Here is a 288358-nt window from a genome sequence, read left to right as displayed (position 1 = left end):
AGTCTCTTAGAGTATTTTGAATTAAGTTTGCAATGGATAAATTTGTTACCAAAAAGGCGCACTTGGAAGTTGATGATACTGCAAGTCAGCCTCCAACTATTATTGTCTTGTCAATTGCTTTGTCGTCATCAGACAAGAACAGTTCACAGCTGAAACATAGACAATCTGGTAAGGGAAGATCATTTCAGAAGTCTTGGTTGATCAAATATACATGGCTAGAATATCAAGCATCTACCAAAAAAGTTTTTTGCAGAACCTGCAAAGAGGCACGTGCTAAAAATATATTACAATTTTCCTCAAATAAAGAAGATGCATTTAGTTCCATAGGGTTTTCTAATTGGAAAAAGGCTTTGGAAAAATTCTGTCTAAATGAAAATACATTAACACATAGGGAAGGTGTTCAGAAACTACATTCTATCACTAACCAAAGTGTGGCCTCCCAATTGAATTAACAGTTAGATAGTGATATGAAGAAAGGCCGTTTACCTCTTGAGACAATTTTTACTACCGTGCAATTTCTATGCCAACAAGGACTCACAATTAGAGGGCATGAAGATGTAAACTCAAACTTTTTCAGTTGTTGGAACTCCAAAAGAATGACATACCTGAGTTTTAAGATTGGTTAGGTCATTGGGGGTATAAGTGAACCTCCCACAATACTCAAAATGAGGTCATTGATCTACTAAAAAAGTCTGTGTTGAGAAAGGAATTGGCTTAAATCAAGGAGACTGAACATTTTTCTGTTATGGTTGATGAAACAAGTGATTCTTCAATTCACGAACAAGTATCATTTTGCATTCGTGCTGTCGATGATTCCTTGAAGACTTTATTGGCTTATATGAGACGTCCAACACTGAATCACAAACTCTGTTTAGTATTTTAAAAGATGTTTTTGCTTGTCTTGATTTCTCAATGGATAACTTAAGAGGACAGTGCTATGGTGGTGCCTCGAATGAGAGAGGTAAGTTCAAAGGACTAAAAAAGTTACTTTTGGATATACAACCAAAAGCACATTATGTGCACTGCACTGCTCACAGTTTAGACTTGGCAGTTGTAGACAGTCTCTGCCATCTTACGTCTATGAGGGATATTGTGGCTTTAGCCAAGGACTTAATAAACACCGTAAGGAAATCCAATAAAAGGATAGGACTTTTCAGAAGCATATGCTCTGAGAGCACCAACGACCAAGCTGGTATACGACCCCTTTGTCCAACTCGAAGGATATTGCAATCTTCTATTATCTTGAGAATATTGAAAAGCTGTGAAGAACATGTAGAGTTTTTTGAACATTTTCTGTAGAGGACGAAACAGTGGCGGGTTACAAATATGCAGGCTACCTAGTGTCAATGTTACAGTTCAAGACTTATTTCTTTTTATGTCTTTATTGCCATGCAATGAACCCAGTAGCGGATGTCAATGAAAAAATTAGATGCCCTCATCTAAGTGTTGCTGATCTGGAAAAAATAAATGAGGGCTTGATTTGTGTATTGAATGGAAGGCATGATTGTTTTGAACACTTTTGGGAATTGTGTTTAAAATGAAAACCTTCACAACTTGATGATCCTTCGTTTCTTTGAAATCGAAGTGTACCAAAGAAGTATGAAACAATGAAGCCAGCTCACCACACACTTTCAAAACCCGAAAGGAATACTACAAAGCTATTTATGTTGAAGTTTGTGAAATGGTGCAATCTTGCATTGCTGACCAGTTTGCTTCAACTGGACCCACACAGGTCATTGCAGTTGAACAAGAGGGCTTGTTTTTAGTAAACAGAGGTAAAACAAATTTGGAAAAATTAACTGAGTAGTTCAAAAATGACCTATACATTGAGAGACTGCACTTACACTTGAACATGTTAGCCGATATCACTAATAAAAAACAGCTGGTCATAAAGAACATGTGTGATGTAAGAAAATACATTACACAAGAGCCTGCAGTTGGAGAAATGTTATGTGAAGTAGTGAAGTGCATTAAGCTTCTCCTAGTAGTTCCAATCACAACAGCAACAGCAGAACGGTCATTTAGCACCCTTAGAAGTCCACCGATCAACAATGGGACAGAAGCGATTGAACAAATTGGCTCTTCTTCATGCCCACTGAGATGTTTTGGATGAATCTGATATGTGACAAGTCATCAACGACTTCATATTCAGTAATCCTGTCAGAAGGTCAACATCTGCATCTTTCTAAAGACACTCTAGCCCTAATAATAGCATTTAGAGCAATATTAAAAATCTTTATAAAATAGAGAATTAAATACAAACATAATGTTAAATTTTCAGTTTCAAAAAATTTGTACAGGGTTAGTACTGTATTAATATATTACTATAGTCCTGTATTAGTTATTTTCAAATACTTAAATATTTTTAGGGTGTAAAACCCAATAAACCCTGTTATGTACATACTTTTTGACTGAAAGTATTAAGCATACTGTATTCACTTTATTGTCTGTATTAAAGCATTACCTTTGAGATATTGTTTTATTTAATGAACCCTGAGCCTTATTCAAAGTAAGTTTAATTTGGCTATTTCACTTATTAATCAAAGTGCTATTATTGTGCAACAGCTATATTCTATGTTTTATTCTTTTAATGATAGTTTAGGATTTATTTAAATATAATTTCAGTCTTTTCAGAGCTATATATTCACTGCTCTGTAGTAGTCTATAAGCACGATTATTACTGTAAATTAAGTTAGGTTTTTATGAAAATACTGTGTGTGTTTATGTTTTGTTTCTCTCTTCAAAGCCAAGAAATGTGTTCAGCTTGTTCAATTTCTCGAAGTGTCCAGTATCAAGAGTCCAGTTTTCAGGGTTCTAATGTTGATCTTATGACTCTAAAATGCTTAAAAAAACTTTTAAAAAATTCACTATTTTTCATCTAAAATGTAGTAAATTTCCCAGAGCAAGACCCCTAGTTTGCCCCCCCCCCCCCCCCCTGCAATATTTTTTTATAAGTCGACGTCCCTGGCAATGTATATCTTCCTCCAGATGGTGCAATATCCCTGACTGTATTAACTGCACTCATTGGCCAACTCCCTAAAACTTTCCTAGTTTTAGCAGATTTTAATGCCCATAACCCCTTGTGGGGTGGCACTGTGGTTACTGGCCGAGGTGGAGATGTCGAAACTTTACTGTCTCAGTTCGACCTCTACCTCTTAAATACTTTGGTTGCCACACATTTCAGTGTGGCTCATGGTAGTTACTCAGCCATAGATTTATCAATTTGCAGCCCAGTACTTCTCCCATCTATCCACTGGAGAGCTCATGACGACCTGTGTGGTAGTGACCATTGCGCCGTCATCAGGATGAGGGATGCCTGCCCAGATGGGCTTTAAACAAGACGGACTGGGAAACTTTCACCTCTGCTATCAGCACTGAATCTCCCCCACATGGTAATATCGATGTGATGGTTCAGCAGTGGACTACAATTGTTTCTGCAACAGAAAACGCAATCCCTCGCTCTTTAGGGTGCCCCTGGCGAAAGGCAGTCCCTTGGTGGTCACCAGAACTCAGTGAAGCAATTAAGAAGCATTGGCAAGCTCTACAGCAGCATAAACGGCACCCTTCCCTGGAGCACCTCAAAGCCTTTAAGTGGCTCCATGCCCGCATTCGCCAACTTGTCAAACGACAGAAGCAGGAGTGTTGGGAGGGATATGTTTTGGCCATTGGGTGCCATACGTCACCTTTCTAAGTCTGGACAAAGAGCAAACGTGTTTTCGGGTACCAGACCCCAATACGTGTTCCCGGTGTTAACATAAATTGCATGTTATCTACTGACGCAAATGTGATTGCCAAGCACTTTGCTGAGCACTATGCTCAAGCCTCTGTGTTGGAGAATTCCCCCCCCCCCCCCCCCCCCCCCCCCCCCCCAGCCTTTCGCACTCTCAGACGGCGGCTGGGAGGGAAAGTCCTCTCGTTCACTACTACATGGCACAGTGAATCCTATAACGCCCCATTTACAGAGTGGGAGGTTCTCAGTGCCCTGACACAGTTCCTGGGCCAGATCAGATTCATAGTCAGTTGATTAAACATCTCTCTACAAGTGACTCCTCCTCATCATCTTCAACTGGATGTGGTGCGATGGCATCTTTCCATTGCAATGCTGGGAGAGCACCACCATTCCGGTGCTCCAACGTGGTAAAAACTCGCTTGATGTGTATAGCTATCAGCCCATCAGGCTCACCAACATTCTTTGTAAGCTGCTGGAATGTATGGTGTGTTGGCAGTTGGATTGGGTCGGGTCCTGCAGTTACGTGACCTACTGGCTTCATGTCAGGGCATCTTCTGCCAGGGTTGCTCTACCACTGGTAATCTTGTGTCCTTCGTGTCTGCCATCTGAACAGCCTTTTCCAGGTGCCAACACCTGGTTGCCATCTTTTTTGATTTACGAAAAGCATATGACACAACCTGGCGACATCATGTACTTGCCACATTATGCAAGTTGGGTCTCCGAGGCCCACTCCTGATTTTTATCCAAAATTTCCTGTCGCTTCATACTTTCTGTGTCCAAGTTGGTGTCTCCATAGTTCACCCCATATCCAGGAGAATGGGGTCCTGCAGGGCTCTGTATTGAGTGTCTCTCTATTTTTAATTTCCATGAATGGTCTAGCAGCAGCTGTAGAGCTGTCCGTCTCACCTTCTCTGTATTCAGACGACTTCTGCATTTCGTACTGCTCCATGAGTACTGGTGTTGCTGAGTGGTGACTACAGGGAGCTATCTGATCCAGTGCACCACTTTGGTGCTCACCTAGTGACAGGAGCTTTTAGGACGAGTCTGGTGACCAGCGTCCTTGTGGAGGCTGGAGTCCCTCCATTGCAAGTTAGGCGTGCACAACTGCTGGTTAGTTACATTGCACTCATTCGTAGTTCTCCTGTGCATCCGAATCACCGTCTCCTTTTCCCACCCATGGGGGTTCACCTCCCATATTGGCAGTCCAGGTCAGGGCTTTCAATTGCACTTCATGTCCGATCCCTTCTCTCCGAACCGTAGTCCTCGCCTTTACCACCTATACTTGAGGGCCATTCATGTACTCCTCCATAGTGTACACCTGGTCTGTGGCTTTGCCTGGACCTTTCACATGGCCCTAAGGAATCAGTTAACCCTACAGCTCTCTGCTGCCACTTCCTCTTGATTCTTGACATGTATCAAGACCATGAAGTGGTTTACATCGATGGCTCGATGGCTGATGGTCACGTTGGCTTCACGTATGTCCATGGAGGACATATTGAACAGCGTTCCTTGCCCAATGGCTGCAGTGTATTCACTGCCGAGCTGGCAGCTGTATCTCGTGATCTTGAGCACATCCGTTCATGGCATGGGGAGTCGTTTCTTCTGTGTACTGACTCCTTGAACATCCTACAAGCTATCAACCGGTGCTACCCACGTCATCCTTTGGTAGCGACCATCCAGACGTCCATCTATGCCCTCGAATGGTCCAGTCATTCAGTGGTGTTTGTCTGGACCCTAGGTCAAGTCGGAATCCCAGCAACAAAATTGCCAACAGGCTGGCCAAACAGGCTACGTGGAAACTGCTTATGAAGATCGGCTTCTCTGGAACTAACCTGCATCCAGTACTACACCTCAAGGTTTTGTGGCTTTGGGAGTCAAAATGGTATAACCTCAGCACACACAATGAACTGTGTGCCATTAAGGAGACTAGCAATGTGTGGCAGTCATCCATGTGGGCCTCTTGCAGGGACTCCGTGATTCTCTGCAGGCTCCGCATTGGCCAGGCTTGGGTGACACACGGCTACCTCCTGTGCTGTGATGACCCACCTCAGTGTTGGTGCGGTGCCTGGCTGACAGTGGCCCATATCTTGGTGAGCTGTCCTACTTTGGCTGCCCTTCGATGGAACTGACAACGCCTCATTGGCTATTTGAGTTTTATGTTTTATACGTGACAGTGTGTTTTATTGTTTGGTCTAAGTTTTAGCATGTGTCATTTGTCCCTCTGTGTTCTCCACTCTAATGCTTTTAGGGTGGATGTTTTAAGGTGTTGCAGAGTGGCTGGCTTTTCCTTTTTATTTTCATGGTCGGCCAGCCACGGTCAGGGGGCAGGGGGTGGCGTGGGGGTGGGGGGGGGGGCAATTGTGTTGAATCATATTGTTTTTTTGTTCTTTTCTTATATGTAAGCTATATGTAAACTGAATGGGTTGCAGACAACGACAAAGATAAATTAATGATTTGTTGATGGCAAGAATAATGTTTTGATACATCTGTATGAAACAAAATAAGAAATATCCTCTTCAGTTTCTTAATTCCAGTATCTTCACCCTTTTATTTTGAGAAGTGATAGCATACAGACATGTGCTTGGAGCCATTGTACAAGCATTGTTAAAAATGTGTATTTCAACCTTTCATTAAAAGTATTATAAAAAGTTATTGGAAAAGCAATATTTATTTGTATGGTTAAGAGATCAGCTCCTGTCTTTTTCTTATTTCATTCACTGCCCAGGTCCTGCATTTAGAGGTTCGGTGCAGACAAGAAGAATTTACACAGTGTCTGGAGGAGCATTCCTGAATTGAGATTGTCACAATCAAGACTAAACACAATGGAATTAATGTGAAGCAGCACATAATACATATTATGTTTATTGGCCTTGAATGTATTGATATTAAAGGTCTGTTGATATTGGTATCAGTCAAAGTTCACCCAGGATTGTGCAGCAGTTTCATGAATTACATTAAAATTTCTTTCAACTATTCTTTCCAATCAATTTTTCCAATTATTATTAATCAATTTCCATCACCCCACATATACCTATTCAATGTAAACCATCTTGATGGTGTGACAACATTACGTAAAATGATGAGATTCTCTAAATTGAACTGGAAGCAACCCACAAACCTTGTATGGGTGAGTTAATGATATGAGAATACATTTAGTTAGTGATTATAATGCCTACAGGGGAACTGTGCAGATCATTGGCTAAACAATGGGAAACATAAAATTGCACACATGTTAAGATTGTGACTATTTAATAAGAAACATAGACAATTAGCATAGTGAAATAATATGCAGATAAAAGGACATAAAGTAAAGTAGGAGGTAATATGAAGGTAGTTAGTTAGTTACATGTTCCCCTGTTCCATGGATCATTTTGCATGATAGATCGTAATCATGTGGAATGAATCATTTTACTTTCACATTGCAAATTAATTTGTTCACCCGATTACATTGTGAACATTTCTTTTTTTCTTTTCTTTTTACAAAAAGAAAAAAAAACGATTTACAGATGTGAGCTAGTAATTCCTGCTCACCACCCTTTACACATTACAATAATAAAATTTTTTCTACAGAACGGGAGGAGTTGTCAAGGCGAAACTTTACTACTTTCTCAGTTTGTTATCAAATTTTACATTGCTGTCTGCCAGACATTTTATATCACTGGGCAAGTGATCAAAAATTTTTGGTGCAACATTGTGCACTCCTTTTGTGCTATGGACAATCTTAATGTGGAGCAACAGATATTACTTTTCCTTCTGATATTGAAATTATGTGTATCATTGTTCCTTTCCAACTGTAGTGGATTATTAACAATGGACTTCATGAGAGAATAAATATACTGTGTAGTAGTACTCAGAATGCCCAATTCTCAAACAGATATCTACAAGATGATCATGGATGAGCATCTCATATTATTCTTACAGCATTTTTCTGCACAATTAAGACTTTCTTTCTTAAAGATGTGTTACTCCAGAACATTATTCCATATGACATTATTGAACAAAAATATGCAAAATATATCAACTTACCTGATTTGCCTCTCCTGAGATTTTCAGTGATTGTAAGTGCCATTGTGGCTGAACTAAGTTGTTTTGGGAGTTCCCCAATTTAAATTCCCATCAATATGGACCACTAAGACTTTCGAAGTTTCCACCCTATTAATCATTTCTTCACCATGTGTTACTCTTATCATTGGTGTAGTACCTATGGATGTGCAGAACTGAATATGTTGAGTCTTTTTAAAATTGAGAGTGGGACCATCTACAGAAAAGAAGTCAATGATACTTTTAAGAACTTTGTTTACCATTTCTTCTGTTTCTGTATGTATGCTTGGATTGATTACAGTACTAGTATCATCTGCAGAAAGAACTGATTCTGCTTGTTGTATATTAGATGGAAGATAGTTTTCATATAGGAGGAACAGTAGTGGACCTAAGATTGAACCTTGGGGAACTCCATACATGAGGCAAATGGTCTTCTCTTTCACCATCTTGAAGATCCTCTTCAATGGAGTTGTCACGTGATACATTAGCCCAGCTGACCTCTGTATCACTGGTGCACACAACCAACCATTTTGCTGCACTGGACTGTGCAGGCCAACAGCAGAAGAATGCCAATGCTCCTGTAGACCTCATGAAATAGGATTCTCCTGCCTCTGTGTCCTGTAGCAGCGGGTCTTTGAAGGCTGGCACTTGGCAGCTGCTGTGATGACACCCCTTCATTTTTTCCTCATCATGACTCATCTCCAATGGAACATTCATTGCCTTTGCTTGAACAAAGAGGATTTACAGCTGCTCTTAGAATCACAGTGTCCACTTGTTCCTGCCTTCAGGAAACGAAATTATATTCTCACAGCTGCCTTGAGCTCTCATATTTCTTCCAAGTCCATTTTGACCTTCCCCCAAGGTTGGCATTCCATCTCATGGCGCAGTTGTGCTGCTCACCAAGGTTGGCATTCCATCTCATGGCGCAGTTGTGCTGCTCATTTGGGAATGACATTCATTGTCAGCCCATCTTCCTGACTACCCGCCTTCAAGCTGTTGCAGTTTGCCCTTTCCTTCCTCACTTGACCTTTTCCCTTTGTACCATTTACATCCCTCTGTTATTTAGTGTCAGCAGGGCAGACTTTCTCCAGCTTATTGGGCAGCTACCTCACCCCTTTCTGCTGCTCAGTGACTTTAATGTGCACCATCCCATTTGGGGTTTCCCCAGAACCTGTCTGAGAGGTGCCCTCATGGCTGACTTTCTTAATTGACTTACCACTTCTGCCTTAACACAGGAACACCACATTCCTTTTGGACTCCATGCACACCTATTCCCATTTGGATCTCTCCTTCTGCACTGCAGAGCTTGCCCATCACCTTGAGTGGTCCATTCTCTCTAACAAATACTCGAGTAGCCATTTCCTGTGTGCTACCCATTTGCTGACTCCCAACCAACCATTGTGCACATCCAAATGACAGCTTACTCAGGCTGACTGGAGGCTTTACTCCTGGTGACCTTCGACGAACAACATTTCCACAGTTGAGGTGACCAGGTGGAATATCTTACAAATGTTATCCTTACTGCTGAGAATGTTCCATTCCTCACACTTCCTCTTTACCATGCTGTGTCCCAGACATTTGTGGACTGAGGCATGCTGCAATGTAATTCACATGCAGAGACGTGCTCTCCACATTTTTAACCATCATCCTACGATAGCAAACTACATTCATTATAAACAGATATGTGCACAGTGTCATCATGTTATTTGGGATAGCAAGAAAGCTACCTGGATTTCATTCACTAGTTCTTTTAACAGTTCCACTCCATCATGTGGGCCAACCTCTGACAGCTCTCTGGGACCAAGATCCATTTCCCGATTTCCGGCCTGACAATAGCATACAATGTCATTGTGCACCCTGTTGCTATTTCCAACACCTTGGGCCACCATTTTGAGGAGATTTCGAGCTCCTCCAACTATCACCCTGCCTTCCACCATCAGAAAGGAGTGGAGGAGGCTTGGGCGATACTCTTCTTTTCTCAGAATCGTGAGTGCTACAATCCTGCCCTTACTATGAGGGAGCTAGATCATGCTCTCACTTCATCCTGATTCTTCGCCCCCGGGCCAGCCGCTGTTCACATTCAGATTTTGCAGGATCTTCCCCTAGTGGGAAAGCACTTTCTGTTGATACATTCTACCACATTTTGGCTTAGGACAAATCTCCCAGATGCTGGTGTGAAACCACTGTCATACCCATACCTAAGCCCAGTAAGGACAAATACCTTCCATCTAGCTGCTGCCCCATTTCTCTCACCAGCTGTGTTTGCAAGGTGATGGAATGTAAATGGTGTGTCTCAGGACTCTGTCCTGAGTGTCATCCTCTTTGCTATTGCTATTAACCCTATAATGACCTGTCTCCCACCAGGCATCTCCAGCTCCCTTTTCATTGACAATTTTGCATCTATTGCAATTCTCCATGGACTTGTATCATTGAGTGGCATCTTCAGCCATGTTTCAATTGTCTTTACTCATGGAGAATCGACAATGGCTTTCATTTTTCCATTGACAAAACCATTTGTATGAATTTGTGCCAGTGCTATTGGTTTCTTCCACCATCTTTACATCTTGGGCCTGTTGCTCTTCCATTCATTCAAATTACAAAATTCCTGGGGCTCATTCTTGATGGGAAACTTTCTTGGTCCTCCCGTGTGTCTTATCTGGCAGCCCACTGTATGAGGTGCCTCAATGTCTTCTGTGTCCTCAATGGTGCTTCCTGGGGAGCATATCAAATGATCATCCTCCATTTGAACCAGTCCCTTGTCCGTTCAAATGTTTCATTTAAGCATCTGCACATTAGATCCTCTTAAGCCATCTCAATACTATCCACCATCATGGCATCCGTTTGGCCACTGGCACCTTTTACACTAGCCTGGCTGAGAGTCTTTATACTGAAGCTGCCGAACTACCGCTGTCCTACTGCGTGACCTTCTCTTCAGCAGATATGCATGCCATTTGTCTGCCGTGTGTGGCTACCCATCCTGTGCCTTCTTCTTTGATGACTCCTTTGATCGCCATCTTCTCTGTTGCCTCCTGGGGTTTGATTTTGGATCTTGCTCTGGCAGCTTAACTTCACACTACCTGCAACTTTCCCGGTGGGTGTAAACCCTTCACAATCTTGGCTTCATGTGGTGGCCCACGTTCACCTAGGCCTTCATTCACTTTATAAGGACACTACTCCAACCTCACTTTATTGCCTTCAGTTTCACGACCTTTGCATGGAACTTTGTGATAGTACCTTTGTGTACACTGATGGCTCTCAGTCTGACCATGGTGTTGGGTGTACCTTCTTCATTGGCATCGACGGTTTTTGGTATCGGCTTCTGGAACACTGCTCAGTATTTACAGCAGAGCTCCTCACCCTTTATTAGGCCACGCAGTACATCCGGCAACACAGACTTTTCAATTACATCATCTGTTCAGACTCTCTCAGTGCCCTATGTTCTGTACACTGTCCATCCCTTAGTGCAAGCTATTACTTGCTCTCTTTTGATGGAGACAATGTGATGTTTATGTGGATTCCTGGTCATGACGATCTGACAGGAAACGAGGTCACTTTTGCTGCTGCCAAGGCTGCAGTCCTCATACCTCAGCCTGCTAGTTCTTACATTCCCCTTGATGATCTCTGTGTTGCTGTCTGTCTGTCAGCAGGTGGTTTCAATTTGGCTTCGCCAGTAGCCCTTACTTCATGGGAACAAGCTCTGGGTTATTAAGCCTCTCCCAGCAGCCTGGACTACCTCCTCTCAGCCCTCTCACCATGAAGAGATCATTTTAAGTAGGTTGTGTATGGTCTTTTTAGCCATTGTCATTTGTTGAGTGGTGTTGCCCCACCACTTTGTGAATATTGTGCTCAACTTTTGACTGTCCACCATTTCCTAACGGAATGCCCTTGCATTAATTGCTTACATTCCAGTTTTTGTTTGCTGTCTGAGTTATCTGCTGTTTTAGCGAACAACACAAGGGCTATTGACAGCATTTTACTTTTTATTTGTCAATGCAATATGGTGGAAGCTATTTAATTTTTAGCTCTGGAAGCTTGAACAGATAGAGATTTGTGTGGAGCCATAAGAGAGATGGAAGTCAGTATCTAGGAAAGTGGCTCACTGTGCAGAAGAGGACCAAATGAAGCAAATGGGACACAAAGTGTTGACTTCATGAGGTAATGGCGATAATGTGTCATGGATCTGTGTCCAGATCATGAAGATATCATCTATGAGCCTGAACTAGGTAAGGGGTTTGGAATTTTTGGTGGCTAGGATGGTTTACTATAGAGTTTAGATGGCCCATAAATAGGTGGGCATAGGAGAGTGCCATGTGGATGCCCAAGGCCATCCAACAGATTTATTTGCATATCTTCCAGTCAAAGGAGAAGTAGTTGTCTAAAAGGATGTGGTTTCATCACGTGTATAAGAAAGGAGTTGTTGATTTTGGAGTTAGGATGTTGAGAGAGGTAGTGTGTGACAAGGGCAAGGCAATGGGAGTGGAGGACATTGATTATAGGGAGGTGACATAAGCAGTGATGAATAGGGATCCAGTTGGTAATGGAATGGGTACAATTGATAGACAGTGAAGGAAATAGTTTGTGGCTTTGATATGTAAAGCTATGCTGCATTCGTTAGGTTGGTTGGTGGTACTGGTCAACAAAGGGTGAGATTCTTTCTTTGGGAATGTAGCATCCAGCAACAATGAGGCATTCATTGTCTGAAAGTAAGGCTTATGGATAGCACTGAAACTTCTGTAAGATTGAGGTTTTTGGTAGATAGGCTCACAACAATGTTTTGTGTTTGTTTGAGATCTAGAATTTGAGGGGTGCTAGGAAGAAGTTTTGGGGGGATGTGTCAGATGGTAGCAGACAGCAAAGCAGAGTTTGATTGGTATGAGAGGTTGACGAGGATGTGCACTGGATTGGATAAGAGTTGATGGGCAGTGAACTCCTAGGTAAGAGCTCGATGTCAGTACATCGAAGAATTTTTTGAGGTGGTTTGTGGAGCACTCTTCCAACTTGGTCCCTGTCAAGTCCACTAATCATCACTAGTAGTTGGATTTTGATAGCCTCCATTCCATCTACAGCTAAAAGTCTTATATAGACTGGCCACCTACACATCTGCAGTGACAGTACACCTGCAGTGATGAGCAATCCCATGACCAGTATGAAAACAAGGAACATATTACCCGCAATCCTTCCCATCTCTCCTAAAGTAGTATTCTACTGTCAACATGCTGTACACGAAAGGTAACAGAAGTGATATACAATACTGACATCCAGTTTTGTTGCCATCCATCTGTTGTAGAATCCTAGTACATATTCTGAACTCAGATATAAGGAGACGTCTTAAACAAAATGACCTCATCCACGCCAGCCAGCACGGATCCTGAAAACATCGATCATCCAAAATATAAGTTGTTCTTTTCTCACATGGCAGGCAGAAAGCCATGGACCAAGGTAACTTTTCACTTGAAAAAAGTTCTTGATCAATATCACACAAACTTTTATTAAAAAAAGCATGATTAAATGGTATTTTTGCTGTGGTCTTCAGTCCAAAGATTGGTCTATTCATCTCTGCATAACTCCTGCACCCTACATCTATTTGAAACCACTTACTATTGTAGGAATTTGGGTGCAGGAAGCTTGCAGAATGAAGTTGGATAATTGTGTGTGAGCTTAACACAAATTTATTGCTAGAAACTGAACAGATATTTCAATCTCATGCATACAGTACAATTACTCACAGTGAACTGAGGAATGCTTGAATCACAAAGAGAGCTAACTAATACTGCAGTCAAAGAGTTTTATTTGTATGATATTTTGTGTCATCTATGGTGAGGTCCTCACAGACACCTCTCCACCTCCCACCCCCACACCGCAGCCCATCCTGCAGTGTGCTGGCGGGAGGAGGCCAATGAATGTACTTGTGTGTTGTGCGCATAGTTGTGCATGACGAATGCTGCCATGGCTGGCTGCAAGGCAGGCCGCAACTGGATTGTGTGTCAGTGAAGAATTGAAGTCATCAGTGATGCTGTTCACTCCCTCCCCCCCCCCCCTCCCTCCCCCTTCCTCACTAGTTCAGGCGAACTCGCTAAGTGCTAGTAACTCTGTAGTGGCTGGTGGATGTACTGGAGGGATGAAATCTGCCGATAGGTTGAGTGTCACATCATCATCCTTCTCTTCTTGTGTATTGTCTTCAGTCCAAGTGGTGCGTGCATTGTCTGTGCCTGGATGTACCTTGCAAACTACAGGGGGGTTTGAAGCAATGCACAGAGATTATGGCCGACTTCCCATGTAGTAGTATGTTAGATGTATCGTCTCACCATTTCAGTGCCCAGAACAGTCCAGAATACAGCTGCTGCAGTGTTGATCTGATTTTACCTCCTCTTAACATAATGTACTCACAATCTGCTAGAGCCTTGTGCCTAAAAATTTTTGGTGAGTCGTGGGGATTGGATGGTATGCAATATGTTGTTTCACCCTCTGAACTAATGCTAGTAACTCTGTAGTGGCCGAAGGATGTATTGGAGAGATGAAATCTGCTGCCAGGTTGAGTGGCTTGCTGTACAAAGCCTGTTCACTGGCCCCCATGGCACATAAGTGCTTCCTTGAGTATCTGATGCCAGTATTCCATGAGTTTGTCTCTCTGCAGGTGGTAGGCTGAGGTACAGTAGCCCTGGATGAAGCTCAGCAAACAATATGAACTTGAACTGGTGGCCCTGATTGGTAGTGGACACTGTGCAGCCAAAACATGAGACTCTCAATGGTAGAAATACCTTCACCATCATTTCTGCCACTGTGTGTGGCAAGGATGTTTCCTTGAAGCAACAAGTGACACAGTCAATTGTCCAAAGAATATAGGTAACCTCCTGACACCAGTAGCGGGCCAACCAGATCAAGACTGACAGGTTGTAACCGGCCCTTCAGTATTTCGTATTGCCTGTGCCTTGGATGTGTGTGTCAACTGACCATGTAGTGCAGGCAAGCCATGCTGGTTTGAGTCCACCATTTACACTCCTGCTTCACATCAGGCTAGAAAAATTGGTCCACTACAAGCTTAGTGGTAGAGTGCGACAATAAGTGTAAGCTATTGAAGACAGGCTTCCTCAAACTTAACAGAATTGGTTGGTGGACCCAGTGTTGTAATATGTCACACCAGACGTGTGTGGAGGAACTGGGAATGGTTTGCTACTCCTGTTTCATTACAGTTATAGTATAATGTAGAAGTTTGTACATTTGTGGATCCTGTTATTGAGCTGTAGTGACATATTCGTACTTGATGTTAACTGACAGTGCACTAATCTGAGATAGATAATCCCCTAAGACATTATCTGCACTTTTGAGGTGCTGAATGTCAGTGGTAAATGTACCATTATAATTGAGGAGGCAGGACCAATTGTGGAGAAGTTAGCGGTCAGTGGTCAGTGTCACTTGTTAGCAACCTACTCTTGACATCTTCGTTCAAGTGCTGCACAGCCTCATACACAGCTAGCAGCTCCTGATCATAAGTTAATCACTTATACTGAGACCTGGTTAGCTTCTGTGAAAAGAAATGTAATGGTTGTTGTTTGCCCACAATTGTTCGCTGAAGTGTTGCAACTGCAGTTCCACTTGCATCTGAGTTAATCAACAAGAGAGCTGCTGTTACAGGATGGGTTAACATTGTGGCTTGAAGCAAGCTGGGCATAATTTTATCAAAGGCCTGCTGCATTATGGGAGCCCAGGTTTCAGCCTGTTTGTGGCACATGTTTTTCCCATCCAATTTGTCCATCAATGATGCCTACATGGCTGCCACCTGTGGCATGTGTGTTTGTAGAATTTGATCATACTGACAAAGCACCATAACTTTTGATAGTTCATTGGCCATGGGAGTTGACAGATAAACTAAGTACAGTAGCTAGTGGGTGAAACCAATCTTGATAGATGTAGTGTCCTAGAAAATTACTTCTGTTTGTTGAAGCTGGCATTTGTCTTTATTCATCACCACTCTGAAATGTTCAAGGGTTGCCAAAATAACTGAAAGATGTTCTTCATGATCTTGCAGAACACCAAAAATACTAGAATATCATCCAAATGTGAGAAACAGAGCAGAAATGTGAGTAAAATTTTCTCGATAAAGTATTGCCATGTTTGGGCCACAGTTTTTAAACTGTAAGACATGATAGATATCCTTTTTTTACAGTCTAGGGTGCTGAACACAGAAGCACCTGCAAAAGTGTGAATAGTCTTGGATATTCAGTATCGGGTAATGATCAGGTACTGTTCGGGCATCCAGGGTTTCATAACCACCATGCAGTCTGTATGTTCCATTTTTCCTAGGAACTAAATGTATGAGTGAAACCCACAGAGTGTTGAGTGTCCTGATAATGCCTGCCTGTAGAAATTTGATAGTGGTTTTAGCAACTCATAGTCTGTCTGGTTCAGCCTGCATGCTTTATGGTATACTGGGTGGCCTGGCATTGTGTTAACTTTATGCACTGAGTCATGTCTGATGCCTCTCTGTTTATACATCACACACACTGCATGAGGGACACAGCGGGCACACTCAGTGGGAGCATGCACACTGTTAGAAAAGTTCATTGTACAGACCTGTATTTTTATTGAGTCATGCAGTACACATGCACCAACTGTCCATAAGTGCAGTCCATCACTATCTTGGTGAGTACTGTGTTGTTCACACCAGGAATTTGCAGATAGTGGTGCTGTTCCTGCTTTAACTGTCCTAGATAATGTGTGTAGCATCCAGTTCCCTACCTAATGACGTGCCAGAGCTTCCAACTTGAAATTCTCATGTAGTCTGAGTCTCTTATTTTTCTTCTGTATAACTCTGCATCACCACTTGTAGTTCAGACTCCAAAGCACAACAGTCATCAAGTATTAGTAGTCAGATGTGGTATGGAAGGTTTTTAGGAGGTTGTATTGGAATAGTCCCCTCTGAAAATGCATGTGGATGTGCTGGCAGACTGGCAGTGATACCAGGTACTGACTCTTCACTGCTGAGGATCCCTAGTATTAGGTCAGGGGAGAGGTGAAATTGATGGAGAAAGACTCTGCCCAAGATCGGTTTGAAAATGTCTGCAACGAAAAAGTGCTATGCAAATTTCTTGTGCAAGCCAAGGTCAACAGTGCATGTGACAGTTAAAAAGAACATGATTTGAAGCGTGCGCACGAATAACGCTGTATGGCACATTTTACAGTTGTTGGGAAATTGACAAAAACTGTTAGTTCCAGAGAATTAATACAATATAACAATGTAATAGCAGATATGTATTGTTTGTGCATACAGACTGTGGAAAATACTAATTTCTGGTTTTTAAAATTGCGCTAAGCACAGATTTTTTTGAAAATAAGTAAGTTTTAAAATGGAATAATGCTGTATGGCAATGGATATACAGCGTTATTCCAGATCAGCCAGTGCTCTGCTGTAATTATAAGGTGTCTAAAATCCAAAAATAGTAAGTAAGAGATTTAAAACAAGATACTAAATTATATTTATTGTAAACTGAATTGTTTGATATTAAAAAAACAATATAACATTAGTTTATCAAGTTTAGGCTCAAATCTAGTACATTATAGTCAGTTGTCACACTGCAGGTTTTCATAAAACTGCCTGTATTTTGGTTCTATATATTTCGTCATGTCGAGTAGATCCCTTTTCTTCTCCTTATGAGCTTTCAGTGTCCCGTTATAGAGCAACCGGAATTCAGAAGACAATGGACAATTTTTTACTTGATGTTCACAACCATGCTTTACAATACAGTGTCTTTCCCATGGACGAAGCACCTCAAGGATCGTCACTACACAGCTTCAACCAAAGTACATAGGTAATTTTCAAAGCAGGCGGCTTCTTCAAAAGCAACTCGATGGATCCTATGTCCTTGAAGTCTTCCATCATCATCTCGTGAATGATCAGTTTTGAAGGATCGATAAAGGCCTCAGCAATGATGTGCTTCCATTCTGAAGGAACCATAACTTTTGACACTTTCTTTCTTTTCTCGATGACTGCAAAATCCCTGTCACAAGTTAGGAAACTGTGACCCGAACATGAAAACTTCTGATGTATTTCTGTAAAGTACTTGCAGCTGATGAGATAGAAATAAAGCGCTAAAACTCTCCAGTTGTTGTTCTGCCCGTCACAGCGGTCAGACCAAACAATAAGTTTTCGTTCCATACCTTCTTTAAGCATATCATAATTGTGCGTTACAAATTTAAGCAGACAGGAAACTATTTCTGCTGAACCTCTCCTTGCGGTGGATTCATCTCACAAATTTACGGTGATGTTTCCAGTACCAACGTCATGAATAGTGAAATTATATGACGACAGCTGTCTCTGGTAGAATACCGTGGAATGAGTCAATGTAGGACAAGGTAAAACCTGTTGTAGGTCAACACATATAACATGTATATTGTTATTCCGCTTAGCCATTTCCGTATCGTTTTTTAGGGCTTTGTATGCTTGGTCTGCCCTTGAATGATGAAACTGACTCTCAGTGTTGATTTTTTATTTATTTATTTATTGTTCCGTGGGACCACATTTAGGAGAAGTCTCCATGGTCATGGAACGAGTCAATACATGAAATTATAACACGATTGTAGAAACAGATAAAATGAAATATAAGAAACATATTCAGGCGACAAGTCGTTAGTTTAAATAAAGAAAATCAAGAATGTAACACTGGAATTTGCTTAATTTTTTAGCTCTTCCAGGAGCTCCTCGACAGAATAGAAGGAGTGAGCCATGAGGAAACTCTTCAGTTTAGACTTAAAAGTGTTTGGGCTACTGCTAAGATTTTTGAGTTCTTGTGGTAGCTTATTGAAAATGGATGCAGCAGAATACTGCACTCCTTTCTGCACAAGAGTCAAGGAAGTGCATTCCACATGCAGATTTGATTTCTGCCTAGTATTAACTGAGTGAAAGCTGCTAACTCTTGGGAATAAGCTAGTATTGCTAACAACAAACGACATTAAAGAATATACATACTGTGAGGGCAATGTCAAAATTCCCAGACTATTGAATAGGGGTCGACAAGAGGTTTTCGAACTTACACCATACATAGCTCGAACAGCCCGTTTTCGAGCCAAAAATACCCTTTTTGAATCAGAAGAATTACCCCAAAAAATAATACCATATGACATAAGAGTATGAAAATATGCGAAGTATACTACTTTTCGTGTTGAAATGTCACTTATTTCAGATACTGTTCTAATGGTAAATAAAGCGGCATTTAGTTTCTGAACAAGATCCTGAACATGGGCTTTCCACAACAGCTTACTATCTATCCGTACGCCTAGGAACTTGAACTGTTCCATCTCGCTTATAACATGCCCATTCTGTCTGATTAAAATGTCAGTTCTTGTTGAATTGTGAGTTAGAAACTGTAAAAACTGAGTCTTACTGTGATTTAGCATCAAATTATTTTCCACAAGCCACGAACTTATATCATGAACTACATTATTTGATAATGTTTCAATATTACACACAAGATCCTTCACTACCAAGGTGGTGTCATCAGCAAACAGAAATATTTTTGAATCACCTGTAATACTAGAAGGCATATCATTTATATAAATAAGAAACAGCAGTGGCCCCAGCACCGACCCTTGCGGAACGCCCCATTTAACAGTGCCCCATTGGGACTGAACATCATTACCACTCTCAATATTGCGGAGGATTACCTTCTGCTTTCTGTTCTTAAAGTAGGAGGCGAGCCAATTGTAAGCTACTCCCCTTACTCCATAATGTTCCAACTTCTGCAGTAATATTTTGTGGTCAACACAGTCAAAAGCCTTCGTTAAATCAAAGAAAACACCTAATGTTCGCAACCTTTTATTTAATCCGTCCAAAACCTCACAGAGAAAAGAGACTATAGCATTTTCAGTTGTTAAGCCATTTCTAAAACCAAACTGTACATTTGACAGCAAATTATGTGAATTTAAATGCTGCAGTAACCTTGTATATACAACCCTCTCGATAACTTTAGCAAACACCGATGGCATAGAAATAGGTCTATAATTGTCAACATTATCCCTGTCTCCCTTCTTATAAAGTGGCTTCACTACCGAGTACTTTAATCGGTCAGGAAACCGACCACTCCTAAAGGAAAAGATCTTGTGCAGTTCTATTTCATCTGAAGCTGCAATCATTTTGTTAAACAACAAATCACACAGTCTGCAAGTATCTGATCTAGGTGTTGCGAAACGCAGATTAAAATCTGTTTGATACACACTTTGATAGTATGACCTGCTTATTGACTTATCAGGAAACTTTTCGGTAAGCAACCGATACATTCTACAGAGGTTGAGATCGGGGTGCAGACATTCTTTTGAGGATTTATTCCTGCTGTAATGGCTCATCTGCTTTGGGAAACTCGATATGTGTTGCTGAATAAGAGCCCTGTCATCATTTGATATGGCATGTGGCCTATTGCAATGTTTTCCTCTACCATCTTTAGGAGTGGTTATTCCACCTTTTACTTTACGTTGCAGAGTCTGCATTCGTCGCTGGGTGATGGAGAATATGTCAAGCAATGTTTTTTGACACACTTCTTTTGAGTAAACTTTGTATTTGAAAGTAGCTTGTTTCCGTGAAGTATCGTCTGTCTTACCTCTCTTGTGCCTGGCTGGCACGCCTATTTCCATGGATTTTATTAAGTATATGGACTGCTCATCATATGTTAAGGCATGATATTCTTCGTACAGCTTTAACTTCATTTCCAGGTTTATGTCCTTGCAACCTTCTTTTGAGCACACTTCTGCATTGCATACACGATCCTCAATCACGAAAACAATCACTATTACTACCTAATATTCAACTAGATTATCAAATTTCACATTCTCTTTTAATAATATAGCATTACTCAGACTGAGTATTCTATTTTTTCGCCAATGATAACTACAGAACTGTGGTTAATTTCATTCACATTACATACTTTTACTGTATGTTTTCAGAAGATACACATAACATATCATTAGAGCCATATACTCTACAGGGCACGTCAACGCTTTACAGGACACATATGCTTCTCTAAAGACATACACCTTTTTACAAAACCCATACAGCATTATTCCACTCACCTGTGTTGGAGGCTGTTTCGCAGGAACTACCTTTCCTTTTCGTGATTTATGTTCCAGTCCAGCTACACGAAGCATTTTCCTCTTAATATCCTGCCAACTACCAATTTTAGTTTTCCTTTTCTGTGCATTATTTGCACGTTTGAAATCACTTGCAGTAAGTGTCACCTTGCTGCACTCCAACATTCTTGTAACATACAGCATTGTTCACGCAGAGGCGCGAAAACTGTGTGCGTCTCGTCGAACGGTGAACATGTCAATTATAACAGCAGGTGATGCAGACTGCCATATACAGCATTATTCCACATGATTCTACGAAATGTCAAAATGTGCCATACAGCGTTATTCGTGCGCACGCTTCATTTGAGTGTTGTTTCTGGCATGCAGTTATATGACAGGTGTCATATGTTCTGTTTGTGGTGGTTCCAGGCAATGGTGCTCAGAATCAGTGTCTATAGGAAATTATTGATTTCTTACATTGTCTAACGCACACAGTCTATCACTGTCATTTGCAGTTAGGGTGAAACTAATTTGGCCCACTTGCTTGAACTATAGGAAGCTTTGTTGTGCATTACGATCTGGTGTGCCCCTTGCAGACTGTGTCCTGCGTCTGTGTAACTGCATGGCATAGAGAAGTTGAGTGCCTGGTTACTGAAACATGAGTGAAACCAACACACTCATGGCAGTACTCTCCCTCACTGCTGTGAGGTATGTTATTATCAGTCAAGGGTGTGACAGTCACAGCTGACCAAAAGCCATCACTCCCCAGATGGACGCTAGTGACGTCATTCATGTGAATGTACATAATCGCTTAGGTCTCGGTGTTTCCCCGTGGCTGCCAGAAATTTGTTGGCAATGTTCATTGTTGTTTGTCATATCCAAGTATTGTCATTGCTGTGGGATTGTGAAATTCTGGCAGCCAGAAATAATTTGTTTTCCGTTGTATTGTATTCATGTGAAATTATGGCCTCTGGCAAGACAGTTGCACTGATCAATGCCCTGAGGTGTCTCCATAGAGATAGCGTCTTGTTGCCCAATCTTTCCTCATAAATTACTTGTAGCTGTTGCACTGGTGTTTTGGCAAGTTGGGGCAGCAACACTGCCTTTGCAGTGTCAATTTTTCCTTCAGCTGGAGGTGCTTGTATTACATCACTAATAAGGTGGGCATAATTACCTATGTTGCTTAGCATGTCCACAAATTTGGCAGTATCAGTGATAATTCCATGGCTGTATAGTACGCATGTGATGACCATGAACCAAGTTGCCAGATGTTCCATTCAGAAAATGGGTATTTTAGGTTGAGATTCCAATCATACATGTTCTCCACAAAAGTCCTGTTGGGGACATGTTTGAATGTTTGGTTTTATGTCAACAACAGACGAGATTCCATAGATTGCTTATGGTGTGGATAGAAAACTGAGAGTCTTCTTGCATCGCCCAGCCTATTTGGTCTCGCATTATATTAAAAACAGATTCATCTGGATCATCCCCGACTTTGATACACCAGTCATATCAAGTGAGCTGTTGTCAGGCAGACATGAATTAGTTGCCAAAATATTGTATTATTGAGGCAATATAATATCTACCTCATCACCAAAATCAACTAGAAGGTCAAAATGCATTGAACATAGTTTGTGCACATGTTCACCATTGTTGCTATCAATGGTAAGACACAGTAATAATAATAATAATAATAATAATAATAATAATAATAATTTTATTGTCTTTAAGCCATTACAGCAATAGACAAAGTCATACATATAATACAATACAGTACAGTACATGCTATAAAAGGACAGAATTGTTAAGAACTTTACAGTTTAATATCACAGGTCATGAAATCCTTTACATTGTAGAATGGGTTTACAACTAACCAGTCATAAAGTGTTTGTTTGTATTGTTGCTCTGGTAAATTTTGTATACCTTGTGGAAGTTTGTTAAATAATTTGTGGCCCATAAGTTCATAACTGTTAACTGATTTTGACAGTCTGTGGTAGGGCGTATAGATAGAGCTGTTTGTCCTAGTGCTGTAACAATGTATATTTGCCCTGCGTTTTACTTTAGGTAAGTTCTTTTTTGTGTAGATTAAAACATAATAAATATATAGGTTTATTACTGTCATGATTTTTTGTTGAGTAAACAAAGGTTTACAATGAGCCTTGTATGGGGAGCCTGTAATTATCCTAATAGCTTTCTTTTGCAGCAATAGTATATCATGCACACAAGTGGAGTTTCCCCATAAAATAATGCCATAGGATATGATGCTTTGGAAAAATGAGTAGTAAGATACTATAACATAATTTTTAGGTACACAGTGCATTAATCGCCTTAACAAATAGATTACCCTAGACAATTTACCGCTAATATACTTAATATGTGGATTCCAAGAAAGTTTATCATCCAAATATACCCCCAAAAATTTAACACAACTAGGATCATCTGATGGAAACTTGTCTTTTAAACTAAATACCATCTGCTGGGTTTTGCTTTCATTAAGCAAGAACCCATTTGCTTTAAACCAGAGTGAAGCTTGCTCAATTGTCTCTGTAACACATGTTTTAAGGCTATTAAGATCATTACTGCTGTTCAGAAATGTTGTATCATCAGCATAGAGTACTGTTCTGGATTTGATAAATGATGGCAGGTCATTTATCATTATTAGGAAAAGGAAAGGGCCCAGCACGGATCCCTGCGGAACACCTACCTCAACTTGTTCTATACTGGACATTTCTTTCCCAACACAGACGGCTTGCTTACGGTTTTGTAAATATGATCTTAATAGCTTAAGGCTGTTACCTTTAACACCGTAAAAGTCCATTTTTTCGAGTAGTAGTGTATGTTCTACACAGTCAAAGGCTTTGCTTAGGTCACAAAAAGTCACTTGGGCAAAGCATTTATCTTCAAATACTTGATGGATGTATTTAACAACATTGTCTATGGCATCAATGGTTGACAGGTTTTTCCTAAAGCCATACTGTGATCCACTTATTAATCCTATGTTATCAAAGTAAACAGATAATTGTTGGTAAATTATGCATTCTAGAACTTTTGAGAAAACTGGGACTATGGATATTGGCCTGTAACTTGAGACAGAACTTTTATCTCCTTTTTTATGTACTGGAACTACCCTAGACAGTTTAAGCTCATCAGGGAAAAAACCCTCCAGTATACACTTGTTTATACAATATGTTAGCGGGTACACTATACAGTCTATTACTTTCTTAAGCATGTTACAAGACAGGTCATATATGTCTACACTGTCTGATGATTTTAACTGCTTCACTATTCTTAACACAAAACGAGGTGAGACCTCAAAAAAATTGAAGGTACTTGTGTTTGTTGATGACCTAGCAATATTTTTTGACAGTAACTGTGATGAGCTGATTTCAGGTTTAATTATAGCACTTCCTACTTCCTCAACTGATTTAATAAAAAAGTCATTAAATTCCTGAGGAGAGATACTAATTTTGTCACTTCTTTTATCTTTGGCGACACTATTTATTAGAGTCCATGCTGCTTTGCACTTATTGGTGGATTTCTCAATACTTCTGAGATTGTGTGCTTGTTTGGCTTCCACAATTGCTTTTTTTGTACTCATTCCTAGATCTAACATAGGCTAGTTTAGCATGGTTGGTTTTCAGATTTTTATAAATATTGTACAACAACATAACTTGATTTTTCATAGTAGACAGCTGTTTTGTGTACCATGTATTTTGTCTATTTGGAACTTTTGCTTTTAGGACTCTGTCAGTTACTTTGCATTTCTTTATTGGTATGCAGTCATTAAACTGTCCCAGAAATGCTTTGAGAAACCTATCAAATAGTACCTTTGCTGGCAGATAATTGCTTAGAGTATAATGTGTCTCATCATAACACAGGCCAAACCAATCTCTGTTAGAAAGGGACGTACGAAACCTGTCAATTTTCTCATCTGTGACTGGTCTAGTGACCACAACTTCTGGGACAAACTTATTTACATAACTCTTATCAAGAGGGAACCTACTTGTATAATTTAAAGATACTGAATCATGATCAGAATATGGAAATACTGTCACAAAACATGATTCTTCTGTTGTTTTAAAATTTACAAATATATTGTCAAGACATGCATGTTCTCTTGTAGGTTTGTTATTGACTGAATGTAAGTTGCACTGTCTTAGTAGGTTTTGGAGTTCAGTGACAGTACGTTTTTGTGTTGTTACATCGAATTCAGCATTCACATCTCCACCTATCACAATATCATAATGTATCCATCTAGTATCTGTAAGTACATGTAACAGCAGGTCCAGTTTTTCTAAAAATACATTGGTTATACCCTTAGGTGACCTGTACAGGGAAATTACAACTAACTTAAAACTGTCTATTACTATACCAGCAGCTTCAAAGTTCTGTTCATCACACAGAAAATCTAGATCTAATCTATTGAATGTACCGCTAAATGACTTGTTAACATATATTGCCACACCACCTATTAAATGCAATTTTCTGCAGTAGCTACTGGCAAGAATATAATCATCAAATTTAATAAATGTAAGTTCACTCTCACTAGCCCAGTGTTCACTTAAACAAAAGATATCAAACTTATTTTCTAATCCAAAGTCATTGACAATAAATTCTTTATCCCTTACTCCTTCAGTGTTAAGATAACATATTATAAAATCAAACCTGTCTTTCTTTACAGATGCACTATTTTGCTGAGAGGCTATTAAATCTCTGGCACTATTTATCTTATGGGCTTCTTCCCCTTGCTGCCTTCTACTAAAAAATCATTTAGACGTAATGGAGGTACAGTTTTCCGTTTGCCCACTACACTTGATACTGCTTCTACTCTTGGAGGTCTCTTCGCGTCTTCTTGTTCATGGCATGATCTAAGTGGCTGGGTTCCCACTGTAGGTAGTTCAAATGTTGCTGCAGAATGGACAGCTGGATCACCTGTTGGTACACTTGTTGCTGAATATGCTGCCACTTTTGCTGTTTCTGTTATCTTAGTTCCTGAATGAGGTGTTCTACCTGTTGTAACTGTAGTTACAGCTTCCTCTCTCCCAGCACATTCTTTTGTAATCAGTGATACCTGATGTTGTGTTACTGCTGCAACTGGAGTACATGGTAGGGAAGATACTTTGCAGGCGTCCTTTACCAGTGGTAGTGGAATAGGATCACTTTTCTTACATCTAGGAGAAACAATATCCACTACCATTTTGATCTTTTGACTGAGCAGCGATTTGCCCCATTTATTTAAATGCATACCATGTGTTGTGAAGTGCTGTCTTTCAAGATCGTCAATACTGAGGAAAAAAGCGTTTGAAGTGGTCTTGCAGATCTTTTCATACATCCTGTTTGCTTTTTGGATTTCTCTGTTCACACAAGAAGATTCAGTAAGGTCATGTCTGTGTGGAATGCCTACAACAATAACTTTTTGATCCTCTGTTGTACGTAGCACATCTCTTAGCACTCTGTTTGCTACTGTTAGTTCATTCTTATATACATCGTTTGCACCGCCCAATATTACAATGCATTCACTTTGTGTCACGTGATTATTGTTTTTATAGTTTTTCAAGACTTCTTTTAGGCCTGCTCCAGGTTTCACAACACTTGTCACATTGAGATCCTGCTGGAAACGAAGAATTCCTGCAATTCCTCTTCCGTGGCTGTCAGCAAGCAAAACTGTAGGCCTACTAAAGTTTTTAGGAGGCACTTTGTTTGCAACATCGAGACAGTTACGTTTTACTGACTTATTGCGCTTTATAAATTTCCTGTCCGCCGATTCCGATTCGTAGTCTTGGTGTGAGTTGCTTGTTTCAACATTTTTACGTTCACAATCTGTAATAAGATGTTGAAATCGATTTCTTAACGGAACTTTTAACGCACTGGAAACAAATTTAGGTTTTGCACATTTCTTTGGTACACTGTACTCTTGAAGTTGACCGAGTTCTTTATGTGATGGGTCAGATAGACTTTTAATAATATTTTCCAACAACAGAGCATGTTCTCTTGTGGCTTTCAGTTCTTTCTGCAGTGATTCGAGTACTATGATTGCACGATTTGCGCGGCACATTTCACTCGCTGCCAGACGTCCGTTACACTTTGTTCCACACGTACACGAGATGTTTTCATGATTTATTTTCGCGAAGCACTGCGAATGATACCAAATATGCAACACTGAACAAATTCTAATGCCACTTGATACGATTTTGTCGCATAACTTGCACCTTATTGACACTAAATACTCGCAATTTATGGACCGATTTACTACCACATTTATGTGCGTCGCCATCTTTCACTGTCAGTTTCAAGTTTCACACTAATTGTAGTCTGATCAGGGTGAAAGAGAACATTATGTGGTAACTCTTAAAGCCATTTCTGTACAAGTTATCTGAAAAGATGATGATCATGGAATAACTCCATTGCTGAAACTAACATTATGTCACAAAGTACACTTGTGTTGAAATAGGTGCTGTTACTCATTGTAGGGTCACCACTGTAGGAGTTCCAGAGCAGGAAGGTAGTGGAATGAAGGAGGATACTAGTGAGATAGGTTAACATGAACTTGTTATTAACAGAGGAATGTACAGAAAGACTTACAATACAATCATTCACAATGAACTGTGGAGGGGTCGAGTCACAAATATATTCCTCCATGTAGAAGGGCTATTCTACTATTCTATATCACTGTCAGAGTTTCATTTGTGAATACAGTGCCCAGTGCCGACACTGTATTCTACCCTTCACACTCCCCCCCCCCCCCCCCCCCTCCCCGCCCATTATAAAATTTATTACTTGATGCTTCAGGATACATGCTATCAACTGACCCCTACATTTGGTAAATTTGTGCCATAAATTTCTCTTTCGTCCCAATCCCAATCAGTACCTCTCAGTTAGGTGAGTGTTCTCCAGACAAGTACCTTCAGAAAAGACTTCACCATATTTTGATGTTGAGAAATCTCTCTTTTTCAGAAATGCTTTTCTTGCTATTGTCAGTCTGTGTTTTATATCCTCTCTACTTCTCCCATCATGAGTTATTTTGCTTGTATTTCATTGCCCAGCATTTTTGATATCTTCAATGTGAAGACACAGGACATCCACAACTGTAGAAAGTGATTTTAATAGAATTTCCACATCAGGTGCACTTTTATTTTATAAACTAAAATAAAGTGCATCTGGTGCTGAAATTTCATTGCCATAGTAGCAAAACTCATCTACTTAACTAATTTTAGGGTCAGATTTTCTCATATAATTCCATCAGCATCACCTGATTTAATTTGATTATATTCCATTATCCTTGTATTACTTTTGTTGATGTTCATCTTATAACCTGTTTTCATGATACTATTCATTCCATTCAAATAATGTTCCAAGTCCTGTGCTGTCTCTATTACAGAGTTGGCAAACTTCAGATTTTTGTTTCTTTTTCCTTTTCAGATTTGTTGTTGGTTTCCTTTACTGCTTGCTGTACAGATTCAATAACATCAAGAATAGGCAACAATACTGTCTCATGCCTTCCTCAATTACTACTTTCCTTTCATGTCCTTCAGTTCTTATAACTAAAGTGTAAATTCTGTATGAGTTCTAGATAAACTTTTGTTCCCTGAATTTTATTGCTGCTACCTTCAGAATTTCAAAGAATGTGTTCCAGTCAACATTGTCAAAAGCTTTCTCTAAATATACAAATATTATAATCATAGATTTGACTTTCTTCAACCCATATTGTAAGATATGTCTTAGGGTCGGTACTGTCTCCCCTATTCTTATATTTCTGTGGAGCTCAAATAGATCTTCCCTGAGTGTAGCTTATAGCAGTTTCTGTATTCTTCTGTAAATAATTTGTGTCAGTATTTTGCAACAATAATGTATGAAACTGATAGGTCAGTGATATTTACATGTACCTGCTTTGTAATTCAGGTTATTACATTCTTCTTGAAGTATGTTTTGCTAGTGTCTCATATGTTGCATAGAAAGTGGAATAGTTTTGTTGTGGCTGGCTCTCTCAAGGATCTTGGTAATTCTGAGGGAATTTGTCTACTCCAGGGACCTTGTTTTCACTTAGGTCTTTCTGTATATGTCAGGTTCTTTTCATAATATCATATCTCTCATCTCATGCCATCTACTTCTGCTTCACTATCTATAATTATTGATTTTCTCAAGTTCATTTCCCTTGCATACATATTCCTTCCAATTTCTCCTTCTTTGCTTACTTCTGGATTACCATATGAGCTCTTAATATCCACAAAGCTGTTTCTCTTTTCTCCAACATTCTCTTTAGTTTTCCTATGAGTGCATCTATTCCTGTAGTCATCTGTGCTTCCATATCCTTGCATTTGTTTCCTAACCGTTTCTCCTTAGACATCTTGCACATTCTGAAAATTTCCTTTTTTAAACATCTGTATTACATTCTACCTACATCATTTTCTGCATTTTTATATTTCCTTGACTTGTCAATTAAATTAATTATCTCCTGTGACATCCAAGTATTTCTACTAGTTCTTGTCCTTACTATTTTGTCTCTCAGAGTTGCACATTGATCTTCTATTATTTTCCTTTCCGTTTTGGTCAATGTTGCATAATGTTTCAGTCTGAAGTTCATAACCAATAAATTATAGTCAGAGTCCGCATCATCCCCTGGAAATGTTATACAGCTTTAAAATCTGTCTTATTGTTATTCAGCCTATCTTAAGCTTCCTGGTGTCTCCATTTATCATCCACATACATGGCTACAAAACAAAATTTGTGACTGGATTGGGGTTTATTGGTAGGGATGATGCACCAAGTTATTTTTGATGAGACTCATCAATAGAAGTAGAACTAACTTAAGAAGTGGCAGTCAGTATTAACAGCAACATCAGGCTTTTCACAGGTGATGTGTTTATCTATAATGAAGTACTACCTGAAAAATCTGCACAGATACTCAATCAGATCTTGATAAGAAGTCAAAGTGTTGCAAAGATTGACAACTTATTTTAAATAGAAATGTAAAATTCAACAACAGAAACTCCAGCAGAAACTTATTGTTGAAATGTAAAATCATGTGATTCACAAAACAAAATAACATAGTGTCAAATGAATACAATACCGACAGTTCACAATCATTAGAATCAGTCAACTCATACCTGAGTGAAACAAAATGTTTTTTTAAAGATAAAAGTGTAAGGAATTAAATTGTAGCATTACATGTAGGTTTACTTTTTATTTTACTGGAAAAAATTAATCACAGAAATAACTTATTTCTCGTGTGTTCAAAAAGGACTACCCCCTTAAGACCCATGATGTACCTGTTTCACAGAGAGATGTTATAAATAGAGAACTGTGAAAGATGGAGAGCTGGGGAAACATTGAGATCGGTAATCAAAATGTCCACGGGTGTTCTGCCGGTCTATAGTGACCAACGGGCACAATATTTCGGCGATCATACATGTCGCCATCATCAGGTGAACTGACGGACTGAGCTCCTGTGAACGTGCCGGCACAGAGATCTGTAAGCTATGGCTGCTCAGAGGGAACTGGGTTCGGTCACGGCGGCGGCCGATTTAAATACCCTCCGCCCGCGGCGCGCTCCCTCTGCCGTACGCGCCCCGCGCCACGGTCGCGCGGTGGAACAGATTGCGACGACGTCTGAGATGACGTCGGTGTGATGGCTCTGTCCGCCGTGGTCGTCACAACTATACGTTTGCTCGATTTACTCTTGATTAACTCAATCGCTGGTTCCCAAGCCTTGCTAAGATTATAGCCACAGTCACGGTTTATGAGGTCGTCATTGATGCGAATTTCGATGGCCTCTCTAACAACGCTGTCCCAGTATCTCGACGTCTGGACCAGAATCCTCGTGTGGTCATACTCCATAGCGTGATTTTCTGACAAACAATGTTCAGCGACTGCCGGCTTGCTCGGATACATCAGTCAAGTGTGCCTCTGGTGTTCATGGCATCAATCCTCAACAGTACGCATGGAGAACTTCGAGGAGGAAGCCCTGTCATCATCCGTATGGAAACCTACTAGCTTTTTCCGTTACGTGGATGACATGTTCGTCATCTGGCCACATGGTTTGGATAAACTCCTTGACTTCCTTACACATCTAAACTCCATACACCCCAACATCAGATTCACTATGGAGACTGACACGGAGGGTAAATTACCTTCCCTTGACGTCTTGGTCAAGAGAAGGGCTGACGGCAACCTAGGTCATGGGGTGTATCGGAAGACAACACACACTGATCTGTATTTGCATAGAGATAGCTGCCACCACCCTTCACAGAGGAATGGGGTACTTAAAACTCTAGTACATAGGGCGCGCACTATCTCTGATGCAGAGAGTCTACCCCAGGAATTGGAACATCTGAGAACTGTATTTCGAAAAAATGGGTACTCAGAGTGGCAGACTCAACGTGCTCTCCGCCCAACCACTGCAGCACAACCTGTTGAGATGGATGAAGTCACGAGGGAGGAGGTAGGCACTGACTGTGGCTATAATCTTAGCAAGGCTTGGAAACCAGCGATTGGGTTAATCATCTACATCTACATCCATACTCCGCAAGCCACCTGACGGTGTGTGGTGGAGGGTACCCTGAGTACCTCTATCGGTTCTCCCTTCTATTGCAGTCTCGTATTGTTCGTGGAAAGAAGGATTGTCGGTATGCATCTGTGTGGGCTCTAATCTCTCTGATTTTATCCTCATGGTCTCTTGGCGAGATATACGTAGGAGGAAGCAATATACTGCTTGACTCCTCGGTGAAGGTATGTTCTCGAAACTTTAACAAAAGCCCGTACCGAGCTACTGAGCGTCTCTCCTGCAGAGTCTTCCACTGGAGTTTATCTATCATCTCTGTAGCGCTTTTGCGATTACTGAATGATCCTGTAACAAAGTGCGCTGCTCTCCGTTGGATCTTCTCTATCTCTTCTATCAATCATATCTGGTATGGATCCCACACTGCTGAGCAGTATTCAAGCAGTGGGCGAACAAGCGTACTGTAACCTACTTCCTTTGTTTTCGGAATGCATTTCCTTAGGATTCTTCCAATGAATCTCAGTCTGGCATCTGCTTTACTGACCATCAACTTTATATGGTCATTCCATTTTAAATCACTCCTAATGCGTACTCCCAGATAATTTATGGAATTAACTGCTTCCAGTAGCTGACCTGCTATTTTGTAGCTAAATGATAAGGGATCTATCTTTCTATGTATTCGCAGCACATTACACTTGTCTACATTGAGATTCAATTCCCATTCCCTGCACCATGCGTCAATTCGCTGCAGATCCTCCTGCATTTCAGTACAATTTTCCATTGTTACAAACTCTCGATACACCACAGGATCATCTGCAAAAAGCCTCAGTGAACTTCCGATGTCATCCACCAAGTCATTTATGTATATTGTGAATAGCAACGGTCCTATGACACTCCCCTGCGGCACACCTGAAATCACTCTTACTTCGGAAGACTTCTCTCCATTGAGAATGACATGCTCCGTACTGTTATCTAGGAACTCCTCAATCCAATCATGCAATTGGTCTGATAGTCCATATGCTCTTACTTTGTTCATTAAACGACTGTGGGGAACTGTATCAAACGCCTTGCGGAAGTCAAGAAACATGGCATCTACCTGTGAACCGGTGTCTATGGCCGTCTGAGTCTCGTGGACGAATAGTGCGAGCTGGGTTTCACACGACCGTCTTTTTCGAGACCCATGCTGATTCCTACAGAGTAGATTTCTAGTCTCCAGAAAAGTCATTATACTCGAACATAATACGTGTTCCAAAATTCTACAACTGATCGACGTTACAGATATAGGTCTATAGTTCTGCACATCTGTTCAACGTCCCTTCTTGAAAACGGGGATGACCTGTGCCCTTTTCCAATCCTCTGGAATGCTACGCTCTTCTAGAGACCTACGGTACACCGCTGCAAGAAGGGGGGCAGGTTCCTTCACGTACTATGTGTAAAATCGAACTGGTATCCCATCAGGTCCAGTGGCCTTTCCTCTTTTGAGCGATTTTAATTGTTTCTCTATCCATCTGTTGTCCATTTCGATATCTACCATTTTGTCATCTGTGCGACAATCTAGAGAAGGAACTACAGTGCAGTCTTCCTCTGTGAAACAGTTTTGGAAAAAGACATTTAGTATTTCGGCCTTTAGTCCGTCATCCTCTGTTTCAGTACCATTTTGGTCACAGAGTGTCTGGACATTTTGTTTTGATCCACCTACCGCTTTGACATAAGACCAAAATTTCTTAGGATTTTCTGCCAAGTCAGTACATAGAACTTTACTTTCGAATTCATTGAATGCCTCTCGCATAGCCCTCCTCACACTACATTTCGCTTCGCGTAATTTTTGTTTGTCTGCAAGGCTTTGGCTATGTTTATGTTTGCTGTGAAGTTCCCTTTGCTTCCGCAGCAGTTTTCTAACTCGGTTGTTGTACCACAGTGGCTCTTTTCCATCTCTTACAATCTTGCTTGGCACATACTCATCTAACACATATTGTACATTGGTTTTGAACTTTGTCCACTGATACTCAACACTATCTATACTTGAGACAAAACTTTTGTGTTGAGCCATCAGGTACTCTGTAATCTGCCTTTTGTCACTTTTGCTAAACAGAAAAATCTTCCTACCTTTTTTAATATTTCTATTTACGGCTGAAGTCATCGATGCCGTAACCGCTTTATGATCGCTGATTCCCTGTTCTGCGTTAACTGTTTCAAATAGTTCGGGACTGTTTGTCACCAGAAGGTCTACTATGTTATCGCCACGAGTCGGTTCTCTGTTTAACTGCTCAAGGTAGTTTTCAGATAAAGCACTTAAAAAAATTTCACTGGATTCTTTGTCCCTGACACCCATTATGAACGTTTGAGTCTCCCAGTCTATATCCGGCAAATTAAAATCTCCACCCAGAACTATAACATGGTGGGGAAATCTACTCGAAATATTTTCCAAATTATCCTTCAGGTGCTCAGCCACAACAGCTGCTGAGCCAGGGGGCCTATAGAGACATCCAATTGCCATGTCTGACCCTGCTTTAACCGTGACCTTCACCCAAATCATTTCACATTTTGGATCTCCGTCAATTTCCTTCGATACTATTGCACTTCTTATCGCTATAAACACACCTCCCCCTTCACTGTCCAGCCTCTCTCTGCGGTATACATTCCAATCTGAGTTAAGGATTTCATTACTGTTTACGTCTGGTTTCAGCCAACTTTCTGTCCCTAGTACAATATGGGTGTTGTGACCGTTTATTAATGAGAGCAGTTCTGGGACCTTTCTATAGACGCTCCTGCAGTTTATTATTAGCACATTAATATTGTTATTCCCTGTTGCATTTTGCCTACTCCTACCTTGCCGTGTCTCAGGAGGCGTCTTGTCGGGCCTAAGGAGGGAATTATCTAACCTAAACAAAGCCCATGTGCACTCCACATGTACTCCGCTACCCTTGTAGCCGCTTCCGGCATGTAGTGCACGCCTGACCTATTTAGGGGGACCCTACATTTCTCCACCCGATAGCAGAGGTCGAGAAATTTGCACCCCAGATCTCCGCAGAATCATCTGAGTCTCTGGTTTAAGCCTTCCACTCGGCTCCAAACCAGAGGACCGCGATCGGTTCTGGGAACGATACTACAAATAGTTAGCTCTGATTCCACCCCACGAGCGAGGCTTTCCGCCTTCACCAATTCCGCCAACCGCCTGTAAAAACTGAGGATGACCTCTGAACCCAGACGGCAGGAGTCATTGGTGCCGACATGAGCAACAATTTGCAGTCGGGTGCACCCAGTGCTCTCTATCGCCGCCGGTAGGGCCTCCTCCACATCTCGGATGAGACCCCCTGGCAAGCAGACAGAGTGAACACTGGCCTTCTTCCCCGACCTTTAAGCTATTTCCCTATGGGGCTCCATCACCCGCCTAACGTTGGAGCTCCAAATAACTAATAAACCCCTCCCCCCGTGTACCTGCTCGGACCTTGCTGAAGGAGCAGCCACATGTCTACTCACAGGCAGAGCGGGCGATGCCACACGGCCAGCCTCCACATTTACACTCCGCCTCGTGCGCCGCGAACGCTGCTGAACCCACCACTCCCCTTGGGGAGAGGGTGGCCCAACCGCGCCTGGTACCCGTGAAGATGTCTCGACAGCAGGGACAGTGGGTGAAGCATGTAACACCTGAGGTGTACCTTGCGACACACCAGACTCCCCACTGCCGCTACACTCCGAGGCAGCAGCCTGAAGACAGCTGACCGTGGCCATCAACACGTTGAGCTGTTCACGAAGAGTGGCCAGCTCCTCCTGTGTCTGTGCACAGCAGTCACACATCCTTATGTTATGCGTGCATCAAAGATATCTAGGACAGCTTTGCATGCTATATGTAACTGGTTAAAGCAGATGTGGCAGTTTTCACTCTTCTCATTTTCTGCTGCAGTGCAGCATGAGGTATCTAGTATTTTTATTATAACTCTTGTGGTTCGTTTTAAATCTCTTAATGTGGTTACTAATAATAATAACGAGCGTATGGCATTGGTGGCCGGGAGACCCCTCGCGGGGCGGTTCGGCCACCGCTCCACCTTTCACGCCACTACGGTGACTTGCGAGTAAATGAGGATGAAATGATGATGAGAGACACACAACACCCAGTCATCTCGAGGCAGAGAAAATCCCTGACCCCGCCAGGAATCGAACCCGGGACCCCGTGCGTGGGAAGTGAGAACGCTACTGCAAGACCACCAGCCGCGGACAAATCAAGCAAACGTAGAGTAAATTGAGCAAACGTATAGTTGTGATGACCACGGCAGACAGAGCCATCACACCGACGTCATCTCAGATGCCGTCGCAATCTGTTCCACCATGTGACCGTGGCGCGGGGCGCGGACGGCGGAGGGAGCGCGTCGCGGGCGGAGGGTATTTAAATCGGCCACCGTCGCGACCAAACCCAGTTCCCTCTGAGCAGCCATAGCGTACGGATCTCCGTGCCGGCACGTTCACAGGAGCTCAGTCCGTCAGTTCACCTGATGATGGCGACATGTATGATCGCCGAAATATTGTGCCCGTTGGACACTATAGACCGGCAGCACACCCGTGGATATTTTGATTATCAAATACGCCGGGAGAAACTCAAGAATCACATTGAGAGCGGTAGTGAGTACAGTATTCCACTTGCTGCAGTGTCCAAAACAGTTAGAGGCGTAAGAATTGTGCTAGATTTGAAACATTTGAATAAATTTATTGAAACAGACCATCCTGAAAATACAGATGAATTACTACACAAATTTGAATATATTACCATCATGTCCAGTCTCGATCTTATTCCAGGTTTCATCAGATACCACTTGAACCTGAATCCAGAACATACATTGCTTTCCTGTATGGTGGCAGGTATTATCAATACTGTGGTGTACATTTCGATTCTAATGTGTCTGTTGCAGAATTTATACATGCCTTAGATTTTGTGCTGTCGAAGCAATTGTTAGCAAAGCTGACCATTTATGTTGATGATATTCTGACGACATGGAAAAGTTGGTAAGACTGTTTGGAGTTTTTACAGGAAGTAGGTAATAAATTAAGGAGGGGGTATGTCATTAAAATTGGAAAAATGCAAGTTTGCTGTGTGAGAATTAAAATTTCTTGGACACAGTATTACTGAAGAGGGAATTTTGTCTGACAGAGACATATCTTAGGTGTTGCATAGTTCCTTGTCAACTTTTCTTCACATTTTTGCAGCTTAAAACTATGTCCAAGAAGATGTGCGACCAAATTGCAAACTTCCATACCAAAAATCTTCAGTATGTTTGCTGCATCTGCACTGACTGATGCTAATCATTCCTTGTTTTCTGTTTTGTTTTATTGTCATGCCAAGACACCAACTGAGTTCGCCAATATCTATCATCTCAAATTGATTCATTAGTTCTTCTTCCCACCTAGTACTTCTATTTGAGGAGATGATCACGTTGTCTACACATATGGCCAGAAGGAGTATATTTTGCTTCTCAATTTAGCAGTAAGGGCAAGGACCAATTCTAACTTTTTTATAGCAAACACATGATATCTGTTTTAGACCATAAATTGTCTCCTTTAGCTTGCAAATCTTCTCCTCCTCCTCCTCCATATGGTCTTCAGGTTGACAAATGTACGTGTATCCATTGAGATCACTATACACGAACGTGCTTCAGACATCCATGTTTTCAATGTCAAGATAAAATTGAGCTGTTAAAGCTAACATGGTATGAACTAAAGAATAATGAACAACAAATGAGAACATTTCATCACAGTCCACTCCTGAAATCATGATTTTGCAACAAAATGAGTCTTACAAAATTCAATTTCACTATCTGACATTTCTTTGACTTTGAACACCCATTTTGCATTGACTGCCTTTCTGCCTGGTGGTAAATTGGTCAAAGTCCAAGTCTCATTTTCAAGTAATCATTCTAGGCTTCTTTCCAGTTTTCACAATCATTATGACTCATTGCATCTTTATATGAATTTGGTTCAGAAATACTAGTAAAACAAGCAAAATCACTATTAAAATATTTGAGAATCAGCTTTCTTTCACATGACGAGTTTCTAATTGCTCATCATCTGAATCTGATAAATCAGTGTCCCTGTGTACATGGCCATTCACTGTCTGCTCAGTGTCACTTTGTGTCAATTCAAGATAAACTGCCTTTCTATGAACATCAGCAGATAGAGTAGAATCCATTGCTTCTCCAATGATGTTATGTGCTGCCACTGGCCGAGTGTTGTCTGTGCCATTATCATTAATCAGATTCCTGTTTGTGGTATTATTTCCACAGCTGAACTTTGAATTTTCAATGGACTGAGCATCACAAGCCTTCTCAGTTGTTTTTGGTGAATTTGGACCAATGAGATAGTACACTTTAGAATTTTCACAATATCCAAAAAGACAAGTTCTTTCGATTTTTCTTCTAACTTTGTCCATTTTTCTTGTGGTACGCGTACAAATGCTTGACACCCAAAGATTCATAAGTGACTCAGATTTATTTGAAGACCACCCCATAATTCTTCATAAGTACACTTTGAACAGAGACCAATTCTTCAGGTAAATTGCTGTATTAAAAGCTTCAGCTTTTTCAATGATCATCCGATTCCGGCATTCCACAACTCCATTTTGTTTTGGTATGCAAGGAATTGTTGTTTCATCTTCAGTTCTCTTCCCCTGTAAGACTGACTTTATACACTGACTGACAAAGTCTTTTTTCATTATCTGCTCAAAGTATTTCAGCTGTTTAACAGTTACATTTTCTACTCATGCTTTGAACTTAATGAAATTATCACAAATTTCTTTTGTTGATTTTAGTAAATGACCGCATTATTTTCTCAACATATTGTCCCTAAAAGTGAGAAAATAACATGCTCTTCACCACGAAGACCTTCTATTGGCCCCCAAACAATGTCAAGTAGATCTTTAGCTCTTATTCTCGATGTTTTAGGTAAAGGTTAAAATTGTAAATTTTGCCATGCTTCTAAAGCAGTTATTGCTACACAAAGTTTTGGATGTACAAGTGAATTTACAGTATTTTGGACATTGGTAATGCTTTCTGTATGTTCTTCAGACCTTTGTCAGTGCCAGCAATTGTTTACCATAATCACTCACATTTTAGATATGTTTCCATCATAAATTTCCAGTCATAGCTAACCATGCAAGTGTATTTCTTAAAATCAAACAGTGACTGTCCACTCAGAGCCACTTTAAACATGTTCAGCTAGTTCAACAAATAAATCTTGAAAATTTGTTAAGAAAAATGTGATAGCACAATGGTGAATACACATGCAATACAGTAACTACATGAGTAAATATAACAACAGTCCTACTGACTGATGCCATGCTTGGGATCTTGATTTATCAGATTTGACTTTGATTAATGCAATTCATGTATATCATACCATCACAAATAGAGAATATCAGACACTGTCTATTCAATGATAAGTTTACAAAACCTTGGAAAGAAAATTTCAGTGTTGTGGAAAATTGCTCAGAAGCAACTATTAACCAAAAAAGTGCCAGACAATACCCATTACTGCCATGTACCATTAAATATAAAAATTGTGTTAGTGCAACATGTGAAAATATTGAACAGAAGACAGAAAAGCAGCAAACAGCGAAGAAAAAAGAAAAAATATACATATTATCAACAAGTTATGGTAGGGGACTAGCTATACTCATGTCTGATGTCCAGTCAGAATATGAAGTCACTGGAATTTTGAAGCCTGGCGCTCCTTTATGAGAAGTGTTAAAGAAATGTGAAACCACAGTAAAATTGATGTGAACTGTGTCATAATTGGAGGAGGAAATGATGTGTACAAAAACCAGAGTAGCCATGCAGTAAAAGCACTGAAATAAACACTAGGAAAAATTTCACATGCCAAGGTATTTGTCATAAACATTCCACACAGACATGACTTAACTGAAAACTCTTGTGTAAATAAAGAAATTGTCACAACAAACAGAAAATTCAGGAAGATTTGTAGCAGTTTTGTGCACACAACTTTCACTGCAGCAACCAGTTGTGTCAGAGAGTGTTTTACCAGGCATGGACTGCACAGAAATCAGTGAAACCACAGTAAAATTGATGTGAACTGTGTCATAATTGGAGGAGGAAACGATGTGTACAAAAACCAGACTAGCCTTTCAGTAAAAGCACTGAAAGAAATGCTAGGAAAAAGTTCACAAGCCAAGGTATCTGTCATAAAGCATTCCACACAGACATGACCTAACTGAAAACTCCTGTGTAAATAAAGAAACCACCACAACAAACTGAAAATTCAGGAATATTTATAGCAGTTTTGTGCACACAACTTTCATAGCAGCAACCAGTTGTGTCAGAGAGTGTTTTACCAGACATGGACTGCACAGAAATCAGCTAGGCAAGAAAGTGCTGGCCAAAGAAATTCTCCAGATCATAGAAACTGTAGGAGTGGACACCAATGAAAAAATTGCACTACTTGCAATAGGTTCAGTGCCAATGGCAAATGAAAAGAAGAATGGACTAACACCAGCATGTGAAGCATTACTGTCACCAATGGCATTACCAGTAGCAGTATTAGAAAATAAAGAAGCTGTAGCAGAACCATCAAAAGCCATAAAAAGTTTTTCACCAGCAATAGTAACTGCAGTACCATCAGGAGGAGGGAAGAGAGCTGCAGTTGAAGAAGCAGTGTAAAGTGTTACGGGTAAGCAGAAAACAGTGCCTCCTCTCCATCTATAGTGGAATGCAGCAAAATAAAGAAGGCCATAAGATAAGTAGTGTAAAAGATACTATAGCTTCTCACCAAGAGGTTCAGTCTGATGGGAATAACAATTTTGAGATTAGAATTTTGTACCAGAACATTCAAGGAATAAAAGCTAAAGAATTTTTTGTGAATGCTTTTGGCCTAGATAATAAATTTGAATTTTTCTGTTTGAGTGAACATTGGGCTACTGAGGGTGAAACTTGATAACTATAAAACTTGATAACTATAATATAGCAAATAGTAGTGTGTCTACTGCTGACAACGGCCTTAATGGCCGAAAGCTATGATTGTGTGAATCTTTTTATTGTGCCTATCGCATCTCCGCTATATGGTGAGTAGCAACTTTTCTTCTCTCGTATTGTTACAAACCAAGTAATGCTGTTGCACAATGTATATAAAAGTCTGAAGACTGGCCATGCCACATCAGTCTATCTTAAATATACGAATGAGTATCAAAAAGCCATTGTGGAAGTCAAAAAAGCATACAATTTCAGCAGTACTGAGAACTCCATCAAGTACAAAGCTGCATGAAAACTAATAAATAGTATTGCTAAAAATGAAAGAAACAAGAAAATTAATATATGTCCCAAAAACTTCAATGACTATTCTATTACATTAGTTGAGGAAGTAGGAAATTCTGTTATCAAACCTTATATTAGTTCATAAGAGATTCTTGCAAAAACTGTTTTTAAACCACTGACTAATACACATGTCTGCCTTCTCTGAGGTCTTTCCTAGTCTCATCCTAAGAATAGTAAAACAGCTAAAACAATCTGACAGTGTAGATGTATATGGCATATATTGTAATGTACTAAAGAAAGTAATAAATTGTATTAGGTATCCCTTAACATATTGTATAAACAAATGCATAGCTGAGGGATATTTTCCTGATGAGCTAAAAGTGTCTAGGTAGTTCCAATACATAAAAAAGAAGATACTGGCACAACCTTCAAGTTAAAGGCTAATTTCTGTAGTCCCAGCTTTTTTAAAGTATTGGAATGTGTAACTTATGAACAATTAAATGTTTACTTTGAAAATCTAGGAATAATTATTGAATCACAGTATGGTTTTAGGAAAAATTTGTCAACTGTTGATGCTATAGACTCTGTAGTCAAATACATACTTCAAGTGCTTGAGGATAAAGGCTTTTCTCAAGCCACTTTTTGTGATCTGAGTAAAGCTTTTGACTGTGTGGAGCACACGCCACTTCTGAAAAAAAATTGAATGTATTGTATTGAAGGTAACAGCCTTAAACTATTAAAATCGTATCTACAGAACCATAGGCTACTTGTTTGTGTTGGCAAGGAAATGTCAAGAATAGGACAGTTAAGGATACAGGGTACTTTACCAGCTCAATATTATGTAAATTTTAAAACACCTATTTCTTTCAGGCATTGTTTATAATGTATATGTTTTACAGATATTTTGTTGATATCAGGTAATGCAGCACACTCTCTAAACAAATTAGAAGTATTTTGAATATTTTTGAACCTGCTTAGGGTTATTAAAAATTACAAAGAAATTGATGCAATTTTTTGCCAAAATGCTTCCTCAAATTGAGGTACCATTTAATCCAATGTTATACATTTGAAAGAGACTAAATTTTTACCAGATAAACATGACATGATGGCGGAGGTACTAGACCTATTTAATTCCACCTATTATGTATATTACAAGGATAAAAAATATAAAATCTTACATTTTAATTTTTATAATTTTATTCCTAATAAAAATGTTAATTTCTATAATTTAGTTGATTCTGCAATAAAGCTTAGGTCTACTACATAAGTATGGACTATTTCAAGTTACAGAAAAAAATTAGAACAATGCTTTATAAACTTAGGAAATATTTGTACCTGAATTCTGAAAAATACAACTTGTGGGAAATTGTGAATGAGTCCAATTAAACTGTGCCTCAGAACATTCCTGGGTAATTTCCAAGAATGATTGCCTATCATAGTTGCAGGGTCCAAATGATACATATTGAACTTGCAATTGTAAATCAATCATGCGACTGGTGGTGGGCATTACGATCAATTATTTGTGATGGTCATTTTTATCTGTTTTCCATCATTCCCTTAGTTGCTCTAAGTTACATCCCTCCATGAATTATTTGTGAGTCGCTAGGGGAACCCAGACGATTTATGTTGGTAGTGAGTGGGATGTCTGGTGTTCTTGACATTTCTTCAGTGGATTCTCTCACATGGAAAAATCTAATTCCACGCTTATCCAGCATAGAAATTTGTTTCACATTTTGTCGCAAATATGGAGTACTACCAAAAGAGGAAAGGAGGGACCACGTAGACTGTGGTGGTGGGAAATGTGTAAAACTTTGTAAGAAGAGTTTTGATGCTCAAATACCGTTACAATTTCATTGAGAACAGTGTGGAAAACAAATGAGTATCAGGAAGTATACATGGTTTGACTCTTCCAAATTATCCATCCAGACCAGCGTAATTCTTCTATCTTGCTGGATTCAAGACTGCACCTTGCAAGTAACAGCATCAGAAACTGACTTATCTGCTACTACCGTGTGTGACTATTTCGGGTTTTGCAGAGAAGTGTGTTATGTGGTAGTGACGAATGACAGTGTACCTATTGGTGGACTGAGTAAAGTTGTTGAAGTGGATGAATCTCACATAGCAAGAAGGAAGAAGCAGAGAGGATGACCTTCAGAGAGTGAAACTGATCATATTTGGGTATTCGGTGGAATAGAACAAGAGTCCTGATAGTATTTTGTTGTCACAGTGTTGTCCACAGACAAGGTCACTTTAGTGCATCTGATAAAGCACTTCATACTGTCTGGTAGTAAAGTCATTACAGTCCTGCAAGACACTCAAAGCAGAAGGATTTGACCATGAGTTTGTCAACCACTCTATAGAGTTCGTGTCTTCAGATAATCCCAGTGTGCACATGCAGAACATCAAGCGGCTATGGAAATCTGTGGTCTTCCATTAAAAGAGAAGGGTGTCCATGACAAAGAGACAAACTGTACTTGTTTCAGTACCTCTATTTCCATAAGTTACATTTGCAGGGAAAAGTTAATGCAAGTGACACTCTACCCATAATTTTGAGTGATAAGGGCAGAGTTTACCCAGGCTATGGCAAAAAGGGAATTGTTCCTGTAGTTACACATTACATGAACTTTCACATGACGACAACACCAATGATGAGTAAGGTAAGTTGTCTCCTTTGTAATTACAAGTATTTCTGTAACGCTCTTCTTTTGTCGTTGATGCAGTGACCACTGTAAACATACTGATAACGCCCGCCACCAGAGTCGCATGATCGATTTACAATTGCACGTTCGATATGTATTGTTTGCACCCCGCAACTTCAATAGGCAATCATTCTTGGAAGTTACTCATTCCTGAAGCATAGTCTTCATCCTGCAGCATTTCTTCATCTTCAAGCTTCCTCTTGGCATTCCTTTTAGCACTTCTTGCTTCTTTGGTAACTTGAAGAGTGAATCTTTCAGCTTCAAGCACCCACTGTCTGTCACACACAAGCAGTTAATTTTCCATATTAGAGACACATTTTATGCCTAAATTTCTCAGGACTTCCAACCTTCCTATCATTCCATCATTGAAACATATCACTGCATCTAGTACACCAACTTTTAATGTATTTAGTCCTACAAAAACATTATTGGGTAACCATTCCCATATGCTACGGTTGTATCTTTTATTTGAACTCTGAGTGCCCCTATGAGACATTTACTAAGCAAAACAGGGTCACTCAGGTCCCTAAAAATTGGTTTTATTTCATTCATAACAGAATCTGCTCCTTTAGGGCAAAGTCCGTGAACAGGGTGGTCATCTGTGGACAACTTATCAAATTAGGTGGCCCATACAGCTTTTATCATTGCTGTAATATCATTCAGAGGTGCAGCTCATCTAATGCTCAGTCCATAATAACTCTGATGAAGATCTATTTCAGTTTCTGTCAATCTGCCTCAGCCAGACAAAGATTTTCCATCAGATAGCAACTTTCCTTTCATTTCTCTTCGTAGCTTCCTCAATCTAGCACCCACCCTCTTTTGCACATGTCCACAACACTCCAGTTTTGTTACCAAGGTATCACCATAAACATTGAACTCATTAATTTTATTGAAAGCTTTAGAATCCCCAACACCTACGTACTTCCTATATCTAATGTTATAAATGGGTACCGACATCTGAAATATTTTTAGAGCTCCATCACACTCCATACCTACACTGAAACCATCATAATTCTTAGAACACTGATGTTTAATATGTCCTTCAGTGTTACCATGGGAGGTGTGGCAGTACTTACATAAGCACTCAACATCAACAACTTTTCCATTCTCCAGAAAAGTAGCACTTACAACACCATTCAAGAAATGATGTCCTTGGCATTGCCATGTACCATCAAGTGCAACAAAAATGTCCATGGTTCCACTCATATTTACAGTTTCTTCTACTGCATATTTCATAGATGCTTTAGACACAGCCGTCAAGGCACCTACTGGGAGGAGGAGGATGGTCCATCAAACCACAAAATGTTTGAGCAGCCTTTTTTTCTTTTCCTACTGCATGTATTGCATACACTAACTTCAAATTCACATCATATGAATTATGCACAATGTTCAAAGTCGATTTTTGAGGTAGATTTAATGCAGGATCTACACAGAACAAGTAATTTTGATGTTAAACCCTTCCTGCTAATTTGTTGCTCTGTTATTTCCAGACATCCTACACAATCACATTGGTTACGTTTTGCCACTTCCTTTATCAAAGAAGATAAGATGCCTACATCAATAACAACAAATCCACTACAAACAGTGTCATTGTTAACACAAAAATTTGAATCACCAGGAGGTGTGCCATGTGGGAGTTTCTTCCCTGAAGAACTGATGCATAGGTTACTTTCAACAGTGTGGCTTGCTTTGTTTGTGAACTGGTTACCACAGAATTCCCTTTTATTGAATTTCTTGATGCATGGCAGAGTTTGCATTTATTGCACAGTAAAGGACAGGTATGTCCACAAATGTATGTAGCACTTGGGTGAAAAAAATTCAGTAACATGTGAACAAACTGCTTCAGCGAAGCAAAAGTAAATACTAGCAAAGATAATCATTTACAGACACTAGAAACCTGCACTGTTACCAACATATACATTGTATCATATGTATAATTGCTGGAAACAGAAAGTTCACAGTTCTTTTCGAAATAATACTGGCTTCTGTTACAGAAATAAAGGGTGTGTGGTGGCATACATTACCATTACTTTAAAATTTGGTATATATAGGTCATTTTTCATTTGAAACCCTATAATGTATACATCAATGTAACCAGGAAAGACTATAGAATTAAATAAAGTCATAAATTTTTTTTATTTTTACACCATTTATAAGTGCCCTGTATCGTTAAGGTAGGTGTTACGCAAGGATCCTTATTGGGTCCTTTTTTTTTCCCTAATAGTGATCAATGATCTGCCATCATTTATAAAGTCTAGTACAGTTCTATAAGCAGAAGTGTTATAATGATCTCAGCAGCCTTTAAAGTTGTGTTGCAAAGACAATGGACCAAACTTTCAACTGGTTTAAAACAAATGGCTTCTTATTGAATGACAACAAAATGCAGCACATTGTTTTTAGTCTGAAAGTCAAACTTCTGTCACATGATCGTGTTAAGTTCTTGGGGGTATAGTTACATTATTTTGGGATCAACATGTACAATACATTAGTGGTAAGCTGTCAAGAGTACTTTATCTGTTAAAGTGACATATGGATTGTGTACCCAAAAAGTATGTTATAGCATCCTATTTTTCTTTCTTCCAAAGCGTACTAACATATGATATTATTTAAGTGGGAAACTCTATTTGTGTGCATGACCTCTTTAACACTGCAGAAAAAAGCTATTAGGGTAATTACTGGTTCCTCTTACAAGGCACACTGTAAACCATTGTTCTGTGAATAAAAGAAAATGACTGTAATAAAATTGCACATAAACTATGTTTTAATTTACACAAAAAAGAAGTTACCAGAACAATTTGCATAAAAAATGTACATTGTTACAGTACAAGAGGAAAAAGATGCATTTATACCCCACACCACAGACTGTCAAAATCGCTGAACAGTTATGAACTCATGGGGCACAAATTATTTAATAAGATTCCGCAATCTGTAAAAGAATTACCTGTACAAGCATTCAAACAAATACTGTATGACTGGCTAGTTACCCACCCATTCTATGACATAAATAAATATTTCCACTGTAATATAATATTGTAACACTAATAACAATACTGTTGTTTCTTTTAAATTATCAATTGTATTGTTGTTGTTGTTGTGGTCTTCAGTCCTGAGACTGGTTTGATGCAGCTCTCCATGCTACTCTATCCTGTGCAAGCTTCTTCATCTCCCAGTACCTACTGCAACCTACATCCTTCTGAATCTGCTTAGTGTATTCATCTCTTGGTCTCCCCCTACGATTTTTTCCCTCCACGATGCCCTCCAATACTAAATTGGTGATCCCTTGATGCCTCAGAACATGTCCTACCAACCGATCCCTTCTTCTGGTCAAGTTGTGCCACAAACTTCTCTTCTCCCCAATCCTATTCAATACTTCCTCATTAGTTATGTGATCTACCCATCTAATCTTCAGCATTCTTCTGTAGCACCACATTTCGAAAGCTTCTATTCTCTTCTTGTCCAAACTATTTACCGTCCATGTTTCACTTCCATACATGGCTACACTCCATACAAATACTTTCAGAAATGACTTCCTGACACTTAAATCTATACTCGATGTTAACAAATTTCTCTTCTTCAGAAACGCTTTCCTTGCCATTACCAGTCTACATTTTATATCCTCTCTACTTCGACCATCATAAGTTATTTTGCTCCCCAAATAGCAAAACTCCTTTACTACTTTAAGTGTCTCATTTCCTAATCTAATTCCCTCAGCATAACCTGATTTAATTTGACTACATTCCATTATCCTCGTTTTGCTTTTGTTGATGTTCATCTTATATCCTCCCTTTAAGACACCATCCATTCCGTTCAACTGCTCTTCCAAGTCCTTTGCTGTCTCTGACAGAATTACAATGTCATCGGCGAACCTCAAAGTTTTTATTTCTTCTCCATGGATTTTAATACCTACTCCGAATTTTTCTTTTGTTTTCTTTACTGCTTGCTCAATATACAGATTGAATAACATCGGGGAGAGGCTACAACCCTGTCTTACTCCCTTCCCAACCGCTGCTTCCCTTTCATGTCCCTCGACTCTTATAACTGCCATCTGGTTTCTGTACAAATTGTAAATAGCCTTTCGCTCCCTGTATTTTACCCCTGCCACCTTTAGAATTTGAAAGAGAGTATTCCAGTCAACATTGTCAAAAGCTTTCTCTAAGTCTACAAATGCTAGAAACGTAGGTTTGCCTTTCCTTAATCTTTCTTCTAAGATAAGTCGTAAGGTCAGTATTGCCTCACGTGTTCCAGTATTTCTATGGAATCCAAACTGATCTTCCCCGAGGCCGGCTTCTACTAGTTTTTCCATTCATCTGTAAAGAATTCGTGTTAGTATTTTGCAGCTGTGGCTTATTAAACTGATTGTCCGGTAATTTTCACATCTGTCAACACCTGCTTTCTTTGGGATTGGAATTATTATATTCTTCTTGAAGTCTGAGGGTATTTCACCTGTTTCATACATCTTGCTCACCAGATGGTACAGTTTTGTCAGGACTGGCTCTCCCAAGGCCGTCAGTAGTTCCGATGGAATGTTGTCTACTCCGGGGGCCTTGTTTCGACTCAGGTCTTTCAGTGCTCTGTCAAACTCTTCATGCAGTATCTTATCTCCCATTTCATCTTCATCTACATCCTCTTCCATTTCCATAATATTGCCCTCAAGTACATCGCCCTTGTATAGACCCTCTATATACTCCTTCCACCTTTCTGCTTTCCTTTCTTTGCTTAGAACTGGGTTTCCATCTGAGCTCTTGATGTTCATACAAGTGGTTCTCTTATCTCCAAAGGTCTCTTTAATTTTCCTGTAGGCAGTATCTATCTTACCCCTAGTGAGAAAAGCCTCTACATCCTTACATTTATCCTCTAGCCATCCCTGCTTAGCCATTTTGCACTTTCTGTCGATCTCATTTTTGAGACGTTTGTATTCCTTTTTGCCTGCTTCATTTACTGCATTTTTATATTTTCTCCTTTCATCAATTAAATTCAATATTTCTTCTGTTACCCAAGGATTTCTACTAGCCCTCGTCTTTTTACCTATTTGATCCTCTGCTGCCTTCACTACTTCATCCCTCAAAGCTACCCATTCATCTTCTACTGTATTTCTTTCCCCCATTCCTGTCAATTGTTCCCTTATGCTCTACCTGAAACTCTGTACAACCTCTGGTTCTTTCAGTTTATCCAGGTCCCATCTCCGTAAATTCCCACCTTTTTGCAGTTTCTTCAGTTTTAATCTACAGGTCATAACCAATAGATTGTGGTCAGAGTCCACATCTGCCCCTGGAAATGTCTTACAATTTAAAACCTGTTTCCTAAATCTCTGTCTTACCATTATATAATCTATCTGATACCTTTTAGTATCTCCAGGGTTCTTCCATGTATACAACCTTCTATCATGATTCTTAAACCAAGTGTTAGCTATGATTAAGTTGTGCTCTGTGCAAAATTCTACCAGGCGGCTTCCTCTTTCATTTCTTAGTCCCAATCCATATTCACCTACTACGTTTCCTTCTCTCCCTTTTCCTACACTCGAATTCCAGTCACCCATGACTATTAAATTTTCATCTCCCTTCACTATCTGTATAATTTCTTTTATTTCATCATACATTTCTTCAATTTCTTCGTCATCTGCAGAGCTAGTTGGCATATAAACTTGTACTACTGTAGTAGGTGTGGGCTTCGTATCTATCTTGGCCACAATAATGCGTTCACTATGCTGTTTGTAGTAGCTTACCCGCATTCCTATTTTCCTATTCATTATTAAGCCTATTCCTGCATTACCCCTATTTGACTTTGTGTTGATAACCATGTAGTCACCTGACCAGAAGTCTTGTTCCTCCTGCCACCGAACTTCACTAATTCCCACTATATCTAACTTAAACCTATCCATTTCCGTTTTTAAATTTTCTAACCTACCTGCCCGATTAAGGGATCTGACATTCCACGCTCCGATCCGTAGAACGCCAGTTTTCTTTCTCCTGATAACGACATCCTCTTGAGTAGTCCCCGCCCGGCGATCCGAATGGGGGACTATTTTACCTCCGGAATATTTTACCCAAGAGGACGCCATCATCATTTAATCATACAGTAAAGCTGCATGCCCTCGGGAAAAATTACGGCCGTAGTTTCCCCTTGCTTTCAGCCGTTCGCAGTACCAGCACAGCAAGGCCGTTTTGGTATTGTATAATATGTGAAATGTTGTGAATTGATGTAATGGCTGAATGACAATAAGATTATTATTATTAAAGATGAAAAAAACTAGAAGCTACTATAAAAGGCACCATAAAAGGAGGAAAAAATAATCGTTCCCAACACTTGGCTATTCACTGAGTTTTTACTAAATTAAAAAATTAATTACTGGCTTCCAAAATTATTATAATTATGATATAAAGCTTTATTTAAGTTACCAACAGGAATGTAAACTGCATCATAGCAGAATCACAAGATGGGCACTGTTGTTACAGAAGTTTGACTATACAGTTAAATACATCAAAGGGAACGAAAACTTCATTTCAGATGCTTTATCTAGACTAAAAGTGGGGGGTGAATATGAAGATGGAAGTGGATATTGTGAAAGTGATTTAAAAACTATGTATATGAAGAGAATTAGGAATGAAAAAGAAATCAGGAATACATCTAATGAAATACTGAGGAATCAAAGTCATGATCAAAATTAGAGACTTGTAAAAAGTTATTTGGGTAAGAAAGGAAAGGAAAAAATTGAGCAATTTTACAAAGTTTACAAAGGAACATTATTTAGGAGAAACAGTCCAGACAGTGACAATTCCAAATTATGTTGCCCAGAACAGTTCATTGACATTTCCATAAGGTACCTGGTGTACATGAAAGTTTTGGACATTGTGGAGTCCTAAAGTGTATTAAAAAATCAGGAGCATATATTTTTTACAGCCTTACCAGGAGAGTCAGGAAGAACAAGACACACAGGGAATATATGCAAAACATAATTCTGGAAAAAAAGGGCGTAAAAAGGAGAGAGATATAAAATTATATCCATTAAACAAGGCTACCAGTAACAACACAATATTGAAAATCAAAAGAGACTATTTTCAGAATGTTGGTATCCCAAAGACTGTTCTTTCTGAGAATGAAGTTCAGTTCATTTCCCAAACTTGGAAAAATTTCAGAGAGGAAGAAAATATAAATCCAGTATAACACCTTTCTGGCAACTCATCAAAGATATATTATGGAGATAGGGAGACTCTGTAGGAGTTATTGCAATAGAGCTCACTCTAATTACATTGAATGTGGGAGTTACTTTGAGGGCATTTTTAACAGTTTGCAGCATCCATCAACTGGTTTTCCATCTTATGAAATCTTGTATGATAAGATATTTGCCAGTATTATTAACAATTTAATAGAACATCCAGCATGCAAGAGTCTTATTGCTAAGGAAAGGGAAGAAATAGTCAGGAAAACTAAGGAATAGCCAGCAATATAACACCAGAAAACAGAGACATAATAAGAGGTTGAAAGTAACAATGTAAAGTAGATGATCTTGTTCTTGTAAAAACTAAAGAAAAATGTAGGGCTATGTATGGTGAAATTAAGAAATTCTTTGAAATTTGCAAGGGACCATTTGAAATATTAGAAACTCTTGATTCAAATGCTTACAGACTAATGTATCAAAACTCAAGGAAGTTGTTTGAAGTTAGACATGCAATGCAATTAAAACCATATAAGCAAGCAGCAAATGTAGTCAATTAAGCTCAACTATGTAAAGTGTAATAATGATAAATTAACAAAATGTATCTAATTTTTCTATTCCATTTTACCAAAATTTGCTACCTTCATGTGGACAATAATTCTTTGTATGTTATGTGTGGGGCAAACACATGTTACCTAGCTATGTAGCATTTTATTTCCAGTTCTGTCTTCAAATGCTTTACACACACACACACACACACACACACAAGCAAGCACAACTCCCACACACACAACTGCCAACTCCAGCATCTCGGACCGGAATGCTGGAGTTAGCAGTCATGTGTGGGTGGTGTGCTTGATATTGTGTGTGTGTTTTACTGATGAACGCTGTGGCCAAAAGCTATATGTGAGTGTCTTTTAATTGTGCCTGTCTGCAACTTGACGTGTCTTCTTTATGGTAAGTAGCAATCTGTCTTTTCCTACACTGTTAATATTCTTACCAGGAGTTTCCATTGTTTTAAATCTCAAGTAAAGTTATTACCAGTCAAAAAGTTAAACATTGCTATGTATGATGAAGTAAGCTTACAAAACACTGATCTACCTACCTCACTGTGTCTATTGTGATGTCATTTCTGTTGTCTTATAGGAGACATGAATTCATTTGCTGCTTGAGTAGACAAATTATTCTTGATTTATGACTATTCTGCAGTTTACACACTCTGTTGCTGTTTGGTTAGACAAACAGGGACTGAGGATAAATATGGAAACACTGTGGGAAATGCATGCATGAACATAAGTACAGATGTCAGCTAAGCCTGCAGTTTGTACTGTTGTATTTGACCATGACTGGCAATGCCCAAAATATGTAGCATGTGTCAGCCATGATCAGAATAGTGTTCTGTGTAGTTGTGAGTGCATTATGTCAGAGCTAAGTGAAGCTAAATGTGGGCAAATTGTTGGTGCTCTTATGGTGGCTAGCTGAAGTGTTTGGTGTTTCAAGAGGCACAATACTGAAAGTCTATATCACATACAGGGAAAGAGGACCTGTGAAGTCACAACACCAACAAAAATGTGTGTTGAGTGACTGTGACAGAGAGTTGTTGAAGAGGACTGTAGAAAATAATGATAGTACAAAATCTGCAAAAGGCACTGCAGAACTGGGCACTGTCAGCACCAAATCAACACGAAGAGAGCTCCATAAGCAGAGAATTGCAGGATGAGCTGCTGGACTTTTAGCAATGGAAGAATGTCATTTGGTCAGGTCACTCTTGTTTCACACTGTTTCCAGTTATGGCTGAGTATACATCTCAAGAGTTAAACATGGCAGGGGTTTTGTGATGATTTGAGCAGCCACATCTTGGTATTTCGTGGGGTCCACGGTTATTCTGCAAGGTCGCGTTACTGCCGAGGGTTATGTGACCATTTTGACTGATCAGGTCCATCTCATGATACAATGTATGTTCCCCAATGTGCTCCAAAATATCAGTGCCCTTGTTCACATAACTTGCATCGTCCAGGACTGGTTTTGTGGGCATTGAGGATTAATTGTTGCACCTCTCCTGTTTGCCACAGTCACCAGATCTCAATATTAGTGAGCACTGATGGTCTATTGTGGAGAGAAGGGCGCATGATCATTATCTACCTCAATCATTGTTACCTAAACTTGCCAATATTTTGCAGAAAGAATGTGTAAGATTGCCTTAAGATCCATACAGGACCAGTATGTATGCATTTCGAGATGACTGGAAGCTGTTTTTTACACCAATGGGTTTCCTACACTGTATTAGGCATGGTAACGTTTGTGGTGTTTCCATATTTTTGTTCACCCCTGTAGAATATCCTAACGAGAGAATCCTTGTCATACAACATGGCATATTCTACTGAACTGGTTATTACAACTTTGTAATTTGATTGCTGTTGAGGGAGGCACAATGAATACTTTATTCTCATGATTCATTTGTGACTTATGCTGGGAAACAAGTGGAATCTTATACTAAAAACTATTTTGCATTGTGTAGTTGAATATATGGTGTTATGAATGTGCTAGATAAAAGGTAGTTTTATGATGATTCACAATGAAGATTGATTTGTTGCAAATGCTATGGAGTAGTTTACAAAATGATTATAATATCTAGGTACAGTGAGTAAATTATTTTGGATCGCAATGCACAATCGAGATGCTGATGAGTAGTCAGTGTAACACTGAACTGACATTCCATCCGGTCCTGGTGACTTATTTGTTTTCATCTCTTTCAATTGCTTTTCACTGCCAGGAATGCTTACTTCTATGTCCTTCATGTGAGGATTTGTGTGGCAGTTGAATGATGGTATGTCTTTACAGTCCTCCTGTGTGAATGACTTTTTAAACTGAAAACATTTCCTTTGCTGTCTTCTATTGCCACACAACTCTGGTTGATGAGTAACTGAATAGAAACTTTTGACCTACTTAGCGACTTTATGTGGGAGCACAATTTTCTAGGTTTCTCCATCATCTTTTACTAATGAATAATTGTGGAATTTGTTGTAGGCTATGGTTCTTGCTTCAGTGGTTTTTATAGATGTATGAATTTATACTAGTTTTTGCCTGTCAACATTTATGTTTATTTATTATCTAGTGTGAAACAAGTCTGTTTTCTCTGACTTTTACCAAATTTTGTTATTAAGCCAAGGTTGGTCTTATTCATCCTTAATTCACTTAGTTGGTACAAACTTCTCCAGAGTGCAATTTACAATCAGTTTGAACTTTCCTCATAATTCTTCTATGTCCAACATATTGGATCTAAATGATGACCATTCACTGTGTAGGGAGGATGCTAGCAACTATTTATGTGCTTTTTCCAGGATAAAAACTGAAGTCATTCATTCACACATTGTGTTACATAAATTCAATCATGAAACAGAATCTTCATGGCTGTGGAATGAGTTATACATTAACAGCCAGAAGCAGACACTGCAAGTTACTTCTGTAAAGCACACTAACAACAAATTATAAGTAGTGCTGATGTACTAAATTTGTGTGAAGTTAATATTGAAACTGGAGTGGCCTCCAGTCTCTTTTGATATGAAGTAATGAAACTGCTTTCAAAATAATAGATGTCATAAGGGTCTAATAAATGAAAAAGTCTATGAGCACCAATGAACAGTAACATGAAAGTATTTTTTATTTATATCCTGTGTACATGTTATAAATATGTAATGTATAGATAACAAAAACTTAACAACGATTTTGTGTTCCCAATAACTGGCAGTATTTGTTACACAAATTAAATTACATTAATTAAGTCTATATCACAACATTGCATAGCTTTGGCAGTGTTTGAATCAACAGTAGAAAGACAATGAATTATACAGTTAAGTAAATTTTCTTGTCCATTGTTGTAAATCATATTAAGAATTGTTTGGACAATCAGATGATAGGAAAATGAATTCAGTAAATTGTCTCTTTGTATGAAAATCTTAGCACAACCAGAATACATAAGCAGAAAAAACTAGCCAAATGTTTATATTTGTTACAACAGAAAGTCTTGCAAACACTCTACAACTAATATAATTTTAGATCTGTAATTTATAATAATAAGAATGATGTCAATGTGTGCATAACATGACGTTAGTAATTCTTCAACAGCAAATGAGAGTTTAGTTATCTGTGGGACATGGATATATCACACACCAAAAAAACACATTTAGGGTACTAATACACTAGGATACTGAAACATATTCAGAAACTTGTAACGCCCATGAATGATAAGATTCTGCATTAGAGTCCCAGTCAAAACATTTTTTTAACCTGCTAAGAAGTTTCATAACAGCATCCATTCCATTGCAGAATGAAATATTCATTCTGGAACCAATATTATTGTTTTATTATTAGTTTAGGCATGTTTTTATACAACATAACTCTATTTGTCTGGCCATTTTACTTCTTTGTTGGCATTTTTTCTCCAGTCTGCATTTCTTTCTCTGATTCTCACAATGCTGTACTTTGTGACTGAAAGTTTTCATTTCTAGTACCTAAATAAATTTAGGCAAAATATGTACATCATTCTAGCAAATGCTTCTATATTATTGAAGATCACATATTTTATGGGAATAAGAAATGTTAGAAATGGAATTTTGATGAGGAAATTCACCCAATGGACTCTTGTTTAACTAGATGTGAAGCTTGATATCATGAAATTAAAAGTACTGGCCAGCAATCTTGGCCCATGTTTTTTGGTTTTCTTGAGAGAAAATTTTCTTTTTGATGTAATTAATGTTGATATTACCACACCAGTAAAGCATTTGGTACATTACCATTTCTCTAAGATAAATGTGTTTTGTGTTGTTATTAATGACTCATGGCATGAGATTCAAATGAGTGAAACTGCAGTTTCTTTACAACAGTAAAAAATTAAAATCAAATGAACTATTTATTTTTTATCAATAATGACCATTAGATATCTTGTTTGATGACAATTAAACATTACTGTAATCTTTATTTCGAGCCCAAAAATGTTGCATTCTTTCCCTGGCAGCCTGTCTTCTTTCCTCTAATCATACCCCTTTAAAGATATTGGTCAATGACCTATAATTTGTGGTCTGAAATGTTTACTCAATTTAATCCAGGCCATTCAAGATCAATTCTGACCTCCATGAAGAATAGTTTGTTTGAAGCTTTAGGTCTGCTGTCAAGAATGTCAAAAATCTATTTTGTCAGTCTTTTCTTATCTATCCTACATTGATGTCTGTACAATTTTAGTCTGTTTGACTTGATTAATCTCTCAATTTATTGCTACATTTGTTTCCTAGTTGTAATCTATATTGTCCATCCACAATCTTTGTACTCATTCTCTTGGGGAGGATCTTTCTCTTAAATTTCTTGGCTACTCTTAGTACTGACTTCCAGTCATTTGAAGGCATTCATTAGTGTACAGACACACTGTTTTCATTATAGTGTTCTAGTGCCTTAGTTTAGCTTGCCTTGAGATGGCTATGTGTCCTGTGAAAAACACCGGCTATCTTTTCTCTTTTATCTACTCATTTTGTCATGTGTGACAGCCTCAGACTGATACTCAGAAATTTTGTTAACACACATGGACAGTTATACTTCGACTCATCCCTCTCCTCCCTACATTGCCATGTTCATTCTTGATACACCTAAAAGGATAAAGACGCTACAGTTTAATGCTGTGAAAAGTAAACTGGCTATGAATGAATCAGTGACTTGGGTTAGCTATAGCCCATGAGAGCCATACTGTAGAAGAAATAAGCTAAATATTTTCCTTTGGATATATTAACAAATATTGGCAATGAAGTGATGTATGCTAGTGTCATTACACACAGGAAGTTCACTGAGACTAAGTTGGCACGAAATCTGACTTACAGGAAAGACCATATGCATTATTGATGGAGGAGATTAAGGGGAAAACTGGAAAGGTATCAGGTCTGAACAGTGTCTACCCTGATGTGCAGATTATAGGTCCACTTATAATGTCTTATTTGACAGTGTTACTGAACAAGTTCCTTCAGATTGGTGGGATCCTGGTGGTTTGGAAAACAGCTTGGGCAGTAGTGATTAAAAATAGGAAAGGATGAACACTCTACAGCACTGAAAAGTTACAGACCCATTTGCTCATTAGACATCTCGGCTAAGATACAAGAGTGCCTGCTTTGTGACTGGTTGCAAAAACACATAGAGATCTTGAGGTTGAACCAGTCCCAATACAGATTCAGGAAAGATGATTTAGTCATTAGAGTTCTTCGGATTGTAGAAAGTTTGACTCTGAACTATTCAACTGCACTCACGATTGACAGTGCAGATGCATTTGACAATCTTTGGTGGCCTGTGATGCCTACATACCTCTGAGATCTCTGGGTCCCCCAATGTCGGTACAAAAATTTTATCTGTTATTTTAGTTTACATACCATCCAATGGCTTGGGGGACAAGCAAGATAATCACAAAGGATTTGACTATACAACATTACAGGAGCTCATGTTAAATAACTAGCAGTCTTTTTATAAGACATCACATTTGCCACTGACTGTAGAAAATATTTATTTCCATAATTACAATTTCAGCCTTAAGGTCTATGCACTAACTGCCTCAGTTCATGTGTAAACATTGTATAAGATCAGTAATTTAGTGGGATTTGTGTTAAATATGTTAACACTGTTAAAAGGCTTAGACACAGTGGTGACATGTGCACATGTTCAAGAATTTTTAAAGTTTGACAAGTGCTGAAGCAGTAATTTGTAGTGTATCACTTGACAATGCCTTAAGGGCAAAACTGCAGTTGTGGAAACAAATATTTTCTACAGTCAACAGTACAAATTATTTCTTTTGAAAAGTTCTACATGATTGTGAAGCCCAACCATGAAAAATTAATCCGAGTTACAGTGTGGCTGAGACACTAGAAACAGTGCAAATCAAGTATAGAGCATATTTCCAAGCATTAAAAACAGGCTCAGTATACTTGAAATAGACACTACTTGAGGTGAGGTGCATCTGTTAACAGGTCACAGCCAATATTCCATATGTACACATCAAGTGGAGTGTAGTAAAACACTAAACAGTGAATGTGAAGGTTCCACTGATCACGTTGCTTTCCAGTTGTTCCCAGTTTCAGAGGGAATGCAGATAATTAGATTGTGATTTGCAAACAATTGTAAAAGATACAAATTTATGGTCTACAGTTAATTTAGTTGTGAGAAATCAATTTCTTGACTATCAGCCTTTAAGATCGTATAACAATGAAAATAATCCCATCTGGTAAGTCTCCCCTGACCTGGTGTTTTGGGTGACTTTTACAAACTGTACCCCTTTTCTTAAACCGCTCCATTCCTTTTACTTTGCTCCTCTTCCTTCCCCTTCAATTCTTCTGCCAAAAGAAGGAGCCATTGGCTCCAAAAGCTTGTGTAAGTTAAACCTTTGTGTGTGTGTGTGTGGGTGTGTGTGTTCTCCTGCCACTGCTAGGTGACCAGGTCTTTTTATCCATCCAATCACATTATATAATCTTTAAGATCAGGAGGACACTCTGAATATCAAATTAATTCTATAGATCCAAAGAGCAAAGTAGAAGAATAATCATACGAAGAGCAAAGTATTAGAATAATAAGAAGTGTTACCTCCACAGTGAAGAATGGACATGACTAAAAGGTAATTAAGATAAACTATATACATAAATGCAACAGCCACCCACATGGGTATGCAAAAACTTAAGTATTGCCGAGGCATGCACATATCATTGGGGGCAAGGTAGAATAGTATAGTAAAAATAGGAGTAATTGTAGTTAGCAAATTTCAAGCTCATCCAAGGCAGCCAGTAACAACTGTAGTAATTTAAACTGAAAATTCATCACTCAGGACTTCAGTTATATTCCTTTCATTTTATGTTAAATAAATTTTCAACATTTTGTTTTGTATCTTCTGTCTGTATGAACAATAGCTACTATTAACATACCTTATTACTATATATAAAATATAAAGCACTGTATATTACCATGATTATTGAATACATATGACCTGTTTAGAGTTTTCAGAGAACAGGCCCAAAACTTATGGTAATAAGTTAAGCTGACTTGCAAATTGTCAAGTGCTACCTCAATAGCTGAGCTGGTAAGAGCATAGATTGTGAAAGTGTGTTATGAAAAAAAATGATGTTGTTGGTACTGTACTGTTCTTAATCTATTTGAATTAGCAAACTTATATAACAGGTGGCTTTTATGTAAAATTAGCAAACTTATATAATAGGTGGATTTTATGTATGTTTTTATTATTTTTATTTTGTAGCTACACAAAATTAGATGGTTGGTGTTTTGCTTCATGCTTGTATTAAGATTAAACTACTTCTGTTTGTCAAAGGACACTATAAGAATACTTTTATAAGAAGGGTTAATAGGCTGACATAAAAATAAAATTTTCTGCACCAGTTGAACAAACTAAGATCTTTGCTTTGGTCTCTCTCTTCTCACCTTCTCACTCCCTGTCTTGTCTGTGTGTTTTGGTTTTTATTTTTATAATACATCATACATCCATCATTCCTTCTCCGTAAAGTTGAGCCTTGTGCTCCCACACACACACACACACACACACACACACACACACAAAATAAAAAAAAAACTGTATTCAAAAACATAAGATCAAATCAAATATTGTGGGGAAAGGTGTATGAAAATATACAAGCTTAAGTTTTTAGAATACCATTGAATGAGAAACTGAGAACCAGTGAGTAGAATTCAATTGGTAGTGAAATATGTGTAAAAGTAATGGACAAATGCTGAGGCTTACACTGGATAAAAATCTGTGTGACAGATGGTAATGACATATTGTCCTCATTATTCATACAACATGTGAAAATTATAGCAGCTGATGTAAGAAAATAAATAGCATGAGCAGCTGTGTGTAAAAAGAGCCACAGTGCTTTTTCTTGTTTTGGACACCAAAAAAACACCCATTCATTTCTGTAAATGTAATATGTGAATAATAATAGGTCTACAGGCAGTAATATAACACATTAACTAAAAGTAACTTAAATTTGGTGGTACAAATGTATACATTTTTTACGGATTTTATGTTTTCTGTGTAACTATCAATTATACAGAATATGAATGCATGCACTGATATGAAATGCACTCACAAGAAAGTTGGAAAGACATATGATTAAGAGAACAATGATAAGCAGTACTACAAAGTGCAGATTGATGAAATATGCAGAGCATTGGTCAGCAAGCAGAGGCCCATACTCCTTCCCCTTGTGGCCAATGACTCTTTTGTACATAAAGTTATTATCATTTGGAATTGTTTAGATTTTGTGCCAAAATTGGAATCCGAGTGACAATCATGAACAAACGAAACACTGCCATGACAATAATCGCCACACATTGCAACACTAGTGCCAGCCAATCAAACGAAACAACTTATTGTGCACTCATGGTGTTGATGAAACTGACAACTATTTTGATTTGAATTTTGGCAAGTATGAGAAATGTTTTATTTGACATGGCTGATTTCACAAAGATAAATAGCATGTATGCAATACAATAATTCTTCTGTTGTTGCAACATTTACTCCCTGTAGTCGGATTAATAACTTTCACTGATGACTTTTTTTATTATTTTTAAAGGAAATTACTAGAAGAAAATAGTGTGGTTTATAATGTGTGGACAGATTTATAATTTTTTTATTGACTGTAAAGCAAAGCCCCTATGCTTAATATTTTCACACATTACTGCTGTTCAAAAAGAATATACTCTCAAATGCCATTTTGATAGCAAGCATAGACCAAAATATGAATGTACTTATGAGTGATTTACAGAAAAATAAAATTAACACATTCCATCTGTCAGTAAAGAACAAATAGTATGCTTTTAATGTTCAAGTTCAAAATAATGAGTCAGGTGTATGTCTGAGATTAAGGATAGCCAAAATATTTGTAATTTGTAAAGCCTGGCTGTGTACTGATAAGGGACTAGTAAAACAGTGTGCTTTGGTTATGGGTGAGGAGGCGTCGAAAAAGAGAGAGAGAGGGAGGGCGGGTGGTTGGGGGAGGGGGGGGGGGAGAAAGATACTTGTCTATTGGCCAGAATGTGCTCTTAGGATACTGAATATTTTGTCAGAATTTTGCGGGTGACCATTTGAATGGTTCTCCTTAGCTATCAATGAAAGCGATGATGTTACTGCATGGATACTAATATTTGTTCATGGAATTGATCTTTTGTGAAGCCTTTATAATTATGCGGGCAAGATTTATTTCAACAACTGCTACCCGGGTTAGTATCAATACAATTACCATGGCTAAAATTGGTGAGCATTACAACTGCTGGAGGCAGAAACATGAGTGGGCAAAACAAGAGCCTGATGGGTAGAATTAAAACTAAGCTGACACAGACAAATGTATTTCAATACAGCTACAAAATCTGTTCAATGAGAGATTTTGTGATTTCAAGGAAGTTTCTGGTAAACTGAAGACTTTTGCTGACCCTTTGATGAGGAATTACCAAGTAATTTACAAATGAGTCTTATTGAAGTTTAGTCTAATGGTGCTCTAAAAAGCTCTTTGTATGAAATCAATGATCTCGTAAAATTTTATGAAAGTCTGCCATCTAATTTTGAAGAATTCAAAAGGTTTGCTGAGCAATTAATTACAATTTTTTTGCATCACTTACTTATATGAGGAAAACTTTTTTCTCAATTATGGAAGAAATAAAAAGTGTTATTGCCTCACAAATAAACATTAGAGTGCCATTCTGTGACTTTCTATGATAGAAATGAAAGGATACATTCCACAAATAGCCAGTCAAATACAGCTTAAAAATTACATTAAATTTTGGTTTGACTTGCATGAATAAACCACTAATATAGAGGAATTAAAACCTGTGACAATCCTTTACTAAACTCTGCATAATTGTAAAGACACTTTGTCTGTTGGGGGCCTCTTACTGTGTGTGTGTGTGTGTGTGTGTGTGTGTGTGTGTGTGTGTGTGCGCGGGAGGGGGGGGGGGGAGGGGGGGAAAAAAAAAAGGAAGAAGAAAAAAACCAGTAATCTATCTGAAAAATGGAGGAATGACAGAAGCAAACAATAAGAGAAGAAAGAGCTGAAAGGAGCAATTAAAGTGAAAAGATGGGGAGACTAAGTAAACAATCTGTGCATAAACGAAAAGAAAAAGACTTCGTGGGGAAAACAAAGGATGGCAATGTGAGATATCACAAGTGACATGGTAAGGAAACATTACATGAGGAACGAGTTCTGTGTTACATGAAGATGAGGGTGCTAATTTATCTGTGTAACAAAGATGTAGCCATACTGACAGTTATTAAGGTAATAATTTTTGATGTCATACTGGAACATCAGTGAATTTGTTAAACTGTATAACAAAAACAGTCAGACTAGATTTAAATTAATATTTATTGATTTTGATAACCTATTTCAGTCAAACATGACTATCTCCAGATCACTAACTCCTTGGTGGTGTGCGGATCTGCTACACAGAGCTGCTGTACATATCAGAAGGTACCAGGCAATAAGTGCTCAACAAAATAAATAAATATTAGTTGTGGTAGTAATAAGAATCTCTGGTGCAGAGAAACAATTGAGAGTTGAAAGCAAATAAGTTGGCAGGTCCAAATGGAATCCCAATTTGGTTTCACAAAGAGTACTCTATGACATTGGCTCCATACTTAGCTGACATTTTTCACAAACCTCTTGCCTATCACAAGTCCCAAGTGTCTAGAAAAAATTTCATGGGACTATTGTGTATAAGAAAATTTCTGCAGAATTCTTGAACATATTCTCAGTTTGAATATTATAAATTCCTCCAAAGCAGAAAAGCTTCTGTCCACAAATCTGCACCGTTTTAGAAAGTGTCACTTGTGCGAATCTCAGCTTGCCCTTTTCTCTTACCAATATCCTGCAATCTATGGATGAAGGGCAACAGGCAGATTCAATATTCCCAGGTTTCCAAAAGGCATTTCACATGATGCCCCAATACTGAATGTCAACAAAGGTACGAGCATATGGAATATGTCACAGATATGTGTGTGACTCGAAGATTTGTTAACTAATAGAACACAGTAAGTTACTCTCGATGGTCAGTGTTCATCACGCACAAGGGTATCATCAGTGGGGCCCCAGGGAAGTGTAATAGGACTGCTGTTATTTTATATATACATAAATGATCTGGAAGGCAGGTTGAGAAGCAATTTGTGACTGTTTGCTGATGATGCTGTGGTGTATGGTTAGGTGTCATCGTTGAGTAACAGTTGGAGGATATGAAATGACGTTGACAAAATTTCTAGTTGGTGTGATGAATGGCAGCTATCTCTAAATATAGAAATATGTAAGTTAATGCAAATGAGTAGGAAAAATAATCCTGAAATGTTTACATAAAGCATTAGTAGTGTAGTACTTGATGCAGTCACACCGATTAAATATCTAGATGTAATGTTGCAAAATGATACAAAATGGAATGAGCATGTAAGGATTGTAGTAGGCAAGGTGAATAGTCAACTTCAGTCTGTTTGGAGAATTTTAGGAAAGTGTGATTCATCTGTAAAGAAGACCACATATAAGACACTAATTTGACCTGTTCTTGAGTAATCCTTGAGTGTTTGGATCCACACCAGGTCAGATTAAAGGAAGACACTGAAGGGATTCAGAGGCAGGCTGCTAGATTTATTAGCAGCAGGTTCAAACAACATGCTTTGTGAACTCAAGTGGGAATCCCTGGAGGACAAGCAACTTTTTTTTCAAGGAACACTAATGAGAAAATTTACAGAACCAGCACATGAAGCTGAGTGGAGAACGATTCTACTGCTGCCAATGTACATTTCCCATAAGGACTACAAAACGAGATAACAGAAATTAGGGCTAGTACAGAGGTGTATAGACACATGATTCTCCCTCATTCTATTTGCAACTGGAACAGGAAAGGAAATGGTTAGTGGTGGTACAGGGTACCCTCCATCACACACTGTAGAGCAGCTTGTAGAGTATGTATGTAAATGTAAATGTAGCTCTTGAGTAACTAATTTTGTTATAATTATTAAGGTTGTTTTAATAGTGATCAAGTTCTTCATACCAAAAGAAAAATTCACTTGGGAAAACTGTAAAATTATAAGGAGACAGAACGACTGACACAGCAGACTGTCTTTGTCTAATTTTTCAGTTTTGATTTAATTCTTCCCTCAATTACAGGGATTCACAACTCTCACTTGTGAATAACTTCCTCTTATCATTTTCCTCTTATTATTTTATATAGCTTTTTTAATTGTGGCAAAATTAATCTGTCTTTAAGGGTATCTGCAGTATTTATAATAAGAGAAAGCAAAATATTTGAAAACATTCATCTGATATTTGTTATCATATTAAAAGGAGAGGAACAGGCTCAGGGTGAGAAAATCAAACTTTCTTCTATGAAATAGTAATTGCGTCTCAAGAATAAAAATACATGTTATCCATTGCATAAATAGCAACAACAGTGGGAACAATTCACAACAACCTGAAACATGAGATAGTATATATATTTGACCTTATTACACAAAACCAGCAGACAAGCAAGGAAAATCAATTACTTTTCAACAGTTCCTGATGAAGAAAGATGTGCTGAATTATTTCTGGTGAAGATGAGGGACTCACAAATAAAGAGTTGGAAGATTCTTATGCATGCACAAATATGGGTTTGTTTCATAAATTATGTTGCACTGAGGGAGAAAGTAATAAAATGGAGACTCAAATACAAGATCATAATGTGTAAACAAAGATTCTGTGCAAACTATTTGCTTGACCTGTTATGCAACAATGTCCAACGCAGCAATTGAATATATTACTAGTCTACCTTTTAATTCATGTTTACCACCCACAGATAAACAAAAATGACTTGCAGAAGAATGATTGGTGCCACAAAGGCAAGTTTAAAGTTACAAAAAACTAAGAAGAAATTAAGTTCTTCATACAGCTTTAGCACTGGCATCCCCACAGTCACAGCCTCCCCCAGGGTGTGAATGCTACAACTAGAGGGAGAAAAATGCTGTAATAGGCTAGTGAGAGTGTCTTAGCTTTGAATGTGCTTATGTGCCATCTGTCACTCATCTGACAGTGAGTAGTTGCCTGTTCTCATTTCTTGCGTGTTGTTTCCATCTTAGAATTTCCATTATTGTAATAAAAATAAACCATAATGTACATATTTTACCATCTTTCAAAACTAAGAAAGTGGGGCGTGGCTGACAGACATACAAACTGAAAGATAAAGATGAATTTTACATACTGAAAGTTTGACCATTAATTCTAACTGGTAGCTTGGTAATAGTAATACTAATATAAGCTGTAGGAATAAATTACGGGTCAGTTGACAGATAACATGCGTGCTTTCACATGTTGCCTTTCCCATGATCATGCAAGTTTTGAATAATGTGGAACTTCAGTAAGTAGTATTCGAAAGGCAAATGAAGTAGTATTTACAACAGATCACATGTACGTAAGTTCCACCTTCCCTCTTGTGTGTTTAGGAGAGAGTTGTTTTTCTTCCCTTCAGGATCTGTGCATCTTGACCTTCCTTTTCAATATGATACTGGAAAGTCCTGGGTGGAATACAAATAACAGAGGGAGTATAGGAGCTTTTCACCATATAGGTATTAAGGCACTGAGTGGTAAGCAGGGACACACACACACACACACACACACACACACACACACACACATGTAGCTACACTGTCGAAGTGAGTAGCTTTGTATAGTGAGTGGTTGAGTGGTTACTGTTGCTTCTTCCATTATTTGTATTGTACCCTTTCTTTCCCTTAATTTATATTTCCTCCACTAAAGAACTTTAAAAATTCTGTAAGTTAAAGATTCAACTGCGGTCTTAAATTTTTATGTCTGTCAACTTTGCTCCAGATGTTTTGCATTTCAGTGGGTGGAAGTAGATGTTCCTCCTAAATCACAGATATTATTAGTATTCATATTTCATGTTCATTTTTGAAAGGAAAAGAATTTTATGTTATAATGCTTTTCTTAGCTAATAAGCATTCAGCATTGATTTGATATGAGTTTCTCTCAATGAAAGTGCTAGTAGTCTCAAGAGCCCCTTATGACGTAAGTTATTCAAAAGTACAAATTGCCTGAATGAGACTATTTTGATTACCAACAAATGACTCAAGAATGAAATAAATTCATAAATTTAGCACCGGCATAAAAAGAAGCCTTCCACACAGTATAAATTACTCTCAGAATTAATAAGTTGAGGAAAATGCCAAGTACTCTGTTTAATAATCAATTTAGTCAACTTATCCACTGCAGTTAAACAATTCCCCCTCCCCCCTCTCCCCCTATACGAATTCTCTAGTCTAGTTAAAGATTATTATTGAAGAGCTGGCTGCAAGTAGAACATATTTTTGATATACAGGCAATGGTTTGTGAGACTTCCATTTTATAAAGATTAGATTATTTTAACAAACACGATAAATCATTATTGTGACAAATATCCTGCATCCCTTTCCTTCTCTGCCTCCCCCTTTTTCCTTAATCCAGAGCAACACATTTTTTGATCACAATTCCAACTTGTTAATCTGATTAAGAACTTTTGAAATTGTAGCATTAGAAATTATTATGTTTTGTCAGACTGGTGTGGAGAATGAAAACATGTTTGACCAAAGTAATTTTTTATGAAAGACATTGCTCCTGGAGAATCAAATAAAAAAATAACAGAAAGGTGTCATAATAGTACTCAGCGGATCTCTGTTATATCACTGATCTTTTATGAAGAGCAGGAATATCTATATGAAATGTTCCTGTTGCAGTATTTTTTTGAATTCTAGAGGCCAACTGTTTTGTCATAATGTGCTCTATCTTAATGCCCTGAGTCACCTTGACAAAATGGAAAAACATTAGGCTTCAATGCCTGAAGTCACTATAGATGGATCACAGATTCAGATTCTCCTTATGAAACAAATCATCCCTAATTTCACCTCAATCAATTCATAAGAATAACAAATAATCTATATTTGGTTGGGCAGATTTGAATTGGAACCCAAATCTCCAGTGCCTTGACCACTGCACCAACATATTGCAAAAATTGTGAATAAAAAGTACAGAGATTATTGCAGTGGATCATGTCCAAGACAAGGTGATTAACATTCACAGCAAATAGCTCACATGGGGAGAGCACTGTCATATAATTTGTTGACCGTGAATTAAATAATTGACCAAAGAAGCAGACTTAAGTGTTCTTGAAACATAAACCTGACATGAAAACAAACTAATAATTTGTCTCACAAGGAGACCAAACTCACAACTCGAATTTTGTAATTTTTTTATATTTACAGTACGTGATGTTCAGAACTTAAATATGACTCTTCCTAAACAGTTCAATTTAACTCTCAAAAATTCTCAAGAAAGTTGACATTGAAGTTTTCTGAGCATCTTTAATTTGCTAAACCTAGGCAATTTTTTTGGTGGGCCACATGGCCCTGTGGTACAATGTTCGCCTCCCACCTGCACTGTCTAATTTTGATTCCTGGCAGATAGAAATTTTTAAACAAATGTGCATGTTCACTGAGGATATCTATAAAGACACACAAAGATGGAAAAATAGCGAATTGGTAATGACATTTTAATTTAAACACTCTTTATTAACAATCTTTTATATAAAATGAGTAAGTATGAATTTATGCTTGCAATGAAAACTGGAATTTTGTGTGGAATGTGAAGTTAGAAATAATATGTGCATTTTTTAAATAAAAAATGACAGTTAGATATGTGATAGTTAGCATGTATTTGATGAATTTTATATTTAAAAGATGTAAGTATTCAAACTGGATAGGAAAAAAATAGTGCTCAAAACAAGCTCAAACCAGCTACTGACTTTTTTCTCTTTCAGGTTTCTGTCTTTTACACTTATTTTATGCTTAACATGTAATTTTGTTTCAAAATTTTACTTTGGCCAAAAATAAAACAGGGCCACCCATGTGTCAGGTGAACACTGTACTATAGAGCACATGGTCCACTGAAAACGTTGCTTTGTTTAACGAATTAAAGATGCTGGGAAAACTTCAAAGCTGATTTTATTGCAAATTTTTGAGAGTTGCAGCATCTACTTTGGTAGGTTGATATTTGAATCCTGAATGTCACATACCATGAATATAAAAAAATGACAACAATCCAATTGCCATGTAGTCTCCTTGTCAGAAATAAATTTAAAGATAGAGAGTATAGAGACAATTGCTGTACTACAGAATGTGTAATGGTTTTTGGGGTGAAAATTGCATATATTTGCATATACTGATATTGTCCATAACTAATATTTGACATAATGGGCAGAGAGAATGAATTAAAATTTTAGAGTACTTTGAAGGGCAGATGATGCTGATGATCACAAGAACATATTTAATTCAATTCCATCTACAGGGTTTAAAAATATAACAGACTCCTTTTGAAATTGAATCAAAATGGTTATGAAATGCTCAATTAAACAAAGTTCCCCTAAGTATTAGAACATCTGAGAATTCATTTTTCTGTCATTTTTAGCATATATGAACTCCACTAAATTTTATGTCCATTCAGTCTCATTATATCATTTTCTATGAACTTTATTCTGATAGTTGAACATAGCAGCATGAGAGGGATCCACTCTTTTGAAACAATAATGGATCATTCCTATGGGACATTTTTCACTTTGCATTTTATGATTCAGCAACACACTGAAACAGGTCCTGTAAATTGTGCAGAATGATGACGCTAGCAAGGTATTGGGGACATCATCTAATGCAATACCCAAGATCCTGAGCAAAATTTATTATTCTGGGAAAGCCTAAGTTGGCACAGTAGTCAACAGACATGCATTCAGAACTGATGGCAATTTATATCTCACTGAATATCTTTTAAGCAGGGGAAAAATGAAAAGAAACCTGTCTGATAGAACTAGCTTTCTTGCTTGTGGTTCCTGCCTTAATCTTCTTGTCAATTCTCTTAGCACAATAAATTTTGATGTTAAGATTATGAAATCAACATCATACACATGAGGTATTAAATATTAACCGATTGAAAGCTTCTCAAAATAACAAAGCAAGAGGTGTGAAAAGTCCACAAGTCAAAGAGCCCCAGAGAGCTACCATATAGTCACTACAATATACTGGCACTCTGCAGAGAATATTCAGATGGCAACAGGCTGACGTTTATTACTTAATTATAAGAAAAATGAATACAATTTACAACTAATTTAAAATGTCAGACCCAAATCTCATATGATGTTTACAAACTGCGAGGTTATATACCACATTTAATACTTATTCATTAACTGCAGGGGACACTTTTAAATTCGACTGTTCATTATGCTGGTGAACATTTCCATCACTTTGCTAACAAAGCTTTGTGAAAGGATTCATTCTCACTTGTGTACTTCTTTAGACCAAGAGGCATTAACAAATGCTCCTGATGGCCCAGCCCACTTCTGATAGTCTTCAAACTCATTCCGAGTGCACATAGGTTTTGTCGTTTCTGCGCCTCATTACCATCATCATTAGTTGAAAATTTCTTTCTGTGTTTAATATTAGGTAGAACTCCTTTAAAGTTATGCATAGCATTTTTTTCTGGTGTATCATTAGATAATTCACGTAACATGGGGAATTTATGATCCAGATACTGTGGATTAAAAATTTCGTGTGATCTTTTAAACTTTGAAAGTTGGCCATTGTTCAGCAGTATATTTAAATAGCACTGTCTTACTCGGCTGTCATCACTCAGTTTAAGTTTACCTAACCCTCTACTAAGAGGTGAGAATGGATCAGCTAATAATTTATTTTTCTGGGTGGGATTCTTGTCTGAGATAGACTGGGTCAACTGCTTCACAAACTCTCTTACAGTTGTCTGAATGGATAGTTCTGCTGCCCATCTAATATTTTTATCAAAAGAAGTTATATTTGAGAAACTTCCAGAATCTCCACTTGTTTTTAAGCTATCCAAAATACTCTGACAGTTGCTTTTTGTCTCATCTAATTTCTTGCGCCATCCACCAAAAAGTTCCATTGACTTTATACTACCACTTCCATTATACTTCAGTTTCTTATTTTTTGATGAATGATCTTCAGAAATTCCAGAGTCTGTGCTAGTAGTATCACAATTAAATGCGGTCGCATTTAAGTTAATGCGTTTTGCATCACCTGCGACATGTTCTTGCAACTTTTCTTTTCCACCATCATTTATTTTGGTTTTCCTCTGAGAATTTATCTTCTTGGTATTAAATTTATTACTTCTTCTAAGCATGTTGTTCGGGAACAACTCATCTTTCCAGTTTGTAACCTCTTCTGTTTCTGCCTCTCGTGCACAGTTCACATCATTTGTCAGTTTTTGTGTGTCAGTCACATCTTCTGCATCCATAGAGTTTGTTTCTTTACTAAGCTGCTTGGCCAAATCTTCAATAAAATCTATGACAACTGGACCAAGAATATCTGTTGGAATCTTTGGTTTTGTTTCATTAATCTTTGCCCTTTCAGTCGTGAAACTAGAGTGATTTTCCACACACATTTTCTTTGTTTCTGATCTTTTATCACTGTTTATAGTTGTACCTGTTTCAATTTTTCGTGTCCGAAAGCTTAGGCTTGGCTTGATACCTTTGAGATTGCATTTATTTCCTCGTACAGCAAGAGTCATTCCCAAATATGGAGGAGCAGGTGACACGCGTTGCTTGTAAATACATTCAAACATTCCTGTGTCAGCTCTCTTATCCTGTCTTCTGTCTACAACAACTGTAACATACAAAAAAAGAAGTAGATCATACAGGCACAAAATACAAACTCTGCAAAGAAGTAAAACAATATGCCAGTACTGTCTGAAATGTAATTTGGATAGTGAAAGAATGCCAAATTTCATATTACGCTATGAAACAGTGTTAGTACCACGATAACAGTCATCTATGAACTATACAGATTTTCAAGAAAAAGATTTATACTTAAGTAACATCTTACCAAGCATGTTATGGACAGTAATGTACAGCTAATCTTAGGTGCATCTTATTATATCTAATTTTTATATAAATGTGTTGGATGCTTTGTTTTCAACTTACATGAGAAGATTTAGGTCACAATATTAATAATATTTAATTTTATTTTCAGATGTTACAGTCCATTATTAACAGTACTATCTAACCAACTGCTTCCAAATACATAAGGACCTACATGAAATCAGTTATTTAATCAGAATCAGAGACTGGTAACTGACTTTATACACAATCTATTGGGGGAACCCAAAATCCTCACAACTACTGACATATTTTAGCAGGAGGGAAAAGTCTCATTTTATACTCAGTAATGTATTTTACAACATGATACTATACGAATTTATCTGCTTTGCACATGCTCACGTACATAAAATAAATGAGGTGAGATATTTCTTGTTGAAAGAGTCTTGTTCCATATCCTGTGATCTGTTGACAACAAGGATCTACAGAACACAAAATAAATAAATAAAAAGAGAAATTGTGCAACCTAATGTATGCAATGAAATCTTGCAATTATTTTATTCTGAATTCAACACCTAATAACATAGATTTTGTTGCCAAACAGTTTTGAATGCTTACTGAAAGCAAAGGGAATCTGGAGCAAGTATTAGCTACCAGTTGGATCACAAGTGTTTGATAGCTGATGGTCCTCAAATCTGGGGGTTAGCTACAAATAATGGGAGATCTGAATACATAGGTTTGGACTGAGGTGGCAGGATTAGGGGGCAAGGCAGGGTAGCTTATGGTGGACCTACATTGAGTAAACACTACATAAGCTCAATGTGGAGCCTATGTTGAAGCAAGTAAGCACTAATGTAAATGCTGCCCCTGTTGTCTTCTGGGCAGGGATTAGCCCCAAGACTAAAGGAAGAAAGACCTCTGCAGACTTTCAGAAGCCAATACATCTAAAAGAAAAACATGCTGACTGATAGCAATGTGCTACCAACCTGCCCTGGCGAAATAATTGTTGATACAAATCACAGTAGGGAAGTTCAGAGCAGGTGAGACATAACAAAAAGGATGAGAAGGAAAAAGCTTCCTTTTCATTCATTCAGTGTCTATTCTGACCCGAGGTTTTCTGGGCAACTTTTCTGAACTCTCCTCATTTCTTAAATCTCACCAGTTCTTTCCCTTCAACCCTCTTATTTTCCCTTCAAGCCTTCTGCCAGAAGACGGAGCCATTGGCTTCAGAAGCTTGCACAGTTCTTTAACCTTTATATGAGTTTTCTTCTGTTGCCACTTGTGGAGTGAATTTTTTTAATCTATCCAATTATATTATATTTTCATAGTTGCTAAGGAATGTTTGTGAAATTTTATTGCTTAAGATGTGCATACACTGATACGCTAAAACGTTAAGACCACTGCCCATCCCAATGCTGGATGTCGCCAGGTGGTGTTGCAGGCACATGACATGATAACAAAAGCATGTAAGTGGAGCTGACACAGATGGGGGGTCACACTAGTGAAGATATAGGCTGCAAATGGTAAAATCCGTTGAGATTAGTGACTTTCACAAAGGGTACATTTTCATTATACAGAGCCTGTGACTGAGTATCTCGAAAATGGCACAGCTGGTCAAATGTTCACGTGAGCACCTACTGAAAGAGCTAGAAGCACAGTAAAACTACCACTAAGCACTAAATGGTCAGACATCTATGACTCTTCACAGAATGTGGAGTTTGGAGGCTTGTCCACTCTGTAAAGTATGATAAATGGTGATCTGTGGCATCTCTGCCAAAAGAGCACAATGGTGGTGCATGCACAAGTGTTTCTGAGCACACTGCTCATCACGTGTTGTTGAACATGGAGTTCCTTAGCAGACCATCCCTATACAATCACATGTTTATCCAATGACATCATCAATTATGACTCCAGTGGACATGGGACTCTTGGTATTTGACTTTTGATCAATGGAAACATGTCAGATCTTCGGGTGAATCACATTTTTGCTACACTAGGATGATGATCGTCTCCACAAATTCCATCATTGAGGTGAACAGTAGCTTGAAATGTGCAGCATGCCACAGACACAGGCTGGTGGGAGCAGCTTTATGCTATGGAAGACATTCTCCTGTGCTTGCATGGGACCTGTGGTTGTAATAGAAGACAACTGACAGCTGCAAATCACCTGAGTCCCTTCACTCTTGATGTCTTCCCCAACAGCAATGTCATCTTTCATCAGTGTAATTGTCTGTGTTTCAGAGCTAGAATCATGCTACAGCGGTGTGAGGAGCTTTATAATGATCTCACATTGATGTCTCAGAAACCAAATTCACCTGATGTAAATCCTATGGAACCCATCTGGGTCACTATCGGGCATAATTACCGTGTACAGAAATCAGTGGCCCATTATTTACGTGAATTACATGACCTGTGTTAGACATTTGATGCCACATATCTCCACAAACCTACCATCAAACTGCCAGTTCCCTGATACGCAGAATCAGTGATGTATTTTGTTCCAAAGATGTACAAACAAGCTATTAAGTATGTAGTTGTAATGTTTTGGCTCATACTTAAAAAACATACAAGGGGCAGATTTTCCATTGTGATAATCTGCATTACTATTGCCGTTAATTCGCCATCAGTATTTAAATTTCAGTTGTACAAAAAAAATATCACAATGATTTGAAGACATGGATGCACAAATAAGTTTTACAATTTCTTTTTTAACTTTCATATCTGATAGTAGCACAAGATCAAAAAGATAATGAAAATGGGAAACATTTTAAGTACAGTAGTATAACTCCAGGACATCTGCTGAGCATTTGTAATAACCTCTATGTAGCCAATACTCATGAAATCTCTATTCCCAACAGTGCTAAATGTCTATATGTTAAATATGAAGTGAACAGATGTAAGTAAACTGATTTTTTTTTTTACTTTTTTATTTTTATTTACACATCAAGTTCCGTAGGACCAAATTGAGGAGCAAATCTACAAAGTTGTGGAACATGTCAGTACATGGAATTAGAACATAAAAGTAATAACAGATAAAAATAAATGTTTATGAACTTGAAAAAAGTCAGTGCATACATTTAAGTAAATGCAATCAACAATGCAACAAGAATCAGCTTAATTTTTCAAGGAACTCATTGACAGAATAGAAGGAGTGACCCATGAGGGAACTCTTCAGACTGGTCTGAAAGCATGTAGATTGCTGCTAAGATTTTTGAATTCGAGTGGTAGCTTATTGAAAATGGATGCAGCAGTATACTTCACACCTTTCTGCACAAGAGTTAAGGAAGTCCAATACAAATGCATGTTTGATTTCTGCCAAGTATTAACTGAGTGAAAGCTGCTTATTAACAAGAAATGACAGTAAGGAATATATATGTTGAGAGGCCAATGTCAAAATACCCAGACTCGTGAGCAGGGATTGGCAAGAGGTTCGTGAACTTACACCACTTATCGCCCGAACTGCCCATTTCTGAGGCAAAAATATCCTTTTAGAATGGGAAAAGTTACCCCAACATATAATACCATATGACATAAACGAATGAAAATAAGCAAAGTACACTAATTTTCATGTCGAATGATCACCCACTTCAGATACCATTCAAATAGTAAAAATTGCAGCATTAAGTCTTTGAACAAGATCCTGAATGTGGGCTTTCCACGACAGCTTACTATCTATATGAGCACCTAGAAATTTGAACTGTTCAGTTTCACTAATAAAATGCCCATTCTGTGAAATTAAAATATCAGGTTTTGTTACATCGTGTGTTAGAAACTGTAAAAACTGTGCATACTACGCTTACATACAAGCCCACCTAAAATATGGTGTAATATTCTGGGGAAATTCTCCAACTGCTCTGAGCACATTCAGAATCCAGAAGACTCCTGCAAACCCATCTTCAGAAAGTTGGAAATCCTTACATTGCCTTGCCTCTACATTCTTGAGACTCGAAAATTTTTCAGAAACCACATAGTGCCAACTGACCCCAGAGTCGTAAAAAATAATAAAATACATGAACACAACACAAGGAAAAACGCAAACCTGCATGTTATACGTACAAACACTCAACTGTGTAGAAAGGGAGCTTTCCACATGGGCCTCAAACTGTTCAACAATCTTCCCACTAGTATTAAGTCCATCGAAGACAACATAACATTTAGCAAAGCTGTGAAGTCATATTTGTTGTGTCACTGTTTTTACTTTGTAAATGAATACTTAGAACAGTAATCTTGCTGTTTGTGTTAAATTGAAAACATTGAGCAATATAATACATTAGGATACTATAGGCCTATGTTAATATATGTTAACAATGTTAAATGATATTTTCCGACATCTGCAACACACTGTGTACCATCGGATCACATGGAATAAATAAATAAATAAATAAAAGTCTTACTGTGATTTAGCATTAGTTTATTTTCTACCAGCTATGAACTTAGGTCATGCACTGCACTATTTGAAACCAAGCCAATGTTGTACACAGCAACCTTTACTATCAAGCCTAGTGTCATCAGCAGGCAGTAATATTTTAGAGTTACCCATAATACTAGAGAGCATATTATTTATATAAATAAGGAACAGGAGTGGCCCCAACACTGATCCCTGGGGCACCCCGCCACTTGACTGTACCCCCACTCAGACCCCACATCACAGCCATTCTTAACATTGTGAATAATGACCTTTGGCTGTCTGTTGCTGAAGTACGAGGTGAAACATTTGTGATCTACTCCCCATATTCTGGAATGGTCCAATATTTGGAGCAATATTTTGTGATCAACACAATCAAATGCCTTAGTTAAATAAAAAATATGCCTAGCATTCGAAATCTTTTATTTAACCCGTCCAGTACCTAACAGAGAGAAGAGAATATAGCATTTTCAGTTGTCAAATGACTTCTAAAGCTGAACTGTACATTTGAGAGCAAATTGGTGATATAAAATGATCAATTATCCTTACATACACAGCCTTTTCAATAACTTTAGCAAACACTGATGGCATAGAAAGGGGTCTAAAATTATCTACATTATCCCTTTCTCCATTTTTATAAAGCAGGTTTACTGCTGAGTACTTTAATCACTCAGGAAACTGACCATTCCTAAAGGAAAAACTACAGATATGGCTAAATACAGGGCTAATATGTGCAGTACAGTACTTTAATATTCTGCTAGGCATCCCATAATAACCATGAGAGTCATTAGTCCTCAGTGAGTTAATTATTGACTCAATCACAGAGAAGTATTTCAGGCATCAATATTGGAAAGGCATTTGCCAAGAAAGTTATATGATTCCCTATAGAAACTAAATTTTTATTTAATTCACCAGCAATGCTCAGAAAATGATTGTTAAATACTGTACATATATCTGTTTTATCAGTAACAGAAATATTTTTACTGTGAACTGACTTTATATTGTCGACCTTGTGCTGCTGACCAGACACTTTCTTTACAACTGGCCATATGGTTTTAATTTTATCCTGTGAATTAGCTATTCTACTTGCATACCACATACTCTAATAACATTTTTAAGCACCTTACAATACTGTTTGTAATGGACTACTGTAGCTTGATTGTGACTACATCTAACATTTTGATATAATTGCCACTTTGTTCTACCCAGGAGAAGTTGAGAGTGCAAAATTCTTGGGATTACAACTTGATAACAAATTCAGTTGGGAGCAACATACTAACGAACTGCTAAAGTGCCTAAACAAGTCTGTGTTTGCAATGCAAATTATGTCAGACATAGGAGATACAAATATAAAAAAACTGGCATATTTTGCTTATTTTCACTCCATTGTCATTTGGTATCATATTTTGGGGTAACTCCATAAACACAGAAAAATTTTTTAGAGTACGGAAGTGTATAATAAGAGTAATGAGTAGTGTAAATCCAAGAACATCATGTCGAAATCTATTCAAAGAATTGGGCATATTAACCACAGCTTCTCAGTATATTTATTCCTGAATGAAGTTTTTTGTAAATAATACATCTCTTTTTCCAACTAACTGCTTAGTACACAGTATCAATACTAGGAATAAGAACAATACACATAAAGATTTAAATCACTTACTCTTGCCCAGAAAGGAGTCCAGTGTTCAGCAACACATATTTTCAATAAGTTACCAGCAACCATTAAGAGTTTAGTTTCAGACAAGGCACAATTTAAACATAATTTAAAAGAATTTTTGGTGGCCAATTCCTTCTATTCCATCCATGAGTTTCTCAACAAGTGCAGTAGACCATTTTAATGAAAATTTATCATACTTTAATTTTTGACAATACTTGGTTGTAACAGCCAAGTGACTGTCTACTGTGTGAATGGTGAATGTATGGAAAGCAGATGTAAGTCTTAAGTCTGTAAATAGTGGAAGTTTTATTTTAAATCTCGTACATAATCTGACTGTTCTTAACTGAGGATCACTGAAATGAATGATTTACTTTAATTTTTGACAATAGTTGGTTGTAATAGCTAAGAAACTAGCAATTGTTTGAATGATGGATTTAATGAAAGCAGATGTAAGTATTAAACTTGTAAATATTAGAAGTTTAAATTTAATTCATGTACATAATTTTACTGTTTATCGACTGAGGCTCATTAAAATTAATGAAACTCAAATTTTTCTAATTACATTTTTGTAATGTGTTTATCTGACATGTTCCACACCCAGGAGGATTCCCTCTGTTATGGGTCTATGGAATGAATAATTAATCTAATCTAATCTAATCTAACCTACATATCCTTATCCCACTAGTCAGCCACCTGGGCTGCCTATTACTGCTAGTACCACATCTAGAATGTTCTAATAGAAAGCAACTCTCAAAGAGCATGAGAAATGTGTTAGGGAAAGCATTATATTGATCATCTACATTATCGGCACTATAAACATCTTGCCACTTTTGTTCCTGGACAAGGTTTAAAAAACTCTCTACTGCTGCTGGATCAACTTTCCTACATAGTTTGTAATTAAATGTGGCATTTGTTTGAGTACTAAAGACTTTTAGTGTTAAAATTTGTGCAGCATGGTCTGAAAGGCCATTCACCTTTTTACTAACAGAATGCCCATCTAGTAATGAAGAATGAATAAAAATATTGTCTATGGCTGTGCTACTGTTCCCCTGCACCCTCTTTGGAAAAAACACTGTCTGCATCAGATCATATGAATGTATGAAATCTGCTAACATCCTTTCTCTTGCACCATCAGATGCAAAATTTATATTGAAGTCACCATATATAACTAATTTCTGGCACTTCCTACAAAAAGTGAGTCAAAAACCCTCTCAAGCTTGAAGAGAAATGCTCTGAAGTCAGAGTTAGGAGACCTATAAACAACAACGATTAGAAGTTTAGTTTCACTAAATTCAACTGACACTGCACAACATTCGAATACCTGTTCAGTGCAGTACCATGATACGTCTATGGACTCAAACAGAATACTGTATTTTACTTACACAGCCACTCCCCCAACCTGCAAGGAACTCCTTGAAAAACAGCCAGCTAACTTGTATTACGGTAAAGGAAGCCTCTGAATTGTCAAACTATTTAAGTGGTGCTCTGATATACCAATAATTTCAGAGTCAACATCTATAAGCTGTTCACTAACTTTATCTCTAGTACCTCTTATATTTTGATGAAATATGCTAACTCTGTCTCTACTTGGAAACATTACATCCTCTGAAGGTGAGCCCTTAGTTAGAGGGACTTCCTTTAAGCAGGTATACCTATCAGCTGACTTCAATCTAAAAAAGGTGCAGATCTAACGCCAACTACTACAGGAAGTTTTCTATGAGTGATCCCACCACCACCACCACCACCACCCACTACACTGTTACCTATAAGCTTTGCCAGCCTCCCCTTCCCATACCTATTGAGGTGCAGGCCATGCCTTGTGAAACTTGATAGGCTGATAGCCCCAACTGGGGCCACTGAGATGTGACCCATGACCTCTGTCATCGGCGTGCTCCCCAGCCTCATGTTAACACGCTTAACAGCTGCATTAAGATGAGAATGATCACGATGCTGAAAGAGTTGCACAAAATGCACATTAGTGCAACCAGTTTGAGTAGCTATCTTTAGCAGGTCACCACCTACACTGCTCCCTGCTCCACCCACTATCACTACCTGATCCTCCTTTGTTAAATTCCTACATAATTCCCCTATACTGTCAGTCAGTTGCACCAACCCTGCACTAGGCTTCACAATGCTGGGACCTGGTACTCACTCCCCAACACTCCCTGCAACTGCTGGCCCACACCTCTACCATGCGAACTACCTAGCAGCAGAACCTTCTTCTTTCTGTTAGGCTTTGCAACTGACCTAGGCCTCCTGACTGCTGAGGACTGTTGCATGTCCCTACATCTACAGCTACACGAAGCCCCTCTCCACTCAACTCTGACAGTTGGTCAAATCTATTGCATATACGCAAAGTATAACTGTCTGAATACCTCCTCTTTCTAACTGCCTTCTTGCCAACTGCCAGTTCCCATTCCCCAACACCCTTCCCCCTCCTAAACATATCTAGTTCCTCCTTTGTGCATTGTAACTGCACCAGAAGTGCACAGGTCTTATGCTCCTGCTCCTCTATCAGCTTATTTCTACTACAGATTGTGCATTCCCAGGAGAGGATCTTGCTAGAATGCCCACTGGCTTCCCCACTGCATTCCCCTCAATGAAAATACTTTGAACAAATCCCACACTGTAACCCACTACTCACAAACCTCTGACAGAACCCACGGTTCCTCACATGGTAAAATTTTACAGTTACTGTAGGAGGAGGGGGGGGGGGGGGGGGGGGGAACTGTACATCTTTGTTACCGAAGTTCAGTTACACCAGTATAACTATTTATAGAACTAACAATAGTGCTCTCAAAGTTCTCTGTCTACTAAGAAAGCAACTACTTGTATTAATACTACTACACCACAGGTAATACCAATACCAACAAAACTTTACAAAATTACTAGCTAAAACCAAAAATTCAAACAAAGTTAAAACACTGAATGAAAATTTTGCTGAAATATTTCACTAGAAACAATAAGAAATGTCAGCTGAAAACTAAAGCATGAAATTTACTAAATGACTTCAATGCACAGAAAACTTTAAAAAACACAGCGAGCGAACGTTTCCAAAAGTCTATTAAATCATTATTTCACCACAAACAGCATGAAAAATCACTGAAAACTGTATAACTGTACAACAGTGCACAACTAGGTTTGTCAGTACTTAGCTTCCTTTATAACTGTAACAGCTGATCTGCATACTTCAAAATGCAAATACATTACTGAGGCATGAGGCTTAGATGAACAAAATTAAAATTATCATTTCCTTACTCTTCACAGTCAACAGGCTGGACAAATACTACAGTGCCATATTGTACACCTTTGCCAGCCATGTTAATATCAATCCAGTGTGTGGGTGTTTGAAGGACAACATTTAATATTTGAGACAATGGGAGACAATTGTGGCTCTGTGTATATTTGTTTGTGCGCTCAGACTTTGTATGAAAGCTAAGAAATTTATCTTCCATTCTATGTGCCTGTCCCCTGCTTTGTGGCTCTTCTGTTTCATGTGTAGTGGTCTATGATTATATATAAAGAGTTGTACAAAAAATTTAAGAAAGTGTAGCAGACAAGTAAATCAAGGTAAAACAAACATTGGTAACAGCTATCTGGAGAATAAAGTTTTACTGGTTTCTTTTAAAACTTGAAATTTTATTTTCAGCACCTTGCAATTGAAAAAAAAAAAAAAAGCATTTTCAGGCATTAAATGCTTGTAGTGCATGTTGTTGTTGTCTTGATCTGTTATGGCTCTTCATGCTAGTCTACCTGTATACTGTGCAAGCTTCATCATCTCTGAGTAACTACCGCAACCTACATTCATTTGAACCTGCTTACTGTATTCATGCCTAGGTCTCCCTCTACAATTTCTGCCCAGCTCACACTTCCCTCCACTACTACATTGACTATTCTTTGGATGCCTCAGGAGGTCTCCTATCAAACAATCCCTTCTCTTAGTCAAGCTTTTTTTTTTTCATTTTTCCTCAATTTCTCTCAGTATCTCCTCCTCAATTATTTGATCCACCCATCTAATTTTCAGGATTCTTCAGTAACACCACATTTCAGAAGCTTTTATTCTCTTGTTTGGATCCTTATCAGTCGCATTGCACTTCCATACAAGGCTACACTCGGATATACCTCCAGAAAAGACTTCCTAACACTTAATTTTCATTAAATGTTAATAAACTTCTCTTTTGGAGACACACTTCGCTTTTCTTACTACTGCTAGTCTGCATTTTGTATCCTTTCTACTTCAGCCATTATCAGTTGTTTTGCTCTCCAAGTAGCAAAACTCATCACCTAATCATAATGTCTAATTTCCTGATTTAATTCACTCAGCACTGCCAGATTTGACTACATTCTATTACCCTTGGTTTTGATTCACAGCTGGGTTGAAGAGTTTATCTGCTCAGGGACTGGGCGTCGTGCTGTTCATAGCATCATTTCATCATCACTGACGCGCATCCACAGATGGGGTCCCCCTACCAAAAAAATGCCATACAGTTATTTAATTTCACTTTGGTTGGTGATCATCTCATAACCATTTTTTCATACACTCCATTCAATTGCTCTCCCAAGGCCTTCCCCATCCTGGCAAGAATTACAGTGTTATCAGCAAAGCTCAGATTTGTGTTTTTTCTATGCGAACTTTAATTCCTTTTCCAAATTACTCCTCAGTTTCTTTTATTGCTTGCTCAAGGTACGGAAAACATGAGAGATAGGTTACAACCCTCTCACTCTTTTCTCAATTACTGGTTGCCTTTCATGTCCTTTGACTCTTGCAACTGTAGTCTGGTTTCTGTACAACTTGTATATAACCTTCTGTTGTTAACATCGAGTACAGATTTAATTGTCAGGAAGTCATTTCTGAAAGTATTTGTATGGAGTGTAGCCATGTATGGAAGTGAAACGTGGACGATAAATAGTTTAGACAACAAGAGAATAGAAGCTTTCGAAATGTGGTGCTACAGAAGAATGCTGAAGATTAGATGGGTAGATCACATAACGAATGAGGAGGTATTGAATAGAATTGGGCAGAAGAGGAATTTGTGGCGCAACTTGACAAGAAGAAGGGACCGGTTGGTAGGACATGTTCTGAGGCATCAAGGGATCACAAATTTAGCATTGGAGGGCAGCGTGGAGGGTAAAAGTAGTAGAGGGAGACCAAGAGATGAATAAACTAAGCAGGTTCAGAAGGATGTAGGTTGCAGTAGGTACTGGGAGGTGATGAAGCTTGCACAGGATAGAGTAGCATGGAGAGCTGCATCAAAGCAGTCTCAGGACTGAAGACCACAACAACAACAACAATTGTGGAAATTAATTACTGTACAAATACCAAACTTGGTAGCATTAATGTCCAGAGTATGGGGTGCATGATTTCCATGTCATAGCACCTCTGTCGAGTTCCAACTATGGCCACCACCAGGTGCTGGGATCAGCCATCGTGATTCATAGTCTCGCACAATTGACCAAATGCGGTGCACTTGTTGACGTGTCAATATGAGCTGGGACAAAAGGAGCAGGCCATTATTGGTGAAACTCTATTATCAAAACAACAGTAACATTGCAGCTGCACTTTGAGAATATTGCCGGCTGAAAGGACTATGGAGGGTCCTCTTTCTCCACTTGCTGTGCGGAGCATGATGAAAATTTTTGAATCAATTGGGGAACTGGGCATCACTCCAGGAAGATGCCGATGACTGCTTGCACCACAGGTGGTTGATGAAATCACTGTTGCTACAGCAGATAACACTGCAAGAAATTCCCAAGTGTTAGGCAGCACACGTGCTGTGTCATGACAGTTGAACAACCAGTGATCCACTGTACGGAAGGTGCTTCGAACCATTCTCAAATGGTATCCATACAAGATCCTTACTGTACAGCAGCTTGCCACACAGGATGCACAATGATGCGTTGAATTTGCTCTCTCTTTCTCGCAAGGATTGAAGTTAATGAGGGCTGGCCCTGAGCTATCCTATGTACAGACAGAGCTCATTTTTCTCTGATGGGTGAGGCAAACACATAGAACTGCTGAGTGTGGGGATCTTCACCTCCAGTCACTGTGCATGAAATTCCTATGTATGGTGAATGTGTCACCATATGGTGTGACTTCATGTCTACATTCATCATTGGCCTGTTCTTATTGGAACAGGTTCGCACTCAAGGACAAAAGATGTGTAGTGTGACAGGACAGTATTACTATGATATGCGTTGCCAACATGTCATACCCGCCCTACCGGAGAGAGACACATTGAACTCAACAGTTTTCATGCAAGATGGGGCCCCACCAGACATCACTCATGAAGTCACCTGCTCCTTCAAAACTCATTTGGAAACGACTGAATTATCAGCCAGTTATTTCCAAATGCTTGGCTGGCACAATCACCTGATCTCACTCTCTGTGATTACTGGTTGTGGGGATACCTGAAGGACAGGGTTTACCAGGGGAACATTCACACATGTGCTGATCTGAAGTGCAGCATATCAAGAGAGGTAGCCAGCATATGTACGGGCTTTGTTCTGCTGTGCAGAATGCAATCCTGTGCTTTCAGACTATTCTGGACCCGGATGGGTGCCATATTGAGCCCCTTTTGTAGCAGTAATGGTATCGCTATATAGTAGTACGATATGCTGTAGCAGCAATTAAAAAGTGTTTCAGTTGAAATGATTCCACATTATTTCTCTAATGCTACGAAGTTTGGTACTCATATAGTAATTAATTTCTGTGTTACAACATGTTAAATAGGGAAAGTTCGATTATAACCACCTGGTATTACTCCACATCCTTCCTGCAGATATTGTGTGGATAAAAATAAATGACTATCTTCTTAATGTATTTGAAATTACAGAAATCAACACTTCTAATCTATTTTGATGTGCAGTTCAAACAACATTAAGATGATTTTATGTTATACTGGATTAATCAGCAACAGAAACAATGGTAGTCAAATTATGCTTACCTTTAATTACATCTTCCAAACATTGTGAACACATTCTAGCAGTAACACTTGTTGTAGATGCCATGCATGGGCACGAATTTATCTCTATTAACCATGGGCAGAAATCTTCTGTTACCATGAAATCAGCTCCAAATAGCTCAAATGAATTTCTTCTTTTATCCATGTGATCTTGAGAAGCAAGTAGTGTGCCAATGATACTGGCCCTCATGCCAGGATAGATACATTTTTCCCATCTGTCTGCATGACCTATTGTCCTGCAAAACAATATAGGTATTACACCCTGATGATGTTTTGATACCACATATATTTGTAAAAAGATCTTCATTTGATCAACTCACTATAGAAATGTGGTACAGTCATAAAAAACAATATGAAAATTTCCTTTGGTGAAGAATGTATCCATTTTTTATGAGCTTTGATAGTTTGCCAGTATTACCAACAGCAACAAATCATATGATAAAGCTGACATCTATTCAAATTTACTTCAGTAATATTGTGGCACATAATTCTAGTCACAGTGGAGAATGATAATATAATAAAGAACTGAAAGTAATGAAGGTACTTGCTCTCTCTCTCTCTCTCTCTCTCTTTCTATCTTTTGCTTTACATAGAGAAATGTGGGAATAACATGGTAGCAATGCCATTATAGTAAAATTATTGCAAATATGATGACACTATAGTGGAAATTTTAGAAAGAACAGACTAAACTGTAGGTGATGACAATGCAGACTTTTGATTACTATAAATTTGAGATACAAGAGGAGCACCTCTTCACTAGCCAACAAATAAAAAGTAATTTGAACAACTATGACTGGTACACAACTATATAATCAAAGTTAAATGTTTTTTCATGGATTTTTCAAAAGTTCATCTGGAGAATGACAGGAAACAGGAAAAATGGATAAGATGAAAAAATGCTGAAGCGAATGAAAAGTTGCCCCAAACTCTATTGGACATATGTAATAATTTTACCACTTCCTCGCTAACTGTATTTGGTTTTGGTGTCAAGGTGATCACAAAAGAGATTGTAAGCACATTTCTAAATGAGAAAATCAGCATGAGAAGAAATATTATGTGGTCACTGAGATGGACATCCTCAATGCAATATTATAACACTTGTAAACATTTCAAGAAACATGCAAAGAGAATAACATAAACCTTAATATACTGCCATTTATTTCACAGGCTGAAACTAATACAAAACAGACTTCTTCTTCTTATTGTTATTATTTCCCAGTTTAGGCTGGCACAGCACATTCCTATTTCATGAGTTGCTTCTCAGTATTTCCATAAATTTTGTTTCTGTAGGTTTATGATATACTATTTAGTTTATAAAATCAGCACTACAGCACCACTGAATGGATAATATTGCGCTGTACTTTTTTCTTCCTCTGCCATGCTTTTTCTTTTCTTATGGAGTCATTTTCTTTATTTCATCTATTCCACTGTCATTTTTTACCATCTGAGGAACTTTATTTAAAACGTTTGTAATTCTTTAATAATATAGGAAAATATAGAGTGCTACTTAGCATAAAGCAGACACATTAAATTGCAGACAGGCACAATTAAAACACACACAAAGCTTTTGGCCACAGCCTTCGTCAGCAAAAGAGAAACAGAGAAACACACCACTCATACACACAAAGAAGCACCCATCACACACACTTGACTGCAAACTCTGGCAGCTCAGGCCAAAATGCAACTATAATGTGGATTGGCAGCAGCAGTCTGTTGGGGGCACAGAAGGGGAAGAGATAGCAATGTAGGGAAGGGGAGGGGGGCAGAGGAATGCTGTCTGGCATGTGCAGGGACTAGAATGCCAACAGGTGCCGTGTCTCCCAGCCTCTCTGCTTGCCACCCTGTGCCAACACACCTGTTCACCTTTCCCTGCTCCTCTTCTTTTCGCTCCCTTTTTCCCCACCTCCCTGTCCCACAGGGCCACAGGAGCAGGGAGGTGGGGAAAAAAGAAGTAAAAAGGAGAGGAGCAGGGAAAAATTGATGGGTGTATTAGCACAGGGTAGCAAACAAAGAGGCTGGAATATGAGAATGGGGAGGAGATGATATGACTGCAGCATATCTTCTAGTAGGTGTCAGTCTTGTCATCTTTGTATTCTTCGTAGATCCTATTAAATCCACCATACTGGAAATGTGAAACTTGCTCCAATGTTATGCCACTGATGATGCTCCTTGAGTGAACTGGGTTGGTTCATAAAAACATCATTACTACCGTTTTAAGTGGCTGAATTTTTACATTGTAATCAGCGCTTAGCTAGTTTGGGTGCTGTCATTTCCAGTTATCCTGTTTTCCTGACTCATTAATTTATCAAGAAACTGGCAATGACAAAAGTATATAACTTCAACTTTCTGAGACTTATAATGCTTGTCTTAGTTACTTCTATTATGGAACATCCAAAGATATTAATAAAAAATACTTTAATGTGAGCACTAGATTTACACATTGCTAAACATCGGCCCAAGACAGTATGGCATGCAAACCAAAGGTGAAACATTATATTTTAACTGTTAATAGATACAGTAAGCTATACACCAATAATTTAAAAAAAGCATATATTACTGATTTAGTATCAGTATTTGAATTAGTATTAGTGCAGTGGTGTTGAAAACAGCTGAAATCATTAATGCTGAACAAAGCTTCTGGGCCCAATAGAATCCCTGTCAGATTCTAAATGAATTTGTGGCTGAGCTATCCTCTCTTCTAACTGTAAGCTATCCCTTGAACAAAAAACCATGTCCAGTTCTTGGAAAATCCATCTACAAGAAGGTGTAGCAGAAGTGATCCACAAAACTAATGTCCAATATTCTTGACATATCCATTTGTTGTAGAACCTTAGAATATATTCTGAGCTCATCCATACTGAGGTATCTTGAACAGAATGACCTCCTCAATGCCAACCAGCATGGATTCTGAAAACATCGATCACTTGAAATCCAACTCGCACTTTTCTCATATGACACACTGAAAGCTTTGGATCAAGGCAATCAGATAGATGCTGTATTTCTTGATTTCCAAAAAGCATTTGACTCAGTACCACACCTAAGCCTATAGTCAAAAGTACAATCATATGGGATATCAAGTGAAATTTGTGGCTGGACTGAGGACTTCTTGGTAGGATGGACACAACATATTATCGTGGATGGAGAGTCACCGTCAGATGTAGAAGTAACTTTGGGTGTCCTCCAGGAACGCGTGTTGGGATCCTTGTGTTCATGTTGTATATTAAGGACCTTTCAGATAATGTTAATAGTAAAATCAGGCTTTTTGTGGATGATGCAGTTATCTATAATGATATACTGTTTGAAAGAAGCTGCATAAATATTAAAAAAAAGGTGATGTGACTTACCGAACGAAAGCGCTGGCAGGTCGATAGACACACAAACAAACACAAACATACACACAAAATTCAAGCTTTCGCAACAAACCGTTGCCTCATCAGGAAAGAGGGAAGGAGAGGGAAAGACGAAAGGATGTAGGTTTTAAGGGAGAGGGTAAGGAGTCATTCCAATCCCGGCAGCGGAAAGACTTACCTTAGGGGGAAAAAAGGACGGGTATACACTCGCACACACACACACACACATATCCATCCACACATATACAGACACAAGCAGACATGTCTGCTTGTGTCTGTATATGTGCGGATGGGTATGTGTGTGTGTGTGTGTGTGTGTGCACGAGTGTATACCCGTCCTTTTTTCCCCCTGAGGTAAGTCTTTCCGCTTCCGGGATTGGAATGACTCCTTACCCTCTCCCTTAAAACCCACACCCTTTCGTCTTTCCCTCTCCTTCCCTCTTTCCTGATGAGGCAACAGTCTGTTGTGAAAGCTTGAATTTTGTGTGTATGTTTGTGTTTGTTTGTGTGTCTATCGACCTGCCAGCACTTTCGTTCGGTAAGTCACATCATCTTTGTTTTTAGATATATTTTCCCACGTGGAATGTTTCCCTCTGTTATATGCATAAATATTAAGTCAGATATTGATAAGCTTTCAAAGTGGTGCAGAGATTGGCAATTTGCTTTAAATGTTCAGAAATGTAAAATTTTGCCCTTCACAAAATGAAAAGAATGTAGCATCCTATGCCTATAATATCAATGAATCACTGTTAGAATTAGCCAACTCATACAAATACCTGGGTGTAGCACTATGTTAGGGATGTGAAATGGAATGATTACATGGGTAAAGCAGGTGGTAGACTTCAGTGAAGTGCAATCAATCTACAAAGGAGACTGCTTACAAATCACCGTGCAACCATTTTTATAACACTGCTCAAGTGTGTGGAGCCTGTAACATATATGACTAAAATGTTATTGAACGTATACGGAGAAGGGCAGCATGACTGATCACATGTTTGTTTTATCCATGGGAGAGTGTCACAGATATACTGAATGAACTGACCTGGAAGACTCATGAAAACAGATGTAAACCATCCCGAGAAAGACTATTAACAAGGTTTTAAGAACCGGCTATAAATGATTACTCGAGGAATATACTACAGCCCCCTATGTATCGCTCACAAAGGGATCATGAAAATAAGACTAGAAAAATTACTGCATGCATGGAGGCAGTCAAACAATCATTCTTCCCACACTCCATATTTGAATGGAACAGGAAGGAACCTAATAACTGGTACAATGGGTTGCACCCTCTGCAGTGCACCTCACTGAGGTTTACAGAGTATAGATGTAGATGTAGAATTATAAGAATTTGGCATATACATTCATCAAATTTCTATTAATAATCAAGGATGCCATGTGAGAAATGCAATATTCAGTACAATGGCATTATGTACTCCAACTTCAAAACAGTCATCTCATAATCTGTAATTACTGTTGTTGTTGCTACCATCTGAATTACGAATAAAAACTGTTATTTCATGGGCAGTATCAAATACAACTACTTTATTCATTGATGAATTTACAAAATTTATTTGGTTGGAATAATAAAGAGCACCACACAGAAGTTTCCAAGTTATATTGATCAATAAATTATTACACTCATGAAAATGAGTATCTGCCCACTGTGGCATTGCTGTGAAACATATTTGCTCTACAAGGTTTGTATTGTCTCTTTAATTTCTTCATGCATGCAAAGACAACAGCGTGGTCAGAAGTCTGCAGATGTATTAAACACAGTTACTTGATATGTGTTTCTAATACATAATAGTCAAATATTTTTTTATAAACTCTCATATGTCACAGGTTCTGAATCAGTGCTTGGAATTCTTATGAAAAAGCTTGCAAGTCTTCTCCACATCCCTTCCAGATATGCTCTGAGAGTTTTGCACAAAATTAGATCTAATCCACAGAAGACAGAAATTTTTTAGGTGAGAAGCAACTGTGTAGGTACTGGCAGAAGTAAAGCTGTGAGGACGGCGCATGAGTCGTGCTTGGGCAGCTCAGTTGGTAGAGCACTTGCCCGCAAAAGGCAAAGGTCCCGAGTTTGAGTCTTGGTCTGGCACACAATTTTAATCTGCCAGGAAGTTTCATATCAGTATACAGTCTGCTGCAGAGTGGAAGTCTCATTCTGGAAACTGTGTAGCGCTTCGAGAATTTCAGGGTAAATTCTAGAAACACTTGGTTCTCCACTGTCTCGAACACCTGATATTTTAATGATGAGGGTGAGAGAGCCTTTTTACTGCACCACACATATCTGTGTGTGTAGGAAGGACAGCTGTCATGAGAAGCCAGGAGCTGTGCCAGACGAGCGACCCCAACAAGTGGTTAGAGAGGCCCCAACAAGTGGTTACCTTGGCATTTATATAAAAAAGTCAAATAGTATTTATATAATGCTCTGTGGTTTGTGGTGTCATGAGGATTGTTACAGAGAAAGATGAAGCGTGTATTGTATAGAGACTCTTACTTCATGTCTTGGCTCTGCATGAGGCAGAATGTATGTAACTGGATGAGTGTTTAGTCGGTTCTGACATTTATCTTGGAACCAGTTGGCTTACTGGAGTTTGCACAGAATAGTTGTTACATTAGGATGAGAGTTGAAAATATATTGTTGTTGAACTGACAAGATTCTATGAGTACATGATTTATTTCAAGAATAGAGAGTTGGTTAATATTATTCCCTTTAACCTGATACAGTCTACGGAATAAATTAAACGGTGAGAGCGACGTAGCTGATGACCCAAAGAAGAGGATCAGCTGCACACACAATGTATGAGTCAACTGGAAGAGACTTGTGAGTCATGCAACCCAACACAGCACTGTCTCTTGTCGTCCAAGAAAGTGTTAGAATGTGGCAACCATGACAGGACTCAAAGAAAAAGGGAAATTGTAAGCCAAAAACAGGAAGAAGATATTTGAGTTGCCATAGCAACCAGACATAACAAGACTGAGAAACTGTTTCGAGTAATTGTGTTGTGTCTACTGAACCAAAGGAAGAATGCAACACAATATAAGACGGAATAAGGTAATAATGTCAAAAGAATTGGGGGAAGATCTCTACTTTTCAATTAAGAAGATTTGGGTGTGGGGAGGAAGCAATTCTCACACACGCAGTAACCAACTGACATCGACGCAGTAACCAGGCAATGATGCTGACACAGTAACCTGCCACCGTTGCTGACTGCAACGGCTGCCATTCACCGTTGCTGACTTCGCGGTCACTCACCGATGCCGTAACCAACATTCAATGCCTCCGGCACCTGTGTCGTTCACCAGTGCTGATTCAATGCAGCCTAGAATTCTATGCCAGGTAAGCATTAAACAAAAACTTTATTACTCTAGTAAAGAGTGTTACAAAATACTGTTGGGTGAACTTTTACTGTGTAATTGGTATAATTGAAATTAGTATTAGATGCTCACAAGGGCAAAAGTCTATAGAAGCATGGACAGTATACAACCAGTTGGAGAGACATCAGAACTAGCCATGGCTATGAAAATTGTAAAGAAGGACCAGAGTTGTCTGAATTAGTAAATTTAATTAAAGCACAGAGTGAAGCTCTAACTAGATTAGATGCTAAGTTAGAAGCACAGAGTGCTACTTTAAGTGAAAAGTTAGAAGCACAGAGTGTAACTACAACTGCTCAAATTGCCTCTCTGAGAAATGAAATAAGTACTACTTTAAGTGAAAATTTAGAAGCACAAGGTGAAGCTTTAGATTCTAAGTTTGATGTATTAAATGATAAAGTGGAGAAGTTATGATTAGATTTAAAGAATGAATTAAGTAATTCCTTAACTGTGCAGATGAATCAAATGTTTATTGACCTGAGCCGAAAGCAGGATGACTAGTTTCAGAAGTTGACTCAGGAATTAGAATTTGACATTGAAGACAAGTGTAACAATATAGAGTCTGAATTTAGTGAAAAATTTGGATCATTTCTGAGTGTGTGTATTGTTACATTTGACATGGTAAAACAAAAGCTGCTTACTTCACGAGATATGATGGAAAAACAGGATAAGCTGATCCCTATTGTCCAATCGCAAATTGCAGGCGTCAACACTCGGGTTGATGATATGGAAAGAAATTTTAAGGAAAAATAGCAACTTCAGACACTATAAATATAGTGGTCTGGAGGAACAGGTAGAGGAGATAATACATAGAAAAGTTGCCATGAAAGTAAACTCTGACAACATGTCTACAAAGCTATCCTATGAGCTCGATGACACTAAGAGAAATGTTGATGACTCATGGAAAGAATTCAAACTTGTCCAGGACAGATTAGAACATAGAATAACTTTACTTATCGTCATGCTTCCTAGTAAAATGGTAACTGTTTTGCTGTGGGGAGACTTTCACCTAAAATTTAACGAGAAGTATTAATCCATAAGCAATCGAGTGAGGTTAATGTCAGATCCATGGGACCCGGGCAGAGTCACATCTGTTCCCTAGGGACATTAACATTCTGTGTTAATGGGCAGAGTAATGACTGTTGGTTCCTGAGTTGTTTGCAGTGTTACTCCCAGATTAGTTTTCCTACACCAAATTCCCTTCACATCTTTGATGGGTGGGTTTGTATTAATCTTGATAGGGGTGGATAGTGTAACTAAAGACATGACTAACACTACACACACATCTAACCTTTCAGATGACAAAGTGTGACCGATTCTTCACCATTTGCCATTCCATAGGTGTTGCTAAGATTTTTCTTCGGGGGTGTCAAAGGTGAAGGTGAGAATGTCAGTTCTGCAGGAGACGTTTAACACCATACCTGCTCCAGCTTGTCACTCAAGTACTGGTGAAGTAGGGGTCCTGGGGAAGGGGGGTGGGAAGGGTTTTCCTGTCTTTGGGGCTATCTTCTTTTTCTCCTTCGATCTTAGCAACCATCTCTATTTTCTTCCTTTCTTACTTCTCATCCGAGTACCAGTCTACCTTACCCTCTTTCCATATGCATATACTTCTGTCGCTGAAGTCCTTCTCATTCTCCATGGTTTCCTATAACCTTCAACTTATGTCAAATAAGTAGGCCAAAGAATCAGGCTGCATGAACACATCGACATACACACAAGTTTACACTTAGACACAAACATGAAATTTACGGGTTAGAAACCTAAAGCGATGTCAGAACCGCCAAGGGATGGAGGGGAATAAAGACATTTGTTCATCTGGGTGGATGCACAAATTGTATGGTTGATATATGATGGTTCTGCATCGTTCCTTTTTTTTTTCTTTTCTTTTGTTGCTTCTTAAATGTTTATACATAGGTATAAGAACAGAGACAGTTCTATATCGTACAAGGAAGTGTGAGAAATGAAGAACTAATGAGCATAAGCCAGGGAGGAACTAATGGTGATAATTATTTAGGAATATCAGTTAAATATTTGTTCTGATGATTTGTAGGATAGTGGGACAAGTCTAGAACAAAGAAAGGTATTATATAGTGAATTATATATAAATATGAGGTCTACTGAAAGTGTAGAAGTTGAAAAGTAGTGGAGGACTCTAGGGGATCAAATAAGGAACCAAGAAGTAAGAGAGAAGTGTGAACTAGAATTGAATTTTGCCAGGTAATATTTAGCGACAGTATACATAAAGATGTATACTAGGGCAATGAACCATGGGGCCTACTCACAAAGGATAAGGGGGAGGGGGGGGGGGTGGGGGGCACCCAGCTTTTATTGAATGAAGAAAAGGGCAGATAGGCAGAACAAAGAGAGGCTGACCTGTACTGTGTGGGCAGGGGCACCAAGAAGGGGATTGACCTTTACCATAGAATATAGGAATAAGAAAGGGGCGTACCTACCAAAACGGAAGGAGGTAGTGCATCCATAGGAGCATCCTGGAGGTAAAGCATAGGTACTGTGCCTAAAGGGAAGGACAGTATCATCACAGAAGTCACACAATTTTATAGAGATTATTCTGGTAAGGTTGGATTCTTTACATCGACAGCGTTGTTAGGATTTATGAGTGTCGGAAAGAACACATTCATTTTTTTTCTCCAGAGTTTCCTCCAGACGACAAGTTACTGTAGGAAATGAGACTGTTAAATACTAAAGAAAAGATAGTTTGGAGAATTATACTAAAGGAGGAGTGATTAAAAGTCTATACCACCTGGAGTTTGTGATTGGGAATCAAATATGTTGTCTGCCCGATTCCTAGATTTAAAAGTACTTACTCCAACATCGGGTTAAATGCTCAGATAATTATTGGCAAAATGAACAAAAACAAAAAAGGGAAATCTAGGTATTAAGTACACAAGGACTAAAAGATATATATTGCATAGTGATGATTGAAATATAAATTAGTGTTGTGACAGATATTAAGGTACATGATGAATATGTGTAAAATATTGCAGGTTTGAGCTAAGGGGAGGCATACGTAGTGCTGCGAGAATTTCGTGGTAAATTCTAGAAACACTTGGTTCTCCACCATCTTGAACACCCGATATTTTAATGACAAGGGTGAGAGAGCCTTTTTACTGCACCACTCATATCTGTGCGTGTAGGAAGGACAGCTGTCACGAGAATCCAGGAGCTGCAGCAGGTGAGCAGCCCCGACAAGTGGTTAGAGTGGCCCCGACAAGGGGTTACCAGCAGTGCCTTGGAATTTATATCAAAAAGTCAAAGACTGTTTGTATAATGCTCCATGGTCTGTAGTGCCATGAGGATTGTTACAGAGACAGATGAAGCGTGTATTGTATAGAGACTCTTACTTCATGTCTTGGCTCTGCATGAGGCAGAACGTATGTAATTGTATGAGAGTTTAGTCGATTCTGACATTTATCTTGGAACCAGTTGGCTTGCTGGAGTTTGTAAAGAATAACTGTTACTTTGGGATGAGAGTTGAAAATATATTGTTGTTGAACTGACAAGATTCTACGAGTACACGATTTATTTCAAGAATATAGAGTTGGCTAATATTATACAGTCTATGGAATATATTAAATGGTGAGAGCGATGTAGCTGATGACCCAAAGAAGAGGATCGGCTGCACGCACAATGTATGAGTCAACTGGAAGAGACATGTGAGTTGTGCAACCCAACACAGCACTGTCTCTTGTCGTCCAAGAAAGCGTTAGAACTGCCAACGTAGACACAAATATGTTAATGTTTGTTTTTGCCTACAACATTTTCTGCTTAGTGGCTACATGTGCTTTCTCTATCTTAATTTCATTCTAGCACTATACTCCATGATTCACGAAGACTGGTCAGAGGTGAGCACAAAGGTACACACAACTTGCACAGTAGCATCTCTGATGTGCTGAATACAATTGGTATCAGGTGAATTTGGGGAGAGAGAGCATTGTACAAATACCATCAGATTCACAGTGTGTTCATCAAACACTTTTGACACAAAATAGGGGTGATATGGCGGTACATTGTACTCCCAAGGATGCATAAGGTTTACAAATGAATACATATTACTGACCAACAAATTCCTGTATTTGGATGCAAATCATCATATAAACATTACTCATGATAATACATTAAAGCATTTTCTATCATCTTGTCACACACCCAGTACACTATGAAACAGTTACATTGCTTCCTGTGCCCCATCTGAAGGTTAGCCTAAAAAGGTCCAAAAACAAGTTTATGGAATAAATTTCAAAAAATTATCTGTATCTGTATTCACGAAAAATCACAGGTTCTTAAACATCCGTAACTGATAACCTTAATATGTTCCTGTATTGTTTACTGGTAACAGATAATGGCCAATGCCTCAACATCATTTTGATGTACCAGATGTCTCATGTCATTGTGATGAACTTGGATGCTGCATTTTCTTTTAATGTACTTATACCATGCCATCAGCACCTACCAAAGTAGCAATCTAGATGACTTTTTATAGATGATGTGTCCATTTGTGATGTCACAGTGCCCTTGCTAACCTCTGTCCTTTAATAGATAGTGAGCAGAAGTACACATGGGGTTTACTGCTTTTGTTTCCCACAGTGAAGTGTCAGTTCTGCATGGTATGGCTGCCCACCAACTGTTGATGTTCACCAATGAACTGCTCGTGTGGCCTCTCTATGTGCTACACATCTGCTACCATTGGTGGTGACCCCTGGCTTTCACATGATATGGACAGCAATTGAGTCTGTAGAGTCAAGTGATTCACATTATGACCTAGACAGTATGGCATGTGAAATATACTGGCTTGCATAATGTCACAGACATGATGTTCCATGCATCACTCAACAACTATCTGGCCATGATCAAATGAACAAATATTGTGTGTTCTGCTTATCTGCACTCAACTACCATTCTAATGACAAATGCAACATCATCATAGTCATCTGACAAGCTGAACTATTCCTTTCACTGTAGGGACATCAGAGATTTCTCCCAACATGGCAGTTACGTCTAATTCAATTATTTATGAGTGTAGGAACGTCTCATACCACTGCCCTCCGGTGAATATGAGAGACCCTTTTCCAGTTTTGAGCTACAGCACATGTTCCATGTTTGTAACATGACTTCCTTCTCAACGTGAATAAAGGTTGTACAATAAACCAAGTTCTTATGTAACTTCTTCAGATAACAGAAACTTATGATTCCACCTTAGTTTCAGCTATAGTTGCACCTATTTTTGGATAAGTAGTATCTGATTCATGTTTTTGGATATATACACAATGTTGTAGTAGTCTGGCAAAGCTCTGCCTTACTTTAAGTTAGCCGAGTATATATCGACATTTTTACGAATTACTGGGTTATGCTATGGAAATTAGTCTTGCTATAAATGTCACTACAAAATATAAAATATGATCTCATTCACATTTTTTTATAAAATCAATATAAGATTAATTATTTTTACTTTCATTAAGGTCATGAACTAGAGATGATGCCCAGATGCTGATGCAAACAGCAAGTTAAATAACTTTTTCTTGGTTACAAATCTCTACTCTTAGGAGTACTTTCCAAATTTTCCAACATATCAGACATGTAACTAAAATTCAATAAAACTGTAAATGTCTCTAACATTATCAAAAATAAGGGGGGACTTTACAGCTAGAACATGCCACTATTGGGCAATTATCATATGGTCAGCATAATCTCCTCACCAGACAGAAGAAACAACACATCCACCATTTTTAATCTTTGTGCAGCTAGTTCTCAGAGCTCTCATCATTGTGCTGAGACTTGTTTGCTGTATTGGTTTCCAGAATAACTAATATCTCTGTTACTCAAACTTCCACTGAGCTCGGTGAAGGCACTCATTCAAAATTATATTTATTGTCTGTTTTTCTGTTTTCTTCAAATCTGAATACTGAATGGATTAGTCTGTGGGTAAACTGAAGAGCAAGCGATGAGACTCCCCTCAGTCTACATGACTATGTCACAATGAGCAACTACAGGTTATCTATCTCACAATGCTATACAGACCCTCTCATAGCAAGCCTTTTAAATGAGGACCAATTCAATATTCAGACAAGCATGAAAGTGTTTATTTTCCACTAAATGTGTTAACATTATATGCAATGCAGAAACTAGTTACTAATATAACAAACAGAAGAAACGAACATCACTAAACTTTACACAGAACATCACATGCACACTGCAGTACTAGATGGCAGACAGATTCTTAATCTTATGCATGTGGTGTCTGTTATTTTGGACATGACACCATTTTGATCTAGCCACCACTATAAATTATGACACAAAGGTATTACCGACATTGGCTGAAATCAATGCCCAAAGGTACACAAGTTGAAAATTTGTGCTGGATTGGGGCTCCTGCTTACCAGGCAGTTGCTCTGACCACTAAGCCATCTGCATACAGTGGCCATCACAACTGACATGTCTGAAAGAACAGACACCACATACATTTAATAAAGAGAGGCAGTCAATGATCTCTTTGGTGCGGATGCGCACCAGCCTCAAACTCTTACAGCAATCAGCAAAATGCTGTGAATTATGAGGATAATGGGCAAGCTGCACTAAATAAGTAGTGTGTGGATAAGTTGAGAACTTTAGTCTGATGGAGGCGTGCTAGGATAGTCTGTGCATTTGCGATGCCCTCTGTGTCTTGATCACTTAGTGGTCAGAACAGTTGTCTAGTAAGCAGGAGTCCCCAGTTTGAATCCCGGTCTGGCACAAATTTTCAACTTTCCCCATTGATTTCAGTCAATGCACACTCACAACCAATGTCTACAATTTCTTTGTGTCTTAATACATAATGGTTGCTGGATCAAAATGGTGTCTGTTCTTCCGTACATGTCCGAAAGAACAGACACCACATACATATGAATATGGCAAGAGGTCAATGATCTCTTCAATGCAATGCTCACCAGGCTCAAACTCTTATGGAAATCAGCAAAACACTGCAAGTAATGAGGATGATGGGCAAGGGGCAGTAAATTTGTAGTGTGTGGGTAAGTTGAGAATTTAGGTCTGGCACAAGGCATACTAGAGCAGTCCATGCAGTTGTGATGACCACTGTGTCTGGATTGTTTAGTGGTCAGAGCAACTATCTAGTAAGCAGGAGACTCCCCATTGACTTCAATCAATGCCTGTTCATAGCCCCCCCCCCCCCTCCCCCGCTACACAAGTGCCCATGCTCTCAAGTTTACTGACAGACTACAGTATGTTACATTTATTATCTTCAATTATCTTCAGCTATCTTCAGCTTTTAGGTAAAATCTCTGCTGTCTTGGACTTGGATGAAAACTGAAAAAAATGTTCATTCTAAAATTACATTTTCTATACCTACATACATACTCTGTAAACCATTTTGAAGTGCAAGATTAGTATGTTACTGCTTATTATGGTTTATTTTCGTTCCTATCATGCAAGGAGTGTGGGAAGAATGAATCTTTAAACAGTTCTGTGTTTGATCTAATTAGTATAATTTTGTCGTATGGGAGCGATATGTAGGGTGCTGAAAAATGTTCCAGATTCTTCACTTAATACTGGTTCTCGAAGTTTTGAAACCAGGATTTCTTGGAATTATTTGTATCTATCTTCAAGCGTCTACCAACTGTAGTTTTTAAACATTTCTGTGATGCTCTCCCATGATTCAAACAAACTTACGACCATTTGTGCAAACCTACTTTGTTCAATATCCCCTTTTGGTCCAATTTGATACTATGCACTTGAACAATTTCCTAAGATGGGATGCGCAATTAATTTACAATTTCCCAGCATTATGCCAATGGACTGAAATCTGTCACCTGCCTTATCTATGACTGAGTCTATATGACCATTCTGTTTCATAACCCTATAATGTGTTATGTTAAAGTCATAAACTGCCAATTTTTGCACAACTTTTAAATCTTATCTATATTCATTGAGTATTTCTGCAGCTTTTTACAGACAGTTCTTCATGATGGATAACAGCATTATCTATGAAAAGTCTGAGGTTGCCAATAATATTGCCTGTCAGATCAATAATATACAACATGAACAGCATGGGTCTTAACAGACTTCCCTGAAGCACGATTGAAGTTAATCCTACTTCTGTTGATGGCTCTTCAGCCAATATGTTGCATGCTGCCTACCAAGAAATCCTCAATTCAGTCACAAATTTTTATTGCTATTCCACATAATCATACTTTTGTTTGGAAGAGGCCACAACCAAACTGATACAGAGTATTCCTGAATCTAGCAACAGTGTATTTCACAAACATGACATAGAAGCACTTGATAAAGGGAACTATGCAACTGATGTCTTCCTCAACATAACTAAAGCATTTGACACTGTGGACCACCAGAGACTGTTAAAATGTTAGATAAACTGGGAATAAGGATGGTGGTAAACAAGTGGTTGCAGTCATATCTACAAAACAGAGGACAGTTGGCTGAAATTACACATACATCAAGTAGCTTTAACTATAGTGAAAAGAACACTTATGACCCTAAATATATGAACATAGGTGTACTCCATGGTAGTGTGCTAGGTCCAGTACTATTCCTAATAAACATTAATGATTTCTCACAAAGCATCATACATGGACAAAAAATATTATTGTCTGCAAATGACTCCAATGTACTGATCACTTACAAGTCATCAGAATTACTAAGAGAGAAAGCTGATGAAACACTTAGGAATGTATATAAGTGGGCAGCAAACAATAAAGTCACACTTGATATAAAGAAAATAAGCTCAATGAATTTCCATATGTATATAAAAAAACAGATTATAATAATCTTAAAATAAAGAATGAATCATTACAATGTGTGAAAACCATACAATTTCTTACAGTACATGTTGACTACCAGTTTCAGTGGGAAGAGCATATAAATATACTTAGGACCACAACTTAGTAAATTAGTCTCTACAGCATGCTGTGCCCTCTGAATTCTTATGTCAATAGGGATATTTTGTGTATCAGGTCTGTATATTTTGCTTACATTCATTGCATCATTAGGTATGGCATAATTTTTTGTGGAGCGAATAGGAAAAATATCCAAGCATAATCAAACTACAGAAAAGAGCAATACGCCTAACAACCAAGAGTGGCAGCACTGTTCACTGCCTTAAATTTTTAAAATGCTGGTAATCTTAACTGTCCCTCATGAATATTTTTTTCAGAGTGTTATGTGAAAGATACCAAGTTGCACGATGTCTCAAAATCCACATTAAACTGTAGATCACACTATAGCTGGTTGGAAAAGTCAGTTTGCAGGTTGGAGCAAGGCAATGGCATACCACCTCCAACAGGACCAAGGCAAGTAAAGCACTGTGCTGTTCAAAATAAAGTTTGGATTGATGACAACTTTACTTTTACTTGAAACATTCCACGTGGGAAATATATATATATAAAACAAAGATGCTGTAACTTACTAAATGAGAAAGCTCTGGTAGATAGACACAATAAAAAACACACACACACACACACACACACATAAATTCCAAGCTTTCGCAACCCAAGGTTGCTTCATCAGGAAAGAGGGTAGGAGAGGGAAAGGCGAAAGGATGTGGGTTTTAAGGGAAGGGGTAAGGAGTCATTTCAATCCCGGGAGCAAATAATCTTACCTTAGGGGGAAAAAAGGACAGGTATTCACAAGCACACACACACATATAGGTCTGTATATGTGCGAACGGATATGTGTGTGTGTGTGTGTGTGCGCGCGAGTGTATACCTGTCCTTTTTTCCTCCCTAAGATAAGTCTTCCGCTAAGGTAAGTCATGGAATCTTTGTTTTTAATACACTCCTGGAAATGGAAAAAAGAACACATTGACACCGGTGTGTCAGACCCACCATACTTGCTCCGGACACTGCGAGAGGGCTGTACAAGCAATGATCACACGCACGGCACAGTGGACACACCAGGAACCGCGGTGTTGGCCGTCGAATGGCGCTAGCTGCGCAGCATTTGTGCACCGCCGCCGTCAGTGTCAGCCAGTTTGCCGTGGCATACGGAGCTCCATCGCAGTCTTTAACACTGGTAGCATGCCGCGACAGCGTGGACGTGAACCGTATGTGCAGTTGACGGACTTTGAGCGAGGGCGTATAGTGGGCATGCGGGAGGCCGGGTGGACGTACTGCCGAATTGCTCAACACGTGGGGCGTGAGGTCTCCACAGTACATCGATGTTGTCGCCAGTGGTCGGCGGAAGGTACACGTGCCCGTCGACCTGGGACCGGACCGCAGCGACGCACGGATGCACGCCAAGACCGTAGGATCCTACGCAGTGCCGTAGGGGACCGCACCGCCACTTCCCAGCAAATTAGGGACACTGTTGCTCCTGGGGTATCGGCGAGGACCATTCGCAACCGTCTCCATGAAGCTGGGCTACAGTCCCGCACACCGTTAGGCCGTCTTCCGCAAACGCCCCAACATCGTGCAGCCCGCCTCCAGTGGTGTCGCGACAGGCGTGAATGGAGGGACGAATGGAGACGTGTCGTCTTCAGCGATGAGAGTCGCTTCTGCCTTGGTGCCAATGATGGTCGTATGCGTGTTTGGCGCCGTGCAGGTGAGCGCCACAATCAGGACTGCATACGACCGAGGCACACAGGGCCAACACCCGGCATCATGGTGTGGGGAGCGATCTCCTACACTGGCCGTACACCACTGGTGATCGTCGAGGGGACACTGAATAGTGCACGGTACATCCAAACCGTCATCGAACCCATCGTTCTACCATTCCTAGACCGGCAAGGGAACTTGCTGTTCCAACAGGACAATGCACGTCCGCATGTATCCCGTGCCACCCAGCGTGCTCTAGAAGGTGTAAGTCAACTACCCTGGCCAGCAAGATCTCCGAATCTGTCCCCCATCGAGCATGTTTGGGACTGGATGAAGCGTCGTCTCACGCAGTCTGCACGTCCAGCACAAACGCTGGTCCAACTGAGGCGCCAGGTGGAAATGGCATGGCAAGCCATTCCACAGGACTACATCCAGCATCTCTACGATCGTCTCCATGGGAGAATAGCAGCCTGCATTGCTGCGAAAGGTGGATATACACTGTACTAGTGCCGACATTGTGCATGCTCTGTTGCCTGTGTCTATGTGCCTGTGGTTCTGTCAGTGTGATCATGTGATGTATCTGACCCCAGGAATGTGTCAATAAAGTTTCCCCTTCCTGGGACAATGAATTCACGGTGTTCTTATTTCAATTTCCAGGAGTGTATATATATAGGGTGAGTCACCTAAAGTTACCACTGGATATATTTCGTAAACCACATCAAATACTGACAAACCGATTCCACAGACCGAACGTGAGGAGAGGGGCTAGTGTAATTGTTTAATACAAACCATACAAAAATTCACGGAAGTATGTTTTTTAACACAAACCTACATTTTTTTAAATGGAACCCCATTAGTTTTGTTAGCACATCTGAACATATAAACAAATACGTAATCAGTGCCGTTTGTTGCATTGTAAAATATTAATTACATCTGGAGATATTGTAACCTAAAGTTGACGCTTGAGTACCACTCCTCCGCTGTTCGATCGTGTGTATCGGAGAGCACCGAATTACGTAGGGATCCAAAGGGAACGGTGATGGACCTTAGGTACAGAAGAGACTGGAACAGCACATTATGTCCACATGCTAACACTTTTTTATTGGTCTTTTTCACTGACGCACATGTACATTACCATGAGGGGTGAGGTTCACGTACACACGTGGTTTCCGTTTTCAATTACGGAGTGGAATATAGTGTGTCCCGACATGTCAGGCCAATTGATGTTCAATGTGGTGGCCATCATTTGCTGCACACAATTGCAATCTCTGGCGTAATGAATGTCGTACACGCTGCAGTACATCTGGTGTAATGTCGCCGCAGGCTGCCACAATACGTTGTTCCATATCATCTGGGGTTGTAGGCACATCATGGTACACATTCTCCTTTAACGTACCCCACAGAAAGAAGTCCAGAGGTGTAAGATCAGGAGAACGGGCTGGCCAATTTATGCGTCCTACACGTCTTATGAAACGCCCGTCGAACATCCTGTCAAGGGTCAGCCTAGTGGTAATTGTGGAATGTGCAGGTGCATGCTGATACCACATACGTCGACGCATTTCCAGTGGGACATTTTCAAATGGTTCAAATGGCTCTGAGCATTATGGGACTTAACATCAATGGTCATCAGTCCTCTAGAACTTAGAACTACTTAAACCTAACTAACCTAAGGACAACACACAACACCCAGTCATCACGAGGCAGAGAAGGGACATTTTCCAAGAACGTTGGCAGATCATTCTGTAGAAACGCGATGTATGTTGCAGTGCTCTCTGATACACACAATCGAACAGTGGAGGAGTGGTACTCAAGCGTCAACTTTAGGTTACAATATCTCCGGATGTAATTAACATTTTACAATGCAACAAACAGCACTGATTACGTATTTGTTTATATGTTCAGATTTGCTAAAAAAACCAACGGGGTTCCATTTAAAAAAACGTAGGTTTTTGTATGTTCGGTCTGTGGAATCGGTTCGTCAGTATTTGATGTGGTTTACGAAATATATCCAGCGGTAACGTTAGGTGACTCACCTTATATAAAAAAACAAAGATGATGTGACTTACCGAACGAAAGCGCTGGCAGGTCGATAGACACGCAAACAAACACAAACAGACACACAAAATTCAAGCTTTCGCAACAAACTGTTGCCTCATCAGGAAAGAGGGAAGGAGAGGGAAAGACGAAAGGATGTGGGTTTTAAGGGAGAGAGTAAGGAGTCATTCCAATCCCGGGAGCGGAAAGACTTACCTTAGGGAGAAAAAAGGACGGGTATACACTCGCGCACACACACACACATATCCATCCACACATATACAGACACAAGCAGTGTATGTTCGTGTTTGTTTGTGTGTCTATCGACCTGCCAGCGCTTTCGTTTGGTAAGTCATATATATATATATATATATATATATATATATATATATATATATATATATATATATATATATATATATATACACACACACACACACTCCTGGAAATTGAAATAAGAACACCGTGAATTCATTGTCCCAGGAAGGGGAAACTTTATTGACACATTCCTGGGGTCAGATACATCACATGATCACACTGACAGAACCACAGGCACATAGACACAGGCAACAGAGCATGCACAATGTCGGCACTAGTACAGTGTATATCCACCTTTCGCAGCAATGCAGGCTGCTATTCTCCCATGGAGACGATCGTAGAGATGCTGGATGTAGTCCTGTGGAATGGCTTGCCATGCCATTTCCACCTGGCGCCTCAGTTGGACCAGCGTTCGTGCTGGACGTGCAGACTGCGTGAGACGACGCTTCATCCAGTCCCAAACATGCTCGATGGGGGACAGATTCGGAGATCTTGCTGGCCAGGGTAGTTGACTTACACCTTCTAGAGCACGCTGGGTGGCACGGGATACATGCGGACGTGCATTGTCCTGTTGGAACAGCAAGTTCCCTTGCCGGTCTAGGAATGGTAGAACGATGGGTTCGATGACGGTTTGGATGTACCGTGCACTATTCAGTGTCCCCTCGACGATCACCAGTGGTGTACGGCCAGTGTAGGAGATCGCTCCCCACACCATGATGCCGGGTGTTGGCCCTGTGTGCCTCGGTCGTATGCAGTCCTGATTGTGGCGCTCACCTGCACGGCGCCAAACACGCATACGACCATCATTGGCACCAAGGCAGAAGCGACTCTCATCGCTGAAGACGACACGTCTCCATTCGTCCCTCCATTCACGCCTGTCGCGACACCACTGGAGGCGGGCTGCACGATGTTGGGGCGTTTGCGGAAGACGGCCTAACGGTGTGCGGGACTGTAGCCCAGCTTCATGGAGACGGTTGCGAATGGTCCTCGCCGATACCCCAGGAGCAACAGTGTCCCTAATTTGCTGGGAAGTGGCGGTGCGGTCCCCTACGGCACTGCGTAGGATCCTACGGTCTTGGCGTGCATCCGTGCGTCGCTGCGGTCCGGTCCCAGGTCGATGGGCACGTGCACCTTCCGCCGACCACTGGCGACAACATCGATGTACTGTGGAGACCTCACGCCCCACATGTTGAGCAATTCGGCAGTACGTCCACCCGGCCTCCCGCATGCCCACTATACGCCCTCGCTCAAAGTCTGTCAACTGCACATACGGTTCACGTCCACGCTGTCGCGGCATGCTACCAGTGTTAAAGACTGCGATGGAGCTCCGTATGCCACGGCAAACTGGCTGACACTGACGGCGGCGGTGCACAAATGCTGCGCAGCTAGCGCCATTCGACGGCCAACACCGCGGTTCCTGGTGTGTCCACTGTGCCATGCGTGTGATCATTGCTTGTACAGCCCTCTCGCAGTGTCCGGAGCAAGTATGGTGGGTCTGACACACCGGTGTCAATGTGTTCTTTAGATGATGTGACTTACCAAACGAAAGTGCTGGCAGGTCGATAGACACACAAACAAACACGAACATACACTGCTTGTGTCTGTATATGTGTGGATGGATATGTGTGTGTGCAAGTGTATACCCGTCCCTTTTTCCCCCTAAGGTATATATATATATATATATATATATATATATATATATATATATATATATATATATATATATATATATATATATATATACCTCCCCCCATGAACAATGGACCTTGCCGTTGGTGGGGAGGCTTGCGTGCCTCAACGATACAGATAGCCGTACCGTAGGTGCAACCACAACGGAGGGGTATCTGTTGAGAGGCCAGACAAACGTGTGGTTCCTGAAGAGGGGCAGTAGTCTTTTCATTAGTTGCAGGGGCAACAGTCTGGATGATTGACTGATCTGGCCTTGTAACACTAACCAAAATGGCCTTGCTGTTCTGGTACTGCGAACGGCTGAAAGCAAGGAGAAACTACAGCCGTAATTTTTCCCGAGGACATGCCGCTTTACTGTATGATTAAATGATGAGGGCGTCCTCTTGGGTAAAATATTCCGGAGGTAAAATAGTCCCCTATTCGGATCTCCGGGTGGGGACTACTCAAGAGGACGTCGTTATCAGGAGAAAGAAAACTGGTGTTCTACGGATCGGAGCGTGGAATGTCAGATCCCTTAATCGGGCATGTAGGTTAGAAAATTTAAAAAGGGAAATGGATAGGTTAAAGTTAGATATAGTGGGAATTAGTGAAGTTTGGTGGCAGAAGGAACAAGAATTTTGGTCAGGTGAATACAGGGTTAGAAATACTAAAGCAAATAGGGGTAATGCAGGAGTAGGTTTAATAATGAATAAAAAAATTAGCAGTACGGGTAAGCTACTACAAACAGCATAGTGAACGCATTATTGTGGCCAAGATAGAAACAAAGCCCACGCCTACTACAGTAGTACAAGTTTATATGCCAACTAGCTCTGCAGATGACGAAGAAATTGATGAAATGTATGATGAGATAAAAGAAATTATTCAGGTAGTGAAGGGAGACGAAAATTTAATAGTCATGGGTGACTGGAATTCGTCAGTAGGAAAAGGGAGAGAAGGAAACATAGTAGGTGAATATGGATTGGGGCTAAGAAATGAAAGAAAAGCCGTCTGGTAGAATTTTGCACAGAGCATAACTTAATCATATCTAACACTTGGTTCAAGAATCATGAAAGAAGGTTGTATACATGGAAGAACCCTGGAGATACTAAAAGGTATCAGATAGACTATATAATGGTAAGACAGAGATTTAGGAACCAGGTTTTAAATTGTAAGACATTTCCAGGGGCAGATGTGGACTCTGACCACAATCTATTGGTTATGAACTGTACATTAAAACTGAAGAAACTGCAAAAAGGTGGGAATTTAAGGAGATGGGACCTGGATAAACTGAAAGAACCAGAGGTTGTACAGAGTTTCAGGGAGAGCATAAGGGAACAATTGACAGGAATGGGGGAAAGAAATACAGTAGAAGAAGAATGGGTAGCTTTGAGGGATGAAATAGTGAAGGCAGCAGAGGATCAAATAGGTAAAAAGACGAGGGCTAGTAGAAACCGTTGGGTAACAGAAGAAATATTGAATTTAATTGATGAAAGGAGAAAATATAAAAATGCAGTAAATGAAGCAAGTAAAAAGGAATACAAACGTCTCCAAAATGAGATCGACAGGAAGTGCAAAATGGCTAAGCAGGGATGGCTAGAGGATAAATGTAAGGATGTAGAGGCTTATCTCACTAGGGGTAAAATAGATACTGCTTACAGGAAAATTAAAGAGACCTTTGGAGAAAGGAGAACCACTTGTATGAATATAAAGAGCTCAGATGGAAACCCAGTTCTAAGCAAAGAAGGAAAAGCAGAAAGGTGGAAGGAGTATATAGAGGGTCTATACGAGGGCGACGTACTTGAGGACAATATTATGGAAATGGAAAAGGATGTAGATGAAATGGGAGATATGATACTGCGTAGAGAGTATGACAGAGCACTGAAAGACCTGAGTCGAAACAAGGCCCCCGGTGTAGACAACATTCCATTAGAACTACTGACAGCCTTGGGAGAGCCAGTCCTGACAAAACTCTACTTTCTGTTGAGCAAGATGTATGAGACGGGCGAAATACCCTCAGACTTCAAGAAGAATATAATAATTCCAATCCCAAAGAAAGCAGGTGTTGACAGATGTGAAAATTACCGAACTATCAGTTTAATAAGTCACAGCTGCAAAATACTAACGCGAATTCTTTACAGACGAATGGAAAAACTGATAGAAGCCGACCACGGGGAAGATCAGTTTGGATTCCGTACAAATGTTGGAACACCTGAGGCAATACTGACCCTACGACTTATCTTAGAAGAAAGATTAAGGAAAGGCAAACCTATGTTTCTAGCACTTGTAGACTTAGAGAAAGCTTTTGACAATGTTGATTGGAACACTCTGTTTCAAATTCTGAAGGTGGCAGGGGTAAAATACAGAGAGCGAAAGGCTATTTACAATTTGTGCAGAAAGCAGATGGCAGTTATAAGAGTCGAGGGGCATGAAAGGGAAGCAGTGGTTGGGAAGGGAGTGCAACAGGGTTGTAGCCTATCCCCGATGTTGTTCAATCTGTATATTGACCAAGCAATAAAGGAAACAAAAGAAAAGTTCGGAGTAGGTATTAAAATCCATGGAGAAGAAATAAAAACTTTGAGGTTCGCCGATCACATTGTAATTCTGTCGGAGACAGCAAAGGACTTGGAAGAGCAGCTGAACGGAATGGACAGTGTCTTGAAAGAAGGGTATAAGATGAACATCAACAAAAGCAGTACGAGGATAATGGAATGTAGTCGAATAAAGTCGGGTGATGCTGAGGGAATTAGATTAGGAAATGAGACACTTAAAGTAGAGAAGGAGTTTTCCTATTTGGGGAGCAAAATAACTGACAATGGTCGAAGTAGAGAGGATATAAAATGTAGACTGGCAATGGCAAGGAAAGCGTTTCAGAAGAAGAAAAATTTGTTAACATCAAGTATAGATTTAAATGTCAGGAAGTCATTTCGGAAAGTATTTGTATGGAGTGTAGCCATGTATGGAAGTGAAATGTGGACGATAAATAGTTTAGACAACAAGAGAATAGAAGCTTTCGAAATGTGGTGCTACAGAAGAATGCTGAAGATTAGATGGGTAGATCACATAACTAATGAGGAGGTGTTGAATAGAATTGGGGAGAAAAGGAACTTGTGGCACAACTTGACTAGAAGAAGGGATCGGTTGGCAGGACATGTTCTGAGACATCGAGGGATCACCAATTTAGTATTGGAGGGCAGCGTGGAGGGTAAAAATCGTAGAGGGAGACCAAGAGATGAATACACTAAGCAGATTCAGAAGGATGTAGGCTGCAGTAGGTACTGGGAGGTGAAGAAGCTTGCACAGGATAGAGTAGCATGGAGAGCTGCATCAAACCATTCTCAGGACTGAAGACCGCAACAACAACAACAGGATGGATCTCATTTCAGGGCAGGATTTGAGGAAGTCGTATCCCTGCTGGAGAGCCACATTCAGAGTCTGATCCAGTCCCGGAAAGTATCCTGTCACAAGTGGGGCACTTTTGGGGTTCGTCTGTGGGAGGTTCTGGGTTTGAGGAGATGAGGAAGTGGCTCTGGTTATTTGCTTCTGTACCAGGTCAGGAGGGTACTTGCAGGATGCGAAAGCTGATTTCAGGTTGTTGGTGTAATGGTTCAGATCCATCCTTCATGAAATCCTCCCCACTTCACCAAGAGTGTCTTTCCACCGTCCACCTAACCTTCGTAACCTCTTAGTTCATCCCTATGAAATCCCCAAACCACCTTCCCTACCCTCTGGCTCCTACCCTTGTAACTGCCGTCCGGTGTAAAACCAGCCCCATGCACCCTCCCACCACCACCTACTGCAGTCCTGTAACCCGGAAGGTGTACACGATCAAAGGCAGAGCCACGTGTGAAAGCACCCATGTGATTTACCAACTGACCTGCCTACACTGTGAAGCTTTCTATGTGGGAATGACCAGCAACAAACTGTCCATTCGCATGAATGGACACAGGCAGAGTTTGTTGGTAATGAGGATCACCCTGTGGCTAAACATGCCTTGGTGCCAGCCAGGACATCTTGGCACAGTGTTACACCATCCGGGTTATCTGGATACTTCCCACTAACACCAACTTGTCAGAACTCCGGAGATGGGAACTTTCCCTTCAGTATATCCTCTCTTCTCATTATCTGCCAGGCCTCAATCTCCACTAATTTCAATTTCCCGCCGCTCATACCTCACTTGTCTTTCATCAACATCTTTGCCTCTGTACTTCTGCCTCGACTGACATCTCTGCCCAAACTCTTTGCCTTTACAAATGTCTGCTTGTGTCTGTGTATGTGTGGATGGATATGTGTGTGTGTGCGAGTGTATACCTGTCCTTTTTTCCCCCTAAGGTAAGTCTTTCCGCTCCCGGGATATATATATATATATATATATCAGTAGCAGACAAACTGCGCCAGAATCGGGAATCTCAAAAACGTCTGTGTTGAGAATGCTACATCAACATCGATTGCACCCGTATCATATTTCTATGCACCAGGAATTGCATTGTGATGTGATGACTTTGAAATCATGTACAGTTCTGCCACTGGACACAAGAGAAATTACAAGATGATTACAGATTTTTTGCACGCATTCTATGTAACAATGAAGCGTCATTCACCAACAGCGGTAACGTAAACCGGCATAATATGCAGTATTGGGCAATGGAAAATCCATGATGGCTGCGTCAAGTGGAACATCAGCGACCTTGGTGGGTTAATGTATGGTGCGGAATTATGGGAGGAAGGATAATTGGCCCCCATTTTATCGATGGCAATCTAAATGGTGCAATGTGTGCTGATTTCCTATGTAATGTTCTACCGATGTTACTACAAGATGTTTCACCACATGACAAAATTGTGATGTACTTCCAACATGATTGATGTCTAGCACATAGCTCGTGTGCGGTTGAAGCGGTATTGAATAGCAAATTTCATGACAGGAGGACTGGTCGTCGAAGCACCACACCATAGCCCACACGTTCACCGGAACTGACGTCCCTGGATTTCTTTCTGTGGGGAAAGTTGAAGGATATTTGCTATTGTGATCCACTGACAACACCTGACAACACGCGTCAGCGCATTGTCAATGCATGTGCGCACATTACAGAAGGGGAACTACTTGCTGTTGAGAGGAATGTCATTACACGTATTGCCAAATACATTGAGGTTGACGGATATCATTTTGAGCATTTATAGCATTAATGTGGTATTTACAGGTAATCACACGGTAACAGCATACGTTTTCAGAAATGATAAGTTCACAAAGGTACATGTATCACATTGGAACAACCAAAATAAAATGTTCAAACGTAACTATGTTCTGTATTTTAATTTAAAAACCTACCTGTTACCAACTGTTCATATAAAATTGTGAGCCATATGTTTGTGACTATTACAGCGCCATCTATAAGAAAGTGATAAAAATGGTCCAACTAAAACATTTATATTTCTTTACGTACTACATGAATATGTAATAAAAAATAGGGGTTCCAATTAAAAAAAAAAAGCAGTTGATATCCATTTGACCTATGGCAGCGCCATCTAGTGGGCCAACCATAGCGCTATCTGGTTTCCCCCTTGAAAAGCTAGACAAGTTTCGTTCTTTGTAGTTTTTTCATTTGATGCTTATTTCGAGAGATGTTTGGTCCGGTCATGATCAATGGACCACCCTGGGTGTATGTGTGTGTGTGTGTGCATATATATATATATATATATATATATATATATATATATATATATACTCCTGGAAATTGAAATAAGAACACCATGAATTCATTGTCCCAGGAAGGGGAAACTTTATTGACACATTCCTGGGGTCAGATACATCACATGATCACACTGACAGAACCACAGGCACATAGACACAGGCAACAGAGCATGCACAATGTCGGCACTAGTACAGTGTATATCCACCTTTCGCAGCAATGCAGGCTGCTATTCTCCCATGGAGACGATCGTAGAGATGCTGGATGTAGTCCTGTGGAACGGCTTGCCATGCCATTTCCACCTGGCGCCTCAGTTGGACCAGCGTTCGTGCTGGACGTGCAGACTGCGTGAGACGACGCTTCATCCAGTCCCAAACATGCTCAATGGGGGACAGATCCGGAGATCTTGCTGGCCAGGGTAGTTGACTTACACCTTCTAGAGCACGTTGGGTGGCACAGGATACATGCGGACATGCATTGTCCTGTTGGAACAGCAAGTTCCCTTGCCGGTCTAGGAATGGTAGAACGATGGGTTCGATGAGGGTTTGGATGTACCGTGCACTATTCAGTGTCCCCTCGACGATCACCAGTGGTGTATGGCCAGTGTAGGAGATCGCTCCCCACACCATGATGCCGGGTGTTGGCCCTGTGTGCCTCGGTCATATGCAGTCCTGATTGTGGCGCTCACCTGCACAGCGCCAAACACGCATACGACCATCATTGGCACCAAGGCAGAAGCGACTCTCATCGCTGAAGACGACACGTCTCCATTCGTCCCTCCATTCATGCCTGTCGCGACACCACTGGAGGCAGGCTGCACGATGTTGGGGCGTGAGCGGAAGACGGCCTAACGGTGTGCGGGACCGTAGCCCAGCTTCATGGAGACGGTTGCGAATGGTCCTCACCGATACCCCAGGAGCAACAGTGTCCCTAATTTGCTGGGAAGTGGCGGTGCGGTCCCCTACGGCACTGCGTAGGATCCTACGGTCTTGGCGTGCATCCGTGCGTCGCTGCGGTCCGGTCCCAGGTCGACGGGCACGTGCACCTTCCGCCGACCATTGGTGACAACATCGATGTGCTGTGGAGACCTCACGCCCCACGTGTTGAGCAATTCGGCGGTACATCCACCCGGCCTCCCGCATGCCCACTATACGCCCTCGCTCAAAGTCCGTCAACTGCACATACGGTTCACGTCCACGCTGTCGCGGCATGCTACCAGTGTTAAAGACTGCGATGGAGCTCCGTATGCCACGGCAAACTGGCTGACACTGACGGCGGCGGTGCACAAATTTTGCACAGCTAGCGCCACTCGACGGCCAACACCGCGGTTCGTGGTGTGTCCGCTGTGCCATGTGTGTGATCATTGCTTGTACAGCCCTCTCGCAGTGTCTGGAGCAAGTATGGTGGGTCTGACACACCGGTGTCAATGTGTTCTTTTTTCCATTTCCAGGAGTGTATATATATATATATATATATATAAAGATGATGTGACTTACCGAACGAAAGCGCTGGCAGGTCGATAGACACACAAACAAACACAAACACACACACAAAATTCAAGCTTTCGCAACAAACTGTTGCCTCATCAGGAAAGAGGGAAGGAGAGGGAAAGACGAAAGGATGTGGGTTTTAGGGGAGAGGGTAAGGAGTCATTCCAATCCCGGGAGCGGAAAGACTTACCTTAGGGGGAAAAAAGGACGGGTATACACTCGCGCGCACACACACACACACACACATATCCATCCACACATATACAGACACAAGCAGACATCTCGCAAGCAGACATATTTAAAGACAAAGAGTTTGGGCAGAGATGTCAGTCGAGGCAGAAGTGAAGAGGCAAAGATGATGTTGAATGACATGTGAGGTATGAGTGGCGGCAACTTGAAATTAGCGGAGATTGAGGCCTGGTGGGTAACGGGAAGAGAGGATATATTGAAGAGCAATTTCCCATCTCCGGAGTTCGGATAGGTTGGTGTTGGTGGGTAGTATCCAGATAACCCGGACGGTGTAACACTGTGCCAAGATGTGCTGGCCGTGCACCAAGGCATGTTTAGCCACAGGGTGATCCTCATTACCAACAAACACTGTCTGCCTGTGTCTATTCATGCGAATGGACAGTTTGTTGCTGGTCATTCCCACATAGAATGCATCACAGTGTAGGCAGGTCAGTTGGTAAATCACGTGGGTGCTTTCACATGTGGCTCTGCCTTTGATCGTGTACACCTTCCGGGTTACAGGACTGGAGTAGGTGGTGGTGGGAGGGTGCATGGGACAGGTTTTACACCGGGGGCGGTTACAAGGATAGGAGCCAGAGGTTAGGGAAGGTGGTTTGGGGATTTCATAGGGATGAACTAACAGGGTATGAAGGTTTGGTGGACGGCGGAAAGACACTCTTGGTGGAGTGGGGAGGATTTCATGAAGGATGGATCTCATTTCAGGGCAGGATTTGAGGAAGTCATATCCCTGCTGGAGAGCCACATTCAGCGTCTGGTCCAGTCCCGGAAAGTATCCTGTCACAAGTGGGGCACTTTTGTGGTTCTTCTGTGGGGGATTCTGGGTTCGAGGGTATGAGGAGGTGCCTCTGGTTATTTGCTTCTGTACCAGGTCGGGAGGATAGTTGCGAGATGCGAAAGCTGTTGTCAGGTTGTGGGTGTAATGGTTCAGGGATTCCGGACTGGAGCAGATTCGTTTGCCACGAAGACCTAGGCTGTAGGGAAGGGACCGTTTGATGTGGAATGGGTGGCAGCTGTCATAATGGAGGTACTGTTGCTTGTTGGTGGGTTTGATGTGGACGGACGTGTGAAGCTGGCCATTGGACAGGTGGAGGTCAACGTCAAGGAAAGTGGCATGGTATTTGGAGTAGGACCAGGTGAATCTGATGGAACCAAAGGAGTTGAGGTTGGAGAGGAAATTCTGGAGTTCTTCTTCACTGTGAGTCCAGATCATGAAGATGTCATCAATAAATCTGTACCAAACTTTGGGTTGGCAGGCCTGGGTAACCAAGAAGGCTTCCTCTAAGCGACCCATGAATAGGTTGGCGTACGAGGGGGCCATCCTGGTACCCATGGCTGTTCCCTTTAATTGGTGGTATGTCTGGCCTTCAAAAGTGAAGAAGTTGTGGGTCAGGATGAAGCTGGCTAAGGTGATGAGGAAAGAGGTTTTACGTAGGGTGGCAGGTGATCGGCGTGAAAGGAAATGCTCCATCGCAGCGAGGCCCTGGACGTGCGGAATATTTGTGTATAAGGAAGTGGCATCAGTGGTTACAAGGATGGTTTCCGGGGGTAACAGATTGGGTAAGGATTCCAGGCGTTCGAGAAAGTGGTTGGTGTCTTTGATGAAGGATGGGAGACTGCATGTAATGGATTGAAGGTGTTGATCTACGTAGGCAGAGATACATTCTGTGGGGGCTTGGTAACCAGCTACAATGGGGCGGCCGGGATGATTGGGTTTGTGGATTATAGGAAGAAGGTAGAAGGTAGGGGTGCGGGGTGTCGGTGGGGTCAGGAGGTTGATGGAGTCAGGTGAAAGGTTTTGCAGGGGGCCTAAGGTTCTGAGGATTCCTTGAAGCTCCACCTGGACATCGGGAATGGGGTTACCTTGGCAAACTTTGTATGTGGTGTTGTCTGAAAGCTGACACAGTCCCTCAGCCACATACTCCCGACGATCAAGTACCACAGTCGTGGAACCCTTGTCCGCCGGAAGAATGACGATGGATTGGTCAGCCTTCAGATCACGGATAGCCTGGGCTTCAGCAGTGGTGATGTTGGGAGTAGGATTAAAGTTTTTTAAGAAGGATTGAGATGCAAGGCTGGAAGTCAGAAATTCCTGGAAGGTTTGGAGAGGGTGATTTTGAGGAAGAGGAGGTGGGTTCCACTGCGACGGAGGACGGAACTGTTCCAGGCAGGGTTCAATTTGGATGGTGTCTTGGGGAGTTGGATCATTAGCAGTAGGATTAGGATCATTTTTCTTCGTGGCAAAGTGATACTTCCAGCAGAGAGTATGAGTGTATGACAGTAAATCTTTGACGAGGGCTGTTTGGTTGAATCTGGGAATGGGGTTGAAGGTGAGGCCTTTGGATAGGACAGAGGTTTTGGATTGGGAGAGAGGTTTGGAGGAAAGGTTAACTACTGAATTAGGGTGTTGTGGTTCCAGATTGTGTTGATTGGAATTTTGAGGTTTTGGAGGGAGTGGAGATGGAAGTGGGAGATTGAGTAGATGGGAGAGACTGGGTTTGTGTGCAATGAGAGGAGGTTGAGGTTTGCTGGAAAGGTTGTGAAGGGTGAGTGAGTTGCCTTTCCGGTGGTGGGAAACCAGGAGATTGGATAGTTTTTTGAGGTGGAGGGTGGCATGCTGTTCTAATTTACGGTTGGCCTGTAAGAGGATGCTCTGAACAGCCGGTGTGGATGTGGGAGAGGAAAGATTAAGGTCTTTTATTAAGGATAGGAGTTGATGGGTGTGTTCATTGGCTGAGTTGATGTGTAGGTGAAGGATTAGGTGGGTGAGGGCAATGGATTGTTCGTTTTGGAACTGGTATAGGGACTGATGGAAAGAGGGGTTGCAGCCAGAGATGGGAACTTTAAGTGTGAGGCCTTTGGGGGTAATGCCAAATGTCAGACAAGCCTGAGAAAATAGTATATGGGAGCGTAATCTGGCTAGGGCGAAGGCATGTTTGCGGAGGGAATGTAAATAAAACTTAATGGGGTCGTTGTGGGGGTGTTGTGAGGGTGACATGGTATTAGAAGGTGGAAAGTGTAAAATGAGGCTGAAATGAAAATGAAAATAAAAATATATGGGGAGAGATAAAGGTGAACTGGAAAGTAACTGGAGATCTGGTGTGAAAAAAGGCGAGAAGGTGTTGGTTACAGCTGGGCTATGTTGGACTTGGGTTGGTAGACGATGTGCACAAAGGTTAGGTGGTTGTGTTGCCGCCAAAACACGTTAAAGGACGGTTGAAATTCGGGAAAATTTCGAAAAACTGCGTGTAATATATTAAAAGGAGTGGTTTTGTGGTGGCAGATTATGAAAATGAGGCTAACAATTGTCTGAAGCAGAAATAATGGCGTTAAAACCTGTGGGAAGCGGATAAAAATTATCAGTGATGTGCGAAAAACGGAAATGGAAATAAAACGAAAGATATTAGAACTAGCCGAAATGGTTGTTTAAAAGGTGAAAGGAACTGTTTGTGAACTAGAAATGATGGATTTTAGCGGCGGTAGTGTTGAAAGCGGCAAACAAATTTTTTTGGTTATGGTTTGGAAGTGGGTTACGTATTATTGAGTATATATAGGCGGGATAAAATTGTATAGCAGAATACGGTAAAAAGGATGAAATTCGGGAAAATTTCGAAAAACTGCGTGTAATATATTAAAACGAGTGGTTTTGTGGTGGCAGATTATGAAAATGAGGCTAACAATTGTCTGAAGGAGAAATAATGACGTTAAAACCTGTGGGAATTTATAATAGAGGGAAACATTCCACATGGGAAAAATATATCGAAAAACAAAGATGATGTGACTTACCGAACGAAAGACTGGCAGGTCGATAGACACACAAACAAACACAAAGATACACACGAAATTCAAGCTTTCGCAACAAACTGTTGCTTCATCAGGAAAGAGGGAAGGAGAGGGAAAGACGAAAGGATGTGGGTTTTAAGGGAGAGGGTAAGGAGTCATTCCAATCCCGGGAGCGGAAAGACTTCCCTTAGGGGGAAAAAAGGACAGGTATACACTCGCACACACACACATTCCCATATATATGTGTGGACGGATATGTGTGTGTGTGCGCAAGAAAGTTTAGTACAGATTTATTGTTGACATCTTCATGATCTGGACTCACAGTGAAGAAGAACTTCAGAATTTCCTCTCCAACCTCAACTCCTTTGGTACCATCAGATTCACCTGGTCCTACTCCAAATACCATGCCACTTTCCTTGATGTTCACCTCCACCTGTCCAATGGCCAGCTTCACATGTCCGTCCACATCAAACCCACCAACAAGCAACAGTACCTCCATTATGACAGCTGCCACTCATTCCACATCAAACGGTCCCTTCCCTACAGCCTAGGTCTTCGTGGCAAACGAATCTGCTCCAGTCCGGAATCCCTGAACCATTACACCCACAACCTGACAACAGCTTTCGCATCTCGCAACTATCCTCCCGACCTGGTACAGAAGCAAATAACCAGAGGCACCTCCTCATACCCTCGAACCCAGAATCCCCCACAGAAGAACCACAAAAGTGCCCCACTTGTGACAGGATACTTTCCAGGACTGGACCAGACTCTGAATGTGGCTCTCCAGCAGGGATACGACTTCCTCAAATCCTGCCCTGAAATGAGATCCATCCTTCATGAAATCCTCCCCACTTCACCAAGAGTGTCTTTCCGCCGTCCAACTAACCTTCGTAACCTGTTAGTTCATCCCTATGAAATCCCCAAACCACCTTCCCTACCATCTGGCTCCTATCCTTGTAACCGCCCCCGGTGTAAAACCTGTCCCATGCACCCTCCCACCACCTCCTACTCCAGTTCTGTAACCCGGAAGGTGTACACGATCAAAGGCAGAGCCACATGTGAAAGCACCCACGTGATTTACCAACTGACCTGCCTACACTGTGATGCATTCTATGTGGGAATGACCAGAAACAAATTGTCCATTAGCATGAATGGACATAGGCAGACAGTGTTTGTTGGTAATGAGGATCACCCTGTGGCTAAACATGCCTTGGTGCACGGCCAGCACATCTTGGCATAGTGTTACACCGTCCAGGTTATCTGGATACTTCCCACCAACACCAACCTATCCGAACTCCGGAGATGGGAAATTGCTCTTCAATATATCCTCTCTTCCCGTTACCCACCAGGCCTCAATCTCCGCTAATTTCAAGTTGCCGCCACTCATACCTCACCTGTCATTCAACATCATCTTTGCCTCTTCACTTCTGCCTCGACTGACATCTCTGCCCAAACTTTAAATATGTCTGCTTGTGTCTGTATATGTGTGGAAGGATATGTGTGTGAGTGCGAGTGTATACCTGTCCTTTTTCCCCCCTAAGGTAAGTCTTTCCGCTCCCGGGATTGGAATGACTCCTTACCCTCTCCCTTAAAACCCACATCCTTTCGTCTTTCCCTCTCCTTCCCCTCTTTCCTGATGAGGCAACAGTTTGTTGCGAAAGCTTGAATTTTGTGTGTGTGTTTGTGTTTGTTTGTGTGTCTATCGACCTGCCAGCGCTTTCGTTCGGTAAGTCACATCATCTTTGTTTTTTATATATATATATATATATATATATATATATATATATATATATATATATATATATATATATATAGGGAAACATTCCACGTAGGAAAAATATATCTAAAAACAAAGATGATGTGACTTACCAAATGAAAGTGCTGGCAGGTCGAGAGACACACAAACGAACACAAACATACACACAAAATTCAAGCTTTTGCAACAAACTGTTGCCTCATCAGGAAAGAGGTAAGGAGAGGGAAAGACGAAAGGATGTGGGTTTTAAGGGAGAAGGTAAGGAGTCATTCCAATCCCGGGAGCGGAAAGACTTACCTTAGGGGGAAAAAAGGACGGGTATACACTCGCACACACACACATATCCATCCACACATATACAGACACAAGCAGACATCTCACAAGCAGACATATTTAAAGACAAAGAGTTAAATATGTCTGCTTGTGAGATGTCTGCTTGTGTCTGTATATGTGTGGATGGATATGTGTGTGTGTGCGAGTGTATACCCGTCCTTTTTTCCCCCTAAGGTAAGTCTTTCCGCTCCCGGGATTGGAATGACTCCTTACCTTCTCCCTTAAAACCCACATCCTTTCGTCTTTCCCTCTCCTTACCTCTTTCCTGATGAGGCAACAGTTTGTTGCGAAAGCTTGAATTTTGTGTGTATGTTTGTGTCCGTTTGTGTGTCTGTCGACCTGCCAGCATTTTCATTTGGTAAGTCACACCATCTTTGTATATATATATATATATATATATATATATATATATATATATATATATATATGAGATTATAATAGAGGGGAACATTCCACGTAGGAAAAATATATCTTCCTGATGAGGCAACAGTTTGTTGCGAAAGCTGAATTTTGTGTGTATGTTTGTGTTTGTTTGTGTGTCTGTCGACCTGCCAGCACTTTCATTTGGTAAGTCACATCATGTTTGTATATAAATATAACAGAGGGAAACATTCCACGTGGAAAAAATATATATGTCTGCTTGTGCCTGTATGTGTGGATGGATATGTGTGTGTGTGCGAGTGTATACCTGTCCTTTTTTCCCCCTAAGGTAAGTCTTTCCGCTCCCGGGATTGGAATGACTCCTTACCCTCTCCCTTAAAACCCACATCCTTTCGTCTTTCCCTCTCCTTCCCTCTTTCCTGATGAGGCAACAGTTTGTTGCGAAAGCTTGAATTTTGTGTGTATATTTGTGTTTGTTTGTGTGTCTATCGACCTGCCAGCGCTTTTGTTTGGTAAGTCTCATCATCTTTCTTTTTAGATACATGTATATATATATATATATATATAACAGAGGGAAACATTCCACGTGTGGAATATATATATATATATATATATATATATATATATATATATATATATATATATATATTGACTACTATGTTAAAAATTGTTTTGTGCTTGGTTATGAAACTAAAAACAGCTAAAGTTAAAACCCAGCAGAGTATATGTACATTGACATAGGTATGCTCTGGTCTTCCACAACAAAACAAAAAAATTACAGACAAAATAAAAATTTTAATATGGTAATGGAGTGCCTAAAATAAAAAAAAGTTATTTAATTTAAGAAGCTCTGTATTATAATATATGTAGAAATAACAGTCATCTAGGACTAAAAAACAAATGTAATAGAAAATTGTCAATTATGGTGTAAGAAACCAATATTAAGCTGTTACTTAATCTATTTTTTGAGCAATAAAGTCCACACATTGTAAATTATTATTATTAATAAAGAAATCAAATCAGATAATTAAAACTTCATTATGAAAGTGATAATTCTGAAATTCAATGACCAGCAACAAAACAGCAGCAGCAGCATCAACTGCAACGTCAGCAAAAATAACTTATCAAAAAACTTTCACCACAACATGTACCACAGGCACGTTTCCCATTGGCTGTGGTTTAATTCTCCTCATCTGAGCATGATAATATGGAATGGAGAGAGGTTGCCATACAGTTATGTCAGCACCTCACAACAGTGTGTGTCTCAGGCACTAATTGCCACCATTGATAGTTTCTGATCTGGTGTGATGCACAAGCTCTGATGTTAGTCTAGTACTGTGAATTGTGAGTGGTTATAGTGTCTAAGTGTTTTCATTTCCAACATTGGAAAGTCCAGGTTGGAGGATCAACAATATTATGAAATGCTACTCACCATTAAGATGTCACATTGAGATGCAGGCAGGCACAATGAAAAGACTGTTACACTTTTAGCTTTCAGCCCCAGCCTTCTCGAGGTAAGTAAACACACACACACACACACATTAACCCAAGCACATCTCATGCACACATGACCGCTACTTTCGACCAGAGCTGCCAGAGATAGCAGTCATGTATGTGTGAGGTGTGCTTGCTTGTGTGAATTTCTGTGTGTCTTCTTTTCAGAAGAATGCTAGGGTCAAAAGATAAAAGTGTAGCAGTCTTTTTGTTGTGCCTGTCTGCAGTTCAGTGTGTCATCTTTAGGGTGAGTAGCAACCTATCATTTTCACAAGATCGTTGTTTTCCTTTCTTTGGTTTCAAGAAACAACAATGCCAATCTTCTGGGCAATGATTTAACAAACTGAAACATGTGAGTCAAAATTGATGTTTCATTTACGGTGCACAGACCCTTATGTGAGCAGCATCAGGCTGTGCAATGTATGATGTACTTGATCTGCGTAAGTGTGCTGAAGTGATCAAATTTGACAATCTGTCACTTAAGCAAGACCTCAAAATTTCTTGATGAAAAAACCCATATCAGAAGGCAACAGCATTCACATCCACATCATATGTATAGCAAAACCAAGTAACTGACATACATTCATTCACCTTCCCAACATGGCATGCTGTATCTTTCTGATCTGAACATCAGAGAAGAGTAGAATACTACTGCCATGATGCCTCTTGTACTGCCTGTGTTCATGACAAAACATTAGTCCATCACAGTAGCAGCAGAAATTTTGCACAGTCCATGCAACAGTTGCAGATGCTTGCAATACATGTGATGCACACAGTGGGAGTATCGAAGAGATAAGGCAGAATACCACTACTGCCAGTCAACATGTTCCTTTTCAAAGAGAGACTGGAGCAACAACATTGCAACAGTGACATACTGGTAGTAGTAATGTGTCCCACTCTTTAAATTCACCACAGAGGAATCACATATGTGCTATCAGCAGATACAATGTTGGACGTCTACCACATCAAGACAAGTTATGTCCTGACTCAGCCCCAACCAGACAAAATTTCTTTGAGCACTGAGGCAATCATCCCACCAATGCACCAGGTTGAAGATACCTGTTTAGCAAAATGCCACATCCTGCTGCATGAAGAAGTCCATAACTGCATGCTGCACATCCTTGTCTGATGGAATTGTCGACCCTTCAAGGCCTTTTTTAAGGCACTGAAAGTGTCATAATCACATTGATAGATCCTATATTTCATGAAGAAGAGGCAGTATCCACAGGAGAGGATAGTACTTGAGGTACTTTTCGTACCTCTGTTACAGAACTCTTGGTAGTCTTCCCAACACATCAATTTACAGCATCTTCCAGTCACTTGACAGCACATAGGATGATTTTCAGGTGTTTACCTACATCAAAAAATTCTTCCTGTGCCTGAGAACAGCATGCACAGTGGAACTGCATTATGCCTGGTGCAATATTTTACAGAACACTAAACAAATAATTGTAAACTAAGCCTGCAGATTTTTTTGTAAATTTGTTTTATCAGTAGCCCTTTAGAACTGAAACAGTTAACAGCCAAAATGTGATATCTATTATGACAGCTGAATAGCTTGGCACAAAAAATAGTGCTTCTGTGAAATGTTTTTCAGGTTATGGATGCTAACAAATTCAATAATAGCATTAATTTATGACAAGTTCAGATGACACACACTCCTGTTGAAAGAGAGAACTAGTACGAATTGATATATTGGTTATTTACAGTAACTATAAGTCACAAATGCTCATTTATACTAAATAGGTTGTGCACAACACTCACCACTACCAAAAATTCTCCAAAATATACAACTGGAAGTGTCCAAAATTCTTAAAAATATACCTTTTCACATTCATATATAATTAAATTAGGGAATGATTGTTTTGAATCATGATATTGTGGCCGAAAGCTTCTAAAAAGTACAAATTAAGTGTAAGATTTTCATAGCTCTCACAAATATGAAAGATTATGTGAAATAGAATGTTAACAGACTCCAATTTCATCTCAAAATTATCTGACACACACAGTCTCTCACAAAGGAGAATTTGGAAGTCAATGTATATATATGTAAATAAACGTGCAAACTGCAAGAGTTTTTACTTAGCTGAATTTACAACACCTTCACTAGAATGCCAAAGAAGAACACTGCAGTGTCAGTTTATCACAATCAAAATTTCAAAAACTGTGGAGCACTAAAAAAACACAACCTATGCTAGTGGCAGCTAATAGTGACGACTTTGATTTTATTTACATTGGCATAAGTATCCCAAACAAAGGATGTTATCCTAGTACAATTATGTAGGCTATCTACTTGACCAAAACACAAACCATTTGGCTATTATGAAAAGCTGTGTAACAAAATATTCCACAGATAAAATTAACCTCTATGTGTCACTTGTGCAGTTATGAAACTGCAACTGGAGGCCTCTCTTGTTCAATCTCATTAATCTGGCTTTGAGCAATGAAGATCACTTTGTGGTTTGTAGTTACACCAACAGTCAACTATGATTTTAATAGTCACTCTGGTTTACATTTGTTACATTGTTAAAATTTCTGGTGCCATATTTTTACTGGAGACTTTGAAAATAAATTTCACAAATTTAGTGACTATACCTCAGATATGCTTGAAATGTGTAACAGTCCCACATATTTTCATCAGGTAATGCAGGATCTCTTTTTCCATTTTTGTATCTAGCTTGTACTGCATTGTTACATAAGTGAACAGACTCATGGAAGTTCTTGAGGCTAAATGGCTGGGAACAAAATCGAAGATAGCTTTCTCTAAAAACAGAGAATAAAATAAATAAATAACAAACATTTCAGTGTCACCATGAAGAATTTATCAATCAGTGAAACATTTCTGTGTAACATACTTACTTATACATCCATACCACAAGTGGGTGAGTTGATGTTACTAAAAACCACTGTCGTATGTCAAATTTTGTTTTATATATCAATAAAGGACGTTCTGTGAGAAATGTAAACATATACATTATTAATTTTAAAAACCATGGTTAGTAATAGCATTCAAACTTTGCAAGATACCACTTAAAGAAATGATTATATCTCTTTTAATTACTAAACAAGGACTAAATACTAGCAATGAACTACACACACAATCTGAAAGTGGCAAGTTGACACTTAAGTGATTTTTACTGTGCATAGACAAAGTTGTTTTGTGTGCTTTTACCACCTTGCTTGATGTTTGCTTAAACAAATGATCTGTATAAAGTTTATGATCTGATGGTTTAATGAAACAATGTTAAGATTTTGTTTCTCATCTCTGTGAATACCTTGTAGTTATCGGTAGGAAACTTTATTGCTGTCATATCAAAACAAAATTATCTGCATTCCAGTGGTACTGAAACAACTTCCCAATGAAAGCTCAGTGCATACAACAGCAATGACAAAACATTTTGTGAGTTTTATGCATTAATACTCACATTGCCTGGAAGCTGCTATTTATATTTGCTGTGAATTTGCTTCCGTGCCATGAGATGTATATTTTCTGTCTTTTTAAATAACTTTCCCATTCAAGACATCATATTTATCGGCACTTCTCAATAAACTGAATATTCATCTGAATATCTCTTATACATCCGTTTCAGATTCCAGCCATATGTAATTGCTCATAATAAAGGGTTTTTGGAAGCGCTTACTTTTTAAAAATTTAAAATATTTAATGCATAAAAGTGCAACAGATATTTCACATACAAAACATTGTTATAAACTTGTTAATTTTATGATGCGATTCTTATTTTGGAAAAATCCGCTATATTTGTGAGTCTAATATGTTTAAGAATATTAAAACTGTTTCAGAAAACTGCAATTTTATGTGTTGATATCCTTACCATGGATAGAAACTGATAAATACTTTCTTGATTATATTTGTTTTGTAAATAAATCCGCCTTTTCCTGCTGCCACTTATTTTATTTATCACAGATGTGTTTCGCCTTTTACTGGTTCTAAGCCATCATCAGTGGGATCTATGATGATACAGTTTTGTTAGTTTTAGATTATTAAACAGTTCACATTATGATTTTTTATGTAAAAAAGTAATTACTTACGATTTGCTGATCTATGTTTTCTCTCATCTGGTATGGAGGTCACACTACCACTGTATTACTTCCATATAAGCACAGCTTTACATTTTTAACTTCTTCACACTGTTCGTCATGTTTCTCCTCCTTTTTGTGATGAGCTATTGTTCTTTTGCCCCTTGATATAACCATTTCACTAGACACTGCTTTTCAGACTGTAAATATTGCAACTCAATTACATGTTTCCTCCTCTTTGGCATGTCTACCTACTTGTTGCCAACCTCATGAAGTATATGTTCAAGACTAACTTCTATTCGTGATGTTTATACCTTGTGTGTGTATGAGAGAGAAGAGAGCTGAAAAGGTTTTTTTTCCCTTGGGTGGGGGTGGGGGTGGGGGTGGGGGGAGGTTGGTGGTTTGAATTGTATGGTGTTGTACTAGCTGTTAGCGACTGGTTGAAAGCTTAGGTGACAGCTGATTTGACTTTTTGTTTCACTATTCTGTGGAGGGGTTCATGGATAAGTGATTGCAAAAATGTTTGGTGGTATTATTATTATACTGGACAGTATTATTAATCTTCTTTGGGAGCATTATTATATTATTTTATATATTAGTGTAAATAATGAATTGCTTGGAATGTGACCTTGATCATACAATAGGGTTTTCCTTTCTGCATAGCATATACAACAGACTATTCTATACAAAAATACGCCCCAACACTGACAAAAAATGGGGGCATATACCAGAAACCAGGTATATATCAACTACAGTGTAACACTTGTGAAGGCAAGATACATAGGACAAACAGGTACAACATTTGATGTCAGATACAAAGAACACATGAGAGCCTGCAAATATGGGACAAACCACTCCACATTTTGCAGAACACCTAAGAGAACACGACCACAAACCAACCACTAGATAACATGAGATGAAAATAATTAGGGTCAACAATAAAAAACACCTCCTAACCCTACAAGAAAATTACCACATACAGAAACCAAAGCAGAAAGGAAAGCTCTGTTGAATGATAAAGTACACATCACAAGCAATTCATTATTTACACTAACAGATAAAACAATAGAATAACACTCCCAAAGAGGATTAATATAATAATACTATCCAATATAATAGTAATACCACCAAACCTCTTTACACTCACTTATCCATGAACCCCTCCACGAAAACGAAAAGTCAAATCTAAGCTTTCGACCAGTCGCTGACAGCTAGTACAACACCATACAATCCAACCTCCCCCCCCCCCCCCCCCAAAAAAAAAAAATATCCACCACCACCACCTGCTCTTCAGCTCTCTCCCTCTGTCATACACACACAAGGTATAAACAACATGAAGTTAGTCTTGAACATATACTTCATGGATGTTGAAACACTTTGGAGGAAACCCGTAATGGAGTTGCAATATTTATGGTGTGAGAAGCAGTGTCCAATGAAATAGTTATATCGAGGGTCAAAAGAACAATAGTTCACCACAAAAAGGAGGAGAAACATGGTGAACAGTATGAAGAAGGTCAAAACGCAAAGTTGTGCTTGTACGGCAGTAATAAAGTGGTAGTGCAACTTCCAGACCAGATGAGAGAAAACGCACATCAGCAAATCATAAGTAATTACTTTTTTTTACATAAAAAATCATGACGTGAACTGTTTAATCATCTAAAATTAACAAAACTGTATGGTTATAGATCCCACTGATGATGCCTTAGAACAAGAAAAAGGTGAAACGATTCTGGGACGAATAAAATAAGTGGCAGCATGAAAAGGCAGCTGCAGAGGATGGCCATGCAAACAGACTTGACTTTCTTGATTGATTTCACATTATTCTGCATAATAGTGATTTCTTATAAAATGCATGGTGATTCCAACTGATGATGCATTACGTATACAAGTGTAATTTATTTAAGCATGAAGCACTCATTTCTAAATCAATGAACTATTAAAAATTAATGTTTGTCACAAGAGGGGCCACTATTTACCAGCTGGTGAAACACAACCAACTGGAATACGACTAACACTTTTACAAATTCAAGAATCCAATTTTATGTACATTTTGAGAATTACATTAACAAAAAAAACATGGTTGTACCCCTGACTTTAAAAAATTTGGAAGAAAACCCTCCTCTACTGAGAGAAGAAAACAAAGAGCAATCAGAAAGGATGCAATGCTCAAGAATGATAAGAGTCATTCCATTCCTGATTAAGGTACATACAACACAACTATTACTATTTTCATTTTCCACTGTTATTTTAATAATATTTCTTATTATTTTATTTCCCTGCCACTTTTCCTCTTTTTTCCTAATTGTTAACTGCATTATTGTTTTCAATTTTCTCTTTCCTTCCTATTTAATAATCTACATCTACATCTACATTCATACTCCGCAAGCCACCCAATGGTGTGTGGCGGAGGGCACTTTACGTGCCACTGTCATTACCTCCCTTTCCTGTTCCAGTCGCGTATGGTTCGCGGGAAGAACGACTGTCTGAAAGCCTCCATGCGCGCTCTAATCTCTCTAATTTTACATTCGTGATCTCCTCGGGAGGTATAAGTAGGGGGAAGCAATATACTCGATACCTCATCCAGAAACGCACCCTCTCGAAACCTGGCGAGCAAGCTACACTGCGATGCAGAGCACCTCTCTTGCAGAGTCTGCCACTTGAGTTTATTAAATATCTCCGTAACGCTATCACGGTTACCAAATAACCCTGTGACGAAACGCGCCGCTCTTCTTTGGATCTTCTCTATCTCCTCCATCAACCCGATCTGGTACGGATCCCACACTGATGAGCAATAATCAAGTATAGGTCGAACGAGTGTTTTGTAAGCCACCTCCTTTGTTGATGGACTACATTTTCTAAGCACTCTCCCAATGAATCTCAACCTGGTACCCGCCTTACCAACAATTAATTTTATATGATCATTCCACTTCAAATTGTTCCGCACGCATACTCCCAGATATTTTACAGAAGTAACTGCTACCAGTGTTTGTTCCGCTATCATATAATCATACAATAAAGGATCCTTCTTTCTATGTATTCGCAATACATTACATTTGTCTATGTTAAGGGACAGTTGCCACTCCCTGCACCAAGTGCCTATCCGCTGCAGATCTTCCTGCATTTCGCTACAATTTTCTAATGCTGCAACTTCTCTGTATACTACAGCATCATCCGCGAAAAGCCGCATGGAACTTCCGACACTATCTACTAGGTCATTTATATATATTGTGAAAAGCAATGGTCCCATAACACTCTCCTGTGGCACGCCAGAGGTTACTTTAACGTCTGTAGATGTCTCTCCATTGATAACAACATGCTGTGTTCTGTTTGCTAAAAACTCTTCAATCCAGCCACACAGCTGGTCTGATATTCCGTAGGCTCTTACTTTGTTTATCAGGCGACAGTGCGGAACTGTATCGAACGCCTTCCGGAAGTCAAGAAAAATAGCATCTACCTGGGAGCCTGTATCTAATATTTTCTGGGTCTCATGAACAAATAACGTGAGTTGGGTCTCACACGATCGCTGTTTCCGGAATCCATGTTGATTCCTACATAGTAGATTCTGGGTTTCCAAAAATGACATGATACTCGAGCAAAAAACATGTTCTAAAATTCTACAACAGATTGACGTCAGAGATATAGGTCTATAGTTTTGCGCATCTGCTCGACGACCCTTCTTGAAGACTGGGACTACCTGTGCTCTTTTCCAATCATTTAGAACCCTCCGTTCCTCTAGAGACTTGCGGTACACGGCTGTTAGAAGGGGGGCAAGTTCTTTCGCGTACTCTGTGTAGAATCGAATTGGTATCCCGTCAGGTCCAGTGGACTTTCCTCTGTTGAGTGATTCCAGTTGCTTTTCTATTCCTTGGACACTTATTTCGATGTCAGCCATTTTTTCGTTTGTGCGAGGATTTAGAGAAGGAACTGCAGTGTGGTCTTCCTCTGTGAAACAGCTTTGGAAAAAGGTGTTTAGTATTTCAGCTTTACACGTGTCGTCCTCTGTTTCAATGCCATCATCATCCCGGAGTGTCTGGATATGCTGTTTCGAGCCACTTACTGATTTAACGTAAGACCAGAACTTCCTAGGATTTTCTGTCAAGTCTGTACATAGAATTTTACTTTCGAATTCACTGAACGCTTCTCGCATAGCCCTCCTTACGCTAACTTTGACATCGCTTAGCTTCTGTTTGTCTGAGAGGTTTTGGCTGCGTTTAAACTTGGAGTGAACCTCTCTTTGCTTTCGCAGTAGTTTCCTAACTTTGTTGTTGTACCACGGTGGGTTTTTCCCATCCCTCACAGTGTTACTCGGCACGTACCTGTCTAAAACGCATTTTACGATTGCCTTGAACTTTTTCCATAAACACTCAACATTGTCAGTGTCGGAACAGAAATTTTTGTTTTGATCTGTTAGGTAGTCTGAAATCTGCCCTCTATTACTCTTGCTAAACAGATAAACCTTCCTCCCATTTTTTATATTCCTATTAACTTCCATATTCAGGGATGCTACAACGGCCTTATGATCACTGATTCCCTGTTCTGCACTTACAGAGTCGAAAAGTTCGGGTCTGTTTGTTATCAGTAAGTCCAAGATGTTATCTCCACGAGTCGGTTCTCTGTTTAATTGCTCGAGGTAATTTTCGGATAGTGCACTCAGTATAATGTCACTCGATGCTCTGTCCCTACCACCCGTCCTAAACATCTGAGTGTCCCAGTCTATATCTGGTAAATTGAAATCACCACCTAAGACTATAACATGCTGAGAACATTTATGTGAAATGTATTCCAAATTTTCTCTCAGTTGTTCTGCCACTAACGCTGCTGAGTCGGGAGGTCGGTAAAAGGAGCCAATTATTAACCTTGCTCGGTTGTTGAGTGTAACCTCCACCCATAATAATTCACAGGAACTATCCACTTCTACTTCACTACAGGATAAACTACTACTAACAGCGACGAACACTCCACCACCGGTTGCATGCAATCTATCCTTCCTAAACACCGTCTGTACCTTTGTAAAAATTTCGGCAGAATTTATCTCTGGCTTAAGCCAGCTCTCTGTACCTATAACGATTTCAGCTTCGGTGCTTTCTATCAGCGCTTGAAGTTCTGGTACTTTACCAACGCAGCTTCGACAGTTTACAATTACAATACCGATTGCTGCTTGGTCCCCGCATGTCCTGATTTTGCTCCGCACCCTTTGAGGCTGTTGCCCTTTCTGTACTTGCTCGAGGCCATCTAACCTAAAAAACCGCCCAGTCCACGCCACACAACCCCTGCTACCCATGTAGCCGCTTGCTGCATGTAGTGGACTCCTGACCTATCCAGCGGAACCCGAAACCCCACCACCCTATGGCGCAAGTCGAGGAATCTGCAGCCCACATGGTCGCAGAACCGTCTCAGCCTCTGATTCAGACCCTCCACTCGGCTCTGTACCAAAGGTCCGCAGTCAGTCCTGTCGACGATGCTGCAGATGGTGAGCTCTGCTTTCATCCCGCTAGCGAGACTGGCAGTCTTCACCAAATCAGATAGCCGCCAGAAGCCAGAGAGGATTTCCTCCGATCCATAGCGACACACATCATTGGTGCCGACATGAGCGACCACCTGCAGATGGGTGCACCCTGTACCCTTCATGGCATCCACAAGGACCCTTTCCACATCTGGAATGACTCCCCCCGGTATGCACACGGAGTGCACATTGGTTTTCTTCCCCTCTCTTGCTGCCATTTCCCTAAGGGGCCCCATTACACGCCTGACGTTGGAGCTCCCAACTACCAGTAAGCCCACCCTCTGCGACCGTCCGGATCTTGCAGACTGAGGGGCAACCTCTGGAACAGGACAAGCAGCCATGTCAGGCCGAAGATCAGTATCAGCCTGAGACAGAGCCTGAAACCGGTTCGTCAGACAAACTGGAGAGGCCTTCCGTTCAGCCCTCCGGAATGTCTTTCACCCCCTGCCGCACCTTGAGATGACCTCCCACTCTACCACAGATGAGGGATCAGCCTCAATGCGGCAGTATCCCGGGCAACCACAGTCTTAGTCCGATCGGGGGATGCGAGGGACGAGCTGGCCGTCCCCGACAAACCCCCATCCGGACCCCCACAGTGATGCCCATTGGCAACAGCCCCAAGCTGTGTGACTGAAGCCAACACTGCCTGAAGCTGGGAGCGAAGGGATGCCAACTCAGCCTGCATCCGAACACAGCAGTTGCAGTCCCTATCCATGCTAAAAAACTGTTTTGCAAAGAACGTCTGAACTAATCTACAGAGAGCGCAAACAAATCGACATAATTTAAACAGTTATTAAAATACAAGATTGCCTAGTAAATGCAGTAATGCTGCTACTTGCGCACTGCTGACACACTGCTCGGCAGCGGAAGGAGACTACGCGATTTTACACTATTCAGGTACTAAAACGCGATGCTACAACTCTCAAATACTATAATACGCCCGAAATTTATGTATCAAACAATGCAAGTACCAAAAACACGCAAAGAAATTAAGAATTAAACTATTTAAGAAATGAGTGAGTTAGGAGTATACGACTTGCTGCTGCAGCTGCTTATCCAATGGCAGCAGGGCCGCCCCCATGATGAAAATCCAAAAGCTTGAGTCTACATTGTGTTAACTTTTAGTTGACAGACCACTCCCTAGACCTGAATCAGTAGAAGTTGGTAGATGTTGGGACGCTCCAGCCAGCAGTCATTTGTTTTCTGGCTGCAGCCAACATTAGGTAGCTGACCATATTGTGTGACGTAGCCACTGTTGTTAGCTTTGTTATTGTTTTGCACTTCTCTGTTCTGAGTAATTTTTTATTGTGCAATACATTATCAAAATGAGAGATGAGGTGGTTCCTAGCACTACTCAATAGTTACCTACAATGCCTACTGATACACGTATCATTAGAAGGAAATCAGTGAAACGTAGCGATGCTTGCTAAATTGTATTGTGTGTAACTGAATGCTGCGAAATGGAAAGGGAGTGGAAAGAATTACTCCATGCCATTTACAAATCTTCCATGAGGGCTGCCACATACACACAACAAAGGGTACACAGCACTGTGAGGTTCAAACAGTTTCCAAGAACGATACAGGTGACTCACTGAAAAAACCTTGGAGGAAAAGATGAGGTTTGATTTCAGATATTTTGTTTGAGATCATTTTCACGGGGTGCTCCATTTCTTCCAAATTACTTTATATTGTACATTTCATTACTGCTTTATTGCTTTGTACCAAAACACTGCTTGTTAACTGTATTATTTCGAAACACATTCACATTACAGTACTGTCCCACTGTTGATGAAATTATCATTAATACATCCACATAAGATGTAAGTGAAGAAGAATTAGACATGTAAACAGAAAATCATGGCAGTGAAAGCGAATGACCACATTGTTGGTGTTTTCACAAAAGTATTTACAAAAACAATCTGCCATTCATTGTGTCACACATTTTATTTCTATTTAATTCTGTTTTATTTCTTTGTGATACATGTACTTAAGTGCTGCAGTTAGGATCTTTATTGACCATGTTGATGCATACGGCAACTTCAGTTTCATTTGCAAACAAAGTTTAAAGCAATTTTTACTCCTGTGCATGACTTCTCCTTTTGCAGAAGCATCATGCACAATTTTTGGTGCCAGTGCCACAAGAGGTAGTTGTGCTTTGTCCCTCCTCAAGACTCCCGATCCTGTGTTGATTGGTGTGCTGGCTGAGCTTTCTTTCTCTACTCCCTGCTTCCCACTGTCAACTCTGTCGCACTGTACTATGAGCCTTCTGTGTAATGCTATGAAAAGTGGTTGTCACATACCCCTCAGCTCCCTGGTTCCCACTCTCAACTCTGACATACTGTACTGTGAGCCTTCTGTGTAATGCTATGAAAAGTGTTTGTCACATGTAGTACAGACAGCAGCAAGTCTGTGAAGGAAACGAGATATCTGCTGCAGAGACTGTCTGATGGGGGTCCCTTCTGAAGGACAAACTGGGTGAAAATGAAAGATTATGTGAACAAAAATGGCAAAAGAGGCTTCAATAAGATGAAGCTGTAAAGAGAGGCTAGATAGCTAAAGAAGTTGAGAATGAAGAAATAGTTGTTGTTAGCTCAGTTTAAAAGATCTGAAGAAATGCTTACAATAGGAACTATCTGTATGTAATCTCATTGCTGGTGGGTAGGTGATGCTAATTTTCTTCCTTTTAGGAACAGTTATGTTTGAAGAATGGATTTCTTTATAATAAATTGTAGGTACCTAGTGAAAAGGATGAATGAAGCAGAAATAGGGAATCCTCAAATAATGGAATATGTAGTATGATATTGCAGTATCTGTGTTCTTCAGAACTGTGATGCAACCTCCCTTTAGACGTGCATGAATGTCCAAAGAGACAGGCACTGCAGCGACTACAGCCATTTTGGAATACATGAATGTATTTGCAGTTGTGAATATGGACAACTATCAACTCTATAATAGAATGGCAGCAATGAAAATTTGTGCTGGTCTGGGACTCAAACTCAGATTTCTTGCTTATCGCTAGCCGTCGCCTTACCATTACGCTATCTGAGCACGACTCACAGCCAGACCCAAACTTCCATGTTGTCAGTCATGTATCTACATCCTGCACTCATACATTCATTGTGTGTGTTCCTGTACAGGGAAGGCATTTTAATTGAAAGTTACTTGCCCAGTGTCAGGGATTGCAGTGCCTGTGTTTCTCAGTGATGACTACAGCTATTGCAATTGCAAATATGGGCAACCATCAGCTGTATAAGGGACTGAGCGCAGGATGTAGACACATGATTGGTGGTGGTGGTGGTGGTTAGTGTTTAACGTCCCGTCGACAACGAGGTCATTAGAGACGGAGCTCATGCTCGGGTTAGGGAAGGATTGGGAAGGGAATCGGCCGTGCCCTTTCAAAGGAACCATCCCGGCATTTGCCTGAAGCGATTTAGGGAAATCACGGAAAACCTAAATCAGGATGGCTGGAAACGGGATTGATCCGTCGTCCTCCCGAATGCGAGTCCAGTGTGTTAACCACTGCGCCACCTCGCTCGGTCACATGATTGGTGCCATATGAAAGTTTGGGTCTGGCCATGAGTCATGCTTGGATAGCTTAATGGTAAGGCAACCACTTGCAATAAGTGGGAAATTCATCTTAGAAACCTGGTTCGGTACAAATATTCATTGACATCATTCCATTATTTGGCTAATGGTTGTCCATATTCGGAACTGTGAATACATTTCATGTATTTCACAGTGGCTGTGGTTGCCACGGTGCCTGCCCTTCAGACATGCACACATCTCCGAAGGAACATTGCGTCGTACTTCTGAACAACACAGGTACTGCAATATCATATCTATCCACCAACACCAGGTAATTGCAAGCAGCTTTTGATTAAAATGTCTATGCTATACATGAGTCAGGATGGCTACTCAAACATTGAAAAAAAAAATTCCTTGAGAATTTCAGGTGTGAAGAGGAAGACAGTTTCAAGAAGCTCCTGATAAATGAATGGTTAATGGGGAGGCGCAGCGTATCTCAATAATGAGTTTTCTTTCCTCTTAACTGAGTTATATACCACCATTTTTAAACATCAATAATTCATACAGAATTATATTTATATAACTGACACCTTTTGGACCACTAAGTATTTTAAAATTTGTGATATATAAAAATCAATTTGAACCCCAAGGAAGATTGTAGGCTACTTAGAAAGTGTGTAGTGCAAGATATTTTTTGATTTGAAGGATATTAAGCAAATTAGGGAAAAATATTTACTTTTTGATAAAGCTGTTTACTTTTTCTGAAAGTAACTCTGTTGTGCTTTCGTGACTAAACCATTCAACCAGTTTTGATGAAATTTGGCATAAAGATAGGCTGAATCTTAAGGGAGGAAATAGGCCACTTAGAGAGGGGTAGGTAAGGAAGGGGGGGGGGGAGAGAGAGAGAGAGAGAGAGAGAGAGGGGGGGGGGTCGTTAGGAAGGGCTGGAACATGCTTTTTATATCAGTGAATGTAACCCATGTTAAAAAAATAATAAATTTGTTGCATACTGTACACGTTGCACAATTTATAGCTACATCAATAGCACAGTGCTAAAAGGGGTAGGCAAAAATGTGGAGACAGCAAAAACACAATACAGTATCATCCCTAACACAGCACAGAAAACACAGCGGCATTCAAAACAGCTTTCATTCATCTTGGAATAGATAAATACAGGTCCTGTATGGTTTTCAATGGAATCTTATATCATCCTTCCTGCAAAATAGTGATCATGCACCCTTCTCCCCAAAGTAGAACACAGAAACTCAATAATACTGAGATCTGGTGACTGTGGTGACCAGGACAGATGGACAATTCATCCTTCTGCTCACAAAATGAGTCTTTGATGATGCAAGCTGTGTGAACATTAGCCCTGTCATCTTGAATAACAGCTTCACTGTTGGTGAATCAACATTGTACCATGTGGTGGACCTGTTCAGCCACAATAGACACAGAATCCTTGGCAGTAATGTGGACTTAAAGACTAACCATGGGGCCCATGGAATATCATGATATGGTTGCCGGGCCCATGGAATATCATGATATGGTTGCCCAAATCAAAATCAAACCCTACCATGTTTCACACTTTGGATTACCTACTTATGGAGATCCCTTTGTGGGGTTTTGGTACTGACAGGGTTCACAAGTGCAACATTCAGTTCTGCAAGGCCTTTTGCAGCTGTTGTTCTCTTATTTTTCATTGCAAACCTCTTCAGTGACCATCCATCACAATCACTCAACACACACTTTTGTCCTCGTTGTGATTTAGTGGATGGCGTTTTTCCACTTTTCCTGTATGCCACATAAATCTTCATTACGGTACCTTTTGAAACACCAATCAGTTCAGCTACCTTGGTTATGGAAGCATCAACAATTTACATGTGTTAGAATTCACTTAGATCTGACAAAATGCACTCACAACTACATAGAACACTGATCTCACCATGACTGATATTTGCAACATATTGAGGATATTGCACAGGTGTAATCTGCAATCTTGACTAGCATCTGCATTTATATAAGCATGCATTTCTTGTGATGTTTCCATATTTTTTGCACCATCACCTGTAGACGGCACTCCTTCCCATGCCCTCTGCTTGTACCACTCAGCATTGGCACTGCAAGTGCTGCTTGATTTTGCTTTCAGGCAATTTGGAGGGGAATGGACAGGGGAGGGGGTGCAGGGTACACATCATGACCTATACCTATCCAAACAGGTAGTCACGTGAGGACAGTTGACGTTATTGCATGTACAATAGCTTACTTACTTGCCATTACCATCACAACAAAACTACTGATATGCAACCAGATCTGCAGGTAACAGCTAGTCTTTTATAATTTCAAGGAAATTATCAGTCTCAGTTGCGACTGGCTTTCTTCACATCATAAGGCAGAAGCAGTATTTCACTGCCAGGCATACTGAGAAAATCACATTGATGAGTAGCCAGTCTGACAACATGGTTTTCTTAAAGAGCTTGGGAGTGACCTACTGTTTCTTTCTTATGATACAGAAGATGAATGAAACTGTAAATTTCTTGTTGAAATTATATTAACAGAGTAGAAACCAATCCACTGAAAAAGAAGATAAATTATTGGTGGACTGAAATAAAATTATGAAATGGAACTACCTACAAAAGCACTAAATGACACTTGAAATGGAACAAAATAATAAAGGCAGAAAACTTAACCTCAAGAAAATGAGTTAAATGGACAAGAGAAAAATTTTTTGGAGAAAGGTACATGAATAACAAGAAATCTATAAAACATGTTAATAAAATGGAAAAGAAGTTTGAGAAAGAAGAGGGAGAGAGAGAGAGAGAGAGAGAGAGAGAGAGAGAGAGAGAGAGAGAGAGAGCTGGAAGGAGTCTGATCTACATCAACATCTACAGTTATACTCTGCAAACCACCGTAAGATGCATGGCAAAGGGTACGACCCATTGTACCAGCTATTAGGGTTTCTTCACATTCCATTCATGTATGGAGTGCAGGAAGAAGAATTGTTTGAATGACTCTGTGCATGCAGTAATTATTCTAATCTTATCCTCACAATCCCTTTGTGAACAATATTTAGGGGATTGTGTTACATTCCTAGAGTAATCATGTAAATCCAGTTCTTGAAACTTTGTTAATAGACTATCTTGGGATAGTTTCGTCTATCTTCAAGAGTCTTCCAGTTCAGTTCCTTCAGTATCTCTGACACTCTCCCATGGATAAAAAAAACCTGTGACCATTTGTGCTGCCATTCTCTGTATATGTGCAATATCCCTTGTTAATCCTACTGGTACACGTCCCACACACTTGAGCAATATTCTAGATTCAGTCACATGAGTGATTTGTAAACAATCTCCTTTGTAGATTGATTGCACTTCCCCAGTATTCTACCAACAGACCAAAGTCTACCACCTGATTTATCCACAACTGAAACTATGTGATCATTTCAGATCCCTAAAATGTGATACACCTAGGAATTTGTATGAGTTGGCTGATTCCAGCAGTGACTCATCGATATTATAGTCACCAGATACTATGTTTTTCCATTTTGTGAAGTGCACAATTTTACATTCCTGAACATTCAAAGCAAGTTGCCAATCTCTGCATCAGTTTGAAATCTTATTAAGCTCTAACCAAATATTTATGCAGCTTCTTTCAGACAATACTTCATTATAGAAAATCCATGCTGGTTGGCATTGAGGAGGGCATTCTGTTCGAGATACCTAACTACGTTTGAGCTCAGAATATATTATAAGCTTCTACAACAAATTGATGTCAAGGATATTGGATGGTAGTTTTGTGGACCACTTATACTACCCTTCTTGTAGTCGGGTGTGACCTGTGCCTTTTTCCACGAACTGGGCATGTTTTTTTTTTTTGTTTGAGGAATCTACAATGGATTATAGTTAGATGAGGGGCTAACTCAGCCACAAATTCAGTATAGAATCTGACAGGGATTCTACTGGGGCCTTGAGCTTTGTTCAGTGTAAATGATTTCAGCTGTTTCTCAACATCACTGACAGTAATACTTATTTCATTCATCTTTTCAGTAGTATGAGGATTGAAGTGTGGCAATTGTCCAGGGTTTCCCTTTGTAAAGGAACATTTGAAAATGGAATTAATCACTTCTGCTTTTGCTTTGCTACCCTCAATTTCAGTTTCTGTCTCATTCACTAGGGACTGGACACTAACTTTGGTGCCACTAACAGCCTTTACATGCAATCAGAATTTCTTTGGATTCTGTGAAAGATCACTTGACAGTATTCTGCTATGGAAGTCATTGAAGGCATGATGCATTGCTCTCTTGACAGCCAAATGCATTTCATTCAGCATCTCTCTGTCTATAGCCCTATGCTTTGTTTACACCCATTATGCAGTAATGTATATTTCTTTAGAAATTTCTTTGCAGTGACTAATACACCATGGAGGTTTCCTCCCATTATGAACTGTTCTACAGGGTACATATCTATCCAGTGCATGGTCAACTATTCTTTTCAACTTGAGCCAGAGTTCCTCTACATGAGCCTGCCCTGTGCTACAATTTCAAATTCCTCATTGAAATATAACACTACTGATTTTTTACATAGTTTACTGAACATATATAACTTTCTGCTTGTTTTAGTTGTCCTTTTGTGCTTTAGTAATCATTGTTGCCACAAATGCGTCATGATCACTGATACCAGTTTTGATGTGGACATCCTTAAAAGTGTCAGGTATGTTTGTTGCCATTAGATTCAACATATTTCCATCAAGAGTAGGGTTCCTAACTATCTGTTCTATGTAGTTTTCAGAGAAGACATTTAGTACAGTTTCACAGGATGTCTTATCATACTCACCACCAACAAAACTGTATATTTCCCAATTAATTGTTGGATGATTAAAGTGTTCACTGACTATTGCAGTATGACTGGGGAATATGCATATGAGTAAACTGAGGGTGTCTCTAAAATTTTTCGTTGCATCAGGAGATGAGTCTGGTGGGTGACAGAAGGTTCCAATTATCATTTTATGCCCACCCCTGATACTGAATCTTGTCCAAACAATCCACATGCAGCTTCAATTTCTACCTCAGTGGATTTGAGTTTCTGCAACAAATACACCACCTCCATTTCCCATATGCCTAACCTTTTGATATACACTTAAATTATCTCCAAAAATCTCACTGCTATCTATTCCAGGTTTCAGCCAGCTTTTTGTACCTAGTATTACATGAGCTTCGCTGTTTTTCATCAGCACTTTGAACTGTGGCACTTTGTTGCAAATGCTTCTGCACTTGACCATTAGGATTTTAATACTCACACCTGTGGGAGGCATTTATTTTGACCTTACACTCTTGCTTCTGGGTTTCCCATGGCTATTGTTAACTGGACTCAGTGGAGAGTCCCCAAACCTAAAGAACCCATATACACAGTTCCTAACTTTAATATTTGAGTTATTGAGTTAAACCTTTAATGTGAGATTATACCTCTCAATATTATATGAAATACTGAAAATCAAAGTTTTGTTACTCCTGGAAGCCTTTAGATACGTAACTTTCAATGGGGACTGTCAGACTGGGTGGCTGGTCTAACCATTTTGTAATATAGATGTTGCAAGTCATATCTCATGAACAGGAAACAAAAGGTGTCAGGAAAAGAGATCAGTGATTTAAGCTACTAAGCATGATCAGATATGGAGGTAATTGCATGTTATGTCTTACAAGGGTCAATCTTAGGACCATTGCTTTTGATTGTTACATTAATAATCTCTCACGAATTACATAGCCAGACACAGGTTTGTTTTGTTTGCTGATGATACAATACAAATAACTATATAACAAGACTAATGTACCCTGGTTGCTGTTCTACCTATCACAGAGAACTGTAACTCTTAATTATTTACACACCTGCCAATGGTGTGCACATGTTTGAAGCTGCATTGACTTTCAGCCACGTCTTCTGGGTGATTCACTTTTTTTTGTCAGGCAGTGTATATCATTGTGTAACACATAGTTCAGAAGATGTGATGTCATAAACATTGAGATGCATGAAAAGCTACCTTTTGACTGAAGTTAATTTCATTAAAAAGTTGGGGGTGTGGTTCCTAGTAGAATTCTAATTTACATAAAATGATGTAGTGGTTCATATTATCAAATGACTTTTGTGGCTTGTACGAGGGTTGTTTTTTAAGTAAGGGCCGTTTTTATTTTTAAAGAAAGATACAAATACTTTTGTAAGAAAACTTTTATTTTCTGATTCTACACACTTTTACCTATTTTTCTACATAGCTGCCTTGTTTATTTAAGCACTTGTCATACCGTACAACTAAGTTTTTAATTCCCTCTTCAAAGAATTCGGCCGCCTGCTCCAACAGCCAAGAGTTCACGGCCGCTTTCACTTCATCGTCGTCATTGAAGCGCTGCCCGTCAAGATGGTGTTTCAGGTACCGGAAAAGGTGAAAATCGCTAGGAGCAGGGTCGGGGCTGTATGGTGCATGGTCCAAAACTTCCCAGCCAAAAGAATCAATAAAATGCTGAGTCTTTTGAGAGGTGTGAGGCCTAGCGTTATCGTGCAGGAGCAAAACTCCTTTTGTCAGCATGCCGCGAATTTTGTTTTGAATTGCTCTGCGGAGCTTCTTTAGAGTTGCACAGTAGGCATCTGAGTTAATTGTCGTTCCTCGTGGCATAAAGTCCACTAGCAAAACACCGCGCCTGTCCCAGAACACAGTTGCCATAACCTTGCGTCTGTTTGGCTTTGACCTTGACGGGTGAGGTTGTGTGTCACCATTCCATCGATTGTCGCTTGCTTTCGGGAGTGATATGGGATACCCATGTTTCATCTCCAGTGACAATTTGACTCAACATGTCATCCCCTTCTTCCTTGTAATGAATCAAAAAGTCCAATGAAGTGGCAATTCTGTTCCCTTTGTGGTCCTCTGGGAGGAGTCTGGGTACCCACCGAGAACACAGTTTCTTAAAGTTTAGGTTTTCAGACACAATTTTGTACAAAACTGATCTTGAAACTTGTGGAAATTCCAAAGAAAGAGTGGAAATTGTGAATCTTCTGTCCTCACAAATCTTTGTGTTTCGACTGCAGCCACCAAATCATCACTGATCACAGAGGGCCGGCCTGAGCGTTCTTTGTCATGGACGTTTTGACGGCCATTTTTAAACTCTCTAACCCATTGACGCGCTTTACCTTCACTCATTGCATTCAAGCCATAAACTTCTGTTAACTGACGATGAATTTCTGCAGCTGATAGGCTTCTCGCGGTCAAAAAACGTATCACTGACCGTATCTCACACGCGGCGGGCCATTCAATAATCGTAAACATTACAAAGTAGCACAGCGATGCGTACACATCAGCTACAGAGCTGCAACTTGCATCAGTGTGAATGGGAAGGATGCCGGCAAGTGGCGCGGTGGCTTGTTGCGGCGTCCGCGTGAACTACGGGACTATACGCGCGAACGGCCCTTACTTAAAAAACAACCCTCGTAATTTATCATGTAATGAATTAGCTAAATTCCCACTACATGATTTTACATGAGAGCATGGACTGAACTGCAATTCTAATTATTCCATTGAATACTCACCAAGAGGCAGCAGGAGAAAATGCATATGAAAGTTAAGGATATGTGCAAGCTATCGCAGCCAGTGGGTCCTTCTTCTAGCAGAAGGGCTGAAGGGAAAAGGAGAGAGATAAATGAGAAGGCCTGGTGAGATTTAGGAAATGGGGAGAGTTACACAAAAGCCACCCAGAACCATGGGACAAGGGAGACTTACTGAATGGAATGAGAAGCAAAGACTGATTGTAGGGCTCTGCAATGTACAAGATTTGAAAACCTGAGAGCTTAGAGGTGGATGATAGGATAATAAGCAAGGCAGGGATTACTGACAAAACATGGTGCAAGAGTTAATAAGAGTGAAACACTAAGTGTATCATTTGTGGTAGGCAGTTTGAGGTCAAGGGGGTTGGGGGATGGTGGGAATAGACAAGTCAGAAAAAAAACTTATAGGAACAAAGAAAGGAGTAGTTAACAAAAAGAAATGCTGTCACCAAAGAAATTAATGCACATTAAGGGTAGTTTGGAGAGGAAAACCAAAGTCATGTTGTAAAGCCAGTTCCCACCTGAAGAGTTCTGAGAAATTGGTCTCAGGGAGGAGAATCCAGATGGCAATTAAGATCAAACAAGCATGCTGTACAACAGGATATTGTGTGTTGCCAGTATATATACACTGATCCAGTTAGTAACTTGATGGTAATCATACCAATGTAAAAGGCTGAACAATGTTTACATATCAGATGGTACACAACATGTGTCATTTCACAGATGGCTGTCCCGTTGGTAGTTTGTGTTTTGCCAGTTACAGGGTTGGTATTGTTGGTGGTAGGAAGGTGCATAGGGCAAGTCTTACAGCAGGAATGGTCACAGTGGTACGAGTAATATGGTAGGAAAATGGGTATAGAAGGAGGATTGGGTCTGTCTAAGACATTGTGGAGATTGATGGAGTAGGGGGAGGGGGGAACTGAGGTGGGGGGAGGGGATTTAGATGTAGGAGGAAAAATGTGGGACAGAATGGATCTCACTTCAGGGCATGATTTTAGGAAGTCACAGCCTTGCCAAAGTAGATGATTAATGTGTTCAAGACCAAGATGGTACAGAGCGACAAGAGGTGTACTCCTGTTCTGTTTTTTACAGGGATCAGCAGTGCCATGATTGGATGTGATGGCCCAGGAAATTTTCTTTTGAACTAGACTGGTGGGATAATTATGTCAAATGAAGGCTGAGGTGAGAATGGTGAAGAATTGGTGTAAAGAACTGGCACCTCAAATTTATTTATTCAGGTGTGGGCTCTTTACAGCAATACTTCGCTGGATGTAACTACCCCACCAGCCTAGATCAAAACCAGATTTCCTGTGCCATCACATCCAGTCATGGTACTGCTAATCCCTCCAAAAACCAGTATAGGAGTACAACTCATGTCACTCAGCACTATCCTGGTTTTGAATTTATTTATCACCTACTTTAGCAAGATTGTGACTTCCTAAAATGATGCCCTGAAATGTGGTTCATTCTGTCTGACATTTTGCCCACAGCACCTAGAGTAGCTTTTCGTACCACCCCTCCCCCTCCCCCACCCTCCCCGAAATATCATGGTCACACACTATGCTTCTTCTGGAACCATTTCCCTGCTCTGTGGCTCCTACCCCCACGACTGTTCCAGGTGTAAAACTACCTTATGCACCCACCTGCCACCATCTATACCAGTCCTGTAACTGGCAAAATGCATAGTATCAAAGGGAGAGCCACCTGTGATACACAGTATCCTATTGCAGAGCATGCTCTACAATCTAGCAGTCATGACCTTGGTGCCTGTTTCATCACACAAGCCACCTGGATTCTCCCCTTGACACCAGTTTCTCAGAACTCTGCAGGTGGGAACTGGCAATACGACATGTCTCTGGTTCTTGCCACCCACCTGGGCTTGATTTATGTTAATTTCTTTGGTTGCATAATTTTTTCCAACAGGCATCACAATCTGCAGTTCATTTCACCCTGTTCCCTTAATGGCTGCTAGAACATCCTCTTTAACTTGCTGACTAAAGCCCCCAGGCATACATACTGAGTGCACCTGGTGTCTTTTCCTGTCCCTTGCTCCCATTTCCATAAGGGGTACCATCATTCACCGTACTTTTGAACTGCCAATGATAAATAGACCACTACCACTTTGCATTACTCTACTCCTGAAACTGGACAAACAGAATACCCCAAAATGGATGAATAGGCATTCCTAACTGTGTTGCATACTTCAACAATATTTTGGTCACAGCTGTAACTCCAGAGGAGCACCTTCACAATCTTGAGCTTTTGTTCCAGAAACTGCCAGCAAGAGGACTTCAATGCATCATGTGCAAGTCAGGTGCCAATGACCATGCAGTTGAGCACCCCACAAACCAAAAATCATCAACATCATCATCATCATGTGCAAGTGTTCTTTTATACAACCTTCCTTGACACATTTTGGGTTTAACCTCTTGGCAAATTGGCTGTAACCAGTGAAGGATTAGTGATAAAGTGCAGCTCCTATGAACATCACAGACCTAGAAGTGTTTCTGGGCAGATCAATTATTATGGCAGATTCATTGAAAACCTAGCAGAACTCTCTTATCCACTGACAACAACCTTTCCATGCATTAAGAGACTGCCTTAAATGGGTACCACATTTAACAATGTACACACCTGGTTTGCTTCTGGTAGTATCGTCTGATGCATGCCCCCACAGTATCAGTGTAGTCTTGTCCCAAAATACCCGGATGGCACCAAGTGTCCTAGCACATATACTTCTAAGACCTTTTCTGGTTCTCAGTAACACTATTCTCAAACAGATACTATTTATTCAGTTCAGAAATTTAAATTACTGCTTTACAGACAGAAATTTCATCATGTCAGACATCATTGCCGTCAGTCATCATCTTTGGCTGAAAGCATTGTTTACCAGATTGGTCTGTCCATCACCTCCAGCTCTGGGCAGGTATTTGTCTAACTTTCAATACTCTATCCACTATCGAGGAGGGATGTTATACACAAATGCGGATGCACTGTCCCAGTTCCCCATGGGACATGACCCAGCTTTCATCCAACATGAATGGGTGTGTTTCCAACTTTATTCAGATCCAGATTAGACTATTTATCTTCTCCTTAACATCGTGTGAAGTTGCAGCTGTCACCCACAAGAACCTGACATTATGCCACCTTCTTCACTTTGCACAACACAGGTGGCCACACACAATTCCCAGGACCCAATTTTGCACCTAAGTTGGCACCAGCTACACCTAAAGGAAGGAGTGTTTTTGTTAGTCTCAGGTGGGTGTGCAGTGCCTCCTGACACTACTGATTGGGGTACCTCCCGGATGAAAAGTTTAACCCAACAACATGTGTTCTGGCCACATATACATTCTGAGGTTGTGGACCTTATCAACCAGTGTCCTTCCTATGAGGCTAATCATGCTGCTTCACATGCACTGACACTGCAAAACCACAGGAGTATATACACACAGATTTTGCTAGCCAATTTTTGGGCTTCATGGAGTTCACTGTGGTCGATTTCCTTTCTGACTTCCATTTTGTATTCTGCAAGTTTTAGGTCACTACTGACATTACCATCATGGTCTTCAGAAAAGTCTTTGCCACAGAAGGCATCCCATACGCCTGGATTTCTGATAATGGGATGGTGTTTATCTGCTGTGACTTTAATAGGTTTCATGCCCATAACAAGATTCAACACCTCTGCACCAAGCCTTTTCACCCAGCCTCCAATAGACATGCTGAATGCTTTATCCAAATCTTCAAGATCTAGTTCTGCAAGGAAACAATGTCTAGCAATGCACCTAAAGCCTTCTGTAGTTTTCTAGCAACTCACATGCCCATCCTGACCAAAAGTCATAGCCAGGCAACACAGGTTCATCATTGCTCTCAATGTACCCTATTGAACCTATTGAATATACTGTGGCCACTGCTGGCATACACTGCCACTGAGGCTTCTCCTTTCTGGGTGGGTGCACCAGTGCGTGCCCATCAGTTTGGGTGCCACCCACCCTGGATCTACAGAATGACCTCCACCCCACAGACGTCTGCAACATCACTAAAACCAATTTCACCTCCACCATCTGCTCCTCAGACACCAGCAGAACCTGCAGTCCTGTGGTAACTTAAGCATCTCCCATCATACCTTGTACTGCCTCAGCCTGCTGCAGTGACACCCATAAGTATCACTTCCACCACCCTCATCTTCTCTCGTGGCAGTTACTGCTTGGGGTGGAAGGGATGTAGTGGCACCACCCAACATTACCATGGAAACTGAGTAGCTGGCACAACTCTACAACTGAATGTCATGGCACCATTACTCAGACAGTGCTTTGTCTCATGTGAAACCTCTGATAGGATCACACCATTCTCTTGTGTATAAGTTGGCCCAGGGCTAGCCCATGCATTTATGATGCGAACAGTGGAGTGCTTCCCACTGATATTGTTTTGACTACTGTGTCATTCTAGTGGATTATTTCTAATAGATTGAACTCTGACATGGCTTGGACTGGACTTTTCTTTGGAATACAAACTTAAGATTGCTTGCCCTGTTCCTAGTAGCATCTTGTAGGTTTCTCTCTCTGTCTCTTGTTTTGAGTAAACTCCATTGTTCATGTACGTAGACTGCCTTTTGCAAAAACTGTATAAACAGCTCTACATACTGCCCCTGATGCATCATTCAGTATCCTTTGACTGTCATGTCATCCTCTGCCTATGATGTAATTTGGATGCAATATGGGAGGGCATTAGGTCAGCACACCACTCTCCCAGCTGTTGTCAGTTTCCCAGACCTTGGAGCCGCTACTTCTCACTAAAGTACAGCCTCAATCGGCATCATGAAGCTGAGTATAACCCATTCTATTCCTTCCACTGTGGGAAAATGCCTGGTAGTACTAGGAACTGAATCCTGGTCTTCTGCATGGAAGTCAGATGCATTGACTACTTAGCTGCAGAAGCAGGCTTGAATTATTATTAGGTCCCTCAAAATCGCCACAATACTAGAAAATTTTGTCCAAAAGATGCTCTCAAATTTCCTATACCAATATAAAGTTCTTTCCATACTGCAACACTTTTTCAAGGGAAAATGAAGAAGAAGAAGAAGAACATGAAGGACGACGAGGAAGAGGAGGAGAAGAGTGAGCAGGATAGAGAGAAAGAGAGAGAGAGAAAGGAAGAGAGGTAATATCAACTTTCACTACTGTTTTAGAATTATTAAGGAGAGTTCTCCATGCATAATGAATTTTCACTCTTCAGTGAAGTTTGCACTGAATTGAAACTTCCTGGCTGGACACTGACTTGAACCTCAGACCTTTGCCTTTATGGGCAGGTGCTCTACCAACTGAGCTATCCAGGCATGACTCACAACCTGTCCTCACAGCTTTACTTCTGTTAGTACCTCATCTTATACCTTCCAAACTTCACAGAAATTCACCTGCATACCTAGCTGGACTAGGTTTCCTGGAAGAAAGAATATCTTGGAGTCATGGCTTAGCCACAGACTGGGAGACTGTTTCCACAATGAATTTTCACTTTTCCTTGGAGAGTGAGCTGATCTGAAACTTCCTGGATGATTAAAACTTGAACCCGGGACCTTCACTTTTCATGGGAAAGTGATCTATTGAATGCCCTGTCCAAGCACAACTCACAACCTGTCCCCACAGCTTTACTTTCACCAGTACCTCATATTCTATGTTTCAAATTTCATTTCCCCACAACATCCTTTCCTTCAGGAGTGCTAGTCCCACTAGATATGCAGGAGAGCTTCTGTGAAGTGGGCAATGTATCACTATTACATGCCTTCACCTGTCCAAAGATTTTCATCAAATGTAAGTACCAGACACACATCCAACTGTTTAAATAATTTACAGGAATGCAGCCAAGTAATGTCATCAATAACCACCCATATTCTGGCAGATGAATACCCTGTAATTTTCAAGACACAAATGAAATGAGAATTTGCTGCACAAGGCATCATAAAACATCTGTGGATGGAGCTATGTTAACCAGAAACAAAAGATGTCATACAAAGAAAGACAACACACACTGTAAACTAACAGTGCCACCATACAACCAAAGATAACCAACACCAGCAACAGCTTCCTTAATAAAACTATCCCACTGACTAGAGGTGCATCCCACAGTCTATGTGTTGTTATATTCCATTGGATGATCTGTACAAAGGCAAGGTTCTCTATGACATGCTACAAATGCATCTCATATACACTCCTGGAAATGGAAAAAAGAACACATTGACACCGGTGTGTCAGACCCACCATACTTGCTCCGGACACTGCGAGAGGGCTGTACAAGCAATGATCACACGCATGGCACAGCGGACACACCAGGAACCGCGGTGTTGGCCGTCGAATGGCGCTAGCTGCGCAGCATTTGTGCACCGCCACCGTCAGTGTCAGCCAGTTTGCCGTGGCATACGGAGCTCCATCGCAATCGTTAACACTGGTAGCATGCCGCGACAGCGTGGACGTGAACCGTATGTGCAGTTGACGGACTTTGAGCGAGGGCGTATAGTGGGCATGCGGGAGGCCGGGTGGACGTACCGCCGAATTGCTCAACACGTGGGGCGTGAGGTCTCCACAGTACATCGATGTTGTCGCCAGTGGTCAGTGGAAGGTGCACGTGCCCGTCGACCTGGGACCGGACCGCAGCGACGCACGGATGCACGCCAAGACCGTAGGATCCTACGCAGTGCCGTAGGGGACCGCACCGCCACTTCCCAGCAAATTAGGGACACTGTTGCTCCTGGGGTATCGGCGAGGACCATTCGCAACCATCTCCATGAAGCTGGGCTATGGTCCCGCACACCGTTAGGCCGTCTTCCGCTCACACCCCAACATCGTGCAGCCCGCCTCCAGTGGTGTCACGACAGGCGTGAATGGAGGGACGAATGGAGACGTGTCGTCTTGAGCGATGAGAGTCGCTTCTGCCTTGGTGCCAATGATGGTCGTATGCGTGTTTGGCGCCGTGCAGGTGAGTGCCACAATCAGGACTGCATACGATCGAGGCACACAGGGCCAACACCCGGCATCATGGTGTGGGGAGCGAACTCCTACACTGGCCGTACACCACTGGTGATTGTCGAGGGGACACTGGATAGTGCACGGTACATCCAAACCGTCATCGAACCCATCGTTCTACCATTCCTAGACCGGCAAGGGAACTTGCTGTTCCAACAGGACAATGCACATCCGCATGTATCCCATGCCACCCAACGTGCTCTAGAAGGTGTTAAGTCAACTACCCTGGCCAGCAAGATCTCCGGATCTGTCCCCCATTGAGCATGTTTGGGACTGGATGAAGCGTCGTCTCACGCAGTCTGCACGTCCAGCACGAACGCTGGTCCAACTGAGGCACCAGGTGGAAATGGCATGGCAAGCCGTTCCACAGGACTACATCCAGCATCTCTACGATCGTCTCCATGGGAGAATAGCAGCCTGCATTGCTGCGAAAGGTGGATATACACTGTACTAGTGCCGACATTGTGCATGCTCTGTTGCCTGTGTCTATGTGCCTGTGGTTCTGTCAGTGTGATCATGTGATGTATCTGACCCCAGGAATGTGTCAATAAAGTTTCCCCTTCCTGGGACAATGAATTCACGGTGTTCTTATTTCAATTTCCAGGAGTGTAGTAGTGTGTGCTGATTTAAAACTACTTGGCCAGACCCTAGCTTCAAGCTGATACCATTGCCTTTCATGGGCAAGTGCTCTATCAACTGAGCCATCCAAGCATGACTCATAACCCATCCTCACTGCTTTACTTCTGCTGGTACCTCATCTCCTACTTTCAAAATGTTACAGAAGTTCACCTGTACACATAACAGGGCTAATACCCCTGTATTTGATGGCTTATCCAACGATATTGGAACTATTTACCTTACACAAACCAAGATCACCCTTTACAGCTCCTAAAAGATGGTGGTTGAAAAACAATACTTCACATCAAATTTCCTCAGAATGCAACTAACCCCATTCTAAATGCTGCCTACCTGAGGCAATAAAGCTGTACACTTAGGCACCACATTGTTATTCTCTCATAGTTGGTTGACAATGCAGTGTAAGTCTAATCTGTCCCATGCTACATGCATTGTAGCGAAATGTAACTTCAAGGTGGGTTGTTTCATCTGAGAATCTTTCAGGTCTGAGATGAAATGGACCCATTAAACCAAGGTATGAAGCACCTCTTCATGCTGAGCTGGATGGTGACAACTATCAGCCTGAAGATACAGATAAGTGTGTGTTGCTTCCCTATACACCATACGTCCCTATCATTCCTATTAACTAATGCATCAAGGATAGGAAGGCAACTGTTCATTTCCACCTACATAGTGAAGCAATCATTTCTGTGGATAGAACTGAGATGTTCTAAAAAAAGTTGTGCGGATTCCCATTGCCATGAGGCTAAGTAACAAGGGTATTGCCTACACATCTAAACTGCATGCAGGTTTCAGTGCCAATGACTTCTGAGCAACGTTCTACAAAATCTTCCATAAAAAACAAGCAGTAATAGGCAACAAAGGGATCCACATTTCAACTCCATCTTCCTGATCATGAAAGGAAATGAAAGTCAATGTATGTTGAAATGGATTAGTTCATTCAGCATCAAACCTAACACCAGTTACAATTGTAATAGATCAGACAGATGAATGTGAGTGAAGAGAGAGACCACATCAAAACTTACTAAAATATCAGTGAAACACAATCACTCTAATCATATGGAATCATCTGAATTTCTAAAGTGATGCACACACTGACTTAGAAGAGCTCTCAATAGAGCAGCAAGTTATTTTGCTATATGGTCTGATATTACTTCAATAGGTCTAAGAGGAATTCCTTTCTTATGGCTCTTCAGAATGCCATATAATCACTGAGACAAGTTCAAGTTCCATAAAAATAAATGAAATGTAAATGCTTAATTGTGCCTGCTGGTGGCAGATATGTCAATTGGCAATGAGGATGGGATTTGCATGTGTTCTAATTTTTCTTCTACTGTTCTGTGGAACTTGCACTGTTTCTTTTCTGTTCTTGTTCACCACACATCACTTGGCAATAAGGACAATGTTTTGTGGTTCTTAGTGTGTTTCTCACTCAGGTCTATAGTGCTTTTCATGTTGTTTCCTTTTCTCTGCTGTCTTGTGGCTTTTGTGCCAACTGTGTATTTCCTGTCTCATACTGCTGTTGACTTGGTTCCTTAGCACACAGTGGACAATTTCTCATGTGCCTCTTTTGGTTTCTCTGACTTTCACTTTGTTTACAGAAACTAATGTTTGTGGTTGGTTTGTGTACATTGCGAATCTTGTCCGATATGTTTACTGTGGCAGATGCAGTGCCACATTATGGATTTGATAGCTTATCCCATGATGTCAGGACTGCCTGGTGAGGTTGCTCTCCTGACTTGACTGCAATTGATGGTTCCTGACACAGCATCCAGAGCACTGACTGGCACCTTTTGTGACTCCAGAAGTACCCAGCTGCTGCCATCACTGCACTGCTGAGACTGATCACCTCCAACCACCACCACTTCTGGTGCTACCTCTTATTCTTGTTGAGCCACTGGACTGTGGGGATGCCATTTCAATGCTGGCTGCTTCCTGCTAATGTACCAATTGCTCCGCTAGGGTCTGCTGCCATTGGACTGCACCACTGCTGTTTTCTCCTTTGGATGCAGTGCCGCCTTCTTCATCTGCTTCTACTCTGCCTTGGAGATCTTCCACCACCTGTTCCCAATATCTGTGCATGGCCCAGTCCATTCTTATTCCATGTACATACATTTTGTTTCTTTCTGTGCCTATTTATGTGATCAGTGTCCTAATGTCTCCTTCCCAAAGGCTTCTGCACAACAATCTCAGTCTTCTGCAACACAAATTTCCCTCCTCAGAGCTTCCACACTGCACATTTTCCTCCCAAGTGCTTCTGCACTACACCATTTTATTCCAGGTGCTTTTGCACCACACCTTTCCCTTCCACATGCTTTTACACTGCACTTTTCCCTCCTTCAGGCTTCCGCACAACATGGCTTACTCTAAGTGCCTGTGCAAGACAAATTGTGCATTTCTAGGGCTTTTGCATACATTTTATGATTTTTCTCCCATTTTCTTTTCCATGCTTTTATGCCCTCTGTGTCCAGTGTGTCACTTATGTGTATGGTCTCCTTACAGATTGGCTTTCGACAGCTTGCAGATTTGTTGCTGCCAGTCTTACCAGCAGCCCTATGCCTGCCTTCCTGTCCACTCAGTCATGCCTGGCAGATGTCCAGGCCACTGCTGCTGCAAGCATGGGGGCCTGCCTACCATCCAATGCATGGCTCATCACGTTCAGTGCGACCAGCAAGTGCCAGTCGCCACCTGAGGACTTCACTTGGGGTTCCATTTTCTCGCCCCCAATGAATGGGAGGGGGGGGGGATGCAGGAGGAATGCCATAGTGCCCCACTAGACATCAGGCACCAATGGAAAAATGCACAATTTATTTTTCATACCGGTTGCAGTGTGCTCAGCCCCTATATTGCAGACAACATCATGGAAATTTGCAACCCCAGAATTCTGTGGCCAGACCAGCAGAGAGTGTCATCAAATTCCAGCTAGGTCACCAGGTGGTGTACAGGGCAACAGCAGAGGTGCCAAAAATAGGACTGCATGTAACTGTCCACAACATGGGTATTTACATTGGTGCACAAGCCCCAGAGAATGGTTCTGTTGCAGCCAGAAAACTGAAATCTCCACTATACCACACCAACGGCTGAGCCATCAACTTCTAGACAGCAAGCTGCCTCCTGACCTGGGACTCTTAAGTGATCAGCAATGTATTCATTGAGATTTGATATAATTACACTGTTGTTCATGTACCTGACAAGATAGTGTCAGACTGGAAGTCTGTCAGACTTAGATATTTCATTACTGTTGGTTCTCAATACTTTTCCAGTAAAATAAATCACAAGAATTGTTAAGGTGTATTCTTCTTGACTGAAACTTGGATTTGGACTTTTATTTTAAAACTGAAGTGAGAAACTTATTTTTTTTTCCATTTTAAACTAAAGTTATTAGGACTTCACAATCCTGATCATTAAAAGGCATGTGACTATAAAAACTTAATTCAGTGTTTTTAATGTAAAGCTTCTAAGACATTCACTGATTCTGGAAGTGTTAAGTGGCTTTGTTATTTACAAACCATCATTTACTTTTTTACATTTACAGAAGGATAGCATCCATTTTCGAAGAACCACCCTTTCTTTTGTTTCATTGTGGAGAATATTTTTGAGGAAATTGTTTTCAATAAACTTTTGTTTGTTCCCTATACCTGAGCTGTTCACTTGTGACCACTAGCAGCAGAAACATTACAGACTTAAATTTTTACTAAAATAATGAAAGCAAAACATTATTTCTGGTACAGATAATTTTATTGTTCTCAAAATTTTTGCCATAAAGATTTACATACTTCTGTAAAGATTCACACTTATTCATGGAAACTACACACATCAAAAAAAGTTTTGCATCTCCTTGGTTCTGAGAGATCCAGAACCTGTACAGAAAATTGGAATAGAGATCAACATAAACTTCATTTCCACCCTTTTTATTGCTCATGAAAACCACACATTCTATGTTGTACCACCATACAGCTAGATCTTCAGAGGTGGTGGTACCAAGTGCTGTACACACCGGTACCTCTAACACCCAGTAGCACATCCTCTTGCATTGATGCATGCCTGTATTCATTGGGGCCTACTATCCAGAAGTCTATCAAGGCACTGTTGGTCCAGATTGTCCTACTACTCAATGGTGATTCAGCGTAGATCTCACAGAGTGCTTGGTGGGTCACGTTGTCCATAAACAGCCCTTTTAAATCTATCCAAGATATGTTCAATAGGGTTCAGGTCTGGGGAACCCACTGCCACTCTGGTCAAGCAATGTCGTTATCCTGAAGGAAGTCATTCACAACACGTGCACGATGGGAGCATGAATTGTTGTCCATGAAGATGAATGCCTCACCAATATGCTGCCAATATGGCTGCACTATTGGTTGGAGGATGGCATTCACATATCGTACAGTCATTACAGCACCTTCCATGACCACCAGTGGCTTATGTCGGCCCCACATAATGCCACCCCAAAACAGCAGGGAACCTCTACCTTGCTGCACTTGCTGGACAGTGTGTATAAGGTGGGTTGCCTCCAAACACATCCCCGACGATGGTCTGGTTGAAGTCATATGTGACACTCATCAGTGGAGAGAATGTGATGCCAGTCTTCAGCGGTCCATTTGACATGTTGTTGGACCCATCTGTACTGCGCTACATGGTATCATGGTTGCAAAGATGGACCACACCATAGACGTCAGGAGTGAACTGTGCATCATGCAGCCTATTGCGCACAGTTTGAGTCGTAATATGACATCCTGCAGCTGTATGAAAAGCATTATTTGACACGGTGGCATTGCTGTCAGGGTTCCTTCAAGCCATAATCTGTAGGTAGTAGTCATCTGCTGCAGTAGCAGCCCTTGGGTGGCTTGAGCGAGGCATGTCATCGACAGTTCCTACCTCTCTGTATCTCCTACATGTCCAAACATCGCTTTGGTTCACTCCGAAACGCTTTGACACTTCCCTTGTTGAGAGCCCTTCCTGGCACAAAGTAACAATGCAGATGTGATCAAACTGTGGTATTGACCATCTAGACATGGTTGAACTACAGGCGACACAAGCCGTGTACTTCCTTCCTGGCGAAATGATTGAAACTGATCAGCTGTCGGACCCCTTCTGTCTAATAGGCTCTACTCATGCATGGTTGTTTACATCTTTGGGTGGGTTTAGTGACAGTCAAAGGGACTGTGTCTCTAATACAGTATCCACAGTCAACATCTATCTTCAGGAATTCTGGGAACCAGGGTGATGCAAAACTTTTTTTGATATGTGTACTTTTGCACTCTGATATTGGTACCTCAAAAACATAGTTTTGGAAAGACTCAATTAGTTATTGAGCTGGTGGACTTCCTAATTTCATTGATAACTTGGGGCACATAAATTGTTGCATGCCATTCAGTTTGCCCTGTCTCCAACATAACCAAAAATTACGTGATATTTTTCGGAAGTGTTTCCTAACACACAACTTTTGGTTGGTTTTGGTTCATTTTAGAACACCAAAACATTTAAATGCTGGTCAGTTTCTAAGTTTTTCTTCCAGTTATGATATTGTGTATGTGGTTTGCATTTACTCAGTTGAATTATTTCAGTAATTCCTTACACCAATGAACATCAGCTAGTTTTTGAGCTTTGGTTAAAATGTGAGGAATTTATTGGAAAGAGGTCCAAAACTAAATGCTTGGCAAAATTGAATGTGCTGCAGTCTTCAATATGGCTAATGATGCCTTTATTTCATTGCAAATGGCATTTTTTTAATGACAGCAGATTTTTGTCAGCCTTTACTAATTTGTCATGGAAGCACGACCATTGCCAAATCATGCAAACTTGTAGTAAGCAGTATTTATGGAGATCATTAATATGAAATTCATGAAAAAATCATCAACTAAAAACATTCATGTGAAATTTCCATTTTTCCACAACACACTTTCTTTTAATGCTCACTGTATTGTATGTTAACTACTTGGCACTTTCTGAGCTGCCATTGTTTTAACAACAAAAACAACAAATTTTAAAGCAATAATCATGTCACATCTTAATACTATCATTTAGTGGTATATTATTATAAAATTATTCTTCTCAGGAGTACAACATTCTCAGAAAGCTGTAAATTGTGTAAACTGGAAATTTGGCTTGGAATGTCATGTTCTGAATGATTTTTGTGTACACCTTCTGATAGTAACTTTCATGTTCATACATGCATGAAATAATTTATTGTAATTGAAGGAATCATGAAAATCCAAAAATAGTGTAGACTTTTCTTACCTATAAAGCTGTCAGATAAGATATATCCACATATGTTTCCGGATATCGAGTCTAAATATAGATTGAAAGAACTCCCATTTGTCATATGCTAATTGAAAATTTTTTTTTCTTTATAGTGAGTGTTGTTTCCTTTTTGTTTTCCAGTCTCTAATAAGAGGTTTAGTTTTTTTTAGCAGTTATGTTTGTAATATATTAACATACCTATGTACTTTTGAACCACATATCTGCTTTCTTTCATGACAGCTGGATTTATTTTGTGCAGTACAGACTCTAACCTATTAACCAGCTGAATTCCTCTGCCTCGACATTTATTTCCTGGTTTTAGTATCCATATATTATTCATTCCATCAAGATCAATCTGTGGCCAAAATTTTCGAATTTTTATAAGCATTGTCTTAGCAGTTGCATATAGTGTCTGAAAACAAACAAGAAACAGAAAATGAGCCAGTACAATATTTAGAGACACTATTTTAATTGAAATGAAATCAGTAACTAAACTGATCAGGAAATCCAATCTATAAATGTTTTAGCTGACTGTAGCAGTGTAGTAGTCAAGACAGTGGGTTTAAATTTGAGAGGAATGGATTTCAGATCTTAATTTCACAATCTGGTCTTAGTTTTTGTGAAGCATGGCCTACCAGAGATGGGAATTCATATGTGAATGGTGGACTACTGTACATCAAGGCAACTACTTGTGAAAGCGTGCTGTTTGCATGCTGGTGTAACATCAGACGGCAAGGTGGTCTGCTACATTTGCTGTGTGAAATATACAAGTTGGACTTCATTGAACTGCAGTTGTTTGTAGTGGGAATGCATCAAAGTGTTTCGATGATGTGGATGTTCAAGCACAGGCATGCTGTAGGTTGAGCTGTACACATGTTATTTCTTGTTAATGACTGTGCTCATTGTTACTTCTGCCAGTCCTCAGACTGGTAACAATGAAGTCACTGACAGAACTCATTACTGTTCTGAACTGAGATGGTTTTGCAGTGTTGCTTTGTATTGTACCTTGTTTAATTATGTAGCATTATGTAGCTTCTGTGTGATATATTAATTAGGCTGCAAATGAATTGCTTGCTGTTTAGTTCTTCTTAAAGTAAAAGAAAGTGTGTTATTAAAGTTTAAAGACAGACTGGATGTAATTAATTCTTTCAATTCAAAAGCAAGTTCACTTTTGTGGTTTCTCACAATTTTGTTACCATTAATTTGGTTTGCCATTGTTATAATAAATGCTGTTCACTTGTCCTAAATATAAGAATCAATAAACACATGACAGCTAACTCCAGCTCTTTGTGACATTCACATGCTTTATTTCTTCATTTATTGTCCTCGGTGTCAACATACTTCATTGTGATACTGGCTGAAAAAATAGTATAGTACTGCCTACTGTAAATGATGTAGCTGACAGGTACGCAGTTGCGTTTCACAGTTCTTTACTTTCACTGTTCACAACCCCACAGTATTATACAGTTATATGGCCAGTGCACTACAGTTTAACTTTTGGTAAGCCTCATTAACAAGTTTGCAGGTGAACATCCACATACTGCTACAATAGTTTACTGTTGAACATCTACGAGCAGTAACAACCTAACCACACAGTTCACAGTCTTTCAAATAAATTTAACAGACACTGTCATTGTTTTGACACATGGCCTCTTTTTGTTACACTTATTTCACAGTTAAGTTGATGCATTGTTGTTGTTCTAACCAACACAGGTTTCTTGCCTGAAACTTGACTGTGGACTGACTGTCTCAGGACCAAAAATCGGGCCCTTATATATACTTACAATAATAGGTGCTGAAACTACACATTGTTTGATGTTTAATTTACAGAAATTACAATTAAAACTTAACTCATTAAATTAACTGAATATATCAAAAATTAGTTCTTTTTAACTGTTTCTTCTACTACAAAGTTTAATCCAAATTATTTGTTTAAATGATGAAATTAACAAATATTGTTAAGCAAACAATACTTTTGACATAACTGTTAATTACTTTGGAATTAATTAAGGACTGGCTTTGCTAACATGTTTTCAAACAGAGCCAAATTTTAAGGTTACTAGTATTTCGTCTTCCAAATGTTTATAATTAGTACAAAATTTATATTTGTTAGAATTTAAGTTACAAAACAATTACTGATTTCACCCTATAACAAAAGATATTAACTAGGAATAGTCAAAATAAATTAAAAAATCAATTACATACCTAAAATTAAGCACAAAATTAGATCTGGCATTATATTATTTAAAACTGAGGGCTAACCTTTTTCTTTTATGACAATGCAAATTACACTCATGTATGTTAATGGTGATTAGTTAAAAGTGAAAGAATGAATTTTAAGGAGGCAGATGGCAAAACAAGGACAGAAGTAAAAGTATCCCAGCTTGCTTTGGCACACCTTCCACTCCACACTGAGACTGTTGTTTTACTGTTGTAATACCAGAGTGGTAATTTCAACAAAATCACTAGTGATTTGTTTCTTTCCTTGTCCATAACTACAGTATTCTATCTCTACTGATCCAAACTGGAGGCTGAACCAGCCTGCCTACTTCTATATTATATGGGTTTGTTAAACATCCAGATAAGTGGATAACCTGAAATGGATGGCTTTCAGTATATGTGATTAAGTATGTATAGTCAAGTGTTCCTCCTTTCTCTCACATGTACCATGAAAACAATGACTGCTTGTGCCCTGCTGTGCTATGTGTTTAATTTTCGCCTTTCTAGACACACCAGAAGATTGGAAGACGGCACTAATTGTCCTTATATTCATGAAAGGGATTAGGAAGAATTGAAGAAAATATAGGTGCCACACTGATACCACATTGTGCCAAGGTATTTGAAAAGATCCTGGAGAAAATATCTGAACAAGGGTCAAGAACAAATTGAGAGAGGAACAGCATGGCTTTAGACCTGGGCAGTCAACTGTTCACCTCATGTTTGCAGTGAGGCAGGTCCAGGAGCACCACTATGAATTTGGGGAAGACCTTGTGATAGTCTTTCTTGCCATAGAAAAGGCATTTGTTAGTGTCTGTAGAAGGAAGGTCTGGGAAGTACTAGAAAGGAAGTAAGTTTCAGTAAATATTAATACTGATGCCAAGCTGCAACGAAATTACCATACTGACCCAAGATGTAAGAAAATAACAATGAAAGCAACCATACCTGCTTCAGAATAACAAAGATTGATACCTAGCTGTTCACAGGACAGCTGCCACAGCAATACCCAATCAGAAAATGCAATTGGGCGCACCTCCTGTTCCATTCATCGCTGTCAAATCTCTCCGCTACTGCAGGTAGCGGCTACTGTAGCCAGTTTGCAGATGATGCTTATGGTTGGTGACAGACAGTTGTGGTCCATTTCATTGTGTGCTTTATTTCTCTGTGCAGTGACTTTATTTTGCACTGCAGATTGTTTGAAGCTTGTAATGGAAGTATGCAAAAAAGTGTGGCTGCTAAATGCAAGTTCAGTAACCTGCTCATGTTTTGCATGGTCAGACACATGAGTTAGTGTGTTCAGTGTGGGAATGTTTCAAGAAGGAGAGAGACAATGGTGCAACTCTACTGCCTCTAACAAAGATAGTTGAAAGAACTGCAAATGCCTTGAAGATACACAAGAATAGTGTCATCAAAATCTGTAAGGAGAAATATTGTGCAGAAGGGGAAGTGCCGAGTTCATCCAGACTGCTGACACCATGAAAGAAGAGTAGGACAAAACCACACATAACAAACTTGGACTCTTTTCCACAAGATGCTGTCCATCACCACATATGTGGATATTACAACAGAAAAGAACATCCGACTATAAAAAAGCTGTGCATTGCCCTTTGTGAGGCACAGTTATGCAGTGGCAGTAAAACGCCTTTGTAAACAGTTGTCAGAGCCCTTGGTTTTCAGTGCAAAAAAATTAATAGGTGGAAAGTTATAATAGGGAGAAGTGGCATCTTAGTGTGGCATTGTCAGTTTTTGAGAACATCGTTAAAGTGCTGTTTGAAGATATTGTATGGCCTGATGAAACCTGGATAAATACCAGTCATTCCTCAAGAAACGACTGGACAGATGACAGCATATGTGGAAGTTATGCTGTTCCAATGGGAGGGAGCGCAAGAATTATTGTCTTGCATGCTGAAAATGCATCTGGTTTCTTACCTAATTGTCTCCTCATTTACAAATCGAGGAAAATAAATGACTACCATGAGGAGATGAACCAAGATATCTTCCTGAGGTGGTCAAGGGACTACTGAAAAACTTAAATTGGCCATCGTAGTGGATAATGCCCCACACAACTCAATTATTAAGGCCAAAGCTTCAATGATGAGAGCAAAAAAAGCCAACATTGCTGAGTAGCTGAAATGCCACAACATTAAAATTCAGGATGATTTATGTAAGGTGGGGCTCACAGAAATAATAAAGAAAAATAAGCCACAGTTTCAACATATGTTGTGGATGAGGTAGCTAAAAAACATGGCCACAGCATTCTTAGGCTTTCACCATATCACTGACACTTTAAAGCCCTGAAGTGATTTGTGCACACATTGAAAATTACATGACAAAAAACAAAAGCTTCACTGTGGCAGAAATTCAAAGACTGTTAGAGAAAGCAGTGGCACAAATAATGCTGGAAAAGTGGAGTAATGCTGTACACAACACAGAAACAGTTGTTAAAGAAGCAACAAAAAGTGAAGTGAGTGTGGAGAGTAATATTAAAAATATAATTACATCCTTGGGTGCTATCCACAGACCAGAGCTATGATAATGACAGTGCTGAGGAAGAACATGATTCTGAACTAAGTGGCATTTACGATTTGCCTTAATTTGTCTTTATTTTTGCATTTGTGTTTCATATTTTTCGCTGTGCAGTGTGTGCTGCAGCTGCACAATGAATCTCATCTTGTTATTAATGAATACTCCTTTCCACAAGTATGACACTTTTCATCCACACTACAGTGATTGGTAAGTACTCAAGCAGTTTATATTATTTTAATATTGTTAGTTATTGTATTTACATGAATGATTCAGATCAACTTTAACACCCCGTATGTATTGAATATGACAACTGAATGTGATTCATTCTGATTATTGTAAAAACAGGGTGCTTCTGTTGCTTTTGTTGAGATAAACAAATAATAAGGACACAGTATCATTTTATACATGGGAGTTCATTTGTTGAGCCAAAAGGATATAACAATTCTCTAAAGTGAACTCAATACCACACATTAAAAGGTGTCATGAGCAGGCAGTCAAATACGGAACCACACATCTGTTGCTGCTGCAGCCATAATGCATGGGCATGCACCAACAAACCAACAACATCACCCACTTCCACATTCAACTGTGCTTCACTGTCAACCACTTGTTATTCAGAAATATATCTAAAAACAAAGATGATGTGACTTACCGAACGAAAGTGCTGGCAGGTTGATAGACACACAAACAAACACAAACACACACACAAAATTCAAGCTTTCGCAACAAACTGTTGCCTCATCAGGAAAGAGGGAAGGAAAGGGAAAGACGAAAGGATGTGGGTTTTAAGGGAGAGGGTAAGGAGTCATTCCAATCCCGGGAGCGGAAAGACTTACCTTAGGGGGAAAAAAGGACAGGTATACACTCGCACACACACACATATCCATCCACACATATACAGACACAAGCAGACATATTTAAAGACAAAGAGTTTGGGCAGAGATGTTTTATTTACATTCCCTCCGCAAACATGCCTTCGCCCTAGCCAGATTACGCTCCCATATTCTATTTTCTCAGGCTTGTCTAACATTTGGCCTTACCCCCAAAGGCCTCACACTTAAAGTTCCCATCTCTGGCTGCAACCCTTCTTTCCATCAGTCCCTATACCAGTTCCAAACTGAACAATCCATTGCCCTCACCCACCTAATCCTTCACCTACACATCAACTTAGCAATGAACACACCCGTCAACTCCTATCCTTAATAAAGGTCCTTAATCTTTCCTCTCCCACATCCACACCATCTGTTCAGAGCATCCTCCTACAGGCCAACCGCAAATTAGAACAGCATGCCACCCTCCACCTCAAAAAACTATCCAACCTCCTGGTTTCCCACCTACGGAAAGGCAGCTCACTCACCCTTCACAACCTTTCCAGCAAACCTCAACCTCCTCTCATTGCACACAAACCCAGTCTCTCCCATCTACTCAATCTCCCACTTCCAGCTCCACTCCCTCCAAAACCTCAAAATTCCAATCAACACAATCTGGAACCACAACAACCTTTCCTCCAAACCTCTCTCCCAATCCGAAACCTCTGTCCTATCCAAAGGCCTCACCTTCAGTCCCACTCCCAGATTCAACCAAACAGCCCTTGTCAAAGATTTACTGTCCTACTCTCGTACTCTCTGGGTGTCTGTATATGTGTGGATGGATATGTGTGTGTGTGCGAGTGTATACCCCTTAAAGCCCACATCCTTTCGTCTTTCCCTCTCCTTCCCTCTTTCCGGATGAGGCAACAGTTTGTTGCGAAAGCTTGAATTTTGTGTGTATGTTTGTGTTTGTTTGTGTGTCTATCGACCTGCCAGCGCTTTCGTTCGGTAAGTCACATCATCTTTGTTTTTAGATATATTTTTCCCACGTGGAATGTTTCCCTCTATTATATTGATATCAGTAACTTGTTATTCAGAACCGCATATACAAAAGTAATGCACTACAAGGAAAATAAATCAAGAAAATAGAAAATCTTTGGTTAATGAAGTGGAAGAAGTAAATGTTAAAAAAGGCATTAGAAACATAACTGTCAAACTTATAGCCAATTTAAGGACGGAAGTAAGCCCAAACATTGTCATCATAAAAAAAATTTTAAAGAATGTGTAGTTTCCTGGTGTAACCCTTTCACTTTGGTGTAACTTCACTCATTCTATTCTCATAGCTTCATCTCCACAGTCTCCTTCTTCCTCTGACCTATCTCCCCTCCTCCCCCCCCCCCCCTCCTCCCACTCCAGTTCTCCACATGAAACTCCTCCTGTCTGCATCAAGGCTACATTTCTATACCGTCCTCTTGCTGCTTCTCCCTCCCAATTGTCAGCCACCATTCCCTCCAACCCTCCCTACCCCTTCCAGTCTCCTTTCTCCCCTCATATACTCTACAAGATACATCCCTTCACCTTCGTTGAGCTGCAATGTGTAAACGTGGTTGGCTGGATCATTGTCGCTGTACAGATGTAAATATATTTAGTAGCAGTTAGCTTTGAAAAAACAGCAGCATCTGAAAGTTTGGAAATGATTTCAGTCTTGTTGACATTGTCATCAAAGGATCAGTGCATTAATTATGGCATACAGTAAGTTGCTGCCTTTCTTTATATTAGCTGTACTCAGTGAGTTTGTTTCATTATGTGTCTGAAATGTCTGCCAGACTTTCTTCATTCGGGTGCTAATGAAGTTTCAAGGTGTTCAAGAATAAAAGAGAACTAGAAAGTGTGAAGTTCTTGGTCTGGAATTGATTGTGTGTTCCTGAGGAGTTACTGAAGTTTGCATAATTAGCACAGCAATATCACAGCCATTGGAATGTGGTTCAATAAGAGTTCCAGTCATAGAACAGGGAGGAGCACCACCAAAAATAGTAGTAGCAGAAGTCTATAGTTTATTTTCATTGTTTAGAGTACTAGTTTTCTTGCATGCTTCTTAGAAGTGAAGTGGGTCTGTTTGTTTACCTATTTTAGTAATGCTATTAATTTTTTTCTAAGACTTTGTGCATTTTGCAATCACTAGTGCAGCATAAGCTAACTTTGAAGAGAAATTTCACATCACAGTAAGCACTAGTGTCATCTGATTTGCTTGAATTTTGTGACTATTGCAGCTAGTAAACTGTCAGTAGTGTTCCACTTGATGAACATGCGAGGAGCAGTGCCAGCAGCACTGATACCTAGTCTGTTTTTGTCATTTAGTTTTACAGTTTTCTTATGCGCTTCTGAGAAGAAATGAACTGTAAATGTTTATTTCTCCATTTTTAAGAGTGTTATTACTTTTGTTCTAAGATATTACATATTTTGCAGTTACTAATGTGTTATGAACAAGCTTTATGCTGTTTGCTTTGGTGCTGGTCTTTATTTTTATTGTTTATATTTTGCGTGTATCATTATTTTAATAATGTAAACTTATGCCATGTGAAGCATGGCAGTAGTTAATTCTCTTGTTGTGCCCTGTTTTTTTGTTTCTTAGTTAGACAGGTACAGAGCATGGATATTTTGCTCATTAGGAGCTCCACCATTTGGCAGGGGAATGAGCCTTTCAAAAAAATAATAGGCAACCAGAGTAAGAAAATCATTGTGCACTTAGTATGGTTGTGGAGAGATCCTTTTGAGATATTGAGGATGCTCTGCCAGTAGTTACTGAATGCACTGGAACTGGCTGCAAATAATAGATCATATTACCATACAACAGGCTTATTGCTTATGTTCTCGGGCTATCCTTGGTTCCTTTAGAATGCTGGATGAACTGATAAATACAGCTAGTCCCGCATGCAGTGTGGAAACCTGGCCCATTATTTGCAGTAGCATAGAGTCAATTGTAGTCCTCTGGTTTGGAGCTGAGAGGAACATTCACACCACAAAGGTACAGACAATTATGCAAATGTGAACTTTCAGATCAATATGTCACATGTGTGCTACATAGAGGTTCCAGTTACTCTAGTAGGAGAGCATATGTAGTGTGCACATTGCATTTTCTTATTTTACAATGAGGATGTTGAATTACTCACCATGGTCAGAGAAAGGTCATTTATAGTACTCTTGGAGAAGAACTTAACAACCTTGCAAATCAGAATGTGATAATGTTAATGTGCTATTAGTAAACTGAAGGTGTATTCATGGTAATACCCCAGAATTAATTATTGAAGGTAATAAAGCCAGATAGCATTAGGAACAGAAAGCTGCCTGAAAGAGAAGTAAAGAGCAGCAAAATCCTAAATTCAGAGCAGAATATATACATCAAAAGCACACTGTTATATCCTAGCCAGTAATGCCACCCGAGCCCGCTGCCAAAAGGTTGGCAGCATCAAAGTACGGACGCCGTCCGCATGAGCAGCGCCAGCGATACAGGAAATCGCCGCAAGTCTGCGCGCGCCACCACTGGCTTCTGGCTTCTTAAGCGCTGGAGTCGCGAGCGCTAAGACAGTTCTGGATTCTGCCGCTCAGTTGTATACTCGCCACCGCAGTGTGTACTTACTAGTCAGTGTGGGTACTTCGCAGCAGAGTTGTTATTTGTCGTCAGCCGACGCTGACCTAGCCAGATTTCTGTAGAGACAATGTTCACCACTGTGTTTCTGTATCTTCGTAATAAAGATAAGTACCGACTTTCATTCAATCCGAGTGTTTGGGTTTTCATCTTTCTGTTCACTGTTCCAGCGGACCGGTCGGCCCGCTATTAAAAGTGTGGCGGTGTTTGTCGTTACGAAGGCCGTCACAAAACACACAATATACATAAATAATGGTGGAGTATTTACTGATGCAAAGAATTTCTATAATATCTAGTGCCTTTATTATATATATTAAAAAAACCTGAATATGATGTAGTCTCGGTAAGGTGAATAACATAGGTAATCAGACAGTCTTATAGATGATCTGTATAATGAGCCATAATGGCAGAGTACTTCAGAAAAACTGTGGCAATCTCACGACTTTGCCAATCGTGTTATTGTAATGGGAGCGACTTCAATTTGTGGGTTATAGAATGGGAGATTGTGCTATTAAAACTGGTGCTAGAGACAGCAATTCCTGTGAGACTGATCTGAATTTCATTTCTGAAAATTACTTGGAGCAGATAGTTAGAGAACTGACCTGGGAGAGTAGTAAGTGGATCAAAATCATATGTTCAGTTTCTGAGTGATCATACTGACACTGAAAAGGAAGATGACAGAGAGAAGGTTGAAATACTAAATTTGGTCTTCAAAATTGTCTCACTGGGGAAAACTGTAATTCAATTTTTCCTTTCAGTCTTCACATAACTGGCAAAGTGGCAGATCTAGAGTTAAGTGATCATACGATGTAAAATCAACTAAAACTGTTTAACAGTGGGAAGGCATTTGGGCTGGACAAGGTACCTGTAAGATTCTGTCAAGATTATGTGACGGAAGTTAAAAGTAGTTTATCATAGATTGCTGGAGCAACAGAGCACACCAAGTGATTGGAAAAAGTAAACGTCATTCCCATTTTCAAGACATATCATTGGACAGATACATATAATTACAGACCTATGCAGTTGACAATCTATTATAGAATTAATTTTTGTACTCTTGTCTTATCATCTTTTGCAGAATGAAAATCTCATCCATAAAAATTAACAGATTCATTAACAGAGATTTTGCAAATCTCAGCTTGCTCTATAGATCCAATCTCAGCTTGCTCTATAGACCCAATCTCAGCTTGCTCTATTGGTCTGTAAAATCCAAAGGGCTGTAGACAATGGCACCCAGGTTTATGCCACATTCCTTGACTTCTGGTAAGCATTTTATACAGTTCCACACAATTGTTTAGTGAACAAAATATGATGTTACTGAGTACTGGATCATCCTTGTAACTGGACTGAGGACTTCCTAGCAGACAGAACTCAACACATTATTCTTAATGGGACAATCATAACAGATATAAAGGCAATTTCAGGAGCTTCTCAAGGGATTGTTACAGGGCCATTACTGTTTACAGTATATGTAAATGGTGCAGAAGATCATTTGGAAGTTTCAAGAGGTTGTTCACAGACAATGCTAGTGTCTACAGGATTGATAATTGGTGCAGGGACTGGCAGATTACTCCAAATGAAAATAAATGTAATGTATTGCACTTCAATTACCAAAGAGATCCATAACTGTTTAATTATGCCATTGGTGATAAATTATTGGAAACAGTAACAGCTATAAAATACCCTGGAGTTGTCACAACTATGTAGTATATGAGATTGGTCCAAAGTAACACAAATATAGTTTTATTCATGAAGCACTCAAATACAATGGAAACAGACTCCCATGAATCCACATGTAACATGACACAGTACACTGAAATGAATGACACACTGGAAAAACAAACAAGTGAGCCAGTCAGCACTGCTCTGTGCATATATACACTCCTGGAAATGGAAAAAAGAACACATTGACACCGGTGTGTCAGACCCACCATACTTGCTCCGGACACTGTGAGAGGGCTGTACAAGCAATGATCACACGCACGGCACAGCGGACACACCAGGAACCGCGGTGTTGGCCGTCGAATGGCGCTAGCTGCGCAGCATTTGTGCACCGCCGCCGTCAGTGTCAGCCAGTTTGCCGTGGCATACGGAGCTCCATCGCAGTCTTTAACACTGGTAGCATGCCGCGACAGCGTGGACGTGAACCGTATGTGCAGTTGACGGACTTTGAGCGAGGGCGTATAGTGGGCATGCGGGAGGCCGGGTGGACGTACCGCCGAATTGCTCAACACGTGGGGCGTGAGGTCTCCACAGTACATCGATGTTGTCGCCAGTGGTCGGCGGAAGGTGCACGTGCCCATCGACCTGGGACCGGACCGCAGTGACGCACGGATGCACGCCAAGACCGTAGGATCCTACGCAGTGCCGTAGGGGACCGCACCGCCACTTCCCAGCAAATTAGGGACACTGTTGCTCCTGGGGTATCGGCGAGGACCATTCGCAACCGTCTCCATGAAGCTGGGCTACGGTCCCGCACACCGTTAGGCCGTCTTCCGCTCACGCCCCAACATCGTGCAGCCCGCCTCCAGTGGTGTCGCGACAGGCGTGAATGGAGGGACGAATGGAGACGTGTCGTCTTCAGCGATGAGAGTCGCTTCTGCCTTGGTGCCAATGATGGTCGTATGCGTGTTTGGCGCCGTGCAGGTGAGCGCCACAATCAGGACTGCATACGACCGAGGCACACAGGGCCAACACCCGGCATCATGGTGTGGGGAGCGATCTCCTACACTGGCCGTACACCACTGGTGATCGTCGAGGGGACACTGAATAGTGCACGGTACATCCAAACCGTCATCGAACCCATCGTTCTACCATTCCTAGACCGGCAAGGGAACTTGCTGTTCCAACAGGACACTGCACGTCCGCATGTATCCCGTGCCACCCAACGTGCTCTAGAAGGTGTAAGTCAACTACCCTGGCCAACAAGATCTCCGGATCTGTCCCCCATTGAGCATGTTTGGGACTGGATGAAGCGTCGTCTCACGCGGTCTGCACGTCCAGCACAAACGCTGGTCCAGCTGAGGCGCCAGGTGGAAATGGCATGGCAAGCCTTTCCACAGGACTACATCCAGCATCTCTACGATCGTCTCCATGGGAGAATAGCAGCCTGCATTGCTGCGAAAGGTGGATATACACTGTACTAGTGCCGACATTGTGCATGCTCTGTTGCCTGTGTCTATGTGCCTGTGGTTCTGTCAGTGTGATCATGTGATGTATCTGACCCCAGCAATGTGTCAATAAAGATTCCCCTTCCTGGGACAATGAATTCACGGTGTTCTTATTTCAATTTCCAGGAGTGTATATATGTGTGTGTGAGTCACCAGTAGATGGCATGGTGGAGATCTTGCCACTTGCACATCTCCCCCATGTGGCCTCCAGCAGCCAGCCCATGCTGGTATAGTTGGCCGCAGATTCAAACATGCAGGCATGGCTCAACACCACATACTGTGCACATACAGTAGTCTCAGGATATAGCACACCTTTCACTCATGCAAAGTGGACGCCCAGCCAATGCAGGAGATGCCAGCAGCCTGACAAGACAGACATCCATCAGGTCCGGAATGGCGGAAGTCAGTGGTGATGGCAGGGGCAGGATGATGTACCAGGTTCGTGTAGTCGTCTGTCTTCTGTTTTTGTTTTGAACTGCCAGTGTTGGTTGGTCACAGCCAGTGTGCTCCCTGCCGCCGTTGGATAAGCAGCTGCCAGCAGCAAGTCGTATACTCTTAGTTCACTTATTTGTTATATAGTTTAATTCTTAATTTCTTTGCATGTTTTTGGGTACTTGCATTCTTTAATTCATAAATTTCAGTCATATTATAGTATTTGAGAGTTGCAGCATCACGTTTTAGTACCTGAATAGTGTAAAATTGTGTAGTCTCCTTCTGCTGCCGAGAAGTGTGTCAGCAGTGCACAAGTAGCAGCATTACTGCATTTACTGGGCAATCTTGTATTTTAATAACCATTTAAATTTTGTGTCGAATTGTTTGTGCTCTCTGTAGATTAGCTCAGTCATTCTTTGCACAACAGTATTTAGCATGGATAGGGACTGCGACTGCTGTGTTTGGATGCGGGCTGAGTTGGCATCCCTCCGCTCCCAGCTTCAGACAGTGTTGGCTTCAGTCACACAGCTTGAGGCTGTTGCCAATGGGCATCACTGTGGGGGTCTGGATGGGGGTTTGTCGGGGACGGCCAGCTCGTCCCATGCATCCCCCGATCTGATTACGGCTATGGCTGCCTGGGATACTGCCCACACTGAGGCTGACCCCTCACCCGTGGTAGAGTGGGAGGTCGTCTCGAAGTGTGGCAGGGGGCGAAAGACATTCCAGAGGGCTGAACGGAAGGCCTCTGCAGTTTGTCTGACGAACCAGTTTCAGGCTCTGTCTCTGGCTCATACTGATCTTTGGTCGGACATGGCTACTTGTCCTGTTCGAAAAGTTGCCCCTCAGTCTGCAAGATCCAGGCGGTCGCAGAGGGTGTGCTGACTAGTAGTTGGGAGCTCCAATGGCAGGCGCATAGTGCGGTCCCTTAGGGATATGGCAGCAAGAGAGGGGAAGAAAATCAATGTGCACTCCGTGTGCATACTGGGGGGAGTCATTCCAGATGTGAAAAGGGTCCTTGTGGATGCCATGAAGGGTACAGGGTGCACCCATCTGCAGGTGGTCGCTCATGTCGGCACTAATGATGTGTGTCGCTATGGATTGGAGGAAATCCTCTCTGGCTTCCTGCGGCTGTCTGATTTGGTGAAGACTGCCAGTCTCGCTAGCAGGGTGAAAGCAGAGCTCACCATCTGCAGCATCGTTGACAGGACTGACTGCGGACCTTTGGTACGGAGCCGAGTGGAGGGTCTGAATCAGAGGCAGAGACGGTTCTGCGACTGTGTGGGCTGCAGATCCCTCGACTTGTGCCATAGGGTGGTGGGGTTTTGGGTTCCGCTGGATAGGTCAGGAGTCCACTACACACAGCAGGTGGCTATACGGGTAGCAGGGGTTGTGTGGCGTGGACTGGGCGTTTTTTTTAGGTTAGATGGCCTTGGGCAAGTACAGAAAGGGCAACAGCCTCAAAGGGTGCGAGGCAAAGTGAGGACATGCAGGGACCAAGCAGCAATCGGTATTGTAATTGTAAACTGTCGAAGCTACGATGGTAAAGTACCAGAACTTCAAGCGCTGATAGAAAGCACCAAAGCTGAAATCATTATAGGTACGGAAAGCTGGCTGAAGCCAGAGATAAATTCTGCTGAAATATTTACAAAGGCACAGACAGTGTTTAGAAAGGATAGATTGCATGCAACCGGTGGTGGCATGTTTGTCGCTGTTAGTAGTAGTTTATCCTGTAGTGAGGTAGAAGTGGATAGTTCCTGTGAATTATTATGGGTGGAGGTTACACTCAACAACCGAGCTAGGTTAATAATTGGCTCCTTTTACCGACCTACCGACTCAGCAGCATTAGTGGCAGAACAACTGAGAGAAAATCTGGAATACATTTCACATAAATTTTCTCAGCATGTTATAGACTTAGGTGGAGATTTCAATTTACCAGATGTAGACTGGGACACTCAGATGTTTAGGACGGGTGGTAGGAACAGAGCAGAGCATGGAGTGACATTATACTGAGTGCACTATCCGAAAATTACCTCGAGAAATTAAACAGAGAACCGACTCGTGGAGGTAACATCTTGGAACTACAGATAATGAACAGACCCAAACTTTTCGACTCTGTAAGCGCAGAACAGGGAATCAGTGATCATAAGGCCATTGCAGCATCCCTGAATATGGAATTAAATAGGAATATAAAAAAGGGAGGAAGGTTTATCCGTTTAGCAAGAGTAATAAAAGGCAGATTTCAGACTACCTAACAGATCGGAACGAAAATTTCTGTTCCGACACTGACAATGTTGAGTGTTTATGGAAAAAGTTCAAGGCAATCATAAAATGTGTTTTAGACAGGTACATGCTGAGTAAAACTGTGAGGGACAGGAAAAACCCACCGTGGTTCAACAACAAAGTTAGGAAACTACTGCGAAAGCTAAGAGAGCTTCACTGCAAGTTTAAACACAGCCAAAATCTCTCAGACAAACAGAAGCTAAACGATGTCAAAGTTAGCATAAGGAGGGCTATACGTGAAGTATTCAGTGAATTCGAAAGTAAAATTCTATGTATCGGCTTGACAGAAAATCCTAGGAAGTTCTGGTCTTACGTTAAATAAGTAAGTGGCTCGAAACAGCATATCCAGACACTCTGGGATGATGATGGCATTGAAACAGAGGATGACATGCGTAAAGCTGAAATACTAAACACCTTTTTCCAAAGCTGTTTCACAGAGGAAGACCGCACTGCAGTTCCTTCTCTAAATCCTCGCACAAACGAAAAAATGGCTGACATCGAAATAAGTGTCCAAGGAATAGAAAAGCAACTGGAATCACTCAACAGAGGAAAGTCCACTGGACCTGACGGGATACCAATTCGATTCTACACAGAGTACGCGAAAGAACTTGCCCCCCTTCTAACAGCCGTGTACCGCAAGTCTCTAGAGGAACGGAAGGTTCCAAATGATTGGAAAAGAGCACAGGTAGTCCCAGTCTTCAAGAAGGGTCGTCGAGCAGATGCGCAAAACTATAGACCTATATCTCTGACGTCGATCTGTTGTAGAATTTTAGAACATGTTTTTTGCTCGAGTATCATGTTGTTTTTGGAAACCCAGAATCTACTATGTAGGAATCAACATGGATTCCGGAAACAGCGATCGTGTGAGACCCAACTCGCTTTATTTGTTCATGAGACCCAGAAAATATTAGATACAGGCTCCCAGGTAGATGCCATTTTCCTTGACTTCCGGAAGGCGTTCGATACAGTTCCGCACAGTCGCCTGATAAACAAAGTAAGAGCCTATGGAATATCAGACCAGCTGTGTGGCTGGATTGAAGAGTTTTTAGCAAATAGAACACAGCATGTTGTTCTCAATGGAGAGACGTCTACAGACATTAAAGTAACCTCTGGCGTGCCACAGGGGAGTGTTATGGGACCATTGCTTTTCACAATATATATAAATGAACTAGTAGATAGTGTCGGAAGTTCCATACGGCTTTTCATGGATGATGCTGTAGTATACAGAGAAGTTGCAGCATTAAATTGCAGTGGAATGCAGGAAGAACTGCAGCAGATAGGCACTTGGTGCAGGGAGTGGCAACTGACTCTTAACAGAGCCAAATGTAATGTATTTTGAATACATAGAAAGAAGGTTCCTTTATTGTATGATAGCGGAACAAACACTGGTAGCAGTTACTTCTGTAAAATATCTGGGAGCATGCGTGTGGAACGATTTGAAGTGGAATGATCATATAAAATTAATTGTTGGTAAGGTGGGTGCCAGGTTGAGATTCATTGGGAGAGTCCTTAGAAAATGTAGTCCATAAACAAAGGAGGTGGCTTACAAAACACTCGTTCGACCTATACTTGAGTATTGCTCATCAGTGTGGGATCCGTACCAGGTCGGGTTGACAAAGGAGATAGAGAAGATCCAAAGAAGAGTGGCACGTTTCATTGCAGGGTTATTTGGTAAGCATGATAGCATTACGGAGATGTTTAGCAAACTCAAGTGGCAGACTCTGCAAGAGAGGCACTCTGCATCACAGTGTAGCTTGCTGTCCAGGTTTCGAGAGGGTGCATTTTTGGATGAGGTATCGAATATACTGCTTCCCCCTACTTATACCTCCCGAGGAGATCACGAATGTAAAATTAGAGAGATTCGAGCACGCACGGAGGCTTTCCGGCAGTCGTTCTTCCCGCGAACCATACGCGACTGGAACAGGAAAGGGAGGTAATGACAGTGGCAAGTAAAGTGCCCTCCACCACACACCGTTGGGTGGCTTGCAGAGTATAAATGTAGATGTAGATGGTGGGCACTGGAGTACAGGGCCAGAAAGTGTTGGGGACGGGCAGGCTCACCCGAAGCTGGCAGGCCTGTGCGGTGTCTGATGACAGCACTGGTGAAGAGCATGCCATCCCCATCTTGATGTAGTCATCAGCAGGCAGGTCCCAGTGCAGGTGCAGCAGTGCCGGACCCACTGTTGATGATAGCTAATGTGAGAATGTAGAGGGGGGTGGGGTGGGGTGGGGGGTGGAAGTGCCTTACCAGAACAGCAGGCTGAAGCAACTGATTCGAGGCCAGAGACAGACCAGTGCCCAGTGCCAGGAAGCTGGAACCCCAGGACATTGCACATGGAGGATGCAGCCAATGGGATGGGGGCACCTCCACAGCAAGAAATGACAAGCTTGAGGGAGAGGGCAGTGGGGTGGGCTGCAGTGACAGGGTCTGCACTCACAAACTGGTAGCTAGCAGGGGTGAAACTGATCAAGATGACATGCCACCAGCCCATTGGCTATATACACATCACACAGATGGTGTCCCCGGTGGTAGACACAGTAGCCGGTATCCACTTGAGCCAGTGACTAAACCCTCACACCCACCTCAGTGAACCCAGCGCGAAGCGGCCAGACGAACATGACCGCACCAGGTGCAGCGCACGCCACAGAAGGTGGAGGAGCATGCATGGCTGCCAACTGTGAAGCACCTCAGCTGAACTCTGCTCCCCCATAGGTGTGAAGCGACAGCTACTCAGAATATGGAGAAGGGCATGATCTGCCAAAGAATCCACAACGAACATTTTCTTTTGGGACTTGAACATATGCGTTTGTCATTTTGCCTCACCATTTGATTGAGGATGGAATGGCAGAGCTGTAACATGATAGATACCATGATGGGAACAAAACAATTGAAAGGTGTGAGAAATGAACTGAGGCCCATTATAGGAAACTAAGGCACAAGGCAACCCCTCAATAGAAAAAAAAAACCATAAAACTGTACAAATTGTGACCTCAGCCAATGTCGATGCACACCGGAGAATGTAAGGAAACTGAGAAAATGCATCCACAACCAAGAGCCAATAGGAATCAAGAAGAGACCTGCAAAGTTACATGAACACATTCCCATGGCATGTGTGGAGTGGGCTTGGGGGACAGAGACACCCTGGGAGCCACTTGTTGTAGGGCACATTGCTAACAAGCTGCGATGAAATGAACAATGTTGCTATCAATCCCTGGCCACAAAGCTTGTCTCATAGCTAACACTTTACTGCACAAAACTCCCCAACGGCCCTGGTGGATGAACCTTGTGCCACAATGTGATGGGAATGACTACTCTGGGAGAGAGGTCTTCCATGGACAACAGCAAAACTCTGCCAAAAACTGAGAGATAGTACCATAAGGAAAAATAGTTGTGTGGTGGGTTCAAAACCCAACCCAATGGTTTATCTGGCAAGCCCTGTTTAACAAACCAAACCACCTGGCAGAGAACTTGGTCTGCTATATGTGAGCTCATGACTGGGAAACCCTTGACTGTGGCCTGAATTTCAGTATCAAGATGGAAGAAAAGCAATTCTTCATGATCAAAGTCAGAAACAGGATTTACAGGAAAATGGGACAAGGCATCCACATTGGTGTGTTTAGATGTGAGTTGAAAATGTATTTCATAATTGTAGTGAGACAAGAACAGCACCCAGCATTGTAGGCAAAGTGCTGCCTTGTCAAGCAAGGAAGTGTGAGGATTAAGCAAGGGGTTTATGGTCAACAATAAGATGCAACTTGGAGCCATAAAAAATAAAATAAAATAAAAAATAAAATTAAAAAAATAAAAAAGTTAAATATCTGGAGAGCCTAGACTATGCAAGAGCCTCTTTTTCCACCTGAGAGTAATGCTTTAGGGCTGGAGTGAGAGATTTAGAGGCAAAAGCAACAGATCATTCAGAGCCATCAGCATACCTGTGTGCAAGGACCATGCTGAGGCCACACTGTAAAGCATCAGTCGCCAAAACTATGTGCTGGTTCTGAGAGAATGTAGCTAAACAAGGGGCCAAGAGTAGTTTGGATTTCAAGATTTGAAAATCACGTTCACAATCTGGACTTCAGCAAAAACTTACATTCTTGGGTAACAAGGCATGCCCCAGCAGGAATTTATGGTAGTAGGCTATCTTCCCTACCAAGCCCTGAAGCTCCTTTGTGGACAAGGGGTGAGGCACAGATATCACAGTGGAGGTGGGGGGAGGGGGGTCTGGCACAGGGCAAATCACATCCTGCAAGACCATGAACACCAAACAAACAACAGAAGGTTGAAACTAAATTTCATCACATTACACCATAAGCCCACAGACTAAAACAGAAAAAAAGCACGCAAATTAAAAATAAGCCCACAGACTAAAACAGAAAAAAAAGCACGCAAATTCTGCAAGCAATCAGCGGTGGAGGAGCCTGTGACAACAATATCATCCAGATAAGTAATGCAACCCAGGACAGGCATAGTCAATTGCTCTAAAACTTGTTGCAAAATAGCAGCAGTGCTAGCCACACCAAAGTGATGGCACAAACATTGATAGAGACCAAAAGGAATATTCAAAACCAGAACTTGTCAAGACTCTTCATGAACAGGAACCTGGTTTATTTTCTCCAGAACTGGGTTGTGCAACAGAATTTCAAGCTCATATTGCAAAAAAACAATCTGCCTGCCTCCGTTTCTTAAGGGCCCACCCTGTACCAGTAACTTTACAGGATCATATAAAAGCAGAATTAGATTGTCTCCAACTCCTTGATGTTATTTGACCTATTTCTTCCAGTGAATGGTCAACATCACTACTAATAGTCAAAAAAACTACAGGTAAATTACACCTCTGCGGCAATTTTAAAAAATTGGTTAATGCACAGTCAATCATTGACTTATCATGTTCAGTGCCCTGACAAGCTGCCAGCAAAATTATTGGGGGGGGGGGGGGTGTCATTATTTTACAAAGATTGATGTGAGAGATACATACTGCCATTACAAATTATATTTAAACACCTTCTAGTTATCAATACATCATTTGGGCTTTATCAATATCAATACCAACATTTGCCTTTTGGCGTAGCAAGCACACCAGCTATTTTTCAATGCTTTTTAGAGGACTTATTCCATCAGTTCCATGCTGCATTAACTTCTTAGATGACACAGTAGTGTCTGGCACCTCTACAGAGAGAAATCTGCAGAACCTCTGTGCTATATTTTCTGTTTTTCTGTCTGCAGGGGTAAAGTGAAATTTGGACAAGATAAAGTTTTTTTGACCATCTATTATTTAATTGGGTTTTGAAGTGTTGCGTGCTAGTATTAAACCATGGTGCCAACATATTGATGCTACTCCCATATTGCCAAACCCCATGTCTGTCAAGGAATTACAGGCATTTTAGGCAAAACTGTGTACTACCTCAAATTCATACCAGACATTGCTGCTGTGGCACAACCACTCCATGTATTATTACATAAAGATGTTCCATTCCACTGGTTCCCAGCTTGTGATAGGGCATTCAAGATGTTGAAATCTAAGCTGCAGCTGACTCCTCATTTGGTCACTTTTCAGCTAGGCCAGCACCTTGTGCTAGACATGGGTGTATCTCAGTGCAGCCTTGGTGCAGTCCTTGTTCATAAGTAAGTGGATAGATCACAACACAACACTGCATATTCCTCTAAAACCTTAAATTCAGCACAACAGTGTTATTCTCAGATTGAGAAAGATGCTTCCGCAATCATGAATGCTCTAAAAATTTCATGTTTTTCTACATGGGTCTAAGTTTCACCTGATCACAGACCACAAACAACTGGTGTCTCTTTTTAATCATTCCGCATCCTTGCTGGACAAAGCCACACATCACTTAGAGTGGTGGGCTCTTTTCCTGTCATGATACATTTACGAGATATATTTTCAACGTACGGTGCAACATGCAAATGCTGATGTCTTGTCACGTTTACTGACTGATCCAGACTCAGAGACTGGTAAAGAGGAATTGCTTTGTTGTCATTCAGATGTTGAAGATCAAAATGCTGTTGATGATTTTCCTGTTACTAACACTAGAACTGCAGCTGCAATAGCCATGGATTCTGTTTTAAGTAAAGTTGTTTCTTTTGAGTGACACAGCTGGCTGCACAAACTTTCAGGCCATGCTTCTGATACTTTAAGAAATTATTTTGGATTACAAAATTGTCTTTCTGCTAGGGACAGAGTTCTGCTGTTAGCTACAGAGGACATAGCTCCCTGGGTTTTAGTCTCACCCGCCCTTTGGTGTGAGATTAAGTGTTTATTACATGTGGACCACTGGGGTGAGTCATGTACAAAAGTGTTAACATGCAGACATGTTCTTTGTCCAGGCATTGATGGGGAAATTGCACTAGTTGTTGCAGTCTGCCCACAGTGTGTCACCCATCTGGCAGCCTCTCGTGTATCTTTATCACCATGGCCTGCTCCAAAGTGGCCTTGGAAACGAATTCATGTACATTTTGTGGGACCTTTTTTGAATGTTTGCTGGCTTGTTGCAACTGATGCATTTTATAAGTTTCTGCACATGTCTGATGGTCTGTTGATTTCTGCAGCAACAACAATTTCAGCTCTGTCAAAAATTTTTGCAACGGAAGTCCTTCCATATATGTAAGTTACAAAAAATGACCTCCAGTTCATATCTCAACAATTAGATGATTTTTGTAAAAAAAAAGCAGTGTTCACCATATCATGACTCCTCAATTCCACTCTCAGCCAAATGGGGAAGCAGAATGGCTAGTATGAACATTTAAGACTCAGATGAAAAATTACATTTTGAATTTGTCACCAGAAGTGATTCTTGACCAGTTCCTCAGTTCTTATAGGTTTACCCCTGTTGGAAATAAGAGTCCTGCAGAGTTGTTGCATGGCCAGCAGCCCCGCACTCTGCTGCATCTGCTTCAACTGATGCCAGCGCATCCGTTGACACCTGTGTCACAACACTTCCAGCCTGGCAGAGCTGTCTAGGCTCACAGTTTTGGCCATCAACTGAAATAGTTGGCAGCTGTAATTGAGAGTCATCATGACTGATGCCTCTATGTTGTCTGCACCACTGAAGGGAGGGCATTGCGACACTTCAGTCATCTATGACCTGGCCATCTCCTACATCGCAGCTGGTGCCCTTGCCTTCCCCATTGCTGCTGCCGATGCCTTCCCAACTTTCTCCTCTGTTGTGGTTGCCTCCTCCAGCTGTCAGGGGCCAAAGCGGGACCCTGGCCCCATGCTGTTGCAGTCGATGCCTTCACCACAACCTCCATAGCAGTCAGCATTGCCTGCTCAACTGGCTTCACCACAGCCTCCTGCAACAGGGTTGGACTTGAACATGGAAACAGAAGCTGTCCTACCATATGGTATTTCACAGGGGGATGGGCACTGTACCTGTCCATGCTGACATCACTTCTGACCCTATGCACCACTGGCAGTATGTTGCATGATTCAACAACCAATGTTGATGACAGAAGAAATAGATGTGAGCACAGTGCTCACTTTTTCGCAAAGAAAGAGGAGTGCATGTAACCACCAAATTTGTGTGTGCGCCATTTCAAAGTTCACCCATGAAGTGTGTGCTTGATTTGGCCACCAGAGGCCACTCACCCTGATAGTACAACAGCAGTTGCATGTGTAGCCTGCTGGCTGCACCGCCTGTTAGAACTAATAACTATACAGGCCAGAGCGCAATGCTCTACCGACCACTTTTGTGTTGCCTGTTGCAGGTATTTTGTCTCTCATGTGTTTATGCTTTTCCATGTGATAAAGTTACAGTGTTCTTGGAATAGAAAATGTACATTCATTTTTAACACAAGCCCACTTGATTTGTGACACTAGTAGTAATTTATCGGGAAGAATTATCCAGTGCAGGGAAGAACATCATCATTTATCTAATGAATAAGGTAAAACACCAGGAAAGGATTTAACTGTGATTTTGGATTTTTCAGTCTTGCTTTGAGAATACTGGAACTAATTACAGATTTATGCCACAAAGCTATATCAAGGAATATTTTATAATAAAAATTTTATGTAGTCAAAGCTGTTACCTAGATATACACAATATTCTACAATTAAATCAGGCATACTTTGATAATGACTTCTGTCCACAGATTTATTTCATATATAAGAAGAGTGCCAACATTCAACAAATATTCACTGTTGTATTTAATGTTGTGTCTCATACTACTGTGGGGTCACTTTATCACGTTTCAGATACTTTTCTTTGTGTTATCACACAGGAGAAGTTAATTGTAAAAAAGTTGCGTGAAAGAAATAAAAATTAGCTTTTCACCTTGAGTGGAGTTTCCTTGTCATTACACAACAAAGTTGTTTCATCCATAAGCAAATAATACCAAGTCAGATATTGATCCCACTGGTGGTCCCAAATAGTTATTGGTTCATCTTTATCAATATCTTCATGTGATCTTGCACTAATATATTCCCAGCAGCGTTTGATAGCAAAGTGCACAGCAGAATGTGGTATCTGGAAAAAATTGTGTATTGTGATTTATTAGTCTCATAACAACACAGTCTAAATAATTTAGTTAATGTACAGGAGACATCAATGAAATATTACAGTTGAAGCTACATCAAATAGTTTGCTAAGAGAATGTGTCAAAAATATCAGATTTAGATTGAAATAGTTCAAAATTCTCAGTGTGAATTGAACTTCTTGAGCTGTAATTAGAGTGGGTACTACTGACACATATTTGTAAGGCCAGATCTTCCTCTGAATTTATAGGAAAATATAATAGCCTTCAAGGCACAAATATGTGTCACTGTAATAGAAATGTTAGCTTACTTTACATATTTCGTTGAAGTAACTTGCCATTATGCCCTTTTTCATACTTTGTAGCAAGATAGTTGCACACTCGGACACAATTATTATAACTAAATATTTTCATTTTAGTACATTTTATGTAACATAAAGTCCACGATAGGACTTTCCATGAGACTGATTGTATGTTCTTCATATACTGTAATTAACACAGTCATAGATATTAACTTTGGAAATAAATTAAGAAGCCTCTTTCAGAACATGTCAGTATTTATTTTCATAGATCTCAGATCCTTCTGTTAAAATATTTCGTCCGAATAACTACAAATTTATGGAGGTATCACTCTCATCATTGTTGTTTGGATTGGGCTACAAAACTGTTTTGTCACTAGCAAGCATGTAAGAGAAAATGAAAAGGACACTCAAAAATAGATTTCATCACAAAAATTAATTATCAACAACATTAAAATTAGGTTGAAAAATAAACGGTTGCAAAAATATTGGAGGTTTACTAAAGAATACCATACACATGCACACAAATGCATAAAATACGGAATGTTCCATGTCTGACTGATAAAAACTAGCCTACTCAAAAAACTACTCCTTTCCCTGCTTTCCCTATTCCACAATAATTTAGGTTAGTGGTCAATAGAAATGTAAATTTAAAAGGCTTATGGCACTTTTCACATCATCAGTCAAAATGGTGGGCCAATACTGAGTCAAATTATGAACTGTCTTTCTATCAGCAAACAAGCTGCAGCTGATCAAAATGTAGCATGTTTATGTGTGCATCACAGAACTACTCTCATGCTCGCATCAGAGAAGAATTCCATGCATGAAATCCTAATGTCTAAGTTAAAGACACACCAAAATAAGTTCACGTCAATTGAGAGACCAAAAAAATAGCCAACTGATCTTAAACATTAATAAATGTAATGTAATATGCATAAATAGAAAAAAAACAGATACTGTTTGTCTATGTGGGTAGTCACAACCATCAAGTTTCAAAATGTCTGGAGTGATTTAAGGTGGAATTAAAACTGAAATATAACTGCACAGCACATCAAAAGAATCCCAAGTAAGTGTAATTCATCACCAAGGAGGTCACTTACTAACATTCTGAGCCATGCTGCGGCTCATGTTGATGCTGTTTGTTGGTTTCTGTCCTCTGCTGGAGGCCAGACCATATCCTACAGTTGACATGGTTGTAATTGTTTGTCTTCTTCTTGTACTGACTGGCGCCACTTGGTTTCGCAAGCGTTGCCTGTCCACTAGTGACAGCAGTTATCAATATGTAGTAACTGTGGCCCTATCTTTGGGGCAACATCATGCTTCTTCCAGGTTGAGTCAGTGGCAGTTCGGTTGGAGACTCAGGAGGAGCCAGGTCCGCGCAGTGCCGGGACCGCTGGTGGCGCGCAGAGACTGCCGGATCGAAGGCCTGTGGTCACAAGGGTGCAAAACCTCATCGTAAACTGGATCGTGCAAGCATTCAGTTGAGTGCATTTGGATTCAAGTAGAGAAACCTCCACCATTGTGTGATCTTCTGATTCTCCAGTTACTTGGGTTTGTGTTGCTGCTCGTAGTGTTCCGAGGTGAAGAGCAGTGAGTGGAGTGCTTGGCGAAGGCGGATCTGATTAGCTTTCCTGGACTTCTAATTACTATTTATTGGGTTCAGTTTGTTACTATTTGTTAAGTTCAACCAGCAGTATTTTTCCCACCTCATGGCCGCTAATGCCCCAGTTACCCGCCCTGGGGGTTAGTGTATGTAATGGCAGTGTACGTTTCCTGGCCTTGCCACAGCTGTCCAGTGAGGCGTGTAGTTTTGACAGATTTCTTGATTGTAGGTTGGTTGGTGATTCTCCTACTCTGGTGGTAGTGATTCCTTTCTTGTTCCGGGTGCTCTAAGCCCAGTATTCTGCGGACGGAGTCCAGACAGCGGTTCTGGCTTTGGCATATTTTTACGTCTTGCATTTGATTTATTGGACATCAGGTAGCCTCAGCAAGATTATCATTAGTCATTCGTTAGACTGGCACTAGTCTGAGTTACCATCTTGTGAAGTGAATGCAACTCTTGGCTGCCTATCTCACCACTTGCGAAAGTGTTTTTTTGCCGGACATACTCCGAGGTCGATTCCTGGTGCACCATCTGTGACTGGCCCTTGTTTTTTATTATTGTATTTGCTGTTTTATTGCATGTTTCTAAAATTTTTTTTATATAATTGCCATTCTTGGCATTACAGAAGGTTTAAATGATTGTGCTACCAAGTTTACCATCATTTGTCTCACCTGTTTGGTGAACAGTTGCTTGTTCTTTTAAATTAACCTTTGCTGTTGTATTTGTTGTTTTACTGTATGTTTTTCTTTTAAATCATAATTGCCATTCTTGGCGCTACTGCAGGTTTAAATGGTTGTGCTACCAAATTTACCATCATTTTGTCTCACCTATTTGGTGATCAGTTGCCTGTCTTTTTAAATTAACCTTTGCTATTGCTTTGCTGTTTTACAGTGTGTTTGTTAATTTTTTTTTTTTTTTTTATAATTGCCGTTCTCGGCGTTAAAGGCCTTCAGTCATGACTGTGGTTACATGCCTTAAAATTCTAATTGGGATCACAATGGCTTGTTTTTAAAACATTATTTGCTGTGTCTGTATTTTATGCTCATTTGGTAAATTGTAACGCACTGAAAGCACTGTTAATTACACAGTTGTTTATTCTTTCATTAATAATGTGTGATATCTTTATTTATTGCTGAGTCTGGAATTATCATTTTAAAATAAATATGTGTAATTGCAAAAGGCAACCAATAGTAACTGATTACGGCCCCATCCACAATCATAACCGAAACCTGCCTTCCTCGACTACCAGGTTCCCCATTCATTGAAGCAATTTCTGAATATTTTTTCTGTCCAAAATGCTTACTAAGATGGATTAAAAGAAGATGGATAGAGAGAAAGAGAACCATAATAGAAAACACACCTCTCCCTTACTTCTTCCTATTGGAGACATTTAACCAGAAACCATAAGGAGAATTTATGTAGGAATATGAATAAGGTAGCTTGTTAGCAGCAGGACTACATTGATTCACATGCAAGATGAATGTATTCCAGCTCAGTTGAGCACCAGGTGGCTAGTTTATACTGGGATGTGGCATAGCTGATAGCTGCAAGGATGAGAATTAATGTTAACTACACTTTAGTGGGAAAGGTGTAAAGACATAACCACAAAAAGGCCAATAATTAATGTGACTATTCACATTTCCTCACTGAATATGTTCAATAGATGGCTCTTGGGCCTATCACCAGATCATGTTTAGTGTAGCCCACAGTGTTTCCTTGAGGCAACTACTATACATAATTGCTACTTTCTGGTAGTAACGAGCAGCTACCAACTGACGGTGTCAAGCAGTTGTCTTTAAGAAATATTGTGGGATACACAAAATGTGACCTTACTGTACACCTGAGAACTTTGTATTGACTAGTAATTGGTATTAATCATTAATGGAAGCCAAAATTTCATGCAATGCTTGACTTAATTCAATTTGGCACTCTAATTATGACGAATAAAGGAATTCTGTCCTTTATCAAGCAAAGGTATCAGACTGTAAGATGTGCAAACATCAAATTTTTTCACCAAATAGTTTTCTTAAAATTGGGTAGCGAGTATTTAATAGTGGCCTCAATGCCAGCTCTCAAAACAAGTAGCAGCCTTAGGCAAGCAGTACAGCGGCAACAAAGATGCACACACAAGCAGAGTTCCCCAGTGGTGGGGTAGGTTTTTCGAAACCATGTATACAGTGCTGTAGGTTAAAGCCCCAGATATCACATCTCACAACAGTTCACCTTGGTGGGTCTTCATTTGCGAGTACCCCCCCCCCCCCCCCCCCCCCCAAAAAAAAAAATAAAAAAAAAAAAAAAAAAAAATGGGATGTCGCATGATGATTTTGTGTAGTATAATTATCATAATGGTTAAGGTACAATCATCACATGTAAAACATCGTGGGTTTGAATCTAATCATTTTAATAAAGATTTAAGAATAAAAAATTTCAAAGCTCTTGATAAGATTCAAACCAACAACTTCTTGCAATGAGGACAGTATCTTAATCATTACCCTACACATCCAGTACATATTACATTCCTATCTTCAAACTGTAGAGCATTATGCAAAATTCCAAAATTATTTTTCATCAATTACCCTCAATCAAGGGTCCAGCAGGGTAAATGGTTGTGGGGTGTGATCACTGGGATTTTAACAAATATCACTGTGCAAATGGTTTCAAAAAGTCAACCCCACCATTGGGCATCTCTCCTAGTCAGCACAGAATACAAAGTGTACATCTGTAGCAGTAGAAAGGTTAACATTCTTTCGACTGTATGATGCACCTGTTCCATAATACCATTTGATTGTTGGAGGAGCAGACTAGTCTTCAGTATCTTCACACATAACAAGCAACATATTTCCTTCATCAAGTCTGACACAAAATTTGTCCCTTGGTCTGTAATTATTGTCTCTGGAAACCCAAACTTAAGTGTCCAATTGTTCACCATTACTTTTGAGACTGTAACTGCTTTCTGGTTCCGCATAGCAATCCTCTCCATGTAATAAGAAAAGTGATATATTATTGTCTACACAAAATGGTTCTTTGCTGGGGCCTAGTTAAACGATACTAACACATCCACAACAATCATTTCAAATGGCAGTCTCCCTAACGGTATTTGTTTATAACTAAAGTCCACAAACCATGAATCCTGCATGCAATTTCTCTCACACTGATGCACATCTCTCTTTTATACATTCCACCAATATCTCTCATCCATCCTTCAGTTTGGGTACATTCACCGTGACCAGATAACTCATGATCATGCACCTCTCTCTGGACTTATTCCTTCAATTTAGCCAACACCACTACCCACTTCCCTAACTTAGTTAGCTTACACAACAAAACATCACACAAGCTGAACTGTGGTTGCATTTTGTGTAGCTTGTAGGCATTGTTGGAGTTCTGTGCTGCTTGCCATTCAGCAAGATTATGACCCAGTACTTTTACTATCTATTTTTCTGCACACAAAGTATCTACATTTCAATGTTTCATCTGTGGGTTGTGCACCACTTTGTCAAACTCATTGAGTCTTAAGGCTCACCTTGTTAGTCTGCTGGATGGGTCTTTTAACCCCACAAACCATTTCAGGGTGACATAGTCAGTCACTACTTTAAATTTCTTTCCATAAAAGTAATACCAAAAACACATGACTCCATTTATGAGGCTAAGCATCTCTTTCTGCAAGGTAGAATAATTTTTCTCTGCTCTATTAAGTTGTCTCAATGTGTAAACCACAGGATACTCCTCATCATTAATCTCTTGACTCAGGACACACTCAAGGTATGGTTAGATGCTTCACAACTCCTTCTGAAAATCCAGAAAAATTAAAACTGGACTTGAAATTAAAACTTTTTTCAACTTTTCAAATGTGCCCCGACTTTCCTCCATCCACACAAATTTTGTATCTTTCTTCAACAGCTGAAAGAGTGGTCCCACTATATCTGTGTACCCCCTCACAAATTTCCTATAACAGTTCAAGACTGCAAAAAATAGTATCAACTCTTTACTTGGCTTTAGAACTCTATCACCTGTACCAATCTCAGATTCATCCTCACCCCCTCTTTCTCTTAAATATCTCTCTCAGTCCTTGCCTATGTTCCTCCATGCCTCTGGGAATCCTGGCAAAGTAGACATTAGTAAAGCTTCAGTTCCCTCAATATCCCATCCAACAATCACTGAAAATATTGCAGTAGCATTCTTGAATGCAAACTGCATCTCCAAATACTGATAATGACCACAAGGTACTGAGAATTCTGTCTTTGGTTGGCCCTCCAGAACCACCTCAAATGGATGGTATTCACTTCTTAAATTCATGGTACAGAAATACTGGCACTGTCCCAAGTTATCGACAGTCTGCATGACGCTGGGTAAGGGCTATGCATCTATCAGTGTCTTACTATTAATTTAACAGTAATCACTGCAGAACCTATACTTCTTTGAACAATGTGTAGACTTTTTAGGGACAACCACAGTTTCTACCCCCATGGACTGACTATTGCTCACTTCTATTATCCCATCAGACAGCTGCTGGACATTGCTGGAAATGGACCCCAAGGAAAACACAAGTCTTCAAACTCCAGCAATAACTGCTCCACTCACACTCTTTCTTCTCCCTTTAGGTTCTCCACCGTCTTATTTAGCAGAGTAAAAGGGTGGCCTATGGCTATTCGTGGTATACACTCTTCGTGCACCAACCATCCTCCTCCAGAATGTCCAAAGTTGCTACTAGCATTCCCTTCATTAAGTTCACCTCCTCAGTGCCAAAATTATCCAGATTCATGGGTACTACCTTCCTGTCATCTCTCCAGTAAGTGTACAATACTCCTTTTAACAAAACAACTTCCCTTCGAGCAGTTCTATAAAACACAACATATTGACATATAAGTCCGGCTCCACACTCATCCAGAGCAACTTTCTGGTGTCACATGACACAAAGTCATGTGAATCAACACTTTGTGTTTTTGTACATGGTTTAATTGGATTGTCCAATGTGACAGACACACCTCGTGACAGTTCTACACTGGCAGCAGCTTCTCTTAGTGGGAATATTTTCTGACTATGTTTCATCAAATGCCAATTTTGGCACACTGTTGATACAAGAAGTCCAGTCCTAGGATCATGCTGTGTCCCTCACTTACATAAGACACTGTTTTCACACACTGTTTACACTGAACTGCCTCTGCCTGATAATCTATTTCCACTGGTCCCAATGACCTTAGCATTAAGTTGATCCCTCGCAGTTGCGATGGGCTGGGAATGGCAACTTTGTGCACCTACCTCTCCCAGGAACATAATGTGATTTTGTAAATTGCTCTATGGAAATGCATCAGTGTGGTCACAGATCTGTAGATAGCTATTGTTTTCACCTGCAGCCATTAGCATTCCACATCTGAAAGCAGACAAAAGTCATCTTGCACTATCTTGACTATAGGTCTCTGCTGGCTGCTGATCATTGACCCTGTGTCAACCAAAACTTATACTTCTTGCCACCTGCAGCATCTATTATTGCACATTATGCCTCTGCATATGTACTCAGTGCATCTAAGTCTAACGGGAATGTCCTTTGGTGGACTTCAAGTTCTCTCCCATGTGTAACAGCTGCTTACTTCCTCACTGTCCACCCTTATTACCATTCCATTGCTGATACATATTATCTTTATCTCACTGTGGCCAGTGGCATTGTCTCTGCATATGTCCTGTCCATCCACATCTGCAAGTTCTTACATTTGTGGAGAACATTCCACAACCATCACATACAAAGGTTGACGCATTGATCTCTTCACATCCCATTGTTCATCTAACAGCAGAAAGGAGACTCTTAGAGTCCCTGTGCCAAACCTTCTTGATGTCAGGTAGTAAGATTGGGTTGAGCACTCTTCATTTGGCTTTATGCATCAGAATTTTATTTGCGTTATCGTTCTCTCCAGTTCATATGTATGGACATTTGCCTTCCTTATCCTACTCGCAAAATCCTCTAAGGCTTCCCTATTCCTCTTCATAACAGTTGCATCCAAAAGAACCCTGATCATTCCCCTTTCTGAAGGGTTGTCTGAGGATGCATTATTGCTCATGTAGGACCTGACAATGACGGCAGGTATGAGTCATTGATCAAAAAGTCTGTTATTACAGGTGGCAAAAAAGTGAGAGAAGCAAAACCTTTGTAAGATGTTCAGAGGTGCTGAGGAACGCAGAGACATTTAAGCAGTTGAAGCGGGGCCTCTGCAGAGGTATAAGAAACACAAGAGTGCAAGGTTCTTTTGGGAGTGACTGAGTACTGGTATGAAGAGGAATAGGGAAGCCTTATGCGATTTTGCCAGTAGGATAAGGAGGGTAAATGTGCATACATATGTACTGGAGAGAATGATGAAGCAAATACAATTTTGTTGAAGAAAGCCGAGCAAAGAGTGCTCAACTCTTTGGTTCAAATGGCTCTGCGCACTATGGGACTTAACATCTGAGGTCATCAGTCCCCTGCTCAACTCTTTCCTACGTGGCTTACCACCTGGTATGTCATGAAGGGTAAGCACCGGGGCTCTAAGGGTCTCCATTCTGCTGCTAGGAGAGCAATGGAATGGAAGGAGATCAATGTGCCAACAGGTGTATGTGATAGGTGATCAGTGTTCTCTGCCAGTGTAAGACGTTGCAGATGTGGATGAACAGGACAGTGCTGCCAGCCTCAGTGGGCTAAAGGTAATATGTAACAGCAGCAGAATGGTAATAGTGGCAGACAGGGAGGAAGTAAGCAGCCATTAAATACAGTAGAGAACCCGAAGTCTGCTGAAAGGCATTCCCGTTAGACTCAGATGCAACAAGGACATATGGAGTAGTAGAATGTGCAATAATATGTGCTGCAGCTGGCAAGAAGTAAAAATTTTTGTAGGACAAAGAGGTGCATGATAAGTAACTAGTAGAGATTCATAATTGAGACAGCATAAGAAGATTCCTGATAGCTCCCAGCACTGTTGCCAGTTTTAAAATGTGAATTGCTAATGGTTGCAGGCAAAAAGAGCAGCCATCTACAAACCTATGACAATGATGATGTGTTGCCATAGAGCTGTTTGGAAAATCACATTACACTAATGGTTGATGTAGGTGCATGAAGCTGACACGCCCAGCCTATTGCAGCTGTCAGGGATCACTTTTGTCAACTCAACTATAATGTATCAGAAGTGATAGACCCCACCATGCTGTATGTTGTGTGGTATGGGAGACAATGATGTAAGGTCACTGGGGTAAGTGGAGACAGATTTTCAAGTGGATGTAGTTCAGTTAAATAGTGCATGAAAATAATGCCTCGTGTAAGCAAGGGTTACAGCATGATCCTAGAACTGGACCTTTTGTATCTACATCATGCCAAAATTGACTTTCATTAGTGGGAAAACATTCCAGCTAGGAGAAGCTGCTGCCAGTGTAGAACTGCTGCAAGGTGTGTCTTAATATTGGGCAATCTGATTAAATCACATACAAATACACTAAGGCTTGATTCACATGATTTTGTGTTAGGTGGCATCAAAAGTTGTTCTGGCTGAGTGTGGAGCCAAACTTAGCTGTCAATACGATGTGTTACATTCAATGACCTGTATTTGTAAAAGGACTATAGTATGTGTATAGGAGAGAGATGGGGGAAGGTAGTACCCGTAAATCTAGATAATTTTGGCACTGAGCAGATAAAGTTGAGTTAGTAACAAGTTTGGACATTCTGGAGTACACAGAGAGTGTATACCATGAGCAGCCACATGCTACCGCTAAGACTGCATTACATAAGAAGGTGGACACCTAATGGGAGTGCAGGTGGATGAGTTATTGTTGGAGTTTGACTACTTGTTTTTTCCTTGGGGCCTATTGCCAGTGATGTCTAGCAGCTGTCTGATGGCATAATAGAAGAGAGCAATGGTCCATTGGGCAGAAGTTGCCCTCTTTTTGCTTAAATTTCATTTTACTTATAATCCCATATTTTGTTTAAATCTTCATCTGCCTTATTTTGTCCATAGTGCAATAAGGCTGTGTGTTATAATGTTTGTATGAGAATTAGTGCCCAAAAAACTGTATATCTTGGAAGAAAAAATACATTTTTGAAACCACTGCAGAGACAAAATAAATAGAATATTTTGTCTTTTGTTTTTTAACCAATAGAATGACTTTTTCACTGTTTAAATATTGTGATAGATAAATAAGAAAAATTAAATTCACATGCACAAAGATTCTGAGTGAAAAAAGAGAGGAAAAGAAGAGAGCACTTTAAGGGGATACGGAATCGGATTTTGGGTTAAAAAATCGAATTTTTTTTTATTGGCGTATTATATTCTGCCATGTTTCCTCTTTAAAATGACGTATCATACATAGCTCTACTACAATTATAACTATTTTATTTTTATATATTTGTGAGATCGGGTATTGCGCTCTTCACAGTGGTATAATGTTCGCTATGTCAAATATCTGGGAGATGGTGACTCTAAAGCATTCAAAGAAGTTTTGGAAAGCAAACCATATGGGAACAGTGTAAATATAAGCAAACTTGAATGTATAGGACATGTGCAGAAGAGAATGGGTGCCAGGCTGAGAAGGTTAAAATCAGTTATGAAAGGGAAAAAACTAGATGATGGGAAAACCTTGGATGGCAGAGGAAGATTGACTGATTCCATAATAGACCACATTCAGAACTGCTATGGCCTTGCAATCAGGCAAAATACAGGCAATCTTGAAGAAATGAGGAGAGCTATATGGGCTTTATATTTCCACACCGCATCCACGGATGAGCATCCACAACATGGTTTGTGCCCCAAAGGTGAAAACAGCTGGTGTAAATACAATAGGGGACTAACAACAGGAGAGAAATACATTCACCACCACAGTCTACCATCAGCCATCATGGCAGAAATAAAGCCCATTTTCAGAGATCTGGCTGACAGAAGTCTTCTGATGAAATGTCTTCACGGAAAAACGCAGAACCCCAACGAGTGCTTGAATAGTGTGATATGGCATCGTCTCCCAAAAACAGTGTTTGTCGGAATTAATACACTACATTTTGGTGTGTATGATGCTGTGGCAACCTTCAATCTTGGAAATATAACTAAATGCCAGGTCCTTCAAAAGTTGGGTATGTGTGTTGGTTCCCGTACGGTACGTGCTATGTTCTTTTTAGATCAGCACAGACTAAGGCATGCTGATAATATAATCAAGACATTAGTGAAAAAAGCAAGACAGGTGCAGAGGGGTGCCAAAAGAAGACTTGAAGATGATTATGAAGACTGTGAAGGGGGTATTAGCTACGGATCAGGAATGTTTTAATCTTCTTTCTCCGTTTCCCGTAAGTTTACTTTTTACTTCATCTAGGAACATTATCTCAGGTACTGGTCAACCTAGAAGTCTGAAATTTTTATGACGTAGGGACATAGGTCCCTATTACATACTGAAACAACGATTTTTTAATTACTTGATTTACAAAAGACTTAGGGGTGATAGTCTAGTAAAAAGCGATGGAAAAAATTTACTTAAAAATAAATGTACAATATCTCTGTAAGAAAATACTTTGACAATAAACTGTTGTTTCAGTATTGTTGTAACATATGAATGCACATACAGTAAAATTTTTACCTCTCTGTCTCCAGTAGTTTGTGAGAAAATGTTCCCTATAGTAGGCATATATTAACATTGCGGGGATAGGTGATTCCGTATCCCCTTAAAATCATTAATATGGTTATTAAAACAACATGACAAAGGAATACAAATAAAAAGTCACATTTAAACCAACTGATTGCATAAAAATAACAACTGATATAATTTCAATAAAATTTAAAAATAAAAAACTTAAGAGCATCTGATGAGCTTTGGACACACAATTTTTTGTGTATGATGACTGAACTTTAACCATTATGTTACAGAAATCCTGTAGAGAATCATGCAAAATTCGAAAATTATTTATTTATTTTTATTGTTTTTTTCCCTGTTAGTTACTAGCAAATGAGGACCTACTATGGTGGATGGTTGCTGGGTGTGATATCTGGGACTCTAACATATATCACTGTATAGACTGTTTCAAAAAGTTGATCCCATCAATGTAGATGTCTTCTGGTGTGTGAGGCTTTGTTGTTGCAGTAGTGCTTGCAAATGTTGCTATCTGTGCTGAGAGATGGTGTTCCGGCTGTTGTGAAATACTTATCATCCAATTTAAAAAAAAACTATTTGGTGAAAGAATTTGCACATCGTACAGTCTAATACTTTTACTCGATAAAGAACTGAATTTCTTTTTGTTATTTACCACAGTTACTGTGCTGCATCAAATTAAGTAAGGCATTCCAAGAAATTTTAAAGAGTTTGCAGAGGTAAAAACACATTACACAAACTATGTGTATGGTTGATTTTAGCTTATACATTGCTGTGCCAAAGAAGCAAATATGTTTTGTGATAAATACTCGAAAATTTTTTATTCATCCATTTATGGACATTACTCATCTGCAGCAGTCAAACAGTCAGTAGGATGGGATGCGTAAACAGTTCAACAGGGTTTAAGGAACACCCAGAGACCACATTTAAACATGTTCTCAACACCTGGGGAGCAGTGGAGCATGACGAGTTAACCTGTCCACAGTTGTCAAAAGGTTAGCTACTATATGAATAATGACTCAAACACATATCTCTAATTTGTTGTGTTGGCATACAATTCAAAGGTCCATGCTAAAAAAAGGATTTTTCCATATGAGGTAGTATATGGCAGGAAATGCCATCACCATTTGATATAATTAAGGTAAGATGGGCAAGGACGGAGAGTCTATCTATGATTTCACAAGAATGATGTGAGGAATATGGAATTGGGTGCTGAAAGTATACACAAAGGCACTTCGAAGGACAGGAGGAAGCTGTGAAACACAGAGGGAGCTTACCGTGTTACAGGGTAGGGCAGTGGGTAATATTATCGAGCCCTTACGCATCGAAGGGTAAGGCTAAGAAATTGTTATGATGCATCAAGGACCATACCAATTGGTAGAAACCACATCACCAGTTAACAATGGGCAACAGTTGCCAGTGAGGTCAACAACAGTGAATTTTGGTATCTCTGGCCATTCCAAGACACTCCGAAGTTGATCCCATGAGTGTTAAGAGTGGAACCTGAGGAGGACACAAGGAAGAATAAGTGGAGGAGTGGACATGAGAATGTGAATGGACCTGTTTGGGAGATGGCCTGTGTATTGGGGTCAAGAGAGTGTCACAGGTATTTGTGTTTATCAGTAATCACAATGAGGTGTCAAATTATAATATAATAAGGGTAAAGGAAAATGTTTTTGTTTTACAGTACAGATTTTTGGAATTTTCTTTGTATGGGAGTATTGAGTGATGGCAGTAGCCTTCTGAGGTGGTGATAATCCCTATCCACAGGTTTCTGTACACCTCGAAGTGGAGGATGGAATGGATGTCAGTTGTGGCAGAGCTGGACCTCTTCTCCTGGAGCAGAGTGGGGGTGCTACAGAATTCATAAATGGAGGGAAAGGGTCCTTTAGCCAAGCAAGAGGATGTGATGGATTCCAGCCATCAATGGATGCTGAGTTTAATTTTTGATGCATGAAATTCCTGACTGAAGTGAGGAGGCTGGAGGAGGTGTTTCCCAGCTTTGACAGTCCGCCAAAAGCAGGGGTGTGGCTGGGGAAGTTTCTGCAAGGGAATGTGGGAAGTTGCATAAAGCTTACGAAATATTATGGGAACAGATAAAACAAGCAGTGGAAGTGATGCAGTATTCACTATGTTGATGGAAGATGAGTTGGATAGACAACGGGGAAAGAATTTTTTAGACTCTCTTTGGAACAGTAGATGCTAGTGACGTCAGAGGATTGAACAGGACAGCATGCGACATAACAGGGCCAATCTTCCATCTACCAGCCATGTTTATGGGAATTATACAGTTGAACATGAGACAACCGCAGTTGTACAGACCAGACAAACCATTAGAGTCAGTCCCGATGCATAATCTAACCTTCTTGAATAAGACACTGAAACCAGACCTTATCAATTCCTGAACCAATCACTAGGTGCACAAGAAGAGTGGATTTCAGCAAACAGTTGATGCAGCATGTTAAGTAATTCAGGAAAGGGGAACGATGAGTGACTGTAACCTTGTGCACCATAATACCTAGTTCCGTAGTGAATCTGACTCTGCTGTGCATAGCCTTCATCCACCTGAGACAGAGAGCTGTCCATCAACCTGATCTACCAGTGGTACACATTCTGGTAGACTGGATCACAAGAGCAGGACCAAGAGTGAATGTGGAATTCTGTAGTGTGAAAGATGATGAAAAATGAATTCCCTAGTATGTAGGAGGATATACTGCCATGGAACCAGCCATGAGCATTTGTAAAGAGAAATGCCAAAGGCACATGCCTGGCAGGATATAAAACAGAGTCAACTGCTGTGTGACAAACTGGACATGAGTAAAATGTGTGGACCAAGGCTTGAACTGCCTCAGCTTTGCTTGGCACTTCTCAGACGTACTTAGTACAGTGCAAAATTTCATTTAACATTGCAGGGCAGCATTTTTTGGTTTGCGTGACTTTCTTCAGTTCAGCAGAATCATGGTTTCAGCACTGTTTGTTGGTTGTTCTTGGTATAAATGAAATTCACAGGTCCACTGGCTGTTTGCACAAAAAGAGGCAAACTAGCAATTTATCATCACAAGCCTTTAAAGATGAATGAGAATGACAGAAGAGAAGGGGGCCATGTCTTGTTGAATGGCAAGCAGTGCAGAAGGCTGACAGGGACTGCAAGCTATACAAAATGTAATCACAGTTCAGTATGTATGATGGTCTATTGTGTAAGATAACTCAGTTATGGAGGTGGGTAGTGATGACAGCCAAGCTGTAGGAGGATGTCCTGGGAAGAGGCACATGGTCATACATTATCTGGTCCTGGATGGTGCAGAGCAACAAACTGAAGGGTGGCTGAGAGATATTGGTGGAAGGGACAAAAGGGAGATGTGGATTGGTATGTGAGAAATTGTGTGCAGTGGGCTGAAAATGATGATTCCAGACAAAGGGACAAGTTTTATGTCAGACTTGATGAAGGAATTATTTTACTTGTTACATGGGAAGAAACTGAGAACTAGTCCATTCCACCCATAGCCAAACAGTAGGATGGAGTGGGTGCATCGTATGTTTGGAAGGATTTTAAGCTACCATGTGAATGCACACCATAATGGCTCATACACATATCTCTGATTTGACATGTTGGCATACAATTCAAAGGTCCATGCTAATAAAATAAGAACTTCCAATATCTATTACATGATATACAATTGCAAATCCAATGAGTATCACAGATTTGCTATGGAATGACATTACAACACCATGCAGAAAGAAATTAAAAATTTAGTTGACAGTGAAAGAGCAAAAAATTACAATGACTATCAAGCATGATTCATTACTCTGTACATCAGTAAGCACATATTTGTGATTTATGGGACACATTTAAAAAGAAAATTCTGACAAAACACACTGTACATTTCCCTGAACTGAATGGTGATAAAGAAGACATGAAGTTTTACAAGGCTAGTTTTCTAAAGGTTTTCAAGACCATTTAGTGTTTCACTTGAAAATGCCCTTATGCATGTGCAGGCAGAACTGATTGATGCCAATGTTCTTCCCACTTAAAAGACAAATTCTTTTACGTTGAAACTGTCCATGAGGGCTACATTGTTTTCCTTGGGAAGAGTTTCCATGCCTCCATAATGAAATTGCAAACACAATAAAATACTCTGATCAACATATGTGTATGAAAGACTTTTTTAGATTGTAAAACTAAGTAAGTCATGATTACATGCTAACCAGAGTGTGAAAAGATGTAAAATGATCTGTGCCTGTCAATATGCTGATAGTTTTTATTACATAAAAATTATATTATGTCTTCAGTGAACCACAAATAATTAAATAACGCTGAAAATGTGTTTTTTGTGATTTATGTTGTTGAGAAGTATCAGATCAAGTCATATGTAATGCAACTGCATTGCTGTTTAAATGCTGCAGTCTTGCAGTTTCCCCCTCTTTCTCCTCCTCATGCTCATACAGCATGGCATGGTGATGGGAGAAGTGTGCAGCCAGGCAAGACAACAACAGCACTGCTGTCTTGATGTAAAACATATAGGCATGTGCAATGTGTTCCCCAGAGAAACTAATGGAATATTCAGTTGGGCAGGAATAAGCAACTTAGTAGAGTAACAGGAAGTTTAGTAAGTGTGATTTGTAGGTTAAATGCAATCTTTGAACCTTGTGGGTTAAGCTGCCAGACACTCTTATGGTAGAAACTTCTTCTGCAAATGTGATACACTGTTGCAGATTGGTCTTAAGTGAGACATGGGGAACTGAGTGTTTCTGTGGAGAGGGGCAGTGTTGTGCTGCTGCCACTTTATTGGCAAATGTGTTAGAATATGTGGTGAAGTATTGCAGCAGCTGCTGGTAGATGATGAGCTCAGGGTGCTGTCTTCCTGGTATAGCAACAGAGCTGTTGAATTACTGCAAGATAAGCAAGGCTCTCTTGGTGAAACATGCCAGTGTAGTGGTAATGTATGGTTCTTGCAGTACAGGCAAGAGAATTTCTCACCAATGGGTTCCAGTGGTGTTTCTGAGAATGTGACATTGGCATTACAGGTGCAATGCTATCTTGTATAAATAGCTGTCAATTTGGTAGCAGATTCATTTGCAGGCCAGCAGTTCTACCAGAACATGGGGGCTACACCAGTTGAGAAGATCACATGGGGCCACCAGCAGCAGTCAAGAATTCTGGGGTCTAAAGCAGTACCAGTCTCCTGCATTAAGTCCACCTTCCAGACCTACAAGTGCCAATGGCACAGTGGGCCATCACAGGCTCATTCTATTGGCAAGTCAGACTCCTACTCAGGTAGCAGTGGGTCATACTGCATGCAAAGTAGCCATCTTTCACCACTGCAGTGTGTGTTCCACAGGCTGCATGCCCATGGCTGCTGCGATTCACTCATTCATCGCAGATCTGGCTACCATAGCGAGATTCCTGAATAGCTTGGTGTGATGCTAATGCAAGGTGTGACACAACTCCTGCAGTGGGGTCACGTGACACCCACTTAGCACAGACATCAATGTAGATGGGCACATATGTTGCAGTCAGCTGGCTAGAAGTTGGTTGTTACCTTGCCGGTCAACTGGATCTCCCCATGAAGAGTGGGGGCAGGGTTGCTAGTCTGCACTGATGTAGCATAAATGAACCAGTAAAATGAAGTGTTAATTTCATCAGCCAAATCACACAGGGCCTTCAGTGGCTTGCTATCCTGTCTCAACCCTCTGCCGCCTGCTGTCCAGAATCACAGCCACCTCTCCATCCAAAGAGTCAGTGATAAAGGTACAAGAACTTCTAGCTGTGTGCTGAATATGTATTCTGGATTGTTAATGTTGGGACAAAATGGATGTAATTGACCCCTTTCACTAGTTTTCCTGCTTGTAAGAATTTAGGGCGATAGATTGTCTGCTATTACAGCTACTTTCATGCATTACTTGTTAGCTGCTTCTTTAATATCTGATGTAAGCCTCTTCCTTCCAGATCAGTTTAAGTGTAATCCATGCATTGTATAACTAGCTTTTTCCTAACTATTTATGCCAAGACGTCATAAGTTTTTAAACTTCAAACAGAAGTGCTATAATTTTTGATGCATTTATCGAATTTCATTATACATCAGTCCATCAAATCAAATCTCATCAGTGCATGCCTGTCTTCAAATATATTGACTTTACTTCCATGGTGTTTTAGTTTTTGTGTGGCTGCAGAACTGTTCTTTGTAGATTTTGTGTTTGTTTTTGGAAGTCCACTTTTACATCTGATTTTTAACACAGCAGTACTGTGTTCTACGTTCTCAGACACAAACTTTTTAGTGATTATATTTTGAATGTGTGTAGAGCATTGTTTAGGATTTACTATTGTTCATTTTTTTCTGAATTTCCCTTCCTTGCTTAGATGTGAGCTAAATGTTTAGAAACACTTATTTTCATCCACTACTGGTCCCCAGAATTTTGGACCTGTGTTCTAGAGCAGCACATTTCATTAGTAACATTTCAATATCCATTTTGCAACACTTGAATTATTGAATCTGTGTCTCAGATAATGTTTAAATACTTTTTTCACTTGTTTCTGTTACACAAGCATCGTATGACCATGGGTAGCCCACAGTTACCAATTTTGTGTTAACTTTGCAACAGTTTTTGTGTAACCAGTATTTACAACATTGGCATTGGAAGCCTTTCTGACTTTTCTGTGACACAACTTGCAATTATTACAACTTTTTACTTCATTTTCATCAGTTACATTGCATCAACTTACACCTACTAGCATGATTGGTGCTATCTTGAAATGATAAAAAATTATAGAAATTGTTAAATAACAGCCAATCCCGCTGCAAAATGATAATGGGGAATTTTACCACAAAAGTATGGCAAAAACTAAAGAATAATTCATCAGTGAGAAATTTTGACTACGATAAAAAAATAAAAAAATAAATAAATAAATTAAAAAAAAAAAACAGAATTTATACAATCGAGGATTCACTGATAATGACAACACGTTAGTCCATAACACATTCTTCTAGAAGTATTTGAGAAATATAAGATTTTATTTAAGAATACAAAAATCCTAGAAACAGAGATTATACTGATATAGGTGTTGTTCTGAAGGTCAGTGGGTTAGCTCCATCGCAACACCTGATGCATGTGGATGTATTCATATTTGACAATGCACTTCCAGCCAGTGTGGCCAGGCACCAACTGGCTACAGAATTTTTTTGAGTACAAACCATCACTAAAAGCTATGGAGGTAGGGATTTGAAAATGCTCAGTCTGGTTTGATTTTCCATACACAAATGGGTGACCTAAAGTAAGCAATATGGCCCAATGGCTGTTTGAAAAATTACACTTGAAGAAACTGGATCTAACAGGCTATCAATGTATGACTTACAGATCACTGTATTTCAAACAGGTTGATGATCAGACATGGTTACAGAGAATGATGGCCACAAATGAATCAGCCAACTTCTTGCACTCAAATAGTGAATTCAGAAACATTACAATTAGTCTTGGTTTGTGAATGGTAAGTATGCTCAATGTTCCTTTTAAGTACCACATATGCATTTTCAACACACATTAGTGCCTTTAGGTACTGCGTTACAAACAAAATGTGGGAGGGAACAAAATAAGACATTTAAATGAAGACACTGGACTGGAAAATGTATGAATAAACTTGAAGAAAATACCTCATCATATGACACACATACACAGTTTTGAGGGATAAGTTACATACAAAGACCAGCCTCAAACATGGAAAACCTGTGCTTCCACAGACCATCACAAACACAACTGTCCAGTAATCATAGGAAAGCAAAGAATATAAGAAAAATGTAAATCATAAAACCACCTACAAGTGCACAGCCTTTGGAAACATGGCTACATCACCTTGCCACTACACACACACACACACATAGGTCAAATCTTCTGAGCTGACAGCCACACCCTTGCGTAACAATGAATAATCCAAACATGCTTCTCAAATGGCAAACCACCATCAAGAATAAGAAACTTATGATCTGACAAGTGATGTCATGCATGAGGGAATGAAAGTGCAGGCTTTCACAGCCTTGGCAGGTCAAACTGCTCAATAGTGAAATATAATGTCACTACATGATGCCTCATTGAACTGCACCTGTACAACACCTGATGGGTCCATTTTTACAGCCCATATTGCTATGCGATACACCCATCACTAACATTCATAATCAAGCTGAGTCTTTATAGTTGCCTAGTGTCAATACAGATCTCTCTAGCCCAAAACAGAAGAAGCCCATAAGATTCACCCTTGGAAGATAGAGCAAGCAAGTTATAATTGTATGTAAAAGAAGGCTACCACCAGCAAAAAGACCCTTAGAAAAACAATAAGGGAGAAATGAGATTTGATGACATCACTATTGTTTGAACTCAGACTGTGGAATTGGAAGCAAACACAAGCTCAGAAAATGTAGGAGCAGGGCTGGTAGGTATAATGTTGAGACTATGACAAGACCATAATACGGTCAAAGGATGCTGACGTTTGACATTGAACTGCTGTATTATGCAAACATATAACTTGGCTAACCTTAATATTAATCACACTGAGACTGACGCCAAACTCTTCAGTCTGAAGCAATACCTTTGTGCACCAAAAATAGGTATTTTGGTGATGCAGAACTCACGACAACATATGCCACTGACACTTCTAGTTATGAGGCCATAATTAATATAGTTTTAGCACAGTCCACAGTAACAGATCATGCACTGGTTGCAAAGAACCACCAAATTAATTTTCCTGATACTATAGTTTTAACAAGATTGAATCATTACCATGCTTAACAGAAAAAAGAAGGATTTAAATTAGACAAGCTGTGGGTTTTAATGCTACATAAAGCAGAAAACAGCAACTCTTCTCCACTAAGAGCTCCATAACACATATCAATGTGACTCCATGATCTTAGGCAGTGATCTGATGACTTCACAAAACAACCATCGTGTGTGTGTCTCCCTGAGACTTTATAGCCTCTGATGATGTCTCCAGCACTGAGAGACAAAATATTAGGCAGAGAAATATTCTCTGGACTACAGCCTTGAACCCACATAAGAAAAAGTGCCAGTAATGCAGATACCACCTGTGAAAGCCTGCATTACGGGTAGGGTGACGAGACATTCAGATAAATCCTGATGTGTCCTCCTGTTTATCTCTTTGTCCAGGGTTCGGGCAGACTTTTACATTGCCCTCCTTTTTTGCAAAGGGGGCCATAATAAAATTATATTTGCAATGATTACCATTCTGTTGCTCTTTTCCTAAAATACCTTATCCACAGATGGCAGTAGGACCATTGATTTTATTGATTTTTCACTACTGATCATGGATCCATTCATAAACAAGTGCAAATATCAATTATTTAAAATTTCCATTCCATATTTGCAGTACCAGATTCACATTGGCTCGGCTTGGCATTATAGGTTTTATGTCATGTACTCAGTACTCAGGTGCAAGTGATTTGCTGTTTATTGTAAAAGAGTGAGTTTTATAAAATATCTGGCAGTGCCTCAACACAAGTGTACATTCTCAGATGTTCTTTCTCACAAACACCCTGCTTTCAAGAAATGGAGAACTGAATAGAAGCAGAATGTAAAATATGTGGAGCTGGAACTTATGTATCAGTGGCCAATAAAACTACAAAATAGTGAAACAGATTATTTTATTATTATGGTTTTATTCATGGCTTCTTGGCAATTCAGTTTATTTGTATTCAGAAAACTGAATGAGAAAAATTGACAATAAAATTCTGCAGTTCTGCATAGCATACATAAACATCATTTAATTTATTTAAATATTATAAAATGAAATGCATGTCACTATGTCACTGAACTATTTTAAATTTCTTTCACTAGGTGGCCAAGATCTTGAACATCATACTACCATTCAGAAGCACAAGGAAAATCTTAAGGTTTATAGTTCAGTGTCTAGGATGGACCATTATTTCAGCAACAGCACTCTACTTCTGCTTTAAGTCACCAAATTCTTGTTGGAGAAGGAGCACTAGCATTCCATAACATTAGGCATCATTCTAGGCTATAGGTCATGCCAAAATTAAATGAAGCCATTTATTATATTCATATGTTGCTAAAAAGATCTCCCTAGCCACAAAAAAAGTTCAAAGCATTATGAACACTGTAATTACCACATGTGCCTTGAATGTAACCATGGAAGCTTTGAGCAGCATATCTTGTTTTGGTGTCTCAATTGATGGAAGTAACCATGGCAATATAAAAATGTTCCCCACTCTTATTCAATATTTTGACTACAAACAATGTGATTTAAAAACAAAAGTAATTGAGCTACAATCTACTTCAAATGAAATATCTGGACTGTCACACAGTATATTACAGAAACACTACAACATTTGGATATTGGTAATAAGTGAGGGTATAAATGGCAAGGAAGGGAATAATATATACAGCAGATTAAAGATATCTTTGAACAATGAGATTTTAATCACTGTAGGATGTCCAGCTCATTGAAGCTGTTGTTTCGAGTGTGTCATTGTGAAAATTCATAATTATTTTTCTATTTACTCTGTTAGGATGGAACAGTTACACTCATTGTGTGAATTTGTTGAGGTAATTTAAAAACCAGTTCTATCTCAAATGAAAACTAGGTGGTTGTCTTTTTTACAAGCCACTGAAAGGGTACTGGAAATGTATCCTGCTCAAAATCTTACTTTCTGTCTGAAAGGAACTAAAGACACTAAATGTTTTGTTTCAGTTGTTTGAGAATAGGTTAAATGAAGCCTACATCTGGCATTTGCATTCACTGACATCTGTCTTCAATTCAAATATTCTGCAACTAGAAAAGGAGGACAATTCTGTGCTTGAAGTGATTAAAATTTTAGATTCTGTTTATGAGGTTCTTCAGGACTGATTAAATGAAAAATTCATTTGCCTGAAGGTTAAACAGATGGTAAAAATCGCAACAGAAGAAGTTTAACTTTTTATGGAGGAAGCTATGTAGCATTATCAGTTGTACCGTGAATATTTAAAATGGTGGCTCTGCATGTATGATGACTTTTCCTGTTTCAAATGCATAAAAAAAGCCTTTTGCATTTGCAACACAAATGTAAAGCTTCTGAAGTTGAAGACGTAAAATGTTTCGACCAATTCTGTAATTTTCGGCAGTTTCTGAAATGGAACAGTAATTATCCTGAATCTAGTACGTTATTTTGTGTTAAAAAAATGGGCCAAGTATTTTTGTGAAAGTAAGGCAGTTGATTGTCATTCAGAATTGTTAAAATTTGCTGAATACTTTTTCAGTATAACAGGGCACAATGCAAATGCAGAAAGAGTATTTTACCTCATTACAGCACAGTAGACTGATGACAGGGATAGGTTGAATCTTGAATCTGTTTACGGTATGTTGATGGTTCAGTATGATTCAAAAGATTTTTCCTCTGTATCTTTTTTACAGATATCTGCTAGGCAAGCCTACACTTCTACAGGAAACTGGATCTTAAGAGAAGTACCAATAAAAGTTGAGGAATGTGTGTTATGTCTACTAATTAATTCATTTATTAAATTTGACTGTATATTTCCAAGTGTCCTCTTTCTTCTACCTTTGTCCTCCTTTTTGAAGTTGTTTGTCTTCTTTTTTTATATGTCTGCATCTGATCACCCTAATTATAAGCCAGTTTCTCTGCTCTCATGATTGTAAAAATAATGCAATCAATCATAAAAGACAGAGTAATGACTAAACAGACACAACCTTCTTAGCGAAGCACCATTTGGCTTCTGAAGTAGCAGAAGTACAATATCTTGTATAACAAAATTCACAAAATTGGTGCTCGAAGCTCTCAACAGGGATGGCTGTGTTACAAACACAGATCTAGTCCTGTCCCAATCTTTTGATACTGTTGACCACAAAACACTACTAAACAAATTAGAAGTGTTATGTATAAGAGAAATAGCTAACAATTGGTTTCACTCCTCCTTAGAGAATACAGTGCAAAGGTAGAGATAATCCACATTTCAGATGACACCTAGTTGAGAAAGCCATGAAACCCTCAAGGATGTGTACACATGGGCATTATGCAATAAATTAACAGTGAACATTAAAGAAATAAAAAGCATAAATCCAAAGTACTACAGCTGATTCCCCAATTAATCCAAAGATTTTTCTGTGAATTATCACTTCATTCACCTCAGGTAATGATTTTTGTATGTGAAAAATGTTGAGTAGCACTGTGGTTTGGAGTTCATGTTAAACTGTAGGTACCCCTATAACTGGCTGTGTAATGATGGAGGAAGGCAAGAGAACGCCTAGTAAAACTATGTGGTTCTGAAACCAATCTCTGGCTTCTGGACAGCTTTACCTTCACCTGTAATGACACAGACAAATATTAAGGTGTTGTGGGTATGAAGAAGACAAAAGAAAAGAAAATCTCAAATGAAAAAACAAAATTGTTTAAGAGGATGTGAGAATCTCAAGCACATAATAATAAGAACATGATAGAATAATCTGAACTAAAGAAAATTATTTGGCAATGTCTTCAAGGGACAAGAAAAATACAATGACAACAGGGGTACACATAGCAAATCCGCATTCATATTGTAGTCCCAAAGGTGCAGGTCAAACACAGGATGAGGGAACATCTAGGAATTGTAAATTGCTATAGCTATATTAGAAAAGAACCAGAGCTCCAAGTGCTCATAGGAAGCAGAGAAGCAGAAAATGTTATAGGTACTGAAAGCTGACTAATGTCAGAGATAAATCCAGCCAAAATTTTTAACCAAGGATGTAAGAGTGTTCTGAAAGGATATATTAAATTCGGTTGATGCTGGCATGTCTGTTGCCATTTTCAAGGAAAATCTCAGCCTCATTTTGAATATATACCCAACTCATAAAATTATAGGTTGGGGAGACCTCAGTCTATCCTCAATACGTTGGCAAAAATACATGTTTATAGTTGGCGGTAGGCATAAAACATCATCCAAAATTTTACTAAATGCTTGCTCCAAAAATTATTTTGAGCAATTAGTTCAAGAGCCCACTCAAAGTATAAATGGTTGCAATAACACACTATACCTCTTAGCAACATACAATCCTGAGCAAATAGAGAGCATCATGGCAAACACAGGAATTTGTAACTATAAGTTGGTTGTAGTACACAATATCCAAATCCACCAAAAATAAGTGTTAAATATATCTGTTTAAAGAAAGCACATAAAAATTTGCTTAATGGTTACTAAGAGACAGCCAGCATTCCTTCCAAACTAGCTATGTAAGTGCAGACCAAATGTAACTCACATTCAGAGAAATGGTATTGACAGTGATTGACAGATTTATACCAAATAAATTAATAAGAGAGGGAACTGAGCCCCCACAGTACACAAGACTGGCCAGAACACTGTGGCAAAAGCAATGAAAAAATCATGCCAAAAAAAAAAAAAAAAAAAAAAAAAAAAAAAAAAAAAAAAAAAGACAGCAAAGATCCCCAAGGCTGGCAAAGTTTTACAGAAGCTTGAAATTTAATGTGGTTTTCAATGTGAGATATTTTTAATAGTTCCACAAAGAAACTCTGTCTCTAAATCAAGCAAACAATCCAATGCAATTCTGGTCATGTGTAAAATATATTAGTAGCACGAGACAATCAAATCTTCACCGTGAAATAGCAATGATAATGTTACCAATGACAGTACCACAATAGTGGGGTTACTAAATATTGTTTACCAAAATCTCTTCACCAAAGAAGATGCAATAAATTCCAACATTCAAATCAAGACAGCTCCCAGTGTGAGTAATTTAGAAGTAGATACCTTTGGTGTAGTGAACAACTCAGGTTACTTAACAGAGATGAGTCTATGGTTCAAATTGTATACCAACCAGGTTCCTTTCAGAGTATGCTGATGATCACAGCCACAGCGCCAGCTCAAACAGAAACATCACGTCCAGAAGATGAGACGGTGCCACAACCAGCCTCAGAACACACAGCAAAGACTGAAATTATCATCAATAAAACTGTACCTACTCATCATCCAGATGCTCACACACAGGGAAACTGATGAAGGGGGCCAGTTCTTTCCGAATTTGGCCCAATACAACGAATCCAGAACAAGCAGTCAACACTCAGGTGGACGTTCCGTTACTTTATAGTCAAATTAGTTTTAAAGACCCTCTACCTAATAATATATGCAGTAGTAATTTCATTATGCACTTGAACATAAGAGGTCTGTCTGAAGGAATGATCAGGAAGCTTTATAATATAGAAATTTTGCTAGAAAGTGTGAAACAATCTGTGAAAGTAATATGCCTTAATGAACATTGGCTAAAATCTGAAAATATCAGTCTCCTAAATAAACTTACAGGTTATAAACTGTCTACCAGCTTTTGTAGGACCAATGGGTATGGAGGCTCTTGCATACTAGTTCATTCCATGGTAGACTATGATATCAGACAGAATTTTAGCCATCTGAATGAAGAAGGCACATTTGAAAGTAGTTGTACAGAACTTAAAGAGTATAACAAACTAATTATCAGCATATATCACACCCTGGGTACCATATAAGCTCTGTATTTTTAGATAAGTTTGATACATTGCTACATAAATTAAAATGTGAGAAACTGTACAAGAAAGTTGTTATATGTGCTGACTTCAACATAGATGTAAGGACTGATGACAAATTTTCTTCACACTTAAAGAACCTGGTAGCCACAAATGGGCTAAATCTCAATTTCGATCAGTATACAAGAATTACAGCAAGCTCTGCAACACGTATTGACAATATTGTAAGTATATCTAAAAACAAAGATGATGTGACTTACCGAACGAAAGCGCTGGCAGGTCGATAGACACACAAACAAACACAAACACACACACAAAATTCAAGCTTTCGCAACAAACTGTTGCCTCATCAGGAAAGAGGGAAGGAGAGGGAAAGACGAAAGGATGTGGGTTTTAAGGGAGAGGGTAAGGAGTCATTCCAATCCCGGGAGCGGAAAGACTTACCTTAGGGGGAAAAAAGGATGGGTATACACTCGCACACACACACATATCCATCCACACATATACAGACACAAGCAGACATCTCACAAGCAGACAGATGTCTGCTTGTGTCTGTATATGTGTGGATGGATATGTGTGTGTGTGCGAGTGTATACCCGTCCTTTTTTCCCCCTAAGGTAAGTATTTCCACTCCCGGGATTGGAATGACTCCTTACCCTCTCCCTTAAAACCCACATCCTTTCGTCTTTCCCTCTCCTTCCATCTTTCCTGATGAGGCAACAGTTTGTTGCAAAAGCTTGAATTTTGTGTGTATGTTTGTGTTTGTTTGTGTGTCTATCGACCTGCCAGCGCTTTCGTTCGGTAAGTCACATCATCTTTGTTTTTAGATATATTTTTCCCATGTGGAATGTTTCCCTCTATTATATTGATATCAATATTGTAAGTAGTTATAATTATTATGTAAAAGAAAAGTTTCTTCTAGATTTAGGAGTATCGGACCATAAAGCACTATTTGTATCACTACCGAAGCAAAATTCAGTCTGCACAACAAAAAGATGTAGGAATTTCAGTCAAGAAAATGTGGAAGTATTTTGCAAAAAACTAAGCCAAACCAAGTGGACAGTCAGCAAACACACTTCCACAAGTGACAATTACAATAACTTTTTAACTGAATTCTTGGGTATATTCAATGAATGCTTCTGTTTTGTAACAGTGAGGACCAGGTCCCAAAAAAGTAGATCCTGGGTAAGAAAAGGAATTAGAGTGTCTAGTGCTACTAAGAGGAAAGAGCATATGGAGGCAAAAGTAAATCGAAGCCCTCAATTTCTTAAGTATGTAAGCACATACAAAAAAACATTTGAGAAAATAGTTAAACTAGCAAAACGTACTGCAAATAATGACTTCATTTCAAATGCAAAAAACAAATCAAAAGCTGTTTGGTCTGTTACAAGAAGTGAAGTTGGCAGTGAGGCAGAGAGAAAATGCCCTTCTAAAATAGTGATAAATGGTAGAGCTGTTACAGAACCCAGTGCCATTTGTGAATCATTCAATGACTTTTTCGTAAACTGTAACAAATTTGGTGACTGTTCACCACCAAATACAAAGCCCAATATGACAGATATCAATTGCACATGTTTTAAGTTTTCTCATGTTTCCATCTCAGATGTCATCAAAATCATAATGTCCCTAAAAAATTCAAAATCTGTGGGGTGGGATGAGGTCCCCACTGAAATAATAAAAATAGTCCATCACAGTATTGCATATCCACTCTCTTTCATAATCAACCAATCATTTGATGAGGGATGTTTCCCAGATCAATTAAAATATGCAGAAGTTCAGCCCATACATAAAAAAGGCAAACAAGATGAATTGGGCAACTATAGGCCAATCTCACTGTTACCAATTTTCTCAAAAATATTTGAAAGAGCTGCATGTGATCAGATTGAAAATCACAATTCATCTAACAGCATTATCTTAGGCAATCAATATGGTTTCAGAAAAGGCCGCAGGACAATCCATGCAATAAATGAATTAGTCACAAAAGTCAGCAGATGTCTTGATGATAGAATGTGTGTGTCAGGCATCTTTTGTGACCTGTCCAAAGCCTTCGACACAGTAAATCATGACCTGCTTCTCCAAAAATTGGCACGCTATGGTTTTCAAGGCAAATCTCTTAGCTGGATGTCATCATACTTGGCAAACAGAAAACAAAGAGTACTTATTAACATCAACGGCAAGAAATTTCTCTCTGGCTGGAAAAACACTCAATTAGGTGTTCCACAAGGTTCAATATTAGGGCCACTGCTTTTTCTATATTATATTAATGATATGCCATGTCAGGTCCAGTCTGATACTATCCTCTCTGCAGATGACTCAACAGCTGTAGTCTGTTGTAAAAATGAGGTAGACCTAATTCGTCATATTGAACAAACACTTGGGTAAGTGGAGGCATGGGTCAAAAACAATAACTTGACATTAAATTTTACAAAAACAGAAATTTTTCATTTTACCACAAAACAATCTGCACAGTCTATAAGTGAAATAAGATATATGGACAAAAAATTAGAGACTGCAGACTGTGTCAAATTCCTTGGCGTGTTAGTCAATAAAAACCTGTTATGGAGTCACCATGTGGACAACATACTGGGTCGACTGAATAGCCTTGTATATATTATGAATATCTTGTATAGTATTACTGATTTAGCTGTAAGAAAAACTGTATATAATGCATATTTTGTTTCAGTCATTAGGTATAGTATAATTTTCTGGGGGTCTGAAAAAACAAATTTACTTAGAGCTTTTAGACTACAAAAAAGAATCATCCGAGCAATGGTGGGAGCAAAACCAAAGCAACACTGCAAACCTTTATTTGTAAAACTGGATCTAATGAGCATTCCAACCATATACATCTATGAAACTCTCACTTTCACGAAAAGAAACCCACAACTTTTTGAGGGCAACTTCTTCTTGCATCAATATGATACTAGACATAGAACGAGCTACATGTTACCTACCCACTGTTTAAAATCATATGAAAAAACCCCATACTATATGGGCATGAAATTTGTAAATAAAATATGGAAAGATATGGATGACCCAAATGTAAAAGGTACCAAAAGAGACCTGGAAAAATATCTGAAAGATAAATGTTACTATAGTGTAGAAGATTTCATGAATGGTAACAATGCATTATAATTGTAATTAAAATACCTCTTTGAAGATGTTACATTATGTATATTATTAGTTTATTGTCCATTTTTAGTATTGTTATATATAGTGTAAAACTGACAAGTCACCTATGTCACAATCTTTGATTGTATAAGGCATGTTATGTGATAATAAAAATTGAATTGAATTGAATTGAATTGAAAAATAGCTCCTGTTCACTCACTGAGAGATCTGTACCTAAAGACTGGAAAGTTGCACAAGTCACACCAGTACACAAGAAACGAAATATAAGTAATCCACCATATAACAGACCTGTATCACTGACATTGATCTGCACTAGCATTCTGGAATCTATACTGTGTTCAAACATTATGAAATACACGGGTAATTCAAATGAAAACCTTAGAAGTGATAATATTTTTAATTCTAACAATGAATATAAAACTTCCTGGCAGATTAAAACTGTGTGCCCGACCGAGACTTGAACTCGGGACCTTTGCCTTTCACGGACAAGTGCTCTAACCATCTGAGCTACCGAAGCACGACTCACGCCCGGCCCTCACAGCTTTACTTCTGCCAGCACCTTGTCTCCTACCTTCCAAACTTTACAGAAGCTCTCCTGCGAATATTGCAGAACTAGCACTACTGAAAGAAAGGATATTGCGGAGACATGGCTTAGCCACAGCCTGGGGGATGTTTCCAGGCTTCGGTAGCTCAGATGGTAGAGCACTTGCCCGCGAAAGGCAAAGGTCCCGAGTTTGAGTCTCGGTCGGGCACACAGTTTTAATCTGCCAGGAAGTTTCATATCAGCGCACACTCCACTGCAGAGTGAAAATCTCATTCTGGAAACATCCCCCAGGCTGTGGCTAAGCCATCTCTCCGCAATATCCTTTCTTTCAGGAGTGCTAGTTCTGCAAGGTTCGCAGGAGAGCTTCTGTAAAGTTTGGAAGGTAGGAGACGAGGTGCTGGCAGAAGTAAAGCTGTGAGGGCCGGGCGTGAGTCGTGCTTCGGTAGCTCAGATGGTAGAGCACTTGCCCGCGAAAGGCAAAGGTCCCGAGTTCGAGTCTCGGTCGGGCACACAGTTTTAATCTGCCAGGAAGTTTCATATCAGCGCACACTCCGCTGCAGAGTGAAAATCTCATTCTGGAAACATACCCCAGGCTGTGGCTAAGCCATGTCTCCGCAATATCCTTTCTTTCAGGAGTGCTAGTTCTGCAAGGTTCGCAGGAGAGCTTCTGTAAAGTTTGGAAGGTAGGAGACGAGGTGCTGGCAGAAGCAAAGCTGTGAGGGCCGGGCGTGAGTCATGCTTTGGTAGCTCAGATGGTAGAGCACTTGCCCACGAAAGGCAAAGGGCCCGAGTTCGAGTCTCGGTCGGGCACACAGTTTTAATCTGCCAGGAAGTTTCATATCAGCGCCTCCGCTGCAGAGTGAAAATCTGCAAGGTTCGCAGGAGAGCTTCTGTAAAGTTTGGAAGGTAGGAGACGAGGTGCTGGCAGAAGTAAAGCTGTGAGGGCCGGGCGTGAGTCGTGCTTTGGTAGCTCAGATGGTAGAGCACTTGCCCGCAAAAGGCAAAGGTTCCGAGTTCGAGTCTCGGTCGGGCACACAGTTTTAATCTGCCAGGAAGTTTCATATCAGCGCACACTTTGCTGCAGAGTGAAAATCTCATTCTGGAATGAATATAAAATTTACATCTCATTTTTCAACATAGTCTCCCTGATATTGAATTCATGTATTCCACTACTTCAGAAGTGCACAGATACCATGACGAAAGAACTGAATTGGTCATGTGTGTAGCCAGTTGTGGACCATGGTTTTCAGCTCATCCTTACTTCTGAAATGTCTGCCTCCCATTGCTTCTGTGAGTGTACCAAACATGTGAAAGTCACTAGAAGCAACGTCCAGTGAATAAGAAGGATGTACCAGGCATTCAAATTTAATTTTCTGAATAGTCTCAACTATCTTATGGGCTGTACATGGTCAGCCGTCTTGTCATGCTACAGCTTTAAGTCAGAAGTCCTCATGGTTTACTCCTGATTGCAGAGCAAAGTCAATTTTTCAGCATGTTTGAATGAGAAGTATCAGTTACTGTCACTCCCGTATCCATGTAATGCTCTGAAATTATTCGATTTGCATCCCAGAAGAGAAAGAGCATAACTTTTCCAGCAGACGGTTGAACTCAGAATTTTTTTGGTTTCAGCGATGAGCTGTGGCTCCATTCCTAGCTCGACTTTTTCATTTCTGGTTGGTAATAGTAGACCCAAGTCACACCACCTGTAATGTTTTTTTCCAAAAATGCATCACCTTCAGTGTGGAAATGATGCAAAAGTTCTTCACAGGCATCAACGCATCAGTCTTTCAATGTAGCAGTTGAGTAACGAGACATCCATTTTCCAGGCACTTTATTGAAGTGTAGTACACTGTGAACAATATTCTGCACTCACCCAATACTAATCTTCAAACTTGTTGCTATTTTGTTCAAAGTTTTGTGTTCATTCTCCTTTACAAGCTCCTTCACTAACACAATGTTCCCATCCGTCACTACGTGGTGAACCTGCCCTGGTCTTGGGGCATCCTCCACATAATTAACACCACTTTTAAACTTGCTTCAATGACAAACATGAATCAACGTACTGCACTGTCCTTTTGAAATGGATTTTGATTGGTTTGACAACTTCACTATATAAAAAATGCATCACAGGTCGCTGCTCAATCACAGAGCATGTTGACAGTGGGGTAGCCATCTTGTTGTGGATACTGCTTCCTTCTTCTGCATTGTTGCTTCACTCTGCCACCTGTCAGCCACTTTCTGAACCTCAAGGAACACTACTGCCACCTATCAACTCCATCACACAAAGTTTTGAAATTTTATGGTACTTCCAAGGTTTTCATTTGAATCACCCTCATACCTTGACAAAAATGATATATAAACACATAAATACCGGAGATTCATAAAATATCATTCTTATGAAACTCAACTGTCTCTTTATTCACACAAAGTAATCAACAGAGGATCACAAGCTGATTCCATGTTTCTAGATTTCCAGGAACCTTTTGACAGCATTCCTCACAAGCAGTTTCTAATTAAATTCCATGACTATTGTCTCAGTTGTGTGACTGTATTCATGTTTTCCTGTGAAATAGGTTGCAGTTTTCAATAATTAATGGGAAATGAGAAGTCATCGAATGAAACAGATCAAACAATGGAAAATGGATGATAGTGGGTATGTGCCTGTGAGTCACGTATATGTAAATGTGTGAATGTCTCATTTTCACTACGTCTAATGAAGGACATACCCTCATAGCTAATAATGTCTAGCAGTCCATTGTGCATGTTTCCCACTCAGTGTCTCCTCTATGAGGTATCAAGCTATACTTTTCACGTTGTTATTCTTGTGAAACAGAAGTTATACCTGGGTTCCCCAAGCAAGTGTTATCTATAACCCCATAGGTTGTTTGATGATGCTGTCATTTACCATCTAGAAAACTCATCAGAAGTAAAGTCATCAGAAGATCAAACTGAATTGCAAAATGATTTAAACAAGATATTTGTTTGATGCAAAAAAGAGGCAACTGACCCTCCATAGAGTAAAAAAATAAAAATTTAAAAGCCATTAAATTTTCGTTACATGATAAATCATGCAAATTAATAGGTTGTTGGTTCAACTAAATAATGATGGATTACAATAATTATGTACAACTTAAATTAGAACCATCTCAAAGAAAATGTTGTGGGAAAGGCAGAACCCTAAGAAGATGCAACAAATCTACTAAAGAGACTGCCTATATTATTCTTGTCTGTCCTCTTCTGGATTATTTTTATGTGGTATGGAATCCTTACCAAAAAGGATAGATAGAGGACACTGAAAAATATCAAAGGAGGCAGCTTATTTTGTATTATCACATAGGAGGGGTGAGTCTCACAGATACGATAAGTGAATTGGGGTAACTATAATTAAAACAAAGGCATTTTTCGTAGTGGTATGAGCTTCTCAAGAAATTTTGATCACCAACTTTCTCCTTTGAATGTGAAATATTTTGTTGACTCCAACATGCACAGGGAAAAATGACCATCATAATAAAATATGGGAAATTAGAGCTCAAACAGAATGATTTAGGTGTTAATTTTTCCCACATGCTGTTCAAGAGTGGAAAGGTCAAGAAATTGTCTGAAAGGAGTTTTATGAATCCTCTGTCAAGCACTTTGGTGTGAACTGCAGAGTATGTCTTTTGGATGTAGAAAGATAATGCAGTAACTGTAAAAAGGAGAAAATTGTATAAGCATTCAAAGATTTCTTTAAATGACAGAAGCTGAAAGGAAAGTAATATGAGGAAATTTGCTAAATCATTTAGAGAATGTCTTTGAAAGGAGACAATCTCCCAAAATTGGAACAATGCTGTAATTCACAATAAGAGAGGCAAGCAAGACATAAAAATCATACATCCATCAGTTACCTTCTCTCTAAAATGTAAGATATTCACTAATGCAAGCACCTTACTAAGTGCACAGAAAAAACACTGCACTTGAATCAAGCGAAAGGTCAATTTGGAATTGAAGAGGTCAGCAGAACAAAGTGGAATCCTCAATTTGGTAAGGGTTAGACTGATCACACTACCTGTTTGTTTAACAATGAATGCTGGCAATAAGTAGTTCCATATATTCTGCTAGATACTGCTGCCTACTATGTATATTATTGTTTCATTGCATTTATGATCTTGTCTTTGAGTTAAACTAAACATATAACATGCAATAACTCAAAATACACTCTTATGGGTTTGCACTTTCTTCTGCTGACCCCATGAATTACAAAAGGATCAATAAATATGAGTTACCAGTTTGTCTAGGATTCACAGTTTTGAAAAAACTTTGAACTCACCAACTGAGAAACACGGTCTTTATTACATTGGTATGCTGAAGACAATGTTCATATGTCAACACTACAGCTTCATTTAGACATCATCAGGGTAGTGGTGACAGATTGTACTAACTAAAAATTCTTGGTTTAATGTGGAGTGCTATGGGGATCAGAAAATTTATTCAGAAGTCTACAGAAGACAATTAAACTAATTTTTGAAGAGAAACAGAGACATGACAGGGAACTTACTAAGGCAAGGAAAAGAGAGTATATCAGTCATGAAAGAAATTAGGATGAAATAGAAAATACCACAAAATCCAAAATATTCTTCAAGAGCATCAGTATGTTAAAACTGAAAATTTAAAAATGACAATATTATGAAAAGGATAGACTGCTACTCATCACATAAGGGAAATTTTGAGTCTGACATCAGCAGCCAGAGACAGTGGTCATGTGTGTGAGAGTTGCATTTGCGTGAATGTGTGTATTTATTGTCTAATTCAGAAGAAGGCTTTTTGGCTGACACCTTACTTTCTTAGCAGTCTTTTTATTGCGCCTGCCTGCAACTCAACATTTCCACTATTCCATGAGCAGCAACCTGTCCTTTTCATAATATTGTCATTGTTCCATCTTTGATTTCCCATTGTTTAATGGTTCAAATGGCTCTGAGCACTATGGGACTCAACATCTGTGGTCATAAGTCCCCTAGAACTGAGAACTACTTAAACCTAACTAACCTAAGGACATCACACACATCCATGCCCGAGGCAGGATTCGAACCTGCGACCATAGCAGTCCCGCGGTTCCGCACTGCGCGCCTAGAACCGCTAGACCACCGCGGCCGGCAATTGTTTAATAATGCACTGAAAATTACTAACATAACTTCTCCAAAACAATGAATTTAATCTTGGCACCTTGTTAAGCTCTGAAAACTCCATAAAAGCCAAAACTGATCCACAAACTGAAAAGGCCATTGAATGTTAATTATGAACTTATGACTGTTTTCAAAACCAAATATCAATTAAATTTTGACAACACATGCAATTCAACATCCAAAATTTTTTTAAAGATATGGCCACAGCATTAATGCGATCTGGAGATGGTTGATGTGACAGTTGAAAGAGGTTACCTGTATTCAGTACAATAACTGTGATTCTGTTGGCTGAATAAACTAATCACACTAGATTTCTCCATCACAGCACAATATTGTACTTTACAATTATTATTTCTAGATGGAACTGAAAATTAATCTGAGCATATATGTGCAATAAAAAGTTGGTACAAACCTTCCCATCTGGAGACTGAACAGATTGAGGCTCTGATTCATATTTTGTTACCAACCATTTCAGCAAGTTGACACATGCTGTGAGACGGAAATCATTTTTAAATGCTGTTTTCTCTTCTGCCTGGCATATATTGTAACATCGAGGAAACAATGTTTCTGAGACACCGTCTTCGCAAAACCATTGCATTTGTTGTAGAAAACTGCACAGTCCAACCTTTATTTGAGAGACATGTAATTATTTGATAAATCTAATAAAAATGTGGTGAAAATTACTATACATATCATTGAATTATGTTTAACAAAATATTTTCTGTAACTCAGAGAATTTCATCTCTTTTTTTTTATTTTAACTTAATGGATTTACTGAAAATGTATAATTATTCTGTTCTGCTTCTGTATGTACAATTATTTTCCATTATTAGTATATTTTATAAATTTTCTTCAGGATAGCAAAGCTATCCTCTGCATTAACACAAAAATATAAGTAATATGTATTGTTTCATGTAGCTGCTTGGACTGCTTGAGGTGCGTCAGCATAAATGTACACCAAAACATTGTTTCTCATCACCTGGTTTCATACTGAGACTTAACAATTATTGGCTTTTGAGGCCCTTAGTCCATTATTTGTAAATAAGACATCATGGCTACAAAAATATTAATTCTACTTCAAAATTTTCATTTTTTTTTTCAAAATTATGTATCAGCTATGGTATTATTAGCATGTAGTGTCTGGAAATTATATAGTTTCAACAAAATCCATAACAGAAACTTTATTGCATAAGAGAATTTACGCTGGTTGTGAACAAAGTATACTAAGAAGCTTTCACTGGTCACTTATGACAAGTGAGTTTTCAAATATGGAACCCTTAATATCCAGTGACTTGTCATAAATTAATTTATTACATTTGTTACTACAACTACCATTACATTAGTTTGTGAGTACTCTCACTGCGTGTAATAAGAATGAGTGTCCTGTCTGTCAATTCATCCAAAGATTTGAGGGTCAATCCTCAGCCAGACCTAGGACTTTAATGTCACATCTTTGACAACTATCAATGATATGCTGATGTGGTTAATGCCAAGTTTCAACACACTTTGAAATCAGTGTTAAACTCTAAAGGCCATGTATGACAGTCCCACGTTCAGAGGGAGGCAAAGACAGGCCACCTCCAATAGCACTGTATCTACTACAGCAATGCAGTGTTCAAATTAGTTTTGGGCTGATGGCAGGCAGCATTACCTTTTCACGTGGTACTTGGCAATAACAAAACAGCTAAATATCCTTTGATTCTGTAAAGCTGACTGAGTGGCAGGTTTTGTACGTGCATGTCTGCTTGTTGGAAGGAAATTAGTCGGTCAGTTTTCATCCTTAACTATGTGCTTCTCTGGTGATTAGTGCCTCTTCTCTCTTCTGTATGGTAAAAATTTCAGGATAAAAACAACAAATGAAAATTGGGCCACTTTGAGGAGGCCTCTCACAATGAGAGTTCCAAACAAACTTAATTATGTATATTGACAGTTCATCCATTCCAGGAATTGAGAATCTTGACAATTTTTGCCTGTATTGACAATGGTACTAGCAAGAAACTGGTCTCAGGGATTCCAGAACTTTTGAGAATGTTCTAATTTCAAGTTTAAAGTCACATAATAAATGACAAAGGAATTTTCTTTCATGTGATATAATTACAAATTAGCAATTTTCTGACTGCTTTCTTTACTTGTACTGTGAAACCTTTCTTCTTACCATATTTCATGGTTCTACATCAAAGAGAAGTAACCTTCAGGTTGTAATGTTGAGTTTGTGAGTATAAAAATATGTGACATAAATGGCCACATCTTTCGGTTGCACTGACTCAGGAGCTTAAGATTTTTTATACTACCGAAGGACCATACACATCAGTAACTGACATAAATTTCAATTTCATATGTCTACCCATTCCTGAGAAAAAAAACGGGTCTTAGCAGCAGATGGACAGACAGTGTGCCAGTTGGGGAAAAAAAGTGATATAGTTACAAATTAACAATTTTGAATTTTTCCCTTTACTCTTATTGTGAAACTTTTCTTTTTGCCAAATTCAATGATTCTAAACCAATGGGAAGTATGCTATAAATTTTGATGAGTAGGTGTTGAAGTATCAAAGTATGTGACATAATTGGCTGCGTCTTTTGGTTGGATGGACTCAGAACTGTATATTTATTACACCGTTCAGTGACTATAGACCTTAGTATGTGGAATAAATTTCCACTTGATATGTCTACCTGTTCCTGAGGAAAATGGGGCTTAACAGTCAGATGGGCAGACAGACAGATAACAACAACAATTTTTTTTCATGTGATATAATTACAAATTCACAATTTTTGGATGTTTTTCCTATCCTTTGACAGTGAAACCTTTCTTTTTGCCAAATTCCATGATTCTAAACCAATGGGAAGCAGCCTATAGACTTTGGCAGACAGACAGATGAATGGACAACAAAGTGATCCTATAAGGATTCCATTTTACTGACAGAGTTATGTAACCCTAAAATGAAGAAAGAAAAATACTATTCTATACACAATAGATGTGTGGTGCATAGATACATGTAACAACAAAGAGACCTAATTGGTTTTCTATTTTTCTAGTGTGCACGCAGAAAAAAAAAAACCACACACACACACACACACACACACACACACACACCACAAGGGCACGCACCTACCCACAGTCTATTATGAGCTGCTCGCATTGACAGGTGCAGGAGGGGAGGGAGGAAAGGCCATAGCAACTGGGAGGGATAAAACAAAGTGTGGGATAATGAAGGAGTGGGGAGGTGGTCAGATGCATGTTATATGAGGAAGCAGGTGGCTATCAACAAGAAGTAGCAGGATGATGAATGGAAAGGTGACATTCCCAAAAGGGTGAGAGAGGGGAGGGAAAAAAAGAAAGAGATAGATGGATAGATAGATAGATAGACAGAGAGAGAGAGAGAGAGAATCCTCCATCCAAACTCACCCACATGCCCCCCCCCCCCCCTTCCCTCCAGTCTGTTAGCTTTTTTAATGTTACTGTTGTAATGGAAAGCGTGGCAGGACCTGCAGAGAGGCCCGCGAACAACGACACAACCGGAGAGGACGGACATGACCAACGAAGGACAGAACGAACAAGATCGAACAACGGAGTCACAAGGAAACCTAACAAACATGTCCACTCGTACACAGAACAAGTAAGTAAGTGGTCTAGCGCAAGACGATTTGTCAACAGATGTATGCAAGATTAGACTGGCTGGTTGAGTGAGAGGCAGGCACTTAAGTACACTATCAGAGCACCGCTATTGGCCACTGGAACCACATGTTCCACTCTGGTGCCCTCACAATAAAAGCAGACCAGGAGGTGTGCGCTGTCACAGCTTATGGCTCGATGGTGGAGAGACCTCTAGAGGTCTTTGATGTCCATGACGTCTGGTGCAGATTCAAATTCCGCAGCATGTGGTACCAGATCCCTCCCCCCTGAAACTTGCGCGTAGGGGCAGAAACACCCCAGACGGTGCCGAGGTGGGTGGCAGTGGGAAGAGGAGCTGGGTGCATCAACCGCAATTGGCGGGGAGGAAGGGATGCCCGAGGTATCAATGACTACCGATCCAGAGTTCAGGGTGGGGGAGGGAGTCGCCGATCCACCCGGAGGTGGAGAGGGCCGGCGGCAGGCCCGTGGGGAGGCGGCAACCGGGGGCAGGGACGGTGACACAAGGACCACGTCTGTACCCGAAGGAGGTAGGGAAAGAGGTGGCGGCGCAAGTCCCGTGGCAGCATGAGGGTGGAGCTGATTATGATGGCAGCACTCCAACCCTTTTGATGTCTGCACCTTCATCACATGCAGCCCATTGGCCGTGACAACTGTGGTGGGTGTCGAACGCGCCTTGCATCCGTACTTGCGGGCCCACATGGCTGTGCCATGGGCATACCACTGCGAAGGCCGGGAGTGGGGGCAGGAGGAGGATGGCATCAGCAACTGGAGCAGGGTCAGCGGCTGTTGCTTATGAACGAGCTCTGCCAGACTGCGTCTGTCAATTGGTGTAGTGCGATAGGTGCTCAAAAACAGGGTGAGGGCCGACGTGGTTGGAGATGTGTCGACCGCTTTAGTCAACTGGTGTTTACAAGTGCGGACAAGCCTCTCTGCCACACCACTGGACAAAGGGCAGAAAGGGGGGCTATGGATATTTTTGATACCGTTGGCCTGACAGAAGTCATGGAAGGAGGACACCATGAATTGGGGACCATTATCGGAGACCAACGTGTGTGGCAGGCCCTCAATGGTGAGAACCTGAGCCAGGGTCGTGAGTGTAGCCTCCACGGTGGTGGATGCTATGCGGACAACATATAGGTATTTGGAGTAGGCATCAACGATGAGTAACCACATGGACCCAAAACACGTGCCCGCAAAATCGATATGGATGTGATTCCAGGGCCGGCGAGGCACAGGCCAGGGTGCAAATGACTGAGGGGGGCTTGCCTGGTGACACGCACAGACAGTGCACTCACGGACCAGGCCCTCAATATCGCCATCGATGCCGGGCCAATACACATGCCGGCGAGCCAAAACTTTCATACGGGACATACCCCAATGCCCATGGTGTAACAAACTGAGCACCCGTAGCCACAATTCTGGAGGGATGACCACCTAGTGGCCATCTGACTCCGTGGCCAACAGAAGGACACCATCGACCATGGAGAGCCTGTGGGACAGGTGGCACCAGGGGCTGAAATCGGACTGCATCCAACGAGTAACATACGGTGGCCACCCATGGACCACGTAGTTGAGAACCTGCCGGAAGACAGGGTCGCGGGTCATGGCGGGTAGCTGCAGCAATGTGAGCAGCCATAAGAGGCAGACCATTCAGCACATCCTGGTGGGCAGAATCAATGTGAAAGCACAGGACTTCCTGTTGATCAAAGACAGGATTGGGGCCTGCTGCAAGACGTGACAAAGTGTCTGCATTAGCATGGTGGGCGGTGGGCTTATAACGGATGGTGTAAGCATAATTACCTAAAAGCAATTCCCAGTGCTGGAGACATTGAGCCGTCCACTCTGAAAGGTGACAGTGGGGTCAGAAAAGTGTAACCAAGAGTTTATGGTCTGTCAGGAGGGTGAACTGTGCCCCAAAGAGATAGGTGTGAAATTTTTGGACGGCAAACACGATCGCCAAGGCCTCCTTTTCAATCTGGGAGTAGTTCCATTGTGCTGGGGTCAACGTCTTAGAGGCATAAGCGATGGGCTGTTCAGAGCCATCAGCATCCTGGTGCGCGAGGATGGCCCCAATACCGTATGCCGACGCATCAGCCGCCACAACCAAGGGGCGGTCCGGAGAGAAGGGAGTAAGACAATAAGTAACCTTGCTCAAAAACACCTTCAGTTCAGATAAGTCCTTGGGACGAGGTAGGGCCTCAATAGCCATGACATTACAACCCAAAGGGCGAATGCCATCTTTGCTAAGCCAGTGACCTAAGTATTCCACTTCTGGTTGAAAAAAACAACACCTGTCCAGCCGACAGCATAGACCAGCAGACTGCAGAGTGTGAAATAAGGTTCTGAGGTTTTGCAAATGTTCCTGGCAGGAACACCCGGTGACCAAGATGTCATCCAGATAATTCACACAGGCAGGGACAGGCTGTGTAAGCTGCTCCAGGAATCGCTGGAAAATGGCCGGCGCCAAAGAGACACCAAAGGGAACGCGCTTGTACTTATACAATCCGAAAAGCGTGTTGATAACCATGTTCTGAGATTCAGCATCCAAGGGCAACTGATGGTGTGCCTCAGCCAGGTCGATCTTGGGAAAATACTCTCCTCTGGCAAGCTTGGCAAGAAGGTCTTCCTGTCGGGGAATGGGGTAAGTGTCAATGAGGGACTGAGCATTGACTGTAGCGCTGAAGTCCCCACACAGCCGAAGGGACCCATTGGGTTTCTGTATGACCACCAGTGGTGTCGCCCATGTACTGTAAGTTACAGGCTCCAGCACGCCAGCGGCCTGGAGCCGATCAAATTCCTGCTTGACCGCTGGCCGTAAGGCCACCAGAAGGGGCCGGGCCCAGAAATAGCGAGGCTGTGCATCCGGCCATAGGGTGATGTGCACCTGAAAGCCAGAAACACATCCGAGATCTGATGGAAACAATGATGCAAAAGTGGATCACAGATTGTACAAGTCCTGACAGGGAACAGCCATGGAAAGGACCTTAACTTCATCGGAAATTGAAAAGCCAAACAGTTGAAATGCATCCAGGGCAAAAATATTCGAAGCCGACGGATGATCGATGACAAAGAGGGTAAGGAGCCGGGGGACACGCTTGTACGTCGCCTAGACAAAGAACTGTCCATGAAGGGGAATGGAACCGTCTCCATAGGCGACCAAACAGCGAGAGGGAGGCGAAAATGCAGGAGAGCCCAGCCGGGTATATGTCGCATTATTAATCAGGGAGACGGTGGCCAAAGTGTCGACCTGAAAACTGACATCATCTGTGAAAATGTGGAGCATGAGGAAAAGCTTCCATGCTGATGGGTCATCCTGTGGGACGACCGATTGCAGAGCATGGGTGGTATCTTGAGGCCCAGGAGGGCCAGGACTGGATCGAGTCAAGCGACTATGACAAACCGATCGGATTTGGCTCTCCTTGTTAAACAGCATGCTCGTTTTCCAGCAGTGGGGACAATCAGCCCGCGAATGGGTAGTAAAACACTGTGGGAAAGATGGAAGTGGGCTGCGCGACCGGCGACGAGGGGTGACTGAAGGCACGGTTGCCATAGAGACGTCGGACAACGATGAGTCCCGACAGTGCTGCCCTCTGTCAGCCGGGCCACATAGATATTGGGAGGGTGGAATCCGGCATGACGCTGCGATTGCCGCCACCTGCGGTCGCGCCATAAGACGCTCATTAGCCACTTAAGCAATTTCAAAGGAGTGGGCAATGCGGAGAATCTCTTCCAGGGAGGGGCTGTTGAGTTTCAACGCCGCAGTACAGACCTCAGGATCGGTAGCCAGCTGAACCACCACATCCCAGATCAGGGAGTCCGTATATGAAGCCTTACACTGCTGATTGGTGCACGTAAAATTGCATCGACGGCTGATACCCTGCAAGTCCATGACCCAGAAACAATATGATTGACCAGGCTGTTTATGGTACTGGTGGAACTCCAGCTGAGAGGCGACCACATGGTAGCATTGAGAATAATAGTTTGTCAGCAAAAGGCAGATCGCCTGGAAAGAGAGAGCCACAGGATCGGACAACGGTGCCAACTTGCGGAGAAGAAAGAACGTGTCCGGAGAGGCTGCTGCAAGGAGTCGTCAGTGACTTGAAAAGCCATGAAAAGTTGATTCAGCCAATGTAAGTAGGTTTCCGAGTCCTCTTTAGTGTCATTAAAGGGTGGAAATGATGGTAGACGCGGGAAAGCATCGGACACCCGAGGACTCTGAAGCTGTTGCGGTAATGTGTTCCGGGCATTGACTTTGTCCGTTAGCAACTGCAGAGACTATTGTAATATGTCTAACTGGAGCTGCTGCTGCTGCATGAGCTGCTGCTGTTGCTCCAGCAGACAGACCAACTTCGCCTCCATACCAACAATGACCACCGTTATCCTCGTCACCAAAATGTTGTAACTGCAACCGGGACGGTCGCAGGGTTGAAAAGATGGAAAGCGCGGCGGGACCCGGAGAGAGGCCTGCGAAGAACAACACAAGGGAGAGGACGGACACAACCAGCAAAGGACAGAATGAACAACAACAAGTTCAAACAATGGAGTCACAAGGAAACCTAACAAACACATCCACTCGTACACAGAACAAGTAAGTAAGCTGTCTAAAGCGAGGCGATGTGTCAACAGACGTGCGCAAGATTAGACTGGTTGGCTGAGCGAGAGGCAGGCACAAGTACACTATCAGGGGTGCCGCTATTGGCCACTGGAACCACGTGTACCACTGTGGCACCTTCACACTAAAAGCAGGCCAGGAGGCGCACGCCGCCACAGCTTACGGTTTGATGGTGGAGAGACCTCTAGGGGTCTTCGATGTCCATGATGTCTGGCGTGGATTCAAATTCCGCGGCGCACAGTACCAGAGTTACTTTGTCAATCCTCATTTTCCTACTCCCATTATTAACTAGCACTTGGCTCCCATTTATCACACCTCCCATTCCATACATATTACCACATCCCATTCACCACATGCATTTAGTGTCTGCCCCTGTCAATGTGAGCAACCAGTCAAATAGTCAATCTCACTGTGGCTATGGTTGTGTACCTTTGGTTGTCTTTGAGGTTGCATGTGTGAAAGTGAGCTATTATGCCAGAAACCTTACATGAAGAATTCAGAACAGAATATAAATATCTGTATAATAATGAGAAAAGGTAACCACTCACCAACAAGTGATTGGTGCACATACAGAAATAATAGCACAGACTAAACTAACTGTAGGGTAGAAATTTTCTTATTTGGAATGCATGACCTATTTATACTTGCAGGCATCCAACTGACACCATCCTTCACAAAATAAGAGCGTACTTAAAACTAGTATACAGAGCCCGTGTAGAGTCCATGACAACCTACATGACAAACTGGTGCATTTGGAAGAGGTATTCAGTAAAAAAAAATATACAAAACATCAGATTAAATGAGCTGTGCAAGTGGAAACTTCAGACCAATCAAAGGATGAGTGAGGAGAAAGAGATATAAAGTCTACAGTCCTTCTACCATATATGGAAAATGTTTCTTCAATAACGTGAAACATTGAGTGGATGTGACCTCTGCTCACCTGACAAAGCAGCAGCTCTTCTGACATATGTAAAAGATGATGTCCTAAAAAAATTATGTAATTATGAAATTCCTTGTCACAGTATGATAAAAGTTACACGTGACAAAAAATACACAGTGTACATGGTGGTGGGTCTAACACCAGTGACACACTTGCCGCCTACAAATCTGCAATGGCTGAACACTGAATTTCCGCTGGACATTCCATGGATTATGGGGAAGTCAAGATACTGACCACAACCTCATCCAGTTGGGACCCAGCAGTCAAGGACGCTGTGGAAATACAATTAACAGACAGCACCTCAATGCAGACAAATGTTTCCAGCCCGAAAAGTTATAGAAACAACCCATTTCATGAATGTGCACTCAAAGGACTTCTTGTTCAGAGTCTTTCCTGTATGGAATTCCAACACAAATTCTCCTTTTTAATAACTAATCACATAATTCATAAGCATTGTGGATATGCTGACTTGGAATTTGTTAAGTTTTCTAAGATGCGTAAATTTGTATCTATGACCGACACTCTTCTCTCAACTGTCCTATCTCTGACACATGCCCATTTACTCTACTGTATATTTGTGTCAAGTGCTTATAATTCAGTAAGTGATTCATCTTGAAGATGACTGTATGATTATTAGCCAAAATATTGGGAGACAAAATAATTTTGTCCCACATGTACAGTCAAAAAATGATGGTATATTCTGTTAACTTGCTTTTTACCAACATAGATCCCTCAAGATGAGCAGGCTGTAAATTAAGCCAGAGTTTGTAGAGCCTGTAAGCATGTGATAATGCGACAGCAAGAAACTCATTCTTCCATAATGTTCCATAGATCCCGTAATGAAGAAAAACGTTTGTGGATGTTAAATGTTTCAAAGCATGTGCTAAAAATGAAATAGCTGTCAAAAACTGCATTAATTCTCATTAAAAGGTATTTTCTATTTTTGCTTACTCATCTAAAAGGAATGCTGATAGAAAAAGCTGCCACTTTGTCAGTTATGTTAAACAGATGCTGTTTATCTTGGATTATTTGCACCATATCAAAACTGACATTTATGAAATAACTACTAATCTACGTGCCACAAGAACAATGCCTGTTTACAACAACCATTTCTATTTGTCTGTCAACTATTGCATTTATGGTAATCACAGTTCAAGAAAATGATTTATATTATTGACTAAAACGAGCATTTGTATGTACATGTACTGGAAAGTGAGTGTAAAAATTCAATGATGTCTGAAGAGACCTCTGAAAGATGTGCTGTTATCTACATTGGATTCTTACACCTTACTTTTTTTGAATGAAAGGCTGTTGATGGTACCAAAGACAGCATCCAGACACTCATGGATGACACAATAATTGAAACTGGGGCTAACAAAATAAAATCAGAAATGCTTAACTCCATTTTCAAAATTTTCTTTACAAAATTAAACAGATTGTCCTATTTTAATTTTTGCACTATTATGTATATATGTATGGGTGTCATCAACATTGAGAGACTGCAGAGACTGCTAAAAATTGAACAAAGCTCCATGGTCCAGGAATCTCTATCATATTCTATCAGGATTTGCAGCTGATTTCACCTCCCATTTAACAATAATTTGGTTTCTCTATGAGACTCACATATTTCATTTGAGGAGTTGTTCACAGCTGAGAGTTAGAATCATCTAATTCCACCACAAATGGTTTGAGTGTCACATACAATGGGTAGTGCCTCTGGACTCATAGCTTTCCTGGTTTCATCATCATACTCTAAAGTCAATTGCACTTTAGTGTGAGTCTGGGTCTTATTTACTTGGTCCATGCTTGCTTTGCGTAAGTCTTAAATTCTTCATGTTGTAGCACTCTTACTGTTTCCATGTTTGTCCCTGAAAATGCTTTTGGTCTGTTCACCAGTTAGGTTGACATCCGGTGTTTTTTGCATGTGCCATACATTGTGGTACTCCACACTCATCTTGAACATCTTTTGCGGATGCTAACATCCCACTGCAAGAGATATAGTAGTTGCAACACACCTGAAATCACTCTTACTTCGGAAGGCTTCTCTCCGCTGAGAATTACATGCTGCATTCTGTTATCCAATCACACAATTGGTCTGATAGTCCATATGCTCTTACTTTGTTCATTAAACGACAGTGGGGAACTGTACCAAACACCTTGCGGAAGTCAAGAAACATGACATCTACCTGGGAACAGGTGTCTACGGCCCTCTGAGTCTCGTGGACAAACAGCATGAGCTGGGTTTCACACGATCTTTTTCGAAACCCATGCTGATTCCTACAGAGTAGATTTATAGTCTCCAGAAAAGTCATTATACTCGAACATAATATGTGTTCCAAAATTCTACAACTGATCGACGTTAGAGATATAGGTCTATAGTTCTGCACATCTGTTCAATGTGCAGGAAATTTGCAGCTGTGCAGGAAGCAATGGCAAGCAGCCCAAAGGGGAGAATATTCCTGCATTCACAACAGAGCTCATGAGCATGTCAGAGTGCCTATGCTGCACTGTATCATGTTACATTTGGAAATAACTGGGTGTCGTACAAGGTTTAAATTAGGCATGGGAACCTCAGTCAATCTGAGATAATTATCGCCAACTGCGGTACCCCACATTAGAACACTCTCAGTGCTCAGTAGTATTTTATAATGGGCAGTGGATTCCCTTGTGAGGACAACTATAAGCCAAGGCCAATACAAAATTGTGAAATGAAAGCCCACATTTTTGGTCGTAAATTCATAGATGGCAGAAAACTTTTTCAGACTTCATGCATTCACTATTCTAGGATTTGAAGTAGTTGGTAAACTAACCTTTTCTCTCAGACAGTACCATTTCAGATCTTGGAGGCATTGCTGCAATTGTTCAATCAACTTTCTTTAAGGACCTGGATAGAGACACGAATTTTGAAGCCCACATAACACTGAAACTTTCAGCAGTTCTGTTGAGCCCACCTGTGCAATTTGCAATGCAAGATAAAGGGAAGGTGGAATTCAACAGATGGTGATATTTCAGAAAGGTGCCACTCATTTCATCAAAATAGTGGGCTACCTTCACTGTTGTGATCCAGAAACTCACTGGCAATGTTAATACTGCAGCAATTTCAAGTACACAATCAGTGCACTAAGTGAAACAGACATTTATACCATACCACATCCCAAAGAGCTACTGGTTATATTGGCCAACAGTATTTTTTCAGAACTGATCTCTGAGATGTATGCTTGCAGCTACCATTGGATGCTGAGTCTCCAGCAATTTTAGCATTAAATGCACCTTTTGGGATGTACCAGTCTAACCATTTGCTGTTAGGACTAGCTTCAGCCCCAGGAATACTCTAGCATCTTCTTCAGCAAATCAGACAGGGTGTATATGTGGAAAAGGAAAACAAAATTCCTGGATTTTTCCCGGATCTCCCGGTTAAAAATACACTTTCTCCCGGCTGAAAATGCACTTTTTCCATCTTAAGTGACAGTATACTTTCCCTCAGAACTGTAACTCTTATGAATCATTTGAATGGTTGTGGTTTTATACAGTGGGTTAGGATTTCCCGGCACTTTAGAAAACGAAACTCGAGGGGGAAAAACACATTTTGGAAAGTTCTTTGTTGTGCAGCAACATGTACACTGCATATTTTCATATTACAAAAGTATAAATTCACATTCCACCAAATATTGCATGTTACTCTCTGAAGCATTGAAATTGACATTGTGATGAGCTTTTGTAAGACAGTAATAGCTCATGTCATGTGAGCTCGCCAGCCAATGACAGCGGATATTTAGAGCATAGGACACATGATGTAGTCAGCCAATAGCAACACCATTGTTAAGTAGCGCGAACACACAAATATGAAAAGTTAATATACATAATGCTGCTACAAGAAAAGAAAAGCTTTCACATATAATGTTGTTCTTTTTGTGCTTTTTAGACTTTAAGATACATCACACAAATGTGCCAGTAAAATGTTTGATACCATCATAAATCTCTGATCTTCTGGGCTCGAAATTCTTCCAAATGGATTGTCATGATAGAGTTGATATTTAAATGAGAGTCAGACGCTCTGTGATTTAAGAAATTCATCATACATTCTCGCACATTGTTCATCTTGTGTAGAAGGAAATTTACTTTGAAAATAATGATTTTCAAAACACAATTCGCAATATTTTCCCACGATCTGTTAGAAATAGATTTGTTCCAGCAGTTGCTAGAGAGCGGCAGATAAGAGGCATCACCACTCTTGCACAGCTACAATGATGCAGGAAGCCCGTGTGTATAAAACATTAATAGATCTTACATTATGTCATAAAAGAAACAAGACATCAGATGATACTCCAAGAGTGTTGGAATTTCATGAAACACACTGAAATGAATAATTCGCCATAAAGTGCACATTCGTATGTCCAGATTGCCAATGAAGTAGGCCTTGACCTGATATTAAGCTCTTCAGAGTGGTTTTTGGCATGGAAATTTTCTTGGTGTACCAGTACTGCATTATCTCATGCTGAGTTCTTTATTATCGCATAATGCCATACGTGCTATAAGATGAAAACGTGCACTTGAAATGCAGCAAATAGTTGAAATGAGCCAATAGTATGGTAAACACTTCGCTTCAAATAAATTGGCTGCCTCAGCAGAAAAGATAGATAAAAGTCGAATTTCTTTATCAAAGCGACAAAAGTAACTTCATTATTCTGCAAGGCGATTAATGCTTGACTGTCAGAAAGGTGGAAATAAAATAAAATCTGAAACTAATAACATATTTTAGCCTTCCATAATTATGTGAATGTATTTTAATACACTTGATAGCTCCCAGCCACAGAAATCACTTTGTTTTCATTTGGCGTAAGAGCAGTAAACGAAGACAAGAGGAAACAGCAAAATCACAAAATTTAAACATGGATCACGTGGAGACTATCCTACCCCCCCCCCCCCCCCCTACCCCAATTATAACTCAGGCTCCCAGATTCCTCTGCACATCAGCCCTGGATCCACAATATTTTGAACTGGGCAATACTAGATGGTGCCCGCCCGCCTCTGCCCATTCCATTGAGTGTTTTTCTTTTTTTTTAAAAAAAAAAAAACAAAACAAAAAAACACTTTTCAAAAATATGTTCATTTTGTAGTGCACATCTTTCCAAACAAAGAGTCTGATACATAAAACATATGACTTTGAGGAAATGTAAGATGTGTTATTTGGTCTTAAGTGTGCCAAAGTGCAGTGTCACACCTCTTCGCACAGCATTCTTCTACCGCACGTCACTGGATTTCACATTGTGGAACTCAGATCTGTATATTTTGTAATGGATGCCATCATCCATGGATCCAGCAGGACAGCGAAAATTAAAATGTCCTGTGGTGCCTCTCCTGCTCCCAGTCAGATGGTTTGACATCCTGTCCCTCTTAAGAAAACCCTTGCATTTAATACTGGATGTGATTATTTATAACAAGAAGAACAATAACTCTTCAGAAAATTTGGACTCTTTATTGCCTTTAGCTAATAACTTGCTGTTCTGTGCAGCTTAAAATTAAATATAGGATACATAAAACCAGAAAAGACAAGATACAAGAAAGACAGTGCACATTTCTTCAATCCTTAGGCCCTAGCATTTTTTTCTCTCTAATCTTGCTACAGCTTTTCATAGCATGCTTTCCTTTCTGCGAAAGAATTTGTTACTTCATCAAAATTCGTCAAACATTTTGCTACACGAAAAATCAATATACTGTATAATACTGAAAATACTGAAAAATCTGTTAATACAAATAGTACCCAAGACTGGTGTGGTTTCTTGATATGAATACATCTGTTTTGTCACTGTCTGCTAGATAAAAGAAAATAGGCCTTTCTAATATTGCAGCAATTGTAACACACACCAAACAAGCGAGACTGTTTTGGTAATAATGGTCATTTTTATCATACAACAGAACATAATTCGTGAAGTCCAATATCAAATGCCTATCTGGCCTACTACAAGCAGAAAGCTTTATGCTATGTAATAGTTTCACATTTCATTCACATGCTCCAGCTTTTCAAGCATGAGATCGAAAAGCAGTAGTACGAAATTTCTGGATAAATTTGGAATCGTCATATTCTTCCATAATTTGTGTGATGTCCCCGTTTCTTCTCCTTCCTCATACTAACAAACAATCTTCTCGTCACTAATTCTGTAACTATTCCTACCACTGTCAAAACTCATTCTCTGGTTAACTCTACCAACCCTGCCAGAATCACCCATTTAGTTACCCAGTTGTTGTTCTCTGGTTAGACGTAATTACATGTTCATACAATGTGTTTTCCATGCTACTCCCACAATATAACTTAAGCAGCTGGTAGCCAGGGACTGTACAGCTTGCCCTTTCTAGTTCAGCAATCTGACCAAATATTTTCTGTCAAAATTTCATTTTCTTGGATACACCGAGAAGATAATACGTAATCTTTCTTACCTGTTATTCCTGTTAGTCGCTTATTTCCACTCTGGTAGTCTGAATCTATGGCCTTCACTAGTAATTAAAACAATGCTGATCATTTGCACACCCAATCAATCACATAAACAAACAGCAGTTGGCATTCACCCGTTCGACTTTATTCTGCTCAACTCGTATAGCCCTGTCCCCTTTTGTCTGCAGGAAACTTTATTTCTAGATGCGACGAGGATTCCCCTGGCAGAGACATCATGTACACTGTACATGCATTCAAAAATCAACTTATTATTCATTCAGAAATCAACTTAGGATGTGTTCAAAAATTTTCAAAACCAACAGGGATGCATTTCAAAATCATTTGAATAATTGATAAACCAATGTGCGCTAGATGCTAGGCGCTTTGTGACACAAGGTTTTCTTCCTCAAGAATATCAATTTGCACCCCCGCCCCCCTCCCCCTGAAATTTCTGCATGGTTCAAATACCCCGGTTTGCTGCTTACACAGCCAACAGTGACAGTTCTGTAGCCAGACGCAGGAGAAGGTACTACTCATACACGACTCAACTGCGCATGCGCATGAGCCTGCTCATAACTGCTTAAATGAATCTAATGTAAGCATTTGTGACGTCACGCAGATCGGTGGTAATTTGTTGTTATGAAGCATTACATAGTCTTCCTAAAGCCTTTCACACATTTTGATGTTGGCAGACACTTGTATGAGCTCTATGTTTTTTTATACGGCACATTTCCTTTACAATTTAAGTGTTATTCTCTCATTCATGTTTTGTTGTTGCAATATTATTCTGCAGTAGCAGGATACAGTAATATCCTTTGTTAAAGTATCGGTCTTACCCATCAAAATTACAAAAAATTAACTGACAACTAAAACAGTGAAAAATTCCTGGAATTCTAAAAACTTCCCGGGTTTTTCCCAGATGAAAAAATTTCCGGGTCTTTCCTAGACCTCCCGGTTGTCCCAGGTCATATACACCCTGTCAGATATTCTGTGTTGAATCAACTATCTGGATGACATCTGAGTTACTGGCTCCGCAAGAGAACAGTATTTGCAGAATCTGCAGGCAGTTTTCCAACAACTGGTAGACAACTGGCCTCATTGCAAGCTTGAAAAATGTTTTTTTGCTCCTACAGTGCATTACTTAGGGCACGTGCTATGTAAGGGCAGTATTGTACCAACAGCAGAGTGTACTGCAGAAACAGATAATTTGCCAGCTCCTAATAATATCAGGGAGTCAGAGCCACTTTAAGGAAAGTAGAATACTGTGTGAAATTCATTCCATGGGCTGCCCCCCTTTGTCATCCATTGAACCAGCTTTGCAAGAAAGGAGTGAAGTTTGTGTGGTTGGAGATACTTTAGTCAATGTTCCAGAAATTGAAACAACACATCTGCTCCATCTTTGGCCAATTTCAGCCCCTGTAAGCCACTGATTCTGGCACCTGATGCATCTTGATATGGTACTGGTGCTGTGCTCTCTCACAGAAATCCCAATGGCTATTGAGTTTACCTCTAGGATCTTGTTGGCAGTGCACAGAAATTATTCTCTGATGAAGACAGAGGCACTTACAATCATGCGTGGATTAAAGAAGTTACATTTTTTCTTGTGCAGCAGACTAAGTTCCAACTCCTTACAGGCCATAAGCCACTCATCTCTATGTTTGGTCCCTGTCCAATCTCATGAACGGAATGGCACAAAGTTCACAGAACTGGGTCTTGCTTCTGAATAATTATTCTTATGACATTTGTTGCAGGCTCACCTCCCAACATGTGAATGTGGACGCCTTGTTATGGTTTATGGTGGGTCGTGACATCAACTTTGGCAAGCAGGAGGCAATCTGTTTTGCACCAGGCCAAAACCTTCAGGATACCCTCAATAAATTTTCTTTGATAGTGCAGGAAATTGCAGAAACTATGGGTATGGATATGGTCTTACACAGAGTGATTACATCAGTGCAGCAAGGATGCCAAAGTCTTTTCCCATGGTATCAGACCCGGTTCTCTGAATGTACTGCAAACTTTGCATTAAGTTCAACATTGCAGAAGGCGTCCTATGGTTAGCCACAAAAGATGAGAACTTCCATGCTGTTATTCCACTGCCATTGTGACAATGCATTCTGCAGATGAACATGCGCCCCATTGAGGAATGTCACACACGAAAGCATTGGCCTGGCAAGATGTCTATTGGTGAGCAATTAGCTCTACATTGAAAATGCAGTGCATGCCTGTTCAGCATGCAAGCACAACCAGGCAACCCCACAATAAAAATTTTCTACATAGTCTACATCAGAGCATCCATGGGACAATGTGCACATAGACTTCACCAGTCCTTCTTAGGGCCCACATGGCTGTTAGTGATTGACACCTTGTCTCATTACCTATTCATTGCTACATTATCCTTCATGACATCATACGCTAATACCGGGGCCTTTTGCTATTGAGGGTTTGCTGTGCACCCTAGTCTCAGACAATGATTTCCAGTTAGTGTCAGAGGAATCTGTAGCATTCCGCCATTTTTTTTTTTTTTTTTTTTATTTTTTTTTTTTTTTTTTTTTTTTTTTGCAAGCAACTCCAATCAACAAGCACAGTCTGGCTAATATGCTGCACAGCCATTAGCCGAATGGCCTCTTTGACCTATTGTGCCTGGTACCAATGGCAATGCCATGGGTAACTGTGGATGTTCCCACTATATCTGTGCATACCTATGCACTGCTTGCCACATAATTTACACCGTCACCCAGAGACACTCACCACTCAGGAGAACTGTTTACCAGGGGAGATCTCATGGAAGTAGAGTACCCCTCTCCATCATTGCCCCAGCCAGCACAATCAGCCCCACCCCCTTAGTACTCAACAGATTCTGACCACCAACCTATGATTGAGCATCAGCCCATTACCACCTCAAACATCTTCCATGACATCCCAGCACAGCTCACCAAGGCAAAACCCCTTGTGGGGATCCCCGTCACACCTTGTTCTCTTGAGTTGGCAACTCTGGCACAGGCCTGGGCAATTTCAGCCATACGTTACTTAAAACAGGGAAGAGATTTGGTATCCCTGTCAGACTCACATATGTCACATGAGCAGCTGTTTGTGGTTGAGGGGAGGGGTGATCTGCAACTCCATAAGTGGTGTATGTGTTGCATACATTTGGCAGTGTCTCTGAAGTCTTCGCTTTCCTGGTTTAACCATATGGACTCCAAAGTTAGTCACATGTTAGTGTAATCCCATACCTTGTTTACTCAGCCAATACTTGCTTTGTATAAGTGTTAAATTCTTCACGTTGCCGGCTCTTACAGTTTCCATGTTTGAGCCAGACTGTACCTTTTGACTCTGCACACCAACTAGGATGGCACCAAGTGGTTCTCATGGGTACCACACATTGTGGTAGTTTGCACTCATCCTGAGCATTTTTTTGTATGTCATCATCTTGCTGTGCAAGATAATATATCAGATCACTCAAACAAAAAACTGTGCCCAGTAGTTGAAAGAACACACAAGATCCTCTACAAGAAGGATATCTAAAGTGCACAAAAGTACCATCCTAAACAACTGATGTATTGGCAAAAAGCCCTACAGGAGGCCTAGCTGGATGGCAGTGTTGGGAAGCTGGGTCATTTTGATGAGTTTCATGCTGCTCCTACTCCTCCTCATCATCATCATTACAATCTGGCACCTGCCACTTAGCTGGAAACCTGGGAGCTTTTCATCATCATAGGGAATGGTTCACCTCTTGGAGAAATGACAGCAATAGATAAGAAGGATTACCTTGTGCATGCATTGTGTACACCTGGAGGCTTCATTCAGGGTGTTGATATGGCTGTTCTGATAGTCAGTTATGGAATATGGTGCAACCAACTGCAGAGTATAATACACACCTGATCAAACAACGCCTTTTGTCTTGGCTTTGTGGTCACATTTGAATTATTTCAATGATTGGAAGAAAAGGCAGAGAAGATCAGATATGCTCACTGAATTTCAACACAGATCACAATTTGCAGCATTGTACATAGGACTGATTGTAGTGTCCTGGTTCTGAGATGACTGGGAGGCTTGAAACAAAGACTTCAAAATTTCTGTACAAGCTAGTCTGTGATCTTTTAGACATGTGCCACTGGTCTGAGAGCTATAGGGTCTCCCTAAGTAGGTCAGATATGTACTATACATCAGAGACTGCTACACAGGTAGCCGAATGCGTGTAAGGTGCACACAAGGATTTTTTATATTAGGTGACAGAGCATCCAGTCCACACAATGTCAGCTGAAGGAGACCACAAAGTATCTGTATAAGATCCAAAGAAATGGCCCCTGCAGATGAGACTATTAAAATCCTAGTAATCAACATAATATGAGCTGAAACGTAATGAGGCATCTCAAACAAAATAACTTCCTCAAAGCCAAAAACGTCAGTCATGCAAAACTCAAATAGCACTTTTCATACATAACATCTTGGAGCCATGGATGAAAGAAATCTGACAGATGCAGCACCTACTGACTTCCAGAAAATTTTACTCAATATTATGCCAAAACGTATTAACAAAAGAACAATCATATGGAATATCCATGTGAAATGTGTGACTGGATTGAGGATTTCCCAGCAGGACATAGCATGTTGGACAGTCATTGACAGATTTAGAAGTAACTTTAGGTGAGAATAGGGGAAGTGTGTTAGGACTCTCACTGTTCATGTTGTATGTTTATGACCTGGCAGACAATATTAATGGTTACCTAAGACCATTTTATAGCTTATGCAATTCCCTATCATGAAGTAATGCCTGAAAAAAGCTGCACAAATATTCAGTTAGATTTTGCTAAGTTGTGAAAGTGGTGCAAAGCTTGGCAGTTTGTTTTAAATGTCGAAAAATGTGCACTTCACAAAATGCAAAAATGTAGTATCCCATGACTTCCACAAAGAGTCACAATTAGAATCAGTCAACTCTTACAAATAACTGTGGGTATATGAAATGGAATAATCATAAAGGCTCAAGCATAGATAAAGTAGGTGGTGGGATTCGGTTAAATGGCAGGATATTAAGTAAATGTAATCACTCTAGAAAGGAGATTGCTTACAAAACACTTGTTCAATCCATCCTAGCTTAAGTGTGGGACCCATACCCAACAGGACCAACATTGCATATGACGGGCAGCATGAATGTTTATAGGTTTGTTTGACTCATGGGAGAGGGCCACAGAGATGCTGAAGAAACTGAACTGCCAAATGCTTAAAGACAGATGTATGATATCCCATGATAGTTTATTATGAAGTTTCAGTATTATGAGAGGAATCTGAGAATATACTGTAGTTCCTATAAATCTCTCTTGTAAGAACAGCATAGAAAAGATTACACTAATAACAGTGATAGACATTTAAGGAGTCTTTCTTCCCATGTTCCCTACATGAATGTAACCTATTACATGGTGCAATTGGAAGAACCACTGGGCCATGTGGTCTAGTAGTAAAGCATACGTTTGGAAACTGGGAGGTTGCAAGACTGAATCCCCATTGAACCATGGAATTTTTAGTCTGCCTTTAATCTAACCTCCACTTCTCAACAATGTGAGAAGTCACCAGGAATGACACATGGTTTGGATTCACTGGTTTGATAATTGGATAGATTAAGCACATGCTAGTCACCAAAGTACCACCTAATTAACAGATTTGCACCCAGCCATTGAGCAACACAAAATTATTATTATTACATTATTATCAGAAGTACCCTTTTCCATGCACTCAGAATGATTTTCAGAGTGTATGTGTATGTAGAAAATGTAAATCTCGATTGCGACTGAGATTTGGACTGACATCCTCCTGAATACAAGACCAGTGTGTTACTTCTGTGCCAACTTACTCGTTGTATGTGGAGGAGGTATGCAGTGAGTTCAGTGGAGCCTCTTTGCCTACAATTACATTCAGTGTAGGGACTGGTAACATATAGTTTTATATAGTTTTTGTATATGGCACTTATATTATTCAAATGACTGCTTACAAACTGGTGGTATGGAGGAGAGGAATATGGCAATAACACCTTCAACACTTTTCACATAGATATCAACTTTTCTGCAGAAACTGTTAACCTCTTAATACAGGGGTTCTCAGTATTTCAGATAAGTCTCTTGTAAGCATACTGTTCTTTGAAAGAAGAGTCCCAAAATGATCCAAACTTTTTTTAAAAAATCATCACAGGTGACAAAACTTGGTGCTATGCTTATGATGCTAAATCAATGTTACAATGAAGCCAGTGAAAGATTTTGAGCTCACCTCATCCCAGGATCTTTTGTTAGGTGAAATCAAACATTAAAACAATGCTGATTTGTTTCTTCAGTGGGAGAGAAGTCATCCATTCAGGGTTTATTCCACAGGGTCAGAAAGTTAGACACGCTTTCTACTTGGAAATTTTGAAAAATTTGCACAACAATTTGCGGCGGAAGTGACCTGACTTGTGAGAGTCAGGTGACTGTTATTTCATCACACAATGCCCCTGTTCATATAGCTCTGTCTGTGTTACAGTTCATGAGCGAAAATTATATAGCTGCATTCTACATCCCCCATACTCACATAACATTGTCCCGTGCAACCTTTTTTTTCTCTTTTTTCTTCCATCTCCCTAGAATGAAAACAGACACAAAAGGAAAGTGTTCTGCTGATGTTGCTGAGGTGAAGAAAAAAACCGTGGAGGTGCTGTCAAACATCAGAAGATGAATTTAACGAGTGTTTCAAAGAATAGAATAAAAGATCAGACAGACTATTAGTGCAAGTGAAGAGTACTTTGAAGGGGATTGAAAGTTTCTTTCTTTTTTGGGGGGGAGAGGGGAGAGGGGGGGGAGGGGGAGGGGCGATGGGACCCTCTTGTGTTACTCCACTCAAGAACATGTTAATCTACAACGTATGTATCATATATTTTATCTTTATTGTCTTCTTAGGAATATGTTAAGTTCAAACTGTTACCACTCTCATATTTTTCAGGCACTATAACAGTTAAATAACTATAATAGTTAAAACACTATAACAGCCATGTGAAAATTTGGTTTGTTGTACTCATATAATTATTTATTGTAATATTTACTTTAACTTTGCTCCCCGTATACACTATTCAACCCCAGTGAAACACAATTATTCAGTATATGTTGTATAATCAATATTTTATTTCCATTATACCGTTATTGTCATGTATGTTATATTTCAACTTTGTACAATCTGTCACATTCCATATCCTTGCAATTCACTCGCTACCTGATTCAACAGAACAAGAAATAAATAAATAAATATAAATTAGTAAATAAATGAAGCATATTAAAATAAGACTGCTGCTGAGAAAATAGGACATCATTAAGATGAATCTAGAAGAATCTAGATTCACCAAAGAAAAACTGGAAAATAAAGCAGAAAGCTCCCATTTATCAGAAGAATGTAATATGGTTAAAAATATAATTCTGAAATACTTAAAGATCAGAGAAGTAAAGAAGAGAAAGAACAGGAAAGAATCAATTACATTAAGTATGTCACATAAGCTCGATGAACATGGGAAATAAAAGAATGGACATTCTACAAAAGGAAAAAAAAAAGGCGTAGGAAACTAAGTAATGAACAAAGAAGATTAAATAATCAGGCTAGACTGAAGAACTGGAAAAGCATGATAAATTAGGTGGAATGTATAGAACAATGAAAATCTCACAAACAAATATAAAAAGTCAGCATTAAGGGTATGGTATACTAAGCAAAAATTGGAAAATGATAGCACTCGTAGAAGAGGAAAGTAGGTGTGGAAAGCATACATTGAAGAATTATATGAAACCTAATGAAATCATACATGAAAACATGAACATTCTGTCAAAACAGGAAGAGGCATCATATCGTTTTCAGACAAGAATTGTACAGACAGGGCTGCGTGAACAGGGGTACTGTCATGACAGAAAAACCAGGCACCCAACTGCCATAAATCAGCTACATCTGCTCCACATGGTTGTGCAATATTTAAATATGTCTGCTTGTGTCTGTATATGTGTGGATGGATATGTGTGTGTGTGCGAGTGTATACCCGTCCTTTTTTCCCCCTAAGGTAAGTCTTTCTGCTCCCGGGATTGGAATGACTCCTTACCCTCTCCCTTAAAACCCACATCCTTTCGTCTTTCCCTCTCCTTCCCTCTTTCCTGATGAAGCAACCGTTGGTTGCGAAAGCTAGAATTTTGTGTGTCTGTCAACCTGCCAGCACTTTCATTTGGTAAGTCACATCATCTTTGTTTTTAACAAAGATGATGTGACTTACCGAACGAAAGCGCTGGCAGGTCGATAGACACACAAACAAACACAAACACACACACAAAATTCAAGCTTCCGCAACAAACTGTTGCCTCATCAGGAAAGAGGGAAGGAGAGGGAAAGACGAAAGGATGTGGGTTTTAGGGGAGAGGGTAAGGAGTCTTTCCAATCCCGGGAGCGGAAAGACTTACCTTAGGGGGAAAAAAGGACGGGTATACACTCGCACACATAAATAACAGTAAAAAGGAACAATTTTAACACCAGAATATATACCCTTTTGCAAAGAACTGACAGAATACAATATGTCTAGAATGAGGGAAGGTGAGTTCTGGGAAACTGACTGATTTTCACTATAGTGGCTAAAGCTCTGATCTAACTTCATGAATGTCCATTCATAACATGTTTTTAAGGAATATTCACTTGCAAAACACATCAGTTAATTTACCAAGGGACAGCAGATATTAAAAAAAAATGAAATCCTTCAATCAATTCCAATCAGTTGTTTTGACAGCAGTTTGTACTGGTGTAAAATGAATCAGTAGCACACTCTCAAAAGAAAATTTGTATCCCAAGATTTTTAAGTTCCATAGTGTTCATGTCAGTTTCTTTGGCATAAGAAGTAATCCATGCAGTTAAACCAGTAAAGGAAAGAAGTTTTCAGATTTAAATGTACAGATTTGAGAATATAATGGTTTTAGCTAGGGTTTCTAACATTTTAATCACTTCTATTCCTTCACACCAGAAAAAGTATCATCTTGAACATCTGAAGCACATAAATAATAGTAAAAAGGAACAATTTTAACACCAGAATGGAAAAGAAACCAATCCTGTCATTTATTTTACTGCAGCCTTAAATAGGCCATTATGTTTTGCCTCTACACCTCTCACGAACTAACATAAAACTTCTCACAAAACATAGATTTCAAAACATAATTATTTATCTCAAAAGATATGTTTGCCTGTCATTACCTTTGAAGTGAATGATGGTCTTGGAAGTCTGTTAATAAATTGTTTTTTATTTACATCTTGATACTCCAGAGGGTCATACCTCATTGACCATATGAAATCTACACTTGTGTTTCGGAGTAAACGAGTCATTAGCATAGCCTCATTTTCACATGCACGAATGGCAGTGTGGTTCATCAGAGAGTCTTGGATTGCTTCATTGATGTCTGGAAAGGAAATGAATAATTTAATTATTTATTTGGTACCCATTTAATCACATTTTTGATATATGAATTGTCAAAATAGAAGACATTATAAAATGTTACATATAAATATGTATCATATAAAATATAGGTATATATAACTTGTAATGCTAACACTAAACTGTTAGCTTTCTTATTAACATATTTTGTTGATTGTAATAAAATAAACAATATCCCGCTTAATAAAGTACACAAAAATACAATGTTATGTACAAGACACACAGCTGAAAAGTTACTGACACATCTTCATTGATTGTACTAAAGCAAGCAATATTCTAGTTAAATATGCATAAGGAAACAGAATTTCATGTCCACACACATAGCCGCAAAAGACACATAATTACACACGTTAATTAATAGGTGTACATTAGTAAAAGGTCTCAGTTTTATCTAGAAATACTTTGATAATTATAAACTGATGAGTAGAGAGGTTTTGAGGCAGGACCTACAAATTTGAGATATATTCCAAATATTTATTAGTGGCGTAGAAACTGTGGATTATTAGTGCATCTTTTAGTCCACTTTCAAATTATTAAGGTTTGGTATTCTTATGATCTTATTTGGCAGTGCATTGAAGAATTTTCAGTTTATATACTGCACTGTCCTGAAGTCTTGTTTTTGTGCATACATCCTTATCTCTTGTTTCATAATTGTGAACCTCACTCTTCAAAACTGAAAACTCGCTGTGGGTCACAACGAAGCAGATACTTTCAGATACAGATGGTATGATTATGATTTTTAATTCTTTAAAAATGCCTCTGCATAATTCATTGTAAGCAATGCCATGTACTAACCCTATTCTCTCAGCTTTTTTCTGAACTGACTATTTTTTGGAAGGGTATTTCCCCAGAATAGTACACCATACCTTAGCAGACTATGCCTGTAGGTATAACAAGCACTTAACATTGATTTGGCATTGGAATAATTTTTGATTCTTCAAAACATGATTTCTCACAGTATGTAGCCAGCTAAAATATAAAATTGTAATATACACGAAATTACAAGCTTTGGTCTGAATGAGAATATCATTTCACCACTCAGTTAAAACAATCAGGTACACAATGAACACCACAAAGAATTCATCAAGGTCCTGAAGTCAACCAAATATATATATACGTGTGTGTGTGTGTATGTGTGTGTGTGTGTGTGTGAGAGAGAGAGAGAGAGAGAGAGAGAGAGGAGAGGGGTGGAGGTTGTGACCAATGTTGTTTTCTTTTTTCGTTTAAGACGGCAAGCTTTACATAATTTTGTAAATGATCTATGGATGAACAGTCTAACTAACTACATACCAGCATCGTCCTGGGCAGACAGTGAACCAGACTTGCGGTAACAGTAATGGTTTGGCGTAAGTTTTTCAACCCACCCTCTCTGCTTCAGTGCTTCACGTACTGATGGAAATGAGCCCATAACTGTGAACACTTTGTGATCCTGCAATAAATTTCTTGCATCAAAGTTTCCTATAATTTAAAAATTATTCGATTTACAAAATCACATTTTTACACATTAAAAAAATAATGGTGTGAAGAAATAAGTTTGTGGCAACCCCTATTCTGCATATGTACCAAATTATTTTCTAGTCAGAAAATCTAATAACAGTATCATAAAGAAAATCTTGCAAGTCCGTCAGTTTGAACTGTTTTACATGACATACTTAACATTAACATAAAATATGATATTCATTACAGATCCCAGTTCCTTAGCTTCTTTCTCATTAATGCATGATTTGAATTCAAGCAGAAACAATTAGTTCAACATAATAATAATAATAATAAACGTGGTGGCTGCTTCCAAAATGTGACAACTTTTCTTACATGAAGAAGAAACAAATATTATATTAATATGTGGCCAAAATGAAGTTTCAGCTGAAAATTATGTCAACCCCACAAATTGAAATAGTAGTGTACCGTTGTGATAATTACCGTACATAACAAGAATGTGAAAACATAGAATTTATTTCATCTTTGATTCTAATCAGAAGTAGGCCCAATATATTGTTAACTGTACTTTATTGGTCCATAAATCATTCTTAGTATGAGAGATGCAGTATGACACAGGGCAATACCAGCATGAAATAATGAGTCAAATTATAACACCCCATTTTACATTTGGCAGCACAGAATCTTCTAGGAAGTGAATATTCCAAAAGCTTAATATCGAGTAGTATTTTTTATAAAATACAAAAATGTTAGCTACCCAAGACCGAAGAGAAAGAGTTGAGCCGAGTAGCACTGTTATCTTTATTTTCACAATTGGGTCTTCACACCTTCATGGAGGTAGGAAAATCAGGAGGTACTTCTACAGTACGCGTGGCTAATTCTCCGAAATAATGAGTAAGGTATTAATGTTGCGCATGCAAAATATTTTTATCTCTCATATTGCTTACCTTTATGGCTTGATCGACTTTCTGCTTTAATTCGCGTAGTTTTTCGTAGGATACAACGATTCTGTACGCTCTCGAATACCTATTCTTGCCTTGGGATCTCTTTCTGTTACCACTTCCAATTCGCCCCTTGGCGCCGTCACTTGGTTGACTCGTACTGTGTGTGTTGCTGTCAGTGTCAGACTTGGGCGCAGTTTCAGGCTCGGGCTCGTTGTCAGATTCATTGTTGAATAGCTCAATATCCTCGCTTGTTAGGAAAGCATTGGATGTCGCCGTCCAATTATCTGTCACTACATGGTTCTCTGTGTCAGTGCAAGATTCTGATTCCACGGAAATTTTGTCGTTTGTGATGCCGAAAGGGTCCATTGTACTTCAGCCTGCCACCATCATTACTATTTAAAAAATTGCGTCTTTGTTTTGTTTTTCATAGTGATTGCTTGAAGTACTTGGCCACTATAAGGCTACACGCGACGACGCACTGTCTGTGTAAATATGTGTGAATACCGTAGATAATATTGTCATCTTCTGTCATACCGCACTGCTCCTCGCCGAACGGCAGACAACCACTGCGGCAACTTCCGCAGCTGTTCAGTACTTTACGCTGCTATGCGTGACGTCGCGATTCCCATCGTAACACGTGCGCAACCCCCTCCCTCCTATCGTGACCTGAATATGTTCTTGCGGTGCCGTGACGAACAGGGGAAGGGAGAAAAGCGAACCAACGGTAAGAATTTGTTTGGAGATGGGGAGCTCAAATCGATATCTACTACCACACTGCGTGCTACGACCGAATTTGTCTTATAAACGCATACTGTGAGAGATGCCGCCTACGTACACGCCACGGCGAGCCGGCATTTCAGTTCACCGCGTGTAAATGCTGGCAGTATTACTTTCACATGTGATATCCGTAATAAGTATGATCCATATTTTATGTATCTATGGTCTGCGGCTCGGTTGATAAAGCTGTTAACAAAGGAGAATAGTAGCGACAGAGCGTTGTTAATGACACAACTACAAACAAATACTCTCTAGTAAATGAATGAATAAAATAAAAAGACTGTAAGTTTTGTGAAACGACATAATCTAACATTGTTTGAGTTCCCCGCGCTTATTTAGTTAATTGTATGTTTCACTATCGGTGGTTTTTCGCAGTTTCCATTATGAGGTGGAGCGTGTCAATGTAACTGACGTTTCATAGGCTTACATGTGAAATACAACCATTTTATCGAACAGAAATTTATATAATAAGACACTTTTAAGTACCCGCGTAAAATCAGGTGTAGGCAGTCGTAGAGAAGTAAAACAGAGACCCTTCCATTTTATGTGGCGAAGACTGCACGTAGGGATACGGTATTCGCAATCATTATTCTGTAGTGGATATTTGTTTGCCAATTCACTCATTAAGTATGTATCATTTAGGTTCCATCTTCGACGGTATGTGGCCTTGTTTCACGCATCTATTTTCTTCCCGTAAAATAAAATCAAATGATTGTCCGTTCAAATAAAATTATCGGTCGTACAAAGCACTCGTCATATATAATTATACCGGTATCTACAGAATACTGTATTCAAAACAGTACGCAGCAGTGTCTACTAATATGGTTCATGCGCTATACTAGATAGTCATTTGGGATTTTGGAGTGTGTGTGTGTGTATGTTGGAGCTTACAGACGCTCAACGTCGAGGTCACCAGCGCCCTGACACGCGTTAAAATAAACGGATGTGTACAACTTTAGTAAAATGGAAGCATACTCGCATAGAAAGAGGGAAAAGAAGAAAAATGCCACACAAGAAAATAAAAAGTAAAGAGAACTAGAAAAGAGCTACTTTCCTATCAGGGGCATACTAGAAGTCGGTCGGGGGGGAGGGGGGGGGGCTAATGGGAGGGAGGGAGGCGCGGTTGTGGGAATGGAATATCGCTTAACCAAGGATAGAGTTGGGGTCCTCCACCGACAAATTGGTAAATTTTGGTGTTGTTTAAAGTAGTTTTTGGTAACTATTTTAGAGGTCAGGGTAAAAATGTGTATTAATACATAATAAGACGCCCATTTTAAGTTAAATGATATTTATTGGCTTATTCTTATTGTTACAATAATTATTCTTTTGTTAAATGTGTTTGAGATACACTGCAATTGGAAACCTATATTGCTACATAATTATAAAAAAAAAAGATTGAATCTGTTGGAGGAATATATTCGCTGATTTCTGAAGTCATTTTATCCAGTGTCATTTGATATTCTATTGAGAGGAGGGGCTATAGCCCCCACAGCCCCCCCCCCCCCCACCTTGCCACCGCCACTGTTTGTTATATTATGTAAAACGTGGCACTTCAGAAAGCCACTACGTCATCGTGAATAGCTAATGTTTTTATATTGTTCTTTCATTTATTTCTTTAAATTAGTAAAACCTATTGTAAAATATCTTATGTACATGTCAATCAACAATAGGCTTCTAAAACATTTGTTACAATTGTATCACTATGCTTTCATATCATGTCAACAATTCATGGTTTTTACTATGTCAATTATTCACCTTTTAGCAGGCTAAATGGCCGTCAGCTGCCGAACGCCAAACAAATAAGTAAATAAAAACGCTCCGAAGCAAAAGCTAGAGTTAATTTCTAAAGGCAACAGTAGTATAATCTTCTTCGAATATCCGCCCATTACGGATTCCGCGATATCCGCACATTACAAAACTAGTGAATCGGAAATAAATCCGAAATTGAGGTAAGAACTAACCTACAATCTTTTCAAATGTTGGTCATCGGTTTCCGGCCGTAGTAGAATTGAACTTCTAAACTCTAAATGATCTACATCTATAGCCTACCCTTTAAAGCACTGTGAAATACGTGACTGAGAGGACGTCCCGTTACAACAGTAATTAGGGCTTTCTCCCGTTCCGTTCACGTCTGAAGTGCGGGAAGAGTTGATTGCTAAAACTCCTTTGTGCGAACTGTAATTAATCTAATCTTATCTTCACGATCCCTATGGGGAAAATGTGTAAAGGTTTACGGTATATTCCCAGTTTCATCACTTAAAGGCTCTCTGGTAACTTTCTAAGTAGGCTTTCAAGGGATTGTTTGCGTCTCTCTTACACTAAGGTGACAGATGTAATGGGATACCACCTAATGTGTTGGACCTCCTTTTGACATAGGGCAGCAACTCGACATGCCGTGGACTCAAGTCGTTGGAAGTCCTATAAAGAAACATTGAGCCATGCTGCCTCTATAGCCATCCACAATTGCTAGGGATCTGGTTGGCCAAATCATTAACTCGAATTGTCCAGAATGTTCTTCAAACCAATTGCGAACGATTCTGGCCCATTGCCATGGCACGTTATCATCCACAAAAATTCTATCATTGTTTGGGAACACGAAGTCCACGAATGGCGCAAATGGTCTCCATGTAGCCGAAAATAACCATTTCCAGTCAATGATCGGTTCACTCGGACCAGAGGACCCAGTTAGTTCCATGTAAAAACAGATCACACCATTATGAAGACACCACCAGCTTGCACAATGCCTTGTTGACAACTAGGGTCCACGGCTTCGTGGGTTGTGCACCATACTCTAACCCTACCATCAGCTCTTACCAATTTAAACCGGGACTTATCTGACTGGGCCACGGTTTTCCAGCCGTCTAGAGTCCAACCGATATGGTCATGAGCCCAGGAGATGCGCTGCAGGCGATGTTGTGCTATTGGGAATGGCAGTCGCATCGGCTAACGATTGACTAACGCAGAAAAGCTTTCGTAAATTAATGGGTCCAAATGTACTCAGTTTTACGCCCTACATCAGTAAAAAATAAAAAGAAATCTACAGGACATTCACAGGTGACAGAGAAACAAAGACATTAATGAACATGGTAAAGGACCACTCGGGTTATTCATTAAACATTTATGGGTAGGCCACATGTGCACGGGTAAGGCAAGAAGAAAGTTAGTCGCTCTGAGGATCTCTGTTACATTATTTCGCAGTCTTCTGTGGTGCAGAAACAATTTCGTGGGTCATATTATCTGAAGATGATGTTAATGAGACAAGGAAGAACCTAACGACATGCACCTGGCACTCCATGAACAACCTTGTAGAAACGTCTTGACATGATCCATTGTGTTGACGTCCACTCGTGAAACGAACTAGGGAAGAAACTGATCACTGGCACGGAACTAAATAAATATCGTGTCTCCTAAAATTCTCCTCACAAGTATGAACGCATATTCGAACTACATCGTATTCAGCAAAGCAGTGATTTCCAAAGCAAAAGTCGGCATCAGAGTTTGAGAGCAGAATCTGCAACTCTCAGAGTCTGGTAGCAGTGAGACTCATAGCCCATCCAGATCGAAGTCTGAACGCAGAGTCCAGAGTATCTGCGCTGGTCCAGATCTGATGTCGGAGAAAAAGTGTCTGAAAAACTTCGCTTCTCTATCCTCCTGAGCATTCTGCGAAAAAGCAGCCCCACCAAAACTTGCTCACTCTATCAAAATAGGTAACTAGAGGTCAGCCAATGACACGAACAGAGATTGATTATTCGGAACAACATCCTAACAAAATTTTGAAGATGTCACAGTGGAATATTCCACGCAAGAAAACACGGAGATAGAGAAAGCTGTTTTTACATCTACATCTACATACATCCTCTTCAATCCACCATACGGTGCATGGCGGGGGGTACCCTGTACCACTACCAGTCATCTCCTTTCCCATTCCACTCGCAAATAGAGTGAGGGAAAAACGACCGTCTATATGCTTCCGCATGAGCCCTAACTTGTCGTATCTTATCTTCGTGGTCCTTAAGCAAAATAGTCGTTGGCGTCAGTCAACTTCATATGCCAGTTCTCTAAATTTTCTCAGTAGTGTTCCTTGAAAAGAACGTCTTCTTCTCCCCAGGGATTCCCATCTGAGTTACCGAAGCATTGCCGTAGTACTTGCGTATTGTGCTAACCTACTGGTAACAGATTTACGGCCCGCCTCTGAATTGCTTCTGTGTCTACCTTTAATCCGACCTGGTGCTGAGCCCAAACACTCGAGCGATACTCAGAAAGAGTGGGTCGCTCTAGCTTCCTATATACGGTTTTCTTAACAGATGAACTACCCTTTCTTATAATTCTCCGAAAAAACTGGAATCGACCACTCACCTTCCCTACCATAATCCTCACATACTCGTTTCATTTCATATCGCTTTGCAACGTTACGCCCAATATAACGACGAGACTGTGTTAAGGAGGACACTACTAATGCTCTGTCTGGACGTTACAGGCTTGTTTTTCCTACTCATCTGCATTAAATTACTTTTTTCTATATTTATAGCCAGCTGTCATTCATCACATCAACTAGATACACTACTGGCCATTAAAATTGCTATACCAAGAAGAAATGCAGATGATAAACGTGTTTTTTATTGGACAGATATATTATACTAGAACTGACATGTGATTACATCTTCACGCAATTTGGGTGCATAGATCCTGAGAAATCAGTACCCAGAACAACCACCTCTGGCCGTAATAACGGCTTTGATACGCCTGGGCATTGAGTCAAACAGAGATTGGATGGCGTGTACAGGTACAGCTGCCCATGCAGCTCCAACACGATACAACAGTTCATCAAGAGTAGTGACTGGCTTATTGTGACGAGCCAGTTGTTCGGCCACCATTGACCAGACGTTTTCAATTGGTGAGAGATGTGGAGAATGTGCTGGCCAGGTCAGTAGTCGAACATTTTCTGTACCCAGAAAGGCCCGTACAGGACCTGCAACATGCGGTCGTGCATTATCCTGCTGATATGTGTTGTTTCGCAGGGATCGAATTAAGGGTAGAGCCACGGGTCGTAACACATCTGAAATGTAACGCCCACTGTTCAAAGTGCCGTCAATGCGAACAAGAGGTGTCCGAGACGTGTAACCAATGGCACCCCATACCATCACGCCGGGTGATACGTCAGTATGGCGACGACGAATACACGCTTGCAACGTGCGTTCACCGCGATGTCGCCAAACACGGATGCGACCATCATGATGCTGTAAACAGAACCAGGATTTATCCGAAAAAATGACGCTTTGCCATTCGTGCACCCAGGTTCGTCGTTGAGTACACCATCGCAGGCGCTCCTGTCTGTGATGCAGCGTCAAGGGTAACCGCAGCCACGGTCTCCGAGCTGATAGTCCATGCTGCTGCAAACGTCGTCGAACTGTTCGTGCAGATGGTTGTTGTCTTGCAAACGTCCCCGTCTGTTGACTCAGGGATCGAGACGTGGCTGCACGATCCGTTACAGCCATGTGGATAAGATGCCTGTCATCTCGACTGCTAGTGATATGAGGCCGTTGGGATCCAGCACGGCGTTCCGTATTACCCTTTTGAACCCATCGATTCCATATTCCATATACGATAAACCGCAATCGCGATTGGCTACACTCCGACCTTTATCAAAGTCGGAAACGTGATGGTACGCATTTCTCCTTCTTACACGAGGCATCACAACAAAATTTCACCGGGCAACGCCGGTCAACTGCTGTTTGTGTATGAGAAATCGGTTGGCAACTTTCCTCGTGTCAGCACGTTGTAGGTGACGCCACCGGCGCCAACCTTGTGTGAATGGTCTGAAAAGTTAATCGTTTGCATATCACAGCATCTTCTTCCCGTCGGTTAAATTTCGCGTCTGTAGCACGTCATCTTCGTGGTATAGCAGTTTTAATGGTCAGTAGTGCATTTTGTCTAAGTCATCTTGTACCCTCCTGCAGTCACTCAACTTCGACAACTTCCCGTACACCGCAGCATCATCAGCAAACAATCGTAGATTGCTGTCCACCCATGCGCCAGATCATTTATATGTATAGAAAATAATAGTGGTCCTGTCGCACTTCCCTGGGGCACTCTGACGATACACGTCGGGGACTCGCCGTCGGGGACAACATACTGGGTTCTACCACTTCTTCGAGCCACTCAGGTACCTGAGAACCTATTCCATATGCTCGTACCTTCGTTAAGCGTCTGCAGTGGGGCGCTGTATCAAATTCCTTTCGGAAATCTAGAAATTTGGAATCTGTTGCACTTCAGCCATATTTCACAGTATGTCATGTGAGAAAAGGGCAAGCTGAATTTCGCACGAGCGATGCTTTCTGAAACCGTGCTGATACGTGGTCATAACGTTTTCGGTCTCTAGGAAATTTATTATATTCGAACTCAGAATATGTTCTAGAATTCTGAAGCAAACAGATGTTAAGGATATTGGTCTGTAATTTTGCGGATCCTATCCTTTACATTTCTCATATAGAAGAGTCACTTTTTTCCAGTCGCTTGGGGCTTTGCACTGGGCGAGAGATTCGCAATAAATGCAAACTAAGCAAAGGGGCCAATGCCGTAGAGCAATCTTTGTAAACCCGAATCGGGATTCCATCCAGATCTGCAAACTTATTTGTTTTTAAGTCTTTCAGTAGTTTCTCTGCGCTAAGGATGCTTATTAGATGTCTTCCATATAGGACTCTGTGCTATGGTCAGATAATGGTATGTTTGTTCACCTCTTCTGTATGAACGGTTTCTTGAACGCGAAATTTAAAACATCAGCTATCGTTTTGCTATCCTCTACGGCCACATCAGTCTGTTCAACGAGTGAGAGAATGGAAAGCTTAGAACCACTTAGTGATGTTCACACAGGACCAAAATTTTCTCAGCCTGATCTTTTGCTGAGGTATGACAGTAGCAGTTGTTATGTACGTCGCGCACAGATCTTTTCACAGGTGCAGGAATCTCAGCTAATCATTGCCTGCAGTGGTCTGCACTTTCTCTTTTCAACTGAGACTGCAACAGCCTTTGCTTCCTCAGCATTTTCCGAATTTCGTTGTCAAAGCATGGTCGGTTTTTTCTGTTCTTAATCCTCTTCTAGGCACACTCTTCTCCAGAAAATGATTTACAGTCTGTCTAAACTTCACTTCATTGGGTAAGTGAAATACTAACAACTGATTGTCTGCTATTTCTACAAAAAACACTCTGCTACCCTTCTTGACTGATTTATTAAGTTTGGTAATGAGAGAGGACAACTTACTGTCTCACCTATTTTTCGCATACAGATAATTATTAAAGGTTTTATTACAACCTGACGCACCTTGAGTGAGACTCCAGAAAGTTAACGTCCTGAGTAGACATTGTGGAGCCTGGCAGGGCACTAAAAGCATGAGGTATTTTTATAATTCTTAGCTCTTAGAAACGGCTTGTTTGGAGCTGAAAGCCATTGGCAGCGAGCCCATCCCTTTGAAAATATTGCTGGACATGTTCACAGCTGTACGGGGCAGACAAGGCAGCGCCTCATGGGGACAGGGCTCCAACAGAACAACGCCGCGATACCTGCTGCAGTGCCAGAAGAAGCCTGGGCAGGGACAATGGTCTAAAGGAATGCTTCTACACAGTGGAGACGTAAACCAGGCATTGTGTGCAGAACCATGTGTAATAAAAATTCGCACATTTTCCTGTTTGTCGATATTGCAAGAAGGCCAGTGAGCCACTTCCCTTGGCCGCCCCTGTTCTATAAGAAAACTCCAGCATCTGAGAAAACGTTTAGAGATGGAATCTTTATTACACCTCAGAGCTAGGACTAACAAGCTCTGTTCGCTTGTTGCCATGGGAAGACATACGACTTCGGAGAAAATCATCTTTTCGCACTCTGTGAAAACTTAAAAAAGGCAGTAGATGGCGGTTTCTTTTTTTTTTTAGAGATGCAGGTTTCATAACTCTTGCCCTGGTTCGACATGAGTTTGTGCTGTTGTGTGGGAGGGGAGATTTAGCGCCTCTAGAGCCCTGTGATTGGCCGAAGACGGTGTGAAGGCGGTGTTGTTCGTGCACTTTGGGGGAAAAACGGAATTTTTTTCTGGGTGGGTGGGAAGCATTTGGGTGGGGGACTTTGGTCTGGTAAGCACTTCTGGTCGAAGCTCTGTCGTGGGTGGTTGGTACTTGGGACCTGTCCAGAGACTGACTTCACTTGCAAGTAGTTTAGACTGGGGCGCCTGTGCTGAAGTTCTTACTGTACCAACAGTGTGACTACAAACGTCTCGGACTACTCCTTTGCCGAGGGCACACTTATTCGGTTTTGGTTTACCTGTCTTGACGTTTGGTATCCTTGAGCACTTCTGTTGTATAAGTGAGCCAAATTTTTCTTTGGTATGGCCAGCGAACGGGTGTGTCACACATTGAAATCCACCGTGATTTCAGGGCTCTGGTAGAGAGTGAATTGCGATCCGTCTGCCTGATCGCTAGACCATGTGATTTTTTGCAATTCTTCCACGTGTCACCTCCTCCGCTGCACACATCTCGCCAGCTGCAAGTCACGTAGCCGCACAAAGTAAACAGGGTAACTTACTGCCGCTCCGGCATTGTCTGGGCGTACAGATCTCAATCGCCACTTGCTCTCAGCTACACCTATGTAGAGAACCTTCAGTAGATTTGATCAATCAAAGTCTGCTCAACGTCGGATCAATTCAGCTTGTGTTATCCACATTTTTAGGGCCAGAGTACTTGACTCACTGATCACCCAGTTAAACTGTCTTTGCCAGCCAGGCGCCACCCAGTGGAGTGTTTAATCTTCTGTTAGTTGTTTAGGGAATTCAATCTATAACTTGTATAGTACAATTTATTTCTTGTTTGGAAAAAGAAGTGTTGTTAGTACACTAAATTTTGCCAACATTCTCAATCAGTTAAATAGTCCAAACAAGTTACCTCACATTGTGGCGCCCCATACCAGGATGTCGGATTGATGGTACCTTCTGTGACCGTCAGATAGTAGATAGTGTTGCCTAGTGAAGTTTCTGTCTCCCATGTTTAATGTGTTGCACTGGGTAGAGTAGATTCGCGTTGTTTGCTCAAAGACATAGTACTAATATTTAATTATTATATACGTGTATTTTCATGTTGTTTCTATGACTTCTGTGTCACTTGATTGTTTCTGACGGCGAACGGCGTTGTGCTGATTTGTGAGGATAGATTGAGATTTTCGTTTGTTGGCGTAGACAAGAATGCTGTTATTTGAATTCGTTGTCAGGAACTAGGTATCGGTAGCTCACTGGAGCGTAATTTAGAGTAGAATCTGTGTGGCATAGGAAACGTGTAGTGTTTAAATTCGTTTGGGTCAGAATTAGAGTGCATGCTGACAAGTAGCAAGGCACGTTTGCTACAGAGTAGCGGAAGTAATTGTGTTTTGTAAACCATGGATGACACAAGTATTGCAATAAATAGTATGTCAAGTGTAGTTCTAGAAAGATCTGCTAATGATATTTTCATGGATATTAATAAATGGTTTAAAGCCAACTCACTGACATTAAACTTCGAAAAGACTCACTATATGCAATTTAGAACCTGTAAGAGGTTTCCACCCAGCATATGCATAAAATACGAAGAAGAGTAGATAGAAGAGGTTCACAGTCTTAAATTCCTGGGATTACAACCTGATAATAAATTCAGTTGGGAAGAGCACACCACAGAACTGCAGAAACGCCTCAACAAATCTGTATTTGCAATTCGAGTGTTAGCAGACATAGGCGACATAAAAATGAAAAAGCTTGCATAATTTGCCTACTTTCATTCCATAATGTCATATGGTATAATATTTTGGGGTAACTCTTCAAGTCAAACAAAAGTTTTCAGAGTCCAAAAGCGTGTAATACGTATTATTTGTGGAGTAAATTCACGGACGTCCTGTAGAAACCTCTTGAAAGAACTGGGTATACTAACTACTGCCTCTCAGTATATTTACTCATTAATGAAATTTGTCCTAAATAATATATCTCTTTTTCCAACAAACAGCTCAGTTCATACATACAATACCAGGAATAAAAATGATCTGCACAAGGACTTAAAAGCACTTACTTTAGTTCAAAAAGGGGTCCACTACTCAGGAACACTCATCTTCAATAATTTGCCAGTAAACATAAAAAATTTAGTTACAAATAAAGATCAGTTTAAAAGGAGCCTGAAAGACTTACTAGTGGCCAACTCCTTCTACTCCATTGACGAATTTTTTAATAGAAACAAATGATGTATTGTATATATTCATATTATTAGTATTGTTATTTCAGCTTTAAAAAAAAAATTGACATGTACCACATCCTCGAGGATCTCCTCAGCACGGATCTATGGAACGTAAACTAATCAAATCTAATCTAATCTAAACGTCAGATTTTTAGCGGTGATCAGGCAGATATTACACAGGATTCTCATGTAAATGCAGTTACAGACCAGGCAGAAATGTCGAACGTAGAACTTGCAGAGTATGACGACGTGTCTCAGTGAGGTGACGAAAGTGAACGGGAGACTACAGCAGAACGAAATGTAAGCGCTGCTAGTGCAATGAAACTGGTAGACCAGAATCACGAACGAAACGTCACACAATGATGGAATCTCGTTCATCTAGTCCTGGAGCTGTTAGCAGTGTATCTCGGTTTGAGGGTCTCATGCAGTTCGCGCAAGAGGCAGAAAGGAAGAGACAAGAGGCAGAGAAAAAGAGACGGGAGGAAGAGGAGGAAAGACACAAATTAGTTATAAGAATGGTCACAGACGGTATAGATGAAGAAAGAGATCGTAGGAATTCAAGAAGAGCTAGAGAATGTCAAGAAAACGACAGCAGAAACGCGTGAGGTCGCGGACCAGGCGAAGAGCGATGCCAAAACAGCGCGATTGATAGCGCAAGTAGCTCGAAATGACGCATCAGTGGCCAAAGAACAAGTTAAACTGGCAAGAACTGAGGTGTGTAGGACAAAAAAGGCACTTGCAACTCTCCAAGAGCAAGGTAAAAAAATAGCTCAAGAAACTCAGGAAAAAATGAGCAAATTGAACAGAAAGAAGTCAAAGAGGCCGAAATCTCTGAAGTTAAAGATCACAATCTCGTCTGGTAGAGCGCCATCGAGAACATCTCAGAAGTGAAGAAAATGTTTTGCGACTCTCCGAACCGCTATATGAGAACACACTCCCTGCACATGGGCGAATGCAGCAGGAATATGCTCCTGCCGCGGCGATACGCGTAATAGAACACGTTCCGTCGATAACAAGCAGCATGTCAGACCGAGCAGGAAAACAATTGTACACGTCTACCAAGGTCAGAAAGGTTATTACGTGAATCTGACAACAGGAGGAGATACCATAACAGTGCACGAGGATCGTTTGGGCACGGATACATGGAATCACGCGCTGGAGACGAGAGGGAAAATTCGTACGGCGGATACATCGAACCTTTCGACCACAAACTTTTCTTGACTTTCCAGAATTTTCAAGTCTACAAGGAGGCAAACAACGCATTACATCCAAAGACCTGGATGGCACAGTACGATAACGTGCTACCAGAATCTTGACCACTGAAGTACAAGCCCCAGTTTATGTGTGGTTTCTTAGAATGGTCGATTGCAGAACATATGCCCGGAGTTGCGGAGAGTTGTCGCTCCTACCAAGAATTTAAGGATGCATTCCTAAGCACACACTGGTCGCAAGACAATCAGGAAAGGATAAAACAGGAGATCATGTTAGGAAAGGACTTAGAAGCGTCTGGATTCCGCAGTCCTGTCAAATTTTTCGAATTCCTGGTCAAGAAGAACCGATTCTTGGTTTAACCGTACAGCCCCAAGGAAATTATAAGGCACTGCTACATTAAATTACCTTTACGTTACCAGAAAATGCTCATCAGTAGATGCAGCGATTCAGTCGAAGCTTTCAAGACGGTGCTGTGCGAACTCGATTGCTTGAATGAAATTCAAAACTCGTGGGAAAGAAGTAGAAATAATGACCGTAACTGGCCAAATTCGCCAGAGAGGAATGACGATGGACGAGATGGGGGAAAACATCGATCGAATCGAAACCAAACTTCAATGGGAACAACCGGCCATCATGGGAAAATAGAGGAAGATGAGGAAATTATAATCATAACAACAACAACAACTACCGACGAAACGGAAACTGGAGAGAGCAACAGAACTCGAACCAGGCCATCAAGGGACCAACAGCAAAGCAATAGCAGGACATACAACCATCAAGGTCAATGGAATGACCAACATAACGAATATATGGAATTGAGGCCACCTAACCAATCGCAGGGGTCACGCAGAAAAAATTCAAACAAGAATTGATACACAGCCGCTGCGGACTCAGCTCAAAACAATGCCGCAGAAACTCTCTGAACAAGCGATATTAACCTGTTAAGAGTACAAAGATACAAGAGAACTGCTACGGGGAGAGAAGGAGATCATGACACAACCGGATTTACACCCCATCGTTCACAATGCAGTCGGCAAGGTCAATCTAATCGGGATTGTGGACAGTGGAAGCCAATTGACGGCGATATCGGATTCAGCATACAAGAAATGCACTGCGACTCATTCTTGGCCTGCACGCACGCTGAAGAAAACCAAAATCACCGGCGCTCTGAGAGGGAAGCATACAGAAGTGCAGTTACAAACCAATTTGACGTTCAGCTGTCAAGGGCACACCTTAGGAGCGAACTTTCTGATTCTCTCTTCTTTGGTACTTGAGACAATATTTGTCATGGATTTCCTAAATCAATAACAGGCCGTATTGGACGTAGAGCGAGGAGAGCTGACTTTACATAAAGACGGCACCATGAAGATTTTCTTTGCCGACCACGCAATACGAGGGCAAATCCCTGCCGAATGCCTCAATCTAAACTACGCGGAAAAAAGAGGGGAAGAAAAAAAATCAATTGTGGCACCATGAGTGTAGCCGCAACGCTCAAGATGTTGAGCAAATTTGACGAGAGGTGCGCGTGCTATTGTATTGACCACATGCTAGGGAGTTTAGTAAACATCCAGAGACAGGAAAAAGAATAGCTACAAGGAATATTAAAGGAAAACTCGGATGTCTTTCTACCAAAAACCGGAGCAACCCGAAATATCATGTATGCGTTTCAGGTGCGGGAACACACTAAACTCTTCGTGCCTTCCTAGCAAATCCCACACGCCTACAGACAGAAGGTTTTTCTCGAGATGAAGAAGATGCTTGACGAAGACGTCATTGAACCAACAAGCTCCACGTACAACAACCCACTCACAGTGGTAGAGAATGCTGACGGCTCGCTCCGTTTGGTGCTGGATTTGTGCCGAATCAATACAATCATTAAGCCAGAGACAGATTGTCCGGAAAAGCTGGAGGAACTCCTACAAAATTTCCATGGTGTTACGGTTTTTTCCTCTCTTGTCTTGTGGTTCAGTTTCTGGCAAATTATTCTCCACCCAGACTGCAGGAAATACACGGCGTTCCTTGCATTCGGGAAATGCTATCGATTTAAACGTCTACCATTGTGGTTTCATCAGAGGACTCGATAGCATCTTAAAGGATTCCACTAAGCAAAGGATCGCCACCTACGTGGTGAGGACACAATGCGATCCTCAGAGAAATCCTACAGACCTTCAAAGCATGCGGCGTAACCGCGAACATCACGAAGTCATGCATAGGAACCTCACGAGTAAAATTCCTTGGACATATCATTACCGCGGATGGAATCACACCAGACCCGGACAAAATAGAGGAGATTATGAAATTTGCCACGCCAACAACCAAGAAACAAATACGTGGCTTCCTTGGCATCGCAAATTTCTATAAACGATTCGTCCATGTGAAGGAATTAGCGACACCGCGGCTATGCCAGCTCACAGGAAAAAAGACGCCATGGGAATGGGACGACGTGGCGGAAGATGAATTCCAAGGCCTCAAAACCGCGCTGATTAATGCGTCAATTCTTTCGCATCCCAACCTGGAGGAGGACTTTTGTATGGCGTCAGCAGCTCCTACTCGGGGATTGCTACAGTGATTTTCCAATGATATCAGCAAAGGGGAAACATGGTGCACAAAACCATTGCTTTTGGAAGCCGAGTCCTCAGCAAGTTTGAAAGAAATTATTCGGTGACTGAGTTAGAAACTTTGGCGGTTGTTTTCGGTTTCGAGAAATTTCGTTTTTTCTTGTGTGGGAGAAAAACAAGAGTATACACCGATCACAAAGCCTTGGTATTCCTATTCACAGCGAGACTCCGGTACAAAGTCTAACGAGATGGGCACTCTTGCTCCAGAGTACGACTCTTCAATCACACGTATACCAGGGAAGGAGAACATCACTGCAGATGCGCTGTCACGTTCATCTGTGGGGCTAGAAACAAGTGAGGCTAATCCACTGGAAGATGAAAACTACAGCTTGTTCTATATGAAGAAGACTGCATTTGAGAATTATGTAACATAGATCCTCAAGGACATCAGCAAGGAGCAGGACAAGGATCCAGGTCTATTTGCTCTAAAACAGAGGGTGAAAGACAAGAGGGAATCAAAACTGAGGCATTTTTACTTGGTACGAAAAGGTATTCTGTTCTTTCGAAGTGAGGGAGAAGGAGCGCCCTGGAGCGTTTGCATTCCAGATGAAATGGTGAACAAGATCATCTGGCACACGCACCTGACTTACGCACATTTTGGACCCAGGAAGTGCTACTTAAAATTACGCACACTGTGCCATTTCAAGAAGAATCCGGAGGGTTTTGGCTGTCTGCAAAGCGTGTCAGAAGTCAAAGCACGTCACTGTGGCAACGCAAGCACCTCTATATCCCATCATCCCACCAAAGTTGAAGAACCTTGCAGCAACAGATTTAATGGGCTCACTAGTGTGAACAAACAGAGGGTACTGCTACATCCTTGTGGTAGTAGAGCTGACATTCAAGTATGTCACTTAAACACCGCTCAAGAAAGCAACTGCGCAGCCAGTATGTAGAGCATTCTGCAAGGATTTCCTCACGCAAGTCGGCCATGTGGACAGGATCATCTCCATCAATGGACCTCAGTTCCGGTCAGAGAAGTGGAAAGAGATGTTGCGGAAACTGAATCAAACCCATATGTAGAGGCTTATCTCACTTGGGGTAAGATAGATACTGCCTATAGGAAAATTAGAGAGATCTTTGGAGAAAAGAGAACCACTTGTATGAATGTCAAGAGCTCAGATGGAAACCCAGTTCTAAGCAAAGAAGGGAAAGCAGAAAAGTGGAAGGAGTATATAGAGGGTCTATACAAGGGCGATGTACTTGAGGACAATATTATGGAAATGGAAGAGGATGTAGATGAAGATGAAATGGGAGATACGGTACTGCGTGAAGAGTTTGACAGAGCACTGAAAGACCTGAGTCGAAACAAGGCCCCGGGAGTAGACAACATTCCATTAGAACTACTGATAGGCTTGGGAGAGCCAGTCCTGACAAAACTCTACCATCTGGTGAGCAAGATGTATGAGACAGGTGAAAGGCTATTTACAATTTGTACAGAAACCAGATGGCAGTTATAAGAGTCGAGGGATGTGAAAGGGAAGCAGTAGTTGGGAAGAGAGTGAGACAGGGTTGTAGCCTCTCCCAGATGTTATTCAATCTGTATATTGAGCAAGCAGTAAAGGAAACAAAAGAAAAATTCCGAGTAGGTATTAAAATCCATGGAGAAGAAATAAAAACTTTGAGGTTTGCCGATGACATTGTAATTCTGTCAGAGACAGCAAAGGACTTGGAAGAGCAGTTGAACGGAATGGACAGTGTCTTGAAAGGAGGATATAAGATGAACATCAACAAAAGCAAAACGAGGATAATGGAACGTAGTCGAATAAAGTCGGGTGATGCTGAGGGAATTCGATTAGGAAATGAGACACTTAAAGTAGTAAAGGAGTTTTGCTATTTGGGGAGCAAAATAACTGATGATGGTCGAAGTAGAGAGGATATAAAATGTAGACTAGCAATGGCAAGGAAAGCATTTCAGAAAAAGAGAAATTTGTTAACATCGAGTATAGATTTAAGTGTAAGGAAGTCGTTTCTGAAAGTATGGAATGTAGCCATGTATGGAAGTGAAACATGGACGATAAGTAGTTTGGGCAAGAAGAGAATAGAAGCTTTCGAAATGTGGTGCTACAGAAGAATGCTGAAGATTAGATGGGTAGATCACATAACTAATGAGGAGGTATTGAATAGAAATGGGAAGGAGTTTGTGTGCACAACTTGACTAGAAGAAGGGATCGGTTGGTAGGACATGTTCTGAGGCATCAAGGGATCACCAATTTACTGTAGTACTGGAGGGCAGCGTGGAGGGTAAAAATCGTAGAGGGAGACCGAGAGATGAATACACTTGCAGATTCTACCTTTGTCTTACACGTAAGGTGGCACCACGTAACTGCGGGTATGGTGGCGCCATCTACTGGTAGAGAGACTGACGCGTGGTCACCGTTTGATGTTGCGTAGCGCCAGTGTGGTTTCACGGCGAAGAGCAGGTGGTCGCACAAGTTATCGTCCACTACCGAACATGCTGGCGTGTAAGCAGGAACAACGAGGAGTGTTTCGATTGTTGGTGGCGAAGGGAGTTGGAGGCCGTGAAATGTATCGACGGTTAAAGGCTCTGTATACGGTGAGTACAGTCTGAGTCGTTCATCTACATCTACGTGATTACTCTGCTATTCACAATAAAGTGCCTGGCAGAGGGTTCAATGAATCACCTTCAAGCTGTCTCTCGACCATTCCAATCTCGAACGGCACGCGGGAAAAACAAGCACTTAAATTTTTCTGTGCGAGCCATGATTTCTCTTATTTTATCGTGATGATCATTTCTTCCTATATAGGTGGGTGCCAACAGAATGTTTTCGCAATCGGAGGAGAAAACTGGTGATTGAAATTTCACGAGAAGATCCCGTCGCAACGAAAAACGGCTTTGTTTCAATTATTGGCTTGGTTCAAATGGCTCTGAGCGCTATGGGACTTAACTTCTGAGGTCATCAGTCCCCTAGAACTTAGAACTACTTAAACCTAGCTAACCTAGGGACATCACACACATCCATGCCCGAGGCAGGATTCGAACCTGCGACCGTAGCGGTCGCGCGGTTCCAGACTGTAGCGCCTAGAGCCGCTCGGCCACTCCCGCCGGCTGTTTCAATGATTATCTCTCCAATTCACGTATCATGTCTGTGACACAATCTCCCATATTTCGCGATAATACAAAACGAGCTGCCCTTCTTTGTACTTTTTCGATGTCATCCGTCAGTCCCACCTGATGCGGATCCCACACCGCACAGCTATACTCCAGAATAGGGCGGACAAGCATGATGTAAACAGTCTCTTTAGTAGAGCTGTTGCACCTTTTAAGTGTTCTGCCAATGCATCGCAGTCTTTGGTTTGCTCTACCCACAATATTCTCTATGTGAACGTTCCAATTTAGGTTATTTGTAATTGTAATCCCTAAGTATTTAGCGGAATTTACAGCCTTCAGATTAGTGTGGCTTATCGCGTAATCGAAATTTAGCTGATTTCTTTTAGTACTCATGGGAATAACTTCACACTTTTCCTTATTCAGGGTCAATTGCCACTTTTCGCACCACACAGATATCTTATGTAAACCATTTTGCAAGTCGTTTTGATCATCTGATGACTTTACAAGACGGTAAATGACAGCATCATCTGCAAACAACTTAAGACGGCTACTCAGATTGTCTCCTATGTCATTAATATAGATCACGAACAATAGAGGGCCTATAACACTTCCTTGGGGAACGCCGGATATCACTTCTGTTTTACTCGATGACTTTCCATCTATTACTAAGAACTGTGACCTTTCTGACAGGAAATCACGTATCCAGTCGCACAACTGAGGCGATACTCCGTAGGCACGCAGTTTTGTTAGAGGACGCTTGTGAGGAACGGTGTCGAAAACCTTCTGAAAATCTAAAAATATGGAATCAATTTGACATCCCCTGTCGATAGCACTTATTACTTCATGAGTATAAAGAGCTAATTGTGTTTCACAAGAACGATATTTTCTGAATCCGTGCTGACTATGTGTCAATAAATCGTTTTCTTCGAGGTATTTCATAATGTTCGAATACAGTATATGTTCCAAAACCCTACTGCAAATCGACGTTAGTGATATAGGCCAGTAATTCAGCGGATTACTCCTACTTCGCCGGCCGCGGGGGTCTCGCGGTTCTAGGCGCGCAGTCCGGAACCGTGGGACTGCTACGGTCGCAGGTTCGAATCCTGCCTTAGGCATGGATGTGTGTGATGTCCTTAGGTTAGTTAGGTTTAAGTAGTTCTAAGTTCTAGGGGACTGATAACCACAGCAGTTGAGTCCCATAGTGCTCAGAGCCATTTGAACCATTTGAACTCCTACTTCCTTTTTGGGTATTGGTGTGACCTGAGCAATTTTCCAGTCTTTAGGTACGTATCTTTCTCTGAGCGAGTGGTTGTGTATAATTGCTAAATATGGAGCTATTTTATCAGCATACTCTGAGAGGAACCTGACTGGTATACAATGTGGACCGGAGGCCTTGTCTTTATTAAGTGATTTAAGCTGCTTTGTTACACCGAGGATACCTACTTCTGTGTTTCTCATCTTGGCAGTTGTTCTTGATTGGAATTCAAAAATATTTACTTCGTCTTCTTTGGTGAAGGAGTTTCGGAAAACGGTGTTAAATAACTCTGTTTTAGTGGCACTGTCATCAGTGACTTCACCGTTGTTATCGCGCAGTGAAGGTATTGACTGCGTCGTGCTACTGGTGTGCTTTATGTATGACCATAATCTCTTTGGGTTTTCTGCCAGATTTCGAGACAGAATTTCGTTGTGGAAATTTTCAAAAGCATCTCGCATTGCAGTAAGCGCTATATTTCGAACTTCTGTAAAACTTTGCCAATATTGGAGATTTTGCGTTCCTTTAAATTTGGCAAGCTTTTTTTGTTGATTTTCCAACAACGATATGACCAGTTTTGTATACCATGGGGGATGAGTACCATCACTTATTAATTTAGGTGGTATACAGGGTGTTACAAAAAGGTACGGCCAAATTTTCAGGAAACATTCCTCACACACAAAGAAAGAAAATATGTTATGTGGACATGTGTCCGGAAACGCTTACTTTCCATGCTAGAGCTCATTTTATTACTTCTCTTCAGATCACATTAATCATGGAATGGAAACACACAGCTACAGAACGTACCAGCGTGACTTCAAACACTCTGTTACAGGAAATGTTTAAAATGTCCTCCGTTAGCGAGGATACATGTATCCACCCTCCGTCGCATGGAATCCCTGATGCGCTGATGCAGCCCTGGAGAATGGCGTATTGTATCACAGCCGTCCACAATACGAGCACGAAGAGTGTCTACATTTGGTACCGGGGTTGCGTAGACAACAGCTTTCAAATGCCCCCATAAATGAAAGTCAAGAGGGTTGAGGTCAGGAGAGCGTGGAGGCCATGGAATTGGTCCGCCTCTACCAATCCATCGGTCACCGAATCTGTTGAGAAGCGTACGAACACTTCGACTGAAATGTGCAGGAGCTCCATCGTGCATGAACCACATGTTGTGTCGTACTTGTAAAGGCACATGTTCTAGCAGCACAGGTAGAGTATCCCGTATGAAATCATGATAACGTGCTCCATTGGGCGTAGGTGGAAGAACATACTGACAAAACTAAAATGAGCTCTAACATGGAAATTAAGCGTTTCCGGACACATGTCCACATAACATATTTTCTTTCTTTGTGTGTGAGGAATGTTTCCTGAAAGTTTGGCCGTACCTTTTTGTAACACCCTGTATATCTCTCAATTGCTGTCGATACTATCTCTTTGAAAACATTCCACAACTTTTCTACACCTACATCATCAGATCGGAAGGAGTGAAGACTGTCTCTTAAAAAGGCGTTAAGAGCATTTTTACCAGCTCTTTTAAAATAGACATACTTTGCGTTTCTTTTTTGATGGAGGTGTTGCGGTATTCAGCTTAGCAGCAACTGCCTTGGGGTCGCTAATACCTGTATTCGTCACAATACTCTATTTGTGCAGGATTATTTGTTGCTAAAAGGTCAAGTATGCTTTCGCAACCATTTATGCTTCGAGTGGGCTCATGAACTAATTGTTCAAAATAACTTTCTGAGAAAGCATTCAGTACAATTTCGGATGACTTTTTATGCCAGCTGCCGGCTTTAAACGTGTAATTTTTCCAGCATATCGAGCGTAGATTGAAGTCACCACTGACTATAATTGTATGAGCGGGGTACTTATTTGAAATGAGACTCACGTTTTCTTTGATCTGTTCAGCAACTATTGTCGTGGAATGGCGCAAACGATTCCTTGATGGGCGCGAGTCACTGGAAGACGATGCTCGTCCTGGACAGGCAGTGGGAAACGCTGGAACATTCACCGTACAGTCCTGACCTTTCACCGTATGACTTTCATGTGTTTGGATCTGTAAAACAAGCTATTCGCGGACATCGATTCGCAACGGTCGACGAAGTGTGTGACTGGGTCCAGGACTGGATCCGACAACAGCCTTCTAGCTTCTTCAAGGATGGGATCGACCGGCTAGTGTCGGAATGGGATAAATGTGCCAACAATTTTTGCGCCTATTTTTGAGTATGTGTAATGTGTATAACTACATTTTTGAGTTAATAAAATCGTTACCGTTATTTTACACTAGTGAGCGGGTTTCATTTGAATGCCCCTTATACTTGACTGTATGGTCATAAGTTAACGAAAAAAGTACTAGATAAATTCGATAAACTGTTGGCAGTCAGTCCGTTGGAGTTCCAGCACAGCACTCGTGGCTGTCGCATCGCAGTCGTGAAGTGGGGCCGAGGCAGTTCCAGATAAGTTTTATAGTCTGACGATAATTTACGGATCTGCAGTTTTAGCTTGACGATGTCCACTGTGGAAAGACGGTAGTTACTGTTATTCTGAAGAAGGTTTGGTTATCCCGACTGAAACCTAGGTAAATTCTAGGCAAACCGTGCAACTGAAGCTGTTAACTATTAAAATTAAAATTAACCATTAACTGCAGTACAAAACCTGAAAAATAGTTGTGGCGGTAACAAAAAACGCACCTGAGCTGTAACACTTGTCGCAAACGAGAGAAACGTTTTTGCGTTAGCCGTTGAAAGATTTAGTCCAAGTTCATCCCAGATATCGGATTCAAATTGTTAAGATGTGAACAAATTGTGTGTACAGAACTCATGATACTCTTTAATGAGATGTGTCTGTAATAGCGATGTATTTGCATTAAAAAATTTCCAGCGCACTTACTGGCTAATCTCACATCGTACTGTAGTCACACGACTTTTGTAGTCAATATATGGTGCCGATTAAAATTTTGCCCTGCGTGTCTGAAAGCTGGCTCCATAGATATTTCTGCTCTACGCTTCTATGCTTTTGTATAATTTCGACCGTTGAACGGCCAAAACAGAGTAAAGCCTTTAGCATTATACCATAGTAAATTGCACTTCGAAATCACTATCGCTACTACTTATTGTGTTGAAAAAAGTGTAATGAGACACAGGAGATGACCATCCCGTCACTTATGCTTATACGAAGACAGGTTCTTAATAAAACGCTCAATTTCTTCAGAATTTCAGAAGTAATTTGTCTCTGATTCCGCTCAAGCCACTAACGCAAGCTCTAAAGCAGGTGTGTTCAACATTTTGACCACACTGAAAGAAGACGAGTATTTTTTGGCCGCACATAACATAATTAACACTATCAGTAACCGCGAAAACAAGAATGAGAAGGGACGGTCGGAGGTATATAGTTAACATATTTAGACACATGAAAGTAATTTAGAATTTATTAATTTATGATTCTTTATTCTACAAAAGAAAGATGGAATTAATTTAACATGATTTCATTAATAATTGAGGCGCCATTGAAATTATGGATAGCAACTGACGTTCACTTGTGGTTTCTCATCTTCAGTCACAGCATTAAACAGTCTGGTAATAATGCAGCGCTATCTATTGTTAGTTCGCATCGGTTAGTGGTAGTTCCAAGACGATCACTTCCGACATATACCGAGAAGTACCGCCCACTGACAGGGGCCAAGTTCTTGCGGCCATACAGCACAGTACAACCACGTTATGAAGGTCTTTGTGTACTGTGGTTGGGATGTGTGGGGGGAGGAGGGGGGTGGGCAATAAGCGTGATGACCGCTGAGGGGCGAAAAAGGGTAAGGGATTAGGGGAGCAGCTTCCGCTATCACATACAGTACTAACGGATTTTGATTTGTACTGATCATCTACTATGATACAAATTGCACGCGAAAGCAAAAATATATCTTGAAAGCCCATTATGGAGACGTCCATGTTCAAATGTAGTTCTTATTTGTCGCAATGGATACAATAGAAATTAAACCTGTTATAACAGAGTTACGGTACTGTTAGATAGCAGACATTGGCAGTAATTACAGTGCACAGAAGATTTCTAACTTCTAGCGACATCTAGTGATCAGAACTACGGTAAAAAAGGTTCTTTAGCACAATAGTACAGAAATAACGCAGACTTTCTTTGTATTTCTATAAATTAATTTCATTATGTGTCTCTAAATCTCTAGTTTCGCAGTTGCAACTGAAGTAGCCTTAAGAACAGACGCGCGCCACTGACGGATCGGCTCTAGGAGGTTCAAGTACAGCACAGGCGGCAATGTTAAGAATGACAGAAAAACATGGTGCGGCGGGAGTTTCAAAATGAAAATATTCAATTTATCATAACTTAACAAAACGAAATTTTATGGAAATTCGTTTATTTTTACCGATCGTGTGAGAGACACCGCTTGGGCGCCTCGGGTGGGACACCCCTGCTCTAAAGTTTAAGTAGTGTGATTTTGACCAGTGTCCTGTATCTTGCATTTAAATCCATGCACTGTAAATTTCGCGTGCGCTCGTAGTGAATTTGAAACATCTCGTAATTGAGACTGTTTTGCGAGTCATGTTTCTTCACTCCTTTTACTGTGCGAGTGTAAGACATCCCCTAGTATAGTCATGAGAAACTGAATATGTGGAGAGTTAATCTACACCTACATCCATACTCTGCAAACCACTATGGTGCATGCACTTCCCATTATCCCACGTATCAGGGTTTCCTTCTGTTTCATTCGCGTGTAGAGAGCGGAAAGAATCATTGTTTGATGCACAGTGTGTGCTGTAATTAGTCCAGTCTCGTCTTTGCCGTCCCTCCGATGGCAATACGTAGAGGTCTCTATTGGAGTCCTAGAGTGTTCACTTAATACTGCTTCTTGAAACTTTGCAAGCAGGATTTCGCGGGATAATGTCATCTATATTCAGGCGAGTGTCGAATTAGGTTTTTCCACATTTTTCCACATTGGCGTGACGTTCTCCCTCACGTCAAACAAACCTGTAACAATTCGTGCTTCTCTCCTTTCTGTGTATCTAATATCCCTTGTTACTACTACACTACGCAACAGAATTAAATGATCACTTTATTCGAAGCCCAGTAATTATTTCCCATTGTGACGTATTAGTTTCAAATTTGGCTCAAAGGTGCCTAAAGCCTTCGTCCGCAATGACCAAAACTGTGGTGCCTTGCGACGTCATCCTTGGGTTCGGCGGCTCTTCAGACGGAAAGATGTCGGCACATGCGAAAATAAGGCCACAGCTCAGAAATTCATGTGAGGTGTAAGGTGAGTTCATGATGTCAAATTGACACCATATTTTACCACAATTCTGCCCAACGCCGCAGGAGACGATGGAAAGGTCTTCGTACCTCCTGTTACCACATTTCACCCCCCCCCCCCATTTTTTTTGTCCGCCCCCGGTAGCTGAGTGGTAAGCGCGACAGAATGTCAATCCTAAGAGCCCGAGTTCGATTCCCGGCTGGATCGGATATTCTCTCCGCTCAGGGACTGGGTGTTGTGTTGTCCTAATCATCCCCATCGACGCGCAAGTCGCCGAAGTGGCGTCAAATCGAAAGACTTGCGCCCGGCAAACGGTCTACCCGACGGGAGGCCCTAGTCACACATTTATTTACCACTTTTTTTTCGACACCTCTGCAATGGAAGTTAGATCCGCGACATACAGAGTTGTAATTACGCGGCTTTTTATGTGTGCCCGAAGAAAACATGTGACACACACCACTACTGAGAATCGACACTAAAAGGCCACAGGGAGTGGCATAAAGGGCATTAATGGAATCACCCTTTCCCTTGAGGCGTTGATTGCCACGCGTTTTGCATTCGAAAACGGCAGTTCACAGTGCGACGTTCTTGACAGTCTTTGACACTGCTGAAAATCATGGACGCTTCAACCCTTCTCTTAAGGCAATCTCACTAAACATTATCACACTCCTTTTGAGTGCAGTGCGACCGCTATTTTTGCTCTGGTCTACAGTGTGGAACCACTAGGGTCCACTCAATACCATTCGACGAAATTTCAACGTGATACGAAGCAGCTAAGGGTGCTTACGCTTTTTCAGCCATCCGTTTTGCACCCTCCTGTGGTAAGGGAAGGGATGGTGAGGGGAGGGGGCTGCGAAATTGACACATGCATGAATATATCACCAAAGATTCCCATTACCATACCCCAGTTGGGCAGCACCCTCAGCGCTATTTGCTCACATTTGTTGAGCACAGTAAAAATATACCTGTACAGAGAGAAACCGTGAGGAGAGTCCTAGGCGCCTGCTGGTAGGCAACTACTTGACACCTCTCTGTTCTGACATGCAGATTCAACCAGTACCCGAGTAATCACTGTGATGGGAACTCCATATTACAGACATGCCCACAGTACCACATACAGATGCACATGTTCAGTGGCCGAACGAGATCCAACAAGTCACAGTTTCGCAATTTTTGCCTCTTTTCGAATGATGCATGGGGTCGATTGCACCAATGGCCCATAAGGCACTTAACCCGTAATGAGTGGAGAGGGTAGTTCTGGTTGGAGCTGGTGGTTTGATGTTTTGGGGCCATATTTCGTACTACTATGACCAAGTCTCCTTTATTCAGGTTACTGTGAATATGAACCAGGACTATTCTTGGTTCTCATTCATGATGAGTATGTTGTAGACACTCTTGTCTTCCAGAGTGACAGTAGCCGTGTTCACAGGGCTGCACACATACGTTCCTGGATGCACAAACGTTCCGGCAACCCGTCGCACCTGGACTGGTCCGCTAAATAAGTCGATTTTTATCCCACACGAAACGTGTGGGGCCATTTGGAAAAACGGCCCTTGCCTATTTGACACGGCGCTACTGTGGCATTTCCTGGGAATGAGTAATTTCTTGTCCGTTGTACTTATGTGCAAGCTTTAATATCAGTTTACACTTAATCAGTACTTGGAGGTATGAATTAAACAACGCCTTCAGTCACACCTTTTTCGTGTTTTATTAACTACACGATGCATTTCAGACCGTGTGGGTCCATCGTCAGGTGTACTTTGTCTTAATGCACGTTTTATTTCTTCTTCTGAATGAGGTGAAATGCATATTCCTGTCACGAAAAGGTTTAATGTTAGGTTATGAATTTCGTAAGTCGAACGCGGGAAATATATGCAAAATAGTGGAAAATGAACTGTGTAAACTTACCACATAATCACATATTGCACATATTTCCCGCGTTCGACTTACGAAATTCATAACCTAACATTAAACCTTTTCGTGACAGGAATATGCATTTCACCTCATTCAGGAGAAGAAATAAAACATGTATTAAGACAAAGTATACCTGTCGATGGTCCCACAGGGTCCGAAATGCAACGTGTGGTTAATAAAACACGAAAAAGTTGTGGCTGAAGGCGTTGTTTAATTCATACTTCCAATGTTTTGAATACAGTCACATTTTAAGCTGCAAAATATGGATAAAATTAAAAATAATCAGTAATTGCTTAGTTCATTCGTAATTTTTATCATTAGTAGTGGAACGTCATCTTTGTTGAAGGGCCATTTATTATGTTGTTATTTTTATAGTATTTCATGGTTTTATATATAAAATTAGCACGTATTCTTGGTTTTCAAAAAGTTGTGTTGAAATGTCCATTGAACCTAAACTCGCGTTGTTCGTGTTTTGTCAAGCGGTAATATGTCGGTAAAGAGCTATGGAAGATTTCTTGTTGCGCGCTTTTGAGCCCGTTGAAAGCCGCCGCGTTTATTTGCAGGTTCGTTCGCTAATCTCCCTAGCGTTTCTCCAACTCCACTTCGACGTAGTGCAGCTGAAGCTTTCTATAGTAATTTGAATGACTATAAAGAGTAATATTTATTTCGAGTCTCACCTAATTAGTTATCGGAGATGAGCAGTCGTTTATTTCTTCTTTGAATACAACTTTTTACTCTTACTATCGAGTTGTAATACTTAACATTCACAATTATAAGTTCCCTTCTTCTTTATCAGAGCAAGAACAAAATCGGAGCCATTAAAGTTTCATTCAGTAATAGAGACAATAAAAATCAGAGATAATGCAAATGATAATTTTCGCTTCTCTTATACAAGAAGTAATGTCTTCGCTTCCTACGCACAGCACAGTATCTGACACTGTTACCTCCATAATAAAATGTAGTATTACACTACGTTTTTACGACACTTGGTTTTAAGGGTAAGTGAAACAAAACCAATTCAGTTTTCTAGTCAACATCCAATATTCGGACCACACTCATATTTTGAAATTTTAAAGCTGATCCGGCACCGGTTACTTGCATTATTTTTGAAACAAGCCGTTTTGTTCTTATCCACAAATTTGTAGCATACAACTACCTCATGAGGGTGTAAAATCGAAAACTGTTTTCTTTTGTGTTCTAGTGACATTTAATGGCCGCGGTGCTGTTGCTGGGTAAGAAACGAAGTACGAGGATTTTTGGCCAGCAACCTAAGACAGCTTCAGTTGGACATTCACTTTTAGTCCAGTCAGCTGGTGTTCGAAACAGTCGTTTTCGTAACTAATCTAGGGAAGCGTTTTTCTCAACGGTTTTATGCGTTTTTTGGGGTACTGAATCCTAATTTGTAGTTTTCTGCCTTGTAGAATGTCGGTTTCACAATGCAAAAAGCAAAAAGCCTCAAAATATTTCTTCAGTTATAGCTTTATATCTCGAAAACTACAAGTTTTCCAAAGATGACCACTCTATACAAAATTAGACAAAATTTCCTACACGCTGAAAAGCAGCGATATTTTGGCCGTTCTGCCAGAACGCCAGAAACGCCCGTTCCCATCCTCTGCAACTCGAGAAATATACATTTGGTCAACAAGTTCCCTGCACCAAGTGAACATACATTAAGTTTCCTACAAGAGACGTCTGTAACATTCAGTTTTATCGTGGGGGCGGAGGAAACAAAGACAAAATAACGAAAAAAAGCCATCAGCGTCCTACAGCAGGGGTCGTTACGACCCCTCCCACCTGCCTCTCTCTCACATTGGAGCTATTCTTTCGCAGTATTACGCATAAAAGAGGGCGTTTTAAATGGATTGATGGGAAAAAATGTTTGATGAAAAAATTAACAAATTATATTTATTGTGTAGATGACACAAAGTAGAAAGATGAATATGAAATCTATACGTATAATCATGTACATGCATCATGAAATCATGGATGATGTCATGAAATCATGTGCCTTGTGTCATGTCGAGCTCAGGATTGGGCCATCACTTCGAGAAGGTTCTCCATCGGGAAAAGAAAGAAGGCATTTAGTGACAGAATATAGATACAAAAGACAGATGTAGGGTGACAATTACTGAATTATGTGAAAAAAACGTATATTAGTTACAAACTACGGCGTGTACACACGTTATCCAACATGTAAACGTCACTACAGATATTCGGGCTTAGATTATGAAATGTTCGATATGCCTGCCATCATAGGCGATGATGTGGCGCAGATGAATAGCAAAATTCTGCATGACCCACCGAAGTGTTGGAACATCGGTGCAGTCGATGTCCTCCTGAATGGCTGTTTACAGCTCAGAAATGGTCTTCGGGTTATTGCTGTACACCTTGTCTTTAATACAGCCCCCGCAAAAAGGAGTCGCATGTGTATGTGTTCAGATCCGGAGAATATGGCGACTAATCGAGGCCCATGCCAGTGGCCTGTGGGTACCCCCGAGCTAAAATGCGGTCCCCAAAGTACTCCTCCAGGACATCAAGCACTCTCCTGCTTCGATAACATCGAGCTCCGTCTTGCATGGACCACATAGTTTTGAAATCAGGTTCACTTTGGATAATGAGGATGAAATCATCTTCCTAAACCTTTACGTACAGTTCAGTAGCCACCTTGCCATCAAGGAACACCGCACCGATTATTCCGTGAGTGGACGTTGCACACTACACAGTCACCTGTTGAGGGTGAAGAGACTTCTCGATCGCCAAATGCGGATTCTCAATCCCCCAAATGCGCCAGTTTTGCCGACACTGGCAACAATGTCGTCACGATTTTTACCAGTTCTCCCAAACTTGCGAATCAAATTCTTGGTTGTTAACACACTTTGGACCAGTTGTCTTCAGCTTGAACTCGGGCAAAAACTTAATTTTATCCGCAGTTGGGCTGTTATTACTCGCATAATAGGCCTTCACAAGCGCTATACACTCAGGCACGCTGTACCGTGACACTTTCACGTGCAAATGGCCAACAACAACAAGTCGTGTGCGTATGCACATACTAATTCCCACCATGCCCAGCGGCTAACCGTGCAGTTTGAACGTCCTAACGTAAACCGTTCAGAAGTTATGACGATTTTATTTCATATAGTTCAATAATTGTCACCCTGTAAGTTGCATAATGAGCTATAGATGTATGATTCAATACATGTACTGATGTCTTTTGCACAGTTGTTTCCTCGTCTCCGTTTGGTTGTTGGTGGCCCAGGCAATGTTTCAGTCCACTAATAGTCCAGGTGAACGATCTTGAGCAATGGAAGATACAGGAAAAGAGTCAGGGGCTGTGGTAGGTCCAGGCTGAACTGTGAGTTGTTGCTGTTCTTCAGCTGAAGAACATTGTGAGTAATTAATGTAAATATTGAGAAAAATTAATTAGTAAAGATGTATAATGCTGCAAAATATTACTTGAATTAATATCTTCTGTCGTCTCATCTGCTTCAGGCATTGCAAGGGGTTCGTCCAGATTCACATTGCTGACACAGTTTCGGGCAGATTCTTTACGCTAATCTATTCTGTGCAAGCCTCTTCATGTCTACATAACTAATGCAGCCTACAGTTCTTTGAACCTGATTATTGTAGTCACTCCTTGGTCTCCCTCTGCAATTTTTATACTCTTTCCTTACCTCGGTTTCCAAATTGACTATTCCTTGATTCCTCAGGATGTGTCCCATCAACTGCTCCCCTCTTTAAGTCAAGTTGTGTCATAAGTATCTTTCCTCCCCAATTCTATTCAGGGCCGCTTTATTACTTACGGCATTTGATGCACCCACGTAATCTTTAATGTTCTTCTGTAGCACCATATTTCAAAAGCTTCTAATATCTTCTTGTCTGAACTGTTTATCATCCTAGTTTCACGTCCATATAAGGTTGGACTGTACGCCGGGTAGCCGCGCAGTCTGAGGGCGCCATCCCACAGCTCGCGCGGCTTCCCCGTCGAAGGTTCGAGTCCTCCCTCGGGAATGGGTGTGTGTGTGTGTGTTGTCCTTAGCGTAAGTTAGTTTAAGTTGTCTGTAAGCCTAGGGGCTGATGACCTAAGCAGTTTGGTCTCATAGGAACATACCACAAATTCCCTAAGACTACAGATAAATACCTTCTGAAAAGAGTACCTAACATATAAATTTATATTCGATATGAACAAATTTCTCTTATTCAGAAACGCTTTTGTTACCATTTCCAGTTTTCATTTCACATTTTCTCTACTTCGTCTGTCATCAGTTATTCTACAAAACAGCAGAACTTAACTATTACTTTTAGTATATAATTTACAAATTTAATTCCCTCCGCATTGACAGATTTAATTCGACTACAGTCGATTACTCTTGTTTTACTTTCGTTGATATTCGTCTCATAATCTCTTTTCAAAGAAACTATCAATTCCCTTCAACTACTCTTTCGAGACCTTTGCGGACTCTGACAGAATTACAACGCCATCGACAAATCTCAGCGTTTTTATTTCGCCCCTCAGAACTTGAATACCCCTTCCTAATTTTTTCCTCGGTTCCATTTATTCCTCGCTCAGTGTTCAGATTGATTATCATCGTGGACAGACTGCATCCCTATCTTATTCCCTTCTGAACCAGCGCTTTCCTTTCATGTCCTTCGACTCTTGTAACTGCAGTCTGTTTTCTGTACAACTTATAAATAACCGTTTCTCTCTGTATTTTATCCCTACATCTACATCTAAATCTACGTGATTACTCTGCTATTCATAATAAAGTGCCTGGCAGAGGGTTCAATGAACCACCTTCATGCTGTCTCTCTACCGTTCCACTCTCGAACGGCACGCGAGAAAAACGAGCACTCTCTTATTTTAGCGTGATGATCATTTCTCCCTATGTAGGTGGGTGCCAACAGAATGTTTTCGCAATCGGAAGAGAAAACTGGTGATTGAAATTTCATGAGAAGATCCCGTCCCAACGAAAAACGCCTTTGTTTCAATGATTGCCACTCCAGTTCACGTATCATGTCTGTGACACTATCTCCCCTATAGCGCGATAATACAAAACGAGCTGCCCTTCTTTGTACTTTTTCGATGCCATCCGTCAGTCCCGCCTGATGCGGATCCCACACCACACAGCAGTACTCCAGGATAAGGCGGACAAGCGTAGTGTAAGCAGTCTCTTTAACAGACCTGTTACATTTTCTGAGTGTTCTGCCAATGAATTGCAGTCTTTGATTTGCTCTACCCATAATATTATCTATGTGATAGTTCCAATTTAGGTTATTTGTAATTGTAATCCCTAAGTATTTAGTTGAATTTATAGCTCTCAGATTAGTGTGACTTATCGCGTAATCGAAATTTAGCTGATTTCTTTTTTGTACTCATGTGAATAACTTCACACTTTTCTTCATTCAGGGTCAATTGCCATTTGTGAGGAACGGTGTCGAAAGCCTTCTGGAAATCTAAAAATATGGAATCAATTTGACATCCGCTGTCGATAGCACTTATTACTTCATGAGTATAAAGAGCTAGTTGTGTTTCACAAGAACGATATTTTCTGAATCCGTGCTGACTATGTGTCAATAAATCATTTTCTTCGAGGTACTTCATAATGTTCGAATACAGTATATGTTCCAAAACCCTACTGCAAATCGACGTTAGTGATATAGGCCAGTAATTCAGCGGATTACTCCTACTTGCCTTTTTGGGTATTGGTGTGACTTGAGCAATTTTCCAGTCTTTAGGTACGTATCTTTCTGTGAGCGAATGGTCGTATATAATTCCTAAATATGGAGCTTTTTATCAGCATACTCAGAGAGGAACCTGACTGGTATACAATCTGGGCCGGGGGCCTTGCTTTTATTAAGTGATTTAAGCTGCTTTGTTACACCGAGGATATCTACTTCTATGTTTCTCATCTTGGCAGTTGTTGTTGTTTGGAATTCAGGAATTTTTCTTCGTCTTCTTTGGTGAAGGAGTTTCGGAAAACCGTGTTTAATAACTCTGTTTTAGTGTCACTGTCATCAGTGACTTCACCGTTGTTATCGCCCAGTAAGGTATTGACTGTCTTGCCACTGGTGTGCTTTATGTATGACCATAATCTCTTTGGGTTGTCTGCCAGATTTCGAGACAGAATTTTAAGAATTTTAAAGAGTGTAGTCCAGTCAACGTAGTCAAAAGATCTTTCTAAATGTATAAATTCTGCAAACGTAAGTTTGTTTTTCATGGGTATCTACTAATATAAATCGTAGGAACAGTATTGCCTCGCGTTTCCGTATGTTTCTACGGGACCCAAACTGATCTTCCCCGAGGTCGGTTTCTACCAATTTTTCCATTCTTCTGTAAATAATTCGTGTTAGTAATTTGCAAATGTGACTTAAAAAGAAAAGGATCGTTCGATAATATTCGCAACTGTCAGCGCCTGTTTTCTATAAAATTAGAATAACTGCTTTTTCTTGAAGACTGAGTGAATTTCTGTCTCATGTATTTTATGAAACAGTATTGTCATGGTGCGTTCTCCCAAGGATCTCAGTAATTCTGAGAGATTGTGGTGTATTCCAGGTGTTTTATTGCGACATACGTCGTTCAGAGCTCTGTCAAATTCTTCTCACAGTATCGTATCTTCCACACAGCTACTTCTCCTTTCTTCAAATGTCTCTTTAATTTTTCTATAAGTGGCATCTATTTTTTCCCATACTCGTGAAAGCTTCTGCAATTTTACATTGCTCTTCAAGCCATTCCTTCTGTGCCGTTTTGTAGTTTCTATCAAACTCATTTTTAGACGTTTGTATTCTCTTTTACCTGCTTCATTTGCTGTTTTTTTATACTTTCTTATTTTGTCAATTATATTCAATATATCCAGTGTTATCAAGAATTTCTTTTTGACTATTGGATCCCCTGCTGCCTTCACTGTTTCACTTTCCAAAGCTACCCAGTTGTTTCCTATTCTATCCCTTTCCCGCGTTTCGATCAAGCCTTGCCCAATCCTCCTTTAAAACTCTCGAGACCCTAGCGCTCTTTGAAGTTAACCCAGTTTCTGTCTCCTTGTTTTCCTGTCTTTCTGCAGATTATTCAGTTTTAATATTCAATTTATAACCAATAAATTATGGCCATACTCCAAATTTTCCCCTGTAAATGTTTTATGGTTCAATATCTGATTTTGAAATCTCTGTAACTTTCCGGTGTCTACAGATCTTTCCCCCTTATTCAACCTTCTTTCGTAATTCTTAAACCAAATGTTAGTAATTATTAAATTAGGCTTTGTGCCAAATTGTCCCAGGCAGCTTCATCTTTCATTAATTTCTCCACAGTTCCACTCTACATCTACATCTATATCTACATTTATACTCCGCAAGCCACCCAACGGTGTGTGACGGATGGCACTTAACGTGCCACTGTCATTACCTCCGTTTCCTGTTCCAGTCGCGTATGGTTCGCGGGAAGAACGACTGCCGGAAAGCCTCCGTGCGCGCTCAAATCCCTCTAATTTTACATTCGTGGTCTCCTCGGGAGGTATAAGTAGGGGGAAGCAATATATTCGATGCCTCATCCAGAAACGCACCCTCTCGAAACCTGGACAGCAAGCTACACCGCGATGCAGAGCGCCTCTCTTGCAGAGTCTGCCACTTGAGTTTGCTAAACATCTCCGTAAGGCTATCACGCTTTCCAAATAACCCTGTGACGAAACGCACCGCTTTTCTTTGGATCTTCTCTATCTCCTCTGTCAACCCGACCTGGTACCGATTCCACACTGATGAGCAATACTCAAGTATAGGTCGAACGAGTGTTTTGTAAGCCACCTCCTTTGTTGATGGACTACATTTTCTAAGGACTCTCCCAACGAATCTCAACCTGGCACCCGCCTTACCAACAATTAATTTTATATGTCATTCCACTTCAAATCGTTCCGTACGCATACTCCCAGATATTTTATAGAAGTAACTGCTACCAGTGTTTGTTCCGCTATCATATAATCATACAATAAAGGATCCTTCTTTCTATGTATTCGCAATACATTACATTTGTCTATGTTAAGGGTCAGTTGCCACTCCCTGCACCAAGTGCCTATCCGCTGCAATTTTCTAATGCTGCAACTTCTCTGTATACTACAGCATCATCCGCGAAAAGCCTCATGGAACTTCCGTCACTATCTACTAGGTCATTTATATATATTGTGAAAATCAATGGCCCCATAACACACCCCTGTGGCACGCCAGAGGTTACTTTATCGTCTGTTTGCTAAACACTCCCCCACCACAATAAAATTTATGTGTCCCATAACTACCTTAATAATTTCTTTTATCTCATCATAAATCCTACGAAAATCTCCATCATCTACGTAGCTAGTAATTATATGAACTTGTACTGCTGTGGAATTTTGACTGTATGTGGTCTTCAGCTAACTTGGCGATGTCCGAGTTGCTGACTCAATAATAGCATACCTAGACGAAGGGAAAGGGGCGCGGACATTTCTATGGCTGTTGTCTGAGTCGTAAAAAGGGAAACTAGTAGGATACACTTTCGGGGTGACGTCAGGCTTTCGCGTGTTCACAGCTGATAGTTGGAGCAGGCGTCTGACCTGTGTCCAGTGAGTGGCGGGGGACCCAGACTACCTGTTCAGCCAACGCGCCTTATGCTGCTGGAGGACGCGTCGCTCCCGAGGGCGTAGAATTATTGACTGGCCCGGGCCCAGATATCAGGACACTGTCTGCAGTGATGAGTTCCGCCAGGAGGGGTGACAATCAGTAGTTTTTGTGCATGGTAAACATGAGATGATCGTATGGCATTTTTGGCCAGGAGACTCCCTCTGAGAGACCCCCTCTGGGGTTATCGGCCCTCTAGTGCAAATCTTTTTATAAAACACCACTTTGGCGACTTGCGCGTCGATGATGACGAAATGATGAAGCCGGCCGATGTGGCTGAGCGGTTCTAGGCACTTCAGTCTGGAACCACGCGACCGCTACGGTCGTAGGTTCGAATCCTGCCTTGGGCATGGATGTGTGTGATGTCCTTAGGTTAGTTAGGTTTAAGTAGTTCTAAGTTCTAGGGGACTGATGACCTCAGATGTTGTCCCATAGTGCTCAGAGCCATTTGAACCATTTTTTTAAATGATGAAGAGAACAACACAACACGCAGTCCTTGAGTGGATAAAATCTCCGACCTGTCCGGGAATCAAACTCTGGTTCCCCCACAGGGCAATCAGCGACGCTACTCAGCTATGAAGGCGGACTGATGTGTGCGATTGCGCCTAAACTTCCTTTGTACTACTGATGGACCAAAACGTTATGACCACCTGCTCATCGGCCTGTTGCTTCACTAGCTATTGCGCGTGGCATAGATTTGGCAAGTCCTTGGCAATTTTCCGAGCTATTTGGCACCAGATTGAGAGGGGCCAGTTTCATTCACTCACAACTTTTTCACATGAAATATATTTGTAGTCGCGAATATGGACTACCATCAGCTGCATAATGGAATGACGGCACCGAAAATTTGTGCCTGACTGGGACTCGAATTCGGATCCGCGCGGGATTAGCCGAGCGGTCAAAGGCACTGCAGTCGTGGACTGTGCGGCTGATCCCGGCGGAGGTTCGAGTCCTCCCTCGGGCATAGGTGTGTGTGTGTGTGTGTGTTTGTCCTTAGGATAATTTAGTTTAAGTAGTGTGTAAGCTTAGGGACTGATGACTTTAGCAGTTAAGTCCCATAAGATTTCACACACATTTGAACATTTTTCGAATTCGGATTTCCCGCTCAACGCGAGCGGTTGCCTTACCATTTGGCTATCCGAGCACGACTCACGGCCAGACCCAATATTCCACACGTCGTCAACCATGTGTCTACATCCTGTACTCGCACATTCATTACATATATTGCCGTAAAGGGGAAACATTGTACTTGAAAGTCGTTTGCCCGGTGTCGGCAGATAAATACAATATTGCAATGCCTATGTTATTCCGAGTTACGATACAATGTTCCTTCTGACGTACATACTGTCCGAAGGAACACTGCATCGTAATTCCGACAAGTCTTTTTCTTTCTTTACGTTTCCTTGTGCCTTCCCAAACGTCTCTGATAATGAACTACACCTCGATCCCTTCCCTCCCCCCAACACAAACAGTCCGCAGCTCGTGGTCGTGCGGTAGCGTTCTCGCTTCCCACGCCCGGGTTCCCGGGTTCGATTCCCGGCGGGGTCAGGGATTTTCTCTGCCTCGTGATGACTGGGTGTTGTGTGATGTCCTTAGGTTAGTTAAGTTTAAGTAGTTCTAAGTTCTAGGGGACTGATGACCATAGCTGTTAAGTCCCATAGTGCTCAGAGCCATTTGAACTATTTTGAACCCAACATAAACAAACAAACAAACAATCTCCGGCCGGTGTGATCGAGCGGTTCTAGGCGCTTCAGTCTGGAGCCGCGCGACCGCTACGGCCGCAGGTTCGAATCCTGCCTCGGGCATGGATGTGTGTGATGTCCTTAGGTTAGTTAGGTTTAAGTAGTTCTAAGTTCTAGGGGACTGATGACCTCAGATGTTAAGTCCCATAGTGCTCAGAGCCATTTGAACCATTTTTGAAACAAACACGCGCGCGCGTGTGCGCGCACTCGTGCGTTCTCAAATCAACTTGGTTGTAAGAGAGTAGATTCTTATATGTGGCTAATTTATTTTTAGGAACACTTCCTAATTCGCGCCTGCCCGAGGTATTCTGAAAGAAACACTTTTGTGTGGGCTAAAATGAGAATTGTCAGTGGAAGCTGAGGCCGACAGAGGCAGTGTGTTAGGTCCATGTCAATGATCGAAATAAATATTGAAGGTAACAAAAAATAAAGTACGCCAAGTTCAAAGGATGATGTGTTTAGTGTTCATACGGCATTGAAGTTCAAAAAAAGTTAACAATTATATAAAAAAAATCTTTCTCAATTGTTAATGTAGAGATAAACAATGTAAACGTTTCATTTTCAATGCAATGATCAGTAGTAATTGTTAGGCAAAAGAGATTGTAATTACTATTTGTATGAGTGAGAGTTAACTGGGGCCCTAAATGTTGTATGTGATCGATGTAGTTAAATGTGAAACATAAACGATCCCGGCTTAGATCAGGCGTTTCGTCGTTGTTTGTGCACTGAATTGTGGTGTTCAAGTGTGTAATGGAAGTTGTGTAGAAATATAACGAAAAGTGAAGCTAAATTTCTTTTTTCTCAATGAAAGCAAAATGAGCTTCTGGGATTTTTTTTATCATTCACTTGCATTAATAATTTCAAGACTCAGTAATAGTATCCATTAGGTGACGGTCAGGAAAAATAAATACAATCAGATAAAGACAGTATTACATCGTGGCAGAGCACAGCCTCGACAGTGGTCGTCAAACTGTTTCACTCAAAAGAAATTACTGATGTGAGATGGCACCGCGGGCCGCATATGTACCGATCCCATTATTAATTGATAACCTACATAAATTAGTATGTTATGTCCGCCTCCACAGCTGAGTGGACAATGCGCTGAATCCGATGCGAGGGGCCCAGGTTCGATTCCCGGCCGGTTCGAAAAGTTTCTCCGATCGTGGAGTGGCAAGTGGCAAGTCGCCGAAGTGGCGTCACCTAAAAGGACTGGCACCTGGCTAGCGGGCTTCCTGCATGTGGGGCTCCAGGCATAGCCACACACATCGTAGCCGGCCGGTGTGGCCGAGCGGTTTTAGGCGCTTCAGTGTGGAACCGCGCGACCGCTACGGTCGCAGGTTCGAATCCTGCCTCGGGCATGGATGTGTGTGATGTCCTTAGGTTAGTTAGGTTTAATTAGTTCTAAGTTCTAGGGGACTGATGACCTCCGAAGTTAAGTCGCATAGTGCTCAGAGCCATTTGAACCATTTTGTCAGTACTGGAAGCCAAACAATAAAACGTTCCTCTCTCATATCCTCTAACCCCTCAATGGCCATGCTGCTTACTGCTCTGTCGTTGAGGTCCCGCCCGAATTCACCATCAGTTAAAACTGAGCACATCTTGAAACAATACCATCTCTGCATTTTTCTTTGTTGTTGTACAGGAAAAGTACACTCTTAAAAAGCTCTCAAGGTTAGGTGACATTTTTGGATTGGGCTGTTAATTGATAGGTGTGTATTATTATGAAATACGGTTGAGAACCACGGGCTGCACAAATACTTGATTCGGGACGCATGCGGCCCACGGTCTACAGTTTGATGATCACTGGCCTAGATATACAGTTTTGTTTTCTTTTCTTTTGAAGTCACATTTTCAGTTTCACTAGCTACCAAGTAACAGAAAAAATAATTGATTACGTTTCCACATTGAACGTTGGTGTTAGAGGATCAATTTAAGAACGGTATATCTCCTCAATGGGAAAGGAGTAATATACGATTTTTTTAAAATACGCTCCTCGTATTTGCCAAAGCTGTACTTGACAACGTATAGAAACGAAGATATATTCAATGTCGCTTGACTGTGACGTATAAGACACTCTGGCCTGTAGCCGAGGCGAAAATTTAAAATCTCAGCGTCTTGTTTCACAAATTATCAAATGCTATGAGTATTAGTATTCCGGCTGCTAATGAAGGGAAAGAAGAAGCCAGCAGCTAATTACATAGTCCTGTCGAAATGAACTGAAAGGTAATTTTTTTAAATATTATGATTACTATTTTATTGTTCTCTTTTCAGTTTTAGCTGTCACTTAGCACCCTTTGCAATCTATTGCATTCCGATTACATTTGTCAAACACTAAACTTACTTGTGTTTGTAATCTGTGGTTCGCGGATCCCTTTTCGTACCACACTTACCCACCATATCTTAGATACCATAAAAGAGGAAACGAGATGGAATCATGGTTGGTAGTCTCAATTTATAATTAAGGCAGTTTATTGACATTATGCCTTTTAAGGAATTTGACAATCACAAATTGTGGACGAGCCACTAGATCAAGCTTTGCAATTACAGTTAGAAACTCAAAGTACTCAAATAAACAGTCCCTTAAGAGAAAGTTATAAAAACTTAATGTACCAGGTATTTATAGGGATCTTAAGCACAGCAAATTTTCAATTACTTCACATAGCCACTTCATCGAACTCCTTAAAACGAGTTATTAGATTAAGATGGCTACACTTAACATTATTCACTGGAATATCCTTATAAACTTACTATTTCAATCCGTTAAAGAAGCACTTGTTAAAAGGTCAATTACAAACTTAACGCTGCCGGGCACTAATACCACTCGCTTTATTTTTCCTTATTAAGACAACAGAATACTGTCAAACTTCAGAAATTCAAACTTCCGTATAGTATTTCCCTCCAAATTCATACAATGAAAACAATTACCAATAAAGGGTGACTTAATGACACTCAACACTAGTGCCAAGCTAAGATCCAATTACATAACATGATATAAATACCAGCTTAACCCGCCTTGGCGGAAGGAAGATAAATACTAAACTTTGGAAAGCGGTGTCTGAACAACTCCCTCGGGTGACATTCCACCCCCCGCCAAGTCAAAGGTTTTTGCGCGAACCGCAAAGACATTCCAATAACTCTGAAACATGGAAACGCTCGGCAGAACCTTTGACTCGGTATATGGGTAAGCGTGTAAAGGAACACGGTACACTACTGACAAGTTCGCAACTTTGGCCTTAAGCATTTTACACATGACAATTGTATTAATAGAGAGCAGACTTTGAAAAATCATTTGATTACACGAAACACAGATCACTAGTAAAACTTCGGAGAAAACTTTCAAATAACGGCCACCATATAACTTGGCCAACTGAACTCTTCCACACCAACTTGAAGTTCGACTATGAAACGCAAATTTAAATGCCTCTGAGTGTGTCGGTCAACAAAACACAATTACGACCACTTACTTCATATTACGTACACAATACCAAGGAGCGGGTTCCACAGCTTCACCGATTCACTTCAAATTTTGTTCCCAGCGAAGTCACATAACTTGTATCTCCAAGATGCCGATGTCGCCAAAAAGCCGCAACAATTTCAACCACAACATAAAACGGTCATCACGCTCGTTCGGCAGCCGTCGACACTCGTCTCCCAGCGAATGTCACGAGATCACCAGGGTTGCCCGTCGAAGGCCAACAACCAAAGCCCTTCGCCCTCCAACCCGGAATATAAGACACGCGAAAAGTAAAGATAGCTTAGCTCAACCACAATCCATCTCAGTGATACATGAACAAAATAACACTGGCGCCAGCTCGACACGGCTCAATCTGTTTATTTTAGTCTGGATACGTTGCTGAACCCCCCCCCATGAACCATGGACCTTGCCGTTGGTGGGGAGGCTTGCGTGCCTCAGCGATACAGATAGCCGTACCGTAGGTACAACCACAACGGAGGGGTATCTGTTGAGAGGCCAGACAAACATGTGGTTCCTGAAGAGGGGCAGCAGCCTTTTCAGTAGTTGCAGGGGCAACAGTCTGGATGATTGACTGATCTGGCCTTGTAACATTAACCAAAACGGCCTTGCTGTGCTGGTACTGCGAACGGCTGAAAGCAAGGGGAAACTACAGCCGTAATTTTTCCCGAGGACATGCAGCTCTACTGTATGATTAAATGATGATGGCGTCCTCTTGGGTAAAATATTCCGGAGGTAAAATAGTCCCCCATTCGGATCTCCGGGCGGGGACTACTCAAGAGGACGTCGTTATCAGGAGAAAGAAAACTGGCGTTCTACGGATCGGAGCGTGGAATGTCAGATCACTTAATCGGGCAGGTAGGTTAGAAAATTTAAAAAGGGAAATGGATAGGTTAAAGTTAGATATAGTGGGAATTAGTGAAGTTCGGTGGCAGGAGGAACAAGACTTTTGGTCAGGTGATTACAGGGTTATAAATACAAAATCAAATAGGGGTAATGCAGGAGTAGGTTTAATAATGAATAAAAAAATAGGAGTGCGGGTTAGCTACTACAAACAGCATAGTGAACGCATTATTGTGGCCAAGATAGACACAAAGCCCATGCCTACTACAGTAGTACAAGTTTATATGCCAACTAGCTCTGCAGATGATGAAGAAATAGATGAAATGTATGACGAGATAAAAGAAATTATTCAGGTAGTGAAGGGAGACGAAAATTTAATAGTCATGGGTGACTGGAATTCGTCAGTAGGAAAAGGGAGAGAAGGAAACATAGTAGGTGAATATGGATTGGGGGGAAGGAATGAAAGAGGAAGCCGCCTTGTAGAATTTTGCACAGAGCATAACTTAATCATAGCTAACACTTGGTTCAAGAATCATGAAAGGAGGCTGTATACATGGAAGAAGCCAGGAGATACGGACAGGTTTCAGATAGATTATATAATGGTAAGACAGAGATTTAGGAACCAGGTTTTAAATTGTAAGACATTTCCTGGGGCAGAAGTGGATTCTGACCACAATCTATTGGTTATGAACTGCAGATTGAAACTGAAGAAACTGCAAAAAGGTGGGAATTTAAGGAGATGGGACCTGGATAAACTGAAAGAACCAGAGGTTGTAGAGAGTTTCAGGGAGAGCATAAGGGAACAATTGACAGGAATGGGGGAAAGAAATACAGTAGAAGAAGAATGGGTAGCTCTGAGGGATGAAGTGGTGAAGGCAGCAGACGATCAAGTAGGTAAAAAGACGAAGGCTAATAGAAATCCTTGGGTAACAGAAGAAATATTGAATTTAATTGATGAAAGGAGAAAATATAAAAATGCAGTAAATGAAGCAGGCAAAAAGGAATACAAACGTCTCAAAAATGAGATCGACAGGAAGTGCAAAATGGCTAAGCAGGGATGGCTAGAGGACAAATGTAAGGATGTAGAGGCTTGTCTCACTAGGGGTAAGATAGATACTGCCTACAGGAAAATTAAAGAGACTTTTGGAGAGAAGAGAACCACTTGTATGAATATCAAGAGCTCAGATGGAAACCCAGTTCTAAGCAAAGAAGGGAAGGTAGAAAGGTGGAAGGAGTATATAGAGGGTTTATACAAGGGAGATGTTCTTGAGGACAATATTATGGAAATGGAAGAGGATGTAGATGAAGACGAAATGGGAGATATGATACTGCGTGAAGAGTTTGACAGAGCACTGAAAGACCTGAGTCGAAACAAGGCCCCGGGAGTAGACAACATTCCACTAGAACTACTGATGGCCTCGGGAGAGCCAGTCATGACAAAACTCTACCATCTGGTGAGCACGATGTATGAGACAGGCGAAATACCCTCAGACTTCAAGAAGAATATAATAATTCCAATCCCAAAGAAAGCAGGTGTTGACAGATGTGAAAATTACCGAACTATCAGTTTAATAAGTCACAGCTGCAAAATACTAACGCGAATTCTTTACAGACGAATGGAAAAACTGGTAGAAGCTGACCTCGGGGAAGATCAGTTTGGATTCCGTAGGAATGTTGGAACACGTGAGGCAATACTGACCTTACGACTTATCTTAGAAGAAAGATTAAGAAAAGGCAAACCTACGTTTCTAGCATTTGTAGACTTAGAGAAAGCTTTTGACAATGTTGACTGGAATACTCTCTTTCAAATTCTGAAGGTGGCAGGGGTAAAATACAGGGAGCGAAAGGCTATTTACAATTTGTACAGAAACCAGATGGCAGTTATAAGAGTCGAGGGGCATGAAAGGGAAGCAGTGGTTGGGAAAGGAGTGAGACAGGGTTGTAGCCTCTCCCCGATGTTATTCAATCTGTATATTGAGCAAGCAGTAAAGGAAACAAAAGAAAAATTCGGAGTAGGTATTAAAATTCATGGAGAAGAAGTAAAAACTTTGAGGTTCGCCGATGACATTGTAATTCTGTCAGAGACAGCAAAGGACTTGGAAGAGCAGTTGAACGGAATGGACAGTGTCTTGAAAGGAGGATATAAGATGAACATCAACAAAAGCAAAACGAGGATAATGGAATGTAGTCAAATTAAGTCGGGTGATGCTGAGGGAATTAGATTAGGAAATGAGACACTTAAAGTAGTAAAGGAGTTTTTCTATTTAGGGAGTAAAATAACCGATGATGGTCGAAGTAGAGAGGATATAAAATGTAGACTGGCAATGGCAAGGAAAGCGTTTCTCAAGAAGAGAAATTTGTTAACATCGAGTATAGATTTAAGTGTCAGGAAGTCGTTTCTGAAAGTATTTGTATGGAGTGTAGCCATGTATGGAAGTGAGACATGGACGATAACTAGTTTGGACAAGAAGAGAATAGAAGCTTTCGAAATGTGGTGCTACAGAAGAATGCTGAAGATAAGGTGGGTAGATCACGTAACTAATGAGGAGGTATTGAATAGGATTGGAGAGAAGAGAAGTTTGTGGCACAACTTGACTAGAAGAAGGGATCGGTTGGTAGGACATGTTTTGAGGCATCAAGGGATCACAAATTTAGCATTGGAGGGCAGCGTGGAGGGTAAAAATCGTAGAGGGAGACCAAGAGATGAATACACTAAGCAGGTTCAGAAGGATGTAGGTTGCAGTAGGTACTGGGAGATGAAGAAGCTTGCACAGGATAGAGTAGCATGGAGAGCTGCATCAAACCAGTCTCAGGACTGAAGACCACAACAACAACAACGTTGCTGAAGAGGGGCAGCAGCCTTTTCAGTAGTTGCAGGGGCAACAGTCTGGATGATTGACCGATCTGGCCTTGTAACACTAGCCAAAACGGCCTTGCTGTGCTGGTACTGTGAACGGCTGAAAGCAAGGGGAAACTACAGCCGTAATTTTTCCCGAGGGCATGCAGCTTTACTGTATGGTTTAATAATGATGGCGTCCTCTTGGGTAAAATATTCCGGAGGTAAAATAGTCCCCCATTCGGATCTCCGGGCGGGGAATACTCAGGAGGACGTCGTTATCAGGAGAAAGAAAACTGGCGTTCTACGGATCGGAGCGTGGAATGTCAAATACCTTAATCGAGCACGTCGGTTAGAAAATTTAAAAAGGGAAATGGATACGTTAAAGTTAGATGTAGTGGGAATTAGTGAAGTTCGGTGGCAGGAGGAACAAGACTTCTGGTCAGGTGACTACAGGGTTATAAACACAAAATCAAACAGGAGTAATGCAGGAATAGGTTTAATAATGGATAGGAAAATAGGAATGCGGGTAAGCTACTACAAACAGCATAGTGAACGCATTATTGTGGCCAAGGTAGATACAAAGCCCACGCCTACTACAGTAGTATAAGTTTATATGCCAACTAGCTCTGCAGATGACGAAGAAATTGAAGAAATGAATCATGAAATAAAAGAAATTATTAAGATAATGAAGGGAGATGAAAACTTAATAGTCATGGGTGACTGGAATTCGGTAGCAGGAAAAGCGAGGGAAGGAAACGTAGTAGGTGAATATGGATTGGGGCTAAGAAATGAAAGAGGAAGCCGCCTGGTACAATTTTGCACAGAGCACAGCTTAATCATAGCTAACACTTGGTTCAAGAATCATAAAAGAAGGTTGTATACATGGAAGAAGCCTGGAGATACTAGAAGGTATCAGATAGATTATATAACGGTAAGACAGAGATTTAGGAACCAGGTTTTAAATTGTAAGACATTTCCAGGGGCAGATGTGGACTCTCACCACAGTCTATTGGTTATGAACTGTAGATTAAAACTGAAGAAACTGCAAAAAGGTGGGAAATTAAGGATATGGGACCTGGATAAATTGACTACACCAGAGGCTGTACAGAGTTTCAGGGAGAGCATAAGGGAACAACTGACGGGAATGGGGGAAAGAAATACAGGAGAAGAAGAATGGGTAGCTTTGAGAGATGAAGTAGTGAAGGCAGCAGAGGATCAAGTAGGTAAAAAGACGAGGGCTAGTAGAAATCCTTGCCTAACAGAAGAAATATTGAATTTAATTGATGAAAGGAGAAAATATAAAAATGCAGTAAATGAAGCAGGCAAAAAGGAATACAAACGTCTCAAAAATGAGATCGACAGGAAGTGGAAAATGGCTAAGCAGGGATGGCTAGAGGTCAAATGCAAGGATGTCGAGGCTTATCTCACTAGGGGTAAGATAGATACTGCCTACAGGAAAATTAAAGAGACCTTTGGAGAAAAGAGTACCACTTGTATGAATATCAAGAGCTCAAATGGAAACCCAGTTCTAAGCAAAGAAGGGAAAACAGAAAGATGGAAGGAATATGTAGAGGGTCTATACAAGGGCGATGTACTTGAGGACAAATGGTTCAAATGGCTCTGAGCACTATGGGACTTAACTTCGGAGGTCATCAGTCCCCTAGAACTAAGAACTACTTAAACCTAACTAACCTAAGGACATCACACACATCCATGCCCGAGGCAGGATTCGAACCTGCGACCCTAGCGGTCGCGCGGTCCAGACTGTAGCGCCTAGAACCGCTCGGCCACTCCGGCCGGCACTTGAGGACAATATTATGGAAATGGAAGAGGATGTAGATGAAGATGAAATGGGAAATACGATACTGCGTGAAGAGTTTGACAGAGCACTGAAAGACCTGAGTCGAAACAAGGCCCCGGGAGTAGACAACATTCCATTAGAACTACTGACAGCCTTGGGAGAGCCAGTCCTGACAAAACTCTACCATCTGGTGAGCAAGATGTATGAGACAGGCGAAATATCCTCAGACTTCAAGAAGAATATAATAATTCCAATTCCAAAGAAAGCAGGTGTTGACAGATTTGAAAATTACCGAACTATCAATTTAATAAGTCACAGCTGCAAAATACTAACGCGAATTCTTTACAGACGAATGGGAAAACTGGTAGAAGCCGACCTCAGGGAAGATCAGTTTGGATTCCGTAGAAATGTTGGAATACGTGAGGCAATACTGACCCTACGACATATCTTAGAAAATAGATTAAGAAAAGGCAAACCTACGTTTCTAGTGTTTGTAGCCTTAGAGAAAGCTTTTGACAATGTTGACTGGAATACTCTCTTTCAAATTCTGAAGGTGTCAGGGGTAAAACACAGGAAGCGAAAGGCTATTTACAATTTGTACAGGAATCAGATGGCAGTTATAAGAATCGAGGGACATGAAAGGGAAGCAGTGGTTGGGAAGGGAGTGAGACAGGGTTGTAGCCTCTCCCCGAAGTTATTCAATCTGTATATTGAGCAAGCAGTGAAGGAAACAAAAGAAAAATTCCCAGTAGGTATTAAAATTCATGGAGAAGAAATAAAAACTTTGAGGTTCGCCGATGACATTGTAATTCTGTCAGAGACAGCAAAGGACTTGGAAGAGCAGTTGAACGGAATGGACAGTGTCTTGAAAGGATATAAGATGAAAATCAACAAAAGCAAAACGAGGATATTGGAATGTAGTCGAATTAAGTCGCGTGATGCTGAGGGAATCAGATTACGAAATGAGACTGTTAAAGTAGTAAAGGAGTTTTGCTATTTAGGGAGCAAAATAACTGATGATGGTCGAAGTAGAGAGGATATAAAATGTAGACTGGCAATGGCAAGGAAATCGTTTCTGAAGAAGAGAAATTTGTTAACATCGAGCATAGATTTAAGTGTCAGGAAGTCGTTTCTGCAAGTATTTGTATGGAGTGTAGCCATGTATGGAAGTGAAACATGGACGATAACTAGGTTGGACAAGAAGAGAATAGAAGCTTTCGAAATGTGGTGCTACAGTAGAATGCTGAAGATTAGATGGGTAGATCATATAACTAATCAGGAGGTATTGAATAGGATAGGGGAGAAGAGAAGTTTGTGGCACTACTTGACTTGAAGAAGGGATCGGTTGGCAGGACATGTTCTGAGGCACCAAGGGTTCACTAATTTAGTATTGGAGAGCAGCGTGGAGGGTAAAAATCGTAGAGGGAGACCAAGAGATGAATACACTAAGCAGATTCAGAAGGATGAAGGTTGCGGTAGGTACTGGGAGACGAAGAAGCTTGCACAGGATGGAGTTGCATGGAGAGCTGCATCAAACCAGTCTCAGGACTGAAGTCCACAGCAACAACAACGACTCTAATTGGAGGAATAGTGTAAGATTCCCCCTTATGAAGTAAGCAATTTGTTATTTTCGTTGCTAATACTCCCCGTCGCCTTCGTCTTGGTAGTGCTTATTGTCAAGCATATTCCGCGTTCCAATAGTGCTTTAGTCAATTTACTTGTGATTAAGAAAAGGTCTGGAATAACTACGCCTATCAGAAGGAAATGAAATTTAATCACTAGACCACGGAAAGACCTTGAAAACTATCAGAAAAGTTCCCAGTCTAACAGGACCTGTCAGCGTCAGGGAGGGGAGAGAATACTGACACTTAGCGACCATTACGGTACTGGTTTTCTACAGTATCGGTGCTAAGGTTCACAGACGGCGTAGCCTTACTGAGCGCATATGAAGAAGGCTTAGAAGATCCGTCGTAATGAGTGAACCACACACTGAACATACTAATGTATATGTCCTGTGAATGTGAACGTTCTATCTCTATACGTGCAAAGTGTTCTGTCCTTTTTTTCTGAACATGTGTGTATCTGGCGGGCGCTTGAATTTGCGCGAGCAACGGCTTGGTTCGCTAACTCCAATGCTTATTAACTCAGAAACGGTTCAAAGTCTCAAATTTTTTCTTATTAATAGATTATTAGCACAACCTACCCTTACAAGAATTTCAGACTGTTTCTGACCTTCCAGTAAAGACCAATTGCAATGTCACGATAGCCGTAATGAAACGGTGTCAACAAATGGACGCGGCTGTTGCTGAGCATGAGGGAAAGCCATCGACATCGACCACAGACGACAATACCCAGGCAATCGAGGAACTGATATGCAGCAGTTGCTGATTTTGCAACGGCAAGGACATTCACACGCCTGTCCTCGAATGGCTTCGCGACCAAGGAGCGGATTTCTGTCG

At 40.5% G+C, this 288358-nt stretch overlaps 1 protein-coding gene across 1 annotated transcript; it reads right to left on the bottom strand.

The window, feature by feature from the left end:
• Positions 1 to 68621: 68621 nt before the first annotated feature.
• Positions 68622 to 240782, bottom strand: LOC126234725 (tubulin glycylase 3A-like). The gene is made up of 10 exons (XM_049943473.1): positions 240233 to 240782; positions 239139 to 239277; positions 237611 to 237813; positions 213188 to 213400; positions 177754 to 177945; positions 154586 to 154799; positions 122715 to 122805; positions 122451 to 122618; positions 83355 to 83608; positions 68622 to 70133 (listed from the first exon to the last, which is right to left on the bottom strand). Exons 1-10 carry the CDS (start codon positions 240593 to 240595, stop codon positions 68740 to 68742), a joined length of 3231 nt encoding a protein of 1076 aa, XP_049799430.1. The 5' UTR covers positions 240596 to 240782; the 3' UTR covers positions 68622 to 68739.
• Between the last annotated feature and the right edge of the window lie 47576 nt (positions 240783 to 288358).

This window comes from Schistocerca nitens, chromosome 2 (assembly GCF_023898315.1).
Source record: "Schistocerca nitens isolate TAMUIC-IGC-003100 chromosome 2, iqSchNite1.1, whole genome shotgun sequence".
Taxonomy (NCBI): domain Eukaryota; kingdom Metazoa; phylum Arthropoda; class Insecta; order Orthoptera; family Acrididae; genus Schistocerca; species Schistocerca nitens.
Note: the sequence above shows the minus strand (reverse complement) of the source record. Positions and strands in the feature narration are given on the sequence as shown.

Excerpts from the sequence above, each read along its gene's own strand:
- LOC126234725 (XM_049943473.1), bottom strand. The coding sequence starts at position 240,595 with ATGGACCCTTTCGGCATCACAAACGACAAAATTTCCGTGGAATCAGAA. Across the intron at positions 177,946-213,187 it reads TTCAGTCTCCAGATGGGAAG|ATACCACATTCTGCTGTGCA; the intron begins GTTTGTACCAAC and ends AATTTTTTCCAG. Across the intron at positions 122,619-122,714 it reads CTTGTGGTATGGATGTATAA|AGAAAGCTATCTTCGATTTT; the intron begins GTAAGTATGTTA and ends CTCTGTTTTTAG.